This window comes from Felis catus, chromosome B3 (genome assembly GCF_018350175.1).
Source record: "Felis catus isolate Fca126 chromosome B3, F.catus_Fca126_mat1.0, whole genome shotgun sequence".
In the NCBI taxonomy this organism is placed as follows: Eukaryota; Metazoa; Chordata; class Mammalia; order Carnivora; family Felidae; genus Felis; species Felis catus.
The window spans coordinates 122,195,522-122,445,946 of NC_058373.1; the positions used below are offsets into that span (position 1 = coordinate 122,195,522).

The window sequence follows — 250,425 nt, forward strand, 5'->3', positions numbered from 1 at the left end:
GACCTGGCTGAAGTCGGACGCTTAACCGACTGCGCCACCCAGGCGCCCCGAAAGTATTTTTTTTAATGTTTATTTATTTTTGAGAGAGAGCACGTGTGAGCAGGGGAGGGGCAGAGAGAGAGAGGGGGACAGAGGATCCAAAGTGGGCTCTGAGCTGACAGCAGAGAGCCCGATGCGGGGCTCGAACTCACGAACTGTGAGATTATGACCTGAGACGAAGTTGGACGCTTAACTGACTGAGCCACCGAGGTGCCCCCGGAAAGTATTTCATAACCAGCAAGCGGTGGCAGAGAGCCAGAAGAGAATGAAAAATCCTGTCATCCTTCCTGATAGCTGAGTAATAATACGTACATCTGTTTTTTTTTTATAAAGTTTCTTTTATTTCTTTTTTTTTTCAATATATGAAGTTTATTGTCAAATTGGTTTCCATACAACACCCAGTGCTCATCCCAAAAGGTGCCCTCCTCAATACCCATCACCCACCCTCCCCTCCCTCGTACATCTGTTTCTTATGCACAGCTCCTTCAAAGTCTGATTATAATTATTTGTCGTTGTTGGCAATCTAGTGGAGTAACAACAATTTCTCTTTTTCACTCTTTCTCTGAGATTCAAGCTCTTCACTACTCAACATTGCCACATCTCTAGCTTTGGATATTCCAGTCTTCATTTCCTCAGTTGATTGAAAAAAAAAAAAAAAAAAAAAAAAAAGCTTGTAGGCTGCCTGCCTGGCTCAGGGCATGAGCGAAACTCTTGATCTCAGGGTTGTGAGTTCGAGCCCCATGTTGAATGTAGAGATTACTTAAAAAAAAAAAAAAAAAAAAGGTTACCACTAACCTTGAGGTCATCTTTGAGTTTTCCATCTGAATTTTGCATCAACCAAGTCCTCGTCATTCTTTCATATGCCTCTTGGATTTACCTTTTCCTGCTCATGTTTAAGGAACACATGAACGCTAAGTTCAGAATTACACAGAGTAAAAAGCGGAAGGTGCCCGTGGCTGTTTACAAACTCTTCCCATCCCAACGCAGCTGCCCAGCTCACTTTGCCATTCGTCTCGTCAAGAGGTGGCCTGTTTCCTCGTCCCTGAAAGTGGGCTGCCCTGGCACTTGCTCTGACTGACAGAACGTGGCGGTGGCAGACGTGCCAGGCCTCTGGCTTCAGCAGTCTTCTGCCTCTCCTCTCACGGCCCCAGGAACGCTGCCTGGGGCCCCCGGGAAGAAGCAGGTGCAGCCCACGGTGGCCACAGGCCACCAAGTACCCATCGCTGCGGCTGGGTCAGAGCTCAGGGGCCCCAGCGCGGGAGTGACCGGGCTGACCCGCGGAGGTGGGGAAAAGAATGTGCTGTTGGTTGTTTTGAGTCGCTCGCGCTAGGGGTGTTGTCACGCAGCAAGAGAACTGAAACCGCCCCCACCAGCCCTCCGATCCCCTCTTCCCAGACCGCTCCGGCGCGTTACAGACACCCCTGTGTACGTAAGTCCGCGAACTGAGACACTCCACGCGCCCACGCACTTCCGTGTGGATACACACGGGCCACGCAACTCGCGAGTCCCCGCAGAGCACGCTGGTGGGTGCCGCCATTTTTGCACCTACGCCTCACTGATGGGCGTTCAGCCCGCTTCAGATGTTTCGCGGCTCCAAACGGCGTCCAGTGAGCATCCCCGGGCCTTCGTGTCTCCCCGCTCCAGTCGGCCCAGTCCGCCACTCCGCGTCAAGGGTGGGGGGAGGGGGGGCAGAAACAGGACGTCCGTGGCTGAGGGCCTCCTGGATTAAGTCCCTGCAGGGTTTTGGCCTCACCCCTCTCCTCTCAAGAAGACAGAGACGCGGGTCTGCACCAGGGCCACCACCGTTCCGCTGCCCTTTCCTACCCCACCCCCCCCCCCCCGCCACGGTTAACGGGTGGGAGATGAGACACAAAGGGGGGCTTATAAAGGAGACGGAGACTGGGCCGTGCGTCGGGAACGCCGGAAAGCACATGGACCCCAGCGGGCTCCTCCGGGGGCCCGTCGCAGAGGGCGTGCACTCATCTGGCACCCCACGGGCCCTCTGTGCCGTCTGGGGGTGCTGCTGAATCTGCGTGATTGGCCGAGGTGTCGCAGGGAAGGGTGTGAGCGTGAGTGTGGGTGTCTGTGACGGCGAGGAGGGTGCTGGGAATGGGCCCTGCTCCCCCAGAGGGATTTCTGCCAGAGGACTGTGTGTGCGAGTCGTGGGGGCTGCTGCTGACGGGGCGCTGTATGTGCCTGAGTGTGGATGTGACCAAACTCGGCGATATGCTGCTGTTAAATGAAGCGAGGCATCGCCATGGCAACACAGCTCTCTGCTCCCAGCCAGATGCCAAAGCCCTTAAATTATATTTTTCTGGCTGAAAGCACCTCGATCGCCTCTAGTCTCCAAAGCAATGGGGCTGTGGGGGCACCAGATGCCTCGCCCTCATCTCCAACCTCTCAACAAAGCCCAAGAGGTGATAAGGGGAGGGGAGATGTGGCTGGGGCACTGATGAATTTTGTGTGGGGGTAGCCTCTGGTGAAGGGGGTGGGGGGAGCCCTAGACAGGCCCCACTTCTGTTACCTCCTGGTCCAGTGATCCCGGGGAGGGGGGGGGCCAACATTCTCCAGCACTTCATTCTAGAAGGCAAATTGTACGGTGAATGTCAATAGAGGTGCCAGTCATTTTTTCCACTAATCATTTCCTTGCCTTCTGTCCACTGTCCTCCCTCTGGTTTTGAAGAGGAAAGTATCCCTGCCTCCTGGGCCACAGCCGACTGACTGGACTGGGGGTAGACAGCTGACCCAGAGAATAGCAGTCTGATTCTCTTCCAGCAATTTGGATTTGGGTTAACTATCTATCTGCAACCAACCTGGAAGGTCAGGGACTGAAGGTGCCACTTGGGGGCAGCCCCGTATAAGTAAAGTCAGCAAGGAGGGTCACAGTCAGACATAGTTACACGAGGACAGGCAGCGGGAAGCCAAGACCAGGGAGGGAGGGAGATGGGGGAGAGGGAAACAAGGCAGTTGCTGTGGTCCCGTCTTTCCTGATTCTAGTTCGCAGGGAGGCCAGGTGCACTTCCAGCCCGTGGTTGCTTTTCGTCATCTGCTGGGTTTGTGTCTTGTAGTGGAATGAGCCCTGATTAAAACATCAGGAGTACTTGGATAGGATTTGGCTGATGATGCTGGAAGTGCTTTTCTAGCCATATTCCTATTCAGGATAAGGAGCGGATCTCTCAAAAAAGGCTGCTTGGGGACACACACACACACACACACACACACACACACACACACACACACCAGGCTGCTACCTTTCTGCAGCCAGTTATTTGCAAAGAACTTTCATGATGCACAAAGTCTCATCAAGAGTATGACAAAGAGGGGCTCCTGGGTGGCTCAGCTAGTTAAGTGTCTGACTTTGGCTCAGGTCATGATCTTGCCATTGGTGAGTTCGAGCCCTGTGTCCAGCTCTGTGCTGACAGCTCAGAGCCTGGAGCCTACTTCAGATTGTGTCTCCCTCTCTCTGCCCCTCCCCTGCTCACTCTCTGTCTCTCTCTCTCAAAACTAAATAAAAAAACCAAAAAACAAACAAACAAAAAAAAACCACAACCAAACAAAAGAGTATGACAAAGAAAACTTTCTTCAATCAGCAACAGTATTTTGCTGAGCAGGTACCATGTACCAAGCAGTATTCTAGATGTCAGGGAAAGGTCAGTGAGCACGACAGGAAAAAGCCTGCCCTTAAGGAGCTTATTCTTTGGAGGACACAGATAATAGAGTGAACAAAAGGTGTAAGAGCAGACATTGCTAAGGGCTATGAACGAGATAAACGAATCTCTCAATGTGAGTAGGACAGAATCAGCTATTAAGGCTTGAAAAAAGTCCCCACAAGTTTCCAGATGAAACAAAAGAGATAATAAATAGCCTTCAGACAAAGAGGAGGGTAGTGAAGCTAATCCAGCTGAATTCTTTGTTGGCTCTTCTTTTACTTCCTACAGGGAGCCTTTCCCTGCCAATTCTGGATTAAGTGCCTCTCCCACTGCACCTTGCACTTGGCCCATCACAGCTTATGGTGTACTTATGGTGATTGCCTACTTATAAAGGTGTTTTCCCCCACTCACTGCAGGACCTGAGGGCAGAAACAATGCCTGTCACATTCACATAACACAGTGACTCACACTTCACAGACACTCAATAAATAGTTGCTGGATGAATAGACAAGGGCTGATGCCTGAGCGACAGCATCGATGCTGATGTTTCTTTTACCTCTGTGGGCAATTCTCCCACCCTGTGACCCCGCCAAAAGCACTAGTTCGTTAATAACACAGACATGGCATGTTGGTCTTCAGAGATGAAAGAAAATTATTCCACAGCCAAAAACCCAGGAGAGGTGGTTTGTCCACTCTTTTCCAGCTGTTGAGACTGGACCCTTTGGGCTGAGCACCTTTTAAAAATGAAGAAGCAAAGTCTGTAGGGCCTGTATCCGGTGGCTCTCAGGAAGTGCTGGGAGCAAGGAAAGCAGCCAGCCGCTGGTTGGGCACACTGCAGGCCTGATCTCACTTTGGGAACAGGACCGTTAACGTGTTAACAAAAGGGAACACACAACGCACCCAGGAAATGTACACACGCACAAACACCCACCAGTGTGCCAGAAAGAGATTTTACATCTCCTCCTCTGTCTCTCACCACAGAGCTAACAGAAAGAATATAACTTCTGGTTTCAATGGGATCTACCCCGCCATGTCCCTAGAAGAATACAGTCCTCCTTTCTTTCATGCGAGCACTGTGGTCCTCATAAACTGGTTCAACGTTGACTATTGTCCTGGCAATCAAAGCCAGCTGCCTTTCTTTCTTTTTCTTTCTTTCTTTCTTTCTTTCTTTCTTTCTTTCTTTCTTTCTTTCTTTCTTTCTTTCTTTCTTTTATTTTGAGAGAGAGATAGAGACCAAGTGGGGGAGGGGCAGAGAGAGAGGGAGACAAAATCCCAAGCAGGCTCTGTGTTCTCACCACAGAGCCTGATGTGGGGCTTGAACCCATGAACTGTGAGATCATGATCTGAGCCAAAGTCAAGAGTCAGAGGCTTAACCAACTGAGCCACCCAGGTGCCCTGGTATTTTCATCACAGAGGCAGAGCAAGGTTTCTAGCCACAACAAACTACTTGAGCTTAGGATGGATAAAAACATGACAGAAGCTGGTTCTCTAGCCTGGATAGGTGTGAGCAAACATTCTCCAACCAGCCCAAGGAGAACCCAACCCAGAGACTATGGCTGAAAGCTTCGTGGTACCTGCTGAGACCTGCTGCTTTCTGCATCACTTGACACGATACCAGATCTTATCTATAAAAAGGAAACCTCCAGAGTTTGGAGAAAGATGAATTTCCACCATTCCTTATTACCAAATGATTCTTTATAGGGTTTTCCATGCATAATTTAAAATACTTATATAGGTAATGCATAAATGTGCCTTATAAAGAAATCACACACACAAAAGCATGTAAAGAGTCCCCCTACCACTTCCCAGTCTCCTCCCTGCTGTTACATTCAGATGTATCTTTCCCGCCATGTATTTATAAACAGGTATGTACATATACAGATAATAGTCTTTTTAGTTTTTACATAGTATTTTTCATATATACATTTACATGTACATAATAGTTTAACACATTGGGTTTCTTCTTTCTTTTTTTTTTAGGCTTATTTATTATTTATTTTAAGAGAGTGAGTGGGGTAGGGGCAGAGAGAGAGGGAGAGAGAGAATCCCAAGCAGGGTCTGCACTGTCAGTGCAGAGCCCAATACGGAGCTCAAACTCACCAACTGTGAGATCATGACCTGAGCTGAAGTTGGACACTTAACTGAGCCACTCAGGCACCCCACAATTCTTTTTCTATTCACAATGACGTAAAAGATTTAGAAGGTCATTAATTTGCCAGATGAACTCAGTTGGTAGAGCCCCTGGCCACAGACAAATAGTAACATATAAGCTGAACCAGAAGTGTCCACCACGCAGTATGTGTTCATCAAAGCTGACAGAAACAGGTGACTGGGCCTTTGGCTTCTTTGCTGATGTTCTCTGCTCTTTACTGCCTCCCCTTCCTCCTCCTCCTCCCCATCCTCCTCCTCCTCCTCCTCCTCCTTCTCCTCCTTCTCCTCCCCCTCCCCCTCCTCCTCCTTTTATAACATAAAATACAGGGGCACCTGGGTGACTCAGTGGGTTAAGCGTCCAGCTTCGGCTCAGGTCATGATCTCGCGGTTCGTGAGTTCAAGCCCATGTCGGGCTCTGTGCTGACAGCTCAGAGCCTGGAGCCTGCTTCCGATTCTGTGTCTCCCTCTCTCTTTGCTCCTCCCCCACTCATGCTCTATCTCTCCCTCTCTCTCTCTCAAAGATAATTAAACATTAAACAATACTTTATAGCATAAAATATAAGCATTTTTATTTTAGGGCACAAAATCATAAACCAAAACTTTACTTGGGGAGTTTGGCCAAAAATACAAAAATATATAGAAGGGAAAGTATATTTAACTAATACCGTGTGCATTTTTACAATAGAGCATGTAACATTTGGATTCAGAGTTTTAACTATAGTAACCTCATCTGTTTGGTAGTGATTTTTTAAATGTTTATTTTTTAATTTTTAAAAAAAAAAATTTTTTTTTTTCAACGTTTATTTATTTTTGGGACAGAGAGAGACAGAGCATGAACGGGGGAGGGGCAGAGAGAGAGGGAGACACAGAATCGGAAACAGGCTCCAGGCTCTGAGCCATCAGCCCAGAGCCTGACGCGGGGCTCGAACTCACCGACCGCAAGATCGTGACCTGGCTGAAGTCGGACGCTTAACCGACTGCGCCACCCAGGCGCCCCTATTTTTTAATTTTTTTATTTTCAATTTACATCCAAGTTAGTTAGCATATAGTGCAGCAATGATTTCAGAAGTAGATTCCAGTGATTCATCCCCTATGTATAACACCCAGTGCTCATCCCAACAAGTGTCTTCCTTAATGCCCCTTCCTCATTTATCCTATTCCCCCCACAACCCCTCTAGCGCCCCTCAGTTTGTTCTCCATATTTAACAGTATCTTATGTTTTGTCCACCTCCCTGTTTTTATATTATTTTTGCTTCTCTTCCCTTGTGTTTATCTGTTCTGTGTCTTAAAGTTCTCATATGAGTGAAGTCATGTGATTTTTGTCTTTCTCTCACTGACTAATTTTGCTTAGCACAATACACTCCAGTTCCATCCACGTAGTTGCAAATGGCAAGATTTCATTCTTTTTGATTGCCGAGTAACACTCCATTGTGTGTGTGTGTATATATATATATATATACACCGTATTTTCTTTATCCATTCATCCACTGATGGACATTTGGGCTCTTTCCATACTTTGGCTATTGTTGATAGTGCTGCTATAAACATTGGGGTGCACGTGCCCCTTCAAAACAGCACTCCTGTATCCCTTGGATAAATACCTAGTAGTGCAATTGCTGGGTCGTGGGGTAGTTGTATTTTTAATTTTTGGAGGAACCTCCATACTGTTTCCCAGAGTGGCTGCCCAGATTGCATTCCAACCAGCAGTTAACACATTGGGTTTTAACTGTGTATAATGTTGCAATTCTTTATTTTTCAAATAACCAATGCATCTTGGAGCCCTTTCTGGCAGCCATTCTTGTGAAGGGGTACATAGTATTAATGTCCCATAGTGTACATGAACCATAATTCAATTAACTCTTTCCCTACTAACATTTGGGTTTGGTCCAGTTTTCCACTATTATGAACAACACTGTGATGAACATTTTTTTACACATACCATTGTGTCTCTGCTCAGGCATTTCTATAGGGAAGATACCTGGAAGCAGAATTGCCAGATCAAAGTTTCGCTAAACACGGACAATGGCCTTATTGATTGACATTCCCCACTGTAGTGTATAAGTGTTCATTTTCATACATCCCATCGACTGTGGATATCCATTCATTATACAAATATATATTGAACAACTACTACGGGCCAGGCACTGTCCTAGAAAAGTAGGGCACATTTCTGCTTTATGTCACTTACAGTGTAGTAGAGGGAAACAATAAACAATTTAGGTCATATTTTCTTTATGATGAAAATATGTCATGTCATATTTTCTTATGTCTTATGTCATATTTTCTTTATGATGAAAGCATGATTTCTTTAGTAAATTATGTAGAATGTTATGTCATAAATGCTATAAAAGAATAGAGTATGGCAAAGAAAATTAGGAACGCCTGTGGGGTTGAGATTTTGAATAGGCTAGTCAGGAAGGTGTCCCCAAGGTAATATTTGAACCTTTGAAGAAGTGAGAGTGTGAATTCCCAGCAAAGGAAACAGCCCAGTGCCAAGGCTCAGCACAGGAATGTGCTAGGTCTGTTCAGAGATGTAGTAAAGAGGTCACTGTGGCTTGAACAGAGTGGCTGGGAGGATCAAGAGAAAATGAAGGCCAGGGTGGGTAGGGACTTGTAGGTAATGGAGTGATATTAGAAAGTTTTGAGCACAAGAGTGACATGCTCTGCCTTAGTGTAATGGCCTTGCCCTGGCTTCTCTGTTAAGAGTAAACTATAGGATCAGGGGTACAGGAGCATGGAAGGAGCCAGTGAGGAGGCTCCTGCAATAAACCAGTTGGGATATGGGAGGGCCTTGGGCCAGGGTAGTAGCAGTGAGGTGAAAAGAAGTGGTTAGATTCTGGATACTTAGAAGGTAGAGCCAATATTTACTGTGGGATTAGGGTGAGAGAGAGAGGAGTCAGATTATAATCTCCTTGCTTTTGCCAAGTGGACGAGCACAAGTTTACATCTCATGCTTTTAGTTTTCGTTTCCCTGTCTACTAGTGAGGTTAGCTTCTTTTCACGTGTTTACTGACTGCTTGTTTTCTTGAGAAGTTTCAGTTTTCCTTACCTTTCCTCTGGTTCATGCAATGATTTCCTTAACAAAATCTTGTCTGTGGGGTAATTTTGCTTTATGTTTATCCAGATTCTGAAGTTAATTTCTCATTTTAGAAATACAGCATTGTTGGAGCTGCTGAGTGGCTCAGTTGGTTAAGTTTCTGACTCTTGATTTCAGCTCAGGTCATGATCTCAGTTTGTGGGATTGAGCCCCGTGTTGGGCTCTGCACTGACAGCATGGAGCCTGCTTGAGACTTTCTCTCCTTCTCTCTCTCTGCCCCTCCCCTGCTCACACACCCTCTCTCTCTCAAAAATAAACTTAAAAAAAACCAAACAGCATTGCTGAGCCTGTAGGTAACCTGGGATTACTCAGTCAAATCTCTTTATAGATGAGAAAACGCAGGCTCAGTCGAGTGACTTATTCAAGGTCACACAGCTCAGTGTTAGAGCTGTTACTAAATTTTAGTTTTCCTGATCACTGCTCTATTTCAATTTCCATCAACTATACCATCTTAAATCTTTTTTTTTTTACCAATAAAACTAATGAGAGTCAACAAACTCATCTCCAAGAGGGTTCAAATTTGGATAGGATAGCTGATCAAAAGGAATGTCAATAAAAATGTACCACCCAGGCTAAGACACTAGATTTGCATTGCTTTTTTTTTTTTCCCACCATAACCTTTGGAACAGGAGAAAACAGGCAGGGTGTCTTTCCTGCCTGCTGGCCCTCTGGCTCCCGAGCCACACTGAGATCAATAATCATTCAGGCTCCTTTCCGCCTCATTACCATTCTAATTCTCCTTAGTCGAATCCACCGAAGGTGTAATTTTTTTTTCCAACTCTAATAAACCAAGCTTTCAGATTAAGGGAAAAGAAAAAAGGGATAAAGCCAGCTTATCTTAGTGAAAAACGAATTGGGAAAATTAGGACATGCAAGCCAGTTCTTGCTGAGTCTGGTTTGTTCAGCAATACAGCTGTCTCACTGAGGACCTGGGGTCCTTCTAGGAAAAACCCTGTGTAGGGTGCTGGAACCAGGCAAGAGGCTCTACTGAAATAATAAGCAAAATGTCTAAAGAGGATCCATCTTTTTTTTTAATTTTTAAAAAATGTTTATTTTGAGAGACAGAGAGACAAGAGTGAGCAGGGGAGGGGCAGAGAGAGAGGGAGACACAGACTCTGAAGCAGACTCCAGGCTCTGAGCCGTGAGCACAGAGCCTGATGCAGGGCTTGAACTCATAAACTGTGAGATCATGACTTGAGCCAAAGTCGGATGCTTAACCGACTGAGCCACCCAGGTGCCCCTGAAGTTGGATGCTTAACCCACTGAGCCACCAGGCATGCCACAAGACAATCCATCTTAATCAGACTTTTTTTTTGTTAACCAGGCTCCACACCCAACTTGGGGCTTGAACTCAGGACCCTGAGATGGGGACTCCTATGCTCTGATGGACCAGCCATTTTGTTAAAAACAAGAGGAAAAACAGAGACTGAAAGGGCCCAGGCTGGGAAGTGCTGAGGGCACACACTTGGAAAGGTGAGCAGACACTAGACAAAGCTACTGCTCCTGAGCTCTGCGGGTCCAGATCTGCTCCCTTTCAAAAAGCATCACAAAGGCCTTCTTCCAAAGAGCAGTTATGCCTGTTACAGAAAAGTTAGGAGATCTAAAAATACGCTAACCCTCTAGCCTTTTCTGTGCATGTACACTTTGTGCATACAAAAAACTGGCAAAATGCTATGCATACTGTTTTTAAGCTGTTTTCTCAGTTAACTTATTGAGCATTTCCTCCATGGATTTAATGTCTCTAAGACATGACTGATAGTGGCTGTGTATTTTATTACATAAATTTTCCTCAAACAAGCCTCTTTTGTTAGACAATGTTGATGTGCTTAGATTTGGAGACTGACAAATTTCAAGTAGAGGCAGAATTGCCAGATTGGAGTATTTCTTAAAGAAAAAAGAAAAACAACCAAAACCCTCACAAACATTTATTTAAAAAAGAAAGATTTAGAAGGATTTTCAATGTAAAAAAAATTAGAAATACAGAAAATAAAATAAACAACTATATTCCCATCAACATTCACATTTTGTATGCATATGCTTTGTTTTTTTTTAAAAACATGTAAACATTCTATACAAAATTATGCATGGTTTCATAACAGAATTTTCTCATTAAATATATAGTAAGAGTATTTTCTCAGATATCTACCGCTTCTTCTAAAACATAACTTTTATTTTTTTATTTTTTTAGTGTTTATTTTTGAGAGAAAGAGAGAGAGAGAGAGAGACAGACAGAGTGAGAGTGGAGGAGGGGCAGAGAGAGGAGACACAGAATCCGAAGCAGGCTCCAGGCTCTGAGCTGTCAGCACAGAGCCCGACATGGGGCTCAAACTCATGAACCGTGAGACCCTGACCTGAGCCGAAGTCAGATGCTTAACTGACTGAGCCACCCAGGTGCCCTGAAAACATAACTTTTAATGGCTACAGACTTCCACTGTACGGGTATAGCACACACTCACTAGCACAGAACCACAAAGGCAGGTACTTTGTGCAAAGAACAGCACCTCTTGCATAGAAAACAGTGCTCAATAACCACTTACTGAATGAATACATGAATTTACCAATCAACTCCTGGATATCGAGCTTATTTTGGACTTTCACTATTACAAACATTCTTACACAAACATCTTGTGAACAGTGCTACTTCCTTACACTCAGTTCCTAGAAGTGACATTTATTGGGTTAAATGGTACACATTGTAAAACAGATTTAAGACCATCTGACTTATCATCAAACCACATCACTTCTGAGAGGACAAGGGGACAGAATTTAGGACTGTGATAACATTCCCACCAGCAGAGTATCCTATGAGTATCAGTTTCCCCAGGCTTAACACTGTGACTCCATTTTTAAAAAAAATTTTTAATGTTTATTTATTATTGAGAAACAGAGACAGAGCATGATTTGGGGGAGGGGCAGAGAGAAGGGGAGACACAGAATCCGAGGCAGGCTCCAGGCTCCAAGCTGTCAGTGCAGAGCCCTACGCGGGGCTTGAACTCACAAATCGCGAAATCATGACCTGAGCCAAAGTCAGACGCTTAACCAACTGAGCCATCCAGGTGCCCTGTGACTCTACTCTTGACATCCCATACATCCTAGATTGTACTGAGTATCACTCTGCATCTTTGTTATAAAATAATGAATAAAAAAAAAGATCTTCCCCTTGGTCCCTTCTCCTGGTCTCAGGTTCCTTAGTCTAGGGGTCATTCGAGCATGACAAAGCAACCATGGGTTGTCTATAAATGAATGTGACTGTAGGGGGGCTTGGGTGGCTCAGAGGGTTAGGCGATCAACTTCAGGTCATGATCTCAGTTCATGAGTTCAAGCCCCGCGTTGGGCTCTGTGCTGACAGCTCAGAGCCTGGAGCCTGGTTCGGATTCTGTGTGTGTGTGTGTGTCTCTCTCTCTGCCCCTCCCCTGCTTGCGGTCGGTCTCTCAAAAATAAACATTAAAAAATTTTTTTTAGAAATGAATGTGACTGTGTTCTCATAACACTATTTATGGACACAGAAATCTGGATTTCCTCTAATTTTCATAGGTCACAAAAATATTATTCATTTAATTTTTTTCTCCCCAGCCACTTAAAAATGTAAAAACTATTCTTAGTCTGTGGGCAGTACAAAAACAGGAAGTGGGTCAGAATTTGCTGACTCTTGACTTAGAAAATGTCTGGTAGACAACTAAAACAAACCTAGGGGATCACCGTCATGGAAATGTGGAAGAAATCATCAATTTTTCCTTTTTCCTGAATTGCATAATTTTCTGCTTGCTGTCAAAGTAGAGATGCAGTATATACATCTCCAACTATGTTCCTCATAAAAACAGACATAAATAAAAATGAGAGAGAATTTAATGGTATACACAAGTTTGCCCACTGTCCCACTCAATCGGCACATCCTTAGAGGGAGCACAGGCTGGGAGACTGGCTGCTATTCCCTCGGTTCGCCGCAGTTTCCACATGCTTTTCACAGCATACATATCTCACCTCATGGAGTGTGAGTTTACATTTTGAGTATGTACTTTTTTGTACCACACTGGTCCTAAACACAAGCCAACACCTTTATCTGATACTCAACTGAATAAAGAACCAACTATCCTAATGCTGAAGGATAGGCTGATCTACTGGATTTGCTAATGACAGTATGTTCGTTTCTAGTGGGTCACATATAATGTACACTATGGAAAATTTAAGGGATTTTTCCAGTGGTAATTTTAATTACATAAAATTTTCCTATCATGCACTAAGTTTAGAGCCTTGCTACTTACACATAAGGGATGAATCTATTTTTATTTCTTAGAAAACAAGGATTAAAACATGAACTCAATATACAATGTTCCTAAGGAAAAAAAAAAAGAAGGCAGGACAGAGGAATGAAGGTTTGCCGCAAGCAGCAGGTAGCCAAGTGGCTTCCAGCCAGTCGTCCACATAAACAAACAAACAAACAAACAAACAGGGATGTTTCTAAGAGCCCACGTAATAATAAAATATTGACACTACATTTCTAGAAAGGAGCACTAAATTCCCATTATCATTTGAAATATTAATATTCCCTAGAAGATGGTAGTAAATATTATCTTCATCTCTGAATGAGGAAACGGCGGTCCGGAGTCCAGAGAAATGGAGAACAACTCAGCTAAGGGTACTGTGATTCAAGTTGCTGGGGGCACAAAGATTAACACTTGGTGCTTCATGCATTTTCCAAGCTGTCCACAATCACAAAAGACAGCAGTGACTGGAATATCAAAGCAGATTCTCTCTTGTGTGACAGTCACAAAGAATACTTAGGGCAGAGCAGGATGGTATAGGGCAGAAACAGCTGGAGGGCTTCTACAGCATGAACAATGCAGCAAGTAAAAATAGGAAAAAACTAATCCCAGATATGTTAACCCTCAAAAATAGATACAGATCTTTAATTTAAAATAGAGAAAGTTTATTCATGGAGAAAACAGTTACAGAACACCCTTGGGGCTTTTTTAGTCCAACAATTAAAATTGCATTTAAAAAGTCAACAGGAAGAGTTTAGACCTAAAAGAAATCCGGAGAAACTCCTATTCCCCTTTCCTTGGATTTAGGTATACTTTATCTTTTAGGCAAGACAGACAACTATGATTGATTTCTTTTCTAGGAGATGAGATGTCTAGTTCCGCTATCTTAATGTGTATAGGACTCTTTTGTGAAGGCCAGAAAAGCTGGAAGAGAAAATCGCAGACTCTGAGGATGGCTAGTAGGATGAAAGGGAGGCGAACAGTTGGCTCTTGGAAGCACAATCTAACCACAAATCACCAGATGGGGTAGTGGCAGGGACTTAACGTTATGTTTCCCATTAATAAAATCTGAGGTATTTAATAAAGCTCCATTAATGTGGAAACTCACTTCTACCTCCCCCAGAGGTAACGGCAGAGGCTGAGAGGGCTGTTCTGGAAGGTCAAAGCTCCTTGGACTTCTCACGTACATTAGTGCCAACACCTAACCAGACTGGACCATAGCAAACGGTCTCTGAGCAGAGTGATGAATTGCTTTCCTCTTCAGGATGGGTTCCAAGGCAACAGTGTGATCGATGATGAGTTTTTCCCTGTTTTTGGCTTGTCTTGGTGCTGAAGTCTACAGCAATACAAAAAGTGTGGTCATTTACTTAAGACCTGCCTGAGCAAAAGAACGGGCTCTCCAAGTCTCAGCTGTCAGGGTTTAATTTTGCTCGTTTTACTTGGCTATTCTCATCATCCAGATGGCAGAAACCTTCTGTGGTGATGTCTCTTTTCTTCTCCTCTGTGGGTTCCGAAGGGAAGTCCTGGTCTATGGCCAATACCTGTCGGACAGTCATGTTAACACGAGCCGTTTTCAAGTAGCTGGTGCATACCTGCCAGTCCTCCTCAGAGCAGGGCTCTACCACTGAGTCTCTGGGGAGGACGGCTGGGAGAGGCGTCTCCAGGCAGCAAGGCAGGCCTTCCCCCTGAGAACTTGGGAGGACCCTCGGGACTGCATGGTTCAACAGGCGGCTGAAACCTGACATTACCATGATGTCACCGCTGTGCATAAACATGGCCGTGGGGGCTTCATCTCTTTTGAGACCACCCAGGAGAAAGATAGCAGACTGTCCGAAGCTACGAGAAAATAAGTAAAACAATACACAGTAGTAAGTTTCTGTTACTAACCGTGGCTGGGAAAGTTATTGCCAACTGTACTTTTTTCTAATTTCAGCCTGATATTTATTGCTTGCACATCCTTTTCAAACTGTGCTAAGACCCTTCTCTTCTGGCTTGTGTAAGTGACCAACCCATGATCTGCTGCTTACACTTATAATAGCCCACAGTACTGCTGCAAAATAAAATTTAAAGCAGTTAAACAAGTAGATTAAAAATTTTAGTATTACCCATATAAATTTTAGTGATGTACTTTTTAAAAAAAATTTTTAATGTTTATTTTTGAGAGAGAGAGAGAGAGAGAGAGAGAGAGAGAGAGAATGCGTACGAGAGGCGTAGAGAGAGGGGGAGACACAGAATCTGAAGCAGGCTCCAGGCTCTGAGCTGTGAACACAGAAACTGACGTAGGGCTTGAATCCACAAACCATGAGACCATAACCTGAGCTGAAGCCAGATGCTTAACCGACTGAGCCACCCAGGTGCCCTGTGTGATGCACTTTCAAGATTTAAGCCTTCCAATAAACTGAGTCCTTTACTATATTTATCATGCTTGTTCACTTTAAAGATAGGACAATTAATAAAAGACTCTGTTCAGGCACTTTATTTGTGAGATACAGGTGTAGCACTTTGCCCAATTTCATGTATGTTTAGGGAGACAAGGCGAGTAAACTACTCGGGGTTCTGTGCTTTCTCTTCCCTAGTCCAAACAGGTCGCTCACTTTGCCTTACAGCCTTCCACTGCCTATTCCACACACCACTGACGATACCTGTCAATACAAAAGGCAGATTCCACACATCTTAAACAGAAATATAACTGTAATTTGGTCATTACTCTTAAGGACTAGGCAAATTTTACTTATAACACTGTTAAGATGCCCAAGAGTAAAAGATTAGAGAGTCCAACTATTTCTTAAAGTTATAGCTTTTATTTATTTATTTTAGCTTAAAAACGCCTTAAAAAAGGAATGAAGTTTTAGGCAGTAATCCCAAATCCCTGGAACCAGCTTACCTGAAAGACAGCAGGGGTTTGGAGTGATCTAGTTCAGATCTGTCTACATGGATTCCCAGAGTGGAGTCCAATCGGTAGTAATTTAGGATGCCTGCCTCGGCTCGGAAACCCTGAAATCCACAGGCTGCAGCTACTTGCTCTGAGAGGAAAGCCAGGTCAGAAGGGAAAGGTGTATAATGATCGGCTGAGTATTTCTTTGATAAAAGTAGGGAAAATAAGAAAAATAAACAATGATCTCAGGAAAATAGGAAACTGTGGCAGAAAATTAATTACCGCTTTAAAATGATCTAACTTACATGTAATTCTAACACAGCATGATTTATCCATCTGTTTTTGAGGCATCCGGTAATCTTATAATGAGACATTCAAAATACTGAGCACCTGACATGAATAGTCACTTCTCTAAACAAGACACCCAGATGGCCAACAGGCACATGAAAAGATGCTCAATGTCAGTCCTCATCAGGGAAATACAAATCAAAACCACACTGAGATATCACCTCACACCAGTCAGAGTGACTAAAATGAACAAATCAGGAGACTATAGATGCTGGAGAGGATGTGGAGAAATGGGAACCCTCTTGCACTCTTGGTGAGAATGCAATCTGGTGCAGCCGCTCTGGAAAAGTGTGGAGGCTCCTCAAAAAATTAAAAATAGATCTACCTTCTGATTGAGCACTAGCACTGCTAGGAATTTACTCAAGGGATACAGGAGTGCTGATGCATAGGGGCACTTGTACCCCAATGTTTATAGCAGCACTTTCAACAATAGCCAAATTATGGAAACAGCCTAAATGTCCATCAACTGATGAATGGATAAAGAAGTTGTGGTTTATATACATAATGGAATACCACTTGGCAATGAGAAAGAATGAAATATGGCCTTTTGTAGCAATGTGGATGGAACTGGAGAGTGTTATGCTAAGTGAAATAAGTCAAACAGAGAAAGACAGATACCACATGTTTTCACTCTTATGTGGGTCCTGAGAAACTTAACAGAAGACCATGGGGGAGGGGATGGGGAAAAAAAGTTACAGAGAAGGGAAGGAGGCAAACCATAAGAGACTCTTAAAAACTGAGAATAAACTGAGGGTTGATGGGGGATGGGAGGGAGGGGAAAGTGGGTGATGGGTATTGAGGGCACCTGTTGGGATGAGCACTGGGTGTTGTATGGAAACCAATTTGACAATAAATTTCATATTAAAAATAAACCATTAAAAAAAAAGAAAAACAAAATACTGAGCACCTATAACATGGCAGGCACCATGTCATGCAGTGATAAATTAAACAAGTTCACCCTGTATGGAGTCTATACATGAAACAATTATTATGTCTCTCTCTTGTATACTTTAATCCCAAATAGGATCATTCTCTTAAGATAAAAGAGCAACTTGGGGTGCCTGGGTGGCTCAGTCGGTTGAGCGTCCGACTTGGGGTGCCTGGGTGGCTCAGTCGGTTGAGCGTCCGACTTCGGCTCAGGTCGTGATCTCACGGTTTGTGAGTTCGAGCCCCGTGTTGGGCTCTGTGCTGAAAGGTCAGAGCCTGGAGCCTGCTTCTGCTTCTGTGTCTCCCTCTCTCTCTGCCCCTAACCCACTCGCATTCTGTCTCTGTCTCTGTCAAAAATAAATAAACATTAAAAAAAAAAAAAAAAAAAAAGATAAAAGAGCAACTCAAAACTGTCACTGCCAAGAGGTACATGATGACTAAATGTAATGTGATGTCCTGGAACAGAAAAAGGACATCAGTTAAAAACTAAGAAAACTGAGGGGCGCCAGGGTGGCTCAGTTGGTTAAATAGCCAACTTTAGCTCAGGTCATGATTTTGTGGTTCATGAGTTCGAGCCCGTGTCAGGCTCTGTGCTGGAAGCTCAGAGCCTGGAGCCTGCTTTGGATTCTGTGTCTCCCTTTCTCTTTGCCCCTCCCCCACTCACCCTCTGTCTCTCAAAAATAAATAAACATTAAAAAAAATCTAAGAAAACTGAATGAAAAGCTAAGGAAATGTGAATGAAATATGGACTTCACCATTATAATAATGTATTAATATTGGTTCATTAGGTAAGACAAAGATACCATAATAATGTAAGATGTTAATAATAGGGAAAACTGGGTGTAAGGTATATGAGAACTCTGTACTATCTTTTCAACTTTTCTGCAAATCTAAAACTATTCTAAAATACAAAGCTTATTAAAAAAAAAAGCAACTCAAACATGATAGCCAGTTTGGTTTTAGGACCTTCAGCCCATATATGGCCTACTGCCAATTTCATTGGTCAATTTGACAAGATGCCATGCTCAAAACTTTGGAACTGAAACTGACTTATACCGTGGTCAAGGCAGGACCTTAAAATGGAAGTAATTTTCAGCATTCATCTCTCTGAACTGTTTTTAGCACATAAAGATCACAAATATCCTTCTCTTAAAAAAAAAAAAAAAAGAAAAAAAAAAAAAAGAAAAAAAAAAGAGGCCAGAAGACTCTTTCTCTCCAAAACCCAGCAATTCAGGAGCACGTCAAGGTGGTAGACGAGGGTGAGGGCTACCCCAGTGAGGTAAGCCTGCAGCAGCCCCAATCCCCTTTGTCTCGCTGCTGCTCTCACATCGCCCTTTGCCCAATCAACCTCAAAATGATTAGAAAACCCACTTCTGTCTTAAATCTCCGCGAGTGTCCTGATGTACCCCAGCTGTAGCAAAGCTCTGGAGAGAATGTATTTACTTTGGCCAGAAGTGAGCTTTAACTTGAGGTTAAGGATGCGATAAGTCTTTGATGGATGGCCAAGTCTCCTCAGTTGAAATTTCTCTTTTATTTTTTCCTTCTCCTTTTCCTGAACTGTAAATAAGAGTTCCTATTTATTCTTGAAGAGAACTTTAAGGGATTTTCTCCACCCTTTCAAGTTTCAGTTCTTCACAAGATCAACTACTCAGAGCCGCTGTTCCAACACAAGGCTGGCTGTGCTGTGATCAAAGAAGTGCCTTTGTGGGCTTCTAACTCCATCCAAACTGTCTATCCACTAGTCTTCTTATGTCTCTTCCACTTTTCTCTGCTTACTCATTTAGTTTCTGGTAATTTTTCACTCCACATTTTTCTTAGTAAATGAGAGTACCTTTAAGTCCTGGGGGAATAACAGTACCACCATAAAAATAACATCATAAAAAACAATGAGCTAACATTTACTGTGTTAATGCATTTAACTGCACAGAACAGCCTAGCACTGCTGTTATGCGGGCATTGAGCCTCTGACTCTCACACCCACCTTATGAGGTAGGCACTATCCTATTCAATATTGAATACTGAATATTCATATTCAATCCTGGGCTGGCTAAGCCAGAAAGAATCACGGGCTATTTCCCCAAACACAGATATCTATATTTCCACTGAATCTGCATCACTGAAAGTAAGAATTATATCATGAACATTTCTGAGCAACATTTATCCTTATTTTGAGCAGTTAAATGTATTTGTTAATAAGCTGGTTTCACTGAAACTATGGAGCTTTCAGAAAGTAACTAGTTAGTGGGAAGATGGGTCTATACCATTCTGTTTATTCAGTTTGTTCTAAGAATTAGTCCTTCCACTTGGTGGCAAACATCTCATGGAGACAGGCTGCCAGTGATAAAGGAGGAACTTTTGGAAGCAGAGAGGTCAGGAAAGGAAATTGTACTTTAAGAAAAGAGAACTTTGTTTAGGACATTTTTTCCCATCTGTGTCTTACTCAGACCTTATATAGCAGGCAAAGGTGTCTTTTTTGAGTTCATGGAAAAGTACACCAGAAGTATATGGAGCTCCTTTTTTTACACCAAATAGGTATCGTGTAGAAAATACAGACTCTTAGCATAACACTCTCTAGTTCCAACCACATCACTACAAAAGGCCGTATTTCATTCTTTCTCATTGCCAAGTAGTATTCCATTGTGTATATAAACCACAACTTCTTTATCCATTCGTCAGTTGATGGACATTTAGGCTCTTTCCATAATTTGGCTTTTGTTGAAAGTGCTGTTATAAACATTGGGGTACAAGTGCCCCTGTGCATCAGCACTCCTGTTTCCCTTGGGTAAATTCCTAGCAGTGCTATTGCTGGGTCAGAGGGTAGATCTATTTTTAATTTTTTAAGGAACCTCCACACTGTTTTCCACGGTGGCTGCACCAGTTTGCATTCCCACCAACAGTGCAAGAGGGTTCCCGTTTCTCCACATCCTCTCCAGCATCTATAGTCTCCTGATTTGTTCATTTTAGCCACTCTGACTGGTGTGAGAATGTATCTCAGTGTGGTTTTGATTTGTATTTCCCTGATGAGAAGTGATGTTGAGAAAGACAGATACCATGTGTTTTCACTCTTATGTGGATCCTGAGAAACTTAACATAGGACTATGGGGGAGGGGAAGGAAGGAAAAAAAAAAAAAAGAGAGGGAGGGAGCCAAATCATAAGAGACTCTTAAAAACTGAGAATAAACTGAGGGTTGTTGGGGGGTGGGAGGGAGGGGAAAGTGGGTGATGGGCACTGAGGAGGGCACCTGTTGGGATGAGCACTGGTGTTTATATGGAAACCAATTTGACAATAAATTTCATATTAAAAAAAAAAAAGAAATTGCCAGGGTTCATATCCATCCTAACCAATGATGTATTTTCCACACAATCACTCAAAGTATATAAGTCAAATCACCTACCAATTCTAGATGATCTTCTTTGCTGTCAAATTTATTAAAATCTGTGCTTTTGCTTAAAGACCTCTGGTAGACAAAGACAATGTATAAAGATATATCTATAACTATAAACATATCTCAACATGTATTAAATTATTTGACGGAAAAAAAAAAGAAAATACAAGCTCAACAAACACTAAACAATAATGGAAATAAAGATTTTAATTGAGAATTGTTCTTAAATACAATAAAGAAAAATCTATATCCCTGAAATGTACTTAGAGCACCAATGACTTCTGATGAAATAATATAATGTAAGGGCATTTGAAGAAGAAAATTCATCCTGGGAAAAATTACTCATTCCTCTTGAGATACTGTTATCAAGAGGATTTTAAGAGACAGATGAAAGAGATCCCTGCACAAATGGATAATCTGATACTTTAAAATAGTGGCCAGGAAGAAATCCAATCACTGAGCCCAAGGAGTGTAAAAAGTGGAAGACAATGGAATTAGCAAGAAAATGTGAATACCTTACTGTCCCAGTTATAATGGTAGCCTAGGGTCACCCAGCGCAACTTCTCTAGTAAACTTCGGGGTCTCCGTTTATTCACTTCCTTAAGCCTGTGAAGATTAGGGACAAAAGAGGAATGAATTATTCACCTCAATTGGCAGCAAAGGCTCTCTGCCTGGAGTAAATCTGCTTTCCTTGGTATAAGCTGTTGGCCAAGATCTTGATAGGAAAAATGAGAAAAGACAAATGAGTTGACCAAGAATATAATAACACTAAAAAAACATGTTAGCATCTCTCATTTTCAGTCCTTGTTCTAAATCCTCTGCTAAACGGGATCAATTTTAAGTGGCAAGTCTCCGGCATCTCAATAATGACAAAATAAGAATAACAACAGAAATGTTTTTACCCATCCACTGGAAATGGGACCACAGACACTACGGGTAATTGCAAAATTGGCTAACAGAGCATGTTCTATTTGGTTTGCTAAAAGTGGGGTATGATTAATCATAGGTATCACTATGTCTAATGATGGTGGCTTCCCAGAATTATAGGTTGGGGGAGAAAGTTTGGCAAAATATAGTATACAACCAAAAATAACTGGTTTAACAAGATTTCTTTAACCCTATAAAACAGCTTAGATAATTGAGGCTTAGCTAACAATTAAGGACCACTGTAATTGATTTGGTTCCGACCATCCATTTCAAAACACAGGGGGTTTCTGTAAAACAGAGAGATGCACTTCCTGCAATTACATCCTGTCTCATCAAATCTATGGGATTAACTATGTTTTTCCTTTTCTTTTAATGTTTATTTATTTTTGAGAGAGAGAGAGACAGAGGTCAAGCAGGGGAGGGGCAGAGAGAGAGAGGGTGACACAGAATCCGAAGCAGGCTCCAGGCTCTGAGTTGTCAGCACAGAACCTGACGCAGGGCTTGAACTCACGAACTGCAAGATCATGACCTGAGCTGAAGTTGGACACTTAACCTACTTGAGCCACCCAGGCACCTCACCTACTCTTTTTCTAAAGAGGAAGAAGCTTCTTTGATTTACCTCTGAATACCTAAAAATGCAAGAATGCTAGGCCTAGTAATTTTAGTTTTTTTTTTCCTATGTGATTTATATCATCAATTGATCGAATTTTTTTTGGTCCCAAAACCACTCGTGTTTAAAAAGAAAAGATTAAACTGCTTTAAGGAGTTTATATTTGACAAGAGATGACAGATAAGTATAAGAAGAAAAAATGAGGGGAAAATTCAAGGCAGTATAAAATCTGTACTAAACTGAACATCACAAGACTTTAAAGGACAATAGAATTAAGAAAAAAGGAGAGCTCAAAGTTAGCTGTCTAATCAGTTAAGGCTTCATGGCAGAACTGGGAGTTGAACAAGGCATTGAAGAATGGCCAGCACTTAAACAGGGAGTGGAGCAGTGGGCAATACAGGCATACGACATGAGCAGAAGCAAAGGATTTATTAGAGACTCACACTGTAAGTGGCACTCGTCTTGATGTTTGACAGAGTTTACAGAATAGATGCTATCTGTCCTCACAGAGTTTACATTCTAAGAAAGACACCATGACACAGATATACATCAAGACCAGCAGCTAAAAGGAATGGAACACTGATTTATTTAGGACAGCAGTGCAGAAAAGAAACACAGCAGATCTGACTGCTATCCTTTGAAAGGCCTGGTCATTGGCAAGCATCTGGAACTCGGAATTTGGGGAGGTTCACACCGTTCCCAGAACTGCTGCTCACTGGGCCTAAACTTTTTCTGCAAAATAATAAGGTTTACGTTAAACACCAGCTTCCTTCTGGGAGTCTAGAATTTTGATATATGTCAGACAGAGACTGTCAATGTGACCAGCCCCTAGTCAAAACCTGGGCACTGAGCTTCCTGGGTGGACAACATTTCAAATTTGCCACAACTTGTTATCGGGGGAATTAAGCACACCTTGCGTGACTTCACTGGGAGAAAACCATGGAAGCTTGAGGCTGGTTTTCCCAGGACTCTGCTCAATTCATCTTTTCCCTTCACTGATTGTGCTCTGTATTCTTTGAACTGGAATAAATCCTATCCATGAGGACAACTATATCGTGAGCCCTGCTGGTGAATCACCAAACTCAGGTAAGGTCTCAGGGACACTTGGCATGAGAAAAAATGGATAACTAGTAACAATTTAGGGGAAACAACATGTAAGCTTGGCCAGTTACTGCCACTATCTGGGATGAACAGTTATCATGCAGAATGACCATACATTATTTAAATTTTCTACATGTAAAAACTAAAAACTGAAAGAAAAAAAAAAAGGAATGCACAGTTACTAACACAACCTGAATTCTATCTATGTGTCTTCAACTAAAGGTACAGATAAAAGAACTCCCTAATGATCCCCCAGGAGAATACAATCTACCTTACTAGACTTGAGACAGAAAAATAAGAACGACCTCTTATTTCTGGACTCAAGTGAATCTGATGTATCAGTGTGTATGCCACTTAGTTTCTGCCAAGTGGTTTCCAAATTTTAATGCTCATGAGAATCATCTAGAGGGCTTGTTAAAATTTGCATGGCTGGGCCCAGGCCCACAAATTCTGATTCAGCAGGTCTAGGGTGGAGCCTAAGAATCTGAATCTCTAAGTTCTCAAAGTGATGCTGATGCTGATGAATCAGGGGCCATACTTTGGGAAACACTATTTCAGCCAAAATTAAAAAACAAAACAAAATACCTTCCATCATTCTAGATCAATAAAAGATCATTTTATTCTTGATGAGAAACCCATACTATTATACTAAAACTAGACCAGGGGTGCCTGGGTGGCTTAGTCGGTTAGTCAGACTCTTGATTTCAGCTTAGGTCATGATCTCATGGTTCATGAGATCAAGCCCTGTGTGGGGCTCTGTGCTGTCAGCTTGGGATTCTCTTCCCCACTCTCTCTTTCTTAAAATAAATAAACACTAAAAACAACAACAACTAAAACAAAAACTAGACCAGGGCACCTGGGTGGCTCAGCTGGTTAAGCATTGGACTCTTGATTTCAGCTCAGGTCATGATCCCAGGGTTGTGGGATCGAGCCTTGCACTGGGCTCTGTGCTGTTGGAGCCTGTTTAGTATTCTCTCTCTCCCTCCCTCTGCCCCTCTCCCTGACTCGTGTGCTCCAAAAATAAAATAAAATACAGGGAAATTAATTAAAAACAAACAAAAGCCCCCAAAACTAGGGGCGCCTGGGTGGCTCAGTCTGACTTTGGCTCATGTCATGATCTCATGGTTCATGAGTGCAAGCCCTGCATTGGGTTCTATGCTGATAGCTCAGAGCCTGGAGACTGATTTGGATTCTGTGTCTTCCTCTCTCTCTGCCCTCCCCTGAGCACACTCTGTCCCTCTCAAAAATAAATAAACTTAAAAAAACAAAACAAAAAACAAAAAAAACCCAACAACCTGAAAAAAAAAACCCCAAACCCCAAACTAGACCAATCTGAACAAATAAAGATAACAACAATGCAGCTCTAAAAATAATACAGAGGGTGATGGTATTTCAGACATCTGGTATGGCATCAACAAGCTGCTTTTCCATCAAAAGATTCAAGGTATATGCTATTGTAATTAACAAAGATTTATGGTATTAGTAAAATTATCAAAATTATAGTAATGACCAAACATGACCAGAATCCTCCTGTACCTTTTTAAAAAATTTTTATTTATTTTTGAGAGAGAGAGAGAGAGAGAGAGAGAGACACAGAGAGAGAGAGAGAGACACAGAGAGAGAGAGAGAGAGAGAGACAGACAGACAGACACAGGCAGTGTGAGCAGGGGAGGGGCAGAAAGAGGTGGAGACAGAATCTGAAGCAGGCCCCGGGTTCAGCTGTTAGCACAGAGCCTGACACAGGGCTTGAACCCACGAACCATGAGATCATGACCTGAGCTGAAGTTGGAGGCTTAACTGAGACACCCAGGTGCCCTGCCCTCTATGATATACCTTTCACAATTTTTTCCTGTTTTAGGAAACCAAAAGAACATCTCTTTTCTACCTTAATTGTATCACTATAAGGATGGCTTTGGGTTTTGCCTTGTATTACTTGGGGGGATTGGTGTAAGCGTATAAGAGCATTAAGCCCAGGCCACATAACAAAAAAGAAAAAAAGGCTTAAAGACTTGTGCAGTAAGGGGTGCCTGGGTGACTCAGTTGGCAAAGCATCCAACTCTTGATTTTGGCTCAGGTCATGATCTTGCAGTTGTGAGACTGAGCCCCACATCAGGTCCCACACTGTTAGTGCAGGGCCTGCTTGGGATTCCCTCTCTCCCTCTCTCAAATAAACAAACTCAAAAACAAAAACAAAAACTTAAACAAACTTAAAAAAAAGCCGACTTGTGCAGTGAAAGTACAGTTGTGATGACTGAGTGTGCCACTGTGAGGATAATTATATACACACACACACATTTTGTGTAATGTGTTAGACCCATGTAGTTAGTATATGATTCCACCCTTGATTTCATATTGTCTTCTGAGAACACAATTTCAATTCTTGTCTTTGAAGGAATTTCTGGAAGGAAAGTCACAACAATTATCAGACCAGCTTTGCAGATGTGAGAGCACTACTGGCTAACACTGGCCACTTCCTATCTCAGCACTACTTAGTGACATTCTGGTCCCTGTGGGCTTTGGGTAACAAAGATTCCAAAATATTCACCCTTAAGCACTGTGAATAGTTTAAAGCCAAAACCAAGTTTAACGCACTCCCAGATCATTTGCAAGCAGGAAATACTGATGGATTAATAAAGGGGGTGGGCTGTTCTCTTTTTAAACCTGACTTGTCCAAAAGGAGGCCAAGAAGGCTTAAGGCTTGGTGCCAACAGAGCTGCCACATCCACTCTAAGGAATGCAAGGGGTATGCTGGCACCTAACTTTAAATCTTCATCCAATTATCTAAAAGAATGTTTTCAACCAAATATGACCTTGATTACTGGTTCTCACTGAAAGCAAACACACTCCGCTCCCTGCCTCTGCTGCAGCTCCAGGCACCCATGATGGATGGGTCAGCTGGCCACCTTCTCCCCTGGTCAATGTGCCCACACAGCAGTCTGCTTGCTCATTTCCTGTCATGGCTAAGTGCTTTATGTACGCGCTGGCATTCTATGGTGCCGCTTTCAACTGTACCTAACTGGGTGAAAATGGACTGTCCTGCCTGTCCACTCGTTGTGCAGTGGGGAGTTTGGGTGTCACAACTAAGCACTGGCATGGTCTTTTCTTCCTTGCTTCAAGGGACATTAGCAAATCGTTGTGAAAGTAAACGTCTGAGGGCAGAAAAGGTCTGAAGGCTGTTTTTGATAAAATACTATTACAGGTATTTATTTTTTTCAATCATTTTTAAAAGCTTGGAAATTGTGTCCTTCCTAACTCTGAATATTTCCCTCCATGACAACTTTCTGTTCTTCCTCTCCTAGTCTCTCACATCCATTAAACCTAAGGTTCCACCTCCTGTTCTCAGAACTCCATTTTCTCAGAATTTGAGTGCTTCTAGTTGTCTCCCTTCTCAACCTAAACCTCACAGTCAAACCCTGAACATGGACATCCGGTTAATTCCATCTGGACTGCCAACACTGTTTTGCTATCTTGCAAATATTTACTCTCAGTTAATCTACCTTCTGTTCTAAACCTTCAGCATCCATCTTAAGTTGTGAGTCCTGCTCTTACTCCCTTTGAGGACAACAAGAGTCCAGAGGCCTGAGCAAAAGATCCAGTGAGCAACTTTGAGCTTTCTCTCCCACACCTCTAAACTTTGCATAATCTTTACTCTGTCCTTCCCTCCCTCCTGGTTTCAGCAGGGGTTCTACTTCTTTCCTCGAAGGCCAATTCTATACCTATGTTGCTTCCCATTTCCCTGACACAGCCTCAGAGACATTCCTTCATTCATCACCTTTCTGCTCCTATTTTCCAGTCTTCCTCTGCACTTTGGTCTTTCTCTTGATCTGCAGAAACGTTCAACACTTCCACATACTTAAAAAACAACAAGCATCTTCTTAACTTAACCTCTCAGTCGAGTACCCTGCCTATGTCCCATTTCCTTCTGCCCCACCTCTCTCCTTCCCTTCACAATCGAACCTTCCCAAAAGGACTGCACAGTGGCCACCCTCACTGCAACCTGACTTCTGCTTCCACCACTCCACCAAAAGTAGTTTCTTAATTTCAAGTACACCACTTTATTGTCCTTAGGCCTACTGACATGGTTGGCCCTTCTTTTATTCTGGAAACATTTTCCTGTCTTGACTTCTAATAGCATTCCCCCAACCCAAGCTGATACTTTCTAGAGCTAATGGCTTTCTTTTCTCTGTATGTTTTCCACTAAACAAACAATCACATCCATTCTCATTGCTTCATTAGTCTTTTTTTTTTTTTTTTAAGTAAACTCTATGCCCAATGTGGGGCTTGGACTCATGACCCCAACATCAAGAGTTGCACACTCTACTGACTGAGCCAGCCACGTACCATGCTATACTATGGTCTTTATGTAGAACCCCCACATCTCCCTCTCTGACTTTACTCCTAAACTCAGTTCCATGTTTCCAGAGGGATACTGGACATACTTACCTGGATACTCCACAGGCATTTCAGAAACATGAATCTCTAACTACACTAAGGATTGTCTCTGCTCCTTCTTCTCTTCCTCTAATCCTATTTCCATTAAAAATCTTAGATTATAATGTTACAATGAATGTGGAGGTGTAGTTATCTTTTCGAGACAATGTTTTCGTCTCCTCTGGAGATATACCCAGCTGTGGAACAGCTGCACCCTCTGGTAGTCCTATTTTTTATTTTTGAGGAACCTCTACAGTTTTACATAAATAACTGCAGTATTATTTGTAACAGCCAAGACAAAGAAACAACCTTAGTGTCCACCGATGAATGAATGGATAAAGAAAATGTGATACGCAACCCATACATGAATATTATTCAGCCATAAAAAAGGAAATCCTGCCATGTGTGACGACATGAACCTCAAGGGCACTGTGCTAAGTGAAATGTCAGATGGGGAAAGACAAATACTGTGTGATCTTACTCATACGCAGAATCTAAAAAATCCAAACCTGCAGAAACCGAGAAGACTGAAGGTGCCAAAGGTAGGAACGGGTGCGTGTGGGCGAGATGAGTGAATGTGGTCAAAAAGTGCAAACTTCCAGCTATAGGAAAGTAAGTGCTGGGGATGCAATGTACAGCATGGTGACTATAGCTAACAATGCTGTATTGTGTATTTGCCAAGAGAGCAGATCTTAAAGGTCTCATCACAAGAAAAATAAATTATAACTCTGTAAGGTGACTGTTAACTTATTACAGTAATCATTCTGCAATATATACACATATCAAATTGCTATGTTGTACACCCTGAACTAATAAAATGTACATCAATTATATCAATAGTACTGGAAAAAAAACTCACAACAAAAACCTCAGTTTTGCCCTATTATCCGTGGATAATCCTTAACTTCTCTCTTGATTTGCATAATCTCTTGGTCAGCGAGCCTTGTTAATAATGTCTTTTCCAGACCTTTATCATCTTGTGCATGGATTATTAAACTAGGTTTTTTTTAAATGTTTATTTATTTTTGAGAAAGAGAGAGAGAGAGAGAGAAGAGAGAGAAAGCTTGTATGCGTGTGGAGTAGGGGCAGAGAGGTGGGACAGAGGATCCGAAACAGGATCCATGCTGACAGCACAAAGCCCAATGTGCGGCTCGAACTCACAAACCGAACTGAACCGTGAGATCATGACCTGAGCTGAAGTCAGATGCTTAACCAACTGAGCCACCCAGGTGCCTCTAAGCTAAATTCTTAATTGTGTTTTTTCCAACAACTGTATTTTCAGTCCATTTTCCTCATGGTATAAGAAGTATCTTTCTGGGGCGCCTGGGTGGCGCAGTCGGTTAAGCGTCCGACTTCAGCCAGGTCACGATCTCGCGGACCGTGAGTTCGAGCCCCGCGTCAGGCTCTGGGCTGATGGCTCAGAGCCTGGAGCCTGTTTCTGATTCTGTGTCTCCCTCTCTCTCTGCCCCTCCCCCGTTCATGCTCTGTCTCTCTCTGTCCCAAAAATAAATAAACGTTGAAAAAAAAAATTAAAAACAAAAGAAGTATCTTTCTAAAGTGAAAAATCGGTTACTAATCTTGATGAACTCCCACTGTTTATAGGACAAAGTCCACACTTTGCCATAAGGCATGCAACCCCCCTTATAATGTGGTTCTAACTCACTTTTCTGGTTTCACCTCCAAGCATTCCCCACAGGGAGGGTCCATTTTTCATGGCTGTGTCTTTGGCCATACACTTTTCTCTACTGTCATGTTCTCTCTCCTCTTCTACTCTACTCTTTGTACAGCAGATTTTTCTGACTTGCACACACTTTAACCTCCCTTCTTCTTCAGGAAAACTGTTTTCTAGTTTCAGTCTCTCCCTCTACTGTGCCCCCACAGCAACTTCCTCAACTCACTTACATGGCTTATTCATCTATAAATTCTGTATGTAAGTACTTGAAATCCTTCTTTAATTAGTCCCTTCCTCAAAGGCAGGGAGTGAATTTTAATCTCCGTATCTGTGCTAGCATCAAGTATTTCCAAAAACACAAGTAGATAAGTTAACAAATTAATGAAAATAAAGTGGGAAGATACTATACAATCTTCAATTGATCCTTCTCAAATTCAGCATGTTTTTATCAGGCTAACTGAGAGAATATCAACTTAGTTAAAATAATATTTAAAGAACACCTTCTAAAATATATAAAGAACCGTGGTTGGTATCAAGGTTACAAACTTTTCAAAATCTGGGGCGGGGGAAGGGCCACGGTAGTGGAGAGAAGTGCTTGATGACTGGATTCACTCTAATAAATGTTTATAATAAATAGCACCACAAAGTTTTAAAGGAGTAGAAAAGGAGAAGGGATTAATTCTGCTTCCACACTGAGGACATTAATGGAAAAAACTTTCACATATACAAAAACAGGTGCAAAGTATTTCAAAAGCTAACTTAAGAAATAAAGCAACGTCGCTTCATTTAAATTAGTACTTCCCCTTGTCTTATTCTTTAAAGTTGTTTTTGAAGAGATAATATATTCACAAAATTCAAACGGTGTAAGAAAGGATCCACTAATTCCACAAATACTTATTGGCAATTACATGCACTGAAGAAAACAAACAGAAGGCAAGAAGATAAAGAGTGAGGGAAAATGGGGTACTATTTTTAACTTGATAAGGAAATCATCGCTTATAAGATGATGAGATCCAAAGACCTAAAGGAAGGAAGTCATTGGTTACCTAAGGGAAGAGCTTTCCAGGTAGACGGAACAGCTTACACAATGAATCTGAGCATTTCTCATGTGTTTAAGGGAACAGCATGGACGCCACTACAGCTGGAGGACAATAAATGAAAAGGAATGGTAGGAGAGTAGGTTGGAGAGGTGGCTGGTGGCTGGATCACCAAGGCCTTGTAGACCATGGTAAAGACTTCTGATTTTATTCTAAATATAATGGAGTTGCATTAACAACAAATTTTCACTGGCCTTTGTTCCTGGTTCTTGGGAGAGAGCTTTTAAATCACTGGAGTTTCCAGGGGTACCTGGGTGGCTCAGTCAGTTAAGTGTCTGACTCTTGATTTCAGCTTAGGTCATGAGCTCACGGTTCTTGAGTTCAAGCCCTGCACCAGGCTCTGCACTGACAGTTTGGAACCTGCTTGGGATTCCCCCCTCCCTGCCCCCACCTTGCTTGCGTGCTATCTTTGCCAAAATAAATAAACGTAAACTTTAAAAAAAATTCCTTGGAATTTCCAGGAGGAAAAGAAGTATCTTTGTTATTCACAGTGGGCCCTAGGACCACAGCTAAGTTAACGCTAAAGTGATGACTCAGGATATGAGCTTATGAGGCTAGGAAAACCAACTATATGATTAGAGGGGTTGAGACTTTTAGTCAAGTGGTATTAGCTAAATAAACCCAAGGGGCTGAGTAGGGGGCTAGAGACTGAGTTAAACCATAGGGCTAATAATTCAGTCGTGCCTAAGTAGTGAAACTCCAACAAAAACCTGAATGCTAGGTTTGGGAGAGCTTCCTAGGAGGGTGACACATCCTGAGTCCATGGAAAGAGGACATGGAAGTTCTGCATTCAGAACCCTCCCAGACACTGCCCTACATGTTGATTCACTGGATGATCCTGATTTGTATCCTTTATAATAAACTAAATTCCTAAGTATAATCTTTCTTAAATTCTGTGAGTCATTCTAGTGAGTTATGAACCTGAGACGGTTATGGGAACTTCCCTGAATTTGTAACCAGTTGGTCAGATGTGTGGGTAGCCTGGGGAATCTCCCAAACTTGTGGCTACAGTCTGAAGTGAGGGTGATTTGCTTGGAGACCATGCCCTCAACCTGTGACATCCTTGTCGACTCTGGATGGTTGTATCAAAGGTGAACTGCAGTAATGTAGATCAGAAACTATAAGAGAAGTGATGTGATTTCTATACTAATTAGAAAACAGATGGAAGGGGCTCCTGGGTGGCTCATTCGGTTAAGTATCTGACCTTTGATTTTAGCTCAGGTCATGATCCCAGGGTCATGGGATTGAGCCCCAGGTCAGGCTCTGCACTGGGCGTGGGGCCTGCTTAAGATCTCTCTCCCTCTGCTGCTGCCCTCCTCCCTTGCTCCCACTCTCTCTAAAAGAAAAAAGAAAACAGACTGAAGAGGCATGAAAACAGACACAGGGCGACAGGTTAGGAGGCTGCTGCAGTAAATGATGGTGGCTCAGACTAAGGTGGCTGTGATGCAGATGCTGAAAAATGATTTTATTTATTATGATTGTAGCCCTACTATATTTACTATAGGGTCAGATTTAAGATCTCTGAGTGGCTGCATAGTGGCTGTGTTGTACTGCTAGGTATGTCATACTTGATTAACCCGATCTCTTGCTGAGAGAAACTTAGGTTATTTCTCATTATTTCCCGTTATGAACAATGCTGCAATGAAGATGCTTATACCTATTATAATCTTGTGCAAGAATCTCTAGCTATTCACTCACAATAAACTCTGAACAAAACACAGAATTGAGGTGCCCTAATTTTGTGAACAGATCTATTTTTCCCTCTAAGTTCAAGTATTTCTTCTTCATTTCCTACTTAAAAAGTTTCTTCTTCCCTGACCACAGAAACCTAGAAGATTAAAATGGAAAGGATCCTTAGAGATCCTCTAGTTCAGTGGTTCTCAATGTGGATGTTATGGTCAAAAATCCAAATCTCTAGGGAAATCTTGTATGACAGACCCTCTCCCTTTCTCATATGCTCTGGGAAAGCAGGGGAAGCTGGCATGTACTGTCTAGGTGACTATAATCCAACCACCTGAAATGGCTTCTCCAATCTAATTCCTTTGTTTCCCAGAAGAGGAAGCTGAAACACATATCACACAATGACAGAAGAACTAGCGTCCTAACTGATTTTCAACCACCAGCAATGTCTGAGACTATCAATTTCTTCCAACCCATGACAACAGAAGACAGGACCACCACATTTTAAATTTTTGCTAATTTACTAGAGAATTAATTAGTAGCTAATTAGTAGAAAAAAAATCTCACCATTGTTTACTGGATGATTTATTAAAGAGGTTCATCTAAACTATCTTAAAAGATGACATTGGGATTTCTGCAGTCATTTGTCTGAAGAAAGAAAAATCAATTACTTGAAAACACAGGCTGGTTTAGCAGCAAACTCTAACCATGATCTTCCTTTAGTTTACTCTCAATTCTAAACAAGATACCATTAAAAGCTTTAAGATGGTTTTTCCCACTGCTCCTGACTTTACCATAGCCTGCAGACCAAGAAGATGTTAAAGGAAAACCAATGAATTTTAAGTTTTCCTTTCCCCTTTCAACTTAAGGAAATCTTATTTCCCCTATTAGAAGTAACATGACAATTTCTGAAAGCTGCACTATTAGTGACCCTAAGTCCAAACAACACACAAAACCAGTGTAATGGTTTTAATGGGCTGTTCTAAACATTTCTCACAATTCTCTTGTTTAATCCTCATGCTATTAAATGAGGAAAGGACTACCATAAGGCATAGAAAGGTTAAGAAACTTGCTCAAGTTTACACACCTAGTTCAAGTCGCAGAGCTGGGATGTGAACCCAGGTGATCAGACTCTAGACCTAGTGCTCTACATCACTGCACCCTTTACAATCTGGCCCTTAATTTTTCTGCTTCATCTTTTGCCAATTCTATCCAGGACTTTCAGGAAGCACCTTTTATAAACTACCTCCAGTCTAGCCACCTGAATGGCTATTTCCATATCTTATAAACTATATCTCTGTACCTGTTTATTTTATGTCTCTGCCATCAGCTAACCTACAAATTCCTTGAAAGCAGGAATTGTGTCTTGTCTTTGAATCTCTAACACCCAAGCACAGTATCTGACACACAGTAGAAATCCAATAGGTATTTGTTGAATCAATACATGAACTGTACTCCCACATCCTGTACTACTATTTCACAGAACTTATTCTGCCTTGAATATTCCCTCTTTGCTTAGGCTGCTTTCTCTACCCCAAACAGCTTTTCTGCTCTTCTGACGGGCAAACTCCTAATCATTTTTGAAGACCCAGTTCGAATCAACAGAGAAAAAAGATAAAAGACCCAATTAAAATATAATTTTTTTCAGGGCACCTGGGTGGCTCATTTAAGTGTCCAACTTTGGCTCAGGTCGCGATCTCATGGTTTGTGGGTTTGAGCCCTGCATTGGACTCTGTGCTGACAGATCAGAGCCTGGGGCCTGCTTCAGATTCTGTGTCTCCCTCTCTCTCTGTCCCTCCCCTGCTCACGCTCTGTCACTCTCAAAAATAAATAAACGTTACAAGAAAAAATTTTAAAAAATAGTAATGATTTTTTCTTCTTTGACATCTCTTTCTTGCCTAGAGGAATTATTTCTCCCTCTGGCCCCCACAGTATTTTTCTAAACACCTATCATAATACTTTCTAAGCTTCCTTATAATTATTCCTGTTTACACTGAGTTACTGCCATAGACTATGCATTCTTGAGTACAAGGACACTGTCCTATGTGTCTTTGTATCTCCAATGCTTAGCCTCATGTCTGGTATACAACTAACTCTCAATAAGAATTTGTGGTATGATAGGATGTCTGGCTGGCTCAGCCAATAGAGCATGTGACTCTTGATCTCAGGGTCATGAGTTCGAGGCCCATGCTGGGTATAGAGATTACTTTAAAATAAAAAAAATTGTGAATGAATAAATGGTGATACTACATTAAGGTGCAAATGTTAGTTCTCAAGAGGAATAACTAATCCATCATAAAACTGCTAGTAGCAGTGACTTCATCTAGGAGAGTGGAAACCAATAGCTTTTAGCGTTAATTTTTTCAGAATATCACAAATCTTCAAAGGAACTCACTTTATTTTTTTAAAAAAGATTTTATTTTTTTAAGTACTCTCTACACCCAATGCTGGGCTCAAACTTACAATCCTGAGATTAAGAGTCACATGCTCTATGAAATGAAGCGGCAAGGTGACCCTGGAACCCACTTTAAGCAGAAAAAGGGCTGAAGCTGAATGAAAATGGACCAGCTGATGAGTAAGGAGGATGAACTTGAGATCCAAGTTATAAGCAAATCTTTTTTTTTATGTTTATTTATTTTTGAGAGAGAAAAATAAATGATGAACCTAAAACAGATCTCAGTTTAATATAACTGTCAAAGTGTCTGTCCAAATGTTCCCAGGGGAAAGAAAATAATTGTGCCATATTTGCATGGGAACGAGGGGAAAACACGTCAGTCACATTCACTGAATTGTTCTGGAGGAGTAGTTCCTATAAAGATGTGCAGTGACCTGAGCTGAATACGAACACTTACCTCAGAAACTCTTTGCTCTGTTCCCAGAGGTCTTGGGTCTCTTCTTTAGTCATGTGTTTGTCCAGGTTACACACATTAGGTTTCTGGGAATATAACTTAAGACACTGCTTCACCCAGTGCCACTGGTAACCTGGGAGGAAGGGGTTTGGGATAAAAATAAATCCTACACAAAAGATGGGTGGGGAAAGAAGGAGAGGAGAAAATTCTCCATCAGTTATATTTAGATAATTTATTTTTGTTGACATCCTTATACCCATTACTGTATTATTTATGCCTCATACCCTTTGCTCATGCTTTGTGGCTTCCACATATATAAGCAAATGTTCTCCTTTCTATCCTCCAATTTTAGAGAAAGGGGGGAGAGAAACAAATTCTTAAGAGAAACAAATATTCCACAACTATCAACCATGTTACCCCTAAGCAAACCTTAGAATTGAAAATGCCAAAAGTCACTCCTCAAATGCACCAGGCATTTATCACTTACAGGGGTGGTAATCCCTTTCTGCAACAGCGGTCTTTGTGGTATCTCAGTGTTCCACCTTGGCCTTTTTTGTTTTCTAATATCTGGCTAACAACAGTTATGTTAAATTCTCTCAGTTAAAATAATTGGTGTGATTTCTGCCTCCCAATTGAAATCTGACAGAACAGCGAAGAAAGATGATATATACATCTGCTCACATGGCAGCATGCAAATACCTCCAGCACCTGTGCTGAAAGGATCTTCTGTGACCTTGAAAGTAATCTAATGTCGTTTTTCTCCTGGATAAACGAGGAATAACAATAATGAACAGGAATCCAATGCACGGTAAGGATCCATTCATTGAACATTCAACAAACACATACTATATACTTTCTGAAACCCCTGGAGACAGGACAGCAGAGACAGTGATGCAGACAATGAATGCCCTGCAGAAGCCTGGCTATGAAGGGAACAAAGGCTGAGGAGCAGTCACAGAGGAATGAAGAATTTAAGGGGAAAATTTATGGTTTTTAGGGTTTGGAAAGACCTAAGCATGCTTACAGATTATGAGGAAAGAACCAGCAAAGAGGAACTGGTTGAACACAAAAAGAGGAAAAGAGCAGAGCAAGGTTTTGAAAGCTGGAAGAGGTAAAAGAAAGTGGGATCTTTTGATAAGCGCCCCCCCCCCAAAAAAAAAGAAAAAGAAAGAGAGGTGAAGGGACTGGCTTTGAATGGAAGAAGCTTTTCCTCCTCTAAAATTGGAGGACAGGAGTGAGAACATTTGTTTCTGAACGCGGAAACCACTTTTGCATTTCACATACAGGCAAAATTCTCCAAATAATTTCAGAGGTGACAGGGGATTGTCAATATTTTGAGAGAGGAAAAAAATATGAAAAATACCCCAACAACCTACCATCTATCAGCATTGATTATAACATTCCCCAAAATATCAAATGAAGAATACCTCTGACTTAGTGTCAGGAAAATAAAGACCTCTTTAGGCAGTCCACTCTAGACAACTGTTGATTTCCTTTAATGAATTAAACTTTGCCTTTTAATTTTCACATACTGATCTTAGGTTCGGACTCACAGAGCAACCCCAAATTAGTTTCTTATTCTTCTTCAAAAATACCTCTAGCTTTAAGGCTAACATTTAATGCTCATTTCCTGTGTGCCAGGCATGGATCAAAGTACTTTACATGCACTCACATTTAATCTTCATAATAACCTTACAAAGCTGGTATGTTTTTCATACATTTTGCATACCAGGCAACTGAGGCCAAGAGAGATTAAGAAACTTGCCCAAGGTCATATTGGATGGTTAGAGCCACAACATGAAGCCAGGTAGCCTCATGTCAGAACCTAGGCCTTAACCAGCCCTTTGTGTGTATGGCAACCTTTCAAATGTTGGATGCTGTCAGGTTCCCTCTCAGGTTTACTCTTCCCCAGACTCAATCTTCAAACTCATGACCCTCCCGCTCATTCTTGTAAGGACAGGTTGTGGTTGCTCAGGTTCCTTTATAACAAGCAGAATCCATAAGTAAACATAATCCTTCTGATCAAGCCTGAATAAGAAGACACTGTCATCTCCCATGTTCTGGACATTACACTTCTATTAAATGCAGCTTACAATGGCAGGGAAGATAAAGTCTCTAAGGACATAATGAGGTACCAACTCACAAAATGTGGCTTAAATGTGAAATCCTAGAAAACCTCAAAATCAAGTATACCCATTTGGACAACAGAAAATGAGAGTGGGGTTGGTAACTTTGTAGTCTGAACAAACTTTTTGTTCCCGTTTTGTTAAGGGAAAAAGGCATAGCAACAGAGAAACACAGCCTTGAAAACAGGAGGTAAGCTTGAAAGGTAAAAGGCAGCCTTCAAGAAAAGTACATAAAAGACTGCTGGTGATGCATGCTCTCATTTACTCAAACTCATAGAGAGCCGTGCTTCTGTACATAAAGCAAGCCATCATTTGACATTCATTCATTCATTCATTCATTCATTATTATTCTTTTATTTTTGAGAGAGAGAGAAAGAGAGAGAGAGCACACGAGCATGCACACACAAGCAGGGGAGGGACAGAGGGAGAAAAACAATCTTAAGCAGGATCCACACTCAGCACAGAGCCTGACATGGAGCTCGATCCCATGACCTGAGCTGAAATCAAGAGTTGGATGCTCAACTGAGCCACCCAGGAGCCTCTTGTTTCTTCTTTTACACATAACTAAAGTGCATGAGGTCTTTTAAAGGAAGTATTGAAGCTGTTATACTGTCCTATGTTATTAACCAATACATCAGTGATCACAATGTAGTAAGAGCTGTAACACAGATCTGGCCCGTGGTACAATGAAAATTAGTATTTCTTTTTAGGATTTTTTCTTGCTGTTAATCCATATTTGAAACCACAGATACAATGTTAACTTTATGTCCTCTCCAAGAAAAAGGATGCCAGGTAAAATATATTTGGCCAAATAAGGCATTTCTGTAATTTCTAAATAGTTCATAATCATTCAACTACAATGTCCCCATGATCCGTAACAAAAAGATTAAAGGTGTCTGGCTGGCTCAAGCAGTAGAGCATATGACTCTTGAGCTTGCAGTCGTGAGTTCAAGCCCCATGCTGGGAATAGTTTACTCAAAAAATAACAATGAAAACATTACCCATTCTTCGTTACCATCTTAATTTCATTATCTGTAAAGTGAGCTACCCAACATTACTGAAGTTCAAAATGCTAGATTATTTAGTCTATTAGGGCTTTTGATCTCATTAACTGTAACACTTTTTTCAAAAGCTCAGCCTTAAGGACAGCAATAAATTTTAAGTTTTTTGTTTTTTTTTTTTTTTGGCCATATGAGAACATAGTCACTTTGTGACTAGAGTGACCACTATGAATTAATCTATCATTCAAAGCAGTTCTTCTCCCAGAGTTAGGTGCTTGGAGTTGTGGCAGGGAGCCTAGAGTAAACATCCTTATTTTTGATTTGTACCTGGTGTCATTTCCTGCATTGTAAGGTAGGCACAACTGAATCCTGTTCTATCCTGCAGGAATGTTAAATAAACGGAAATTTTAGATGAGACAGAATTTAAAAGGGGTTTGAGAGTGAAATATTTCCGCGTTTATTTTCACTCTTTGTCTGCATATTTGCTTACAACTCTTCCCCACTCTCTTCACAGCTCTGAAATTAGACAAATGATTACATGATCTTATCTTTTGGGGTCTGCTGCACTCACCAGGATAGCCTTGGAGTCCATAGGCTTGCCACTTGCTTACTGGCTGAAGTCCTGCTCTATGTGCATCATGGTCACTGACTGAAGACACACTCAGCTGAGATCTGATCACCTGACAGGAAGGAAACAGAAGTTAGAGGGCTAAAGCTACTTTGCAGGTCAGCTCTGAGAATCTCAAATTTCTAAAGTTATTTCCAGTATGAGACAAAATTCAGAGTCTTAAGTCTGGGCTCCTAAACTTAGTTCTACCACTTACTTGATGCAAGACTTCGATAAGTCACTTCTTAGAGCCTTAGTTTTCTCATCTATACACTAACAAACACTAGAAAGTAATATAAAATTAAGCAGAAATGAGAAGCAGGCTGATTTTGGCCTTCAAGACTACCTTTTTGTATGACACCACACTTTTGTGACTTCTTCCAAGACTCTAAATCATGAAAGGTGTTTGGTGTACTGAAATACCCTTAGTCAAAATGCTGCCCATCTCAGTTCAGGCTATCAATGCTTTTGAGGCACTTATATACAGCTGGTGCTTAAACAGACCAATGAGGAACATCAGGCAGGAGAGGGTAAGAGAATGGAGAGAGCGCTCTCACCAGACAGAATAAACGTTTCAGTGAAACACTGGAAACCCTGTTTGCTGAAAGTATGATATTTATTCTTTTTTAGATGAAACTTCAAAATGAAACTCAGAGCTCTTGCCTTTGTGAATTACTTTGAAATTAAGTTTTTCAGGGGCTCATGAAGTTTTCTTTGCATATAAGAGTATCTTAGAGATGCCTTATTAAATTGGTTAAGGGATCCAACATGCAGTCACTAAAGGACATTTATAAAACAAAAACCTTTATTCTTCCACTAATAATAAACTTAGGATCTTGCTTGCCTTAGAATACATCAAATGTTCTCTTCCAAAAAGACAGGATCTCTCATCCTATTAACTTCACCAAGTGTAGAGATTTCCAGAAAAAAATACCAACAAGTGGCTGGTGTATTACCAGTTTCTGTAATAAAATGGCTACCTGGAACTCTGAGAGTCTTAACCAGCTAATTTTTCCAGGTACTGATGTTTTTATTTTAAACGTTTTTTAATGGTTTCTTAAACAGACCATATTTAGTAATGTACTGTAATTCAGCCAACACTCCCATAGTTGAAGTAAGTTTGTGGACCTATTCTCCATGCTAAGCTAAACCAAACCTCGAAGTTTAAAAAAAAGTTCTGCTTTTTCCCTTGCCTATTAGCTGTCACTTTCTCCACTGCTCATCAGTTGCTCTCAGAGCAACTTTCTTTTCCAATTTGTGACTTTCAATCTGTTTTGAACTGGGAAACTAAATACTGAAGTTTTCATGTATTCAATGGATAGTGTATTTATTGAATGCTTACCGTTTCACATAGTGTGCTAGACACAATGTCCTCTTCTCAGGTGGCTTATATTCTAAAAGTATTTAAATACTGCAGCAAAATACAGGCAAAAGGAGATGAATGAGGGTCTGTCCCATGTACATTATTCTTAGAGTTCAGACTTTCTGTATGTTATTTCGACAACTCTAAGACCATTTTTGCTAGCAAATGAAGTTCCTAAAAAGTTCTAGATAAGTATGGTGTTACTACAGCATTCCAATTTTACTGAGAACTCTTATTAAGCTTAGAGGGAATGCTCCATCCAGCCATCTGTGGACAACACCAAGGACAAATTAAGGGATCAGGGATCCTCAGTGGTTTTTTTTGTTTTTTCAACGTTTATTTATTTTTGGGACAGAGAGAGACAGAGCATGAACGGGGGAGGGGCAGAGAGAGAGGGAGACACAGAATCGGAAACAGGCTCCAGGCTCTGAGCCATCAGCCCAGAGCCCGACGCGGGGCTCGAACTCACGGGCCGCGAGATCGTGACCTGGCTGAAGTCGGACGCTTAACCGACTGCGCCACCCAGGCGCCCCAAGGGATCCTCAGTGTTAACAGCGATTATAAAGAAATTATGCATACTATGTACTATAACTGTGATTTTCCCTGTGTCCCTCTTTATGTTACTTTTCCTACTTAACATGGGGAAAGGCAGATATAATGCATAGTGCTTGAATTCATTTGCCCTTTCCTTTCAAACGTGGAGAGATGATCTCAATCTTTCAATGCCCTTTTTCTGAGAGGTCCGGAGACGACAGGGACCTATTTTATGGACGACGGCTTAACTAACAAAATCGATCCCTCTCAGTGGTGGGGATACTCGGGTGGTTGTTTTTTTCAAGCTGCAAAGCGCTTCCCTGCCGCGTAAGAACACGGTTTATGGGCTTTTACACAAACTTAAGTAGAGACGTAAACGGTTAATGTTAGGAATGAACACCAATTCCCAGGCATTCTCTGAGGCCGCAGCCAGGAAAGGCCGCGTAGAGTAACCCGGCAGCACAGCTCTTCACCGCCAAAGTGTCACTCTTCATGGACAATTCAACTCCGCGCCCACCGAGGCCGGGGATTACTCAGTAACACTCAGAGAAAAGAGATGAGGTGAGCTGTGAAGACCCTCAAAAAAGCGAGGTGAGGCGACCGGTGATGCGCGCCGCTCCTCTGTCCGTACCTTGCGGGCATCAGGCCCCGTGCCGCGGGCTGTATGGGCCGCCGAGAAGTCAATGACCGCTCCCAGGTCTGCGGAATCGGGGCGGCTCTGCCGGTAGAAGCGGAAAAGCTTCCGAAAGGCGTCCTCCCCTGGCTCGGCCGCCAACGTCACTACAGAGCCCAAGGCCGCCGCCATCTTCCCCATCTCGTTGCCCGGCCTCTTCTGACCCGGAAGCAGAGTGCCGTGCTCCGGATCCGGCAGGTTCTTCCGGGGTCGTGACCACTGGTCACAGAGGTGCTTAATCTAAAGATGGCGGCTTCAGCGGTGAGGGGCGCTATGGCTCTGCGTACTAGTGCTAGCCGGCCGGTGGCTTTCGTCAGAAAAATTCCCTGGACCGCAGCCTCGAGTGAGTGATGGAGACGTATTAGGGGCGGAAGTTTGAGGCTCAAGCGATCCTCAAAAGCACTGCTTTTGGCGGAGCGCTGGAATCAGCGTGGTAGCTGGATTAAGAGCTGTTGCTCCTGAGCAAGCCAGTGAGCAGAATTTTTTTTTTTTTTTTTTTTTTTTTTTTGCAATTAATTGGGGATGCGTCTTGAGCTTTTGCGGCACGTATTCAGGGTCTCCTGCCTGCGGGAGTGATTTGGTGGAACAGTTCGTTACTTGCAAACGTTAAGATGTACGATTTAGAAGGGACTGTTTTGATTGCGGTATGGAGGATGGATTCAAACTGGTAAGGTTGAAGGCGGGGAGACGAACTAAAAGGCAGTTTCAGTAATTTAGTCCTAAGAAGAGGACCTGAAATAGTGTAGTGGTAGAAAAGCGGGTCAAATCCACCTATGTTAACGGAACAAAATCAACGGCTTTTCGCGATGATTTGAATGGGAAAGAGTACGGAATGACGGAAAAGGAAGAACAACTTCCAGGTTTTTAGCGTTGGTGAATACCGTGGTTAGGATGTGGAAGCAGCAGGTTTAAAGAAGAGGAGTTAAAGGTTAAATGTGTTGAGTTTGAGAAAAACCTGTGAGGTCTCCGTCAGCAAGTGGGCAGAGAAGATTGTGTAGATTGAGAAGTGCCCTTTTAAACATACTGCGCAGGTTAGAATTCCACCTCGGCCATTTAATAGTTGTGCAACCCAAGGGGAGGGAATTTGGGAAAACGGCTCACTACTGTAATTCAGTTTCATCTGTGAAATGGAGTCAGTAATAACTTTCCTCATAGGATTTTTGATTGGGTTAAAATGAGTTTATATGTAAACCGCTTAGACCTGTGCTAGATACATAAGTGCTCAATGAATGATAATCATTTTCATGATTACTGTAATTGAAGCTCAAGGGGAGAGGCCTCGGCTGGAGATAGAGGGTTGGGAGTAATCAGTATCGAAATCTCTCACCAACATTGATTTTTGTCAGTTGCAGTTTTGAGAAAATGTTTTTATATTTGCCTACCAAAAATTAAAAATCCACGGTCAGTTTTATAGGTTTTCATGTATCAGCATCTCCCTTAAAGAAAAGAATGGAACTGGGATTACTCACCTCTTAGTTTTTGTGGTCCAGGTGTGGGTAGTGGAATGGAAAATAGATCAGTTTGTGCCTCACTTTCTCAATATGTGGCAGGTGAAGATCAAGCCAGTACAATGTCTTGCTTAGGCTCCATGAAACTGTGTAAAGGCCCAGGGATTTTTTTTTTTAAATTTTTTTTTTCAACGTTTATTTATTTTTGGGACAGAGAGAGACAGAGCATGAATGGGGAAGGGACAGAGAGAGAGGGAGACACAGAATCGGAAACAGGCTCCAGGCTCTGAGCCATCAGCCCAGAGCCCGACGCGGGGCTGGAACTCACGGACCGCGAGATTGTGACCTGGCTGAAGTCGGACGCTTAACCGACTGCGGCACCCAGGCGCCCCAGGCCCAGGGATTTCATCAGCATCTTGCAGTTGCAGGTGTACAGACCATAATGGGTTGGTTTAAAACTCTTACAAAGGGTTTATGTAACATACAACTTTGAAACATTCTCTCTCAGTTCATTCATTCATTCAGCAAATATTTAAGGAGTGTTTGTGGTGGGCATTGTTCTTGGTGCTTGCAGCTGTTTTCCCTTAACAGTTATAGGTAATTTGGGAAGAGGGTTACCTTCCAGAACTAGTTTGTTTTGGAAGTGAATGTTTTCTAGAACTTTCAATACCTGGTTTAAAACGTGTATATTTAACACTATTTTGTTTATTCTCCAGTAACATGGTCTCTGAGGTCCTGATCTTGACAACTGATTTGACCAACTGGGAGAGCTCTTCAGAAATTTAGTCCCTATGGGTTGCTGAAGCATTACTAGGCATTTATTCATTCATCAAATATTGCCCTACTGTGTATCAATTACTATTGACATAGTGGACTCAACACTCGGGAAAGTTACGGTGTTGTGGTGAGGGTGAGGAGACTTACAACAGATACAGGCAATTGTTGAAGCAGTGAGGTTTAGATGAACTAGGGGAAATAACCAGGTAATATGAAATATCAATCAGGGAAAGTACAAGCACTGTAGTTCAGAAGAGATCATGTATTTTTGATTTTTAAGATTACTATGCATCTTTGAGGACTCGGGTCAGGATAATAACATTGTTTTGTATTGGAGTAGATCCCCGATAAATTAATATTCAGTGGATATATTTGGCTTGGATCTTGAAGGATAATTACAATTTAGGCAGGAAGAGATAGGATTACCGACATAACAAGGGGAAATAACGATAGACAAAGATGGAAATCCATGGGACACACAGAATTTCATTTGCTATACTAGAGAGTAACTATGGGCCAGCAATGGGAAATAAAGCAGGAAGGGTAAGCAGGGTCATCTCAACAAATTTTAAAGTATCAGCTTTTTTTTTTTTTTTTTAATTTTTTTTTCAATGTTTATTTATTTTTGGGACAGAGAGAGACAGAGCATGAACGGGGGAGGGGCAGAGAGAGAGGGAGACACAGAATTGGAAACAGGCTCCAGGCTCTGAGCCATCAGCCCAGAGCCCGACGCGGGGCTGGAACTCACGGACTGCGAGATCGTGACCTGGCTGAAGTCGGACGCTTAACCAACTGCGCCACCCAGGCGCCCCTTAAAGTATCAGCTTTTTAACTGAGTGTAAACTTTATGGAAGGCAAGGGCTTAAACAACACACTACGGTTAAATTGTCTTTTGTGTGACTTTCTCACAAGGCTTGTTATCCATGCACCTAACACTATGATGAAGATACTCCTCTGCAGGGGATAAAGACTACAGTCAACTCAGCAGCTTATCTGTGTGTGTCCCTACACATACTTTCCCCAAATCTGGTACATTGCAGCTTTATAGAAATGGTTCTTGACTTACAGTGGTTTCATTTACAATTTTTTGACTTTACAATGGTGCAATAGTGATACACATTCTGAAGAAACTCTGCTTTAAATTTTGATTTTTTTCCCTGTGCTAGTGATATGCAGTATGATACTCTTTTGTGATACTAGGCGGCGGCAGCAGCAGCAGCAGCAAGATGCAGCTCCCAGTGAGCCATGTGATTATGAGGGTAAACAACTCATAGACTTACTCTGTGCCCTTAACCACCATTCTGGTTTTCATTTTCAGTAGTCAATAAATTACATAAGAAATTCAACACTTTATTATAAAATACGTTTTGCATTAGATGGTTTTGCCTGACTATAGGCTAATGTAAGTATTCTGAGCATGTTTAAGTTGGCTAGTCTAGGGGTGCCTGGGTGGCTCAGTCGGTTAAGTGTCCGACTTTGGCTCAGGTCATGGGTTCAAGCCCCGTGCCAGGCTCTGTGCTGACAGCTCAGAGCCTGGAGCCTGCTTCAGATTCTGTGTCTCCCTCTCTCTGTTCTTCCCCTGCTCATGCTCTGTCTCTCTCTCAAAAATAAAAAAATAAACATAAAAAAACTTTTTTATGATGTAGGCTAGGCTAAGCTATGCTGTTCAGTAGGTTAGGTGTATTAAATGCATTTTCAACTTAGGATATTTTCAACTTACAATAGGTTTATCAGCTGTAACCCCATCATAACTTGAAGATCTGTAGTCAGTACCATAGCTGCTTCCTAAATCTTAAGGCTTCAAGGAAATGCAAAGTAGCTCCTGTTCACAAAATGTTTGAGAACTCTAGGCCCACTTTTGGTTTCTACCTACAATCTAGGATGAAAGATACAAAATATATTAACTCCTTTTTTGTTGTTTGTTTTTAAGTAATCTCTGTGCCCAGCGTGGGGCTTGAACTCACAACTCCGATTTCAAGAGTCACATGCTTTACCGACTAAGCCAGCCAGGTACCCCAAAATACATGAACGACTTTTAACATGTTTTCTCTTCCTATACAGGTGAGCTGAGAGAACACTTTGCACAGTTTGGCCATATACGAAAGTGCATCATACCTTTTGTGAGTATTCTCTTTGAAAAAAAAAAAGTTATCCTTTCATTCTTGATCCTCAAATTTTATCCTCCAATTCTGGAGTTTTTGTCAAAACATATCAACTTGTATGACTTTCTAATGAAGTAAAGCTGTTCATCAGAGTCTTTATGGATAAAATTATGGGTGATACTGATTAAAAAGTAAAAAAAAAAAAAAAAAAAAACTTATCCTGCACATAACAAATTACCACAAACATAAGGACTCAAAACGACAAACATATGTTATCCACAGTTTCAGCAGATCAGACACCTGGGCATAGCCTTACTGGGCCCTCTGCTCAGGGTCTCATATAGCTGCAGGCCAGGTGTCACCTGGGGCTTTGGTCTCATCAGAGGCTCAACTGGGAAAGACTGATGTCCAAGATCCCTCAGGTTGTTGGCAGAATTCATATTTGAACTGTAGGACTGAGGTATCTACCTTTTTGCTGGCTTTCAGCTTGTAGGGACTACCTGCAGTTCCTTGTTACCTGGGAGGTCTGTAGGCTCCCCCAACATGGCAGCTTACTTCTTCAAAGTCAGCAGAGGAGTTTCTCTGTCTAGTCTGTTAAGTTTGTCTTAGACCATAGTCATGGGAGTGGCATCCCATCATTTTTGCCATATTCTTTTGGTTAGAAGCATGTCACAGGTCCCACACACCCTCAAGGGGAAGGGGTTATACAGAGGGTAACTTGGTGGGACATGTGTAAATCACAGGGCCATCTTTGAATTCTGCCCACTCCAGTATTATAGTAAGGACTTGATACTAAAGGATGATTTTATCTGAAAATTAATTGGTGGAGGGGCACCTGGGTGGCTCAGTCGGTTAAAGTGTCTGACTTTGGCCCAGGTCATGATCTCATGGTTAATAGGTTTGAGCCTTATGTCGGGCTCTCTGCTGACAGCTGAGTCTGGAGCCTGCTTCCAATTCTGTGTCATCCTCTCTCTCTGCCCCTCTCCTGCTCATGCTGTCTCTCAAAAATAAACATTTAAAAAAAATTTTTTTTCAACTGGTAGAGAATATCTGTTTTAATCTTTATCCTTATTAAGTTGAATGCCTTTTTTCTTTTAGTATTTTTATATTATATTTCCTTTAAAAATTTTAATGTTTATTTTTTTTATAATTTTTTTTCAACGTTTTTTATTTATTTTTGGGACAGAGAGAGACAGAGCATGAATGGGGGAGGGGCAGAGAGAGAGGGAGACACAGAATTGGAAACAGGCTCCAGGCTCCGAGCCATCAGCCCAGAGCCTGACGCGGGGCTCGAACTCACAGACCTCGAGATCGTGACTTGGCTGAAGTCGGACGCTTAACTGACTGTGCCACCCAGGCGCCCCTTAATGTTTATTTTTGAAAGAGAGAGAGACAGAGCACACGCAGAGGAGGGACAGAGAGGTAGACACAGAATCTGAAGCGGGCTCCAGGCTCTGAGCTGTTAGCACAGAGCCTGACATGGAGCTTGAACTCACGAACTATGAGATCATGACCTGAGCCGAAGTCAGATGCTCCCCGAACTGAGCCACCCAGGCACCCCTCCTTTGCTTTCTAAGGAAGGTATAGAAATCAGTTTATCAATTTGTTTTGCTTTATTCGGGGCTGTATTTTTCTGTGGGCTTTCTAGAATTACTGGATTTTTGATGGTGTAATGTGAGTACACACAAAGTTTACAGGTGCTTCACTAAAACTGCCCCTTTTTTCCTGACACTGAGAAGACCATGGTAAAATATCAACTTAAAGAAATTTAAATTCTTAACTCTTAATGTTTGTTGCTTTCCAAGGATCTAATAGATTAGTCCTATCTAGTGCTAGTGAGGGTGTAGGGAAGCTGGCACTGAAATTGCTCAGAAGTTTACTTCATTTCTGAAGGGTAGTTTGGTAAAATCAAAATCCAGAATTTGTATTTGCTTCGATCTAGCAATTCTATTTTTAGGCATTTATTCTGCAGAAATGGTGTGGTTAAGAATGCTCAAAGCAACATTGTTCACTAATATAACTGGAAAGGGGCGCCTGGGTACTCAGTTGGTTAAGCGTCTGACTCCTGATTTCGGCTCAGGTCATGATCCCAGAGTTATGAGATCGAGTATTGCATTGGGCTACGCGATGAGCATGGAGCCTGCTTAAGATTCTCTGTCTCTCCCTCTGCCCCTCTCGCCTGCTCCCACTTTCTCTCTTTAAACTAAATAAAAAAAAATAGTAATATTACCAGAAAGAACCTAAATGTTTATCAATGGGATTAAATAGTCATTGATACAATGGAGTTTTTTACACAGTTGGCTAAAAGAATGAGGCACATGTATTACTGACATGAAAATGTTTCTATAAGCTTAAAAACTACAATTTTACAAAGAGTATGAAACTTGTGTTTTTTGAGGAGCATTAAAAAATTTTATCCAAAAATAGTAACACATTTTTCTTGGTTCCCATTTCCCTCTTAGAAGTATAAATAAAATAACTTAGGACCTGGAGTTAACAAGTTTAGATTTAAACAAAAGAAAATTTTGGTTCTTGGTAAAACTAAATAAAATGTAACAGGAAAAAAGTTTCTGGTAAACAATTCATGTACTCAAGTTAGAAATCCAGGTTCCTATCTTAGATACACAGTACTTAAGTTTTACACAAACACAAAACATTTTTTTCAAATGTTTATTTATTTATTTAGAGAGAGAGAGTGTGAGGAGGGGAAGGGCAGAGAGAGGTGAGAGAGAATCCCAAGCAGGCTCCACGTTCAGCGTGCAGTCTCACGACCGGGAGATCATGACCTGAGCTGAAATCAAGAGCTGGACACTTAACTGACTAAACCACCCAGGCTTCCCCCACACACAAAATTTGTAAAGCTTTTATAGCAATGGTCATAAGGAGGTAGAGGAGAAATTGTATTTTTCTGAGGTAAGGAGTGAATCACTGGGACATTACCAGAAACTTCCTGCAGTCTAGGTTTATACTTAAAAAGTTACCTTTTAGGAGTGCCCGGGTGGTTCAGTCAGTTGAGCCTCAGATTCTTGATTTTAGCTCAGGTCACGATCCTAGGGTCGTGGGACTGAGCCCTATGCTTTGTGCTGAGCATGGAACATGCTTAAGATTCTGTCTCTCCCTCCATCTGCCCCCCTCTCCCACTATTTCTCTGTCTCAAAAAAAGGTCACCTTTTAAATATGGGGGCAATTTCTAAGAATTTGGTTTGGGGGTGGTGTGGAGCACAACATAACTTTGTAACAAGATTGATAATGATGATGATGTACAGAGTGAATAGACATCTTTGTATCTGTTCTTTTTATTTGGGTGGGGAGGGGCAGAGGGAGAGAGAGAGAATCTTAAGCGGGCTCCATGACCAGCACAGAGCCCAAAGACAGGCTTGATCTCACAACCTTGAGGTCATACTTGAGCCAAAATCAAGAGTTGGATGCTTAACCGACTGAGCCACCTAGGCACCCCTCGTCTTTAAATAGCAGGGTGCTTCGAAGCACACCAGAATCTTTTCCACACGTGCTGATGTATAGGTTGGATGATAAGCACTCTTGTCCTATGCACAAAGGGAAGCACCTTGAAGTCTGGAGCTAGGTAGATAAGGGTAATACTGTATATATTTTTTCTTTTTTCCTATTTTTCCTTAGGAATAGGGAGTATGTGATTATAATGGTAGTAGTGGTGATGAGAGTAATTGGTCTCCAAAATTACCAGAAATGCACCTAGATTTTGAGGCTTAATTTTTTAGTTTCTAGAAATGAGGAAGTTAGAGTACTCTATGTGATTAAAATTTCCCTTATTTTAGTGTGGTTTGTATCTTGAATGACAAAGAAACTTTACTACCTATATGTTACTTCTCTAGTGGCACCAGAAAAGCAGAATGTTAAGATTAACACGGCGGTTAAGCCTTTGGTAACTAAGTTTTTCAACATCTTTAATAATGTCTGTTATGCTGTTTTGGCAGATGAACAGTTGGTAGTTTGTTTTGGAGCTCATGGAAACGTTTTTCAAGTTCATGATTAATCTCTTCCTAAATTTTGAATTTTTAGGACAAAGAGACTGGGTTTCACAGAGGTATGGGTTGGATTCAGTTTTCTTCAGAAGAAGAACTTCAGAATGCACTACAGCAAGAAAATCATATTATTGATGGAGTAAAGGTAAGTATTTTTCCGTATAATGTTGTGAGCTTTCTATATATCAGTCAGTAGGTCAAAAGTATGGAATGACAAGGTCTTTGGGAGATTTGTAACTAAGGTTTCCTTAATATTGGTTAAAGAATGGTGGTGGTGGGAGAGTGCCAGTTCTAAAATGTCTGGGGAGGGTAGTACAGGAAGACCCTTTAATGGTTAGCAAGGTGTATCTAACATAGAGCAGTGGGAACTTACAAGGTAGGGAGACTGTTGTTGAAATCCTGGCTTTTCCACTTACCATGCAACCTTGGGTCAAACCGATTTAGTTTTAAGAGCAGGGAACAAATAACATCCTCTTGACTTCTAGCTGCTGACTCCATAATAAAAAGGCAGTCTTAAAGTGGCAGTTTTCAGTCAGTTGTAATGTTTTTGCAGATAGTCTCTTTCCTTACAATGCTTATTTGATTTTTCTCAGCTCCACATTCAAGCTCAAAGACCAAAAATTTTGCAAGGGGATCAAACATCTGATGAAGAAAAAGACTTTTGAGACTGTTACTACCTATTAAATAAAGTAAACAAAATTGAAAATTTTGCCTAAATGTTTTTATTTGAAACAAGTAGTTGCACCAAGCAAGAGCTTGCTTTCCCCACTCCAAATGAAAACCGAGCTCAGGAGGGGCAGGCGTCATTTGGCAGGACAGTTCTAGTATGTGAACATCCTTCTACTCACTGTGATTGGGGCAACTGTATTCATCAGCAGTCCTTCTTACACAAAATATTATCCCCAAAGTACTAACGTCACACAAAAGGAAGTGGTCTTAATTTCATGTGTGGAGCAGTATGTTCTATAAATGCCAAAAGGTAGGAGAAACACAAACACAACCCACTCTTTAAAAAAAACTAAATAGTTCAAAGAATTTTCCACCCCCCCCCCCTTATTCCCGTAATAAAAAGTAGTGCTGGGGTCTGACACCCAGATTTGGTTTTTATCCTGGCCATTTACAAAGTGTTTCCCCATCTGACTTGCATCATTAGGGTTATGGACAAAAGTTCATTCACTTTGAAGAACGGTGTATCTACTCCTTCCTCCTCTTCTTGCCTTCATGCTCATGTTCCTTGGGGCGGCTGCTGTCTGAGGGTCTTTTAGAGCCACCGTGCTGTTTGGCTTCTTCCAAAAACTTGTCTAAACCAAAAGGATCTTCCTCAAACTGAACTGGTCCTTCTCGGCCTCTCTGCCTACGGTCTGAACCAGAAAACTCCTTATCGGGAACAAATCTAGGGAAAAAGAAAAAGGACTATGAACCACTTTGTTTTTACTAGTGCAAACAGTGAGACTGAGCTGTCTGCCTTGGTACCTGTTGGTCTTTATTCTGGCTTCTAGGTCATCACCATACATGTCCTTGTCCAGGTTTTTACTGGGCCTGTAAATATTCTGGGCCATATCTTTACCACCTCTCCAGGCTTGATCATAAACATTGTAAATTTCATCTTCTCCACCTGCAAAACCACTGTCCATACCCTGTGGAACAAGGACATTAAAAGTTCACATTTTCAGCAATCTGAACTGCAAATTAAAATGATCTTCATTAAAAAAAGTCCGTAAATTTTCATTCTTACCACCTTTGGTCCTTAGATTAAATACAGTGCTAATTAACAAGTCTGACTACTTTAGTGAAGTAGTCATTAAAATTGGGGGATAGTAGTATAAACAGGTACTTGACAATTTCAATTTTACAGACAATGGCAAAAAGATGAAAGAACTGTCCAGTACCATTTACCTGATGTCACTCACTGATTTATCATGTAACTTCTATGCCCAACATGGGGCTTAAACTCACATCCCTGACGTCAAGAGTTGCATGCTGTATAGGCAGGCATCCCTGTATGATTTTATTTAGAATAGGGGCATCTGGGTGGCTCAGTTGCTTAAGTGTCCAACTTTGGCTGAGGTCATGATCTTGCGGTTTGTGGGTTCAAGCCCCACATTGGGCTCTGTGCTGACAGCTTGGAGCCTGGAGCCTGCTTTGGATTCTGTGTCTCCCTGTCTCTCTGCCCCTCTCCCATTTTTACTCTGTCTCTCTCTCAAAAATAAACATAAAAAAAATTGTTTAGAATAAATGTCACACCCCTTAACTGTCTGCCTGCCTGCCTGCCTGTCTCTATCTATCTATCTATCTATCTATCTATCTATCTATCTATCTATCTATCTATCTATCTATCTAAGAGAGAGAACATGTGCTGGGGAGGGGGCAGAGGGTGAGAGCAAGAATCTTAAGCAGGCTCCCATGACCCTAGGATCGTAACCTGAGCTGAAATCAAGATGCTCAACTGAGTCACCCAGGCACTCCAAGAACAATCACTATTATAGCAAGAGACAATAAGGCTCTTAATGAAAATCCTAAGACAACAAGGAACTTGCTTCATATATTTGAATGGTTCCTTAATACGGAACCATTAATACGGAACCATTAATTCCTTAATACGGGATGTCCTTTGTTAGGAAAATTTTTATTACAACTTTGAAATAATTTAAGCTTAAGCTTGTAAGAGGTGACAGTCATAAATATTTACTTACATTCAATTTTCATGCCTAACCCCTTTGCTCAGCCTGGCAAATTACCACAGCATAGTGTTTAAGAACATAAACTTTGAAATCAAGACAGCCCATGTTTTAATCTTCTATCAGTTTCTAGCTAAACCTGTATGTGTCTCAAACATACGCAGGTTGTAACAAATAGTATGAAGTCATAGGGTTTTTTAAAGGATTGAAATAATACAAGTAAAAGAACAATGCCAGGAATGTAAAAAAGTACCTAATAAATTATTAAACTAAAAGAACTTACTCAAATGCTACCTTCAAATCTCCCTGAAGCCTCGGAGTCAATAAACTTTTCTGTTCCATATCCCAGTAGAACTTTATTTCTATGTCTATATTTTTATTACAGCCTGCCTTGTCCTTGTTTATATACATATATGTCTTTTCCAGTAGACTTGAAGGTTCCTTGAGGGCAAAGCACATCTATCTTTGATCTAAAGGTCTTATGGCTGTAAATAATCAATGTTGGGTAGATTAAAACATAAAGATACTTCTTCAGTCCTAATGTGTCCTAGCTAGTTAATAACAATAGCTTCTAGGAATCAGATTTCCTGATAGCTAGTTTAGCACTTAAATTTAGTTTTTTAGCTTCATCTTTTATATCAGTTTTTTTTTAATGTTTATTTATTTTTGAGACAGAGAGACAGAGCATGAACGGGGGAGGGGCAGAGAGAGAGGGAGACAGAATCGGAAGCAGGCTCCAGGCTCTGAGCCATCAGCACAGAGCCCGACGCGGGGCTTGAACTCACGGACCGCGAGATCATGACCTGAGCTGAAGTCGGACGCTTAACCGACTGAGCCACCCAGGCGCCCCTAGCTTCATCTTTTAAAGATCTCAAGTTTATGTGATTCTACAGCATTAAAAAGTTGTTTTTTTTTTTTTTTCAAAGATCAACAAAAAACCAAAAGAGAGAGTTTTGTAGGACACTGGGTCTATTTTAGAAATAAAAGACCAATATATTAGTTTTTTTTTAAATCACCTAATTTCTTTCATTTTCTACTAGTGTCTTACATCTTAGCCAACTGTAAGAGGGCAAAATCAGAGTTGTTTCATCTTACTTGCATCAAAGATCAAATAAGATAAAGCAGCTAAGTTATAACACATAACTTGTAATATTTTTCTCTCATTATGCCAGCATACCTTACTTAGATTGATCCAAATCTATGATACGTTAATTTTCTTTTCCCTGAGGACTATATTCATATCAACACTTAAGACATGCTATTTCTAAATTCCTTGTACCTTGGACTGGTTGAAGAGCCTTTGGTCATACTGAACTTCATTGGACGTCCGAGGATTGGGTACACCAAGAGCAATGACTTCGCTGATATCTCGATTTTCATTTCTCTGCAGTTTTGACCTGTTTTGAAATATAATGTTGCTAACTGAAAACTCTTCACAGACAAGCTGAATTTCAATTTCAGCCTAACCAATCTCAGAAGCAAAGTTAATGAATATATCCTGTTCAGATCTCGTGAACATATATTCCCTGATAATGCATAATTGGGCTGGCAGTCCTTACAGCACTTCAGAGATGTGATTATTAGAAGAGGTGGGGTTTTACAATCAGGCCTTTCTGTTCAATGAAAAGAAAGAGACTCACTCTGTCAAGAGACTCACTCTAGAGACGAAGTGTTTAATACAAGAAATCACCTTACAAAAAAAAAAAAAAAAAAGGAAGAAAAAAAAGAAAAGAAATCACCTAACAGAGCATGCTGAGATAGAAAATTGCTAGTCTATATTTGCTATTATGCGAGGGTTGGGGCGGGGGGGGGGGGGGTGACTGGATGCAAATTAGATGTATCATATGAATCACTGTCAGTAAGCCAGAATCAGTTCTTTACCTGAACCACATTTAATAATTTTATCCTATAAGAATTTTGAGAAAAACATATCAATGACTGGATTACTCAGTATGATTTTCAGTATTCAGATTATCTTAATTCGCCTGCTGTTTCAGTATGTATGCAACCTATATCATAATGAAACCATGGTAACTGTCATTACTTATTTTACCAGAAACTCAGGTCTGTCAATCTATTTTTTTTGAGAGACGGAGCGCTACTGTTTTTGAGAGAGAGAGAGAGACAGTGGAAGCCGGGGAAGGGCAGAGAGAGGGAGACACAGAATTCAAAGCAGGCTCTAGGCTCTGAGCTATCAGCACAGAGACTGAAGCTGGGCTTGAACTCATGAACCATGAGATCATGACCTGAGCCAAAGCTGGATGCTTAACCAACTGAGCCACCCAGGTGGCCTGAAACTCAAGTCTTAAAATGATTTCTATAGACAACCTAATTTTCACCCAGTCATAAGTTTACAGTCTTTCTACATTATCAATTCTCATAACCACTTTACTGTTTTTAAGGGCCCAATTTATCTACAGAGCCATTTTAATTTTTTACAGCTTAGGAATTTCAGAGCAAGAGTATCATTAATTGTGCACTTTCACATTTCATTCCACTCTCTTCTACACCGCTATTATCCACAATTTGAAATTCAGATTTTCTGCTTCTCCAGGGCTCCACTTACCCAGGGAGATGAGCTATGCCATTAAATAACAAAGACCACCACCAGCAGGAATCTTCTTTTTCATGTTTAGTACATGACTTGAAAAAAAAATGGATTTTATCAATAGCTCATGAAATGATGAGAGTGTGGAAAACTGCTCATATGGAAAGACAATGTTTCATAGTTGTACTTAACCCTCACTCAGAATTCAGGCCTCAGCCTTTGGTGAACCATAAACTTTACCAATCCCTACTTTAGCCCAAGTCCCCATGCAAGTATTTTGTTTGTTTCACGCAGGTCTGTACTTATTAACAGTGCTCTGGTCCATTTTCCCAAGTAATTTTACATGGTAGCTCTGTCTTTGAATTTTAATAGAACTGCTCATGAGAAGAGGCTGATTTTCACTTCTCACAAAATCTGCTCTTATCTGCCACTGTACTCGGGATGGTCCTCTGCATGTAGGAGTATCTCAATGAAAGCACAGAAGCTTTGGGGCGCCTGGGTGCCTCAGTTCGTTGAGCATCCGACTCTGACTTAGGCTTTGGTCATGATCTCACGGTACATGAGACTGAGCCTCACATCAAGCTCTGTGCCGACAGCAAGGAGCCTGGTTGGGATTCTCTCCCCCCCCCCCCCCCCGCCCCGCCCCCTCCCCAACTCACGCATGTGTGCGCTCTCTCTCTCAAAATAAACATTAAAAAAATAATAATTTTTTAAAAAGTACAGAAGCTTATTCTCTGCCTGGAGGAATAGGCACATAATGTTGGTCTCACCATTTAAAATAGGAAAAGAACAGACCAGAACAGTCCTATCTACTACCTTCACAAAGATGATCTGAACTCCCTTTTCTATATCCCTCTGTCATTCGCAATTCTAGCTTATTCTATACATCTACAAGGTGATAAGAAAGGATTACTTCCAGGGACAGTCAATTCTTCTTCTAAGAAAAAGTGAACAGTTTGTGAGAAAATAGTGCTGATCTAGTAAGTTATCAAACTAAAAAGGAAAGGCAGAGAAGCAAAACTGGGCCCAGTGGACTAAACCTTCTCCCTAAAAGGTTCAGAAAAGCCACTCCTCATAATTCGTATTTATCTCAAATAGCACCTACCTCTTATCAGGAGCTGCCCTGGAAAGATTCCGGTCGTGCTGTCTTTCTTTTCGCCTATCATGCCGGATTTCATCCCTCTCACGTGCCTCCCCATCCTCTGTGTGAACAGAGTTGAAAATTACTTCACCACTATGTTACCCATTAATATCTGGAACCAGAGAATATTCTTTAACCTACGACAGAAAATTCCATGAATTTCTTTATAGTCACATTCAACCCTTTTAACTTACTTGCAATTAATTTAAATCCAACAGTATTGATCTAATTTTTTAAAGTTTATTTACTTATTTGCGGGGGGGGGGGGGGCAGAGAGAGAGGGTGAGAGACAATCTCAGGGAGGCTCCATGCTCAGCGCAGAGCCTGACTTGGGGCTCAATTCCCGAATGTGAGATCATGACCTGAGCTGAAATCAAGAGTCGGCTGCCTAATTGATTGAGCCACCCAGGCGCCCCAGTTTCATTTTTGAATGTGAATTCCATAATTATGCATGCAGCTGCAGTGTTTACAGGTAAAGTATACTGATGATGTCTTTAACTTAACTTGAAATGCATCAAAGTTGTAAGGTGAACTGACGGTGGATACAGATGGGTAGACAGGTAATAAAGCAAATTTAGCAATGTTAATTGTGAAAAAAAAAAGTTAACTGTAGAATCTAGGTGGTGGAGATATGGTTGTTCATTGTATAATTCTTTCAACTTTTCTGTGTGTGTGTTTTTTTTAAGTTTATGTACTTATTTTGAGGGAGAGAGAGAGCACGTGTGCACACATGATCACGTGAAAGGGGCAGAGAGAGAATCCCAGGCAGGCTCCACATTGCCAGCACAGAGCCTGATGTGGGGCTTGAACCCACAAAATTCAAGATCATGACCTGAGCTGAAACCAAGAGTTGAATGCTTTACCGACTGACCCTTGATTTCAGCTCAGGTCATGACCCGAGGGTCATGGGTCTGAGCTCCACGTTGGGCTGCCCTTGAGCACAGAGACTGCTTAAGATTCTCTCTCTACCCTGCCTCTGTACCTCTCCCCTGCTCGCTCTCTAAAAAAATAAAAAAAAATTAAAATTGTCATATTAAAATTTCAGGAAAAAAAATTATGTGTAAATGTACCCTTGTATTTTCAAAGACTGGCTGAATAAAGAATCTTTTGCTTGTGGTCCACCACAGCTGGCTGCGTCTTGATCTCTACCTATGGTGTTTATGTCTATCTTCACCTTCTCTTCTCTCTCCAGTCTGAAGGGACACAGTGCGAGCATGTGCTTTGGTGGAGCCAGCCTGTCTGGATTCACATCCTGTTCCTATGACAGGTTAGCAATATGACCCTGTGCAGGTTACTCTACCACTCTGAGCTTTAGTCTCCTCTGTAAAACAGTGACAGTCCTACAACCACTGCATGGGGTCGCTGGAGGGAGTATATAAGGCAGTACATGTAAAGTGCTCAGAGTAGTGTCTGCCATAATAAGCACTCAATAAACGTTAGTTATTAGTATCTGGCAACACATTTGTCAAAATTTTAACTAATTCTTCAAAAATCATTCTGTGCCTTCTTATCCTCACCAGTGTAGAGAACTTAGATACAGGGAAAATCTTCTAATTACCTTCCGTGGCTAAGTATATGTACAACAAGCAGGTTTTTATAACTTGCCTTATTAAGTCATTCACATATGATTCAAGGGTATGGATCACTACTTATAATCCTGGTTCTTTCTCTAAAGCTGAACTCTGGACTCCTATATCCAACTGCCTGCCTGACACCTCTATCTTAAACTTAACGTGTCTACAACTAAACTCCTAATCTTTCCCTCCCAAACCTCTTCCCCTGCAGTCTTCCCAATATTAGTAAGTGGAAACTCAATCCCTCCCAACTGCTCATGAAGTTCTGGAAATAATCCCTGACTCTTCTTCTCTCATACCTCTACGTAACACATAAGCAAATTTTGACGGCTCTCCCTTCAAAACACATCTGTATCCGACCATGTTTTCCCTACCTCTCGTTATCTCTCATCTGGATTACTGCAACAGCCCTCCAAATGGTTTCCCTGCTCCTCCACATGCCCATTCCACAGCCTGCTCATATATGGCATATTGTGCTGCTTTGCTCAAACCCTTCAAATGCTTCCCTTGTTATCTGAAGTAAAAGCCATGTCCTTAAAATGGCTAAAAGGCCACCCACGATCTGGCCATTAGTCTTCATATTTACATTAACCACTCTGACACCTCATCTACTACTCAGCGTGCTCCAGTCCAGCTACATTGGCCTCCCTGCTTTTCTTTAACACACCCAGTATACTCCCAAATCAGGGCCTTTGCACTTGCTGTTCCTTCCGTCTGGGATGCTTTTCCACAGAGTAAGACTCACTTCCTTACTTCCTTCAAGTTTTTGTGCTAATGTTATCATCTAAGAAGTCAGGTCCATTCTGACTATCCTTTCCTTCTGGTACTTTTATCCTCCTTGCCTGTTTTATTTTTCTCCATAGAGATTATTATTATGCTATTGTTATTAATTATCTAGTAATGATAATTAACATTATCTAGTAATGATAATGTTATTAATTATCTAGTAATGATAATTATCTAGTAATGATAATTACATTCACTGCTATACTCTCAATTTAACTGAAAACCTTGTGTCTAGAAGAGAACCCTGCATATAGTAGATGCTCAATATGCATTGAAGGAATGAATAATTGTACTAGTCTAGGATTGATTATTTGAAAAAAAATTTTTTAATATTTATTCACCATTGAGAGACAGAGCACAAGTGGGGAAGGGGCAAAGAGAGGGGGAGACATAGAACCTGAAGCAGTCTCCAGGCTCTGAGCTGTCAGTGCAGAGCCTAATGTGATGCTCAAACCCACGAACTGTGAGATCGTGACCTGAGCCGATGTCTGACACTTAACCGACTGAGCTACCCCCTCATTATTTCACTTTTTCAAAAATTTTTAATGTTTATTTTTGAGAGAGACAGAGCACAAATGGGGAAGGGGCAAAGAGAGAGGGAGACACAGAATCTGAAGCAGGCTCCAGGCTCTGAGCTGTCAGCACAGAGCCCGATGTGGGGCTCGAACTCATCAATCATGAGATCATGACCTGAGTTGAAGAGCTGAAGTCAGACATTTAACTGAGCCAGCAAGATGCCCTTAGAAACTTTCTTTTTTAAAATATTTACTTATTTAGAGAGAGAAAGAAAAAGCATGGATGTGTGAACTGGGGGAGGAGCAGAGAGAAGGAGAGAGAGAATCCCAAGCAGGCTCCATGCTGTCATTATGGTGCCCAATGTAGGGCTCGATCTCATGAACCGTGAAATCATGACCTGAGCAGAAATCAAGAATCAGAGGCTCAACCAACTGAACTACCCAGGTGCCCTGAAAGAAGAAATCTTAAGCAGGCTCCACATTCAGCACAGGGCCTGACATGGGGCTCAATCCCATCACCCTGGGATCATGACCTGACCACTCCATAATATGCAATTTTAAATGATTTTTAATTTAATTTAAAAATGTCCAGTGTAGGAGCACCTGGGTGGCTCAGTTGGCTAAGTGTCCAACTTCAGCTCAGGTCACGATCTCACGGTTTGTGGGTTCCAGCCCCGCATCAAGTTCTGCAGAGCCTGCTTGGGGTTGTCTCCCTGTCTTGCTCTCTGCCCCTCCTCCACTTATGTGCACGTGCATGCTCTGTCTCAAAATAAATAAACAAACTTAAAAAAAAAAAGTCCAAGCGTGCCTGGGTGGCTCAGCTGGTTAAGCATCCAACTTCAGCTCAGATCATGATCTCACAGTTTGTGAGTTTGAGCCCTGCGTCGGGCTCTGTGCCGACAGCTCAGGGCCTGGAGCCTGTTTCGGATTCTGTGTCTACCTCCCTCTGCCCTCCCCAGCTCGTGCTCTTTCTCTCTCAAAGATAAAACATTAAAAAAAAAAAAATTCCAATGTAGTCTCATACTACATTGAAGGCCCATCTTCAAATATATATTCTTTATTTTCTACTGCTACAGCTCAGTAAAGCAGAAGTTATTGTTACATTTCTATATTATTTCTGAAATGTCTACATTTTTATAGGTGTGTACTAGTTTTCTATGCAGTAAAAACAATGGCGAGTCTCTAAATGTTCACAATGTAAATTCAACTCAGTAAAGAGAATGTCATACCTTTTTCCACATGGGTTTTGATCCCAGCTCTTCTCTCCCTGGCTTTCTGGGCCATTTCTCTAAGTTTCTCTTCATGTTTCTCCTTTTCTTTCTGAGCCATCTTTCTCTCTACTTGCGCACGCATTTCTACAGCTTCACGAGCCTGTTAGTAAAGTCAGATGTTAAATAATACACAATTGGAGGGTAAGTCACAGCTATCATCCAAAACCCTGACAGAAGTCTGGCTTCAAAGAGCAGTTATAAGAATTTAGATTTGTTATTACCGATTAAAACAAAGATTCTTGTCCACTAAAACAAAGTTGGCCTAAAAGACACTGCGAACTTAGATTTTTCACTCTGGAAAATGTTTTAGTGGTTCAAATGATAACGACCCCAATAAATCTTGTAAGTCGCTGTTTCACTAATGCTTTCTCAGAAACAACCCAAAAACTACGTTAAACCAGGTTCCAATTAAGCAATTTTCAGTATCAGTAACATAGCAGAAACTGGTAATGTGTTCAAAATCAATTAAGACAATTCAAGATAAAGCCTTAGCAGGAGATAATTTTTTAGAAAGGTGCTTGCTGTGATGTAGGATGTATACTTATCTATGTTTTAAACATGTGCCATGAGGTATGTGAACTTCCAGGTCACATATTAATAATATTAATGCCATAATATTAATAGACAATTGCTATTATGACTACCATTTTCTACAGCATTTAATTCATCAGGATGTTTATTTGCCCTTCCTTGCTGACTTTTTGGGAGACATCTATATTTAAAACAGAAAAAATTATTAAAAGAAAAAAAGAAAGAAAAACATTGTAAAACCTAAAAATAGCAGTCGACAATGTCTTTAAAAATGAGATGAGCCTAGTGAACCACCATTCTGGAGTGTTCTGAGGAGGCTGGCTGGCCAGCAATGGAGTCTATGTACAAGTCTACAAAGGCTGAGACCAGGCGCAGAGCTGCAAATAGCACCTGCCATGTCTGGCGTCCATGCTACAGGTGACTGTCTCTCTAGGTACCCAGTACTGTACCTAAAACAGCAGTATCTTGTGTTAATCAAACCATCATGTTGTAGGACTTAAAATTTACAGTGATGAGTCAGTTATTTCTCAACAAAACTGGAACAAACAAACAGTATCTTAGGTAACCAAAAATAGATTTACAAATGATCAAGAGCATTACACCCGTTAATTATGACAGACCAACCTTCCGATCAGCAATATAGAGGGCTTCAGCCAGCTTGGCAAAGTTCTCATTGATGTGAACTGTCTGCAGGCCTCTTCCATCAGCAGCCAGACGCTTGTCTAATGGAATTGTATAACCCTGTGCGAAAGCAGGCAGGAATCACCAGTCATAAAAAAGTGGTAACAGATTCTTTAAAGTTAGATTTAAATATGTCCATTTTGACAACCACTGAGCTGAAGTTCTTGTTCTTACATCTTTCTTCCCAATTGTGAAACAGCAGCAGAGGCTCACACTGAGAGCTTCGTGTAAAGTCTTAACTGAAAGCACTTCATGTCTGCGGTCTTATTTAACCTTCACAGTGACTCTGTAAGGCTGGTAACGCTGTTGTTTCCATTTCACAGCTGATGATGCTGAGGTAGGGAGCTTAGGTAATGTCCCCAAGGTCACACAGTTAATAAACAGATGAGCTAAAATTTAAACTTGGACAGTAGGATACCAGAGCCCAAGGTCAGGGCAAAAAGATTCTCATGTTAATAATTATGAGTTAGGGTAAAAGGAAATCACTATCAAATAGCTAAACAGTTGTTCCTCAAGTAATAGACCAATCATACAAAAGTGGAACAAATCACTAACATCAGAGTATACGTAGGTAGTTTAACGTGTTGTACTGTTTTAATGACTTGTCAGATTCTTGGAATACTGTAAGTTTTAGTAAATGGAAAAAAGATATTTTGACAAATTAAGATTCTGTGTTCTGAAATTTTGCATCCTATTTTCAGTAACTCAAGGAGTATACTTGAACACCATGGACATTTCAGGCTTAGCTTTATTCTTCCAGATTTATGATTAGATTCCTAAATGTTGACTCTTGTCCATGGTCTTTACTCCTAATACACCAAAGTACACCCTTTTGTTTTAGGATGAGTACATAACTTCCTTTAAGAAATAATTTAGGAGCACCTGGGTGGCTCAGTCTGTTAAGCGTCCTACTTTGGCTCAGGTCATGATCTCATAGTCTGTGAGTTTAAGCCCCATGTCAGGCTCTGTGCTGACAGCTCAGAGCCTGGAGCCTGCTTCAGATTCTGTGTCTCCCACTTTCTCTGCCCCTCTCCCACTCACTCGCTCACGCTCTCTCAAAATAAAGACACACAAAAAATTTAATAAAAAAATAAAAAATAAATTTAAAAAAGTAGTTCTATTTAATCTACAAATTAAAGTGGCCTTCATCACCCATCAAAAATAGAATTATAAAGCGTGATTTGGGGGAAAAGGGGAAATAGTGATCAGAGAATTTATTTCACATTATGGTACAGATTCTTCATGACTCCTGCAAGCTTTGGTGCTTAGAGATGTACAGGATTTAAAAAGCTTATGCATATAGTCTTATAAACAGAAAAAAAAAGTTTGAAACTTAAAGCACTGCATATATCCAAACAATTACTCTTTTTTGTCATATTATTAAACTGATTTCTTTCAGAAATAATTTGAGATATCAATTCCAGTTTTCTAAAGAAGACTATCATTCATTGATATGTCACTTTAATTTACCTATTTCTTTTCTATAAGCTTCTGATACCTACAATTCACTAAAAGAATCTACATAGTATTCATGTGACTGGCATACTATATTTCTATTACATTACAAAAAAAAAAGTCACATAAGTTGGGTGTTCCTTTTTGAAAACATTCAGCTAAGTGAGATGGTGAGGATTTAATGAAAGTTTTTCAGGCTGAACATCTTTCCTGAGTGTTTTCCAGTAGGTTCTAAAAGTAGGAGACTGATTTTATGACAACTTCATTACCTTTGCATTTTTCCAGTTTGAAATACAAGGAGGAATCTTCCACTCTTGTTGTTCCTTCACAGTCATCTGAGTTGACAAAAGAACAGAAAAAGAGACATTTTTAGATTTATAGTCTAGATAAAAACCCAAGCGCAATGTTTCTCTTCAAAGATAATTCAATATACACTGACATATGAATGAATGTAGTCCAAGGCCAAAGTTCCATTTGTTTGGTAGCACTATATACTATGTTCCTTCACCATGGATTCTAGTAGTAACTTTAATATAAAAAAAATGGAAAATAATCTATACATTATTTTTGACTATTATAAATGGTTAGTATTTTTCCATATTTAAAGTGACATGACTTCTTTGAGATGAAAACTTGTTCTTTTAGTTGGATAATAAATCATATCTAAAAAATGCCACTCAGATTATCAGGGGGCTATTAATCCCAGGCACTTACTTCTTATAACTATGACAATATTCTGCTTGTCAAATAGCAGACCCTGTTCATTCCATTAATAGCAGGGGTTAGGCTAACAACAAGAAAACTAATAGCTAACATTTCACATACGTTCTCTTACACACTCTGGAACTACCTACAAATTATAGCCCTGAGTGGCTCCCCATTTGATCTTGAAAGATAACTTAAAAAAGTAGTAAGTGTGGCAAAATGTACCTGTACAGGCACCTAGATTTTGTTCTATGGAAGGTTATTTATAAAATTAATAATCATGAATACAAAAAAAGATGTTAGACTACAGCAAAGATTACCTTCCGGCTAGGGGAATGCATGACAGGTGCAGGAGGAGAAGGTGGTCCTCGGGGAATTTTCTTATTAATCCTGAAGGATAAAATCAAAGCAAAACCAGAGAGTGTTACACAGTTTTCCATTTTAGCTAATATGTCTCAAGTCTCCCCCTCCCATTTTTATAAAACTTCAAATATATAAAAAAAGAGTGTATAATATATGCCCATCTATCATATATCAGTCACTGAGCTTCGACAACTGTTAAACACAGCCAACTTTGTCATCATCATTACCCACCTTCATCTCCACAGTATCATTATCATTTCATAGAGTAATATACTTTTAGTAGGCTCCACATCCAACATGGGGCTCGAATTCACAACACCAAGATCAAGTCACGTGCTCTACCAACTGAGCCAGCCAGGCACCCCCACTTTTTTTCTTCTTTTTAAATAACAGTTTTCTTAAATAACAGGTACACCTGACATACAATTAACTATAAATATTTAAATGAACAGTTTAAGTTTGACACAAGTATACACCTGTGAAACCATCATCACAATCAAGATGGCAAACACACTCATCACCTCCAAGTTTCTGCATGCTCCTTGCCTATCCTTCTTATTCCTCCCCTCACCTCTGTACTCCCCTCCTTCACCATAGGCACTGATCTACCTCCTGTTACCTCAGATTAGTTTGCATTTTCTGGAGTTTTATAAAAATGGAATCATACAGAATGTATTTGTTTTTGCCTGGCTTCTTTCACTCAGCATAATTATTTTGAGATTCATTCATGTTATTTCATGTATTAAGTTTATTCTTTTTTATTTATTCCATTTTAATATTAATAGTATTCCATGTATAGATGTCCCACAATTTATTTATCCACTCACTTACTGATGGACATTTGAGACATTTTTCTCCTCTGGTATCTTTTTTAAGAATAGAGGTTTATTCTTTTTTTTTAAATTTTTAAAAATCTTTATTTATTTTTGAGAGAGAGAGAGAGAGAGAGAGAGAGAGAGAGAGAGAGAAAGAGAGAGAGAATGAATGAATGAATGAGCAGGGGAGGGGCAGAAAGAGGGAGACACAGAATCCGAAGCAGGCTCCAGGCTCCTAGCTGGTAGCACAGAGCCCAATGCGGGGCTCAAACCCACGAACCGTGAGATCATGACCTGAGCCGAAGTCGGACGTTTAACTGACTGAGCCACCCAGGCACCCCGAATAGAGGTTTATTCTTACAGGCCATCTACTTACTTGAACCGTGGAGGCTCCATTGGATCTTTTTGCATTTCCACCATCCGAATAACTCTCTGTTTAGCTCCAGAGTTGAAAGCCACTCCTTGTTGAGATGGTGTGTATCTGAAGAATGCAGATGAAACTAAAGGTGTAACTAGTTCAAGCTCAATGGGTTATTTCCTTCTGTTATAATCCTAGGTTAGACTATATTGTCAATTCCTTTCACAAAGTATTAATAGAAAATTACAAAATATTTAGGTAGATAGCAATGAAGGTAAGAGAACAGCAATTATGAGTTATAAGCAAAATGTGAACTAGAGTCATATTGGTTTGCAAATAATCCATCCTTGTCCATTTTCCACCACAGAAGGCATGGTGTTCAATTTCACAGGTAAGAGGTCTAGAAAATGGTACCTATTTTGTAAGTCTGCGTTTGAGGAAGAAACACCCCATAATATTTCAGCAGGCAACTTAGAATTAGTAGTTCCTGACTAATCATGGGTTGTAAAACAGAGAAGAATAATAGTAGCAGCCCTATAAGCTCTGAATTTTCCTATACATGTGAATCATCTCTCTACACAAAGATTTAGTTGAATGAAATCCCTCACAATTTATAAGTATTATAAATATGCCTATCATTATATAAATATTAGTACATTACTATTATTCTATTATTACATGTTATATAACTATTATATAATGAATTATGACATTACCAATATACTAATATTATATCATTATGAAAATATTATATAAATATATGATGCTTATTATATATAAATGGGAAACTAAAATAGTATTTGTGGTTTGGGTCACATGCTGTAAGTAACTGTTAATTTCTAAAAACAAATAAATATATTTTGAGAACAACATAATAGTTAATATCTTCAAAAATATCTTAAAAAATTCTGCTTTCAAGAGTCTGCAGAGTCAACAGACTTTAAGTCATTATTCAAAAAATTGCTTGTCTAATTGTGACTAAGTAGGATAGTGAAGGAATACCAGGACCCCCAACCCCAATCTAGTCCAACATGAAAGTAAGACTTCCAGGCAAGATCATACCGGATATACTGAGCAGGAGCCAGTTTATCAGCTGCTCGGACTGGCATGGCTGCAGCAACCTTCTGTGATACAGATTTTTCTAAGGCTACCCTTGTCTTTTCTGTTATCTGAAATAAGAAACACAGCAAGGAGTTGTCTGAAAGCTAATAAAGACGTCAAAAGCCATCTAAAATAATTATATATGTATCAATGCCCAGTTACCTCTTTAATGGCTTCCTCATCAGGTCTTTGCAGGTCTGGGTCATCTGCATTCATGACTTCCTTGGGAACCAGGTCAGTGTACTTGCTATAAATGACCTAAAATGTTCAAACACAAGCAGGATCAAGAAAAGCAGAGAATGAGAAGAAGCAACCTCATTAAGTCATTTCAGAAGTCAGCACACTTATAAATTTAGGACACAGATTTTGTCTTTTAGATTTTAAAACCAAGGAAGCTTAAAATATATACACAAATTACTGCCCCAGCTATATAAGTTAATAATTTTCCTTTGACCTCATGCATTTAAATTATTTGAGTTCTAATCAAGTCAGTATCCAAATACATTGTGCCAACAAAATCTTATGCATCAGTGATCCCTATTTTTGAGACTCACTAAGACTTGAAATTAATGATGATATAAATTGCCTATTGCACCATTATCTTGGATTACAAACTCATCAGAATTTAAGTCAGGTTACCAAATAATTTCCAAATTCACTGGGCCTGGAAAATTTCATTGACCTCACCCTACTTAATAATGTTTGTCTTTTCTGACAGCAATTCTATTCACAGACTAAGTAATGAACACGTGTCATGGTCAAAAAACCCAGAACACTTCTTCTGGGGGGGGGGGGCGGGGAGTAAAAATATATTCTACATACACCACTTATATTCATTATCCAAATTTACAAAGGCCAGAATTTTTACTGGGCTCCCCAAGTCTCTATGAAGCTGACACTGATGTAGTAGGCCCCTGACAAATAGAGTATCACTTACTTTTGTGTCCACCTATACTTTTCAAATACTTTCATAAAACCTTACATGGCAGACTTTATTGAAAAAAAGAAGTACTGAGAATTTAGCAAATAAACAGCATGCTAGATTTTACTGCTTTAGTAGGGAATTTTTGATACACATATAAAGAACAACTAATGATTATAAAAGAAAACCCAATTCTCAGGTACTTGAGACCTTCAAAAATTACTACTATAAGCCAAAGTCTTCTATCAATAACTGCATTCTACCAGGACATTCCTTAAAAATAGCTTAAAGGAAATGCTGGCTATTCTTAATTTCTTATTCCAAATGGCAGAACAAAAAACACTTCATAGCCTATAAGACCTGACCTGGTTTTGCCTACACCTTTAATCTCCCCCATACCTCTTGCTTCCTCATTTATTATGCTTCAATCACATCAGCTCTTTGTTTTTTTGTTTGTTTGTTTTAAACACAACATGCCATTCCCAAATTCTGGGCCTTAAATAGTGTTGTTCTTAGTTCTTCACATGAGTTCTCAACCTCTGAGTCTCTGTTCAAAGGTCATGACTGCACTTATGAGTCCTCCCCTGACTACCCTGCTAAGCAGCAACCCCTCCTTATCCCATCACTTAGTGTCACAGCACTGTTTACTGTCTTCAAAGCATTGCTCACAGTATGAAATTATTTTCTATTTTGTCATGTATTCTATTAAAGTAATAATAATAGCTAAAATTTATTAAGCACTTATTTTGTGCCACTATTCTTTAGCTTTATATATATAATTGAATTTGTGTATCAACCTTGAGGTATGCATATGCACAATGATTACACCTATATTATTGATGAGGAATGTTTTATATAAGCTATGGATTTCCCAGAAAAAACTATCTCATGACTATAGACTAATCCTTTAGCTTGTTTTTCTCAGGAATGAGACAAAGGATCAGGCAAGAAAAGTATAGATTGTTTACCACAAAACATAACCACTGATATGTGAGCTGTAGTGTCACCATCCTCTCAGTGTTCATTTGAAAGGGACCTAAAGCTCACTCTGGGGAGAAGAGTAAGGCTCCATACATTAACATCACACAGCTAGTAATGACCTTAAAAATCTTATTTCTTTTCAAGATGGAAACATCTATGCCACTTGAGTTTAAAATTACGTATCAATACTCTAGAAAATAGTATCTAGACTATGAAGAGTTAATTACTTTTACACAGCAATCATTACAGGAAAGGATTCTAAGTAAATGGCTCCCTGGTAGTCATATATGCTCAACATAAAGTCTCAATACTAATTTAGCATACAAGAGCCATTTGCTGCTTCTTATTTGGGTATTCCAAAGTTAATAACCCTTTAAATGAGCATCAATAAGATTCTAGCATCTCACAAAGCTGAGTGAAGGACATCTGAAGAGCAAGATTCCTCCATGGTAATTAACTATAAAACCTCAAATTTTTATTGCCTGAGAACCAAATGTGCTGAAGAAACTCAGAATATCCCAGGAGGCAAAGGGGCTGGGGAGGGTTATCTGAAAAATACAATATACTCCAGAAGGTAAGAAGAGCACAAATGGGCTCTGGGAACAAGATAAAGCAATAAATCATCTGTGAAACTTTTTTTTTATTACTGAAAACTGGCAAAGGACCAGATTGACCTGACTGGATAAATCTGTCAACATACTCACCATTTTGAAGGCAGAAAGAAAACACTATCTTTAGGCTTAGCTAGTTTGTGAAATCATGAACAAGGTAATATATGATTTATCTCGGGGTCAGTTTAAAGTTGCTGGGAGTTATTTGTTTGGGGGGAAAATGTTGAAGGCATTCTTTTAGGTAATATTATATATGTAACATTTGCTATGCAAATATTTCAGAAGGAAAAATGTAAACACCAAGGCTTTTTATTGATGTATCACTCAAATCACAATTGGAAAAAAAAGAACATTTTAGTTCCATCAAAATTTAATTCAAGAAAATTTTTTTCCCTCCAATTTTGTATTACTGTGAGTCTTGTCAATACAGTATTTATTTTACATGTAGAGAGATCTAGGGCCTAGACTTATCCCTTGAAATCTTGCCTTTTTCTTAATCTCTTATACCTAGAGCTAGCATTTACCATTCTTGACCTTTCACTATTAATATTTCAGTGATAACTTTCTGGTTTCTGAAGAAAACCAGATCCCTCTGATATAAATCAGAAATCTTCACACTATAATGCAAATTCAATAATCCAATAAACTATTTTCATCCTATGTCAAAGACTCTGAAAATCAAGCCTCCTGAATGATAATGAATTTTTAAAGACCCATTTTGTACATTTAGCAGCCAATTCCTACTTCTAAAACTGGAAAATCAGTGGTTTTAAAACAGGGCACTGCTGCCACCCCCAAGGCTCTACAGGTATTTAATAGGTAGTGTCAGTTACATTAAACATTATACAACGCGGAAGATGGTCCCGAACAATCAAGTGTCCCCTCTTCCAAACGCATTTGCCAACGTGTACTCAGTTAATGTTGAATTAAATGCATTCAAAAACTTCGTGCATTAATCCATCCACTTTTTAAAAAATTAAAATACTTATTTATTAAATTTGTGTAAGAAATTCAAGTGTATATTCCAGGGCATAATGTCCAGCAAGGAAATACATTCACCAGAAACAGTATCAGAACAGTCCAAGTACTCACTCTGTTTACTATCTTTCTTCTCAATTCATTCGGTACCCTGCTCATTTTTTTTTTTTAATTTTTTTTTTCAACGTTTATTTATTTTTGGGACAGAGAGAGACAGAGCATGAACGGGGGAAAGGCAGAGAGAGAGGGAGACACAGAATCGGAAACAGGCTCCAGGCTCTGAGCCATCAGCCCAGAGCCTGACGCGGGGCTCGAACTCACAGACCGCGAGATCGTGACCTGGCTGAAGTCGGATGCTTAACCGACTGCGCCACCCAGGCGCCCCAACCCTGCTCATTTTTTAAAAAATCTTCATTCTGTGTGTGCATGTACACACACGCATGTGTATGTGTTCAGAGACATTATGTTTTTAGAGTAGTTTCAGGTTCACAGCAAAATTAAGAGTAAGACACAGAGATTTCCTATATACATCCTGCCCCTACACATGCATAGCTTCCTCCATTAGGGTCAGGGTTAGTATGAACCTCTGAGTGGTGCCTCCATAAACTACTAGTTTTGGATTCATTCCTAGTGGTTGCATTATAGACAAACATGTAATGCTTTCAGTGTATAAAGAAACATTACTTTAGAGACCTTATTTGGCCAGAATACTGAAATCTAAAAATAAATAGTTATAACATTTCTACTCTACTTTCTTTTTCTTTTTTTAATGTTTTATTTATTTGGGGGGGGGGGAGGGGCAGAGAGAGAGGAGGAGACACAGAATCCGAAGCAGGCTCCAGGTTCAGAACTGTCAGCACAGAGCCTGATGCGGGGCTCAAACCCACAAACCGTGAGAACATGACCTGAGCAGAAGTCAGACACTTAACTGACTGAGCCACCCAGGAACTCCCTCCACTCTACTTTCAAAACAAAATAATCACCAGTATATATGGTTCTTAGAGAAAGAAAAAACTTTCAGACACTTCCTAGACGTGAGAGAAAATTGTTGGTTTCCAGTCTTGAAATTTAATGCAAAATGGGCTACAACTGTGTGTCATTCAAAATTAGTCAACCTGCCAATGCCAGACTGTTGTCCTAAAGTGTTCTTTTTCCTAACCAATGAGAGAGGAAAGGCAGCATGTACCAATAAAGAATAATGACTATTCCAAAGAAGGAGAGATGTACCAAAACAAAGGCAAGTGAAGCCTAGAGAAGGCCTCCACAGCACAGGGCATATTTCCAGTATATGTCCTGCTGTATAAGGACCTGTTTTTCCTTTTGCAGGAGTGGACTATGCTTCCCTACTGGCTCAGGAGAAGTGGTTTTCTGTTATTCAATGAAAACTGCTATCACTCCTCAAACAAATCACTGATGAAAGTCTGTGTGTCAAGCTGTCAGGCACTAAATTAGGTGCCAAGGAGAAAATCTAAAGATATAATCTCTGTCCTCAAAGAGCTTATAGTCAAATGACATAGATAGTAGTGAACTGATAAATAGAACAAAATGTGATGACTGCTAAGATAAACAGGGAAGAGGAAGGAAGGATACCCCATCTGGCCAGGGAAGATTAGGAAGAGTTTTCCGAAACAATGAAGAGTGAGCTGTGATTTGAAAGCAGCAGAATTTAGGGACAGCTGGGTGGCTCAGTCGGTTAAGCATCCAAGTTCAGCTCACGTCATGATCTCACAGTTCGTGAGTCTGAGGCCCACAACAGGCTCTCTGCTCTCAGCACAGAGCCCGCTTTAAATCCTGTGTCCCTCTCTCTCTGCCTCTCCCCTGCTTGTGCTCTCTTTCTCTCTCAAAAATAAACATTAAGAAAAAAAAAAGCAACAGAATTTAGTCTAAGAATAGGGGGAGAGCTTTCCCACACACAGGAGGACATCCATGGGAAGTTCCCAGGGTAAGAGAGAATGTGCCATATTAGGGGAGCTGCAAGAATTCCTTGTGGCAGATCTTTACAGAAAATGCCTGCAAGTTTCTTCTTCTTTTTTCCTTTTTTAAAGACTTTTTTATTTTTAAGTCATCTCTACACCCAACGTGGGGGCTCAAACTCACAACCCTGAGATCATGAGTCGCATGCTCCACTGACTGAGCCAGCTGGGTGCCCTGAAAATTTTTTCTTAACAACCACATAACAGTGGCGATTACTTTGTACTGAAAATAAAAAGAATGGCTAAAACTGGACTGTTTATTTTTGGATTTAACTTTTCTGGTCATGAAAGTTGAGGCTAGGCTAGAAAGATAAGGAAGGGACCAAGTGTACCATAAGGAGCTTGGCTGGTTCTTACTCTAAAGGCTATGGAAACATTTTAAGTGTGCACACTTGTGTGTGTATACGTGGGGGAGAGAGAGAAAGCTAAACATATAAACAAGGATGAGTTTGTTTTTCTAAGCAGGCAAAACAAATGCAAAGGAGGTGGTTTCAGACTCTGCTGAGGTAAATAAAGCAAGAAGTGATAAGGGCCTGAACTAAGTAGCAGAGAAGGGCATATACTTGAGAAGTGTTAAGGAAGAAGATAAATCACAATGACTAACAGTTGGAAGGCCTGAAGGAAACACAAAAGAATGGAATGACCGCTCAGCAAAGGCTTTTTAGAGAACTATAGCATTATGTGTCACATCTCACATTTGAATAATCTTTGACTCAGTAAGTTCACACAAGTATTTATTTTACGCAAATATTCATGTGCAAAAAGGTATTTGTATATGGACCTTGAATAAAGTACTGTCTGAAAACTAAAAAATTGAAATCTGAAAACTAAAAAATGCTTAAAAAAAACTTAGGGCACAAACACACCTGGAATTCTATATAGATTTTTAAAAAATAAAGCAGACCTATATACACTGATAAAAACCTTCCAAACATACTAAATTTAAAAAAGCTATGAAAGTTATGAATATTAAAATCTCATTCATGTAAAAAAAGATGTGTGTGTGTGTGTGTGTGTGTGTGTGTGTGTGTGTATTAAAGTGGGAATATATATATACACATCAATATCTAAATCCATAACAAAGGTCTGGAAAGATATGTATTATAGTAGTGGTACTTACCTATGGGAAGTAAAGTGGGAGAAGTAGGCACTACATACATACTTATGTACTGTTGATATCTTCTACCATAAGAATTTATTATTAGTGTATCTTTTTTAAATCAACAAAATAGTGGGGGGAAAAATAACTCCCAGGCTTTTAGCATAGTCAGTCAGGAAGATATCACTGCCAATCACTGAGTTAGAGAATAGAGAAGGTAGATTAAGTGGAAAATTATGAATTTAGGTTTGGATTTGATGAGTGATGTTTTGAGGAAATCTAATAGAGCTGTCCTTGCGGATAGTAAGATATAAGGACCTACAGCTCAGGGGAGAAAACTCGGCTGGAGACATAGATCTAACAGTCATCAACATGAGTGGCAATTTTAGCCAAGGAAATAAATTAGATTAGTCAAAGAGATGGTGTTGTGAGAAAAGCCTTAGAGACCTTTGCTTAGAGACTGGATGAGGTGAGGTTGTATTACAGTGAAATGAAGAATGAAAGGGAAGTGAAGAAGTAGAACAGATAACAACAAGCAAAAAGCTTGAAGGAAAATAAAGAAAACTAGGTGAAAATTTGGTGGTAGCTAGAGGGAGCCTTGAGGGTAGGCAGGGAAAAACTTTTCTTTCAAAAGATGATAAAAGCAAGCATATTTAAAAGCTAACAGAAAGGAGCCAGTAGAAGAAGGGGAGGTGGAAGTCATGGTCTAGAAGAATAAAGAAAAAGCGAGGCTGTAAAGGAGAGGGGGAGGAATGAAATCCAGGATACGCTACAGCACACCTGGCAAGATTAGGTTTAGACCGAAGACATTTCTCATAGAGACAAAAGGAAAAGTCAAGACAGAAAGCCAAGTGCGGGATAAAGAAAGCAGACAATTTTCTTCCACTAGTCGTTATGTGCAAACAGATGTCACCTGTAAGCTGACAGGGGACGGAGAGGAGTAGGAGTTAAAGCTTGGAGGAACACCAAGGGAGCTCAGTCTAAACCTGAGACATAGATTTGCATGACTGGGTAACTGTTTTCCCCAAGAACCCAGCACCCATGATGCAGGAGTAGAGGATGGGGTCATTACTGCAATTTTAGAGGGTAAAATGAAAACATTTAGGGAAGAGAAAGAGGCAAAGGACAAGTACTGAAGGCCCTCAACTATTTTTCGCAACATCTTCAATTCTAAAGAGATCTTTACCTATGCGTGGAGTACTTATTTACGAGGGAAAAAACTAGGTCTTCTCTTAAAAACAGTTCCTTGGCTCTGAGCGTAGCTGCTCTGTGAGGAGATTATTTTAAGTAAATTTTATTTTTGGTCTTTGGATTACCTGTAAGCAGGCCATCAAAAATATGGACAGCAAGTGCCAGTTTTATACTTAGGAGAGAAAAAAGTTTAATTCATTACATTCAAGTGAATTATTAAAATAATTAAATATCTATGTAAGTACTTTGTAAGTATATGCGACAGAATTAGAAGACTATAAACAAATCTAAATTTTGATTTTTTGTGTTTTAGGGTGCTAGAATTATAGATTTTTAGCAATTTTCTAGCATTTGAAAAATGTTAGTACTATAAAAGAAGTTAAAACAAAATTTAACAATTTCAAATTGCTTTTATTTATTTTTTAATGTTTATTTTTGAGAGAGAGAGGGAGAGAATGAGCGAGCAAGTGAGAGAGGGAGGGCATGAGCAGGGGAGAGGGAGACACAGAATCTAAAGCAGGCTCCAGTCTCTGACTGTCAGCACAGAGCCAGACATGGGGCTTGAACCCATGAACTATGAGAGCATGATCTGAGCCAAAGTTGGAGGCTTAACCAACTAAGCCACCCAGGCACCCTCAAATTGTTTTTAAAATGCTAAACAAATAAGTGAAAACCCTAAGTATATATAAGCTATCATCAATTTGGGAGATTCGAAATGAAAAAGTCATTGCTGTTATAAAGTCATAATACATTGTTCACATAATCATGAAGTCATATTTTCAGTTAGCCTAAGTACTAACTGCTACTCATTGCTACTTTTAACAAAGCTAAATGGCCAGATACTTATTTATCAATAGAGGGAAAAATCAACGAGAGGATTACCTTGTCTTTTGACTGTCCCTGCCGAGCAATTGCATCATATTTAATTTTTCCTTCAGCATCCACCTGAATGGCCAGCGCATTTGACATTTTTTTCTTTCGTCCCATATCCAGTGGATACTGGGCCACATGGATCTCTGGAAAAGCACCGCCATCTCCAAAATCCTACATATTAAAAAGGAAAGAAATAAAAAGAATACTTAATAATTTGAGGTTCAAGATATATTCATTCATTCACCAAATAATTATTGAGCCCTTGTTATAGTAGATGCTAAGAGATACGCAGTAAAGAAACAGAGGTCGCTGGTCTTGTGCAGTGTACATTCCAGTGGGCAAAGATGTAAAAAGCCTAATCTTTGGCTTGTAATAAATGCCTTGAAAATACAATGGGACTGCAAAGAAAATCTACTTTCCTTTTTTTTAATTAAGCTTATTGATTTATTTTTGAGAGAGGAGAGAGAATCCCAAGCAGGCTCTGCCCTGTCAACACAGAGCACTACTATGCAGGGCTCGAATCATGAACTGTGAGATCATGATCTGAGCTGAAATCAAGAGTCAGACACTTAACTGACCGACCCACCAAGTGCCCTAGAAAGTCTACTTTTGATACTGCGGCTAGGACAGCCTTTGTGAAGAGGTAATGTGAGTTAAAGCTAAATAATGAGAAATCAGGTATGAGAAGATCTGAGGGAAGCATTTTTTAGGTAAAGCAAGTAGCATGAAGGTACTGCTATAAGAACAAGCTTGGGATGTCCTTGGAAACAAGTGTCCAGTGAGGCTGGAGCTTACTGGGACAGAGGAGCAGACACATAGGTGATAACCTTGCACGGGCAGACAAACACCAGATCATGAAAGGGCTTCTAGACCATGGCAAAGATTTTTATATACATGACAGGATGAAATTAAGTAGAACGTTTAGGACAAAGAAAAGATTTTTAGTTTTAGCATACATAATGTTCTTAGTGAGGCAAAGGTCAAGGTACAACAGGGCAGAAATGTAAAGAATTTTTTCTTGGAACCAGATTTTAATAACATATTTATTCATGTTCCAGGAGAAGCAAATAAATAGAAAGGAAGGCTCTAGAAATGAGTTCACCACATTTCTAATGGTGATGATATACAATTACTTAGAAGACAAGACTAAGACTTCTCAAGTAGCACAAGCTAAGTAACATCTGTTGATGAAGTTTAACATTACAAAAAAGGTAGATGGTCAAATAAACATATGAATGTTAAATACAATTTTTAAATAGCTTTGTTAAACTTAGTAATATTTGCTTAGGAATTATATTGTACACTCAACAATCCACACTCATTTAATTCCTGTATTTCAACAATCATACTTTCATATGGAAAAAATTCAAGTTTAGCAACATTAAGTGATTTTCCCAAGATGTCCTGCATAGGCAGGACTTGAACTCAGATCTTTTGACTCCAAAAAACTGTATTTTCTACTGAACTAAAATTCTTTCCTTTTTAGCTCTAAAAAGGGCAAATCAATACAACTAAAAAATGATGGAAAAAACATTAAAATTAATCATTTACAGGGGGTTTGATGAAAAATTTTATGTAAATAACTACTTTTATAAGACCTCCTCCTTCAAGAAATATTCCATTAGATCCTGGATATGTGATTTCCTAGAGACAATATACTGACTTGCTAAAGAAAATTTTGACATTTCTAAAAACAAACAATAAAGCTGAGGGAGACATTTCTTATGAATTCGGCAGAAAATAGTTAAAATATTCCCAAGAAAGGTGCTACCTGTAGCCAGGACATCAATCTGACATATGCTCAGATCTGCTGGGGTTCTTCAACTATAACAAGTACTTCTGACTGTGGATGTGGCATTATGCGGTCATTAAGCTTGCCAGAAAATCATAGCTTTTACTCTGAACACTAGAACAAAATGCTTTCTCCACAGAACGTTCACTCCCCTCAAGAAGCATTCACAGTCTTTCCAGATTGGCTGGCCATTTTGGTTTGATTTTCAAATAAACTGTTCTGTTCTACCAAGATGTATGAAACCTTTAGTCAAGTAAGATTTTAAAAAGTACCTGAATGTCATAATGCTAAAATGGAAGCCTAATCTTTGGATGAGGTTTCTGTTGTATGTAAAATGATGTCTGCTACCCCCACTCTGTAATCTATTGAGAGGCAAACGAAGACTATCTATAATCCCTCAAGGGACACACTATCCTTCTATCAGATAATGTCAATCACTACCTTTTTGCCCCAGATAAGAGGGCATTCCAGCCCCCTTGATAATCTTCTTTTGCCCCACACCTCACAAATTACACTATCAGTGAAAACAAAAGTAACAACAACAAAAAACCCTTAGTAATTTTAGTAAGACTGGCTTTCACACATTAGAATTAATAAGGACTAGAGGACAGCTAAGGGAAAAAAACAAGGAAATTTTTTAAAAGACATGATCTAGTTGGGAGTTTGTCTTTTAGGCTCTATAGAGTGTTCTGGTAGGCAGGGGGAATGCCAAGCATGGGAGAGGCTGAGAATAGAGACAACAACAAATTTCAGTCCAATGAATACTTAGTTCACCATGATCTGCACTTGGAGGCATACGAAAAAAAGTTGAGGGCACAATTCCTTCACATTTGTAAGGCAAAAATCACAACCATAAAAGGACAGAATGTAACAGAGTGATAAAATGAAAATAATTGTGTACAAACATGAATGGTATAGGCACAAAGATTTTTTAATAGGGCAGGCACATTCCTTGGGAAGTGGAAGAGCGAAATTTGCAGGAGTCAGAATGAATACTGACTGAGAGACAGAGAAGAAAAAGGCTTGATCAAAGAGGAAGTAGTCTTGGGGAGGCAAAATAGTTGTCTCAAATGTTTGCTTTTCTCCCTAGATGAAAAAGGTGGTCAAGCATGGGAAGACTGCCCTGCAATTAGGGAAAAGAATAGGTATTGATCTGCTCTAAAGGATACAGAGTAATTAGGAAGATAGGTACTACCAAAGAAGTTTGTTTTTTGGAAATAAGCTAGAAATATAAAAAGATCATTTCAGAGTCTTCTTTCTCCCTCACTGCCTCCAAATCAACCATCAAATTCTTTTATACCTTCTAAAATATTTATCTAATATGTATATTAGACATATATTAATATTCTCAAATTGAAGACAAGAAAACTGATAAAGAGGGGTCAGGATCTGCCCAGTGTCACACGAATAGTAAGCAGCATAGCTATGATGCAAAAACACTTATTTTTACTTATTCTTTTAAACTTCTCGCCCATGCTCTTTCCAATATACTTGACAAGAAGGAAATCAGAAATAGAAATGCTGCTGGAGTTTTCCCTGGAGGAGGAAGGCTATCTCTTCAGGGTTACATGGCATTGTGTATGTGGGGAGAAGGGAGGGAAAGGCACCCGAACATGAACTCTTCTTTTCATTTTCTCCTTACTTTCCCATTATTTTCCATATGCAGTAATCCCTGGATTTATAGAGAGTATGCTAGTTTCTTTTGTACCTGTTTAATAGTTGGACATAAGAAGAGACATAAACAGGTACAATTCTCTTATGATCACAAAGAAGTGGTAATAAGCCAGAAGAAAAAGATCAATCCTCTAAAAGGAATATATGTCTTAGGAACTCACGACCAGAATTTCTAGCATATTGGCATTCATGTGCAGAGGTTCTAGGGTATTTTACAAGGGTATTATAATAAACGTTAACACAATTATTTACCTCTAATAACCGAGGTATCCAGCCTTTCCGGTACCCGTATGGAGGAGGTTCTCTTCGGGAGGAGACCAGTGAGGTCTGTCGTGATCTCTGAGATCTTGCCTTTTCTTCAGCCTCAAGCTGGTCCTGAGATAGCTGAGTAGGTGCAGGTAAAAAGCTATAAGCAAAGATAATAAAAGTCAGATTTAAAAAAAACTCTTACATTTGATCATTGCAATTTGGCCATCAGAGACTATTTTACCATAATACTTTTTCCCTTAAGCAAAAAAGCAAACATTTCAATGATTCATGGCAGTATATAATATCAGTCATTTTACTTTGCCTGGAAAGAAATAAACGCTCAGAGACATACAGTAAAAACATCTGACTAAGATGCAGGCAAATGATGCCCATAATAAAAAACTAACAGATATTTCATATAATAGATAAACTACTCAGTGGTTATGCTTCCACATTTCTTTTCTTGTAACAAGCAAGAAAACATTCTCAATTACCCAGGGGCCAACTGTCCAGTATATGGTGTCTTAGTGCCTTTACTACTTTTACACTCCTTATTTTTAACTACTTTACTCTTATTCTTCTTACTTTTAACTATTTTAATGTCAACAACAACAACAAAAAATAATAAGGATTAGCACTGAATGTAACAAAGAGGTGCATAAAAGAAAGAAAACACAGGTTGCATATATGAGTGTGTTCTCCCAAAGGTATCTAATTTAGAATGCAATTTAAAACTTGAGAGGTCAAAGATTCAAAGGAGAAATTCTAAAGATGTAGTATGTCATTCTTTAATCACAGCAGCCTTTTTACCAAGTTATTCTTAACAACTTTCAAGTATGATAAATGTTATTATAGAGATACCCCAAAGTATCACAGAAAGATTCCAGTAAATTGATATGTTTAATGGAAAAGTTAGGGTTCCTTTGTGATTCTTGGCGACTAAGCATATTTGGATAAGCAGAACTTATTTATTCAAAATATTTATTGATCACTTGGGTGCAGGTACTGTGCTATGTAAGCAATGAGACTATAAGAGAGAGGTTACAGCCTTGCAGAGGAGGGACAATCAAATGCTTACACAATTCCCTAATTACAAATTGTATCAAACGATGAAGGAAAAGTATACAGTGCTATGACGGTATACATCAGAGGGATCTAATCCAGTCCAGAATGTCAGGAATGTGACAGCTAAGAGCTCAGAGTTCAAATCCAACCTATGCCAGGTAGTAACCCAGATAAGTTACTTATCTCTCTGAACCTCTGTTTTCTCATCTGTAATGGCAGATCAAAAGACCACCTACGTCACAGAATTGCTCTAAGTAGTAAATGTGAAAATCTATGACCCCCTTGGCACAGTGTCTAAATACTCATCAACGCATATTGTTCCATACATATTTGATTATGTGGAGCCATTCCGTGATTCCACCAATTTGGATCAGTTGCGCCCCACCCATGCTCCCACAAGACACTCTATGTGCCACTACTATAACATTTATCTTACTGTATCACAATCATCTACTCATTTACCTCTTTCTCTCACCAGACTGAGCAACTTGCAGGAATCATGGCTTCTGCTTCATTTCATCCCTAACTCTCTAGGCACTGTCCAGCTCACAGCAAGGGCTACTTATATGTTTGCAGGAGAACTAAATTCACTCTGCCCTTTGCTCTCACCATCTTTATGTCACTACAATCTTATTGCCTTTCCTTTTGCCATCTCAAGATCTTTACATTTGCTACTCCATCTACCATAAAATGCTCCATTTATTAAGAACATTCTTTCCTGTAGTGCTTTTATGGAAAACTCTTTCCCAGATCATTCATTCATTCATTCATTTTAAAAGATTTTGTTAAAAAAATTTTTTTTAATGTTTTTATTTATTTTTGAAGGAGAGAGAGACAGAGCATGAGCGGGGGAGGAGCAGAGAGAGAGGGAGACATAGAATTTGAAGCAGGCTCCAGGCTCTAAGCTGTCAGCACAGAGCCCGATGCGGGGCTCGAACTCACGAACTGTGAGATCATGACCTGAGCCGAAGTCGGACGCTTAACCGACTGAGCCACCCAGGTGCCCCTAAAGATTTTATTTTTAAGTAATCTCCACACCCAATGTGGGGCTTGAACCTACAACCCTGAGACCAAGAGTCTCAAGCTGTACCAAGTGGGCCAGCCACACACCCCTCCTAGATCTTTTAGTCCTTGCTTCTTAGCATTCTTGTCTCTGCTCATTTATACCTCTCCACAGCTGTTTTCTGACCACCTTGTCCAAAACAGGACCCCACTCCACATTTTGAGTCACTCTTTGTCCTTTCATTTTTATTTCTAGTAATTCCTATCTGAAATTGCATTATTGATTTGTTTACTCATATATAGTCTATCTCTCCTAGAATGTAAGCTCTTTGAAAACAAGGAGTTTGCAACACTGATTTAATACTGTAAAACCAGCACTAGAATAGTGCCTGGCACGTGGTAGATCCTCAACAAATATGTACTAACTGAAGGATGGATGAATGGATGAATGGAGCCAAAAGTTTTGGGTTTCTACCATAGTTATTTTCAGTATAGCATGTATATCCAGTAATAGAAGGCATACAAAGACAGTTCCAAAGAAGCTACAATATTTACTTATTTTACTCTTCTTTTTACCTTCTGTTGGAGGAACTGGTCACTAAAATGATCAAAAGGCAGGCAGCCTGTCAAAGTGGAGAATTCAGACAATCCAATAAACAGGTTACCTGGCCTGGATTAGGGTCTGAACATACTCTAGCCTTCCAGAGGGTCTTAAATTTGCAGTTCCTTGTAAAGAATGACATTCCCACAAAGAGGCACACTCCTGCAGTAGCAGGGTAGGGGGAAGGGGTACAGAGTGGGCTGCATATGCAGGCCGAAAGGCTACTTCAGTGGTTCTCAACTGGGGGGCAAAATATTTACAATGCAGGTGTATGATAATACCTAGATACATACAATTCATTAAGATTGTCAAGACTTGGGGGTAGAGAATGGGGGCAGTATCACTGGCATCTAGTGGGAGGAAGCCAAAGATATTGCTAAACATCTTACTATACACAGGACAGCCCCATACCAGAATGAATTATCCAGCCCAAAATATCAACAGTGCTGGTGTTGAGACAACTTAGTCTACTCTCCCCCTTTACTAAATAAAGCATACTAAATGCAAGTGATGTTATTAGACACATAACCTTAAATATACTTGAATTTAGAAAACTTAATCAGGAGGACTTTCAGTCTTTAGTAACAATAACTGGTGACACCAAAACTATAACATATCAGTTCCGTCAGGTCTCTGCTGTTAAGAATCCTTGGTAGATCTTGGAGATAAATAACACTTCACCTGGAAACTTGAGACCACCTCTAAAAATCAAATTAGTCAGAACTCAACAAAATCAGAACACTATGTAGTCCCCAAGACTAGTCATTTGAAGACTGCACTCTGTCACTGCAATTTTAAGCACACAATACCCACGCCATGTTATTTTTCCTGTGTGTCCTTTTCAAATTCCAGCTTTTCCACAAAACCTTTACTCATAACTCTAGTAATCTTTGCCACTGTGCCTCCCACCTGGAGGTGCACTCAAAAGTCTGTTTGTAACATTTACTAAAGAAAACTCCCAGTCCATTCAACTCATTTCATCTAATTCTTTTTGCACTTAAGGTTAGTACTACACAAGCGAGCATTTGTGTGCCCTTACTTCTTTCATATCTGTATGCCTTGTACCCCCATCTTCCCTGCAAAGACTGTTAGGTTTCCTTTTGTATATACACAACCCCCAGGGTAAAGCAAGGAACCCAAACCTAATTACCCCAAGAATTTTCTGCTTAAAACATTTTTAGGATTCATCAGCCAGGAAAATTAAATATAAGGAGAATCAAATGTGTTCAGAGAACTCAAGCTTATGTCCTAAAATGATTACTTTCCTTACGACGAACTTAGACAACTCAACTTTTCCTGCTTGCATTCGCATGGAAAGTTTTTCCACTCAGATGGGGCAGCAAGGTCGCACACCAGTAGTAGTTACGTAACTCCTCGGAATCTCCCACTTAAACATATTTTTCTCAAAGGCGGGGACCACTTTACATGCGGTTACCAAGGCAACCGGGAACAGCAAAAATCTGAAGCGGTTCTACCTACGGAAGAAATTCTAAGGTCCAAAGTTATAGTGCAGAGCAGCGACACCTTATTAGCAACGCAGCGGCCGCTACAGTAGCTAATTTAAAATCTCTGTCCAGCACCGGGCCCGCTTTTTTCAAGAATCCTTGTTTCGGGACAGAGACGAGACTTCGGCAGACCCACCGCCGTTAAGCCGGGCAGTCACCTCCCGCCGCTTCACTCCGCCCAAATAAGCTACTGCTCTCCACATTCCCACCGTGCCCGCGCAAGCCGCGGACCGGACGGAGAGCTCGCCACATCCCCAAGATGTTCAAGCGAAAAACACGTGCGACTCCTTGCCATCTGAGACTGAAAAACTATTCACCACGCCGAAGCTTTCGGCTCTAATGGGGGGGGGGGTACTCAACCCGGGAAACCGCTCAGGAAAGACCCCAGCTTCGCTGAGGCCTAGTCGCCCCGGAGGCCGGCAAGAGGGCCTAGCCGTGGTCGCGGCCCACGTCGCTCTGTGCCCTGAGCCAGGTCACCGCCCGGAGACAGTGGGCAGAGAAATGAAAAAGGTGGGTACTCCCAGACCCTTCCGTATCGAGGACCCCAATCAACAACCCACCTGGTGAGCGCCATCTTCTTCCGCTTCTTCCAGCGCGAGCGACAGCACCGCGGGGCGGGTCTTTCCCCTTGACGAGAAGTGGAGAGGAAGAAGCACGCGATACGCAGGCGCCTCAGCCGAAGGGCCTTCTGGGATTTGTAGTTCTTTGGACAAGAGTACGCTTTGGTTCTGTCCTAACCAGACCGACTGGTTATTAACGGGATGAGGGCTTCATTTAAGAAAGGCAGATGTACACTGTGACATGATGCAGCGTTCCCTAGGCAAAATAACGAAGGTGAGAGATGCCTTTTAAACTGCTTTATTTTATTCCCCACTCAGTCTCATTCCCCATGTAGGGAGGGATCCCAAATACAAGAGTATCCCGGGAACAGCAACGTTAAATAAAAGGGTGACAGGGCTTTAAAACAATAGGAAATTGTGGGACCGTCGAATGGAGAGTTTTAGGACGCTCTAAAAACATTCACACCCGAAACTTTTCTTTCCACACCCCGCCCCCAAAATACTCTACTGGGAAGATAGTGTGATCCTTGGTTAAGTTACCTTTACAACACTTCCTTTGTATACTATGTATGTTTGTGTTTTAGGTAGTTTATGTGTTTCACTTAGATTATGGATTAAACATAATCTTTGATGAACTGATAGGATAAATGAAATCTGCTTACAAAGATTGGAGAAAGGGAAGTGGGTAGAGTACAGATGAAATGAGAACAGCCATTTTTGATCACTGTTCAAGCTGGATAATGGGGAAATGGATGTTCGTTATACTCATATATTGGACATTTTCCATGACAAAAAGTAGATACAATCTTTTAGTTGCAGTATAGCACACATACAGAGAGGTGCATACACTGTGAATGTGCAGCTTTTTGAATTTTCCTGAACCAAACACACTACTTTGAACAGAAGCAGCAACATCCCCTACCCAGGATGAATCAATTTCTGGTGTGACAAGATGTTATAGGCTAATCTAGTACTTTTTCTGCCCCAGACTTGGAATCAGTCATTTCTCCAAGGAGCCCTCCTTTAAGTAGGAAAGTGATATTTAGAGAAGACAATCTAGATGCTACAAATATTCATGGTTACTGGGTTGATTATTGTTTGTAAGCCTTTTTAATTGGCAAAACTAAAACATTTACATATACACACATATTTTTTGAGAAAATGCATCATGCATTTATATTAATATTTCTGGGGAAAACTTAGGATTCCACAGATTTTGCTTAACTTTGATTTTATATGCATATCTCTTCTGAAAATCTTGGTACCTATTGGCATTAACATAATTACATTTGGCAATAATGGCAATGACATAATCAATTAACATAATTGCTTCATCCTACTGTATATATGAAATAGTTTCAGAATAACAGTACTAATATGATTACTTATTGAAACTTAATAGTTTCTGATTTTTTTTTCAATTCTTTTTGCCCTTAGACTATATCTCTCTAGGCATGTATAGTCAAATTGCACGGCTTTAAAGTGACTTGGGGCAGGGTGTGCCTGGTTGGCTCAATTGGTAGAGCATGTGGCTCTTGATCTCAGGATTGTAAATTTTAGTCACATGTTGGGTGTAGAGATTTCTTAAAAAAAGAAAGGAAGAAAGTAAGAGACTTGGAATAGTTCCTCTCTGTGGGACTATGCCACTAACTTGATAGTTTTATTTCTTTTTGCTTTGGATTCTTAGGAGTCACTTAAAAAAAAAAGTTTTGTGAAACAGTTACATCGTTCCAAAGCCAAAATTCACCAAGGTGGTACATTTAGAGAAGTCTAGGTTCTTTCCCTGACTCTTCTGTCATTTTCCCTTCCTCTCCTTATAGGTAACCTTTAAAAAATTTTTATGGTTTATCTTTACATTTAAAAAAATACACAAATACATATATATTTGTATGCTCCTTTTCCTTTCCTAGACATATGGTAGATACCATACACACTTTTTTCTACCTTGCCTTTATTCCATTTATTGTATCGTAGAGATCACTCCTTTGCAGTATATGGAAATCACATTGGAAATTTTGAGCAGAGAAAACACATGATCTGATTTATGTTTTAAGAAGATCATTATGACTGCTGTGTTGAAAATGGACTCCAAGAAGCAAGAAAGGAAACAGGGAGACCAGTTGGGTGGCTTTTGTGATAATTCAGGAATAGATGCTGATGGTTTAGGGAGGGAGGTAGTGGTAGAGATGGCAAGAAGAGATTGGAATCTGGATCTATTTTGAAGGTAGAACGAACAAATTTTAATACTAGAATTGATGTGAAATATGAAAGAATAATCATGGATGGCTCTGAGGGTTTATGTTTGAGAAATTAGAGGCATGGAGTTGCTATTTACTATGATGGCAAACTGCAAGAGAGTCATGTTTGTGGGAGATCAGGAGTTTGGTTTTGAACATCTTACATTTGAAATGGCTGTTAGATATAGATAGCCAAGTAAAACTGTCAAGGAAGTAGTTGTATATACAAGTTTGAAGTGTAGGGGAAAAGGTCTGGGCTGGAGACCTTTGTGAGTATAGATGGTATGTAAATTTATGATACCAGATGAGATTATCTAGAAAGTGTAGCTACAGAAGAGAAATTTTTCAAGGACAGCCTTCTGGAGTGAATTCCCATATTTAGAGATTGGAGAGATGAGAAACCAGTAAAAGAGACTGAAAAAGAATGGGCAGAAGTTTGATCGATAGAATCAGTGGAGAGGAAGCATCCCTCTATCTTTTGGATCAGAAGCTATAAGATTGAGTTGCCAGTATTTATCTATCCTGGCATATAGCAAGACTCTGTGACAGGAAAGAATGAGGCCACCATGCAAAAACAAGGAGACCAGAAGGGTAAAGAGACGGGAAGAGAGATGTTGAGACCTCTGACAACATCATGGAAGTTCCTGGATTCAGTAGTGCCTGAAGACCATACCATCCTGAACTTAAAAAAAAAAAAAAATTATTTAAGTAATCTCTACACCCAACATGAGACTCAGACTCATACCCCCAAAATCAAGAGTCACACACTTCTCTGACTGAGCCAGCCAGGTGTCCCACCGTCCTGAATTTTTTAAATTAAGTGAGCCAATAAATTATTTTGTTGGCTTAAGCTAGTTTGAATTGATTCTCTATCATTAGCAATGAAAAGGACTTTATACAATGTTTGTTTTCTGTGCTCCGGTAATACTTGTTCTTCCCCCAGTCTTAACATTTATCACACTTGATAGATTTTGATGGTTTACTTTACTACAAAGAAGATTGAATCTCTCTCCTCATCTGTGCCTGAACAATGTTGGGCAAGTCCTCAACCCCTCAGTGGATATAGACTCTTTATCTGTAAAAGCATAAAGTGGGCCCAGATGATATCAAAGATCTCTTTTAGTGTCAATATCCTTTTATTCTTGGTACTTTATTCTGTTGTGTTTTTTTTAATAGTAAACTCTGTGCAGTATGGGGCTTGAACTTATGACCCTGACATTAAGAGTTGCGTATTATATTGACTGAGGCAGGTACCTACTTTTTTCCAGTTTTTAAACTTCTAGATAGGGGCGCCTGGGTGGCGCAGTCGGTTAAGCGTCCGACTTCAGCCAGGTCACGATCTCGCGGTCCGTGAGTTCGAGCCCCGCGTCGGGCTCTGGGCTGATGGCTCAGAGCCTGGAGCCTGTTTCCGATTCTGTGTCTCCCTCTCTCTCTGCCCCTCCCCGTTCATGCTCTGTCTCTCTCTGTCCCCCAAAAAATAAATAAACGTTGAAAAAATAAATAAAAAATAAACTTCTAGATAAAGAGTTTTAGGGGTGCCTGGGTGGCTCAGTTGGTTAAGTGTCCAACTTCAGCTCAGGTCATAATCTCACAGTTCATGAGTTCGAACCCCATGTTGGGCTCTGTGCTGACATCTCAGAGCCTGGAGCCTGCTTCGGATTCTGTGTCTCCCTCTCTTTCTGCCCCTCCCTTTCTCATGCTCTCTCTCTCTCTCTCTCTCTCTTAAAAATAAACAAACATTAAACAAAATTTTTTTAGGGGCACCTGGGTGGCTCAGTCGGTTGAGCATCCGATTTTGGCTCAGGGCATGATCTCACGGTTTGTGAGTTCAAGCCACACATCAGGCTCACTGTTGTCAGCCTATCAGCACAGAGCCCACTTCAGATCCTCTGTCTCCCTCTCTCTGCCCCTCCCCAGCTTGCACTCTCCTCCCAAAATAAATAAATACTAAAAAAAAAGTCTGACTTCGGCTTAGGTCATTATCTCATTGTTGGTGGTTTCGAGCCCGGTGTCAGGCTCTGTGTTGACAGCTCAGAGCCTGGAGCCAGCATCAGATTCTATGTCTCCCTCTCTCTCTGCCCCTCCCCCTGCTCGCATTCTCTCTCTCTCTCTCTTAAAAATTAAACATTTTTGTGTTAATTTGCCATTCTATGAACTGTTAATACACATAACTTTGATGAATCTGAAAGGCATCATGCTAAGTGAAAGAAGCCAGTCTTAAAAACTTATATATTAAAGTTGGCCCTTGAACAATGCAAGGATTAATTAGAGACATCAACCCTCCATGCAGTCAAAAATCCTTATCTAAATTTGAATCCCTGAAAACCTAACTACTATCACTTAACATAAGATAAAATAACTTAAGGGGCTCCTGGGTTACTCAGTCGGTTAAGCATTCAACTTTTGATTTCAGCTCAGGTCATGATTGCACGGTTTGTGGGTCTGAGCTGCACATCAGGGCTTGGGATTCTGCTTGGGATTCTTTCTCCCTTCTTTCTCTCTGCTCCTCCCCTGCTCTCTCTCTCTCTCTTAAAATAAATAAAAATAAACTTAAAAAAAGATTAAAAAAAGATAAAGTAACTTAAAACTTACAATATGGTGAACTAGAAAAAAGAAAATGTTATTAAGAAAATCGTAAGAGGGGCGCCTGGGTGGCGCAGTCGGTTAAGCGTCCGACTTCAGCCAGGTCACGATCTCACGGTCCGTGAGTTCGAGCCCCGCGTCAGGCTCTGGGCTGATGGCTCGGAGCCTGGAGCCTGTTTCTGATTCTGTGTCTCCCTCTCTCCCTGCCCCTCCCCCATTCATGCTCTGTCTCTCTCTGTCCCAAAAATAAATAAACGTTGAAAAAAAAATTAAATTAAAAAAAAATCGTAAGAGAAGATACACTTACAGTACTGTATTGTATTTTCAAAAGTCCACGTATAAGTGGACCTTGTGATTTAAACCCATGTTGTTCAAGGGTTAACTGTATAGAATTCCATGCAGTTATTCTTGAAAAGATAAAACTTAAGTGACAGAGAGTGGTTGCCAGGAATTAAGGGTGGGGGACAGATGTGACCCCTACAAGGAAGTTTTTTTGGGTGATAGAATTGTTTTGTATCCTGATTGTGATGGTGGTTACATGCATCTATACATGTGTTAAAATTCATAGGACTGTGTACCAAAAAAGTCAGTTTTACTGAATGAGAACTAAAAAAAAAAAAAAAAAGCCTGGTTTAGCTCTAATGACCCTGTTAGAAAAGAAATGGAAAATACATTAATTTTCTTCTTTTTTTTTAATGTTTATTCACTTTTGAGAGAGAGAGTGAGCAGGGGAGGAGCAGAGAGAGAGGGTGATAGAGAATCTGAAGGGGGCTGTACACTTATAGCAGTGAGCCCAATGCGGGGCTTGAACTTATGAACGGTGAGACCATGACCTGAGCTGAAGACAGACGCTCAACCTACTGAGCCACCCAGGCTCCCCTGTGTTCATTTTCTATTGTTATGTAACAAATTATCACAAACTTAGTGACTTAAAACAACACCCTTCGTTAGCTCACATTTCTGTAGTTCAGAACGCTGGCACAGCATGATTGGGTTCTCTGCCCTGGGTATCATAGGCTGAAATCACAATATTGGCCAGGCTGGATTCTCATCAGGCTGAGATTCTGTAGGAAAGCCCATTCACAAGTGCATTCTTGTTGGCAAAATTTCGTTTCTTGCAGTTGTAAGATTGAGGTTCCTGTTTTCTTGTGTGCTGTCAGCGGGGCTGACTCTCACCTGCTGGCCACTCTCAGGTCCTTCCCACCATGGACATTTGCTTTCTTTCAGGCCAGCTGGGGCACATCTCTCCAACTTTCTCTTCTGCCGCCAGGTGGAGGAAACTGTCTGCTTTTAAAGGGTTCATTGTTGGGGCACCTGGGTGGCGCAGTCGGTTAAGCGTCCGACTTCAGCCAGGTCACGATCTCGCGGTCCGTGAGTTCGAGCCCCGCGTCTGGCCCTGGGCTGATGGCTCAGAGCCTGGAGCCTGCTTCCAGTTCTGTCTGGAAGACAGAGTCTGTCTCCCTCCCTCTCTGCCCCTCCCCCGTTCATGCTCTGTCTCTGTCTTAAAAATAAAATTAAAAAAATAAATAAATAAAGGGCTCATTGATTAGGTCAGGCCAATCCAGATAATCTCTTTATTATACAGTCAACCTAGGGGCACCTGGATGGCTTAGTGGGTTAAACATCCAACTCTTAATTTCGGCTCAGGTCATGATCTCACTGTTGTGTGTTCCCCTTTAGGCTCTGCATGGACAGTGAGGAGCCTGCTAGCCTGCTTGGGATTCTCTCTCTGCCCCTCTCCCACTGGTTCTCTCTCTCTCTCTCTCTCTATCAAAATAAATAAAGCTTTTTTTTAAAAAGTCAGCATTAAAAAAAAAAAGTCAACTTTGCCATATAACCACATAATCAGGGGACAGTTGTCTCATATTAACAGCCCCAGAGATTATGCTGGGCATGTACCTAAGGGGTGGGCAGGGAGGAGATCTTGGGATAGATCTTAGAATCTTGTCTGTCACAGCATATAAGCCAAAAGGAAAAAAAAAAACCAAAACAACTATTTTGGTAAATGCAGGATTATCGATCACATTGTGTAATGTAACAAGCACAGTAGGAGTCTGAAGATATAAATTCAGGCTATAGCTTCACCAATAAACTGTGTTATCATGGTCTATGTGACATGGACTAGGAGTGAACGGTGTAGAAACAATTCTTGAGGCTTTACGGTGCAAAAGGCATTTTTATTAAAGCATGGAGACAGGACCCGAGGGCAGGAAGAACTGCACTGGGATTGTGAGGAATGATTGATTGTATACTTTTAAGTTGGGGGGGGGGGGCGAGGGCGAGTAGAGATAAAGGAAATTTCTGATGAGATTTTTATATGTTAAAGAAGACTTACGGGATCCTGGAGGTCTGGCTATAGTCACTGATCTTGCTTTCTGCCTCTAGCAAAACATTAACATTAAGGCAGTTGTGAGTTCCTTGAGGAATGTCATACTCTGCCTGTCTCAAGAATTTATCAATGGGCTACAAGTAGTAAGGAAATTTAATTTTATCTACATTTCTTTTGCCATTGTTCTCCTTATCAGTCGAGATGCTTCTCTGGGCCCCAGTTTTATCAAACTTAATATGCTGATCGTGTTACATGCTGTACATCTATCATGGAGTGTTTAATTGAGGTAGTGCAGGTGAATGTTTTACTCAACTCTAAAGCACTATGTAAATATATTAGTTATTACTGTTAATATTTTGGTTGACATTGATCTGCTTTAACCTCTGCTCCAGGAATGTATTATTTCTAGAAAGAGTATAAAAGAGCAGCAAATTAGACAAGGTCCCAGAAGCCAAGATCAAGGAGCTTAGATTTAATTCAGCAGGTGATGTGGAGCTGAAGGAGGGCTAAAATAGAGGGCTGGGTCACAGAAACTGGCAGTAAAGACAGTTCTTAAGTCCGAGTGGGTTTCTATGGTGATGAGAGACAAAGGAGGCCACTGAGGACAAGGTTAAAGTAATTAACATGGGAAGTCCGTAAGATACCGACCAAGACCAGGGATGCTGGATTGAAAGAAAGGGGCGGAGAAGTGTTTCTACCATCCACTCTCGTTTCTCACAGAAGCACCTGCGTGTGAAGCATTTCTACCAGTCATGGTCCCTCACTGTCCTTGGGGTATATGCAGAAGAGCAACTGACTTTAATAACCATCTTGGCAAAACATAATTAAGAAGGCAAATCTACTGCACAAATAATATGATATTATACCCCGAGGCCAAGCCCTTTATTCAGTTGTGTGGGTGAGGGGGTTTGTGTTCCTCTGTGTTGGGTCTTCCTGCCACACAGCCTTCCTTACCCAGGTATTAGCAGCTCAAAATGGAGGGCCCCACGTGGGTCAGAATTGGTGCTGCTCCAGTTGGCCAGGACCCATCTGCTCACTCCACTCTTGGTAAGCGAGGACCTAACCTGATTCCTAACTAGCTGTGACTCTAGCCGCAAGTGAGGTGACAGGGTGGAGTGGTTAAACACACAGATTGTGAAGTCAGTGTCCGAAGTGGTTAAACAGACAGATTCCGAAGCTCCTCTCCCGACTCGCTTATTTACTAGCTGTGCATCCTGGGCATGCCACCTTGATGAGGGAGCATGAGGCAGGCTAAGGGACAAAGAACAAGCTAGCACAACACCCCCCACCCCCGACCCCCAGGTGGAATATGTGTGATATTCCTCAGACACTCCTGGCTACCCGAGAACAAAGGAAAGGGGTTTAAGTGCTTGCCATGGTGAAGTGGGAAACTAAGGCAAATGAAAAATTAAATTCCCTTACTGACTAGAGCCCATTGACAAGTCCTTGAGACCGGCAGAGTGACCTCTCTCTAGGACCTTAGCTGCCTCAAGGATGACATTTTGCTGGGGGCAAAAGAGAATCTTAGCTTAACATTATCCCAAACTCCAGGATCCTGCAAGTCAATTTCTTTTATCTCAACTTCTCAAGATATATGCTGGCAATCATGCTCCAAGCTTATGGCCCCCTTTATACACCTGAAGGGTCTCATGACTGAGGTTTTATTAAACGGTAATAAATGGCGTTTTCCTAGCAACGGCTAGCCCCTCAAGGTCCTAGAAACCTTGCTTCCAAAATACCTTAGAGACTTGCTCTATCCCTGATCCCCTCCTAACCTGAGGCTATATAATGAGTTACCTGTCAGGACCCCAGTGCAGCTCTTCCTGCCCATGGGTCCTGTCCCCATGCTTTAATAAAATCACCTTTTTACACCAAAGATATCTTTAGAATTCTTTCCTGGCTATTGGCTCCAGACCCCAAGAACCCCCCCCATCACCCCAAAACTTCATCAACCTAACTTCTCTCTCAGTTTGCTTACTTATAACTGTTTGCATTTCTGTGATGTTGGTTGTTATTTCTCCTCTCTCATTTGTGATTTTATTTATTTGGGTCCTTTCTCTTTTCTTTTTCATGAGTCTAGCTAGAGGTTTCTCAGTTTTAGTACTTTTTTCAAAGTACAGCTCCTGGTTTCATTGATCTGTTCTATTGTTTTTTTTTAGTTTCTATATCATTGATTTCTGCTCTAATCTTTATGATTTCCTTCTTTCTGCTGGCTTTAGGTTTACTACCAGCATTTTTCACAGAGCGAGAACAAGCAGTCCTAAAATTTGTATGGAACCACAAAAGACCCCAGATAGCCAAGGCAACCTTGAAGAAGAAAAGCAAAGCTGGAGGCATCACAATTCCAGACTTCACGTTATATTACAAAGCTGAAGTAATCAAGACAGTATGGAACTGGCACAAAAATAGACACATAGGTCAATGGAACAGAATCGAAAATCCAGAAATGAACCCTCAGGTACATGGTCAATTAATCTTTGACAAAACAGGAAAGAATATCCAATGGGTAAAAGACAGTCTCTTCAACAAATAGTATTGGGAACACTAGACAGCAACATGCAAAAGAATGAAACTGGACCACTTTCTTACACCATGCACAAAAATAAATTTAAAATATATTAAAGATCTAAACATGAGACTTGAAACCATAAATATCCTAGAAGAGAACACGGACAGTAACCTCTTTGACATAGGACCTAGCAATTTCTTTCCAGATATGTCTCTGTAGGCAAAGGAAACAAAAGCAAGAATGGGGCGGGGCCCCTGGGTGGCTCAGCTGGTTAAGCCTCTGACTCTTGGTTTTGGCTCAGTTCATGATCTCCACAGTTCTGTCAGTGCAGAGCTTGACGCAGGGCTCAGTCTCATGAACTGTGAGGTCATGTCCTGAGCTGAAATCAAGAGTCGGGATGCTTAACCAACTGAGCTACCCTGGCACCTGCCTCTTAGTTTTGATAACTCATTAGAAGGACACACAGAACTCACTGAAAGATGTTATCCTCATGGCTTATTACAGGAAAAGGATCTAGATTCAGATCAGCTAAGGGAAGAAAATGCATAGGGCAGAATCCAGGAGGATTCCAAATATGAAGCAACCAGCTGTCCTCTCCCCGTGTAGCCAGGACAACATTGCTCTCCTGGCAGTGATACATGACAGTCTTCAGGGATTATTGCCAACCAGGCAAGCTCACCTGAGCCCTGACATCCAAAGTTTTTACTGGGCCTCCATCATGTAGGCGTGACTGATTGCTAATGTGGCTGATCTCAGTCTATAGCCCCTCCAGACATCGACTGATACTGGGTAACCTAGACCCCTACACTAAAGCACATTGCTGGACTTTTTGGCCATCCCCTACCCTGACTATTTGATGTGCCCAGTACCAACCCTAAATTATATTTTTAGACAATCTGGTGACCTAAGACTCCCAGGCAAACAACGATGCTCCTCTTAAGCATGACATTTCAAGAGCTTAGAAATTATTCCCCAGAAGCTGAGGACAAAGGTCAGATCTCTGTGCAAGGTTAAATTCTTGACTATAGAAACCTTGGAAACATTATGTTAAGTGAAAGAAGTCAATCACAAAAGGCCAGATATAATTCCATTCATATAAAATTTCCAGAATAGACAGATGGTAGGGACAGAATGATTAATATTTACTGGGGGGGGGGGGGGAGGTGCTCTGGGTGGCTCAGTTGGTAAAGCATGCGACTTTTGATCTTGGGGTCATGAGTGCAAGCCCCAATTTGGGTGTAGAACTTACTTAAAAAAAATTTTACCTGGGGCTGGGTTGAGTAGGGGGTGGAGGATGGGAAAGGTGAGTGACTACTAGTGGGTACAAGGGTTTATTTTTGGAGTGTTGAAAAATTATATAGTGCTGATGGTGGCACAGCTTTGTGAATATACTAAAACCCACCAATCTGTGCACTTTAGAAGGTGAATTTTATGGGATGTGAAATATATTGCAATAAAGCTGTAAAAGCAAAGTCAAGTAAAATGCAAAATTAATAAAATTAATAAAATGAATAAAGGGGCGCCTGGGTGGCGCAGTCGGTTAAGCGTCCGACTTCAGCCAGGTCACGATCTCACGGTCCGTGAGTTCGAGCTCCGCGTCAGGCTCTGGGCTGATGGCTCGGAGCCTGGAGCCTGTTTCCGATTCTGTGTCTCCCTCTCTCTCTGCCCCTCCCCCGTTCATGCTCTGTCTCTCTCTGTCCCAAAAATAAATAAACGTTGAAAAAAATAAAATAAAAAAAAAATAAAAGGAATAAATAACTGAATAAGAAGTATGACATAGTATCCCTTCATTAGTTTTTTCCAAATTAAATTTAGAATTATTTTGACAAGTACTAAACAAATTTTTTAGTGTTTATTTTTGAGAGAGAGAGAAAGAGAGAACGAGTGGGGGAGGGGCAGAGAGAGAGGGAGACACAGAATCTGAAGCAGGCTCCCGCTCCCAGCTGTCAGCACAGAGCCTGAGCAGGGCTCGAACCCATGAGCCAAGAGATCATGACCTGAGCTGAAGTCAGATGCTCAACCGACTGAGCCACCCAGGTGCCCCGAGTATTTTTTTTAATGTTTATTTCTTTTCAGAGAGAGAGAGAGCATGCGCACGCGAGCGCGAGCATGAGTGGGGGAGGGGCAGAGAGAGGGGGACAGAGAGGATCCTAAGCTGGCTCTGTGCTGACAGCAGAGAGCCCAATGCAGGGCTGGAACTCACAAATCATGAGATCATGACCCTACCCGAAATCAGACACTCAACCGACTGAACCACCCAGGCGCCCCTGTTGAGTACTTTTTGAAAAGCTTTTAGGAATGTTGTTATTGAGTTGACCATGAATTAACGTAGATTAGCTGGTTATCTATCTTTACATTTTTATGTTTTAGGAACATATCTTTACATTTTTATGTTTTAGGAACACTGTTTGGGTTCTTACTTATTAAAATCTTCTTTCATCACTTTCAATAATATTTTGGAGTTTTCTTTATATAGAAATCTTCTTTCATCACTTTCAATAATATTTTGGAGTTTTCTTTATATAGATTGTACCCGTCTGTCAGGATATTGGTTCCCAGGTATTTCATTTCTTTGTTATCATGAATGCAATCTCTGTTTTTATATTGTTACTAAAGATAACAGTAATTTTTATTAGACAAACTGAAATTGTTCTGGAATGCAGCAATTTTTGAGTAGAATCGATTATTCGACGCTAGATGACTTAAAGTTAGGGTGAACTTGTATGTGGTGGGACGGGCTCCTGCATTTCCTTCCTGGGACCGAGCCGAGCTGTTCTTCGTTTTGAGGTACAGGAAAGCAGCTTTGCTGTCAGCTGCTTCCCTCCCTGAGCTCTGAGACTTCCTGTTTAAAAGCACTGCAAGACCTGCTGACCCCATTTCTTTTCAGATTTAATTATTCTTTTTGAAAGCTGGCTCTAACCTGAAAGGGATTTGAAACGTAAGGCTCCAGTGGGGATGAAGCTTTAGACCCAAGATAACTATTCCTTTTTCTGTTGAATAGCTTGGCAGGGGAACAATTTGCCCCCTGCCCTGAGCGCTGTCATTTGTTTTGATCATTTTCATTCCTATCGAGTGTGCGGCCGGCTCAGAAGGCAGCCATCTGATATCTGAAGTGACTCCTTACATTACTTCCTTGTCTCTTCTCTAGTAGCAAGATATTCCACCTGAATATCCCCGATTGTGGATGAAGAAGCTTCAGTGTGTGTGCTTGGCTATGGATTTAATAACCCTAAAGGGGAAAATACTGCCACAATAAGAATAGTTATTTGCTGATGAGCTCCTCTGTGTCTGTTTAACTCATTTGCCCCTTAAAACCTTATGAATAGTTAAAACTCTTTTTTTTTTTTTTTATGAGAGAGAGAGAAAGGGAAAGAGAGCGTGCAAGCTGGGGACAGTGACAGATGAAGAGAGAGGATCTTAAGCAGGCTCCATGCTCAGCATGGTGCGTGACATGGGGCTTGATCCCACGACCCTGGGAATTTGACTTGAGCTGAAATCATGATTCAGACACTTAACCAACTGAGTCACCCAGGCAGCCCAGTAGTTAATTCTTATTATCTCCATTTTACAGACCAAGTAATGGAGGCTTAGAGATGTTATGTAAATTGCCTGATGACAAATAGAAAGTGACCAATCTGGACCTTAGTTCCAGAGAATATGATCTTAACTACTATTCCATACTGGGCCTGGAGTGGAAGAGTCTACTTTTCTTTATTTTTTTAATGTTTATTTATTTATTTTTGAGAGAGTGAGAGAGAGTGAGTGGGAAGGGGCAGAGAGAGAGAGAGAGAGAGAGAGAGGAGAGAGAGAATCCCAAACAGGCTCCATGCTGTCAGCACAGAGCCCGAGGTGGGCTCGATCCCATGAACCATGAAATCATGACCTGAGCCAAAATCAAGAGTGTGCTTAACCAACAGAGCCACCCAGGCACCCCTGATTCTACTTTTCTAAGAAATCTGGAGTCAGACTTGAGTTTGAGTCCTGCCCCCTTTGCTTCCTAGCTCTGTATCCTTCAGCAAGTCTACTTACCTCATAAGGCTGTGAAGATGATGTGAGATAATGAATGGAAAGTTCTTACATGCTTGGGTCACAGTGAGTGCTAAATGGTTATCTGCTGTTATTCTTCAAAAATTTATCAAAAATTTGTCAGAAATTTTTTTCTTAAAAAAAATTTTTTTTAATGTTTATTTTTGACAGAAAGAGAGAGACAGACAGAGCATGAGTGGGGGAGTGGCAGAGAGAGAGGGAGACACAGAATCCGAAGCAGGCTCCAGGCTCTGAGCTGTCAGCACAGAGCCTGACGCGGGGCTCGAGCTCAGGGACTGTGAGATCATGACCTGAGCCGAAGTTGGAAGCTCAACTGACTGAGCCACCCAGATGCCCCTGAAAAAATTTTTTTTCTGTACCAGCAAAAAAAACAAAAAAAAATTTTTTTTCTGTACTAGACCCTGAGCTAATTTGGGGGACTCAGTGAAATACTGATGGCCCAAGTCCTAACAACCAGCGGATTGGTCCATCTGGGGCTTGTGGACTAAACCTGGTCTTCAGAAGTATTCTGTTTGTCCCCCACACATACACTTTAAACTTTTTGAATTAGTTGCAGATAATTCAAAATGGGGAGATTTCAATAAAATCTGGAATTACCACGGCTTTTGGAAAACAGCAGAGCTGGGCCTGCATTCTCCCATGGTGGCAGTCCTCTAGAATGCATTTGGTCACGTGGCAATGTGGGCCACAGACCCCGCCACCCCCTGTTGCATCCAAAGCTGAGGGAGTCACTGGCTGTTCATTGTTGCAGCTGTACTGCTTTTCTTATGATGGAAGTAAAACCTTTCATTTACCTAGGCTGCTCTCAAAAGAGATCAAAAGATGGGTCGAAGTAGCTGCATGATTTCAGAAAAATGAATGATCTTTTTGTTTAAAAGCCAGGATTATTCTCATGTCTGACCGGCTTCACTTATTTTGATAATTTGCTTGGCCTCTGTAGGCATATGCATTTGCAGCCCCTGGTGTAAAAAGGTAACCTCACAATGTGATGAGTGCCATGCTGGAGGTAAGCCCAAAATGCTTTGGAAGTACCAACAAGAGTCCCTTCACCAGGTCTGGGAGTTCGGAGGATGCTTCCTGTAATATCTATCACCTGACCAGGGTCGTATACTATTAGTGGGTGAGGCCTAGAAGGACAGTGGCAGAGGTTTAGGCAGTGGGTGGGGTTGAGAGGTTGTTTAAGCAGATGGAACAGCTTGAGAAAGGTCTCAGAGGTAGCAGCAGCTGACTTGGGATCTTCTTTGCCTATTGACCTGCCTTTGACCTTCTACCCTGACCCCTTCTCAGAAGGGGCCGTGTCCCTAGCTGTCACATCACTAACAGACAAAAGATGACTGAAGCTGGTCAATGGCCAAGTCCTTCTGGTTCCATATACCAGCTGCACTCACATCTTCACATTTCCCTGACTTACCAGAAGGACACACGTGTACCCTGGGGGACCACCTCTCAAAATTCCATCAACACAAGTTCCTAACAGAAGGAGTTTTCACATCCATCACTCAATTACACATCAACAATAATATAAAGCTATTCCTTTAGATGACAGTTTGAGAATATTTTAGTGTTTAAATAACAGAAATCAGAATCTGTGTAGCTGGTGGAATTTACACCCCTCCATAAAATAAACTATCTACATGCTTGTTCCTGACAAAGGCAAATCAAAATTTTCCCAGGGCAATAAAGAGAAGCTTCCAGAGGTGAGAGTATTTCTCTTTGAGCAGTCCAGAGGAGAGAGAAAGAATCTAGGATCTCTCAACTTGACAATGGAAGACTGAATGGTCAAGGCCAGGCTCAGCCCATAGGAAAAGTAATGATAGTGGGTAGACCCTGTGAACTTTTTTTTTTTTTTTTTTTTTTTGAGGGCATGCATCCAGCAAGGGAACTAGCAGGTCTAGCTGTGACTGGTGGGAAGGTCAACTGAAAGTGAAGGACCGGAGCCTATCCTTGCTCACAGACATGAGTCCACTCCTACCAGGCGTCTGAGAGACGTGGCAGAGGTTTCGTGAAGGCTTGAGGATGGAAGAGACTTCCCTTGCAGAGATCAAGGTCAAGTTCAACCTACAGTCTCAAGAACTCTGCTCCAAACCATAATAAGATACCATTCCACGCTCACTAGGTTGGCCATAATAAAATAGATAGACAATAAAAAGTATTAATGGGGATATAGAGAAATTGGAACCCTCATACATTGCTGGTGGAAATAAAGGGTGTAGCTACTTTGGAAAACAGTTTGGCAGTTCCTCAAAATGTTAAACATAGAGTTATTATATGACCTAGAAACCCCACTCTTAGGTATATACCCCCCCAAAATGAAAACACATTTACACAGAAACCTGTACAAAATACTCATAGCCCAGCATTGTTCATAATAGCCAAAAGGTGGAAACAACCCAAATGTCCATCAACTAATGAATGGATAAACAAAATGAATCTCCATGGGATAGAATATCATTCAGTAGTAAGAATGAAGTAGCAGCACATGATATGACATGTTTGAACCCTGAAAACATTATATCAAGTGAAAGAAGCCAGTCACAAAAGACCAGATATTATGATTCCATCCATATGAAATAATCAGAACAGACATGACCATGACAGAGCACGGGTTAGTGGTTGCCTGGGGCTAGGGCCAAGGTTGGGGTATCAGAAGGGGGGACCAGGAAAGACCAGTGACTGCTAATGGGTGCAGGTTTCATTTTACACTATCGGAAAGGTTCCTAAAATTAGATACTGGTGATGGTTGTACAACTCTGTGAATATAATAAAAACCACTGAATTGTACACTTTGAAAGAGTGAATTTTATGGTATGTGAATTATATCTCAATAAAGATGTTATTAATAAAAAGATCTCTGCTCCAAGTTTCCTGAGACCCCCTGTGAGATAACTGGAAGCCACAATGGACTTTCTCCTTTTTTTTTTTTTTTTTAAATTCTTGAGCCTCTATTTATTAACTCTGTATCTGCTGGTTTTTCTTAAGGTTCTGCCTTAGAGTATGCTCCATGAAGACAGACTCCTGGCTTTTACCACTAGTTGTGTGATACTGAGCAAGTTAGTGAACCTCTTGACTTCAGTTTCCTCATTTGAAAATGGAGATAGGGGTGTCTTGGTGGCTCGATCCATTAGGTGTCCAACTCTTGATTTCGGCTCAGGTCATGATCTCACAGCTTGTGAGATCGAGCCCCAAGTCGGGCTCTGTGCTGACGGTGTAGAGCCTGCTTGGGATTCTCCGTCTCCCTCTTTCTCTGGTGCGTGCTCTCTCTTCTCTCTCTCTCTCACTTTCTCTCTCTCAAATAAATAAACTTAAAAAAAAAGCCAGTGGAGATAATAATTGTACCTTCTTCATGGGTTAAGTGTGAAATATATGATAAATATATGAGTAAATACACGGAGCCTATTTAGAAGAGTACCTGGCACATAGTTAAGTTCTGCATGTATTTGTAATGATTAGTATCAGCATTTAGCACCTAGTAAGTGCCCTTTGAGTATTAGTTATTGTTATTATTAGAGAGGGTATTGGCTAACTTATCTAAGACTTTCTGTTCTACTACTGATGAGCACTTGGGTGCTTACAATTTGGAGTTAGTAAAGAACAATGCTGCTGTGAATATTGGTGTGTCAGTTTCTCTAGGGTACATATACCCAGGAATGGATTGCTGAGTCATGGGGTATGCAGATCTTCCTGCTTGTGGATAATGTCAAACCAGTGTCAAAGTGGTTGATTCAGTTTATGTTCTCACCTCCACCACTTGATATGCTCACCTTGTAAAATTTTTATCTAGTATGTAGTGATGGCATCAATTTTAATTTGCATTTCCCTAATTAGTAATGAGGAGAGTGCCTTTGGTTTCCTCTTTTTAAAAAATTTTTAATATTTATTTATTTTTTAGAGAGAGAGACAGACAGACAGAGGGCAAGCAGGGGAGGGGCAGAGAGAGAGGGAGACACAGAATCTGAAACAGGCTCCAGGCTCTGAGCTGTCAGCACAGAGCCCGATGGGGGGCTCAAACCCACAAACCATGAGATCACGACCTGAGCTGAAGTCGGACTCTGAACCGATTGAGCCACCCAGGTGCGCCTGATTTCCCCTATTGTGAAGTTCCTGTTCTTTCTTTCTTTCTTTATTTTATTTATTTTTTTTAACGTTTATTTATTTTTGAGACAGAGAGAGACAGAGCATGAATGGGGGAGGGGCAGAGAGAGAGGGAGACACAGAATCTGAAACAGGCTCCAGGCTCTGAGCCATCAGCACAGAGCCCGACGCGGGGCTCAAACTCACGGACCGCGAGATCGTGACCTGAGCTGAAGTCGGACGCTTAACCGACTGAGCCACTCAGGCGCCCTGTGAAGTTCCTGTTCTAATGTCTTGTCCCTTTCTTACAGGTTATGTGTCTTTTTCTTGTTGATTTGTGGGAATTCTTCATGTGGTTTGGAAACTAGTCCTTTGTCTACCACATGTATTTCTATTGCTCTGCTTGTCTTTTTGCTCCAACATGGTATCTTTTGATGAGCAGAAAATTGTGATTATTAAGCAAATTTATGAATCTTTTCTATTCTGGTTACTGCTCTTTGTGTCTTGTCTAAGAAATTCTTCTCTGTGCCAAGGTCTTGAACATGGTTCCTGTATTATCTTATGAAAGCTTTCTAGTTTTTCCTTTTACATGTGGGTCAATTCCACCTGGAACTGATTACCGTGCATGAGGTGAGATAGGAATGTAATTTCAATTTTTTCTACATGGATGCTCAATTTTATCAGCGCTGTGTATTAAAAAGTCTGCTCCTTCCTTACCGATCTGCAGGCCACCTCTGTCATGTAGCAAGTGTCCATAAGTGTAGAACTGTTTGGGGTTTCTTTTATTCTGTTACAACTGGTCCTCTCACATTGGTCTCCTTATTCAGTAGCCTCAGATTTCAGTATTTCCTCTTGGATCTTTACCTTGAGAATCAGCCTGTCAAGTTCCATCCCCCCCCAAAAAAATTAAAAGTCAAAAAATAAATAAAGCCATGTCCCCAATCAGTGTACATCTCAAGATCTGACTGGAGGGTAGTGGGCAGGAAGTCTTTCTGGAAGCGAATGAAGAAGCATGGAGATTTAGTTGCATCTCTTTTATTGGGGAGCTGCCTTATCCCAGGGACATTGGCATGGGGTTGAAAACAACAGACAGAGAAGGGCAGAGCTGCCAAAGTCACTAAAAACAGAGTCAGACCATGTCTTCTAAATCCTTCTTACCTTTGGGTGCTGCAGCTTTATCATTTTAACTTGAGGTTTCTTTGAGATCCAACCAGAAGCATCCCAACTTATCTGGAATGCAGAGGTAAGTAAAAAAGCCTTTTCATGAAAAGGAAAGCAGCTGTCACAAAAGCTAAGAATTTTTTTCTATAGGAAGGTAATATGTAATAATAATAATGATAACGATGGTAGTTATAACTAACATTTACCAAGCCTGGCACCATGCTAAGAAATGTGCAGGTAATATATCATTACATTTCTGATCTTACTCAATGGTCATGATGTCTCAGTGTTATTCTTTTCCCAGATCCAGAGAGGTCAAGTAACACTCACAATGTCACAGAGCTAATAGGATTCAAGGATAGGCCTGTCTGGCTTTAACACAGTTTTCAATTGCTCTTTGGACTCAGAATTCCTTATGAAATAGGGAAAATTAAAAGCTCCCAGAAGGGTAAGGTTTGGTAAAAGGGGAATTCTACCTTACTCCTGGCAGGAATATAAATGGTTATAACCTTAGGGAACAGTTTGATAGTATGTATTAAATACCGGAAAATATTTATCTTCTTTTAACTACTAGCTCAACTTTTAAAAAGAGTGGGGCCTCCAAATAAACATTTTCAAGGATGTTCAGAGCAGCAAAATTTTTTAGTAGCAAAAATAGAGCTTTGACTAAATGTTAGGAACTAAAATACTATTGCAACTATTAAGAATAGCGTTTTAGAATTTTTAAAAACATTTATTTATTTTTGGGAGAATGAAAGCAGGGAAGGGACAGAGAGAGGAGGACAGAGGGTCTGAAGCAGGGTCTGCACTGCCAGGCTGACAACAGTGAGCCTGATGTGGGACTTGAACTCACAAACCACGAGATTATGACCTTAGCTGAAGTTCGACGCTTGACTGACTGAGCCACCCAGATGCCCCTAGAATTTTTAATGACAAGGAAAAATATACTATCTTAAGTGAAAGGAGCAAATTATAAAACAATATTCACAGCAGGATTTCTGTTGTATTTAAAAAGCAAGAAGGGTATACAGCAAAATGTTAGTAGTGATTATCTCTGTGGGGTGGGATTATGGATAATTTAAATTTTCTTCTTTTACTTTTCTGAAAATTTCAAGTTTCAACCATGAATATGCTGAACATTTTATTAAAAATCTCAAACATAGGGGCACCTGGTTGGCTCAGTCAGTTAAGCCTCTGATTTCGGCTCAGGTCATGATCTTGCACTCTGTGAGTTCGAGCCCCACGTCAGGCTCTGTGCTGACAGCTCAGAGCCTGGAGCCTGCTTTGGATGCTGTGTCTCCTTCTCTCTCAGCACCTCCACCTCTCATGCTCTCTCTCACTCTCTTTCAAAAATAAATAAACATTAAAAAATTAAAAAAAATCTCAAACATAGTCAAAAGTAGAGAGAACAGAAAAATGAACCTGATGAATTTACCACCAGCTTTAATATTTTTCACCATGGGGGCAATCTTGCTCATGGTACCCCTGCCACTCCGTTCCCCAGACTATTTTGAAGCAAATCTCAAATATTGTATTTTATTTGCAAATATGGCAGCACTCTTCTCTAAAAGATATGGACTCCTTTTCAAAAACCACAAAGTACCAGTATTATACCTATATTTAAAAAATAATGAATTCTTCAGTATCATTAAATATCTACCCAATTTTGGTCTTTCTCTGATTGTCTTAAACGTTTTTGTTTTGTATGTTTCTTGTATGTTCTTGGTTTTGCTGTTTTAATATATGTATATATTTTCTTATTTGAATCAAGATCCAAATAGGGTTTATCCATTGTGACTGGTTGATGTGTCTCACATCTCTTTTATAGTTTCTTATTTTTTCATGCAATATTTTGTTGAAGATATTAGATAATCTGCCTCCTAGAGTTTCCTATAGCTTTGATTTTGCATCTTTGTGATATTGTTCTTCCTCCGTTTCCTGTAAATTCTTCATTAGCTCTAGAGGCTTGATCAGATTCAAGGTTTTGTTTGGCTTTGTTTTTGTTGTGGGGCTAGGGGAGGGACAAAGCAACTTCATGCATGATGGTGTTTACTTCTATCAGGAAAATCCAAAGTCTGGTAGTCTTTCTTGTGATGTTAGCAGACATTCATGATCATTGCTACACCCATAAATCATTAGGAATTGCAGAATTGTGATGTTCTAATTGTCATTCCTTTTTTACTTATTAGCCGGCATACTTTTATAAAAGAGAATTTCACAAAGGAAAAAGAGAATGAATGCCAGATTCTTTCTCTTTAATGACCCATTTAAAAAATAATTAGGTGGTTTTCTTGCATTCTTCAGTGATGACTTAAAATTTTTTTTTCTTTTTGGAATACCATCATAAACTCACAGAGGTAAAGATATTTGATGTGTTTCAATCCATTGATATTTTTAGCAGATTATCAAATTGTCCCATCCTTTTGCAAGTGGAGGCTCTTCATGTTCACTTCTGAGTTTTTCTGACCTAACCCTAGTAGTCGTCGATAGCTTCGGATCATCTTATCTCATACATTTCCATCCCCAGGTGTGGAATGAGGCTCTAAAGAGCCTAGATTTCTTTTAGTGGGACAATTGGTGTACTAGGAAGTGGTAAATAAATGCTTTTTAATAAAAAGAGTACCAGAGACTGGATGGTGAATAATGGTACAAAATGAATAGAACTGTAAGAGTATCACCACCCAGGACCCCTTTAGAGAGGGAGACATCAACAGAAATGTCCTCACCATATCATGGACATGACACCATGTTTTCACCAAGAAAACTTACACTCTGTTCAGCAAACTTATTTTACAAGGAAGTGTAAAACTCTTAAAAGGTTACATGTGTGGGTAAGTCCTAGTTACCTGCAAAATTAACATAAATAGAATGTTTCATTCACTTCAATAGTGGTTCTCAGGCTCATGCTGAGAATACAATCATTTAGGGAGCTTGTCAAAATACAGTTTTCTGGGCTCCACTCCAGACAGTCTGAATCCAGGGAGTAGTGCTTGGAATTTGTATATTACTAAGACTTCCAAGTGATCTTGATGCAGGTGGTCCTAAAAAACCACCCTTTAGTGAACTCTGCCAGATAGATAGATAGATAAAGTAAGGGGAGGAGGAGAGATGCTTTTTAAGAATGTACCCGGGAGTGTACTTATGAGAATTAAATCACATTAAAAAAATTTAGTGAGTCTCATTTTCTGATTTTAAAAGGATTTTATTCTCTGTGAAAATTTGAAAAATAGTAAAGCAAACAGAATAAAATAACCACCTGCAATCCTATTCCCCAGACACAATGTGCATTAAGTAGATATATCGCCTTCCAGCCTTCCTAGGGGCATTTCATTGCTCTTTTTCCCCAGCAGACACCATCACTGACTTGCCTGGGGGCACTCAGCTAGTAAGTGGGAGAGCCCACACTGGAACCCAGCTGCTGAACCTGAACTTCATTATGTTCCATTCTAACTGAAACAGAGGAGCTCCCTGTCCGCCCCCCCCCGCCCCCCAGTATTACTTTACACATGTCTATATAGCATTTTTAAAATTGATTGTAAAATTAAAAAACAATAATCTGTGTCTACCATCAGACTACGGGATTCTCAGCATGGCAGGAAAATCATATTACTTATATCAGTATCTTCAAAACAAGGTGCTTAATAATGGCTCAGCACCTGGGACATAGTAGATACCCGACAACTGTTTCTTCAGGTGGGGAGGGGAAGACAATTAGGTCTTCGTGGCCTTTTATGGAACCGAACTTCAGGTGTCCTAGATTTTCCCAGACTGGCCTGGTTTTCTCCCAAAGGAGCAGTTTGTAGCATCCCAGTATTAAGAAACAGGGGACCTTCGTGAAACCGTGATGTGGGAACGTGTGAGGGTGTAACCTTTCAGACATTTCCTGTTGAGGCAGCTTCCTTCCGCCCTGTTAATTTTCTGGAGGATGGGGCAGCTGTGAACTGTTAGCAGCCAACACTCACAGGAGCTGAGTAATGGGGATACTGGCCTGGTAAAGGGGACCTGGGCAGAACACTAAGCATGTGTATTACACCACTGAAAAGTACCTAGTGTATACCAGGGGCACCTGGTGTGTACCATAGTGTATACCATAGTTGAGAAAGTCCCAGTGTAGAGAATGGCATAGTGAATGCGGTGTTATAGGTGGTGTTTTGTGGAATGTCTGTGAGGGGGAGGAGTCTGGAGAAAGGGGGACCAGATGGAAGTCTGTGGAAAAGTCTAGACGTGGGATGTGTGGGGAGCCTGACAATGCTTGTGGCGACAGGAATGGTGAGGAAGGAGAAAGAGGGAAGGATAGATGGAAGGAAGGGTCAATAGCCTCAGTGAGGTGGGACTGAGGAGAAGGAAGGGAAAAGGAACCTGGGAGCCTGGGAGAATAGCAGGGTCTGGGCAGCCATCGAGGTTCAGGGCGAAGAAGCTAGCTTGGTCCTTCTGTCAAGACCGAGAGAACAAGTCTCTAACACTAATGTTTGTGGGAATATCTTCTCCTTTGCTTTTGTCCAGAATATCCATTGTTAAAGATAAGGATTTGCTCCTCCACAGATTTCAGTCAAAGGGGCCTCCTGATAGATAGCCATCAAAGCCCATGTGCCCTCCTCTTCCCACAGAAATGCTAACCCACCCACCTGCCCCGTCAGCAGGGTAGGGCCAGGGTGTCAGCAGCTCTTGTGGGAAGCTATAAGACCCTTGCCTCTCTCAGGAGGGTTGAATTAGCCCTTGACACGAGTCACATTTCCAATTGCCTTTCTTTTTTGATAAGAGGGTCCTCACTGTCTCCTCTGCCTCCCTTTCTTGGCAACAGAAGGGTGGTGTGTGAGATTCAATTTCTCAAGAAAATTAAAAAAAAAAAAGACACAAAGATCCCTAGTCTCCATTTCATGTGAGCTAAGATCTTTGTTGAGTGTAGAGGGTCAGTGCAGACAAAGGCACCCTGATCACTTGTCATAGTTTCTCTCTCTAATTATAGAAAGTATTTAGTTATTGTTCCATAATTGCTCATTGCAGTTGGGTTTGAGCATTGTGGTTTTTTTTTTTTCTTTTGTTTTTGTTTTGACAAAAGCCTGCTTTTCTGATGAGTTGTTCTTTTTTTCTGCTTTGGTCCACTGCCATCCCAGTCCCTGGCTATTCCACTACGTAACTGAAGGAGGTGGCATGGTATTTCTGGAGAAGCCACTTTACCTCATCAAATTGTTTTCATGGCTTCCCCACTCCTCCCAGTTGCGTAACAGAGAAAGGGCATTAAATTTATTGAACATCTACTTAGTCTTTGGCGGGCAATGTACTAAGCCCTTGCATAGGCTGTTTTATCCGGTCCTTATAGCAAGCCTGAGAACAGATACTATTATCCCCAATTTACAGAAGAGGAATCTAAGGCATTTTTTGATAGACTTTGGCTAGTAAAATAGTGTTGTTGATGCTTCCAGCGCTGTGGGAGAATTGGGAATCCTGCTCCCTTACTCTGAAAGTGCCTATCTCTAGGTCCCCTGCTAGTGGTAGGGCTTGGTGGGGAGGCCTGCAGGACTTTGATAGGAGGTGGGATTCCTGTGGTGTGGAGTTCCCGTGTTGAGGTCTGGGATTCTGTGACATGGAGAAATTTCTGATGTCATGGTAGCAGCAACAAGGAGGGAAGCCACCTCACCACCAAGGGGGCAGTAGCAGAAAGGGTCCTGCGGGAAACAGGGGGCATGTTCAAGGGTTTCAATGCAGGGTGTTGAATGAACGAATTGTTCAGTGGAGGCATAAGCAGTTAAGGGAACCAGCCAGGGGTGGGGAAACAGCTAGAAACTAGCACAGCAGGAAGCCATCAACGCTCTCAGGTCTAAGGGGGCACAGTGTGGGAATGGTGGCGTTCCTTCAACCCAATGAGAGCTGGGGCTGGGCAGAAGTGCCCTAGCAGGAACTGTGGCAGGAGAGGAACCCAGCCTCTGCTGGAATGCAGACACAAAGGGCAGGAGCGCACACAGGATGCAGTGTGTGTGTGTGTGTGTGTGTGTGTGTGTGTGTGTGTGTGTGTGAACAGATATACAGATATCTGGGCCTCCCTCTCCTTGGGCCTACCTGTCTCCTGCTCCTGTCTCCTGCTCCTACCACTGGCTAAACCACTTTAAGAGGACAGGGGAGCCCCTGGGGATGCAGCCTGCGCTGGTCAGTCTCCTGGGCACAGGGCAGGGCAGAGAAGGGTGGAGAGAGGACCTCTGGCAGGATACAGAGGATATTCAGTGTAGGGGCTTACTCAGCTATGCCCTCTGTGTCAGTCTATAGGAAGTTGGACATTTGCTTCCAGACTCAAAGAATCATGGAATGTGGAATGCTGGAAGAGACTTTAGAGTCCTGTCCCTAAAATTCCTTTGCTTTACTAAAGAAGATCCTGAGTCCAAGGGAGGAAAAATGACTGGTCCAAGGTCCAAGGTCGGCAGCCAACAAGTAGCATAGGCAGGACTGGAACCAGCTAACCAAACTCCCAGTCCATCCTCCCTCTTAACTGAAAGCTGTGGCCACTTAATGGTTGATAATAAAGGATTACTGCTGAGCCAGCTTGCCTATTTCCTGTTAAAACTGCTCAAAGACCTCAGGGCCATGGATTACCTTGGCCCCAGAGACATTTGCCTCAAATGATTCCTTCTAAATATACCTATGATCAGAGTGAACTGCTCATTCCAAAGTATGGGATGCGGAGTCAGATTTGTGGGGTGGAATCCCAGTTCTACCCTTACAGAGTGATCATGGACAAGCTGCTTAACTCTCAACGCCTTAGTGTGCTCAGCTATAAAGTGGGGGTAATAAAGATGTCTATCTCATATATCATGAAGGTAATATGAGAAAATATACTTAAAGCACTGAGACTAGCAGCTGGAAATATTAAGTGCTTGATAAATGATAGCATATATATGCATATATAACATTTATACATATATATAGTATATCCCATATATATGTATATATGTATATTTATGGGATATATATGGGATATGCACACATATCTCCAGTAAACTGATTTAGAATTCTGGTTAAGAATTCATTTGGTTCTTTTTATCAGCTGTTTCTTGCAAGGAATTTTTTTTTCTTCCTCATGACAGATAAGGAAACTGAAGGGTGTGACAATTATATCTCAATAAAGCTGGAAAAAGAATAAGAAAATTGAAGAGCCTGTGTGATGTGCTTTTTGTGGGATCCCTCAGCCAGTCAGGGGCAGATAAGAAATCCCTGCTCTCCATGTCACTCCAGCCCCTGGCTTGGAAATGAATTCCAGATTACTCATCTTGATTTACTTCTTCCCAGGTGTTAAAAAATATCCCTTTAAACTCCCATCAAGTCCAGGCCAGTCTGGCCATCCCACGGGGCAGGCTGAGCAGGTTTCTATCTCATGGTCATTGATACCTAGAAGTGTCCAGAGCCAGCAGGCCTTGCTCTCTTTCCAGCCCTAACCTCTGCTCTTTGACCCTAGCACACAAATGTATATGGCCTATGGATTGGCCTGCAGACTTTCTGGCAAATGTTCAACTGCCCTCTGGGTAGCTGGAGGCTGACCTTCTGGTCCTGGATCTAGGTTGATTGCTTTTCTCCTGCTGGAACACTCTCTGTCCTGGGCAGGTGCTAATACAAGCTCCAGCCCTCCAGCTCAAGTCTCCTTCTGTGGTTGTTACGCAACCAGGGCATTGTTCACCTTTGGAATACTGGTGGGAACCAAATGCAGCTTTCTTGCTTCCTCTACTACAGGCCCTAAGACTTTCTCCCTCCTGCATAGAACACAATTCCCTTATTACTCTCTCTACAGTAATGTTTTCTCATTGCCTTAAGCAAGAATCTTGCTCCTTGGATTCTCTTGCTTTTCCTCTGGTTGGCTGCTGTGACGCTTCCTTCCAGATAGTCCACTTCTGAGATAAGACACACAGCATCCTGAATGAATGCCTCTCATTAACAGCATTCTAAATATTCAGTTTACTAACCCCAGGCCTTACTGCCTCAGAAACTCAATTGGGACTTTGTGGTCGGTTGTGAAATAAGTTAGCCACTTCCCCTGATAGCTTTGGTTGCTCAGTGCATTTTCTGTTTAGCTTCTTGGGTCATATCCCATCTCAACAAAATCCTTCAATGGCTTTCTAGTGCACTTGGACTAAAATCCAAACCAGTGAGTGTTCCGAGGTCCTCTACCTGCCTCTCCTACCTCCTCCTATACCATTCTCTCTGCTTCAGTTCCACTAGGCTCCTCTCTGTTCCTCAAACCTGCCAGGCTCTTTCCTACCCCTGGGCCTTTGCACGTGTGTTCCCTCTGCTTGGAATACACTTTCTCATCTTCCTCATGGCTGGTTCGCTCAACCATCAGGTTGCAGTTTCCTCAAAGATGCCTTGCCTGACTTCTCCTTCCAAAGACGCCATCTCTGGCCTCTGTTTAGTTATTCTTTATCACACACCCCTACTTCTTTCTTTCACAGGGCTTATTATGTCATGCAACGATCCTGTTATTTCTTTGCTTATCTGTTGTCTATCTCCTTTCTAGGCACCGAAGATCTAAATCCCTGCTCTCATGAAGCTTTAAGTCCAGTGGGGGAAACAGATAAAAGCCATCTAAACAAATGAATAATATAATTTAAAGTACTGATGAGTGTTATAAAGCAAGGTAAGGGGATAGAATGTGTCTCAGGGAATGTGTAGGGTTGGTGGTGGTTAGATAAGGGTAGTCAGGGATGGCCTCCCTGGAAGGGTGACATTGGAACAGAGAACAGATTGCTGGGATGGAGCAGACCTTTGAAATTATGGGGGAACAGCAAGTGTAAGGGTCTCATGGCAGCAGCCAGTTTGGCAGGTTGAGGAACAGACAGGAAGCTGGTTAGGCTGGAGTGGCCTGAGCTGGGGGGGAGAAGGGTGGTGAAGGTGGAGACGGAGGGAGTAGGAACAGGCCCAGGGGTGCCATGTGAGTTAAGAGTCTGGATTTTCTTCTAAGCTTAATGGAACATGTCTTCACAGCAATATCTGGTTTTCAAAGCACATACCCCATCTCACCTGATCCTCCCAAGGACCTCTGAGGCAGGTAGGACAGATGGTGGTTAACACCTTTTATCAAGAAGGAAACCACCATTTTATCATTTTACCATTGGTAAATCAAAAGGAAGGTCAAGCTCTGCCAAATTAGAAAACTTACTTTAAGTCACACAGTCCAGACAAGACTTTTTAACTCAATGGTGTCTAACCTTGACTGTGCATTGAAACCATCCAGAGAGCTCTACAAAATAGTTACACCTGGGTGCTTTCCCCAGAAAATGACTTAAGAGGTCCAGGGTGTGGCCCAGGAGGATTGTTAAAGCTCTCCAGGTGATTCTAACCTGGCTGAGAACCACTGTTCTCAATCCACCCACTTTTCACAATACGAACTGCCTCCTTGACAGAGCTTTCCACTAAGCTGCCCATTAAAATCACTGAGGGAGCTTTCTAAGAATTACAAAGGGAGATCCACATCCCAGACTAGACTCTAAAATCAGAAATTTCTGGGGCTGGGGCTCACAGGCTTGTTTATAAAAGTCTTATTTCCCTATCTGTGTTGGAGCTTCCCACATTTATTTTTTGATTTTTCCTATCTGCTGTTGTCTCTTGTTCCCTTTGGCTTTTATGACTTTTTTATTTCTTTCCTGTCATGTTCATGGGATTTCAGGAAGGAGTGGATTTAAATGAGTATACTCAACATACCACGTTGAACTGGAAGGCTTAAAAATTATAATAAATTTTTTTTACATGTTTAAGTAATTAAATTTAGTTGTGAAAGTTATATGCACATTCATTGTAAAAAAAAATTCAAATATGATACAAGGGCACAGAATGTAAACTGAAAGTTCTCTAGCCTCCCCTCCCTATTTCCATTCCTCAGGGTAGCTGTTAGCCTGCTGGTAACATTTTCATAGTTAAACTTAGGGGGGCAATTAGAGGAACCATATTAAGTTTTTAATATATTTATTCTGTCTTCTCTCTCTGGTTTTAAATTTCCCATTTTAATTTAAATACCTTTATGTCTTTTACTGTATTTTACTGCATTTTTATGCTTTTTTTTATAGGATTTTTTTGATGCCGACAACTTTCTCCAGGGGAGCCCCTATTCAGACTTTAATTCCTAGCCTCCAAGTCAGTTCTTAGTTTATGGAGCATTTCAGAATCTCCTGGGCAAAATTACTGCTCCCTTCTTTGTGTTCCTATATCACTTTGTTCATGCCTTCAGCTCACACTTCTTACACTGCTTGAAAATTATTCATGTTTTTGTCTTAGCATGCATACACTGCCCATGTGAGACAGCGGGGCTGTATTACGCAATTCTATACTATTGCTGTCTCTGTACTGCAATTGTCTTAGTCTGCGGCTTGTTTTGTAATGCTTGTCGATGAAGAGAAGTTACTGAATTTAATGTTGTCCAAATTTATCAAGGTATTAAATACAGTTTGTGTCATTTAATAAACCCTATCCTGAGATCACAGAATGTTTTCCTTTATTTTCTTTTAAAACATCTTATTTTGCTTTTCCTGTTGAAAGTCTTTAATCTACCTGGAGTGAGGAATCCAACAGATAACTAGTTGTTCCAGCTCATATACTGAATAATGTGCCTATCCCCACTGACCTATAATGCCAGCTCTATCATATATCAAGATCCCACCTATTCCTAGATCTGTTTCTGGGTTCTCTAGGCTGATTTCTTCTCTCTCTCCCCACCCGGGCCTATCTTCATACTAATACTAAATGGCCTCAATTTTTTATAGCATTATAATAAATATTGATGTATGAAAGGCCAAGTCCTTGAAACATGTCATTCTCCTCCAGGAGTGTTTTGGTTACGCTTTACTCCCCCCCCCCCCTTTTTTTTTGCATGTAAATTTTAGATTAGCTTGTGAAAGTCCAGGCAAAATCCTGTTGGAAATTTGGCTGGAATTGATTAAATTGATAGATGACCGCCCCCCCCCCCCGCCCCCATCTCTGCTCCCCGGGGAGTGGCTCAAGAGATATTTGTGGAATGAACGTCTGATGAATGTCTCCAAAGCACATCTTATAAACATGCGATACAGGTCAATGAATGAACGAAGGGGGGCTAAAGATAACTAAGATCAATCAGCACATTCTCACCACTCGGCAACTGTCAGTGAATGTCTTCCTCGCTTGTTCTAATACCTTATTTGAAATGCACAAGCCCACAACTCCATCCTCCACGGAACACGAATCTACGCCTCCTTCGGAAAGACTATCGAAAACAAATTTCAGAAAGATTGTGTGTCCGCAGCCCGGGCAAAGAAATAAGTGCCCCTGGCAGGTTAGGTGTCTTGACCCCTCTACCTCCTCGGAAGGAGCGGTCCATGGGGAGCGCGGGTCTGGTGGCTCGCTTGGCCGCGGCTTAGGGAACCACGAACTACAAGTCCCGGCAGGCCGCGCGGCGCCTCCGCTTCATTAGGCGCAATCAGCGGGTGGCTGAGAGCCAAGACCCGGCGAATCCCGTCACCCAGCTGCGGCGCGGAACTCGGCGCCGCGTCCCCGCGTCCCTTGGGGTGAGTAGGGTAGTCGCACCAGGGTCGCGCGGCGCGTAGAGTGCTGGGGTGGCGGTGCAAACGCCCCGGACGCCCGCCTCCGCTGGAACTGTGTAGGAGGGAACCCGCGGCCTGTGACCTTGTCACCCAGGCCGGCGCGCGGCCACGTGACCGGCAGGGCCCCGCCTCCTCTGCGGTCACTCTCCAGCCCGGCTCACCAGTGGGCAGAAGTGTGGACTGGCTACTTCGATGGCGCAGTCTCGCATGTAGGCAGGGCTGGAGCTGGAGGAGGAGGCATCGGGTGGCTCACCCAGGCGACCTCTGCCTAGGCGGTGTGTGGACTCCGAGCCGCGGGCGGCGGGGGGCTGGGCGTGATCTCTGGGCTAGAGCGTGGGGTGCCGCCCAAATCTCTGCCTTCCGTCTGGTAGTTTGGCGTGCCCCGGAGCGCCCCTAATCTCCCACACTTTGCGGGGCCCTGCGCTTCCAGTTCTCCTGGAACTGGAACGTGCTGATGACAGCCGTGCATGGAGAGCAGCCTCTGGAAGACACCTAGCACAGCTCTCTCCCCAGGTTAAGTGGCATTTACTTTCTACTAGGTAGGAAGTCAGCCAATTCAACAAATATTTATTGATCACGTCCATGATAATTGGCACTTAATGGGTGCTCAAGAAATATTTACCGAGCTGAAAGTGAACTAGACTTTATCTGTGCCTTTGTATGTTTTCTTTAAGCATTTTCTTATTGCACAAGCTATCAAACTGCATCAGAATCATCTGGAATCAACCCAGAGTTTCTGATTCACTGGGTCTGGGCTGGGGAGCAAGAAATTTGCATTTGTAACATGCTCCCTGGAGATAGAGATGCTGCCCTGGACATAATTTTGAGCACTACTGCTTTATAGGAAAAAAAAAATCCTGTGAATTTAAAGCACCAACTTCTCACACTGGGTTATGGGTCTTTGTGTCCTTATTTGATAGTTTAACATTTTGTCATGATAAACATGTGCATATCACTGTGTACACTATTAATTTGTCCCTACATTATTTTATATACAGATTTACACTTCTGTCATTTTTCCTGGATTACATCATATCCTCTTGTGTTATTATTGGCTTGGCTGTTTCTCAACAGCCTTTACAGATGTAAGATTTTACCTCTGCCGGGAGAGCTTGCATTTTATTCCTTCCTGCTAATATACATTTTCTTGCAGACAGGGGACCTATAAGATAAGAATAGTGCTTGGTTCTGGTATCCATTCTCTGACTCCCTGTCCAGCTCCCTGGCCCCCAACTAACTAAATCTGGATTTAGATTTTTATGCCAGAGGGACTCCAGTGACCTACCTTTTACCTGCCACTTGCTCTTTGTGCTTGATTTTCCACTGTTTTCCCTGAGTCCCTACTTTCCCAGGATGAACTGAATGGGGAATTTCTATTCCTTGCCTGGGTGAGATTTATTTTCCTTGTCTGTTCTGGGACCGTGGCATCAGCCAAGGATTCCTTTACTTAATCAATATTGATTCAGCCACCTTCTGGACATATGATTATATTTGGACTGCATCATTGGTGGCAGGTCAGGTTATAAACCTCATCAGGCCAGTTAGATGGTCCCTGGGCATTGACTGTGCATCTTTCCAGACTTGAGACATGTGATATTTTCCACCTTGTTTGCTTATTTTTTTTTAAGTTTATTTATTTTGAGAAAGAGAGCACATGTGCATGAGTGGGGGAGGAGCAGAGAGAGAGAGAGAAAGAGAGAATCCCAAGCAGGCTTGGCATTGGCAGCACGTGGAGCTGGAACTCAGGAACCTCAAGATCTGAGGTGAAACCTGAGCTGAAACCAAGAGTCAGATGCTAAACCGACTGAGCCACCCAGATGCCCCTCACCTTGTTTGCTTTTTATCCACATCAATTACCAGATTTCCCTGAAAACCTGATCACTCTCTCCAAGGGTATTATTGAGTCTTTTCCAGTCTTGGGAGTAGACCAGAAGAAATAATGCCCATTTCTCTAGTAGCCTCTCTAGGAAATGGGAGGAGGCTGCGGTCACTATATGGGATTGATGGAATTAGAGCCCAGAGTGCCTTTCTTCTGACCATTCTCACCTGCGCACCAAGCAGGGCACGGTGATTCCATGCTTATTGATCTGGAATGTGGCATGGGGACTGCGGATGGGTGGTAACTGGTGGGCCTAGCCACTCTTTGGCCCACCACAAACTGTAAGTGCTTGATTCCCCATTTAGTTCTGTCCAGGGGATGGACATTCCATTTGACTATCAACTTCCCATTTGTAGAGCTTTCCACACTTGCCTTTTGCCTCATTTCATCACCTGCTGGGGTGTTCCCTATGGTCCAGCAAGATGGATTCCATTCTTATAGATTTGACAATAACACAGCTCTCCTAAATGTTTCATAGACTGGAATCGGTTATTTCTGGTGAGGTGGTTTGGTTGATATTCTGACATGTTGATTTCCAGGGCTCTAAGCAGTGTCTTCCACATGCCTGCCGTTTGGGCAGGGTAGAGGGTCAGAAGGCAGAGTCACTGCCCACAGTGACTGATACGGTTATTTGTGAAGAGTGCTAAGGACATGGGTGAACAGAGTCCCTGCTAAGGAGGCCGTGTGCCATAGACAGCCTCAAGCTCCAACTCTGCCGTTTACTGGTTGAGCGCTTGGGAAAAATCTCCCAACTCGTTCCTTCCTCGTTTATGCCTGTGGATGATGATAATATTTGTCTCATCTTACTGGGTTGTGTGGAATATCTAATGAGATAATGAGTGCAGAGGGCTTTGTAAAGGTTAGTTGTTGCTAAAATTGTCATCTAATTTTTAGGTTTTTAGGGTCTTGGTGTCCTTAAGGCCCCTCCCAAAAGTGTGTGCTCCTGTGAGAAGTAACTCAGGTGAAAGTCAGAAAGGCAAGTAAACAGAACAGGGCAGGTGATTCATTAGCAAAAGGTTTAATAATGAAAGGTGTTTTTCATCGACAGACATATTTCACGGCTGACAGGGTCTTTTAAAATACCCTGAGGGAAACAACTCATTTGCATGTTAAAGACTCACTGACACCGTATGGAAAACTCCAGCTCCAGTCTATTTAGGCACAGTTTGGCTCCTCTATCATCTATTTTATGTTTTTCAATTTCCACCTCTTTTATTACTGAGGACATTTGCATGAAAACCAGGTCTTGGGAATTCTGTCTGTTTCTTGCTGTGGCTTCCCCTCCCAGGGTGGGATGGTCTCAGGGCTCCATTGCCTATAGGGACAGGCCTGGAGGATGGTGCACCAGGAAGATGGGGTTTAAGAGGCAAGAGCTGGGAGGTGGTGCTGGGGTGCTGGGGTAGGATGGCTACTGAATTGATAGCCCTGGAGTGATTCTCACCTGGGGACCTGTGTTGTTACTGGCTCTGCACAGGCCTAGTGGGGTATAGTTTCTCCCTTGATTCATCCATTCAGTAAATACTTTTGGAGCACCTACCACGCCGAGGCAGAGTTTGGCAAACTGTAGCCTCTGGGCCACATCTGGCCACACTCATAACTTTATATTTTGTCTGTGCTTGCCATTTGCCTTGTGCTACAATGCAGTATTGAGTAGCTGTGACAGAGGCATTATATATAGTCTGCAAAGCTGAAAATATTTAATATATGGCCCTTTACCGAAATAGTTTGTGACTCGTGTGCTCGACAGGGAGAAAACCAAGAGCAAAAGCTGTAAGGCCACAGTGTGCCTGGTGGGTTTGATGAATAGCTGGGACGTTAGTGCTTTTGGAGTGCGGTAGCAAGGGGGAAAAAGGAAGGGCCTGAGACCTTGGAGGAAACTGGGGCGTCAGATCAGATAGGGCCTTGTCGGCCAATGCCTTGGGTCTTCATCTGAGTGAGGTGGGAGCCATTAGAGAGTTGAGAGCAGGGAGATGCATAATTGGACTGAAGTTTCTATGTTTAGGTGGAAAAATTCACTCTCTTACTCATTCAATTATGTATTTGTTAGCAAACTTATAAATTAGTTATGTAATATATTAACAAATTTGGCCCTTTGCATCTAGTAGAAGAGGCAGATACAGGACCAAATTCTTAGAGATAAAAGCAATGCATAATAAGACCAGATGGGAAGGAGCAACTAATTCTAAGTGGTTGGTTCACTTAGAGGCTTCATAGAGGGATGAGGGGGGGCTGAGTGTGCAGAGGTATTTGGGAGATGAAGCGGGCAAGGTGGGACGGGGTGAGAATAGGGTGGTCCTTGAACCCCTTGCTAGAGAACTTGGACTTTTCTGTAGGTGGAGGGGAGGTAGGATAATGAGTGCATGTGGAGGTTAGGGTGGTGACGACTCTGGTGGAGAGTAAGAACCAGGTGAGATGTGGGGAAATGGCTTTGGAATGGAGAATGGTTGAGCAGTTCAGTCAAGATAAGATGGGCTTCCTCCTTTGCTTTGTTAATTGTACAAGGTTGTGCCAAATCCTGGTCTCTCAGGTGCTATGAGTTCTTAGTCTACATAAACTTGTCAGTGTTTCTGGGAAGAAAAAATGAAGTTTAAAGTGACAGTAAGGAAAAGACGTCTTACTTGCTGAGTATGTTAGGTATTATGTTAAAACAGCATCTCCTCTAATGCTCACAGTGGCCCTAGGAGGGAGGTACTATCAAGAACTCTTTTGTAGATGTTTACCTGGAGGCTCCAAGAAATGTGGCTTGCTCAAGGTCACAGAGCAGGTGAGCAGCAGAGCAGGATTCTTCCTGGCTCCAGAGGCTGAGTTCCTGACTACCAGTCCCTCCATATGGCCATTTATCTATCTATCTATCTATCTATCTATCTATCTATCTATCCATCCATCCATCCATCCATCTACCTACCTACCTATCTACCTATGTTTATTTATTTATAAATGTTTATTTATTTTGAGAGAGAGAGAGAGAGAGCACACACAGGGGAGGGGCAGAAGGCGAGGGAGAGAGAGAACCAAAGCAGGCTCTGTGCCGTCAGTGCACAGCCTGACATGGGGCTTGATCCCGTGAACTGTGAGATCATGACCTAAGCTGAAATCAAGAGTCAGGTGTTTAACTGAACTAGCCACCCAAGTGCCCCAGATGACCTTTTTAATGTGGGCTTCTTTTCAGGCCCCACAAGGAATGGTCCCTCATGGACTACACTGATGATCTTGAAGGAGGAAGATGTGTAAGGAGCTGAGTGCACTCAGCCTAATGTAAAGCCTGCTTCTGGGTCCATTTGGGAACCTGTGTTTTGGCAAGACAAGGTAGAGGGTGAACTGAGCATGCTGATGCCCTTTTTAAACATTTTTTACTTTGGGGCGCCTGGGTGGCTCAGTTGGTTAAGCGTCCAACTTTGACTCAGGTCATGATCTCACAGTTCATGGGTTCGAGCCTGGCGTCAGGCTCTGTGCTGATAGCTCAGAGCCTTTTTCGGATTCTGTGTCTCCCTCTCTCGCCTCTCCCCTCCTCACGCTCTGTCTCTCTCTCTCTCTCTCAAAGATAAATAAACATTATTTATTGTTTATTTATATAAAAATATAAAATATAAAAAAATCTTTTATTTTGTGTGTGAGAGAGAGGGCACAAGCAAGGGGAATGGCAGAAGGAGAGGAGAAAGAGAATCCCAAGCAGGCTCTATACTGTCAGCATGGAGCCTGATGCAGGGCTGGATCTCATGAATCGTGAGATCATGACCTGTATGCTACCCTTTTTGAGAGCAGATCCTGCAGGCTGAGGGTGTAGAGAACAAGGGGAAAAGGTAGGGGGAAGTGGGAGCCTACCAAGATGTTAGAAGTGGGGCACGCAGAAGTCCTGCAGAAGCTGATAGCAGTGTAAGTGAGGTCCTTTACTGGAGCATGGCATTGGGAGAGGAAATAATTACTAGTAATAATAATAATAATAATAATAATAATAAGAGATAACAACAGCGTTGGTGGTGATAGCAGTTGCTGCTGTGTTCTTACTGTGGAGGTGGCTCTTTGCTATACATTTTGCATGACTTCCTCATCCCTCACCACCCCATCCAGTAGACACTGATGTCATCATCCCCATTTTATAGGCAAGGTCACAAGATTCAGAGAGAGTTAGCAGTGTGGCTGCTAACCCTTTGGGCAAATGACTATAGGGGCTCCAATGCAGGCCTGCTGGAGTGCATGTTCTCAACCACCATGTCTCTGGTCTGGAAGGAACCCTTGGCTTACTAAAATGTTGGCAGAGGGGTGCCTGGTTGGCTCAGTGGGTAGAGCATGTGACTCTTGATCTTGGGGGTTGTGAGTTCGAGTCCCATGTTGGGTGTAGAGATTATTTAAAAAAAAATATTAAAAAAATAAAATTTTGGAGGGGAAGGAAAAAAAAAAAAAAGGAGGGAGCCAAACCATAAGAGACTCTTAAAAACTGAGAATAAACTGAGGGTTGATGGGGGGTGGGAGGGAGGGGAAAGTGGGTGATGGGCATTGAGGAGGGCACCTGTTGGGATGAGTCCTGAGTGTTGTATGGAAACCAATTTGACAATAAATTTCATATTAAAAAAAATAAATTTTGGCAGAAAAAATAATTAAAATGCAGAATGATGTGGGGATAGGGAGGCTTTCCTAAATAAAGGGAATATAAAGAAAATAAACCACATTCTACAAAACAAGGTTTTAATTTAATTTATTCTTTTTATTTATAAACTCCTTTTTTTCCCCCAGAACCGAACCAGGAGCTGAGCCAGAGCATTTGTGTTTAGGGAAAGAAATGAGTTTCTGAAATTATTTCTTTAAAAATAATTGTTTGCAGTCACTCTTGTGCGCCAATTGCAGACACTGGGGGTTTGGGAGTAGGTGCAATAAACTGAGAAGGCTTGATTTTTGGACATGGTTTCACTGATGGATTTGAATGCAGTGGAGCCTCTTTATTAAAGAGTAAAAATCACCCTTATGTTATTAAAATGCAGATTCCTGAGTCCCATCTCCAGGGTTGGTGATTCAGTGGGTCAGTGAGTAGACTTCAGAAATCTGCATTTTTGTGTGTTAAAAATTTTTTTTTCTTTTTTTCTAAAAGTTTTTATTTTGAGAGCTAGAGCATGTGGTGAGGAGGGGGGAGGGTCAGAGAGAGAGAGAGAGAGAGAGAGAGAGAGAGAGAGAAAGGGAGAGAGAGAATCCCAAGCAGGTTCCATGCTGTCAGCACAGAGCTGGACGTGGGCTCAATCTCATGAACCGTGAGATCATGACATGAGCCAAAATCAAGAGTCAGACACTTAACCGACTGAGCTGCGCTGGTGTCCCTAAATTTTTTTCTTCTGATGAGAACTTTTAGGATTTACTCTTAGCAACTTTCAAATATGTAATAAAATATCGTTAATTAAAGTCCATGCTGTATGTTACATCCTCATGAGTTATTTATTTTATAACTGGAAGTTTGTACCTATTGATCCCCATTGCCCATTTTGCCCACCTCCACCCCCTGTCTTTGGTAACCACCAAGCTGTTCTTTGTATCTGGAGTTGGTTTTTTGTTTTTTAGGTTTCAGATATAAGTGAGATCATATAGTACTTGTCTTTCTCTCTCTGACTTACGTCACTCTAGGTCCACCCATGTGTCACAAAAGGCAAGATTTCTTTCCTTTTCATGGCTGAGTTATATCCCATTATATTTACATATATATCACATTTTCTTTTTCCGTTCATACATTGATGGGCATTTACGTTGTTTTCTTACCTTGGCTATTATAAACAATACAGCAGCAAACATGTGAATGTATATATCTTTTTGAGTTAATGTTTTTGTTTTCTTTGGATAGCAATTCCACTTCTGGGTATTTGAGTCATATGGTAGTTCTATTTTTAAGTCTTTGAGGAGCCTCCATACTGTTTTCCATAGTGGTTGCACTAATTCACATTCCCACCAACAGTACACAAGGGTTTCTTTTTCTCCATTTCCTTGCCATCACTTGTTATTTCTTGTCTTTTTGATAGTAGCCATCCTAGCAGGTCTGAGGTAATATCTCATTGTGGCTTCAGTTTGCATCTCCCTGATGATTACTGATGTTGAGCGTCTTTCGGTATAACTGTTGGCCATTTGTATGTCTTCCCTGGAAAATATCTATTCAGATCTTCTGCCTGTATTTTAATCAGATTTTTTAAACTGTTGAATTGTGTGGGTTTTTTATAGATCTTGGATATGAATCCCTTATCAGATACATGATTTGGAAATATTTTTTCCCATTCAGTAGGTTGCCTTTTCTTTTTTTTTTTTTTTTTAATTTTTTTTTTCAACGTTTATTTATTTTTGGGACAGAGAGAGACAGAGCATGAACGGGGGAGGGGCAGAGAGAGAGGGAGACACAGAATCGGAAACAGGCTCCAGGCTCTGAGCCATCAGCCCAGAGCCTGACGCGGGGCTCGAACTCACGGACCGTGAGATCGTGACCTGGCTGAAGTCGGACGCTTAACTGATTGCGCCACCCAGGCGCCCCAGTAGGTTGCCTTTTCATTTTGTTGGTAGTTTCCTTTGCTGTATGGAAACTTTTTAGTTTGAGGTATTCCCATTTGTTGTTTTTGTTGCTTTTGCTGTTAGTGTCAGATTCAAAAAGTCATTGCCAAGAGCTATGTTAAGGGGCTTATCGCCTATGTTTTTTTCTAGGAGTTTTATGTTTTCAGATTTTACATTCAAGTCTTTAACCCATTTTAAGTTAGTTTTTGTGTATGATATGAGATAGGGATCCAGTTTGATTCTTTTGCATGTGGACATCCAGTTTTCCAAACACTATTTGTTGAGAAGACTGTCGTTTCCCCACTGTGTATTCTTGGCTCCTTTGTTGTAAATTAATTGCCCATATGCGCGTGGGTTTATTTCTGGACTCTCTATTGGCTTCCATTGATCTATGTGTTTGTTTTTATGTCAGTGCCATACTGTTTTGATTACTACAGTTTTGTAATATAGTAGTATAATCAGAGACCATGATACCTCCAGCTTTGTTCTTCTTCCTCAAGATTGCTTTGGGCATTCTTGGTCTTTTGTAGTTCCATATAAATTTTAGGATAGTTTGTTCTATTTATGTGAAAACTGCCTTTGGAATTTTGATAGGGATTGCATTGTATCTGTGGATTGCTTTGGGTAATATGGAAATTTAAAAAAAAAATTTTTTTTAACGTTTATTTATTTTTGAGACAGAGAGAGACAGAGCATGAATGGGGGAGGGTCAGAGAGAGGGAGACACAGAATCTGAAACAGGCTCCAGGCTCCGAGCTGTCAGCACAGAGCCCGACGCGGGGCTCGAACTCACGGACTGCGAGATCATGACCTGAGCCGAAGTCGGCCGCTTAACCGACTGAGCCACCCAGGCGCCCCAAGGAAATTTTAATAATATTCTTCCAATCCATGAACACAGAATATCTTGCCAGTTATTTGTGTCTTCAATTCATTAGTGTCTTATAATTTTCAGTGTATAGGTCTTAGTTAAATTTATTCTGAGATATTTTATTTTTGACACAATTATAAGTGGGATTTTCATAATTTCTCTTTCTGATTATTCATTATTAGTGCATAGAAACCCAACAGATTTTTGCATGCTGATTCTGTATCCTGCAACTTTACTGAATTTGTTTATTCTGATGGTTTTTTGGTGGATTGCTTAGGGTTTTCTATATATAATATGTTATCTGCAAATAGTGGCAGTTTTACTTCTTCTTTCCCAATTTGGATGCCTTTTACTTCCTCTTGCCTAATTGCTCTTGCTAGGGCTTCCAGTACTGTGCTGAATAAAAGAGGTGAGAGTGGGCATCCTTGTCTTGTTCCTGATCTTAGAGGAAAAGTTTTCAGCCTTTCACCATGGAGTATGATGTTAGCTGTGGGCTTATCATATATGGCCTTTATTATGCTGAGGTATGTTCCCCTGTATCTACTTTGTTGAGAGTTTTTAATCATTAATTAGTGTTGAATTTTGTCAGATGCGTTTTCTGCATTGTTGAGATGATCTGATTTTTATCCCTCATTTTGTTAATATAGTGTAAGAAATCTACATTAAAAAAAGATTTTAGTATAATATGACTTCACTCATATGAGGACTTTAAGATACAAAACAGATGAACATAAGGGAAGGGAAGCAAAAATAATATAAAAACAGGGAGGGGGACAAAACAGAAGAGACTCTTAAATATGGAAAACAAACAGAGGGTTGCTAGAGGGGTTGTGGGAGGGGGGATGGACTAAATGGGTTAAAGGGCTTAAGAAATCTACTCTTGAAATCATTGTTGCACCATATGCTAACTAACTTGGATGTAAATTATAAAAAATAAATTGTTAGATTAGAAAAAAGATTTTAGGGGTGCCTGTGTGGCTTAGTTGGTTAAGCCTCCAGTTCTTGATTTTGGCTCAGGTCATGATTTTGCAGTTTGTGAGATTGAGCCCCGTGAGATCTGACAGCGCAGAGCCTGCTCGGGATTCTCTCTCTCTGTCTCTCTCTCTGCCCCTCCCCTACTTGTGCATGCACACATGCTTTCTCGAAATAAACTTTTAAAAAAATAAATAAGATTTTATTTTTGAGTTAAATTTTTCCTCAACATGGGGCTCAAACTTACAACCCTGAGGTCAAGGGTCTCATGCTCTATCCACTGAGCCAGCCAGGCACCCCCGAGATCTGCATTTTTGAAATGGTATTTTTACAGGTATTCCTCTGACCATACGTTAGAAATGTTGGATTAGGAAAAGAAGACTGCCAAGGAGAAAAACAACAGAATTATAAAAATTATTGAGTCCAGAAAGGGTCAAGAAAGGAGAAACAAAGAAATAGAACAGGTAGGAAAAATAGAAGACATAGAAGAAGATGTTAAAATTAAATCTAAATACATAGGTTATATTAATTGCAAAAAGAAAAAAATCAACTATATGTTGTTTAAAGAAACAGTATAAATTTAAGTTGAAAGTAGAAGAATGGAATGAGATGTACCTGTGAATACTTAAAAAAAAAAAAAAAAACTGTGGGATGCCTGGGTGGCTCAGTCGGTTGAACCTCTGACTCTTGATTTTGGCTCAGGTCTGTAGGATTGAGCCCCATGTCAGGCTCTGTGCTGAGCATGAAGCCTGCTTAAGATTCTCTCTCTCTTCCTCTGCCCCTCTTCCCCACTTGTGTTCTTTCACTCAAATAAAATTAAAGATTTTAAGAAAATCTGTGGCTATACTATGAGGCATGAGTCCAAATACATTTTAAAGAAAATGAAGACAAGACTGTGTGTAGCAATAGTTTTCATACAAAGAGGAAACAGAGGCACAGAGCAGGGAGGGGATGGTCACAGACTGAGTCCAAAGCAGAGCAAACAGTGATGGCCTGAATCTTCCTGCTGCTTCTATACAGGTTTGCACGTGTGGATGACTTGGTGATTCACTTCTCCTGGGTGGGACTTCTCCCCTGGTACCTGCAGCTATGGTCAAGGATTTTAGTCTGATATAGAGTTCCCAGAAATTGAAGAGGAAGCAGCCCATTGGGTACAGTGACCTCCAAATGCTCCAACAGTCCACCTGGTGGGCTGAGCTGGTACAAGTAGGGTGGGGAAGGGTATCAAAGAGCCTTGAGCCCACTTGATCCTACCGACTGGGAGTATGTTTGGTTGAACAGATCAAATCAGCACGTGGACATCGAATCCCTAACCGCATAGTATCGTGCAAGACTGTGAGTGGACGGTGTACTAATAGTCATGGTATTTGCCTTCAGGCAAAACTTCAGGGAGCTCACAATCTAGACAGGGAGCAGTTTAATTGAAATAAATATTTTGGAAATCAGCCAGACACTGAGAGCTTATCTGGCTGATTCTGACCAGCTGCCATTTTGGCTGTGGCCTGAGCACTTCAGACCTGGGCACAGAGGGCTAATGATGCCTATATGTGCATGGTGGTACAAATAATAGTTACAAGTAATGGTGGTTAGCATGTTCTGCCACTTCCCCTGTTTAAAATAGCACCTCTGTCACATATTCATCATCCTCTTACCCTCTTTTTCTTCTCCGTACTTAATACCAGTTGCTATTCTAATATATGTCTGTTTGCTTCTGATCTGTTGTCCCATCTAGTGTGTAAGTCCATGTGGGCAAGAACTTTGTTTTGCTCCTTCTGTTCCCAGTGCCTAGAATGGTGCCTGGCACTGTGGAAGGAAAAATGACCTTGAGAGTTGGCTTGTGCCAGGTACACTGCTAAGCCTTTTATGTACATGATCTCATTTTATCCCAACGACTTTTGAGGTAGCTACCCCAAAAACGAGGAAACAGAGATCAGCAAGATTGAGAAAATGGCCCAAGGTTGTATAATCTATTAAGTGGCGGAGCCTGCATTTGAATCCTGGTCTGACTAACTATGGAACTCAACTGTTCCTTTTCTCTGCTTTCCTTCGGCAGGGTCTGGGGACATGGCCCGAAAGGCTCTCAAGCTTGCTTCGTGGACCGGCATGGCTCTTGCTGCCTCTGGCTTCTTCCTCTACAGCAACAAGTACTTGGATCCTAATGACTTTGGTGCTGTCAGGGTGGGCAGAGCAGTTGCAACGGTAGGTTTTTCTTATTGTCAGGGTGGCAGAGGAACTGCTGTATTACCTGCAGGTGTTTGTACATGTAACAGATATACGTGCCAGCCACACGTGTGGAGCTGCATGTATGCCCTTCCTTGTGCAAAGCTCCCTCTGCACAGTAGCACAGGCATGGGTGTGCACCCTCAGGCACCTATATTCCTGTACGCCCAACCTCTGTCATACTAAGCCGAAATAGAATGGGATTGCACAGGGTCTCTGTTCTGAAGCTTTGACATGTTAGATTCTGTATGTAATTTTAGAGACAGACCTGGACCGGTGCTCCTCAGCAAATGTACGTGGAAAGACTTTGCAGCCTTGATTAAACTCTACCAGAAAACTTGGCTTTCTCTTCAGTGTGCTAGTGTGAGTGGTTCCTGATGCAGGGCTCATACTCAGAACATCTGGGCCTTGGAAAACTTTGGGGCTCCCCTCCAACCCTCAATCTAATCTGAGGGGTCCTGGGTGGCTCAATCAGTTGAATGTCTAACTTTGGCTCAGGTCATGATCTCATGGTTTGTGAGTTCGAGCCCTGCATCGGGCTCACTACTGTCCGCACAAAGCCCACTTTGGATCTTCTGTCCCTCCCCACTTCTTTGCCCCTCCCCTACTCACACTCTCTCTCAAAAATAGATACACATTAAAAAAAAAGAGCATCTTAGTTGAATATTTCACCATTAGAGGTTTTCTCCAGTGGCTCAAGAACATCCTCCCTGTTGAATCATGTCCTCCTAACTCTGCTGAAAGGAGCTCTCCCAAACATGCATATATAACTGCCCCATTCGTGGGTCATTTGCCACATGCTTCGTGCTTTCTTGCCTCCTCTGTCTGCTGCAGGATGAACTCATCCTTTCTTCCCCTTGGCATAGATATACTCTGTGCGCTGTCTGTTTGGGTTGTTGTCTGATCATTTCCTTAATACTCAGTGTTGTGAAGTCTTCTCCCTAGCTAGTCATAGAATCTAATGGACAAATAGATAAATAGATAGGCCATAGAGTATGAAATGATTCCTGAGTGTTTATCAAGTGCTTTTTGGGGGCCCAGTGTGGTCTTTACAGGCTTTGAGAGGTAGAAATGTACCGTCCTACCCACACCCAGCTTTGAAGGAGCTGATGGTTGAGGAGTGCTCATGTGAATGGGTCAAAAAGCAATGGATTTGTTTTAAAGCCATGGATCGGATCAAGATGTGTGATTCAGGTGACCACTGCTACGGGACCTCAGACACAAGAGTGAGACCCGTAGGCCGGGAGTCAGGATGAGTGTCCTAGGGGAAGCAGGCTTTGATGGAACCTTAGGGGTTTGAATATAGTTGACCCTTAACAACGGGTTAGGGTGCTGACACCCATGCAGTCAAAAATCCACGTATAACTTTTGACTCCCCCAGAGCTTAACCACTAATAGCCTACTGTTGACCGGAAGTCTTACAGATAACATGAAGAGTCGATTAACACATTGTATGTCATATGTATTATATACTGTATTCTTATAATAAAGTAATCTAGAAAAAAATGTTATTAAAATCATAAGGAAAGAGTGCCTGGGTGGCTCAGCTGATAAAGCGTCTGACTCGGCTCAGGCCATGATATCATGGTTCATGGGTTTGAGCCCTATGTCGGGCTCTCTGCTGTCAGTGCAGGGCCCGTTTCGAATCCTCTGTCTCCCTCTCTGTCTGCCTCTCCCCCCACCTCTCTCTCGCACATGGGTACGCTCTCTCTCAAAAATAAATAAACGTTAAAAAAAAAAAACCATAAAGAACATACATTTACAGTACCATACGGTAATTTACCGGTAAAACCCCACGTGTAAGTGGGCCCGCACAGTTCAAACCCATGTTGTTCAAGGGCCAGCTGTAGCTGGGAATGAGGGAAGAAGGCATTTACCAGTGGTTTATAAACCAGCCACTAGGCTGTGCATTTTTTGAAGGCCAGGGCTCTGGTCTTGATTGGCCTTGTGCTTTGTTCAGTGACCAACTCTTGTTCGCAGTTGGTGCTCAACACATTTATATCGAGTGGAATAAAGCTTTGGGAGTGTAGACAAGGGAGCAGACTCCTCTAGGTATCAGCCTTGTAAGCCTCTTACCTTCCAGGGGCCTCAGTTGCTCAGTTCTAAAAAGGAAGGGTTGGCCTAGGTAATCCTCAAGCCTCCTCCATGTCTGAGATATCTGGAAGCCTGTAATTTCCTGATTTCACCAAGAACATGGGGACTTCTCCTAGACTTTTGGCCAAGGGACCCAGAATCAAAACTTAGGCTGTTAGAGCAAACATAAATGTAAAACGATGTTTACTTGTGGTAATACGTTTATCCAACAGCATTCGTTCAACTAGTCTTTACTGAGCATTTACCTGTGTGTCTGGCACTGTAAAAAGGGGCTGGGGATGCAGTGATGAGCAGGAAGGACAAGCCTCTGTGTTTATAGAGCTGAAATTCTAGCAAAGAGGAGATAGTCCACCTACCAGGAAACGAATGAGTGAGGTAATTTCGGATAGGATAATTTTGTTATGATGAATAATTGAGAGTTCCTGGTGGGTGGGGCAGCCTTCGATTAGGGCTCTCTGCAGAGGTGGCATTTGTGCAGAGCTCTGACTGACAGGAGGAAGCCGGCCAGGCTAAGATCTGGGGGCAGAGCATCGCAGCGGAGGGGTTGTCTACTTCTCTAGACACACTGCCTCTGTCAGGGGCCGGCAGCTGCGGGACCGGGTGGATGAGCGATATTGAATGTCCAGGTGCTAAGCGTCTCGTTTCCTTGGTTCACAGACAGCTGTCATCAGTTATGACTATCTCACCTCCTTGAGGAGTGTCCCCTATGGTTCAGAGGAGTACTTGCAGCTTCTATCCAAGGTAAGGAACCCTGGGCCCAGCTGAGCCAGGCCAAGACTGGGTAAGTCCTGAAGTACCTGCCAAGCCAGCGAGCTTTCTGTGTGGAGCTGAAGGGGGGCAGGGGCTGTGCGAGGATTGAGGCTGGAGGCTTGGAGGCAAGGAGCAGAGGATTTTTCCTCATTGGAGGTGTTTTTGTGCTGATGGGCCAGGCTACCAGGCTGACATCAAGCTGGATCCTGTGATACTGAGGTTATTAATCTACAAGGCACTGTTGGGGAGGCTGGTGTATGTTTCTGGGGAGCACAAGGTGTCTGGGATGACTCAGGAGGGATGAAGGCTCTGTTCCTGAGATAACTCAGTTGGCTTCTGAAGTGCTTTGTCAGGCAAAACCCAGTTGAAAGAGGTTAATTGCTTTCCTGTCCTCTCAAGGCTACACTGGGGCTTCCTGTTAGGCCTCTGAGTGGAGCCGTTGACCCCACTCCCTGTCTCCTCACTTGGAACAGTCAGTTGATTTTGATGCTACAATGAGATGAGTTGGGGCATCACACAAGAGGGCATTTTTTTGGGTGTGAGTTGAGTTTGGGGTCAAGTGTAGATACTTTTGGTTCCTCCAGAGAGAGGTTTGTGATAGATCTGTATGTCTTTGCTCAGCCTGCAATGCCCTTGGCCCCTTAGAAAATCTCTAGTCATCCTTCTGGTCTCAGCTCAAATACCTCTCCTCCGTGACACTTTTCCTTCTCAATCATTCCTGGTGGATGGGGTAATTAATTTTAAAGTTTTTATTTAAACTTTTCATTATACAAATTCCAACCATTAACAAGAGTAGAGAGAATAGTATAATGAACCCTATGGAACTATCATCCAACTTCAGACATTATCAACATTTTGCCAATCTTGTGTCATCTACTCTCTATTCATTCATTTATTTTTGCTGAAATATTTAAATTTTTAAAAATATTTATTTGTGAGAGAGAGACAGAGAATGAGTGGAGGAGGGCCAGAGAGAGAGGGAGACACAGAATTTGAAGCAGACTCCAGGGTCTGAGCTGTCAGCACAGAGTCTGATGCGGGTCTCGAACTCCTGAACCGTGACATCATGACCTGAGCCAAAGTAGGATGCTTAACGACTCAGCCATCCAGGAGCCCCTTTGCTCAAATATTTAAAAGCAAATCTTAGGCATTATATTATTTCATCTGTAACTACTTCACTTTTTATCTCTAATAGATAAGTACCTTAAAAAAACTATGATACCATACTCCTAATTAACAAAATTAATAATATGTCCTTAATTTCTTTTTTTAATTAAAAAATTTTTTTAATGTTTATTTTTTGAGAGAGAGAGACAGAACGTCAGTGGAGGAGGGGCAGAGAGAGAGAGGGAGGCACAGAATCCGAAGCAGTTCTAGGCTGTGTCAGCACAGAGCCCGACGCTGGGCTTGAACTCACGAGCTACATGATCATTACCTGAGCCAAAGTTGGCGCTTAACGACTGAGCCACCCAGGAGCCCCTGTCCTTAATAATTTCTAATATCTAGTGTATACTCAAATATCCCTGGTCCCCAAGATGTTTTTTTTTTTTTTAAAGTTGGTTCATTGCAATCTGGATCCAAATGAAGTGGCATATATTGCATTAGGAAACAGCAACCAAAATCTTCTCCAATCTATAATATCTCTCTTTCCTCCTCCCCCTCCTTTTTTGAGCTATTTGCTTATTGAAGAAAGCAGATCATTTGTCCTGTAGAATTTTGCATATTCAGGATTTGGCTGATTGCGTCCTCAAAGTGTTGTTTAATGGGAACTAGAGTCACCTGGCATGCGATTCCAAGTTTGAACATAGAAACATTTGAACATAGAAAATAATCCTCCTCCTGCTGTTCTTCACATAGCTAGTTTTCCTGCCTGGGAGTGATGATCATCTTGTCCTGTGTATCCTTCCAGAGATATCTTCCTGTTTGAATTTAATCACTCTGTCGCCTTTATTCCTACGAAAGATGATAATTGGTTACATGTCTCTCACTTTAGAATATAGATTCTTTTAGATCAGGGATTGGCTCATCTTTTCCATATTTTCTACTTCTAGAGATGATGCCTAGGACTGAGTTGACTTAATATCTGTTTCAGGCTGCACCCTGCTAGCTCCTTCCTCGGGAGAGGACCTAGAAAGGGTGCTAGGTTTGTATTCGGAAGACCTGAGTTTGTGTTCTGTCTTTGGGATGGTCATTTAGCCTTTGGAGCTGCCATTTTCCTTTCTGGAGACTGCAGTTGGCTATGCCACATATTGCAGATTATATAGATATCTGAGAGGGTGCATTGTGAAATGTAAATGTACAGCAGGTTTCAAAAGTAAGTCCAATGTCTACTGGGAGATGTTCTCCCATGAGGACAGAGACTTGGTCTGTCTGTGTATCTCCATGTCTGTAGCACCTACAGCAATACCTCAGACATGGTAGGTCGTGAATAAAGGTTTGCTGAACAAATGAATGAACGAAATGTTAGTTTGTATTGGAAAAACTCAAAGCCCTCCATTTCTGGGACTTAATGACAAACTCCTGCTTTTCCCGGCCCCTCTTTCTCCATCTAACCAGTGCTCCGGGCCTTGGGGCCCCCAGAGTGATGTTCTGCACAGAGGCCAGGCCGAGACACAGGGGCAAGTGCTCTGCAGAGGAACAGGGGATGGGTGATGTGCAGACAGTTGCCCTCATGTGTAAGTCATCTGAAAGACCGTGGTGCCGCAGCTCCTGGAGAAGTTGGCGACTTTGGGGGTTGCAGGAAGGAAGGCGCAGTGTGATATTTGACAGGAGGGCAGCATGTGGTAGTTGGCACCGATAACAGGGGTGCAGACTGGTCCCTGGGAGTTGTGCCTGGGAAAGGGAGCTGGCTGGCACTAAAGAGCACGAGTAAATACTGCAAGAGTGTGTTCTTCCATTGGAACACTTATCTGTTCTTGTCTTCGTGACTGATAAAAGAATGAGTGAAGGGTAAAACATAATTATCTTACCTGTCAAGCCAGTGTCCCCAGGTCCCGGAGTATGCTAGAGCCAAGAGACAGTGACTTAGAGAAGCACTTTCAAGGTTGGCGCTCAGCTGGCTGGTATCTCAGTGACTCAGCTTCACATCAGGAGGGGGTAGGAGTCGAAGTGAAGTAGTGTTTTTTAGGGGCTCAGTGGCACTTTGCTGGGCAGCTCAGGGGGTGTGGCAAAGCCCCAGGGCTTTGGAGAACCAGACTCTCGGTGTCCAGGATGCTTATAAACAGAGATGACAGGTGTGAACCAGTATGTCCACAAGGCAGAAAGATATCACAGCTGGTATGGATGTCCAGACTGGACTGGAGGAGGCAGGATTGCGTTGATTCTGACCAAGGGGTTGGGGTGTGGTAGACATACATTAAATTTTCAGTCCCAGAGCCATTCTTGTTTTGGGAAGTAGCATCCAAAACTTCTTTTGGGGAGCCACTCATGTTTCATGTAGTCACCATGAGGTTTGAGTGAGGCTCACCCCATCCTCAGCTCCAAGAGGGGGCACTTGACTTAGGTCATCTATAGAGTCCATTCCTCTGGTCCTAGAGATTGGTTCAAGGACGGGCATTTGAACCAGTATTGGTCAGTGAACATCAGGTCCAGGACTTTTGAGGGTATTCCCTACAGGACACTGCCTTTTCTGCTGTATTAGCTGTGGGTATAGGATGTTGACTCGAGCTGCTGGAAGCCATTTTGCCACCATGAGGGGAAAACCTGTCTGTGAATGGAGTCAGTATTGTGGAGGGAAGTAGTCATTTGAGTCCCTAGATCTTGCTGAGCCTGAAATAGACTTTCTAGTTATATGTGCCAGGAAATTCTTTTTTTTGCTCCAGATGGTTTGAGATCAGTTTTCTGTTACTTACAATCAAATGAATCTTGATACACTGGGGATTCTTGGAGAAGCATGCTGGATTTTTTTTTTTTAAGTTTATTCATTTATTTTGAGAGAAACAGAGAGAGGGTGCAAGCAAGGGAGGAGCAGAGTGAGAAGAGGACATAGGATCCAAAGTGGGCAGAGAGCTTGATGCGGGGCTTGAACTCATGAACCATGAGATCATGACCTGAGCTAAAGTCAGGTGCTTAACTGACTGAGCCATCCAGGCACCGCATAAGAAGCATGCTGGATCTTGAAACACAGTTAAGGTTTTGATCACAAAAGGTCTGGTAATTCAAAGAAAGAAATGAAATAGAAATTCCAAGGTCTAAATAGGGTGAGGAGAGGTTTGCATGGTGCAGAGTAGTATTTGAGCCATTTTGGCCCTGGAGCCAGGTTCTTAGGCTTGTGGCCTGCCACCAAGCACCTGTACTTCCCTGTCTGTAAAGTGGGGGCTGTGGCCTTTGCCTCAGCTAAATTTGTAAGAGGTGAGAAGCTTTATTTAATTAAATACTGTGGATTATTTAATCTAGCCAGAGAGGAGATCAAAGTGCACAAGGGTTGCCCTAGCAGCTCCTTATCGTTTTGATGAACAAATTAATGATTTCCTATTTTCCTTATTTCTCCATTTGTTAATTGGCATTCTTTTGTGAGCCATCCCTTCTCCTTCAGTTGTTTAATTATTTTTATCACTGTGAACTCACGGATATTTATTTTATTCTACAGGTACCAATCCAAAGCAATCATCAGTTCATTGTTCCAATTATTCTAATTTTGGTCATTGGGAGCTCTTTCAGGTTGATTCCTGTGTCCTTTTGTATGTCTTAATTCTTTACTGAGCACTGTCTTATCTTTTTTTCTTTTTTTTTCTTTTTTTAATTTACATCCAAGTTAGTTAGCATACAGTGCAACCATGATTTCAGGAGTAGATTTCCTTATTGTCCCTTACCCATTTAGCCCATCCCCCCCTTCCACAACCCTCCTGTAACCCTCTGTTTGTTCTCCATATTTAAGAGTCTCTTATGTTTTGTCCCTGTTTTTATATTATTTTTGCTTCTCTTCCCTTGTGTTCATCTTTTCTGTGTCTTAAAGTCCTCATGAGTGAAGTCATATGATATTTGTCTTTCTCTAATTTCACTTAGCATAATACCCTCTAGTTCCATCCACGTTGTTGCGAATGGCAAGATTTCATTCTTTTTGATTGCCGAGTAATACTCCATTGTATATATTTACATATTTACCACATCTTCTTTATTCATTCATCCATTGATGGACATTTGGGCTCTTTCCATACTTTGGCTATTGTTAATAGTGAGCACTATCCTATCTTTCTAAGCCCCAGACTCCTCTTGTATTTTCCTTGTCCCAGCCCCAGCCCCAGGATCAATCACTTCTCCAAAGAGCCCTGGCTCCTTTTCTTGGAGAATGGTATTTAGAAACCAAGATGTTGGTGCTAGGTCTGCGTATTGCTCCCAGAGTGCCATTGTTTCTAGCCCCTCCCAGAAGACAGGGCTAGGTAATATATGTATGTGTACTTACTCATGCATACACACACTCATCTATTAAAAAACCATGAGTTCATACTGATATCTCCAATTTCAGTCTAACATCATAGAGTTTATTTTAACTTTCTCCCATTCCTTATGTGTAACTTACTTCTCTGACAGTGAGAAACCTGCCTCTTATTATCTATAATATATTCATGTACACTTGTTCAACCCTAATATACCCTAAGACAGTTAAGACTCCCGAGGTATATCAGAGCAGAGAGAGTGGCCCAAGCTGAGTGAGATTGAATGAGTTAAGTGGGTATTTGAGCTGGGTTTGGAAAGGGGGTAGGGTTAAAACATGTAACACTGCGGACAGGTGATTTTGGCTGAGGTTGATGGGTAAAATTTTGGGGATTGTCTATAAGAAACAGAGATTAGTTCAATGTTAACTTGGGACTAGGGTGTGGGTGAGTGAAGGGGCATAGTGGCAAAGAGAATTAGAGCTAGGTCACAGAGGGATGAGAGGCCAAGTTTTATACCAGATGTAGTAGGGAGCTATGGCAAGTTCTTGGGTAAAATGTTTTAAGCCTTCAGGGAATAAGAATGCTTAAAGTCATCAGTCACTGAATATTTTTTGTGCTTCTGCACTATAGACAATGAGTAGAAGCCTGTGAGCCGGAGGGTGGGGGGAGACCAGGGGGAGAGAGAGGGAGGTATAGGGAGAGAGTGAGATCACAGGTGGTGCATCTTTCTTTGTTAATCAGAGTCCTAATGTAGGAGGGACCTCAGCTGCTGCTGTGACTGGGAAGTTTTTTTTTAGCCGAATCCAATTTCTTGTTTCTGAGCAGGTCACTGGGCTTCTGTTGTATCAGATGCTTCAGGTCAGCAGTGTGTGTGTGTGTCATATTAATTGTTCTAGTACTTACGACTTGGGCTGGAGGAGGTAACAATTAATACTCTTTTCCTCTTTGTCTGAGAAGCAGAGCCAAGGAGATGCATGTCTCTGCCAGGAAGAGCTCAAAATGTCGGCTTTATTACTGATAAATGCTGGGCTGGAGCCTGTGTCTTGGGTCTGTGAGCAAGTGGGCTTGTTGAACTTTCACTCCTGAATTTGATAGACTTGCCACGCAGGCACATTCGTGGCAGGACAAGCCTCTCACATGGGAGCCTGCCTCTTAGGGCAGGGAAGGGCTGAGTATCAGTGTCCTGCGGGTGTGTACAGATCCCAAAAAGGGAGGGGAGTGGAAGGGGTGGACTGAGCATGAAATGTTTCCTTTCCCCAACTCACCATTCTGATTGCCGATTCGTCCTCCCACGGGGAGTGAGAGGAAGAGAGGTCAAGAGCAGTACACCCCTAGTGGGGCTCCTATATAACTTAGAGATAGGAGGTTCACCAGCAGTACTTACCTGCAGATAAGAGGTTGCTGTAAGAACCTTTTGTGCCCATTAAATTCTGCTAACATTTATACCTGACCTTGTTTAGGGACACGGCAGCTTTGGGCTTGGGTGTGGGATAACAATTTCAACATTACTGAAATGTGCATTTAGAGGGAAGGATCATATGTTGTCAGCTTTTAGAACCATGGCATGTGGTAGGGTGTTTTGGGGGAAAAGGATACTGATGAGAGGAGTGGAGTAAGGGGCTTAGGTGGGGGGATAACTCTATTTATAATTATGCCATTGACCTTGAGAAAGGTATTTTCAGCACCAGTTAGCTCAGGCCTCTGATGTACAGACAGAACTGAAGGTCTAGAGGCGTGATAGGATTTCTTTAAGTGGCCCCCCTCCCCTGACCCTGCAGTTTTGTGGCAGATCTTGGGCTTGGACTTGGACATCTAGATCTTGCCTGATCTCATGTTCTTTGCACTTTAACACCTGGTTGTCTCCCTGTTTATCCATTTGCAACCTGGGGGAAAGCGCCAAGTTGGATAGAAGTTGCCTGTGCAGCCACTCTTGCCGACCAGCTGCTGCTGCTGAGTTGCTTCTCCCCTGGGTCCATTCCCCTGGTGTGAGCCCTGAGGCTGTGGTCCTGCTGGGATGGGTTTGGAAACACAGAGGAGGAGGAAGAAGGGCCATAGAACCTCCTCCTGGGAATTCCTTTTTTTTTTTTTTTTTTTTTTTTTTAAGTTTATTTATTTTTGAGAGAGACAGAGATAGTGTGATTAGGGGAAGGGCAGAGGGAGGGAGAGAGAGAGTCCCAAGCAGGCTCTGCCCTATCAGCATAGAGCTCCATGCAGGGCTCGAAGTCACGAAACCATGAGATCATGACTTGAGCTGAAATCAAGAGTCAGATGCTTAACTGACTGAGCCACCCAGGTGCCCCGGGAATTCCTTTTTGTATTTAATCAGTCAACCAAAGAGTTACTTCAACAAATATTTGGAATTTGCATTTCCTAGTGGAGGGAGGTATAGACCCTCCAAAGGAATCCGTAGATGCTAGCTCCTTGCTTTGGGAAAGGGTTTCGACTCGTAAGCTATGGAACAACTGCCAGTTTTGAGGATAAGTGTGCTACCAGCTTAGTGAAGGTATGATGACTCAAGAAGTGTTTTAAAGATCTTGTTGCCCAGCAGGGGGAACTGTAGCAGTGTCTGGCTCTTCAGGCATATTCTCTGAAACCTGGGGACTGTCCTGGCCAAACCAGGACATGTCTTCACCGTTCTTCCAGCCATCTGTTTCAACAAACCTTAACTGAGCCTGCTCTGTGCCAGGGCTTGCATGAGGCTCAGCCTCAGAAGATGTAAAGGGAAATAAGACTTGACCTCTGCCCTCCAGTTGCTCACAGTCCAGTGGGGGAAGCAGGGATGAAATCACCAGTTGCAGAAGGATCGATTTGTCTTCATTCCAGCTTTGGCTCCTGACAGCAGCCAACTTCCAGCCAAGGAGTGGGGGGTGGAAAGGGTAGGAGCCTTGCATGGGAGGGGCTCCTAACCTCACTCATGGGGGGTGAGGGTGGAGTGCATACCTAGGAAGGCCTCCTCTGGTGTAGTGGTATCTACTTGGGCCACTGTTCCTCTGTGTGTGCACAGTAAACCTGGTGTGGAAGCTTTTGGTGAGTTTTCATGTACTCTGTCCTTAAGACCCCCTTTTGCTGCTTTCATTTCTCATCCTGGAACATTTGTCAGAAAGTCTTCTATACAGAAGAGGAGGAGAGAAATGGAATCCTTGCTGTCTTGGTGACTGGCTTTCTCAGAGTTTGTGATAATTTTTGCAGGAGCATGAGCTGCATTTAATTTGCTCTGCTTGGGTCATCTAAGGACCAGGCCTGTGGAACAGGGAGCCAGAGTCTGAAATGGCAGCCAGTGCCTCCTTTTTAGCTTTCTGTGTACCCAGACCTTTCTGAGTACTGCACTGCAAACCTGCAGAACTTTCTGCAGTGGCCCTGATTCGGGAAGAGTTCCACAGAAGTAGGAACTGGGACCTAGGCATGGTCTGGGGAGAGATGTGGCGGGTCTCCTTCTGTCCTTGGGGACCCTGGAGGGAAATGTGCCTTGACTCGGGCTTCTCCCTGGAGGTTGCACTCGCTGTGCGGTGGCTTCTCTGTAGTTCTCAGACAAGGCGTGCAAATGTCAAGTTGTCTTCTTGATTGCTCTAGACTTATCAGTGACCTATGGACCTGCATACCCCTTGTATTTTTAAAAGCATGTGAAATGTATGAGACCTAAGGAAAGGTATAGAAAATAATTCAGTGGTCACTCGTATACTCACTGCATAATTTCAGAAACAATCCTTACCCATACAATTGTAGCCTCCTGGGTACTACCCTGATTCCAGCCTTCCTCCTACAAAAGCAGAAGCAAGCACTATTTTGAATTCATTGGTTGGCCTTCCTATGTACTTCTTTGTAACCAACTATTCATGTATTTATATGATATTTTTCATCCTGTTGACTTTTTCCTTTACTTGGTTTTGTTCTCAGGAAAATTACAGGCTTGATAGACTAGCTGTCTCTTTTTTGGGAGTCTGCATATGCAAATAAGAAGTGCCCTGGGTACCACCTGAAATTGCTGCTTATACCGTCTTTGTGCACGCTATCGCTGGTGCCAGGTCACCCCTTGAAGAAGCAGGCTGCAGCATCTGTAGCAGATGCTGGGCCAGACTCTGGCTTGCACCCATCCTTGCCTCGGTCTTTCCCCTGCTGGGTGTCGCCACTCTGTCCAGCTCTTCTCTTGTCTTAGCTCACCCTATTTATCTCCTGAGGCTGATTCAGACTTGAAGCTGCCTGATAGGATGGTATCTGCTGCTGCTCAGAAACCGTGATCTCTTTCCAGAGGCCACAGCTGAAATGAAATAAAATAAGCCCTTGTGTTTCTGGTGATGGGATGCCATTGCCATGTGCTGGGCATCTCTCTGTACTGGTCAGCGCAATTAATGGCATTAGCCAGTTCCTCGTTTGCCTTTCACAGGCTGCCTGGGCACACAGGGCTGGCTTCTTCCTGCCACAGAGCTGATCACCACTTGCCCCTGCTTCCTGGTTCTTGTGGGGGGGTGGAGGAGGCCAGAGTGCCCTGCTTCTCAGGGATAGTGCTATGTTAAGGTTAGCCTACATCAAATGGGGCAGGAGCTGGAGGAACCCCAGCTGGAGAACCTGACCTTGTCCATCTCAGACTCCATCTCAGACTCCATCTCAGACTAGCTATGCTGGGCTTCTCATTACTTTATTGCTTTCCCCACTGAAAACCCCACACCGTTGCCTTTCCTGCCCTGGATTGGGTGCTTCTACCACGACCCAGCTGTTTTCTACTTGTGCTGAACAGTGCTGGGGAACGGGGTAGTGCTGGGGAGTGGGATGATGCTACGTGATGAGAGATGCCATAAACTAGGACTTTCTTACTGCAGAGGTAATTTAGTACTGCAATGGGTTACCAGGGACAGCTGTGAAATCTGTATCTGGAAGGGCAGCTTTCCAGAAACAGAAGAGATTCTGTCTGTTATGGAGGTGGGAATGTGACAGCTCACTGGTGGTTTCTAACTTGTCACACGATCAGAGACCCCTGAGGGTCTTATAAAGGAGCCTTATAAAGTGCAGATTCCTAGACTCTGTACTCTAAAGATTTGTTTGCAGTGATTCTGGGGTGAGGCCTGGAAAGCTGTATTTTTAATGAGTTCCCCAGGCAGGCTTCTGATGTTAAGAACAAGTGTTTACATTGATTGAATCCTGTGGGAAAGGCACTGCACTAAGGGTTCTTTCTATATTATCTCCTTTAACTTCACGACAATCTGAGGTAGATACTATTGTCATCATCTCCATTTTACAGATGAAGAAACAGATTAAGTGACTTGTCGAAGGGTCTGTGGCTAGTAAGCAGGTGTATTAGCTTCCTGTAATTGCCATAACAAGTTATCACCAATTGGGTGGCCAGTGACAACAGAAATTTATTCTCTCACAGTTCTGGAAGCCAGAAGTCCAAAATCAAGGTGCTAGTGGGGCCGTATTCCTTCTGGTGGCTTCAGACACGCCTTGTGGCTGCATCACTCCAGTCTTTTCCTCTGTCTTCTCTTGCTTATGAGGACACTTGTCATGGGGTTTAGGGCCTATCTGGGCAATCCAGAGAGATCTCATCTCAAGATTCTTAGTTACATCTACAGAGATCCTTTTTTCTGAATAAGGTCATAATCACAAGTCCAGGGGGTTAGGACAAAGGCATATCTTTTGGAGTGCCACCATTTGACCCACTACAGGGTCTTCGATTTCGTCACAAATAGTGTGGCTCCCAGGCCTGTGTTTATAACTGTGTGACTCCTGGCTCTCTGATCTGGACTGGATGAGCTTCAAGGGTTCCTCCAGACCAGCAGCCAAGGCATGAGTTTCCTTATTGTGCAAGGGAGTTTGGGCTATTTGTCAAGTCTTGACAAACCAGTGCTTTCCTTGCCTTCTCTCCCACCCCCTCAGCCCTCTACTGTTGTTCCTGAAACCCTTTGAGCTATTTATTCCTGACTCCGAAATTCTCACATCTTCATGTACTCAGGAGGTTAGGCCACAGGGGCTGTGAGGCCTAACTCCTACTGGCAGGGGTGGGATGCATTTCTCCTGCCTCAGTGTCCACGTCTCCAAAATGGGAATTGCTAGAATAGCAGGGGTAGATGGAAGGCCGTGAAATAACTAATAAAGTTGGTGCAAGGCAGTCTGCAGCTATAAGGTTGATGGAGACGCTTGTTAACCACACTAATAATCTAAGAGCCTGTTCTTGATTTCCCCGCTTCTCACTGTCTTGGCCCCAAGCAGCTATTTTCTACCAAATTAAAATCCACTCAGCTCCCTTCCTGTCCCTGAATAAAAACTACCCTCAAAGCTCTTGCCTGTTACAGCAAGACTTTTTAATAGACTTTTCCTTGTAGAACCGTGAGACATATGTCCAATTAGCAGAATAACTTCACTTAAATATACAAATAAACTGTTGACTGATAATGGTGCGACATATGTGAGGCTAATTTAAGGCAACGTGTCTCGGAAGCTGGGGTACTGCCCCCTCCCTCACCCTCAGATCCCATGCCCCACACTCTGTAGGATGAAGAGGGATGTCTCCAGGCTCTGCCTGATCACAGTGCAGAGCACCTAAGCCACTCACTGTTCATACAGCCAATTATGTAGCAAATTTTAATTGAACACCTGCTATGGGCCAGGCACTGTGCGAGGTGCTGGGTATACGGTGGTCTATTCTTGAGGGGATAGGAGATATTTAACAGCGGTGGAACTCATGAGAACATCCTTTCCAGGAGGGCAGGTGTCTGTTCTGCTTGCTGCTGTATCTTCAGCACTTAAAACAGTGCTTGGCACACAGTGGGCTCTTTTTAGTGCATCAGTGAGTTGAGTAAACAAGATAATGTTGGCTCTTGCTGAATGTCCGAAAAGAGATAAACTGTGGTCATGGAATAAAAAGCGACCAAAGCTGGGCTGGGGAAGGGGTCTCTGGTGTAGGTTTTCCAGTTGACACGGGAAAGTGATGGAAGAGCAGCAGGTGAAGAGCAGAGAGAGTATTGTTGCTGGAAGAGGCAGGACGGGCTGCCTCATTTATAGGGCTTAGTGCAAAATGGGGCTTTGGGTTTCCGGCTGGGGGTGGGGAAGTTAGTCTCCCCTTTCCGTGGCCCTGCAGCCCCAACACACCATGAATGGGCAGCCCCCAAGAGATTGCTGCCTCAGTGCTGGGATATACTCAGGGTCTGGGTTGGGGGTGGGTGAGGGATCCCTGCTGAGTCTCCTGTTGAACTTGCCCTGGTGAAGCTGGTCTAAATTGGGGAGGGATACTGTGTGCCGTGTGGTGAGTCTACCCTGCCTAAACTTACACTCAAGCCCCCAGCGGGGACGGAGGATAGTGGCAGAATGCAGGTCTTCTCCACCAGTGTGACATGATTGCCACTGTGAGTGGAGAAGCAGCGTGGCTGTGTGGTGGGGAGACTGTGTGCAACCAGGGCACGGGGCTGGGGTGGGGCGTGGTCAGCCGAGAACTTGCTGGGGAGGTGGGACTGTGTGCGGGAGCTGAATCCCCCTGGGGCCTGCTGCTTTGTCCCATCTGGCTTCATTTGCAAAACACAAACTCAAAGATAAAATGAAGAATTTCAGGGCGCCTGGGTGGCTCAGTCGGTTAAGCGTCTGACTTGGGCTCAGGTCACGATCTCACTGTCCTCGAGTTCGAGCCCTGCGTCGGGCTCTGTGCTGACTGCTCAGAACCTGGATCCTGTTTCAGATTCTGTGTCTCCCTCTCTCTCTGAGTTCATGCTCTGTCTCTCCCCTGTTCATGCTCTGTCTCTCCCTGTCTCAAAAATAAATAAAACGTTAAAAAAAATTAAAAAAAAAAAAAAAAGAATTTCAAGCCAGCTACTGTATTGGTTTCCTACTGCTGCTATAACAAACTACCACAAACTTAGCAGCTTAAAATACTACTTTATTCCTTTACGGTTCTGGAGGTCAGAAGTCTGAAAGGCTTCTCTCTGGACTAAAATGAATGCATCAGCAGGGCCGTGTTCTTTCTGGAGTCTCTTGGGGAGAACTCACTTGTTTTTCTTGCCTGCATTCCTTGGCTCATGGCCCCCATTCTCCATCTTCAAAGCTGGCAACATCCGGCCAAGTCCTTGTCCTGCTGCCGGCTCTCTGGTTCTCTTTTTCCACTTCCCTCTTCCACTTGAAAGAACCACCTAATCATCTGAGGTCATCTCTCTAGCTCAAGGTCAGCTATCAGCAACCTTAACTTCATCTGCAACTTTATTTCCCCTTTGCCGCATAGGTAATATGGTCACATGTTTCAGCAAGTAGGTGGTGGGCATCTTTGTTGGGGTGCAGGCACTATTTTGTCTCCCACATTAAACCATGAGTGTGGGGTCCTTCCAAGGGTGGGCCTTCCTTTTTTTTTTTTTTTTTTTTTTTTTTTAATTTTTTTTGATGTTTATTTTTGAGAGAGAGAGAGAGAGAGACAGAGAGAGACAGAGAACATGAGCGGGAGAAGGAGCAGAGAGAGAGGGAGACACAGAATCCGAAACAGGCTCCAGGCTCCGAGCTGTCTGCACAGAGCCTGACACGGGGCTCGAACTCACAAACCGTGAGATCATGACCTGAGCCGAAGCCGGATGCTCAACCGATTGAGCCACCCAGGCGCCCCCAAGGGTGGGCCTTCCAAGTGTGGCTGCACTGGTCACGTGCCCATGAAGCTGGCCCTCTGAGAAGATTGCAGCGTAAAAGCCTTGAGATGGGAATGAGCTTGGCTTTGTTCAGGGCCCTGAAAGGAGGCCAACGGGATGGAGTAGAGTGAATCAGGACGAGTGGTACAAAATGAGGCGGGAGAGGCCGGCTTGGGCCAAGAACACAGGGCTTCTCGGCCACAAGGAAGGGTTAAGAACAGCAGGCTAGTTAGGATCTGTCTTTGAACCTTAAAAAAACAAAACAAAAAACTCCTGTATGAAAATTCAAATGCAATTAAAAAGTAGGAAATATGATGAACCCTGGCACCTAGATCTAAAATATGTTGCTATAATTCTTTCACTTATTTTTTTTCTGCCGAAGAATTTTAAATTGCAGAAATCATGCCATTTCACCTGTAATTTCAGCGTGTATCTCTAATAGCTGATGTTTTCTAAGTGTTCTCCTCATTATCACAATGCGTGAAATTAGTGAGAGTTCTTTAATTTCTTCTAACTCCTATATGTGTTATGTTGTCCCCCCAAATGCTCCTACCACTGACCTTCACGTCGCACATGTGCTTTGCACGTGTTCCCTCTTTCTGAGGTCAGAGTGAGGCCTCCTTCCCTGTATCGAGGATCTTGCTTTCTCTTCCTTGCTACCAGCCCCCAAGATCTCAAGGCTGTGAGAAAATGAAAACGACTCCTGTCCCAGACCCAAGCCCATGGCCTGAACAGGGATGATGGGGAAGGGAGGGGAAGGAGGCTGGCTGGATATGTTATTCTGCTTGTGGCCTAACATTTATTCTTCTTGTCTGTAATTGCCATTCCAGAAATGCCCTCGCTCTTCTAGCCACAGAGCAACTGTTGAGAACAAATTAATTATGCATCTTCTCAGTGTGTGTGATTAAGGGGCAGATGGAGAGAAGGGTTCTCTCCAGTTTTTCTGGCAACTAGGTTCCCAAATGGATGCTTTCCAGACCAAAGAGTGCATGTCCTGGGCTCCTGTGGGCATCTGGATTTGTCTGTGTGGTGGCAGGCTTGCTCACTGGCAGGCAGAGTCACAAGTTGCCAGTAATAATATTATTAATCCCTTAAATTTGCAGCACATTCACTGTTTGCTGAGGGCTTGCGCACTCACATCAGTTCATTTGTTGGGATTTCAGGGATGCTGGAACAACTTTCTTTGCTTAATACCTCCCTAAATCATTGCTGATACTTGTAATTCTACCATTAGAGATTAATTCCTTTGGCCTAAAACTCTGTTCCCTATTAAAATGCAAGTATCCTTGGCAGCTGTGATGCATGTTTTATTCATGAAGCCTTCTCAGCCACTAGCAGCTGCCCTGCCCAAATGCCCCCTCCTACAACTTTCTTTTTAGGATGGCCTTCTCTGAAACAGAACCTATATTTGGAATGTATCCCATTTCATAGAACTCTGTTCTCTCAGTTGCCGAGGCTGGAAAAACGGACAGGTAAAGAAACTCCTGCCAAGGTGGCAACGACGGATAATTTCCGGTATTATCACCTCTAGTGTGTATTTGGAACTTTCTGGAAACACAGTGCTTAATGCAAAGGAAACTGTATCCCTTCATCCTGTCATGTCATCCTGCCATGGTCTTGGATCTCCTCTTTATCGGGTTCCCTTACAGGAGCAGAGGAAAGGGGCCTGGCAGGACCATGTTGAGAGCAGATACAGTCTGTATAACACAGATCAGGCATTGGCTTGGGCGTTGTTTATCCTAAAGATGAAAAAAGTAGAGCTGGCCATGTGTCACATAATGTCCATTTTGCAGATGGAAGACTGAGGTATAATGATGATCTGGTTGCAGTGGGACTAGAATTAAAGTTTTGCCTTTAGAACCCCAGTAACACAGTTGTAAATTCTGAGAGTCGGAAGACACCTTAGAAACAGTCTAGCTCTGGGAAGGCAAATGCATTTCATTTGCCGACTCCAGTTGTAGGTAGTGGTTGTCTGACCGCGGTGTAGAGAATGAGCATGTCTTCACGTGGGCTCGGTGAATGTGTGTTGTGGTTGGTCGCTGATGTCTGATGTGAGCCGTGGGTATGGTAATAGGGGGGAGACATGTATGCCACCCACGCTATTGCTGCTTCTGTCCAACCTCTCATTTTACAAATAGGCCAGCTGAGGTCCAGAAAGCTGGGAGGATTTGTTCAGGACTTGTACAGTAGGAGCGGTAAGTTAGAGGCAGAATTGGTCCGGAATCCAGGGTTCTTGAGTTCTGGTTTGGAACCTTTTCATCTGATTGAGCTAGGTATTCTAACAAGCGTTTCGCTGTTGCTAGGGAGCGTTGCGGTCTTAAAGTCACACTACCTGGGTTCAGATCCCAGCTCTGCCACCAGTTAGCTATGTGCCCTTGGCTGGGCAATGTAACTTCTTTGAGCCATTGCTGCTTCATCTGTAAAATAGGTGATAATAATTGTGCCTACCTTATGGGGTGGTTATGGAGTTAAATAAGATAACACACATATAAAGTGTTTAGATGAGAACCTAACACCTAGTAAATAGTAAATGAATATTAGTAACTCAATCTAAACATTAAGTTTTATTTTATTGTCCTTTTAGATTCTTGCTCGATAGTCACCCCCTCTGCAGAATTTAGACACCTGCTCTTGTCCTTCCCTGTTGAATGCTCTGCGATCTTCTGGGTTTGCAGTACTCTTGGAATTTGTAATTTGGTGATGAAAATTCCCGCAGTACCAATAATCAGGTGTGAGATGGTGCCAGGTCTGTCAATGCCCGCTCTTCTGGATGTCCTACTTCACAGAAGTTTGCTTTGGTTTCGGACATGTGACGAAACCCTGGAGGCCTGCTGTGGTTCTCCGAGGGCCAGCTGCCAAATGGGGTCCTGGTGACCATTTTGCCTGGTTTCTCCTCCGATCGGAACACTGCTATAACATCTCCCCCAGACGGTCCCTGCTCCCTTATGCCAGTGTGTTCCTAGTCTGCAGACTGGGTGTCAGTGCCCAGCTGGTGCCAGCCCTGTCCCTCACACCCATTTCTCCTATGGGCTTAGACGGCAGGGCCCAGTCAGAGCCCAGACCCGAAAGCTGTGCTATGGTTACTTCCATGCCTTAGTGTAGCCGCACAGGCTGTCGGTAGTGGTTCCCTTTGGGTGGCCTTGACAGGGAGGCCTGGGGAGTTAGAGGAGTCCAAGATCGTCCTGGGAGTCTGGCCAGGGTGACTCCTGCAGGATGAATGGTCTGCCCCTGGCATTATTTGACCTTGCCTCCTGGTAGAGTGGCATTTCCTGATGGCAGCGGTGTCCAGAGCCCCCTTGGAGAGTTTTTAGGGAATGGCAGTGGTGGGGAGGGCTGCCTGGGTGGTGTGTGGTGATGGGCGTGTGGCTTCTGTTGAGTGAATCATCACTGGGTTCAGTCTTGCCTGGTTGCAGAGAATAAAACCTCTGCTTCAGACCCTTGAGGAGGCCTTCTTGGGGTCTGTCTGCTCCCTGAGAAAAGGATGAGGACTATGGGAAGGAGGCTGCCCTCCTTGGAAGATGGCTCCAGCATTATCCCTCACATTTGGAAGCTCTGTTGCCCTGGGCCTCTCACCTTGGGCCCATCCTGGTCTCGTTGCAACCTGGCCATGTGTGCGGTTGCCTCCCTGCTGTTTGTCATCTAGAGCAGAGCCTATGATCATAGCCACAGAGGTGCAGCATGGGCTGGGCCCGGCTTTGTCCCAGGGAGGCACAGACGAATGGAAGGCTGAGCCACACTGGGGCTGGAACTCTGGGCTCTGCTGTTAGTTCTGTGATGGGGGAGGCGGTAGCTGCATCTGTAAGAACGAGGGGCTGGCAGCTGGCAGGGAAGAGAGTGGAAGGGGCCAGGCTGGGACTGGGAGGAAGGGAGGGGTGGGGAGAGAGGCCTGGGTCCAGGCCGAAGAGGGTTTTGACAGGTGAAGAGAAGTGAGGCGTGGTGAAGATTGTGGAGTGTCCTGTGCAAAGGCCGGGGGGCAGAGTATGGTGCACTGGGTTGGGGGATAGCTGATGAGGGGAGGGCAAGAGATGAAGCTGGCAGGCGTCTGGGCTGCATCATGCTGGGCCTGGTTGGCCCAGGTAGGAGTTTGAATTTCATACCGAAGGCCCTGGAGACTTTTGGGGGGTTATCAGTGAAGGTTGTCCTCCTTTCCCACTGTGGCCAGTGTCCTGCCCCTTCCTGGGCCTGCCTCCTTGGGCTGCACAAGCCGGTGGCCTTGTCCAGTTGCTGCACTGAGAACTTACGCTTCTTGGGCCTTGCTCACTTCCTTCACTCAATAGTTCTCTGATTTCTGTATGACTGGTGCTTTCCAGGCCTCCGTGACTTCATGAATTTGTTCCTGGTCTTAGTGTTGTAGCTGGCTTACTGGAATAGCTCCTGGGAGCCCAGACATGACCAAGCCCTGTGGTGGCCATGTGGCCTGGCTGTGGGAAATAGCTGAGGCTCAGCAAGGGGTGGGAGTTGGGGGATTGTGAGCACATAGGGAGGGCAATGCTGAGGGCCCATAGCAGGCACTGGCTGCCTGGAGTTTCCTTCTAATCCATGAGGAATATTTAACAGTGTGTTTGGGGGGGGGGGGCGGCAGAATTTAGTAGGAGACAGGTTTTGGAATTGTACAACAGTGACTCAAACCCTGGATATACTACTTACTGGCTCAGTAATCTGGGCAAGCCCCCTAACTGTTTTGAGCCTCAGTTCCCTCATCTGTGCAATGGGGAGAACGATAGTATGCTCCCCCCACCCCCTTCAAGGGCTCTTACCTGGATCAGGTGAGGTAATGTGTGTGAAAGGTTTCATGCACTGTAAAGGACTGTGCATTTACTACTGAGGACCAGTAGTACGGAGTGTGTGGTGAACAAGATTTTGTTTTTTAGCAGCTTATATTCTATGTTGGTAGAGTGAGTCAGTGATTCAAACAGAAAGAATGATTATGGAGAAGAATATGTGAAAATTATAAATCAAGGACCTATTTGTGCTTCCATTATGCTGACAGGTCATTTGGCACCTTAAATTTGATCCTCATTTTAATATACATTATTAGATGTTAGTAAAACATTAGATGATAAGATACTTGTACATACTTGGATGTTCACAACGTTTATCACCTATTAATGAGTACGATAGACTGAAGACAGAAATTTTTTCATTGCAAAGACTCAGGACTTCACATATACATGAAGTGGGACTAAAAAAATATAATTGATTTATAAACATAAAACAATGTTCTAGAACTAGGTAGAGGTGACAGTTGTACAACTTATTGGATGTAGTAAAAAAACATTGTACTATATAGTTTAAAAAGGTGACTTTTATGGTATGTGAATTATTTCTTAATTTAAAAATAGAAAAGCAATTATTAAACCAATAATTATGTTAACAAATTTAGAGATTCAAGAAGCAATTACCTATAATTTCACCAAATCAAACTCATCATGATTTTTATATACCTTCTAATACTGTTGTTACATCCACAGTATCCTATCAATACGATGAACTGTTTTTCTCACTTAACTTGTTATCCTTAGTATTTTCCATGTTGTCCTGTAGTCCATTTAAAAGCAGTTTAACTCACTGTGTGACTGTTACCTGATTTACTTAGCTTTTCCTTTTTCCCACTTTCAGGATGCGTCTACATATGTTTTTCCATTATAACTAACACTGTGCTGACCATCTTTGTACATGGACTGTTTTCCATGTCTTAGATTAATTTCTTAGGACAGATTTCTAAAGTGATATATATGAATCAAAACATTGCTGAGAGAAAATTTTAAAAAGACCTAATAAATGGAGAGGGGCGTATTATATTCATGGGTAGGGAGACTCAATATTGCTAAGATGTCCATTCTCCCCAAATAAATCTATAGATTCATGGGAATCCCAGTCAAAATCCTATCAGGCTTTTGTGTATAAATTGACAAGCTGATTCTAAAGTTCATATGGGAATGCAGAGGGTTTTGGAATCAGTGCTGAAAAATAACACTGAAGAAGAACAAAGTTAGAGGGTGAATACTGTTTGATTTCAAGACTTACTATAAACCTACAGTAATCAAGACAGTGTGGTATTGGTGTAAAGACAGACAAACTGGGGGCACCTGGGTGGCTCAGTCGGTTGAGCGTCTGACTTTGGCTCAGGTCATGATCTCATGGTTCGTGAGTTTGAGCCCCACGTCGGGTTCTGTGCTGACAGCTCGGAGCCTGGAGCCTGTTTTGGATTCTGTGTCTCCCTCTCTCTCTCTGACCCTCCTCCATTCATGCTCTGTCTCTCTGTCTCAAAAGTAAATAAACGTTAAAAAAAAAAACTTAAAAAAAAAAAAAGACAAACTGATCTATGGAACAGACTAGAGAGTCCAAAAATAGACCCACACATGTATGAACAATTAATTTTTCACAATGGTGCAAAGGCAATTCAGCTTAGAAAGATTTTTTTTCCAACAAAAGTGCTAGAACTGTTAGATATTCTTATGCAGAATTGAACTTTGATCCATATCTCCTACTACATACGAAACTGATTCCACATAGATCACATACCCAAATGTAAAAACCTAAAACTATAAAAATTCTAGGAGAAAGCATAGAAAATGGCTGTAGTTTGGGATAGGCAAAGATTTCTTAGGTGTACAACACCAAAAGTATGATCCGTAAAGGAAAAAGTGGTGAATTTTACTTTATCAAAATGAAAAATGACTTCTTTTTGGAAGATGTTGTTAAGAGAAAGGAGAGACAAGCTACAGACTGGGAGAAAGCATATGCAAATCATAGATCTGATAAAGTACTTATGTGTGGAATATATGAAGAATTTTGTAACTCAGTTATAAAAAAGACAACAACAAATAACCCAATTAAAAAACAGACAAGAGATTTGGACAGACATTTGACCAGAGAAGATGTAGAGATGGCAAATAAGCACATGAAAAAATGCTTAACACATGAGTCTTAGGGAAACACAAATTTGAACCATAATGAAATATCATTACACATGTATGAGAATGACCAAAATGAGAAAGACTTCTTACACCGAGCGTTGGGGGATGTCGAGGAGCTCTTCCACACTGGTGGGAATGTAAAATGGCACAACCACTTTAGAAAACAGTTTAATTTCTTAAAAACTTAAACATACACGTGTCACACAATTTGACCATTACATTTCTAATTTAATGAGAAATGAAAGCATATGTCTGAGCAGAGATTTGTACATGAATGTTTATAGCAGCTTTATTGGTACTCCTAAACTGCAAACAACCCAAATGTACATCAGCACATGAATGAATAAGGAAGTTTGGTACATTCATACAGTAGAATACTACTCAGTAAGAAAAATCAACAATAAATTGTTGATAACATGCAGCAACAAAATGGATCTCAAAAAATTATGTTGAGTGAAAAAGTCTAGACCAAAAAAAAAAGTATGTGCTGTATGATTTCATTTACGTAAAACTCAAGAAAATTCTTGACTACTGAAAGAAAGCAGAGCAGTGGTTGTCTGGAGATGGAAAGTATATAGAGGGATGGGGCTTGACCAAAGGACACTGGGGAGTGATGGATATGCTTACCAGCTTGATTATGATGATAGCTTCATGAATGTATGCATATATAAAAAATATGAGATTGTACATGTGTAGTTTATTATGGGTCAGAATACCTCAGGGAGGCTGTTAAACAATGATAATAACGGATTGTGACCTATTGAAAAAAACAGACATTCATGAATCCAAGTGCACAAAAACAAACAAGATGAATAAATTGAGAATTTGTAAAGAACTGGTTATTTATAAAATTTGGTAGTGCTTCCTCACTTGATATTTATAAAAATAAGTAGCTTTAAGTGAGGAAGCCAGGTGGATAACTGTCTTAATGAAGTGATGAAAATTAACATTGCCTGTAGGGAGACAAATCAAAATTGTGCACCACTTGATAGGATGTAATGAGAACAGAGCCTTTTATTAAATTATTGGATTTGATTAGCTAATTTTTTTTAAAAAGAATTTTTACATCTATGTTCACAATTAACATTGGTCTGTAGCTTCTTCCCACCCCCGTTGTATTTAATGTCTGGTTTTGATATTGGGGCAGTGCTGGTCTCATAGAATGAGTTGGGAAGTATTCTGTCTTCAACTTGCTGGAAGAGTTTGAGTGAAATGTTAATATTTCCTGCTTAAATGTTTGGTAGAATTCAACTGTGACACCATCTTGGATAGAAATTTTCTTGTCTGATATAAACATAGGCATTCCAGCTTTATTTTAATTAGTGTTGGCATGATATATCTTTCCCCATCCTTATACATTTAACCTGTTGGTATTTTTATATTTAAAGAGCATTTCTTATAGGCAACATATACTCAAGTCTTTCTTTTTTATCCAAATTGACAATCTCTGGCTTTTAAACTGGGGTGTTTAAACTATTAATATTCAATGGATTATTGGTATGGTTAGATTTACGTCTTTCATCTTGTTCTCTATTTGTCCTATTTGCTCTTTATTTCTTGTTTTCCCTGCCTTCTTTTAGATTGGATATTTTTTATGGTTCTATTTTATTTCCTTTGTTGCTTTTTTTTTATTACTTTAGTGATTGTATCAGTTTACATCATACATTTTTTAATTAAAATGCATTTTTTAATTAAAATGTTTTTTATTTATTTATTTTTTTTAATTTTTTTTTCAACGTTTATTTATTTTTGGGACAGAGAGAGACAGAGCATGAACGGGGGAGGGGCAGAGAGAGAGGGAGACACAGAATCGGAAACAGGCTCCAGGCTCTGAGCCATCAGCCCAGAGCCCGACGCGGGGCTCGAACTCACGGACCGCGAGATCGTGACCTGGCTGAAGTCGGACGCTTAACCGACTGCGCCACCCAGGCGCCCCTTAAAATGTTTTTTAATGTTTGTTTATTTTTGAGAGAGAGAGAGAGAGAGACAGTGTGAGTGGAGAAGTGGCAGAGAGAGAGGAAGACACAGAATCTGAAGCAGGCTCCAGGCTCTGAGCTGTCAGCACAGAGCCTAACGTGGGGCTCGAACTCATGAATGCAAGTTTGTGACCTGAGCCAAAGTCGGACGCTCAACTGATTGGGCCACCCAGGCACCCCTACAGCATACATTTTTAATTCTTCACATTCTGCATTCAAGTGATATTATACCACGTCACAGAGTATAAAAATCTTATAATAGTATACTATCATTTTTTTCTTCCTAGCCTTTTGCTATTGATGTAATACATTATGCTTTTACATATGTTGTAAACTCCACATTACTTTATTATTTTTGTTTGAGAAATTGCTTATCTTTTAAAGAGTTAGAGTATAAGAAAAGATTCTTGTATATTTACCAATGAAGTTACTATTTCTAGTCTCTTTTCCTTCATAGATCTGTATTTCTCTCCTGTATCATTTTCCTTCTACCTGAAGGAATTTATTTAACATTTTTTGCTGTACAGGAAGATGAATTCTCTGAGCTTTTATATATGCCTGAGAGAGTTTTCATCTTATCTTTGTTTTTGGTGGGTATAGAATTCTGGGTTTTCTTTCACTGCTTTCAATTTTTCTTTATTATTTTTTAATGTTTATTTTTGAGAGAGAGAGATAGAGCATGAGGGGAAGGGGCAGAGAGAGAGGGAAACACAGAATCTGAAGCAGTCTCCAGGCTCTGAGCTGTCAGCACAGAGCCTGACATGGAGCTCCAACTCATGGACTGTGGGATCATGACCTGAGCTGAAGTCAGACACTTAACTGACTGAGCCACCTAGGCGCCCCTCTTTCACTGCTTTCAGAAATGTTGCTCTACTGGCTTCTGCTTGTATTGTTGCCAGAGAGAAATCTGCTGTCATTCTTATGTTTGTTCCTCTGTCCATAATGTGTCTTTTTCTCTGGATACTTCTAAGAGTTTTCTCTTTGTCACTGATTTTGAACAATTCCATTATGTGGTTTCCTTCATGTTTCTTATGTTTGGAACTTTTTGAGATTCTTCGATCTGTTGGTTTATAGTTTTTTTAGAAAATCAAATTTGAAAAAATTTCAGCCATTATTTCTTCATGTCTTTTTTTTCCTACCCTTTCCTATATCCTCTCCTTTGGAGACTCCCAACCACATGTTTACTGGGCTGCTTGAATTTGTCTGATAGATCAATGATGTTCTTTCCATTTAAAAAAAAATTCTTTTTTCTTTGTGTGTTTTTGTGGTTTTTTTTTTTTTTTTTTTTTTTTTTTTTTTTTTTTTATAATTTTGTGTTTCAGGGGCACTTGAGCGGCTCAGTTGGCTAAGTGTCTGACTTTTGATTTTGGCTCAGGTCATGATCTCATGGTTCATGAGATCAAGCCCCACGTTGGGCTCTGCGCTGACAGCATGGAGCCTGCTTGGGATTCTCTCTTCCTCTCATGAGTGGAGGAGGGGCAGAGAGTGAGAGAAAGAGAGAATCCCAAGCAGGCTCCATGGTGTCAGTGCAGAGCCTGACGTGGGGCTTGATCTTATGAATTATGAGATCATGACCTAAGCCATAATCAAGAGTTGCATGCTTAAATGATTGAGCCACCCAGGCACCCCTGTGTATTTTGTTTTGAATAGTTTCTACTGCTAGGTCTTCAGGATTACTAATGTTTTTTTTCTACCATGTCTAATCTACAATTAATCTCATCCACACATTTTGTACATCACACATTACAGTTTTATCTCTAGAATTTGCATTTGGATCTCACTCTATTTTTTTTTTTTTAATATTGTTTTTGTGTCTGCTTAACTTTTGAACAAATGAAATGCAGTTACAACTGGTTTTAAGGTCCTTCTCTACTAATGCTAATATAGGTTTCACTTCTGGTTTTTTAAAATTATATTTTCTTAATTTTCATTTTTAGTTCTGAGTTTTTTGTGTTTTTGTTTCTTCACTTCTTTATTTCTTCAAATTTTTATTTAAATTCTAGTTAGTTACCATACAGTGAAATATTGGCTTCAGAAATAGAATTCAGTGGTTCATCACTTAACATGCAACACCCCAGTGCTCATCAAAACAAGTGCCCTCCTTAATACCCATCACCTATCTAGTCCATTCCCCACCCACCTCCCTCCATCAACCCTCAGTTTGTTCTCTATCATTAAGAGTCTCTTTTGGTTTGTTTCCTCTCTCTTCTCCCCCGCCTTCCCATATGCTCATCTGTTTTGTTTCTTAAATTCCACATATGAGTGAAATCCAATGGTATTTGTCTTCCTATGACTTATTTCACTTAGCATAATACACTCTAGCTCTATCCATGTCATTGCAAAAGGCAATATTTTATTCTTTTTGATAGTTGAGTAATATTCCATTGTGTATACATATATGCCACATCTTCTTTATCCATTCATCGGTTGATGGACATTGGAGCTCTTTCCGTAATTAGGCTATTGCTGATAGTGCTGCTATAAACATTGGGGTGCACGTACCCCTTCAAATCTGTATTTTTGTATCCTTTGGGTAAATACCTGGTAATGTAATTGCTGGATTATAGGGTAGTTCTATTTTTAACTTTTTGAGGAACATCCATACTGTTTTCCACAGTGGCTGCACCAGTTTGCATTCTCACCAACAGTGCAAGAGGGTTCCCTTTTCTCCACATCCTTGCCAACACCTGTTGTTTCTTGTTTTGTCAATTTTAGCGATTCTCACAGGCGTGAGGTGGTATCTCATTGTGGTTTTCATTTGTATTTCCCTGATGATGAGTGATGTTGAGCATCTTGTCATGTGTCTGTTAGCCATCTGGATGTCTTCTTTGGAAAAATGTCTATTCATGTCTTCTGCCCCTTTCTTAACTAGATTATTTGATTTTTGGGTGTTGAGTTTGATAAGTTCTTTATAGATTTTGGATACTAACCCTTTTTCCCATAAGTCATTTACAAATATTTTCTCCCATTCTGTAGGCTACCTTTTTGTTTTGTTGATTATTTCCTTTGCTGTGTAGAAGCTTTCAATCTTGATTAAGTCCCAATAATTCATGTTTGCTTTTGTTTCCCTTGCCTCCAGCAATGTGTCTAGTAGGAAGTTGCTGTGGCCAAGGTCAAACCAATTGTTGCCTGTGCCTTTAGGATTTTGATGGTTTCCTGTCTCACATTTAGGTCTTTCATCCGTTTTGAATTTATTTTTGTGTATGGTGTAAGAAAGTGGTCCAGTTTCATTCTTCTGCATGTTGCTGTCCAGCTTTCCCAGCACCATTTGTTGAAGAGACTGTCTTATTTCCATTGGATAGTCTTTCCTGCTGTGTCAAATATGAGTTGACCATATCGTTGTGAACTCATTTCTGGGTTTCTATTCTGTTCCATTGATCTACGTATCTGTTTTTGTGCTGGTACCATACTGTCTTGCTGCCTACGGCTTTGTAATATCATTTGAAGTCTAGAATCATGATGCCTAAAGCTTTGCTTTTTTCTAAGGATTACTTTGGCCATCTGGAGTCTTTTGTAGTTCCATACAAATTTTAAGATTGTTTGTTCTAGCTGTGGAAAGAATGCTGGTGGTATTTTGATGGGGATTACATTAAATGTGTAGATTGCTTTGGGTAGTATAGACATTTTAACAAAGTTTGTTCTTCTAGTCCATGAGCATGGAATGTTTTTCCCTTCTTTGTGTCCTCTTTAATTTCTGTCGTAAGGGTTTCATAGTTTCCAAAGTTTAGATCTTTTACCTCTTTGGTTAGGTTTGTTCCTAGGTATCTTATGGTTTTTGGTGCAATTGTAAATGGGATTGATTCCCTGATTTCTTTTTCTGCTGCTTCATTATTGGTGTATAGAAATGCAACAGATTTCTGTACATTGATATATCCTGCAACTTTGCTGAATTCACATATCGGTTCTAGCAATTTTTTGGTAGAGTCTTTTGGGTTTTCTACATGGAGTATCATGTCTTCTACAAATAGTTGAAGACTTCCTTGCCAATTTGAATGCCTTTTAATTCTTTTTGTTGTCTTATTGCTGAGGCTCTGAGATGATTTTGATTGGTTGGATTTCCTCTCATTTTGTATTTTTCTTCTTTGCATACCTGGCAATTTCTTATTAGGTGCTAGACATCATTGTACCTTTATATTTTTGGGTGTTAGATGTTTTTGTATTCTTTTTATTTTTTATTTTTTAATGTGTTATTTATTTTTGAGAGAGAGAGAGAGAGAGAGAGAGAGAACAAGTGGGGGAGGGGCAGAGAGAGAGAAGGAGACACAGAACCAAAGCAGCCTCCAGGTTCTGAGCTGTCAGCACAGAGCCCAATGTGGGGCTTGAACCCACAAACTGTGAGATCATGACCTGAGAGGAAGTCAGACACTTAACCGTCTGAGTTACCCAGGTGCCCTTTGTATTCTTATACTCTTGAGCTTTGTTCTGGGACACACAGTTCAGTTACTTGGAAACAGTTTGATTCTTTTTCAAGCCTTTCTTTTAATAGTTGTTGGATGGGAATGGAGCAGTGTTTATTTTGGGATATTCCCCATTACTGAGGCAAGGCCCTTCTGGGGATTATAACAAGTGCCTCCAGAATTATTGGATTTTCCAATCTGGCTGGTGCAATGGGCCTATATGTGCACTGGGTACTGTTAACCCTAGTCTTTTGGAGTTGCTCTCTCTCGAGGCCCATGTGGTTTTCTCATGTGCATGTGCTGAATATGTGACATGGACCCTCCACACATCTTTTTTTTTTTTTTAATTTATTTTTATTTTTTTAATTCACATCCAAATTAGTTAGCATATAGTGCAACAATGATTTCAGGACTAGATTCCTTAATGCGCCTTACCCACTTAGCCCATCCTCCCTCCCACAACCCCCCCAGTAACCCTCTGTTTGTTCTCCATATTTAGGAGTCTCTTATGTTTTGTCCCCCTCCCTGTTTTTATATTATTTCTGCTTCCCTTCCCTTGTGTTCATCTGTTCTGTGTCTTAAAGTCCTCATATGAGTGAAGTCATATGATATTTGTCTTTCTCTGACTAATTTTACTTAGCATAATGCTCTCTAGTTCCATCCACGTTGTTGCAAATGGCAAGATTTCATTCTTTTTGATTGCCGAGTAATACTCCATTGTATGTATATATACCACATTTTCTTTATCCATTCATCCATCGATGGACATTTGGGCTCTTTCCATACTTCGGCTATCGTTGATAGTGCTGCTATAAACATTGGGGTGCATGTGTCCCTTTGAAACAGCATACCTGTATCCCTTGGATAAATTCCTAGTAGTGCAATTGCTGGGTCTTAGGGTAGTTCTATTTTAAATTTTTTGAGGAACCTCCATATTGTTTTCCAGAGTAGCTGCACCAGTTTGCATTCCCAGCAGCAGTGCAAAAGAGATCCTCTTTCTCTGCATCCTTGTCAACATCTGTTGTTGCCTGAGTTGTTAATGTTAGCCATTCTTACAGGTGTGAGATGGTATCTCATTGTAGTTTTGATCTGTATTTCTTGGATGATGAGTGATGCTGAGCATTTTTTCATGTGTCGGTTCGCCATCTGAATGTCTTCTTTGGAGAAGTGTCTATTCATGTCTTTTGCCCATTTCTTTACTGGGTTATTTATTTTTTGGTTGTTGAGTTTGATAAGTTCTTTATAGATTTTGGATACTAACCCTTTATCTTATACGTCATTTGCAAATAGCTTCTCCCATTCCATCGGTTGCCTTTTAGTTTTGCTGATTGTTTCCTTCACTGTGCAGAAGCTTTTTATTTTGATGAGGTCCCTTAGTTCATTTTTGCTTTTGTTTCCCTTGCCTCCAGAGATGTGTTGAGTAAGAAGTTGCTGTGGCCAAGGTCAAAGAGGTTTTTGCCTGCTTTCTTCTCGAGGATTTTGATGGCCCTCCACACATCTTTAGGGCTCCTTCTTTGTATAGCTCTCTCCTTCCCAGGACTCTGTCCTGTGAACCCTAGTTGCTTTGGCCTTCCTGAACTCTCAGCTCCATCTCCTCAACTTTGGGAGTTCTCTGGGCACCTCTTGGGTTCCGTTTCCTGATGCTGGGCCTGTAAACTTTTAATGCAGTGAACTGGGACAATCGTAGAGTTCACCTTGTTTGTTTCCCATTGCTCAGGAATCACTGTCCTTCGCTGCCTGATATCCCATGCCTTAACAGCCATTGTTTTGTAAATCTGAATAAAAAATCAGCTGGACTTTTATATTTGTAGAAGATGTTGAAGGAGGGATGATTAAAAAAAAATTCTTCCCCATTATGGATGTAATACATAGGAGTTATAAGAAATTTGGAAAATACAGAAAAACCTATGAAGAAGAAAAATACTTTTGTAATCTCACAGCCTAGAGATACTACTGTTTACATTTTATTTTTTATTTTTTTAAATTTTTTTATGTTTATTTATTTTTGAGAGAGAGAGAGAAAGAGTGTGAGCAGGGGAGGGGAAGAAAAAGAGGGAGACACAGAGTCCAAAGCAGGCTCCAGGCTCTGAGCTGTCAGCACAGAGCCCGACACGGGGCTTGAACCCATGAGCTGTGAGATCATGACCTGAGCCGAAGTCAGAGGCTTAACTGACTGAGCCACCCAGGTGCCCCTACTGTTTACATTTTATTATGTTTCCTTTGGGTCTTGAATTTTTGACTAGAAGAATTAATCAAAAATCTTTGTTTTGTTTTGGGGTCTGTCTTTTACTTACTCTTTCATGATCTCTCTCTTTTTTCCTGTGTTGATGGGGCATGTCTGTGTGTCTGTCTCTTTCCTCTTTGTGTCACAAACACGTATAGTCAACCCCACTGAAGATACTGCCCAGTTCTTTTTTTTTTTTTTTTTTTTGAACATAACCTCAAGATTTTATTGTCTTCATAATGTAACAAAATATGAAGTTAGAAACTAGATCACTTGGCCCTTTCTCTTCTTATCTCCTCCCAGTTCAAAATGCTTGCATCTCTTAATAGCCAGCATTCTCTTAAATCTGCAGTTGGGCTCAACACATTCAAGCCTCAGCACAATCTTCTTTGTAGTTTCAGCCTTTTTTCTGGAAAATCGGCTTAGTCTGCCCACCATAGCCATTCTGCTTTCTGTCATAACACCGCTCTCCCTGGGCATAAAGAGAATCTTTGCCTTTCTTGTACTGTGTCACTTTGTGGGGCTGGTGCTTGCCACACTTCTTGCAGAAAGTCCGGTGGGTTTTAGGAATGTTCACCATGGCTGTGAGAAGGCTATAGGCACAGAAAGATACTGCCCAGTTCTGATGAGGAGCCTTGTTGATTCAAAGGCTTTGACTTTGGTACCTTCCTGCTGAGTTTGGAGGCCCAAGCCCCTGCTCTTGGGTGTTTAGACATGAGTCAAGAATTGCCCTCTTTGGGCCTTTGTTCCCTCCCTCCCAATCAATAATTAATCAGTACTGAGTTGATCTTATTAGCTATTCACTTTCAAAACTCTAAACCAAGCTGGCTAATAACAATGCTTTTAATTAATATGAGACAGATTAAAACTCATTACAGCAAGGTTATTGGTAATGAGATAATCATAAGGCAAGTTATTGAGCTGGGAGTGAAAATGAAGTTGGAGGAGGGGCAGGGAGACCACGCCAGCTGTTCCTGCCGTTATTTTGGGAGGGACAGAAGGGGGAATGTCAGGCCTCTGCAGTGAGGACATGCTGAAGCTACACCCCCAACCAGCCAGAGAAACCAGGTGCTTGGTTAAGGCAGCACTTGGGTCAGTGAGCTGATGGGTGGTCGGTGTTAGGGTAGTAGAGGAAATAGGGTCTTGGGGCAGAGAAAGTTAAGCCAGTGTTGAGAATAACGCTGTATCGCTGTTTGCATTTCTTGTGTATGGATGCTCTGCCATTCAGATGACAGAGCATGAAATTAGCTATTGTTTCTATTAGATTGTGGTCTAGACTTGTTGGTCTGAACAAAATATAGGGAGTTTGGATGGGCCCGGAGTGTTCTTTTTTATTTTTATTTTCAATTTCATTTTTCTAGGAATAGTGGTTTCCACTCCCCCCACCATCTTTTTTGATTCATATATTGAGCAATGACTGTGTGCTGAGCCCTGTACTAAAACTCCTTTTTATTAATTGCTTCATATGACCATCACAGTGACAGTCACCATTTTTCTCCTCCTTTTACTGATGAGGAAACTGAGGCCCCAAAGTTAATTAACTTGTCCAAAGTTATAGGGCAGGTAAGTAGCAAAGTAGGATTTAATATGTTTTTTTTTTTTTTTAACGTTTATTTTTGAGACAGAGAGAGACAGAGCATGAACGGGGGAGGGGCAGAGAGAGAGGGAGACACAGAATTGGAAGCAGGCTCCAGGCTCTGGGCCATCAGCCCAGAGCCCGACGCGGGGCTCGAACTCACGGACCGCGAGATCGTGACCTGAGCTGAAGTCGGACGCTTAACCGACTGAGCCACCCAGGCGCCCCCAAAGTAGGATTTAAACTCAGGTGTTTTTAATTCCAAAGCCATTGCTATTAATTATGTTTTATGACTCCCGTCTTGTTGTGTTCAAGGCCGTCTGCAGTTTTCATTGGCCTTTTAAATGTATACGCTTGATTCAACTTCCATGGCCGCCCTGGTGCCAGCCAGGTGCTGTCATACCTGGGAGTTACTGGGCAACTACCTTTATTGCCTGCCATCGGTGATTCTAGTGTCATGGTGCGTGGCCACCTCTTGGTCTGCATGGTGAACTCCTTGCCCACGAAGACCATCCCCACAATGCTTGCATTCCCACTGTGCGAACACATGGAGAAATTCAGTTCATGCCTGCCCCCTGGCACATGCTTGAACACACCACCATTTCACCCTTTACTGACTCTAGGACCTTGGGAATGTTACTGAACCTCTCTGAGATCATTTTGTCATCTTTAAAGACACATATTAAGATCTATTTTATGGATATATGGGGCAGATTTAAAAACAGTATCAACCACGTATATTTCAGCATTTACTGTAGGCCGGGAATAGTACGTAGACCAAGGCACTAAATAAATGATTATTTATTATAGTTGTTACTGATTTATAATCCTGAGCTGTCCAGTATGGTAGCCATTAGCCACATGTGATTATTTAAATTAATTAATAATTAATGAGTGAGAGGGAGCAAGTGAGCAAGGGGCAGAGAGAGAGAATCCCAAGAGGAGCAGAGAGGGAAAGAGAGAGAGAGAGAGAGAGAGAGAGAGAGAGAGAGAGAGAAGCAGGGCTCACCTGAAGCAGGGCTTAAACTCATGAATGTGAGATCATGACCTGAGCCAATGTCAGATGTCTAATAACTGAGCCACCCAGCTGCCCTGAGTTAAATTTAAATACTTTAAGGATGCCTAGGTGGCTAGGTTGGTTGAGCGTCTGACTCTTGATTTTTGGCTCAGGTCATGATCCCAAGGTCATGGGATCTAGCCCTGCATTGGTCTTTGTGCTGAGTGTGGAGCCTGCTGGGGGTTCTCTCTCCCTCTCCCTCTCTCCCTCTCTCTCTTTCTCTCTGTCTCTCTCTCTCTCCCCCCTCCCTCTCTCCCTCTGCCCCTCTCCCTCGCTTGTGCTTTTTCTCTCTCTAAACATTAAAAAAAAAAATGGAGAATTCAGTTCCTCAGTCACACTAGCCACATGTCAAGCGGCCAGCAGCCACTGGTAGCTGCTAGTGGCCACTGTGTTATTGGACAGTGCAGATGTAGAACATTTCTGCCATTGCAGCGATTTCTGTTGTACAGTACTAGTGTAAACTAACTTTCATCGTCCTTCCTGCTGCCTTTGCCTATGTAGGTGCATGCTTGAAGATGTGTGGCATGAAGGAGTAGATTCAGGGGAATGTAGAGATCCGAGATTCCAGAAGCTTTGCCTTTTCATTGAGCATGCTCCTTGTTGGGGGAAAGGTTCCTGGGTGGTAGAAACCATGGGATCCCTGTGGATGGTCCCTGCTGCCAGCAGGTATTGCCCCTTAAGGTATCAGATTAAGGAAGTAAATGCTGAAAGAGGGGTTTTTACTAAGCTAGTAGTTTCTTGAAATTTTGAATGGGACCCACTTTCTGATCCCAAAGGACAGTGAAGCCCTAGGAGCTGGAGCTGAAAAGGGACCCTGGAGATCAGAGGCCCTACTCTATTCTTCAGCATTTGTGTCTTTTGGCCTTAAAAGAATGTAAGTGTTTGGTGAGTGGCAATGTTCTTCGTGTGTGTGTGTGTGTGTGTGTGTGTGTGTGTGTGTGTGTGTATTTAGAAGCTGGTTGAAGGTGACTTTGGAGCTTCTTTAGTTGAAATGTGGGTGCCATTTGCAGTAGATGCTGACTCAGCTTCATGGATGGCGGTTTTGTGAGTATATAACCCATAGTTGTCATTAATCTACATTTATGGCACATGGACAGCTTGCCCTGAGGTACACAGAGCGTATAGGGACACACATGGTCTCTGCCCCCGTGGCTGTGTGCCGAGTAGCTTGTGAGTTGGGGACTGACTAGCTTTCCTGGGCTTGCGTGACCAGAGAGGGCTCCCCGTATTGCCCAGACAGTGTCTTGAAGGTGACCATTACTTTGTGCCAAGAGGTATCCTGGGTTCAAGCCACAGGTGAGGGGCAGTAGGCTGATGCTTTCCTTCTTTTTTTCTAAGTTTATTTATTTTGAGAGAGAGAGAGAGCGAGCACATATAAGTGAGCATGGGAGGAGCAGAGAGAGGAGAGAGAGAATCCTAAGCAGGCTCCATGCTGTCAGTGTGGAGCCGTACACGAGGCTTGATCTCATGAACTTAACCGTGAGATCATGAGCCAAAATCAAGAGTCAGACTCTTAAGTGTCTGAGCCATCCAGGCGCCCCTAGAATATTACTGAGGGCTGCCAGCAGCACAGACAAATGCAGATGTGAATCCAGTCTAAAGAAAACGAAGTTAGGTCTTCAACAACACACATACATGCATGCAGATATGTAGTCCTGTATTGCTCTCTTGATCTGAAGTGCCCTTTTTATCCTAATTTATTCAAATTTGATTTCAAGGACTAATCCTGTGTATCCACCAAGGACCGTTCACACCAGTAATCTCTCTGGGGAAGACTTTTTAAAAAGTTTTTTACATTTCTGGTATCTTTATTTCACATTGATTATTGTGTAAGTAAATTGTGTAACACACACTGTATTAAAAAGTTTAGAATGGAATCCACCCTATTTTTGACTATTTTTGAAATTTTTATTTAAATTCTAATTAGTTAACATACAGTATAATATTAGTTTCAGGTGTACAATATAGTGATTCAACACTTCCATACTGCACCCAGTGCTCATCACAAGTACACTCCTTAATCCCCATCACCTATTTCACTTATATCCCACCCCCTCCCCCATCTCCCCTCTGGTAACCATCAGTTTGTTTTCTGTAGTTAAGAGTCTGTTTCTTGATTTCTCTCTCTCTTTCCCCCACTTTCCTTCTTTGTTTTGTTTCTTAAATTCTACTTGTGCGTGAAATCATATGGTATGTCTTCTCTGACTTACTTCATTTAGCATAATATACTCTAGTTCCATCCACGCCATTGCAAATGGCAAGATTTCATTCTTTTTGATGGCTGAGTAATATTCTATTGTGTGTGTGTGTGTATGTATATATCTATCTCTCTATATATGTATACATACATACATGTACATATATACACCATTGTGTATGTGTGTATATGTGTATATTTATGTATATCTATATATTTATCTGTATATCATATCTCCTTTACACATTCATTAGTCGATGGACACTTGGGCTGTTTCCATAGTCTGGCTATTGTAGATAATGCTGTTTTATTTAAAAAAAATTTTTTTTTAATGTTTTATTTTTATTTTTGAGACAGAGAGAGACAGAGCATGAACGGGGGAGGGTCACAGAGAGAGGGAGACACAGAATCTGAAACAGGCTCCAGGCTCTGAGCTGTCAGCACAGAGCCCGATGCGGGGCTCAAACCCACGGACTGTGAGATCATGACCTGAGCCGAAGTCGGACGCTTAACTGACCGAGCCACCCAGGTGCCCCGATAATGCTGTTTTAAACATCAGGGTGCATGTATCCCTCTGAATTAGTGTTTTTGTATTCTTTGAGTAAATACCTACTAGTATGATTGCTAGATTGTAGGGTAGTTCTATTTTTAACTTTGAGGAACCTCCATACTGTTTTCCACAGTGGCTTCACCAGTTTGCATTCCCACCAGTTTGCAAGAGGGTTGAGTGGGAAAACTTAATAGAAAAGATGATTAATTAGGAAAAGTAAAAGGTAGTTAACTCGAGGAGTGATAAAAGATTCTAAGGGTACAGAAGTAGTAAGCATATAAAGCATCTGTTCCCTCTGGGGCTGAAGGGTAGTGAATAAGGACAGAACTCAGCTGAGGGCCTCCCACCTGCAGGGCTGAGATGGAGGTCTGCCCAGTGGTGAGGAGACATGGTGGAAGGCAGGGTCTGTGGGAGTAGCCTCCTGGGTGACAGTGAAATTTGTAGGAGTGTGGCCCAGAGCTAATGTACAGGAACCCTCTGCTAGCTGGTCAGAACAATTGGCTGGAGGGTGTGGGCTTGAGCTGGGCCATAAGAGGGGCCTGCCAGTTATGGGAAAATCTAGTGAGGCGGGTCTGGTCTGGGAGGGCCACTGAAGGGGGCATCCTCAAGCCACTGGCCTGCCGGCTGCTGAGCTAAAATGCCACACTGGCTCTGGTAATGGGGCCTCCTTGCTCTTCTGTGGCCTCAGTGTCCCTCCAGAGTCCCCTAATAACAAACCATCTGATAAAGGAGAAATGACAGGCTGCAGCCCCAGGATCACAGTGCAGGGTGGAGAAGGGTGGATTTGGAGTCTGGAGGCCATAGTTCTGAGCAGCACACACCCACTGCCCTCCTGTGAGCCAAGCCTTTGCTCTAATTCCGGTCCTCCCGTTTCTTGCATCTAAGCTCCTGCGGTCCTCAGTGTGATCCTGTTGTGGCAAGTCATTCTCTGTGCACGAATGGCTCTGTCACATCTTCCCATGTGCTGGAGGGCACGGGACTGGCCTGCTGTAAGTCCCAGTGAACACACAGTGGTTGATGCCTTTCCTGGGTAGGGAGGGGAAAGTGGGATGTGGCTTCACCCCACCTTCTAGTCCTCTGCTTCCATGTGGCCTTGACCCCAGAGCAGCTTTGATGTAGGGGCTGAGCCTACCTCCTTGGGGGAGAGGGTGGCCGGGTGCCGGGGCAGCCTAGCCGGGGGTGTCTGGTTGGATGTGGGCTCCAGCCGTACTGTATCTTAGGACTAGTGGATTGTGGATGCCTATGTGTTGCGTCTTATTCTGCCAGTGATTTGGATCTCTCTTCTTCTGGGTTGGAATTTGGGGAATGATTGTTCACACTAGCCTGGGCCTTAGTACCATGAAGAAATGCCCAGTTCCATGTTTGACCACAGTTTGCCCTCTTTCTCACTTCCTCAAAACCAGGGCTTGAGCATGGCCTTGGCCAGCCATAGCATTGATTTACTGCCCATGTGCCACTGGCCAGCTGAGTCCCCAGTTCCAAATTCTTTTTTTTTTTTAATTTTTTTAAATGTTTTTATTTATTTTTGAGACAGAGAGAGAGCATGAGCAGGGGAGGGGCAGAGAGAGAGGGAGACACAGAATCGGAAGCAGGCTCCAGGCTCCGAGCTGTCAGCACAGAGCCCGATGCGGGGCTTGAACTCACCAGCTGTGAGATCATGACCTGAGCTGAAGTCGGACGCTCAACCGACTGAGCCACCCAGGCGCCCCCAGTTCCAAATTCTTAAAGAGAATCCACCCCATTCCCACGATCCTTTGATCCATCTAAAAGCTTTCTCTCCTCTTAATCCTTAGGGTTAATTTCCTTTTTCCTGTGCCCTCCCAGCAGGGTAAAAAAGACTCTGTGGCCCAGCTTGGACCAGGTGTCCACATCAAGGCTGGGCTATACTACACAGGCTATACTCAGTGTAGGGGGATTGATGGAGTCATGTGTATATAGGGTTCCCCAAGGGTTCATTGGGGTGGGAGGTAGAGGTGTCCAGTGGAGCCAGTAGTGGGTGCCCACAAGGGTCTCGGCACAGCCCCACAGTGCCTGGAGTCTGGGGCATCTGTTGTGCTATGGTGGAACAGGGCAGATGGGCTCCTGGGCTGCTAGGACAAGGGTGTTCTCTTCTTAATTTCTAAAGTAACAGTTTTATGTACGATGCCCTTGGCAACTAACTATATAGGATCTTTAACTGTTTGTTCCATCATTGTTGCCAAAAGTTATTTAACTCCTCAGGTGGTTTATTGCCTCCAATATGTGCTTAATTATGTCGGCATTTTCCATAACACTCAAGAGAGTATAAATCCGTGTAGATGTTTACTCCCTCTTGGTTGATTGCATGGGTGGAAGAGGTTCCCACAGGGCACTGGGCTCCCTTACCTTCTGTGTGTGCCCACAGCCCCATCCTGCCTCAGAAGCTGTAGCTCCAGGAAGACAGGACCTCACAGTTCCAGGACCTTCAGCTGAGCTGGGGTGATGACTGGGGACACATAGCCCAGTGTGTCCCCAACGGGGGCCAACCCCCAGCTCTGGAAGGACAGCAGGCATCAGGCTGAAGGCTGCCCTGTCCTAGGAGACCTATCCAGCTGCCTGATGCTTCCCAGTAAAACTTTTCTTCCAGTTAAGAGGAGACCCCTGCTAGGGTTGCCTGGGTGGCTGAGTCTGTTACATGTCTGACTCTTGGTTTCTGCCCAGGTCATGATCTCATGGTTTGTGAGATTGGGCCCCACGTTGGGCTCTGTGCTGACAGCATGGAGCCTGCTTATGATTTTCTTTCTCCCTCTCTTCTCTGCCCCTCCCCTCCCATGCTCACTCTCTCTCTCTCTCAAAATAAAAAAAACTTAAGAAAAAAAGGAGACCCCTGCTAAAGTTTGTTGAGTTAAAAGAGCCCTAGGTTTAGCGTGTTTTCTAGACTTTCCTTTGACATTAGCTACATTAGCTATTTCTGTATAAGCACAACATCTGAGTTTCTTATTTCTATCATTTATTTATTGTTTATTTATTTCTTAATATTTTTTTAAAGTTTATTTTCGAGAGCAAGAGACAGTGTGAGCAGGGGAGGGGCGGAGAGAGAGGGAGACACAGAAACAGAAGCAGGCTGCAGGTTCTGAGCTGTCAGCACGGAGCCTGATGTGGGCTTGCAAGATCATGACCTGAGCCGAAGTTGCACGCTTAACTGACTGAGCCACCCAGGTGCCCCAAAGTTTATTTTTTTATTTTTTATTTTTTTTATTTTTTTTTAAATTTAAAAAAAAATTTTTTTTTTCAACGTTTATTTATTTTTGGGACAGAGAGAGACAGAGCATGAACGGGGGAGGGCCAGAGAGAGAGGGAGACACAGAATCGGAAACAGGCTCCAGGCTCTGAGCCATCAGCCCAGAGCCTGATGCAGGGCTCGAACTCATGGACCGCGAGATCGTGACCTGGCTGAAGTCGGATGCTTAACCGACTGCGCCACCCAGGCGCCCCCCAAAGTTTATTTTTGAGAAAGAGAGAGAGCGAGAGAAAGAGCAAGCACCCGAAAGTGGAGGAGGGGCAGAGAGAGAGAGAGAGAGAATCTCAAGTAAGCTCCACACTCTCAGCGTAGAGCCCAACTCAGGGCTCAATCTCACGAGATCATAACCTGAGCCAAAATCAAGAGTCAGATGTTTAACCGGCTGAACTACTCAGGCACCCCTGAGTTTCTTATTTTTAAATATACCAATACCTGACTCCCTGAGCTGCCGTAAGGATTAAAAGAAAGAATGCGTATGAGCATGTTTTAGAAATTGTAGACCTCCAAACAGATAGTATTATTGGTATGTCTGAGGGTTGGGTGGCAAACACATCAACTCAGTGTACCCACAAATGAATCATCAGTAGATTAGATTTGCTTAAAAGCCTTGAACAACTGCTCTGGTTCCTGGGCCAGGTAAGTTTTGATGGAGAAAAGACCAGAAGCATGGGCACATCGGGCCCTATGAAGAGGCCAGCCTCACTCAGTATGAGGTCAGAATTGCTGGCCCTAGGTACTGAGACCGAAGGAGAGCATTGAGGCAGAAGGTGAATGAAGGGTGTGTGTGTGTGTGTGTGTGTGTGTGTGTGTGTACGTACTCTCGGAGCGCATCAGGCTCTTCAACCAGTGGGGGCAGGAAAGGGAAAGAATGTCCAGTGGGCAGTGTGCACTCACACCTCTCTGTTCCTGGCCCATCTCCCTGCAGGTGCACCTCCGTTCTGCCAGGCGTCTCTGTGAGCTCTGCTGTGCCAACCGGGGCACTTTCATCAAGGTGGGCCAGCACCTGGGCGCTCTGGACTACCTGCTGCCTGAGGAGTATACCAGCACGCTGAAGGTGTTGCACAGCCAGGCTCCACAGAGCAGCATGCAAGAGGTCCGCCGGGTCATCCGTGAGGACCTGGGCAAAGAGGTAGCTGCCCGTGCCGGGAGCGATGGGGGCTGGGATGGGATGCTTCTAAGGCCCTGGCAGAGCTGTCCCTGTTGGCTGCTGGGGCTTCACCCCTGGAATGGAAACATATTTCGTGGCAACTTTCAGCAGTGAAATCGAAGGGGTGAGAAGGAACCTCAGTGGCCCTCAGTGAAAAAGGTGGTTGAACCGTATGAAATAGTTGATGTGTGATTGTTTTTGCCCTGCAGTGTAATGGGATTCATATGGTTCAACCTAATCATATCTATCAGTTATGGAGGGTTTACTGTGTGTGGATGGCAGTGCTGTGTTCCCTGCATTATCTCACCTGATCCTCACAGCAGTGTTAGGTACCTACCTGTCATTAACCCCATTTTGCAGATGAGGGATAAAAGCTTGGGTGGTGGAGATTAAGTGGAGGGTAAACCCGATTTAGGGCTAGAGTCAGGAGCAAGCCCACAGGCCAGGAGGAGAAAGGTTAGGATGGAGATACCCCAGGCAGAGGGGACCAGATTGGCATGGCACAGGCCTGTGGATGGCTTTGCTTCTTGCCAAGGCTGTTGGCCTCCTGCTTCCTATAGCACGAGATTCACCCCCCAATTAAAACTAAATAAATCACTGTAATAACAGTGTGAAGTGCATCATTGCTGGCATGTGGCAGCTCGTGGGGGTGGATGCAAGGGAGGGAAGGCAGCAGATTAACCCTTCTAGGCCGGCTTGTCTGTGGAGGGCTGGAGTGGGAAGCAAGAGCGGGTCAGTGGCCCCCTGTAAGCCAGGGTAGAGCGAGACGAGAAGTTTGGGGTGTCAGCAGTCACAATGGGCCCACCCAGCTGGCCAAAGGATGTATGGGGTTAAAAGATTTTGTCTGCATCTTCAGGGCCTCTTCTCTAGGCCTCCCTGGCCATGTGGTCCTGAGCATGGTGGCCTGCGGCTCCTGCCCCACAGGTTGTCTTGAGCCCTCTGAATAGGGCAGGCTAATGTCAAGGTCACGGTTCTGAGGGGGCGTCCTTCACAGCTGGGAAGCTCGGCAACCTCTGCTTTCTTACCCCGGCCCCCACAGACGCACAATTGAAGTCTTTCCTCCCCCTCTTCCTCCTCCTCCTCCCTCCTGGGAAGATGGCATTTGTTCTCTGGTGACACACTTTCTCATTCTGTGGGTGGAGGGAGGGGAAAGGGGCTATGTGGGAACAGGGTAGGTGGGTGTGGGGGTGTGAGGGCGGGGAAAGTCACTCACTTTGCACTTCCCTCCTCCTCCTGCCTCTTCCACGACACTTCTTGGGGAGCAGCTCTCCCCACCAGGAAGATATCCGAGTGGACCCCACCGATTGTGGGCTCTACAGCTGCCCTGGGACCTCAGTAGAAAGCTTTGTTTTGTCCCCAGTTTCAAGAACGTGGTTCAAGGAAGCCAAGTCTGTCCTGTATCCCCATCTGCTATCTGGGTTCGAGTTCTTGGATGGGCTCCGAAGACACCTGGAGCTCAAAGACTACATAGCTGCCCCTAAATCTCAGACCGAAGTGCAGGGGGATGGCCAGAGTGTTCTGGCTGTGCTGGTTCATTGTATCTACCCTTCCCATCAACAGAGGCCTTACAGGGTCACTAGTGTCCTTACACCAGTCCCTGCCCTCTCCCAGGCAGATGGGGCTGGTCCTGAGGGGTCCCCCAGCAAGGTGTGGGAGATGAGCATGAACTTGCAGTTCTTCTGGACCCTGTGATTTACATGTGATTCTGGAGCAGTGCATAATCTCTGCACTGCAGCCGGTGCCATCAGTGTGGAGGGGAGAGCGAATAAAGGGGCACTGTCCTGGCATAGGGATGTGTGGGGTGGGGATGGGACCACAGAGCTAAGGGAGGGGCGTGTGAGTGACAGGATGAGGCCTTGGATCTTCTCATTACCAGACCAGTGCTTTGTCTTCTACAACAGAGCTTCTGTCTGGCAGAAATCTTTCAGAAATGTTTTTTGTGTCTGTGTCTTAGAAGTTTCTCAGCTAGTATTACCAGAAAGAAACTTGCTTTTTTCCCTTTTATTTTGAATGTTAGGCCTAAGTCCTGAAGGACACGTTCTGGGAAGCAGTTGGAAGCCTGAACTCTAGGAGGTGGCATCATTTCTGGTGTCTCCAAAGTCACCTGGGTCTGGAGTGGGTTGGGAATGGTCTCAACCTTGGTCTTCTAACTGCCCTTGGGACTGTAGGACTAGGTGCAGTGCTGACGTTGGCCAGCAGATGGCGCCGGAGCTTGAGCGTCAGGGAAAGGTACTGAAGGCTTGGCCCTTTTCAGCAGAGGGGAACCCTGACAGGTGGCTGAGACTTGGGTTCCTTATTCTCCTGGGCATGATTCATGCAGAGGAAGGAGCCCAGGCTGACACCTTTGCACTCTGAACAAGCTGTTGACTTCTCTGGTCCCCAGGAGTTCTTTCCTTCCTGCTGAAGGACCTGGCAGGGTTCTGACCACCAACCCATCCTTCCACATTTCTCTTCTGGGCTAGGACTCCTCAGATGCCCCCTGCAGTCACTAACAGCCTGCAGTTCTGTGTTTAGACACCTTTTCCTTCATTTTCCCTTCCTTCTCTCTCTCTTTGTTGCCCAAACAGCTGGTATTTAGTGAAGAAAGCACAGTTCTAGAAACTTTGGATGCAGCTAGGTTCTTTCCTAGCTCTAAAATTCTATGAGAGACTGAAGGAAATGAGGTCAGCTGCCAGAGTGATGCACAGAAATACCTTTGTTAGGGGCACCGCTTGTACTGGTGTTGGGGGATTGGGGTCTGGCTTGTGCACTCTGACACTGTTTCATTTCATTAGTCTTTTACCCCTGAGCTCCACATGGTAGGGATCTAGACTCGTTCTTGTTTTATAATTTCCCATAGTACCTGGGGAGAAAGGCTGTCATAGGAGATCGGCATTCTTGATGGACCATCTGACCAGAGTGGCCACTGGAACGTGGAAGAGAACCGCTGTGTATCAGGTGGGGGAATGCATACCTCATTGTTTCTTATGAACCTACAGGAACAGGTGGAGGGTGATGTTCTTGTCTTGCTTTGCTCAAGGTGTAAGCAAAAGTTCAGGGAAGAGATAAAATAGCTCTTCCCCCAGGAACCCTCATCATTTATCAAGCTTGGTTGGGGTGCAGAGAGAAGGTGCTCCTGGCATGAGGGCCCGCAGAAGCAGAAGTGGAAGCAGGGAGGTGAGGCAGGAGACCGTCTGGCCTGTGTGAGGGGCTCCTGGTGGTGGGGGTGCTGAGTGGGGGCAGTGCAGAGACTGGACAGAGACTGCAGCAGGGGCTTCCATGGAGGTCTTAGGGCTGGGGGAGGGGATGATGGGCATGGATGGTGAGTAGCAAAGCCTGGGATGACCCCTGTCATTACTGCATGCCTGCATGTGGGATCTCTGCTGGTGCATGGAGAACTGTGTGAGCAGCAGTAAAAGGCACCCCCTCCGGGCATCCCTTCCTTCAGGTGGCAGCTCTTCCAGGGCTGGATTTCATTCTTCTGTTAGTCAATCTTCACCAGAGAAACAGAGCCAAGAGGGTGTGTGTGTGTGTGTGTGTGTGTGTGTGTGTGTGTGTGTGTGTAAGTAAAGAGAGATTGATTAGTTGGAAGGAATTGGCTTATGCGATTTGGAGGCTGGCACGTCCTGCATCTTTGGAGGGGGTGTCCATCTGGAGACCCAAGAAGAACTGATATTGCAGTTTGAGTCCAAAGGCCATCTGCTGGCAGAACTTTTGGTGCTCCAGGCAGTCAGTCTTATGCTATTCAGGCCTTCAGCTGATTAGACGAGGCCCACCCACATTAGGGAGGGCAGTCTGCTTTGTTCAAAGTCTACTAATTTAAATGTGAATCTCATTCAAAAGCATCCTTATGAAAATATTAGAATAAAGTTTGCCCAAATGTCTGGGCACCATGGCTCAGCCAAGTTGACACACAAAATTAACCCCCCTGGTTCCCACGTGGCCCTTAGTCAGGACCAAACATTTCTACCCTTGGTCTTGCCTTCATATGACAGTTAAGCTTCCTATTGAGTCTTGAAGGTGGGCTGGAGCTAAACTGCTTGCTGGTTTATTGGCTGTGTGACCTTGGACATGTTACTTATCTTCTCTGTCTCTTATTTTCCTCATTTGTAAAATGGGGAAGTACATGCCTGTGGGGATTACATGAATTAATGGATGTGGAGCATGTAGAGCATGCCCGGCAGAGAGCAAATGGCCAGCAAATATTAGCGATGATTTCTGTGTTATGCTGGATGCTTTATATGTGTGAGAACCGAGATTCTGAGAGATTAAATGGCAGTGTTGGGTCTTTAACCAGGTTTTCTGATACTGGTACAGTTCTCTGTCCCAGATACTATTTTGCTAGTAGAATCCTCCTTTCTCTTCCACGATCAACACCTGGTGTTCCACCTGTTGGTCAGCGCCTTCCCTTCCACTGTTAGAAATGTCCCTAGGGGCGCCTGGGTGGCGCAGTCGGTTAAGCGTCCGACTTCAGCCAGGTCACGATCTCGTGGTCCGTGAGTTCGAGCCCCGCGTCGGGCTCTGGGCTGATGGCTCAGAGCCTGGAGCCTGTTTCCAATTCTGTGTCTCCCTCTCTCTCTGCCCCTCCCCTGTTCATGCTTTGTCTCTCTCTGTCCCCAAAATAAATAAAGAACGTTGAAAAAAAATTTTAATAAAAAAGAAATGTCCCACAGGCTGCCTTGGGAGCCTGTCTCCTGGGCTTCTTGAGCACTGCCCCGTGACCCCCAATCTGGGGGCTGCTGGCAGCTCAGCCAGGCAGTTTCAACCGTTGCAGTGTCCTGAGGCCATCAGTAGCATCTACGTTGTGCTCTTGGTCCCTAAAGGTGACACAATGGGCGTGGGAACAGCCACAGGTGCCCAGGGTCAGGAGTTGGTGGCTGTGCTGTGCTCCTCCTTGCAGGATGGCAGCTGGCTCTGCTTCTCTTGTCCTGGAGGAGCTGGGTGTGGGCAGATGCAGGGACAAACACGCCCTAGGTTGGACTGGGGCGAGGGACATGGGCAGAGGGGCCAGAGGAGCCGATTCTACCTGGGGTACCTGTGGCTGGCAGAAAACTCCCCCCCCCCCCCCCCCCCCCCCCCGCCGGTGACACATGCCTCCATGTCATATTCCTTGCTGCCTTCTTTCCAGCGCTGATCCACCTTCTCCCTGTCCTCTTACTTGCAAATATTTACTGAGCACACCTCTGGGCCACGTGCTGTGTCAGCCCCCGGGCGTCCCCGCTCTCTGCAGCTCTCGCCGCTGTTCTTGCACGTTGCCAAAGATCCGCCTGAGGCCAGCTCACCCTGATTCACCACCCCTGGCTGCTCCACTGGCCTGGAGCTGAGGGCCACCTTGAGGGCTTCAGCTGTCTCTTGGCCCTCAGCACAACCTTTGTTTGTTCCGGCGTCTGGTTTCTTTGTCTCCCCAGACGATCCCCGAGACGGCTGCCGTGTGAGCATTCTGGGAGTGGAACAGAAGGAGCTGGTGGCCACAAAGCTGCGTGTGGGGAGGACTGGGGGGCGAGGGGGAGAGAGTCACCTCCTCCAGACTTCCCAGCAGCTCTCAATAAAAAATACATTTATATTGAAAACATAATGAAGAATAAAAAAAACATTTTCCCCCCAATAATGCTGAACATCAAAAGGAGATTTTTATCAATTATGAGAGAGAGATTTTGGCCATAAAATGGTAATTTAACGAGTAGGAGATGGATGGCGGGAAGCATTAGTGTCAGCCGGGACGGATGGTGTGCCATTAGTCACTGAGGGAGAGACCGAGGTGGCTGCCGTGGCGGTGGCTCCTCTTCCCCAGGCCTCCTGGCCCCAGCCGCCTCGCTGAGTGCTGCCCTACCTCAGCCCCGAGAGGCTCCTCCCTGGGGCCCCGCTCCATCTCCCAGGCACCTTCGGCCCATTGTTGGACAGCTTCTGCATGGCCCTTCCACAACCAGTGGAACAGAGCCCCCAGAGAGCAGGTCAGGAGCTGCTCCCCCCTTTCTTTCCAGCCTCATGGCCTGCTCCCGTCTTCACATGGCTACGCCCTGGCCACACGCTGTGGGGGTTCACTCCTTGCACTCCGGGTCTGTCCTCTCTCATCCCCTTCTTAAGTCCCCAGGCTCTTTCTCATCCTCTGAGCTCGGGGTCTGACAACAACAACATACACATGCACACACACCCTGAGTGCTTGCCAGGGGCAGGCACTGCCTCAGAAATTCCACACACATCAATTTACTTCTCACTAAGACCCTCTGAGAGAGGTACTGTTATCACTTATTTTACAGATGGGAAACTGAGGTAGTGTTTCCAGTGAAATTGTACCTTGGCCTCCTCACATACCCCCTGAGTACTTTCCATCCCCTGTCACAGCTCTTGTGCAGTTATTTGTTGCATTCAGGTGGGCTGCTTTCCCATCTTGAACCTCCCATGGGGCCTAGTGTGGACTCTGCACATAGTAGGTGTTAGTAAGTGTGGTTGAGTTGAATTGCAGAACTACTTGGAGTGCCCCTGTCCCCTTGCAGCCTTCGGCGGCTTCCTCAGCTAGGTTGGACTGTGAATCCAGAGCACTTGACTTGTGTCTGGTCATTTCAGTGCTGGGTTTATGTTCTTGGGGTGGGTGGTCTCCTCCCACTCATCCTGGGGTCCTCTCAGAGCACTGTCCAGTGCCTGGCACAGCAAAGGTGCTCAGTAATGGGTTGTTACCTGCACTGAGACACTCTGACGCGGGATGTCATGGCATGGCGTTATGGGTCCTAGAGTCCTCAGGGTGGTCAGCTCTGCTCCTGCCTCGGTCTCACTTTCATACCCCCTGGGACGTACCCATGGGAGCCTGTGGAGGGCTGTGTGAGGGCGTGTCTAGGGCTATCTAAACTACGGGGTGAGGGCAAGGGCAGGGTCTGGCTTCCGGAAGGAACAAAAGGGTCATTTCTGAGGCAGTATGGCCTCATAGTTAATAAAATAGGCTTTGGAGGCAGGGGGCCTTCCAAAATCCTAAATGCTACCAGACTTTAACTGTGTCATTAGTTCTTTCTGAGTCTAGTTCCCTTGTCTGTAAACTGGGATGAGAGAACCTGCTCACTAATAGGGTCACGACAGGGCTTGAGAACTATAGCCCATCTGGGGGGTGGGGCCTGGTGCACAGTAAATCCTGCAGCTGTTAGCTCTGGTTGTCACCTGCAGAGCAGTTGTGAGGACAAAATGAAGCAGGGAGACTGGGACCCCCAGATTATATCCAGCACCCCACTGGGGTGGACAAACACTGACTCTTGTTGTTTGGCCTTCATTGTTCAATGGCAAAGCGCCTTAGATGAAGGTTACCCAAGGGAGTAACTAACTCCCGGGTTGTAACGGTTTAGAAGTCACCTCATCCAACCCTCGTGTTTCAATGGTGAGGAAACAGGGGCTCAGAGCAGGAAGTCACTGGCCCAGAGTGGCACAACTGGGTGGCGGGAGAAGCGAGACTTGAACCCAGGCCTCCTGACTCCTGATCCAGTGCTCGTCCTCCTGGACTGTTCGTTCTGTTCAGGGCTGGGAGCTTCCTGTCTGGAAGTGAGACGGCCAGCTCTCAGAGATGAGGCTGGTCTTGCTGGCAAAGAAACGTGGAGGGGCTCAAGTGGCTTTCACCTCCTTGGGACCTTGGAGTCTCCTGTGGACTTTAGGAAGCTCTGTTTTCATAAGTTGATCCATCATAGTCAGAGGATTCTAGGGTATTCTTTGTATCCTTCAGCCAGCCTTCCCGCTTGACGGTGGCTGGGATGGTCATATCCGCGTACTCACTGTTCCCCTTCAATCTGCAGACCATGCTTGTGGCACGTCCCCCTCTTTGGGGTCTAACCTGCAGGGTGGTGCCCAGACCCAGACCCTCCGCTTAGCTGCTGTGTTGGGCTGTTTGCTGGAGAAACTGCCTCAGCTTATGGTGGCCCCATTCACAGACTCGGGAAGGTTGGGGCCCACCACTGACTGCTTTGCTCGCTCAGAAAATACAGACTTGTTGAGCAGCTGATAGGTACTTACCTCTCTGCCAATGCTGTGGGGGATCTAGAATATGTCAAAGCCACGTTCCACCCTCCCTCTCTCCCAAAGCTGGGCAGACAGAACAATTCACAGAGGAAGTAATTAGAGAACAATTAAGCACTCAGCTGTGGGGCTGATGCAGGGAAAGTTCAGGGGGAAGTTCAGAAGAGGGTTCTTGGGGGAGGTGGCCCTCGGAGGATGAGTGAGATTGGCAGAGGGAAAGGATGGGTCCATTCAAGGGTGGTGAGTTCTGAGCACAGCTCCGGGTGCCCAAGCATAGAGAGCAGCAGGGCGGGATGGCAGGCCCTTTGGGTGGGGTGTGTTAGATTACGAGGGCTGCTGTAACAGAGCACCGCAGACTGCTGGCTTAAACAACAGGAATCCATAGTCTCAGTTCTGCTGGGCAGGAGTCTGAGACCCAGGTGTTGGCGGGGTTGGCTCAATCTGAGGCTGCGAGGGGCAGTCTGTTCCAGGCCTTTCCTCCAGCCTCTGGTGGTTTGCTGGCTATCTTTGTCATTCTTTGCTTGGAGAAGTACCACCCTGATCTCTGCCTTTATGCTCGCCTAGTGTTCTTCCTGTGTGTGCGTGTCTGTTTCTGTGTCCAAATTGCCCCCCTTCATAAGGACACAGTCATATTGGATTAGGAACCTCCCCCCCCCACACCAATGCCAGTGTGACCTCATATTAACTAATTACATCTGTGATGACAGTATATCCGAATAAGGTCACATTCTGGAGGTTAACTCCTGGAGGTGATGGCTTCATCATATGAATAGTTGGAGGCCGCAGATCAAGCTGTCATAGATGGAGGCATTAGAGCTTTTGTGGTCACGAGGATCAGAACCCCAACTTGAACGAGCCGAGGCAAGAGGGCAGACTTAGTGTGTCCTGTACCCATGCTTTAGGAAGGGACAGGGTTGAGTGGGGCTTTTGGGGTGCTCTTCCACTCCTCTCTGTCTCTCGTGTTCTCATGTTCATCCTGCTGGTCAACTTCGCTCACAGTTGGTTTCCTCCATGACTCGCTTGCTGCCTTTGGCGTCTCTCAACCTCACCTCTTCCTAGGTTTGCCCCTAGCAGGGACTCCCCACTCCACAACCCCAGTTTCCTTTTATGAAATTCTGGATCAGGACTCTGCCTAAGTGTTGTACTGGGTTACCTCGCTTCCCCCACTCCTGGACCCCATTGCTGTTCTACCTAGAGCCTGAGAATGTGAAATGAGGTGTTGGCAGCTGTCATTCAGTAACTTAAGGAGTTTATACTGGATTGGGGTGGGTCCTAAAGCCAACAACTGGTGTCCTTTCAAGGAGGCCATGTGACAGTGGCAGTAGAGATTTGAGTGGTGGCTGCAAACTCAAGGAACAGTGAAGATTGCTGGAAATTAGGAAGAGCAAGGAAGGCTTCTCCCTGGGGCCCTCAGAGGGAATGCAGTCCTGCCAGCACCCTGATTTCAGACTCCTAACCCCCAGAACTGTGACACAGTACATTTCTGTTGTTTTAAGCCACCCCATCTGTGGTGATTTGTTATGGTAGCCTTGAGAAACAAATACAGATGTCCATTCTCTGACCAAATCACTGAGGTTAGAGGAGGTGGGGTCCACGAGAAGATGCCATCCCTCTCATTTAAACCCCAAGGTGACCGGTGGGGTGGGGTGGGAAGCAGCAAGGCAGAACATGGCGTAAAAGATGTTCATGTCCATGGATGATAATGATGTTAGAGTTTCTGTTTGTGTGGTACGTGCCGTGTAGCACACATTGCCTGGATGTTTTACAGATATTGTTTCTAACCCTGCAAGGTTAGAAACCCTGTTTCTAATTCTGCAAGGTTGGTAGATTTGGCCATTCCAGTTTTCCAAATGAGGAAGCAGAAGCCCTGACAGGTTAAGTAACAGCCACAGTCTCATAGCTTAAAAGAGATGGAACCAGGTTTTGAACTGTGTTGGCTCACAGTTGGCCACCCCACTGTGTTGGCCCACCCCTCTTGCTATGCATCTGCTACCCCCGGGGAGGGCCTGGTTTCTGGGGGGCAACAGAGTGCGTGCGGGTGTTGGATCTTGATGTGCAGGCTTTGGGGAGTCACCGCAGGCCCCAGGTCTTAGAACCTGTGTTAAGTCATATCAACTAATAGTTTCCATGTGCATGTGCATGAGTGTGCAGGCCTCCACGGCTGATTTTGGGCAGAGTCAGCCAATTGTGCAGGATGGCTTGAGGGGTGCAAGGCAGGAGCTGTGCATGGAGGCCTTTTTCTTCTTCCACATCTGGTAAAGGTGAACTCTCCCTTTTGTGAGGCTATGTTAGTTGTCTCCCAGAGCTGGGGCATGGCCACTTTTTCTCCCCTTGCCATCTCCTGGAAGCTCAGTGTGAGCGTCCCAGGCTGGGCCGTGGGTCAGGAGGCCACAAGCCAGAGAATCGTTGCCACAGCCACTGCTCTTGAAGGAGCTTCCCTGACAGATGACCCTATGCCTTCTGGGTCTGCCAGACGGACCGCAGGGCCCTCATCTTCTCCTTGAATAGAACTTGTGGCCTTCCTTTCCTCTCCAGGGAGGGGGAGTGGGTCTCCTCTTGCAGGCTGTTCGGGGCTAAGGTTGGCAGTATGGGCAGGATGGATGTGATTGCTGTGGTTCTGCTGCCTTGTCCTTACGTCCAAGTGAACCAGAGGATTGTCTTTACTGCTGATGGCCGGGGCAGAAGCAGTGATTTGAAACCCCAGGTCCTGCACTGCCTTAGAAGGCACATAATCATCAACTTCAACTGGGTTCCCATCCTGATTGGGCACTCCCAGAAGATGACTCCGAGGAAAGGATTCTGGTGGAAGTGGTTTTGTGGGAAGGTCAGGTGCAGCCAGTAGGGAAGTAGGAACATGGTTCAGGGAAAAGAAGGCAGCCAGTGACTGTGTGCCCTTAAACTAGCTGTGGGGACACTGGGAAATAGTGGCAAACATTCACCTTAAGATTATCCCACCCCTCAGTTGACTGAGTGTCTGACTCTTGATTTCAGCTCAGGTTGTGATCCCGGGGTCGTGGGATCAAGCCTTACATCAGGCTCCTTGCTGAGTGTGGAGCCTGCTTGGGGTTCTCTCTTTCTCTTTCCCTCTGCTCTTCTCTGCTGCTTGTGTGTACTCTTTCCTCCTCTCTATTTAAAATAAAAATAAATGAATAAAAATTAAAAAAAGTCATCCCACTCCAGGGCCAAGAGAGAAGGTTGGGTGTTTAGACCCCAGCATCCTAACTTCATAGTGATGGTTGCTCCTGAGGGCCGTTAATTCCTGCAGCTATGGAGAAAGAGCCCTCTCTGACTCAGATGCAAATACTGAAATTATAGCAGGGAGCAGGGGGAAGTTTGGGAAGGAATCGGCGGGCACTGCAGGTACTGTGCAGTGCCCTCTCCTATAATCCCCACAGTTGCCCTGCGAGAGTACTGTTATCTCCATTTTACTGACGAGTAAGCCGAGGCCAGAGAGGTTGAGTCACGTGTCTGAGGTTGCACAAAAGTCCGAGGCTGAGTCAGGAGCAAAACCAGGCCTGACTCCAGAACCCAAGGTCCTGACCCCTGCGTTCTGTTGCTCCTTATAAGGGGACCTGGGCCTCTCCCCAGGTTTTGTGTCCTAGCAGTTTATGATTTCTCCCAGAATTCCTGAGTGGGAGGTGGGACAGATGGATGGGGAGCCCCAGCAGGTCAAGGAACTGTTTATTTACTGTTTTCTCCTTCCCTAACATGTGTTTAGATGTTTCAAACACACAGTCTCATTTTAGTCCTCACGGAAGCTCAGCCAGTCAGGTATCCCTCTCCCCATTCTTCCCAGATGTAAAGAATAAGATTCAGACATACTAAGTGACTTACTCAGGATCACATAGCAGGACAGCAGCTCAGCTGGGAACAGAACCTGAGTGTCTCTGACTGGAGGGACATACGTGCTTCCGTTACACAGGCTGCTGCTACAGACGCCAAAGGGCCTGTGAGACCCAGCCTGCTTCTGAGGGCCACGCTGTTTCCCCTACCAGCACACTAGCCTGCCACCTTGCCTTCAGCCCCAGGCTGGCCCTGGTGCTGTGTTGCCTCACCAATCAGATGGCTGAGGAGGTGCTCTGAGAAACATGCAGTGAGGTTGTTCGGTCCTTCTCCTTCTCCTTTGGAAAAGGTGCTGCCCCTCTGTGCTTGCAGGTGGGGGGCCAGTGATGGGGGTGAGGAGTGGTCTGCTCTCCCTTGTACCTCCTGAGAGCCGGGCCCTTCTCTAGGGAGGACCCCTAATCTCCTCCTACTGCCCCGGGGCCCCACGCACTGTCTACCTGCCGCAGCTCCTTGGTGGCAGAGAGAAGCAAGCCATCCACGTCTGGCTGATTTATGTTCGTCGTTGAAACAATAATGTTTAATCTGGAAAGGGCTAATCAATTTTTTATGCTGATTATGAATAGGCCAGCTGTGCCTGCTTCTTTATTCATGGGGCTTCAGGAGCAAGCCGATGTCCTAGGTTAGGCTTCCTGGGTGGTTCTGCGTGGGGGGCCCTGCTTCAAGGAGAGCCCGTCAGTGGCCTTGCTTGTGACACTTTGGAGGTGGCTCCTTGTGTGTGAGGGCACCTCTGTGTGTCACTGGGAAGGGTCAGCTGACTCCAGGTGGACAGCCTGGTTGGAGCGTGTGTGTGGAAGGAGGCTGGTGTGGGCTGGGGCACAATCATGGGAGTGCAGCATGGGAAAGTAAGAGTTATAGGATCACAGAATCAGGGAAGTCGTCAGGGACCAAGTACCCCAACACCCCCCTCACTTGTAAAAGTGAGCAGTTTAGACCCAGAGAAGCTGAGCATCTTCCCTAAGGTCATAGGGCTGGTGGGTGGCAGAGGTGGGACGGGAACCCCAGTTTGCTCGCTCAGAGGGTAGAAATCTTTGCACGGAAGTACAGCTGAGGCGGGAGAGTCAGGAAGGTGCTGTGTAGCCGCTCTTGTTGAGTTACTGACTCATCACACAACTCTGACAGCTCAGGAGCTTAGGTACAGAATGCACTAGAGACATAGCTCAGCAGGAGGTCAGGATGAGATGAAAGTCACCTGAGGTTTGGGTTACCGCTTTTAGAAGTGTCCTTGGAATCCACAAATAGGGCCGCAGAGAGGGGTGAATTGGGGTCTTCTGGAGAAGGCAAAACCTGAGTAGGACTTGAGTGTTCTCAGAAGGAGAACAAACACAAAAGCCCGGAGAGGGGGCGCCTGGGTGGCGCAGTCGGTTAAGCGTCCGGCTTCAGCCAGGTCACGATCTCGCGGTCCGTGAGTTCGAGCCCTGCGTCGGGCTCTGGGCTGATGGCTCGGAGCCTGGAGCCTGTTTCCGATTCTGTGTCTCCCTCTCTCTCTGCCCCTCCCCCGTTCATGCTCTGTCTCTCTCTGTCCCAAAAATAAATAAATGTTGAAAAAAAAAAATTAAAAAAAAAAAAAAAAAGCCCGGAGAGGGCATTTTGGGCAGGTGGAGTGGCCTGAACTAAGGATGTCGTCTCTGGTGGGCATCACCTTGGGAGGTGCCTGAAGCCAGAGTGAGACCCGAGGGGCCTGTGGCTGGAAACGTGGGGCCCTGGGCTGGGTGAGGGCAGGTGCTCGGCTTGGACGGCTTGGTCGTCCCACAGTCGTGTGTTTGGACCCTCCGCAGCCTTCACCAGCCATTTGTTCGTTTATTGGCTCAGCCGATGTTTATTGAGCTTTTGTCGTGTGTGTGCTGGAGGTTGTATGGCTGAACAGGCTGTTGTCCTGGTGCTTAGGCTCTAGTTGTAGGGGAGCAGCGGATGTTAAACAAGCGATCACAAGAATAAAAACTTAATGACCCTTGTGATGAACGCCACGAGAGAAAAGCATAGGGTGCTCTGAATTTGGGGGTCTGGGGGAGGGGTCTTTCCAAGGACTCAGTGGCAATTAAGCTGAGACCAGGGATAATTAGGGGAAGGAGGGTAGGACAGAGAGAACAGAGAATGCAGAGGCCCTTGGGTAGGAAAGTGCATGGATCTGTGTGGGGACAGAAAAGGGGTGGTGGCGGCAGGGCAGAGAGACACCAAGAGATGTGGCTGGAGACGTGTGCCAGGCACTTTCAGGAGATCCGTGGTTGGTAGCCACTGAAGGGCTCTGTGCAGAGAGTGGCACGGTCCAGTCCTCAGTGGCTACTTGGGGACCAGGGGTGGAACTGGGAGAGAGTTACAAGGCACTGTGGTCATTTGGGCAAGAGTGACAGAGGAGGAGTGGACAGACATAATTTGGAGACTGAATCAGCAGGACTCAAGGAAGAATTAAATGGGGAGGGGCTGAGGGGCAGGGAGGGCCACTAGTGGCTCCAGGGGCTCTGGTAAGAACGCTGGAGGCCGTCTGAGAACAGACACGGTGCTGAGAGGGCTGGTGGGGCAGTATCGGCAGGTCACCCTGCTGGCAGTTTGGGGAAGGATTTTTCTGTGGGGCTGGGCTTTGCACAGTGGCCCCCTCTCTCCTTAAGAGTCGGTGGTCAGAGAGTTGGTGGAGGGTCCATGGGGGACTAAGTGATTTGGGGTCTAGCATTGAGAGGTTGCACCCAGCACTGGGTTCCTGATTTCCAGACTTAAAAAAAAGTCATCAGCACCCTGATCTAAGGAGAGGTCTAAGTGTGTGCGTGCGTGCGTGCGTGTGTGTGTGTGTGTGTGTCTCCCCATAGCCGGGTTTGTAGGAGAGGTTGTTACTTCAACAACTGGAGCGCCTCCTGCTTATTTATTGGAATAAATCTCCCCAGGCCCCCGCTGCTCTTCGGTTTTTGGTGTGAGCTGATGACTGGTGGTTTCTCGTGAGCAAAAGCAAACTGAACTTCTTGGGAGGAGGGGAGGCTATCCTTTCAGCCAGGCTGGTTTTAGGATTGGGCGGGAATAGCATGTACGTGGCAGTGGGGGAAGCAGAGGGCCCCTTGCCCCAGTGTGTGGGAACAGGACCGGTTCTGGGTGTTGCCTGGCACAGAACCAGAGTCATGATGTGTCCTCTTGGTGCCTCAGCTTGGGCTTCACATGTGACCGGTGTTTCCACACTGCCAGGGCAGCTCCTGTCTCCCCCCCCCCCCCCCCCCCCCCCCCAGCTCTCTAGCCTCAGCACCGCCCTGGGAAATACAAAAGGATGAAACTGCTGTACTGAGAGTGTTAGGCTAATGCGCTGCATCAGAGGTCAGCAAACTTTTTCCATAGAGGCCTGGGTTAGGGTCCTAGTGCTGCTGTAACAAATTAATGTGAATTTAGTGGCTTAAAACAATACACATGTATTATTTTACTGTTCTGTGGCTCAGAAAACCTAAAACTCCAGTGTTGGCTGTGCTGCATTCCTCCGAGCGGCTCTAGGGAGGAATCTCTTGCCTTGTCCAGCTTCTAGAAGCTGCCTGCATTCCTTGGCTTATGGCTCCTTCTTCATCACAGCCACCAGTGTGACATCTTTCAGTCTCTCTCCCTTTTTTCTGGACTTCCTTTGTCATAGTTCCTGCTCTGACTCTGACCCTTCCACCTCCCTTTTATAAGGACCCTGTGATTACATTGGGCCCACATGGTAATCCAGGATGCTCTCCCCATCTGAAGATCCTTAACCTAATCACACTTTTGGGGACTGGGGCATGGACATCTTTGGGGGGGGGGTCATTTTTCTGCCCACCCTAGGGCCAGCTAGTAAATATTTTAGGTTTTGCAGGCCAGGCAGCCTCTGTCACAACTGCTTACCTCTGCCATGGCAGCATGGGAGCTGCCACAACGTGTAGTGAACGGGTGTGCCGTGTCCCAGTCAAACTTCACTCAAGGATACTGAAATCAAATTTCATATAGTTTTCATATATCACAAAATATTATTCTTTTGGGTTTTCCAAGCATTTAAAAATATAAAAAAGGATTCTTAGCTGGTAAGCTGTAAAAAAAAATCAAAACAACACAAAAAAACAACCGACATTGACCTGGATTTGGCCCACGGGCTATCGTTTGCTGTCCTCTGTTCTAGATGCAGAATGTCCTTTAACACTTAGAATGCCCTTGCAAAATAGGTGTTGTTATAATCACTCCCATTTTGCAGAATGGTAGTGGAGCTAAGCACTGCCCAAGGTCACATGGCTAGATGTTGGCAGGTAGGGCTGCTGACCTGCTGACCTCAGAGCTGATGTTCTTTATAGTCTGCTTCGCTGGGGTCAGCCAGGAATGTGTGTGGTTTCCCCAAAATGTGGGCTTTCTCTTCCTGGTAGATCCTGAAAGTCTGGGTTTGCCTTCCTTTAAAAAATCCCTGGGCACTGCTGCTGTCCCATGCAGAGCACATCTGGAAGACTTCTTAGTGGGTGGAACGTGCTCCGATCTCAAGGACTTTGGTACCTGAGCTCTCTTATTGGGGCTCTGAGGCATAGGGACATACCTTAGCTCTTTTGCCGTGTGGCATTTTGCCACCTCCCAAAGGCTAAGGAGGTCTTTCCTGACAGCAACTATTGCCACTGTGAGCAAGGATGTCTGTGCTTTATTTCCTCTCTTCCTTAATTTTTGGGTATAGGAACATCTAAAGGTTATTGGAAAAAGGCCTTTGGAGTTTTAGGAGACTGAGCCCATCAGGTTTTAGAAGTCCTGGGACCTCACCAGAAATGCGTGCAAACCACAGAGTCCAGGCTTTTTTCTCCATTGCAGGCATGAGCTGTAGTTAAGGACTTCGCCAGGGGAAGACCTGGGGGGGCCCAAGGCAGCGTGAATTCTGGGTTGGGAGTTGTTGGCCATCTCTTTCCTGGCTCTCATGTCACTGTGTCTTATTCCCCTTTGTAGGGTTCGCACAAGTCCTTCTCTCTGTCTAGATGGCTCTTCTTTCCTTCATCCAGTTGAACTGGCTCCTTATCCTTCAGATCTCAGGTCTTTGTCACCTCCTCCTAGAAGCCTTCCCTGATAGGTTTAATCCTCTGAACACAACTTCTGTGGTCAGCTACCTCTCCCTTTGTAGCACTTATCAGAGTTGGCCATTTACCTTTATCTTTGATGACTTCATTAATTCCTGTTTCACCACTTCAGGTTCCAGTAGTGACTCCAGAGGGTGGTGGCTGTACCTGATTTGGACCCAGTTCCCATTAAGTCCCTGGTGACTAGCACAGTGCCCTGCTTATATTAGTCACTTAAACATTTGATGGATGAATAAACAAAAGACCTTTAGCCAATATAATCCTCTCTGTAAAGTGGGCGCAATTATATCTCCTCTTCCTAACCTCGAGAGAAGGTTGAGAGCACTTTGAGGGCAACGGACATTATGCAGCGGTAAGGAAGTACCCATGGTTGAGCATTTAGTCCTTGTGACCAAAGATGTCCTGACATCCCTTTGCCAAACCAAGCTATACCAAACCAAGCTCAAGTTCAAGGAGGAGATGCTGAGTCCTCATGTGGGTAGGTTGTAGTAGAGGGGGTAGAGCTGTCTGCCTGATTCTTGGGGCTGAGCTCCTGACTCCACTTGGCTCTCAGCCCTGTGATGGGGTATAAGCACTTGGCTCCCAGACACCCCATGGCTCCAAGGATGTCTCACTGCCTCACTGCTTCTATACTGTGGTCACCCTGCGGATACCTACCTGGGCTGGGCCCTGGCTGTGGAGGTCCTGGCTTCATAGTGCACCTTGTACCGCACAATCTCTTCTATCCCAGAGATCTCTGTCATAGGCAGAGACATAGACATGTCACCCTGTGAGGCTGTACAAGTTATTAAGATGGGGAACGTTGAAAGATTAGATTTATGACAGCCAACGGTGGATTATGAAGAATAATTCATCAAATGTCAGCGCCTGCAGCCTACAATTTACAGAAGGTTTGCTTAAGCTGAAGAGATCTGATTGGACTGCCCCCTCCCCCACCTCTAATGAATGACAGATCTAATGGATGGCTTCCCAGGCTGGCCAACCACACTGGGTGTTTATCTGCTTTTTATTAATCATTATTATCACAACATTTCCATAGAGTCCCTCCACCCGCGGCTCTCGAAGTGCCCAGCACCAGCGAGCCTCCCTCAGCTACTTTGGAGGAACAGTAGCCGCCTCTGGGAGATGTTTTAGCTCCCCCAGGTCAGCTGGAAGGCCCAAAGTCCCCCCACCAGGAAGAGGATAGGGAAAGTTGAACCTCATGCATTCATTAAGAAATATTTATTGAATACTAATTATGTGTCAGGTGCTTTGGATACAGTATTGAGCAAAAATGGAAGAAGTCTGTCATTTAGAAGGAAAGAGGCAGATTAAGCAAATACAAATTGAGGTAGAATGCAGCTATGTTAATTGCTCTCTAGAAGGGCACCCTGAATTCTGAGGATATACACAGGGAGGCTTCCCTGAAGAAATGACAGTTGAGCTGTGCTTTGGAGGATGAGTAGGAGTTACTTTGATGAGGAGCAGAAAGGGGAGCCTTTTGGGCAACGACGACAGCATATGCAAAGGCCCTGCAGTGGGAAGGGAGGGAGTGCTGGTGATTGAAAAAGGCTATCTGGGCAGGACAGAGAGAGCTCTGGGGGCAGGGGGAGGAGATGGGGCAGAATCAGACTCTGGATTGTGTTAAGGATTTTGGCTCTGGGAAGCTGGCGATGTGGTTTAAACAAAGAGAAGTGACATGATCAGCTTATGTTTGGAAAATGCACTTTAGCTGCATGGGGTGGATAGATTGGAGGAGAAAGGAATGCAAGTGAGTGGACCAGTCAGGAGGCCATTACAGTCTCTGGGTGAATGAAGACAGTCGCTTTTACTCACTGACAGAAGAGAACTGAGAGCCTAGAATTGCTAACTCTTTGTCTAGCGCCCTCCTCATATACCACTCTGTCCTCTTCGTGGAGGCATTAGATAGGGCACCCATTATTGGGGGTCTTCTGTAGGCTCTATTCTAGATCCTTTACGTGTGTTGTTTCACACAACAACTCTGAGGTAGGTACTAAAATTCCCATTTTACAGATGAGGAAACTGAGGTACAGATGGGTTGTATAATTACCCAAGCTGGTGCACCATGGAGCCAGAATTTGAGTGTGGGCAGCGCCTGCAGCCTGTGATTAGATTTGCATTGGCTAATTCCAGCCTACAATTCCAGACCTTGCATTGGAATTACTGTGCCCTGTTGCTTCTCAGGACTCACTATCCTGGCCAGCTGGTGGGCATTCCCAGGGAACACGCCTGCAGCCGTAGGGTATGACTGCTCCTGGCTTCGTACTTCTCGGTCAGCTGCTTGTTACCATTCTTTGGGAGGATAGAAGCTTGGTCGGGACTGTGATGCCCTTGGCAGAGTCAGGTGGACGATTGTCTTATACCTAGAGGCTCTTTAGCAAACTGGTAAGGGTTGAGTGTTGTGCCAGCCTCCTTGTGCAAATTTAGACAGCACCACTGTTTGGTAATTCCTGGGGTTGGCCCTTGTCAAGAAAGGCCTCAGGTGCTGCCGCTGGGCCTTCGTTCTTTCTTCCCAGCTAGGCAGTAGCAATAGTTAATGGCTCTGCAGAACCAACAGTTTGATCTTTCAAAACTCCAGAAGGAACACAGATTCCATGGAATACAGGGACTGTGTGTCCTTGAGCTGTTATTGTCATTATTATTTTTATTATAATAAATTGCTCTGTCTGGGAAGCTGGGGGTGGGGATATTCCTGGCTTGAGTTAGGGCAGCCGCTGAGTGGGGAGGAAGAGACATTTGGATGCCTTGACCTCTCCCTTGACCCCCAGGGTCTACATAGTGATATCAGAAGTCTCCTCTTGCTAGAAAATCCCATCAGGATTGGGTGAATTGGTACTGGGCAGGGAGCACTGCCTCCAGCAGGCCCTGCTAAAAAGCAAGTATGGGGCGCCTGGGGTGGCTCAGTTGGTTGAGCCTCCGACTCCAGCTCAGGTCATGATCTCATGATTCATGGGATCGAGCCCTGCATCGGGCTCGCTGCTGTCAGCATAGAGCCTGCTTCGGATCCTCTGTCCCCCTCTCTCTTTGCACCTCCCCTGCTTGAGCTCTCTCTCAAAAATAAACATTAAAAAAAATTTTTTTTTTTTTAAAAGCAAGTATGTTTTCTTGGGGCTGTTGCCTTGTTCTGCAGACTGAGACCTCCTCATGGCGAGAGGTGGTGTCTGTTTTGTTGGTTTATGTACCTAGGATGGTTTCTGTCATGTGGCAGGCCTGCAGGTAAGTATTTGCTGATTGACTGACTGACTTTAGCTAAGGAATGGCAGATTGATTTCGTTTCCTATATTAATTCTGATCTGTTGGTAGTGGCTTCCTGGAGTACTGTGTTGAGAGAGATTCTGAGGCATCATCTGTGCCCAGAAGAAGTGAATGCTGTGATTGATTAGTGATATCTGGCATGAGTATGCTTGAGGTTTATTAGTCAGCTATTACTGCATAACAGATTACCCCCCAACAAGAAACATTTGATATGTTACAGTTTCTGTGGGTTAGGAATTTGGGAGGACCTTACCAGATGCTTCTGGCTCAGACTCTCTGTGAGGTATAGGCAGGGTGTTGGTGAGGGCTGCAGTCATCTGAAGGCATGAGTGGGGAAGGAGAATCTGCTTCCAGGATGGTTCACTGTGGACAGGAGGCCTTGGTTCCTTACCCCATGGGCCTCGCTACAGGCTGCTTGAGTGTCCTCATGACATGGCAGCTCACTTTCCCAAGAGCACGCTCTCCGGGAAAGGACAGGAAGGATGTCTGGTGATGTCTAAGAAGGCATGCACTAATTTCCTCTATATGCCAGGTCTCGAGTCTAGCTCACACTCAGAGGTGGGTGGGCAGTAGGCTGCACCTCTCAAAGGGAGGAGTTGTTAAGTACCTGTGGACTTATTTTAAAACCACTGCAGGGGGAATGAGAGGACCATGTGCCACCTATTTGCTGTCAGCATCATGTGTTACTTACAAGGTGCAGGAATGACCCTGAACAGGTGGGATATAAACCAGGCATGTTTAACGGGGAGAAGGAATTGCAGCAAAGTGGGGTATCAGCCGACAGGGTGATTGAGATGGAGGCATGCCTGGGGCAGGACCCTGGGAAACGGTGACAAGAGGAAGGATTGGGTGGGTTTTAAGCAACGGCATATAGGATGTGATGGTGGGTTTTCTGTTCAAGGCAGTCTGTGCTTTGCAGAGTCCTTGGTAGCTGGGCCTGTCTTGTCTGCTTCAGGCTCAGGGTGGGGTAGGTTCACTCCAGCTACTCCATTAGTACAGGGACTTGTCCCTCTCCTCATCAGACTGTAGTGGATGGCTGCTGGCACCCAGCCAGGCACAGGGAGGGGGGCATCTCTAGACCTCGAGATCCAGATGTTGTTTGCTGCTGATGCCATGGTAACCTTCCCCAGGTGCCCTGGGCAGTCTTCCCAACTCCTAAGTGGGAGCTGCTTGGCCTTGGCAGCTAGGCCTGGACTTGTCTGCTTTGAGGCAAGCTCCTGTCTTCAACCGGAGCCAGCCAGTTGTGGGTTTGTTCGATTTGTTGGCATTATCTTAGGTCAATGTAGCTTGATGTAGTAAATCCAGAATAGGTCCGATGTGCATGACTATGGGGACGCCAGGTTGGGATATTTGAATTTGGGCCATCTTGGAAAATCCAGGACATCCCCCTTCCTGTGGCCGGTGAGGGGCCTGAGGCTGGCTGGCTGAGAGACTTACGTGAAACTCCTCCCCAGGAGTCCTACTATGGTGTTTACAGAAGATCCTCACCCTCTTACCTTATTTTGGGCGAAATGAGGACCCCGGCCAGTGCTTGGCTGCCCAGTGTGGCATTTTGGAAACATTTATCCAGAAAACTGGCTTCATGAGAATCGGCAGACCTAACTTCCCAGAGAGTCTCACACTCTGTCCTGTACCTGGGTATGATGTCATGTGGCCTCGGTTTCCTGGACCCCAGCTGACGCCAGCCCACTGAAGTCTTAACCTGAGCCTGTGGGGGAAGACACATTTCTTCTTGGCCTTCTGATGTTTTCTGCTCATAAAAAAACAAACACCGCCCCTTACATTTGCACGCACACACATACACACACACATACACACACTTGTACCCTGAAAAACCAGATCATACAAAGCTAGAGAAACTTTTTTCCTGATTATTTTTCCTTTTCTAGACAGGGACATCAGTATGTTTGAATCATGGGCTGACAGTAATTAAAAAGCACAGCTCGTCATTTTAAAATGCAGTTGTCTTACTTAATTGATTTTGCTGCCAGACCCCCAGGAAAGAAAGAGGAGCGAGGGAAAGAAAGCCCTAGAAGGGGAGACAGGTTTGTGTGAGGGACTGAGGCAGCTCAGGGCCCCGCTCCACTCTAATTGCTGTGCATGCTGCCGTTGGCCTCCGCTAATGGTTTTCTGCTCAGAGGGCTGGGGGCCGGGGCCTGACTGGAGGGGGTGGTGTTTGTGTCAGCCACGTGGGGGGCGTAATTCTGCTTTCGGGACAGTGTCTATTTTTCCTTACTATCTATCAGCACAAAGTACTTGCACTGAATACTTTGAATCAGGTTCCATTTAGAGATACTTTATTCATATTTAATTACAGGCTGTAGCACCAATCTTTAATTACCTTTTTTGTAAGCCAGCTAGGAACATTCACTAGCAATCAATTGTGTGTGTGTGTGTGTGTGTGTGTGTGTGTGTGTGAGACTTGGTTCCTGATAGAGGGGAAAGGATGGCTGCAGGAGCCCTGGGAGGTGGTGGGTGGGCAGGGGTGGGGTGAGGAGGGGATGTGCCCAGCAGGTTCCCTGTGCAGAGTGAGTGGTGCGTCTTCATTCCCCATGCCTCTCTTTGCCTCCATCAGTCAAATTGGGGATTAGGGCAGGTCCTCACAGCTGGGCCTTGTTCAGGGTGCTGAGTTGAGGCACCTGAGTTTGGGTGGTATCCTAAGCTCTGGACCCCCTGCATCCCCTGGTAGGAGCAGGGGATTGTGGGAGGCCCCTATCTTGTTCCCTGGGGAGATGGTGGGCCAGGCTTCCTCTCCCCCTGGAGATTGGGATATGCTTGCCTCAGCCCTTTCCTCCCTTCACCTCTCCCTGGAGTGCTCCTGGCAGCTGTTCTTGCCACACAGCCCTAGTGATGCCATGTCACTCTTCAGTTGCAATGACTCTGCAGCGTCCCCGCAATGACACTCATTTGAAGACTGGCTGTCCTTAGAAAATGAGCAAATGTTCCCAGGAAGCCAGGTGGAGGCTTGGGGTGGGGAGTGGGGTCAGATGACCCCCAAGTCCCGTTGCAGTGGGAAGATGGGGCTGTTCCAGCTGCCTGGGAGATGAGGGTCTGAGTTCACAGAAATGCTCCAGAAAACGTTCTCCTTGGTGCTCCTTTAGGAACAGCCAGAGGGTTTCTAAAGGAAGTTGTTGTTGATTTCATTATGTAATGGCCAGGAATATTGCTGAAGCTCTCCCTCCCTTCTATTCCTGGATCTCTGTCCCAGCAAGAGGCCACCGAGGAGAGGAGAGAGGGGAGGCCATGGAACTCACGTTTACTGAGCCTCTTGGGGGTGCTGGGCACCATGCTCATGTTTCTTTCATCCACCCCAGATGGGGCCCAAGAAATATCAGAGCCCCTCTAGTCCTATGTGACAGAAAACAACTCAAACTGACTTAAGCAGAAAAAGGAATTATAGGGTGGGTATTCAGGTATGGCTAGACCAAGGGGCTCAACCATGGATTCACTCTCTATCTCTTGTCTGCTTTCTTCTTTTTGCTATTGCGATTCCTGATAGCTCCAGACTTCAATTTTTATGTTCAATTTCAGCAGAAAGAAAAAAATATCTTCTCCTACAGTTCAAACAGAAGTAAAACAGTTGATTCTGATTGGATCAGTTGGGTCACCTGTCCATCTCTGAACCAGTCAGTGTGACCCAGGGTATTCAGGGTTCTGATCGACCAGGCTGGGGTCTCATACCTGCCCTGGAGTAACAGGGGGAGTCCACCTAGGTAAATCCCATACAGGACATGTGCTTTTACATTTGAGGATTTTGGATTAGTAGGAGTGTGGGAGCAGGAAGGCCCAGCCATTTCAAAAGGAAGAAAGAGTTGATTCAGTTCCTCTCCAATGGAGAGAATAGTGGATTCAGTCTTTCAACAAATATGTGTTTGGCACCAACTGGTTCTGGGGCTCTTCTAAGTGCAGGGAATTCGACAGCTAACAAGACGGACAAAAATCCCTGCCCACCTGAAGCAGATGTTCTGATGAGGTTTACAGGATGGTGGTTCTTTCATTCTCCCAATCCAAGCCCAAGTCCAGAATAAAGGGTTCTTGTAGGGGGAGACTTGGGGTGATTGATGTAAGGGACAATCTGGCCCTCAGGGAGCCTTGAACTCAGGAGGGAGGGAAAGAGACAAGTATATGGTTGGGGAAGGAGGCGGGTAAATAGGCACTGGGAGGAGTACAAATAAAAACCCAGGAAGAAGAAGGGGGACAGGGAAGCCAATCCATACCCATCTCCTGTGACAGAAGTGTGGGCCCCTCCCATGTTGCCTGGACCTTTGACCTCCAAAGGATGTTGATAAATGGGATGGAGTTTAGTGAAAGATACAGAAATGATGACAGGGCTGGAGGGAGTGATTTATGAGGGAGATTAGCAAGCTACTAGTGCAGCCTAGCAAACAGAGGGATGGGATGGTGGCCATGGGCTGTCTGACTGCTGAAGCCCCAGGAGAGGAGGGGGCTGCGGGGCAGGGTGGAGTGCCTGCTGCAGAAGGGGGGCGGCAAGAAGACTGAATGGGTGTGAGAGCCTGGGGGACATGAGAAGGAGGGCCTTGGGACTAAGCATGCATGGGCACACTTATGTGTGTGTGTGAGAATGTCTGGACCTTCCAGGATTGGGAAGCTATACAGGGACTTAAAGAAATGGAGGGAGTGAGAATTTCAGCCTTGGACATTTTGGCAAGAGGTTTTTGGGGACCTCCTTCCCATCTGGTAGAATATTCATATCTGGACCATGTAGGTGTGACCACTCAAGTCAGAAAGACTTTTTTCCTTTAGGAAAATTTGGTATGGCATTTCTAAGAGGGAAGGAAGGAAGAAGAGAAGACAGAAAAGTTAGGAGTACATGTTCCATTTCATAGACAAAGGGCAAGGGATCTGCCCAAGGCTCCCTTTGGGTGGCATTGCAGGTAGGGGCCAAAAGTGAGGCTGGGGTGTGCGGCCCTGGGGTCCCTGCTGGGTCTCGGCTCCACTGGCCGAGAGTGGGCTTGAGGACCCATGTTGAGCCTGCTGCTCCGGCAGGAACAAGAGGTGGCTGTTAAGTTTGGAGTCTCCAGCCTGGGATCCCTTGAGCTCTCCATGTTGGCTGGTTGGAATATCTGATCCCTGCCTTGGGCTGTCTGGTGCCCTGGTTCTGCTTACTCTTGATTTTATGTGTGCGCATGAGAGTCCCAGGGGTGCAATGTTGCATAATTAAATGAGCAGACGGTACTCCATTCTGAACATTGTAGACAGCACTTCTTTGGCCTTAAATGGAGGTGCTCTGAGCACCCATGCATGTGTATGGGGACACACCCTCCACATGTGTTTTCTCTCTTCCTCCAGATGCTTGCTGGGAATCTCCATGGCAGCAGGGAGCCCAGGCAAGGTGCTGGGTTGACATACAACCCGTGGAGCAGAAAGTCTGTTTCGGGGCATCAGGCAGCACTGGCCCTGGCCCATCCTCTTGGCCCCTTTCACTGAACTGGGTCATCTTATTTGCTCCATTCTCTCTCCACTCTTGACAGATCCATGATTTGTTCATGAGCTTTGATGACACCCCCCTGGGGGCCGCCTCCCTGGCCCAGGTCCACAAGGCAGTGCTGCATGATGGGCGGACGGTGGCTGTGAAGGTCCAGCATCCAAAGGTACAGGCTCAGAGCTCGAAGGACATTCTCCTGATGGAGGTGAGAGCCTTCCCCTTTCTCTTTCCTTTATCCTCATTCTATATTTCTCTGGAAACTAGGTGGCTCCTGTGACACTGGTTCAAGGCAGCTGGGTGGAGTGTGACCTTTTGAGCAGCAAGGCAGGAGAGGAAAGCTTGAGACCATGACAAAGGAAGTGTTGTGACTATGCTATGACTGGGGTGGGGGGGGGGTGGGCCCTTGGCTGGGTTGGTCAGTGCTTCTTAATTTGTTCCTAGGAACTATCCGGGGATGGTCTCAGAACATGATGGGCAGCTGTTGGGGCCAAGGAGACCTCAGTTGCATTTTGTAGAAATGAGATGAACCAAAAGTGATTTCCTTGGGAGTAGAAAAGTTACAGCTTAATTTGTTAATTTATAACAGAAGGGAGCATGTGGTCAACCCAGGGATGTAGAAGTGACAGGAAGATCACATAGAAATATTTACGTAGACTGTATGCTCATCTCCCATGTTTTGAGTGAACAAGCTTGTCTACCTAAAAACGTTCCTGGGAAAAGCCCTGATGGAAGACTGTGTCTCTGGACTTTTCTAGCTCTGTCCGCAGAGCAAGGGAGGGTGAGCCAGGTGCTGGCTGGGCGGTAGCCAGCACCCGGACTGGGAGGTCAGTGCATTTAACCTGCCAGCATGTCCCTCCCCTTGTCTGCTGTCTCCCTTCCATTCCTTTCCTCACTCTGGACTCTTAGTTTGTTCCCTCAGCTTACCTTGACTAAACTTCGCACACACATGGAAGGTCTCTTTTGCATCAGGCACCAATGGGTGCTGGGGACATAGGAGTGAGGAAGCTCTGTCTTCATCCCTGTTTAGCAGAAGGGCAGGTCTGGACACAAACAGCCACCGTGTGGGGATATGAGCTCCACGAAAGGGGTGTGTGCACAGTGCTGTCAACTCTGTGCCTGGTCTGTTGGGGGCGTCCTGGGTCGGGGAGGTGCTTCACTGAGGCTCCGGTGAGATAGCCAGGTGGGGGAAGGATAGCCCAGCCTGTGCCGAGGCCTGAGTCTCGGAGAAACAGGGTGTGCTTAGAGGAGAACTTGAGCTGGTTCAGGTGATGTGTCTGGGAATGGTTACAGATGGGGCTGAGGAGGTCGACAGGACAGCACGGAGGGCCTTATCTTGCAGGCGAAGGCATAGAACAGTATACGCAACAAGTATGGAACTGCTGTGGAACTGAGCAGATCTGATTCTCTGCTGTAGTCTGTGGGGAACCACTCAAGAATTTTAAATCAGGGGAATGTCATGATCCGATGTACATTGGAAACAAAAGTCTGCTGGCAGTCTGGAGGATATACTGGAAGGCAGAAAGACTGTAGCCAGGGAGACTAACGGAGGGGCTGCTGTACTGGTCGGAACCAGAAATACTGTTGTGAACCAAGGCAGGGGAATGGGAGTGAAGGGGAGGGATGGGCTCGAGGGACAGACTCTTCAGGACTTTGTGACCAGCTTTACATGGGGTGGTAGCAAATACTGGCATGAATGAAAAGGGGGAGAATAAAACAAATTGTACGTTTCTGGCTTAAATGATTAAATATGGATGCCTTTAACCAGTGTATCCATCAGGGTCCAGTCGAGAGGAAAGAAAATTGCTCTAGGTATTTCCAACAGAGGGAATTTAAAGCAGAAAATGGGCTGGGGTGCCTGGGTGGCTTAGTCCGTGAAGTGACCGACTTTGGCTCGGGTCATGATCTCACGGTTTGTGGGTTTGAGCCCCGTGTCAGGTTCTGTGCTGACAGCTCAGGGCCTGGAGCCTGCTTTGGATTCTGTGTCTCCCTCTCTGCCCCTCCCTTGCTCATGCTCTCTCTCTCTCCCAAAAATAAATAAATAAAAAAAAAACCAAACAGAAAATGGGGCTCCCAGGGGATGGAATTGCAGAGAAGACAAATGGGATGGTGAAACAGTTACCAACTGCAGGAAGCCTCTGCCACCCTCATGGTGGAGGGACAAGGAGAAGAGATGGTTCTCTGGACCCCAGGAGCTGGGGCCACCCAGTGGAGCTGGCCCACGATGAGCCGGTCCTCTGGGAGGCCGATCACAGCCGTAGGGCCCATCACCTGGGAGGTGGAGCCACAGGCCCTGCCTCAGCGTTTTGCCAGTGTTGCCCCATCTGGCCAAGCCTAGATGGAAGCCAGTTAGCAAGGGAGCCTGGGAAATGCAGTTTCTTATGAGATCAGTAGCGTCAGGATGACCTCAGAACAAGGGAGGACGGGTGGTGGAACCACCGTGAGGTGTAAGACACTGTGGTCAGGAGATTGGATGGGGATCGCTCTGCTGGTCTGCATTCAGGATGGAAATAGAGATGTAGGATTTCACAGCAGGGACGCTCACGGTAGGTAGCTGAATCTGGGGGAGTAGTTGAGGTCATTTAGGAAGGTCAGGCAAAGAGAAAAGGAGAGGGCAAGGGAAGAGCTGTGAGGAACACCGTCATGGGGGTTGTATACCCAGGAAGATAAGCCCCCGCAGGAATGGAGAGGGCAAGGCCAGAGAGATTGAAGGAGGACCAGGACTGAGCAGTGCTGCTCCATGCAATGGAAACCATTCAAGAAGAGAGTTAGAAAACAGCAGCTTAGGGGCGCCTGGGTGGCTCGGTCGGTTAAGCGTCCGACTTCGGCTCAGGTCATGATCTCGTGGTCTGTGAGTTCAAGCCCCGCGTCGGGCTCTGTGCTGACAGCTCGGAGCCTGGAGCCTGTTTCGGATTCTGTGTCTCCCTCTCTCTCTGCTCCTCCCCTGTTCATGCTCTGTCTCTCTCTGTGTCAAAAATAAATAAATGTTAAAAAAAAAAAAAAAGAAAATAGCACCTTAAAACAATGGTCGTGTGCTTTGCTCATGAATCTGCAGTCGGGTAGGGTTGGTAGAGAGACTCACCAGTGTTCCATGCGGTGCCAGTGAGGGGCCTGGCTGATGATCTGCTTCCAGGTGGCTCGCTCACATGGCTGGCAGCTCAGTGGGGGCTGTGGGCAGGGACTTGGGTCCTTCCAAGTAGGCCTCCCTGTGGCTGTTTGGGCTTCCTCACAGCATGGTGGCTGGGTTCAAAGAGCAAGCGTCCCACGAGAATAAGGCTGAAAGCACAGGACACTTTTATGACCTAGCCTAGCACTACTTCTTCCTTACTCTGTTGGTAAGAACAAGAGTCACAAAAGCTCCCTCTGTGCGACCAGGTTCTAGAAGAGCATCAGAGTGGGAGATATTGTTGCAGCCATTTGGGGAAATACAGTCTGCCAGTATTACTCAGTGCTGTCAAATTGGAGATAAAATTAGTGAAGCTCTGGAAAGGGCCTTTCGGATTTGGTTATTGGGAGTCCTGTGGAGGGAGCAAGGAGAATGGGGTGAAGGGGCGGGAGAAAACTGAGGCCCCAGGTAGTGGAGACGGTTAATGTAGAACACTTTTCTCAGATGTGGCCATGACACTGGGGAGGACCATGTCGTTCTTAGAGCAAAGCACAGGATTAGAGGCGGGGACTGGAGCAGGCTGTTGCTGATGGGGAGGGTGGCCATGGAGTGTGGGGGGACTGGAGATCTAGGAAAGAGAAGTAACTGACAGATCTGATTCTGGGGGAGACTCTCGGGGTTCGGCTCTAAGGACGTGGGTGGAAGCATTAGCCCCAATCAGCCTAGATTGAAACTAGAGGAAGATGGTGAGGCTGCACACAGATGAGTGTGTGGGGCAGAGGGGGATGATGGAGGGAAAGTGGGCAGCTGAGTTGTACCAGCCTGATAGCCTCTATTTTTTTCGCTGCAGTAGGAGGCAAGACCATCTGCTGAGAATGAGGGGGTAGGAGGTGGCATTGGAGGCCCAGGGTGGGGGTGAAGGTTTGGAATAGCTGCTTTGTGTGATGGAAAAGGGAGCTGACCAGGGCTTGGGAGCAGGGTTCCCGAGTGGCACTGGGCATCCATCTGGAAACCCAAGTTTTCTGGAGCACCTGTCAGTGGCTACGGAACAGCCATACTTGGGAGTCAACTGGGAGCCTCGGAGCATCCTTGGGTGTCCTGGGACCCAGCAGCCACTCCTGTCCCCAGTGGTGCCATCAGGACCCACTTGGTTTAGGAGAACCGCTGCTGGCATTTCTGTACTCAGAGCCTCATTCTCTAAGTAACGGTGGCTGTCAGGTCAATAGCAATAATAGCGGTAATAAAGATTTGGCATCCTCCTCCTGGAGATAAGCATCAGATGCTTTTCTTGGGAAGTACAGCCTGACAACTGTGTGCCGAGTACACACAGAGTGGCTCATGCACAGTGACCGAGGCAGTGCTGGGGCTGGGGTCGCAAGGCTGATCAGAGATCTGTACTCATCGCCTTTAGAAGAGGAGCCGGAAACGAGGTGACCTCTGTCCAACATCAGCGTTCACAGCAGCACCAGTGGCACTGCCTTCTCACTGGGCTTGGTCTCTGGTGGAAAAGTGTCCTACCTGGCCTCACCCTTCTCTGTAAAACTAAGAAGGGCCTAACTAGAAAGCTCATTTCATTTTATATTTAGGAATGAAAACCCCAGAAAGGTTGTCGTGTGTGTTAGCAGGAGAAGAATGATTTCTAGGGGGCATTAGGGTGACCTTAGCCACCAGAAACTTGGAGACAAGGGAGAGGAAAAACATAGCCTTCTGGTGCTTTCTTTTATGACCACTGCGGGTATTTTGTGTCCTCATGCTTCCCTCTCGCTGCACACTATTGTCCCTCTCTCCTCTCCAACCCTATGATTCCTCGCAGCATGGTCTTGAGAGGAAGATAATCTGACCAGAGTAATTCATAGTAAGGAGAGAGTGACTAATAGGCTTAACCTTTGAATATTTGCAGTGTAAGAAGTGAACTTGTAAATCTAAATTCATGTCTGCTATAAGGACAGGTTTGGGAGTGAGGTTTTTGAGAGTGAGGAGGTGGGGGGGCTCCTACCAGTTGTATCAGTTAAGATGCTTTTGGCTGCAAGTACCAGAAAAATCCAATTAAAAGTGGTGTAAATGATAGTAGCCTGTATCATATCACATTCCAAGACAGCCAGAGATAGTGTTGACTGTTCCAAGGTTGACTGATCCAGCACAGCACTGTTTTTTTTTAATAATTTATTATTATTGTTATTAAAATTAAATTAAATCCAAGTTAATTAACATATAGTGTAATAATGATTTCAGGAATAGAATTCAGTGACTCATCACTTACATATAATACCCATTGCTCATCCCAACAAGTGCCCTCCTTAATGCCCATCACCCATTTAGCCCATCCACCCACCCAACACTCCACCAGCAGCCCTTTTCACTGTGGTTTTTAAGGACCCAGGTTCCTTTTGTCTTCTACTTTGCCATCTCCACATCCTGGCTTGTCCTTCTAAGGTAGTGCTCCTCATGGTCCCAAAATAGTTGCAGCAGTTCCTGCTACTACAAGTAGGTGACATCCTGTGCCAAAGAGGGCCTGTTTCTTCCCTCCTATTCCTTATCAAAAAAGAGCCCCTCAATAGAATTTCCTTCATATCTCATTGGCCAGAAGTAGGCCGCATGCCCAAGTCTAGATCAATCTTGGCAAGAGACATAAGAGACTTGATCATGATTCACCTTCTCCGACTGAGACCTGCCTTCCTTGGGGGACATGAAAGATGCACAAAATTGGGGTTCTGTTAGCCAGGAAGGTGAGGGAAATGGCTTTTGGGTTGGCACCTAGTAGCATAGGCGACCTTAGTGTTTTGTATCTCCTGCGAACCTGGCACTTTTCTTGGGGAAGGGGACGGTCTCTCGGGTAGACTGTTGAATGGTGGCAGCCAGGTGGAAGCCGACCCTCAGTAAATGGTGTTTGATGAACCTGATGGTGTTGGTGACTTTGCACAAAAGACAAAGGCACAGCCAAGGGTGTTTTTCAGCTTTGTCATTATCACCTGATATTGTCCCTTTAATAGTTGGGGCACCTCTACTTCTAGATGCACGGCCAGTGACTCTTATTGATTTGAGTGGCTGTCCAGAGCCAGACTCATTGGGCCCAGAGATTGGAACAATGATTCAGCAGGAAGGGGTGAACTGACACGGCCGAGTCTGTTCGGCTGCTGGCCGGCTGGCTTTGCAGCAGCTCTTGGCCACCCACAGGAGCAGGGAGCTCAGCAGGCTGGACCTCGCTGCCGTTCTCACTGTTAGAGACACGGCAGGACTCAGAGGACGTGTGAGCTGGTGGTAAAACCATAATACCCAGGTCCCAGTAGCAGCACCCCGTATCACCCCCTGTTGTCTCGTAAGCTTCTGAAACTGATGATGAATACTCTCGTGCTCTGTCACTCTCTAAAGAGTCTAAGTCCTGTCCCCAAGGTGCTGTGCCACACAGGGGTGGGACTCTGGTCTGAGCACCAGAATCCACTGTTTGATATCCTCTGGCCCATCCCAAGGGCCTCTAAAAATAAAGACCCGTGACGGTCATGTTTTTGACTTTTTTTGAACAACATTTTCAGTGCATGCTGTCTGTCATCTTGTTTCTTTTCTGAATGTGTTGATTGAACAGTGGGTGGCTAGGTAATGTTTGTGTTGGCACAGACTCCCAGTAGCTGATTTTATTTTCTATAAAATGCATTAAAAAACCCCAGAGATAGACTATCCCATGGAAACTTCTCTTCACCCTATCATTCTCTTTTCTAAAAACTGTGCACTTTAATAACTTATCAGAACAAAGATAAACCCTGTGAATGGCAAGCTATTTACATCACTCTGAATTGATTTTCGATCCTTGTCGAACATGCATTTTTTACCAGTTCAGATCCGTGCAGGCGTTCTATTTAGTGTGCTGTTTTCCCATAAAGCGTTATTTCTTTTATAAGATATAATAACTTAATAATAGTCGTTCTTATTTCAGTTGGTTTTAACAGTTCACAACAGTTCTTTTTATGCCTTATCTCAAGCTTCCTATTGTATTGTCCCGTATTGTATTGCATGAGTCAGGCCTGCATAAAGAAAAGAGTGAAAAAAGCCTGGGTCCAAGTCCTGCATTTGAAATTACAAGCTATGTGACCTTGAGAAATTCTTTAACCTCCTGGAACTGCCTTCTTTCTCTGTAAAATGGGCAAGAAGAGGATTAAATGAGAGCATGTATAGAAAGTGCCTCGTAGCGCAGTGCCTGGCATGGGGTAGTCACTAAATAATGATAATTTCCATTTTTTTGTTGCTTTAAATGGCAATCGGTAGTTTTCAAACTTTGATGTGACTTTCAATTTTTCCATTATATTTCTGTGTGGCTCACAATTGATTTTTCTTCCTGTGAGCCAATGACCCTATAGGAAAATAATTTCATTATTCCATCTTGAAGGAAATATTAATGGTTGAACATACCTCGATTGATTCATAAGGTTTCAAATCACGTAGAAGATTCTCAGGCATTCCAAAATTGTGTTTACCGAAAATTCAGAGGTAATCCCTCTTCCCACCAAAACCTCAGAAATAGAAAAATTTGATGTATTTGAATAACGCACATGTGAACATATTATTCTCTGGGGGAGAGGACAAACCCTTTGAAATGTTCATTTGTTCATTCATTTATTCACTCATTCACGTGAATATTCAATAAACATCTGCTGAGTATTGAGAACATGCTAGGCACTGGTGGAGACATTGGCTTTTGGAAGAATTTTATGGAGAAGATACATCTTGGGAGAAAACTCAAAAAAGCCAAATTGATAACAACACCTGTTTTATTTTAGTTGGCTGCAGCTGTTGTCAAAAAGGGAAAACTTCAACCAATCTACTTAGGGCAGGCTCTTAGGAAAGAAATTGAATGCAAACAGAAGGTGAAACTGTTTTGTTTTATTCTCCTCAGCCATGAAAAGTCTAAAATGGCAGCAACCCAAGCCATTTTAGATTTGGACCAGATGACTGACCCATCTCCCCACCCTCTTGAAGTTCAAGGGGTTGGTAACTCCCCTCGATTATGTACAAAATTATGTGAGTATGTACATCTTCTGGGCTTCATAGCCAGCATCACATTTTCAAGTTGGTAAACTTACTCTAAAGGGGATGGTATCCTTTTATCAAGCTGTGAGCCACTAACTTCCATTCAAATAGACTCTCTTGTTTTATGTTAACCAAGGGAGTGACTCACCCACTATGTGTGCAATGCTTTAGAAACCAGCTTTATGAGTACTGCAAAGTTTTTTGGATTACGAATTGGTTTACTGATTAGCTATTAGCAATTAATATCAATCAGTAAAGTCTTTGCTTTTATGATTAATGACATTAGGTATTTATAACCAATTGTACTAGTAATGCCTAATTATATAATTGATTAGTAACAGAAAAATCTTTAAAATGCCTTTCAATGCTGTTTGGATATTAATGATAGTTTAAAATGTCACAAATAACAGTGACCATACAATAAATGATGAGGATTTATGGTTTGGCCGGAAGCTTCATCCCCAGGTAGAGACCCCACTAGGGTACATGTAGCTCCCTGTGTATGCCCATGTCTGGCCCAGGGTAACTGCCTGGGAGGTAATCAGTAAATATTGATCAAACAAATGACTGAGTCCCATTGTGGTTCCTTTCCTTGGCCCTCCTGGGTGAGAACTTCTGGAACTTAGGCTGGAGCAAAATGTCCACGAGGTTTCTTCCTGAACTTGGAGCCCAGAGAGTAGAATTCAGGTGCTTCAGCTGACAGGTGTGGCCTGGACAAGTGCTTCTGTTTCCTGTGCACCGGTTCTGCCTCCCCATTGGTGGCAGCTGAGGGCTGTCTGAGGGCATGGCGATGAGAGGCGATGCCCCAGGGACTGCTGCTCCCTGTGCTGGGCTCTGACACGTGCAGTATGGGCTTCACTCTTGCCACCTCTCCTTCCTAGCTCTGTGTGACTCAAACAGAAACAAAACATAAACTAAATCAATTATCATAAGGTCACAGGTCTAGCTCATGAAAGACTAGACAAGACTTAAAAGAAATTAGACTGCAGCAGAATGTAATTAAAAAGGGTTTTGGTAGGAATTGAGTGTAATAACTCTGAGTGGTGATTCCTTTAGAATGGCATCTGGTACATCGTCTGGGACATAGGGTTTAAAAACAAAGCCGTAAATGCCTTGTAGTTAATGGCCCTGCTTTAGATCTCTTTCTTTTGTATTGTGTGTACCTATAACCGTGCTGGGCATGATACAGACCAGGACAAAAGGGAGCATACGACAAGCTTCATAGCTGGGGCTCAGTGAGTCCTTATGGGTAGATGGGATGGCGTCTTAGTCTTTTCAGGCTGCTATAACAAAATACTATAGACTAGGTGACTTAAATAACATTTATTTTTCATAGTTCTGGAGGTTGGAAGTCTATGATCAAGGTGCTGGTTAATTTAGTTCCTGGTGAGGATTTTCTGGCTTGAAGAGAACCACTTTCTCTCTGTGCCCCCACATGGAAGAGTGCTCTGTCTCTTCTTCTTCTTATCAGGCACTAATCCCATCATAGGGGCCCTGCCCTCATGACCTCATCTAAACCTAATTACCTCCTTGAGGCTCCATCTCCAAACACCATCTCTCGGGGATTAGGACTTCAATATGAATTTTGGGAGAGGGATACAAACATTCAGTCCACAAAAGATGGGGTAGGTCTCTTGGTACCAATGGGCCCATGGTTTTCTAATTCTTGCTCATTACTGTTTGGTATAACCATGGGGTAGAGATGGGTATTCTCAGAGAACTTGGACTATAATTCATGTCAAGAATTTCTGGGAGGATTGATCACTTTGAACACTGACAGGAAGGCTTATAGTAGAACAGGAGAGTTGCCTTCTGTGTTTCTCTTGGGGAATACTGGAACATCTCCCATGTTCCTGGCCTCCCCCTCATCACCTACTGCAGAGCCATCATCCGTGAACTTTCTAGATCATCTTAAATCTATAGCCCCAATGTGCAGCAGCCTCAGAACTGAGTCCCAGACCATGGAGGGGACATGGCATACTCTGCAGATATCACTGGGCTCCTGTTCTCTGCCAGGGTTGTTTAATTTCATATTACTAAACCGATAAATGCCCTGTAAGTCCACTAAAATCCCACTTTTCATCGTGTTCTCACTCAAGAATCCAAAGGTGGCCAAATTGCCAGAAACCTGAGCTTTTTGTCCTAGTAGTCACATCCCTTGTCTCTTACTCCTCTTGTCTTGTCCAGCCTTGTTTTCTTATTGCAGTGTACTTTTTATCAAGAAATATTCTAGACAAGGGAAAAGTATTAAAAAAATCACATTATAAATGCTCGTGTAGCCACTGCTCAGCTTAAGAAATAACAAAATGCCACACAGTTGCAGCATCCTCCCTGCCCTTTGTAAACAGGACCATGAGGGACAAGTCTGGGAGCAGCAAAGGCTGAAGGCAGCAGTTCAGTAAGTGAGGAAGAGCAAGGGTTTGAGGGCGAAGTCGACTCAAGTGGAGTCCTGACTCGGTGCCTCCTTGCTGGGCGAATTTGGGACAGTCCTATAAACTCTCAGAGCCTTGACTTGTTTGTTTATAAAATGGGGATAAGTGCATATGGTTGACGCCCCAGAGTTGTGAAGACCAAATGGAGTCACGATATAAGCGCTCAGCCCAGCACTGGGCATGCGGGGAGGGCTTGGCACATGGGAGTCGTGGCTGCTGGCAACTGTTGGGCTTTTATCCTCTTGGATTTGAACTACAGAGATGGGCCCCTGGGGAGCAGGGAGGCCTTACTTCAGAGGAGGCCTGGGGAGCTGTTTCTGCCTGGACCCAGGCGGGAGGGCAGGGACCCGAGCTTCTGTGGTGGGTGCCATGGGCTGACTGACGGGGTGTTTGGTGCATTTCAGGTGCTCGTCCTGGCTGTGAAGCAGCTGTTTCCAGAGTTTGAATTCATGTGGCTGGTGGACGAGGCCAAGAAGAACCTGCCTTTGGAGCTGGATTTCCTCAACGAAGGGAGGAATGCTGAGAGAGTGGCCCAAATGCTCAAGCACATTGACTTCTTAAAGGTGGGAGGGGCAGGGCAGTGGAGGCAAGGTGGTCTGGTCAGAGAGCACAGGGAAGGCCCGTCCCTGCCCTGAACACTCCCCCTGCAGGACATGAGTGGGGATGCCCCCTTCCTGAGTCTTCTTTCCGAGGATGGATGATTTGTCCCTGGTGTTGCTCCTTAAAACTCTTGAAGGTAGCATTACAAAGAAATGCCAAATGTGATCGTTGGCCTGTCAGTCAAACAGATGTTTATTGAATGATTGGCAATTCTGAGACATTGAGTGCTACCCAAGGGCCTGTAAGCTGGGTCTCTGCCTCCATGAAGCATGGGATGCTGCTGCTGCTGCTGCTGATGGTGGCTAATGCAGCTGAGCTCTGGCGCTGTTCCTACCATTATATGTATATTACCTCGCTTAATATAGTCAGTTCTGTTATAATACAACGTATGTTTTCCTAGAAATCTCCACAGGATGCAAAAATCACACAACAGAAACCACAGGGCTTCTTGGGGGAAAATAGGGCTAGGCTTACCCCAGTGCCAACAGCCACATGAAAAGGTGTTCTGCATCACTCGTCATCAGGGAAATGCAAACCAAAGCCACACTGAGGTATCACCATGTACCAGTCAGAATGGCTAGAATCAAAAAGACAAGAAATAACAAGTGTTGGTGAAGATGTGGAGAAAAAGGAACCCTCGTGCACCTTTAGTGGGGATGTAAATTGGTGCAGTCACTGTGGCAAACACTTTTGGAAGTTCCTCAAAAAACTAAAAACAACTAACATGTGATCTAGTAATTCCACTCCTGGGTATTTACCCAAAGAAAAAGCCCACTAAATTTGAAATGTGTTTATTGCGGCATTATTTACAAAAACGAAGATGTGGAAGCAGCCCAAATGTCCATCCACAGATGAATGGATAAAGATGTGATATATGTATATGTACAGTACTTACATATATATATATAGTCAGTATATAATATTACCAAATGATATATATACACACACATATATAAAATATTCCATTGTATATATTATATATATATTCCACAATATATATTATGTATATATAATATATATATTATATATGATGGAATATGATGGAATATATATACTATTATATATGATATTATATAATGTATAATATTATTATACATATACCATTATATAATATATAATCCATTATATATATTATATACATTCCACAATATATATTATGTATATATGTAATAATATATATAAAATAACACATAATATATATACTATATACTGAAATATATATAATATATATGCCATTATATATATTATATTACATGTATTTCAGTATATATTATATATTATACCTATCCCAATATATATAATGGAATATTATTCAGCCACAAAAAAGAATGAGATCTTTCCATTTGCATCAACTTGGATGGACTAGAGTATGTAATGCTAAGTGAAATAAGTCAGAGAAAGACAAACCGCATATGATTTCACTCATGTGGAATTTAAGAAACAAAACAGACGAACAAAAGAAGACAAAACAGGCTGAAATACAGAGAACAAACTGGTGGTTGCCAAAGGGGGGGATGCGGGTGGGGGGATGGGTGAAATTGATAAATGGGATTAAGAGTACACTTATTGTGATGAGCACTGAGTAATGTATAGAATTGTTGAATCACCCACCTGAAACTAATAGAATGTTGTATGTTAATTACACGTCAGTAAAAAAAAAAATAACAAAAAGAGACAATTCGCAAAAGAGAAAATGCACATTTTAAGAAATGTCACCGGTGACCCAGAAAATAAAAGAAGGTGGGAGCCTAGTGAAACCAGTGTTGTAGTTTTTGCACACATTAAATGGCTGAGAAGTACGTAAGGCAGCAGAACAAGGGCCTCTACCTTGACATCTGCTTGTGAAACTGGGCATCAGAGGAGTTGTTGGAGTGTTGTTCTGAGGTGTGGACGGAGGGTCGTCTGAAACCGGATGGGAAGTGATGATGGCGGGTGTATGCACGTGGCGACGTTTAGGTGTACGTCTGTGTGTGTTGTGTGTGCCCATGTCGTGCAGTTCAGCTGAAGCAGTTTCCTGAGGTCATACAGTGCTTCCTGTGGATGACAGCCCATAGAAGCAAGTGCAAAATTTGGATTAGGATCAAACTGACCCCTGGTAGATCAGTCACATCGGAAAAAGTTTGTGTTTTCAACTACTGTAGAACTGCCTATATGGTGACAGAAGACTCCTCCTGAGGGAAATGATATCGAGTGATACGAAGTAGCAGCTCTGTACGAGGTCCACTGGTAAGCGTTCTAGAGATTTGGGAGAGGGGACTCCCATGGTAGGGAGTAGGGTAGGGTAGGGAAGGCTCTGCCAAGGAGGTTGCCACTGGCGCTGGCCTTTGAGGACTGGCCTGATGGTCCCCACGGGCTCCATGGGGGTTGGGATGAGAGAGATGCACGTCACCGCCACTGTTCTTACAACACATTAGGTCTGTGGCGGGGTGTGGACCCGTTTACCCAGAGGCTCCTCTTCATGGTGCAGAGGCTGGGCCCCTCTGGTAGTCTGTATAGAGAGCTTGGCTTTCAACTCTTTGAAGAGATCAGGCCCTTCTGTCTTGACTCAGGAAGCCTGGAGCATGTGGGAAGGGAGGTCACGGAGCCTTTAGGAGCTCCAGGTGCTTGTTCCAGAGCAAATAGTCAAGCAGTACTCTTCTTGGGGAGGAGGGTGTTTCAGTGCATTGAATGGGAAGGTCTTTTGCTCTGGACTAAAGTGTTCGTGGCTTCTGAAGACATCCGAAGAAATGGAGGTAGTGTTTATACTTCTATCCAGATTAATTAACAGAGATGGGAAGACTGAGGGTGTGTTTCTACTAGCCACCTGAGAATCCTGAAGCTCAGCTCATGGGAGGGAAGCTGCAACTGTGGGTCAATGTAGTGTCTTGACACTGATTTTGGTGAAAGATGTAGCCATTGGCAAAGTTTGACTCTGAGTGAGTTGAGAGCCAGGTCTGTCTAAATGCCTGCTGGACGCTTGACTGGTTTTTCCTTGTAAATCTGCGTGTACAGACCCTTTTGTGCCTGTAAATCCAGATGTGCAGACTAGATCTGGTAATCCTGCCCCAGCCTTGAAGTTCAAGCCACCAATAAAATAAAAACTTGGCTCTCTTAGACAAGGAGTGAGACTAATTAGCATAGTGCTGTGGAGTCTAAACTATGTTTGCTTCTACTTGCATGTCCCGTTCCTTCATTCCTTTATCTCACATTTCCTGAGCTTGTTGCTCTGCTAGGAGCTAGGGGTACCTGGATGAGTAGGAGAGGGTTTGGCTTCTACCTGAGCAAACTTCCCATCTAGCGGGGACAAACACACTGTTGCCACAGTGCAGGTCTGTGCCATGCACGTAGGTACGTACTGTGGCAGAGACTTTGCTGTGTTTCTGTGGATGCCCGAGAGCAAGTACTTAATTCTACTCAGGATAAAGGAGCTCAGAGCGGGGTTCCAAGAAGTGTTCATTGTACAAAGGGATAGGCAGTCCTTACTAAATGTTTCTTCTGCTGCCCTGAACACTTTGCAGGTACCATGACATTGAATCCTGCCAGCAGCCATCATCCCCTTTTACAGATGGCAGTCTTAGAGTAGAGGGGCTAGGGCTACAACCCAGGTTTTCTGATTTCATCTCTGGTGCTCGCCTGAGGACATTCTGTTGCCTCTTACCCAGCAGGGGTGCTCCTCAGCACCAGAACTATGAACCTGACAAACAGAACCATCTCCTTCACCGTTCCCATGGAAACAGCAGATCGTCCTCTGGCTGAGGCCAACTAGCGCCTGCCAGACCAAGACATGTAATAATAATAATAACACAAATTTTTGAAATGAGGATGCCAAATGGGTAAATAATTAATGTAACGATTCGACCTGCTGCTTCTAAAACCCACACACTGTTCCTAAGACAATGGTGCTACTAGGGCTCCTGAGTAATTAATTTTGCTTAAACACATAACAAGTGGGAAGCGAATTTTGCACTGTGAACCCAGTTCAGCTCTTAAAACTGGAGATAGATTGCTTTTGCACACTGGCACCCCATCACAACATCTGTGCGTAATTAAGCCTCAGTGAAGAGTTTACCTCTCAGTGTGTGAGGCATCTTCCAGTGGGGTTTAATAACCTCAGCCCCACGCCATAAATCTCGGATCTTCAGACGAGCTCTGAATGCAAATGTGGTGTCAGGGAGACTGGGAGAGGGCGAGAGGGCAGCCAGGCTGAACGGTCAAGACCAGGGCATTTGTGGATTTGTAGTCAGAGTGTGTGTGTGTTATGGGGAGGGGACAGAGCATGCGGTGAGGTTTGTGACTAACCCAGGGGACAGCTGGGGACAAGGTAGGAGGGAGAAGCCTTATAGCCATGGGGTTTGAGGCCGGAAGACATGAGAGTGCGCCTGCACATGTCAAGGCAGGGTAGGTAAAGTGGTCGTCTCCAGAGCAGGGCCACTCCAGGGTTCCTTAGTGCAAGGTTAGGATCCTGTGACTCTCCAGAAGTTGTGGGCAGATCTTGAGGGATGTGTATGCTTTTGGAGAATAATTTCCCACAAATAAAGGTTAAGAACCACTGATATATGATAATTAGTATGAGTTAATAATTTTCACATGTCTATGCAATGTTAGACAGCTTTTTAAAAGTGCTTTGTGTATATTTACTTTTTAAAAAATGTTTATTTTTGAGAGAGATACAGAGCACGAGTGGGGGAGCGGCAGAGAGAAAGAGGGAGACACAGAATCCAAAGCAGGCTCCAGGCTCTGAGCTGTCAGCACAGAGCCTGACGTGGGGCTTGAACTCATGAACCGTGAGATCATGACCTGAGCTGAAGTCAGATGCTCAACCGACTGAGTCACCCAGGCGCCCCTATTTACTTTTTAATGTTTGTTTATTTTGAGAGAGAGGGACAGGGAGGGGCAGAGAGAAGAGGGAGGCACAGAATCTGAAGCTGGCTTCAGGCTGCTGTCAGCACAGAGCCTGATGTGGGGCTTGAACTCACGAACCATGAGACTGTGACCTGAACTGAAGTCAGAGCTTAACCTACTGAGCCACCCAGGTGCCTCGTATTTGCTCTTTAATCCTTATCTAGCCATATGAGGGAAATGCCATGATTAGCCCCATGTCAGTGGTGTGGAGATTAAGGCCCAGAGAGATGAAACCATTTGCCTGAGGTTACACAGCTTCCCGTATGGGGCAGAGGCAGGTTCTGGATGGAGGCAACCTGGCCCCAGGGCCTGCATGTTAAATCACTGTGCTATTCTGCCTTCATGATAATTCATGGGGCACAATAATTTATTGTGCTGAACTGTCTGTAGTATTAGCTCTTAGCCCTGGTTGTGTATCAGAACCACCTGTGATACTCTACACGACTGTCATATGGCAGCTGATGCTTGTCTAGCAGGTGCTAAGTGTGTGCTGCTGTGTCGAGTGCCAGGACTCCACACATGCTAGTGGGAAGTTGGGGATGTTGCTTCAATGCCATCGCCTTTTTTCAGGTAGGAAGCTGGCACTCGGAGAGGTCATGCAATGTACCTGCAGTCACATAGCTTGGAGGTGGCAGAACCAGGGCTCCAGCCTGACGATCTGACTCCGGGTCTGTGCTCTGCTTCCCTGGGCTCCCTCAGGTGATGGGCACTGGCCCAGGCAAACTGGGGCCTGCTTCACAGTTGTGTTCACCAAAGCGCAGGAACAAAATAGAAGCGTGAGGTCAGGGCCAGATTATGAGGTTGAGGCCCAAGGTCTTGAGCTGGAATTTTCCATAATCTGTGCCTTCCTTCTTTGGATCAGGACTGGCCCCAGCATGGGGGTATGTGGAGCCCACGGGAGTGGGGCCTGTGATCTTTATCAAGGAGATAGACTTTGGATCTAGAGTCCTGATGGCCAGGGTGTGACCCTTGGGCCTCGCTGGCCGTGAACCTCCCTAGGTTCAGTTTTGTTTGGAGGAGGTGGTGGGTTCTTCTCATTGCCTCTTTAAAATGATTCTCTTTCATCTTTCCCTACTGTGATGGGAGGAGAAGAGTAAGGCATGGGGATGAAACACTGGTTTTGGGGTGAAGGGAATTTCACCTTACACTTCAAACCCTCCTGCCCACAGGGTAACTTAGGAGCAAGTTGTCTACCTTACGTCCCACTGTCCAGCCAAGTTTCTCCTAACTGTGCAGGGAGCAGATCTGCCTTTTGAAGTCCATTCTGTGGTGTCGCCATCGGGGGGCAGTTGCCATCCTCCCTGAACTCTCATGGCAAAGCTCTCTACCTCCCGGTTTGGTATTCTGTCATCTGAGATCTAAGCAGGTGCCGCAGAGGGCCATCGTGTTGTCAGACAGGGATGGCTGCATCTGGGGGGAGACCAGGGAGAAAGGTGGAGGCGCGGGGAGTGCAGCCTCCCACTGCCCTTATTAACAAGGCCAGAGTCTCCAGTCTTTGGGTTTTTCTCATTCCATCTGTGGCTCTTTCAAGCTGTTTTCCATGTTGCCCCAGGCAGACCCAGATGGGGGTTCGACCTCATGTCCCTGGAGCCCCTGGTGCCCACTGCCAAGCTTAGGTTTCCAAACAAACCCGGGGAAGAACTTAACCCCAAAATGTGTCCCTTCCCTTTGGAAGCCATGGTCAAGGACAGCAAACTTGCACTCATATTTTTAAAGGTAGCTTTTGAGAAGTGCCGAGCAGGACTGAAATTTCAGTTCACAGTCCTAGAGAGTCACAGATTTCTCTAGCCCAGATTTTCAAATGGCCCAAACCGTAGGAAAGTAGCAAACCCAAATGACACCTTGACTTCAGTTGGGACCCTCGTTCCAGGAAGCCCAGGGTGTTTTACTGGCATGCGCAGCCCCAGTTATCCTCAGAGTTCCTTGCAACGGGGCAGGAACAGTCCTTTGTAAGGAGGAAAACTGAGGCATTGGAGGTTAAGTGGCTGGACTAAGACATGGCACAGTTAGCAGAAGTAGGAAGGGAAACAGGTTTCTTGACTTGAGCACTGGGGTCTTGCTGCCAGATGAGTTTTGGGGGTCGAGATGAGGGAAGTCCTTATTCCCCAGAACCCTTGAATTAGCTGCCCTAGTTTCTTTATTTGTATGTGGAAACAAGCCCATCAAGTTGTTGGGGAAACGTGACATGCTAAATATCCCAGTAATTCCTTCGTCCTGGCATCGGTGGCACTCTTGGCTGTCACTCACTCATATGGCAGCCCAGCAGCCATTGGTGCGGTCTGACCTCCTGCCTAATCCTGGTGAAATCTGTTCTTTTTTTTGGCTACTGGGTGTTCTTAGAGTCCGAGGGAGTTGGAGAGCATATCAATTAGGAATGCATTTGTGTACAGGTAACCAATAGCCCAATTTAGAGTATCATAAACAAAAAAGATTTATCTTCCTCACATGGCAAGAAGGCTTACAGCAGTTGCCTGCTGATATTGTGTTAGTGGTTTGACCGTATCAGGGCAGGCACCTCTGATTTTCTTGGTCTTTTCCTCATGGTTGCAAGATAGCTGCTGCAGCTCCAGGTATCACACTCACTTTCTTTTTTTGTTTTTAATTTTTTTTTTTTTTACGTTTATTTATTTTTGAGACAGAGAGAGACAGAGCATGAACGGGGGAGGGTCAGAGAGAGAGAGAGGGAGACACAGAATCTGAAACAGGCTCCAGGCTCTGAGCTGTCAGCACAGAGCCCGACACGGGGCTTGAACTCACGAACCGCGAGATCATGACCTGAGCCGAAGTCGGACGCTTAACCAACTGAGCCACCCAGGCGCCCCTCACATTCACTTCAAAGTAGGACAGAAGGGTAAGAAGAGCTGCACCATTTACAAACATCCCTTTTTATGAAGAAAATAAAAACCTTCCCAGAGCTTCTAGCAGACCTCCACTCATAAGCCAGAATGGTGTCCTGTGGCCATACTGATTGCAAAGCCAGCAGGGAAAATATTTCGTTTTTCCTATCTCTGGGGAAGAGGAGGATTGGGAATACGTACTGGGTTAGGATCCAGCATTGTCTGCCACAGAAGACCTGTAGGAACAGGCATGAGAAAACTCAGGACTTCCTTACTGAAAAATTTATCATCCAGTAAAAAAATTTGTTCTTTGGTTAACTCATTCATAAACATATACATAAAAAATATCCATTGCACAGGTGTAGAAGCTGAGGCAAAGGGATGAGATTCGTGTGAGGAGCTTGCAATTGGCCTAGTGAGAGAGGGAAATCGCTTTTAATGCCAACTCTGGCTCAGGTATGGGGGGTTCCACACCTTTTCCCCTAAGTCCCAGTTTTACTTTTGGCTCTTAATTGTGTCTGGAGGCACTGAGGAGGGTGGGGAAGCCGTTCTATGGTCCCTAAGCAGGAGGGGATCTCTAACGGAAGGACCAGAGGCCTTGCTGGCAGAGGAGGCAGCCTGGCCTGCCCTCCTGTCTTGGCCCGACCCTCGCTTTCCCCACCTGTTCCTGCTCAGGTCCCGCTCAGGCTTTGTCTCCTGTTCCTGGCAGGAGCATCTGTCCTTGCCTGGCTCACTGTACCTTTCTGTGGTCCTGGCCCCTAGCTTCCGGCCCGCCAGCCCTTCTGACCTGCTCTTTCCCATTTCAGGTCCCCCGCATTTATTGGGAGCTGTCCACCAAGCGGGTCCTTCTGATGGAGTTTGTGGATGGCGGCCAGGTCAATGACAGAGACTACATGGAGAAGAACAAGATTGATGTCAACGAGGTGAGGTTGAGCTCTCATGGCTGCTGTGCGAGGGACGCCCACCGAGGGCAGGTATGTCCCGGTGAGGTCTCACTGCCTTGAAATGGACCTGTTGACTGAAGAATTACAATGTCGCTGAGCACCAAGCACCCTTCCAGGGCGTCCAGTCCAGTCCTCTGCCTTGTCTCCTAAGGTGGGGGTTGGGAGCACACAGTGGGGTGCAGGCACATGCTGAGGCCCTGGTGGTAGCCCCTGCCTGGACAAGTGATTACCATGTGTCTTCTTGGGCCATCTGCACCCCACGGAGCTGAGCGGCCCCAGAGAACAGTGGTGTGAAATCTGTGGGACTTACTTCTTCTGCCCCCCTGGGGCGTGGGCACAGCTTCTTCCCACTTCCGCCGTCCCCTCTCCCTGCCACTCCCAGGCCTCAAGGGATCAGGCCAGCAGGGGACAGCAGGAGCCAACTGCTTCTACTTCAAAGAGCTATGAGAAAAGTGAGGCTTCTGTCTCCCACCTCCTGCCCTGTTGATCTCAGGGAAAGAAAGCTGGCCAGTGGGGTGGGGACTGTGCCCCATTTTCTTCTTCTTGATTGCCATAGGGTCTTACAGGTACGGGTGGAACTGTGCTTTTTCAACAGCGCCCATCATTTTTGTAGTCCCTCCTATGAGCTGGGTATGTGGGTTCAGAGGGGACCACACATATTTCCCTTCTTTAAGGAGCTCCCCGCCTAGTGTTGCAGTCGGGTACACAGCTAAATCCTTGCCGCCACCCCGCAGCAGCAGGAGGGGGGTGGGGGAGATCCCAGAGAGCGGCAAGGAGGAAGTGCTGGCATCTGCTGTGGGTGGGCTTCCCCAACAGGATGAGTAGGGATCTGCGGGGTAGAGGAGTTGGGGGGGGGGGCAGCGATGGCACTGCAAGGAAGGGGAAGGGAATGGTGAAGTTTGGCAGGGTTTCCAGGGAGAAATAGTGGAGGAATAGGGTGGGCGCAGGTAGTGAAGACCTCCGGCAGGACCCCGGAGGTCCTGGGGAGTCACAAAGGGTGTTGAGGATCGTAATGACGTGATCTAGCACTCTGGGTAGGCGAGAGGAGGGAATGGAGAGAGGTGCGTGCTCTTCCTTTCCCTACTCCAGGCGACATATGAAGATGAGCCTGTGGTCCCAGTGGTGGGATGGCCCAGAGGAGGAAGCCACACCCTGGCTCAGCACATGAGCCAGTAGAATGGTAGGAGAGTGTGTGGTTTGGGAGCCCAGGCCTCCGGGTGTCTGTGTGGCCTCTGTCAATGGGGGCAGTGACAGTACCTCCTCCTACGAAGATTATGAGGACCACACGAGTGCTTAGCATGGTGCCTAGCATGTACTTAGTGCTCTGATTTGGAAGCAAGATTGTTGTTGTTTTCATTCTTTTAAAAAATTTTTTTATTTAAAATTTTTTTATTAAAAAAATTGTTTAATGTTTATTTTTGAGAGAGAGAGAGAGAGAGAGAGAGAGAGCGAGCGAGCATGCAGGGGAGGGGCAGAGAGAAAGGGAGACACAGAATCTGAAGCAGGCTCCAGGCTCTGAGTTGTCAGCACAGAACCCGATGCAGGATTCGAACTTATGAGCCATGAGATCATGACCTGAGCCGAAGTTGGACGCTTAACCACTGAGCCACTCAGGCACCCTGATTGTTGTTTTCATTCTTACCTTTGGGCTCTGCCCTTTTCCTCCTTCTTCCTTTTCTCCTTCTTCCTTTCCTCCTTCCTCCTTTATTTCCTTTTGCCATTAATGTTTATTGAATGCCTAACTCCCTGTGCCGGGCCCTTTTCTCTATTATAAACTTGGGAGGAAGGTCTTAATGTCTTCATTTTGCAGATGAGAAATCAGAGATTCAGAGAGGGGAGGTAACTTTCCCAAGGTCACACAGCTAGTAGAGCTAGGATTGAGACCCAAGTCCCTCTGACTCCACTGTTTTTTAGTCCATAAAAGGAGGGGCTTTTCTGGAAGAGATCTCCCTTTGGGGGCCGGGAAAAGATAAGAAAAGGACTGTTTTTTTTTTTAATTTTTTTTTTAAAGTTTATTTATTTTTGAGACAGAGAGAGACAGAGCATGAACGGGGGAGGGTCAGAGAGAGAGGGAGACACAGAATCGGAAGCAGGCTCCAGGCTCTGAGCCATCAGCCCAGATCCTGACGCGAGGCTCGAACTCACGGACCGCGAGATGGTGACCTGAGCTGAAGTCGGACACCCAACCAACTGAGCCACCCAGGCGCCCCAGCAAAGGACTGTTTTAATTGAGCTCTCCACTTTACAGATGGCAGGGAACTCAGAGGAAGAGCAGGTGTCTTTCCCTAGGTCGCTTGGCCAGTAGCACAGCTTGGGTCTTCTGACTGCTTCTGTCACTGTTGCCTTCTAAGGTGGGCCTGGGGAGGGTATTTGGGTCAAGCTCCCACACAGGAAGGAGGGAGGAGACCTGCTTGCCCATCTCTTCCACTGTTGGTTGGGGTGGGGTGGGTCCTGTGTCTAGCCAGGGATCCTCTGCCCACCAGGACCCTCTAGTACAAAGTCTTTGGCTCTAGTGGGGAGGGGAGGGAGATCGCTTCTGGCTTTTCCCGAACAGCTTTAAAGGGAGCAGGGTCTCTGCCTGCTGACCAGGAAAGATGCCAGAGGCCCATGCCTTCCCTTCCCCCACCAGGTTGCTGGCATTTACTTACTGCCAGCTGCGGTGGGATTTTCATTGCAGCAGCACCCCCAAATCCATTAATCTCTTTGGATACAGTGAGTTCAGGGCTGTAATGGTGTTTTATCAGAGGCAGCTTTGATTTTCAAAGACAGCTGCAAACAAAGATGTGCCCTGCTATAGTTCTTGCTCTCGTGGCTGAGTGCTGTCCTGGGAGGACGGGCAGCTGGGCTGGAGGTGGCCTGCAGGAGCTGGGCAGGGTGATGCCCTCTGAGAGCCTGGGCTCATCTGCCCCTGCCTCTACCCCTCTTTAAATGGCCTTGCAGATAAGGCCAGTGTTCTGTGCAGAGCAGACGCTCAGTGGACGTCCTCTGGATTAGTGGAGAACAAATAAGCCGGCCTCATGCCCTGGGTTAGCCTCTGTGAGGCAGGGCTGGGGTAGAGCGTTGGTGTTTTGTTCTCTGTGGACATGCAGAGTGGGGCGGGCTGATATCAGAGTGATTTGGGGAAAACAACAGCAGTAATAATAATTATAAGCAACTAAGATGTGCCAGGCACGTGACACATGTCGTCTCTACTCCTTACAGCTGTCTTGTCAAGGGTGAGATGAGAGACCATAACCCCATTTATGGATGAGAAAGCTAAAGCTCAGAGAGGTCAAATGACTTGTCCAACCTCACACTGCTAGTGGGGACAGAGCCCAGCCGTTTGAACACAGTTCTGTAGGACATCAAAGTCTTTGCTCCCCCACCTTCTCCCTCCCCCTCTCGGGGATTGGCCTGGGGCTGCGGTGGAACCAGGGCCAGCCGGGTGACGGTGGCATCAGTAACTCCTTGGAGAAGGAGGTGTAGAACTGACTGAGAAGCTCTGTCCGCCACACAGGCACTATCTGAATGCAACCCTTCCCCCTTTAACTCACGTCAGGCACGGTTTTTTCCATTTCATGTAAACATTGTTCCGTTTTTAGAGAGATGAGGAGGAGATAAGCAGTGCGTGAGCAGGGCTGAGCATCACACCTGATGTCTGGTTGATGCTCCAAGTTGGTAGTTGATTATTACCATCATGGGGCGCTATCCTTTCTTCCTTTACCTCCTTATACCATTAGTGTTTACCATCCCTGTGCCAGGCCCTTTCTACATTGTAAACTTAGGAGAGACGGCTTAGTGTGTCTGTATTTGCAGGTGAGGAATCGGGAGACCCAGAGAGGGAAGCTCCCAGATCTGGATGGCACACTTCCCTCGTTTCCACATGGATTTCCCATGTAATCTCCAGCCAGATAAAGATGCAAATTGTTTCTAGCCCTCTGGCAGGCTCCCTCACCCTCACCAGAATTGCCTTTCTGACTCTGTCACCAGAGGTCACTTTCACTCACCGCTGAAGTTCATATACACGGAATCACACAGTGTAGTCTTTTGTCGTCAGTCACCTGTGGGTCTTTTCTGGAAGCTGTGTTCTCTTCCATTGGTCTATTGGTCCATCCTTGTAATAGTACCACACTGTCTTGTTTACTTAATTCCTCAGTCCCCTGCCCCTGGCGTCTGGGGTCTGCGTGATCTGGGAGTGTCTTTGGTATTCTGAGATGTTGTCATTAAATACGTCTCCAGAGAACTCAGGCTGGGCAGTGGGTGGTGGCCCATGTGCTCTACTGTGCTGTCACTGACCATCGGTGATATTGGGAGAAGACCGGGGACAGGCCCTACTTTACAGAAAATAATCTGTTGTGTCTCTTACCGAGCAGCATCAGAGCCACAGGCCGCATGGAACAGTAGTGGGGGTGAAGGTGTGTGTGTGTTTGTGTGCATGTGGTTTGAAGACTCCACGTTCCTGAAGCCTCTTCTAACGGACTTCTGAGGTTCTGAAGTCTCCTGAGGACTGTGGAGCTCCGTGGGCCGGTCCTGGAGTGAAGCCCTCCATAGGACAGCCTGGCTAGGAGTGTTCCTCGGACAGGGAAGTACAAGGGACAGACAGAAGTGATACGGGGCAAACATCTCACTCCGTATCCTGGGCACTAGGGTGTTTAGTGGCGTCTCGGCTGCCACAGGCAGGTTCCTCAGCTTGAAGTTGGGGCTCAGGAAGTGGCTGTAGAAGGAATCGCTTTGCAGGTGGATGGGGATGACTCCAGACCCCCAACCCCTTACCGGGTCAGCCCCGCTCCACTTTGGAGAGGCCCCTCCCCCTGCAGCATCCCAACCTAGCTGAGCCTAGCATGTGACAACCTGAAGACCAGTCTTAGTAGCCAGTATCCGGTAGACTCAGGTAGAGAAACACCAGGTTCGGAGGCAGAAGACCTAAGTCCAAGCTCTAGCTCTGCCAGTGGCTTGCTGTGTGACCTTGGACAAATCACTTCCCCTCTCTGGGCCTCAGTTTTCTTGCGGAAGGCATTGGATTAGCTGGGCTTGAAGGGTACGTTCCGCTTGAGTATTTTACACAGCAGTGATTCCTGGCTTGCTGGGGAGCTAAGACTTCACCCATCTATTTCAGAATCACCAGGGGGAGCTTATTTTACAATACAGACTCCTGCTCCACCCCAGATTTATTCCAGAATCTGGAGTGGAAAGGGTTGCAAGAATCTGCGGTTTAGCAAGCTTCAGGTGGTTCAGATGCTGACGAGAGCCCAGCAGCCACCCGCCACCCGCCACCAGGCCAGCCTCCAGGCACGAGGCAGCCTGCCCAGGTGTGCTCGCTCCACCTGGCGAGCATGAGGCCTTGGGGGGCCAGCAGCCTGCAGGGGCCCTCTTTTGTTTTAGTCTCTGCACCCGGAAACAGCACATTACCGAGGGCCTGACCTGCTGATCATATTTGCCAGTCACATTACGAGCTGGTGACAGTGACTGTCATTGATTTTATTAAAAGTAAAGGTCGAGCAGGAGCATGCTTTCCTAGGCTGGATGGAGCCTCCTCAAACCAAAGGACGACTATTGATTGCAGACCTTTTATCGAAGGTTAATTGGATTTCAGTGAGTGTGTGTTTAAGACCCTGCCTGGGCTGAGGCTCAATTGAATTTGTGTGAAATTAGCTGAGAGAAAGGTGACAAAGTTGGGAGGTTGGGGGTGGTGGGGATGGGGCGTGGGGGCCCGGCAAGCAGACGTCTTCTGTCTGCCAGGAGTGGGGGTGGGTGCAGGGATGGGGGGCTTGCGAGAGATGCCTGGGAGCCAGCTGGGGGAAGAGGGCAGGGGGCTCCCAGTGCTCCTTTTGTCGACTTCGATTCAGTCCTCTGTCCTTGGGATGGCCCTCTGGGTATGTTGTGTGGCCCCCAGAGCCTGTCTTTTTGCCTCTCCGGAAAGTAAATCTTGCCTTGAGTCAAAGGTGGCGGGGTGGGTCGGGATCTGGGGTTCAGCTCTCTGAAAGCCTTCCCATAAATCCTCCTTTTTCAAGACCCCCAACTCCTGTTTACAGAGGTGTCAGGGGCCCTCAGTCGCTGAGCCTCTGTGGGCTTGGGGCAGACATCAAGCGCCCCCCTTGCCAGCTTAGGGTCCCTTGTTGTCCTAAGCTCGTTCTCAGTAGCTGTCTGCTCCCCCTCTGGCAGCACAGTCTTGCTCATCTCCTTTTCTCTGCCCTGTTGTTGGGGGCTCTTTGTATGGTTTCTGTTAGTCATTTTAGTGGGGTTGGGGATGGAGTGGCGTCAGTGCGCGGATTCAGTCTGCCACATTTAGCCAGAACCCCGGGCCGTGCTTCTTCCTTCCAGCAGTTTTAAAACCCATCCCCTGTCATGCTGGGAGCCGTGAAAGGGTCTCAGCTGTGTCTTTCGGCAGACGTGTATCACGCACCTACTGTGTGCAGGCACTGCGCCTCGGTGCTGTACCCGAGGTGGGCACAGCGTGTGGGAGAAGGTGGTGCTGGGTGAGGCCTCACTGAGGCTGGGCGCTGTGGTGGGAGGCGCAGAGGGTTTCAAAGTAGCGGCACCCCGGGGTTGTGCCTGGCTCTGCCATTTGTTGGTCAGGTGCCCTTGGGTAAGTTACTTAAACTCTGATTTTCCACCTCTGTGCAGGTGGCGTCACACCGGTACTTACTTCACAGGGTTCTTGTGCAGACTGCAGGCTGTGAAGTTTGTAAAAAAATCATTCATAATTTATGGTATCATTATTCACAGAGGCATGTCTTCCTGAGAATGTTCTTGGCGCCCCTCCTTTCCATCTTCCTCTGTTGTCCTGGGTATGTAGACTTGGGAAATGAGCGGTGGTCATCGACTGAGCAAATGGTGACTCCCCATCTGTGAACGCCAGACTGCAGTTAGTCCCCCAGTTTCCCTGTGGTGAATACCACACTCGTGGACCTCCGGCTCTATGTTAGGAGGTGCTTAGAGGACCAGGGAAGCAAGGCTGAAGAGGCGCCAAGGACCCTACTTACTGAAATCACTAGAAAGAAATCATCTCCTCCCATCGTCCACATACAGAACTCCATAACTTGTCAGACCGAATCTTGAGAAGCATAGGGGATGTTAGGGAGATACAGGTGCATGAGACAGGTTCCTGGAGATTTCTCTCCCCAACAGCAGGGGTGTTAGGAGTGGAGTCGGCCTTCCTGGATTCTGGTACCAGCTCTGCTACTTACGAACCATGCTGCCTTGGTGAAGCCAGTCACCCTTTGGAAGCCCCAGCTGCCTCTTGTAAAGTGGGGTGCAGGAGAATAACCCATAGGATTGTTTGATGATTGAAACATGAAGCGTTGGGTGTAGTACCCACAGCACATGCTCAATAGAAGTTGTTTTTATGCTGGAATTCCAACCCTCAGCCCCCTCTGTGGCACTAGTGGTCAAATAGTTGCCGGAAAGAGGAAACGTGTAGGGAAGAAACCCTTTCCCCATTTCTTCTATTGACACAGGTAAGGTGGAAGGATGTGGAAATATTTCTCTGGAATGCGCTGTGCCCAAGGCAGGGGATGTCAGATGTCGACCGCTCTTCCTTAACTGTGTCTTCAATAGTCCTAGCCCCTAGGACTCAGTCCCTCTGGTTGCTGTGATCATTTGAACCTGTCTGGCTGGGAGACCCTTATTGGCCTTGGGGATACCCCCTGTCCTGGCTCTCAGGTGATGTGTAACCCAGAGAAGCTTTTGCCAGGCTCCAAAATTAGAGTAACTCCCCCAGCTGCCTCTAATTAACCCACTCACCACCTCTGTGGTTGGAGAGGCTCCCCATGTCTTCACATTTAGGGATTTCATCTCAATGTTGGCTCGTCCAAGATGGACCCTCTCCATGGATAGATTTGGCCTCACTGGGCAACAGCAGGTAATCTGAGGTTTAGGGGTCCCCAGGGAGGTTCCCAGGGCAGCGTAAGGGTGGAGAGTAAAATTCTGCAGGCAGTGGTCTGGTCTGGTCTTTCAGGCTCTCAAGAAGCCTGGCCATAAACTGACAGAGAGCAAGGAGAGTTTGAATTATTAACCTCTTTATAGTTAATATTGGGCTACTTACGTGATTATTAATATCCTGCAACACCAGCCTCCTGTTTCTTTGAGAGTTCTTGGCCTTGCTTGTATGACACCCCCAAGAACATAAATAGACGTTCCCTTGGGGGTGGGAATAAATTAATCCTTGCAATTATAGAATAATTAAAGCACTTTCAGCCAATTCAAGTTTTGAGAAAAATCCAAAAATAACTCCTTGATTTAAATATTATTTACTAAATTAATTCTTTACTCAGCCTTTTTATAGATTCCTGTTTTTTTTTTTTTTTTTAACCTCCCCACTGTCAGGGAATAAAGGCATTGAGTAATTACTAAAGTCACTTACATGAATGGACATTCTTTTTACACGGAACAATTAAAAGACTTGTCACTGACTTTTTTTCTAAAAAGAGCTATACTATGGCTTTAGTTAACAGTTTTTTGGTTAGAGAAGCAGTCCGGATTTCCCTCTGAGACTCTTTTCTCCAAATGGAATGCCTTCTTGGATGCTGTGAGGACCTTCAGAGGGTTTTGCTGCAGCCCCTGCCTTTAGGGGCTTCCCTGTGAGTGGAGGAGGAGTATAGCGAGGTGATTGACAGCTTGTTCCCTGGACCCAGACCACCTGGGTTTGGAGCTTGGTTTCACGAACTGCTGGCTGGGTGGCCAAGCTTCTTTCCTTTTTTATGTATTTCTTCCTCCACTTGTCTCCTACAGAGGATGGCTGTGAGTCCATGGAAAGTGCCTGGAATGGTGCCTGGCATAGAGTGTTAGCTGTTACCATTCTAAGAAGATGGCATTTCCTTGTCTTTATGCAAATGCCACTGTCACAGGGCAGGGGGCAGCCTTAGAGGAACTGAACATTTTTGCAAAGGAGACATACACGTGGCCAACTGGTACATGAAAAGGTGCTCAGCATCACTCGTCGTCAGGGAAATGCAAACCCAAACCACAAGGAGATATCGCCTCACACCGGATGGAACGGGCATCGAGAAGCTAAGAGAGCGAAGTGTTTGTTGGTGAGCATGTGGAGGAAAGGGGACGCTTGTATGCTGTTGGTGGGACTGCAGATTGGTGCAGCCACTGTGGAAAACAGTGTGGAGGTTCCTCCAAAAAGTAAAAATAAAATGACCGTATGATTCAGCAGTTCACTTCTGGGTATATATGTGAAGGAAATTAAGTCAGTATCTGGAAGAGATACCTGCATCCCCATGTTCAATGCAGTATTTATATTTGTTTGCTCTTAATCACAAGACATAGCTAAATTATTATGGAAAGGGGATGGGAGAGAGGGTTGTGTGCCCAGCGATGGCCTTAGGTTTCTTCTGGGATCCTCGGTGTCTCTGAGTAAGAGGGGGGCTGGCTGCCATTCTCTGGGCAAAATGGTGCCAAGGAAGTATTTACTGAAACTCTGACAGATGTTAAGAAAAATTACCCAAAATTTGGAAATTAAGGGCAAGAGTGTGCAATGTGTCCTTTCACAGTCCTCCTTGGGTATTGTGCAGGCAGCCCACCGAGGGCTTTTTAATATCTAGAGAAATGTACTTTTGTTTGATTCTGCTGTTGACAATTAATTAGGGGCTCAGACTGAAGTCGTATGTCAACCTGTAGATCTTATCCTATAGAGATATGCAAATAATTTCTGCCCAGGGGAAAAGATAACCTCAAAGGTTACGATTTCCTTACTGCTCTGTAGAGCAATAACCAGTTTTATATCTAATCCAGGAATCTCAGTCTCTTATTCCTGTTTAAGTTCCCATAAATACCCAGTCCCTCGAAATTCTCTGAACCTGCTCTTTTTATGTGCTCCTCTGTTGGCGAGGTGAACAATCTTTGACATGTATTCATCCTATATTCTTATGAGTTATGTTTTTAGCCTTTCGAAAATGAAACTTTGATCAAAGTGATAATGGTTACGTTTTTTTCTCCAAGTCTTAGATCATAAGCTGCCATATCACAGCAAACACATTTGTGTGTCTTCTGTAGTATGAAGCACCTTGAGGTCTATGCAGATCTAGCAGACACATAGTGTATGGTATAGTATATAGTGTGGTATACAAAGTGCTTTCCCAGATGCGGTCACATTTTGACCTTGAATGTCGAGGTTACCCTGGGAGGAAGCAGAGCAGCTGGAATTAGTTCCACTTGACAGCTAGGGGAACTTAGACCCGGACTGAGAAGGCAGGTGACTTGTCCTTGGGTCACCCATGCCATGAGTGGCAGTGCCAAGAGGGCTCCAGAGCAAAGCTGACGGCATAGGCTGGTTTCCCCTCTTGTCTGTCTCTGTTGGTGAAATCTGGTGAAGGTGAACATCAAGAACAACTCCCAGATGCAAAGACACCCAAGGAGGGGCAGCTGGCTGGGGTGTCGAAATGGAGGGGGCCACTTGATGGCTTTGCCTGCATGTGTACGAGCTTCAGTTGGCAGTGCCTCTTGCTCCTCCTGCTCCGGCAGCAGCTCACTCCTCATGGGCAAGGGCTCCCCCGTCCTGAGTCCCCAGATCCCCGGGGGCTATCTTTCAATGTAGTAATAGGGGGCCCAGAGCGATTAGCAATATTTCAGAGAGCTCAGGGGAGATCATACATCTCCCCATGACAGGTCTGCCCAGACTAAATGAAATGTCATTTCTCTGCTTTTGGCTGGAATTCTGTCAGCTCAGTCTGGCTGTACTGCTTATCTTGGGCTGATCAGGAGCCCTGATTGGACCTTATATGCATCCTTGACAAATAAAAATGAATTATTACTTAATAAATGCAATTGGTTTGGCAAATGCATCCTTTCAGAGCATGGCTCCATGGAGCTCCGAAGAGCCTAACAAAAGGGCTTCTCAAAAGGGGACTTGCCGGCTCAGCCGGGACCAACTCCACTGGGCCCGCCTCCGAGGAAACAGTAAATGGTGGCCCTGGGACATCTGACATCTCAGCCTGAGGCTGAGCACCCGACCTGGGGCAAAGTCCTCCAAATGCCAGCAGAGTACCTGGCATTCATTTCCCCCAGCATGACATCGGAGAGGTGTCAGGACTTGAGACAACCTCTTTAACCCCGGTGTCTTCATCTCTTAAAAAATGTAATGGACCCTGGTCTGCCACTCTCCCAGGAGTGTTGAGAGGAGTCAGTAAAAACGGGGCTCCCAGGAGGGGTCACTGGGCTCCAAGCACCCGGATGTTCTCACTTGTGAGTGGCACTACTGTTGTTTCCGTTGTACAGAAGCCGAGAGTATCAGCAACCTGTTTAAGGTCACAGAGTTCACTTGAGAAGTGCAGACGTTGTCATGAGCCTGCGTTACTAGAAGGCTGCGGGGTCACACCTGGCTTGGGTCCTGGCTCCACCCATCTGTAGTCCTTAGCTCTGTATAAGTTGCACCCCGATGAGTCTCAGCTTCTTATCTGCAAAATAGGGATGATAATTGTACCTACATGTAAAGCTGTTATAAGGCTGTCAGCTATTGTAGGGTGATTCTTGATGATTTATTTTGGAGCCAATTACAATTGATTGGGATTCAGAAGAGATGAAGGGGGTTAGGATAAGCATGAAGGCAGGAACCACAGCGTCTCAAAAAAACATAGGCAAGGGTTTTATTCATGTTGAAGGCAGAGTCCTATATTCACATGTTTGGCTTATTTTAGGCAAGTGGATGCTGAGTAGAACCAGTCTATGGTATGTAAATTATACCTCAATAAAGCCATTTAACAAAATAGAGCCAGTGCCTTGCCATCTTAGGAGCTCATAATAGTGAGCTACATGGTCATTAGTCAAATAATGACACAAATAGTGTGCTAGTACCATGAAAGAATAGTACAGAGTTCTATGAGAGTTTATGCCAGGAGAACCTCATCTAGGCTGGGAGGTCAAGGAAGGCATCTCCAGAAAGGTGATGCTGAGCTGGGGTGGGGAGGAAGACAGGGGTGAACCAGGTGAAGGGAGGGAGGTGGGAGGAAGGCTCTTGGCAGACGGACTATCATGTGCAAAGGTCCTGAGGTAGGAAGGTACAGGGTCATTGGAGAAGAGAAAGAGCACAGACGTGACTGTAGTATCGTGGCATGAGATAAGACTGGGGAGGGAGGCTGGGCCTGGTTGTGCAGGGCTTTGTAGGCAAAGGAAAGGAATTGAACCTTCATCTTAAGACCCTACTCCTTGTGTTTCCCACCCGTGGGCCCCAGCTCCTCTCCTCTGGCTAGGACATATTTGCTAGTGACCATGGGGTCCAGCAGGGACTGAGAGAAATGTCAAGGGCAGTGTGTGTCCTGGGGCATCAGCTTTGTGAGTTGAGCCTCTCTTTGTCCTCTGGAAACCCATTGGCAGACCATCTGTGGGCCCAGGTCTGGTGCTATTCAGCAGCTGTTCCCTAGCTGGGAAGAGGCTTTTAGCTTTAATAAAAAGGGAGTAAAGATAAGAAGACCGCCTCGGCATGGAGGGCAGCAGTGACAGGATGATTTAAATGGCCTCTCCAGTGTCATTTCTTCTGTGCAGACATCATAAATCAGATTAGCCCTGGTCTCTGGCGGGGAGGCGCGAAGGGAAAGGGGCCCGAGGGAAAGGGGAGCAGGGCTGTGACTCTGGGTCCTCCCGGGCCTCCAGCCCAGAGCTGGCGGGACAGCTCTAGGGGGTGCCAGGGTAACGTATTCCTGATCCACAGCCCTCTAGACCTGCTTGTTGGAGAAGGGGAAGTTGGGATGGTGTCACAACCACTCCAGCTCTCCAGCTCATCTTTAGCTTTGGTGGGAGAATGAAGATCCTGAGAAGAGAATAGGGAAGAGAAGGATTGGGGAAGAGTGGAGGGCGGGGGTTGGGGGTGGGAGTTACAGCCTTTGGGCATGCTTGAAGCAGTGGTTCTACCTCGTTCTATATTATGGTCACCTTGGGAACTTTAAAAAAGTGCTGATGCCTGGGACCACCTCTAACACTTCTGAGTTCTCGGTGATTCTAATATGTGGCTGAAGTTGAGGATAACTGGATTAGAACTCAGCTTCTGTCTTAAACTCAAGAACTATACAATCACAAGCCATTCGTCCCACCGTGACCACTCAGGCCCACCCAGCACTGCTGGCCTTCCTCTTGAAAGTGACCAGATTGAGGGGCCACTGTCGAAGTCTCTGAGATAGGTATCCGTGTGGTGTAACTCCCACCTGCCTCCCTTCTCTTTCAGATTTCACGCCACCTGGGAAAAATATACAGCGAGATGATCTTTGTCAATGGTTTTGTGCACTGCGACCCCCACCCTGGCAACGTGCTGGTGCGGAAGCACCCGGGCACAGGAAGGGCAGAGATTGTCCTGTTGGACCACGGGCTCTACCAGGTAGAAGAGGCCTTTTTCACCCAGCCAGTCCATGGTCTGGTCCTGGGATCAGAGGTTGCTGATCTCCCGATCGGCCACAGACATGGGAGGCAGATATCCAGGGCAGATGGAGAGGCCCTGCCCTACCCCTAGAGCTGTTGTTCTGTGTAAGTCACATCATACGAGCTCTCTCCGGTTGAATGAGGTTGGTAATGCTTCCTTTATAGGCTGCTGTGGGGAGTAGATGGGGATATGCCTGGGTATGTGCAGGTGCTTTGTCAGCTGTAAAAACCTTGCTTCCCAGGGAAGCCCTGGCCAGCCTACTGGGAAATGAGCTGCCCTTGGATGAGCTGGGAATTCAGGGTAAGGAGGTAACTCAGCCCCAGGAAGGACGTGATGTGTAGTGGGAAAGAGGACCAGGAACTGATAGGGGCTGGATACCCCCAGACTCTGTCCTCTGGAACTTGGGACTCATCTGGGTTCAGGTGAGCCATGGTCTCCTGCCTGGAAGTTGGGAAGTTCACTGTTAGTCCTGGGAACCAGGACCTATCTTGAGTTCATGGCAGATGGTCCTGGGGAGGTTTCCCCAGTGACCTCTTACTCCTCCCCTCAGGGCCTTGATCCCACCTCCCAAAATCTTGGCCTCCTTTGAAAGACTTACTGACATTGGGTACGTTGGTTTGAGGTAGGCCAGCTGCTGTCAGACACAGCCTGGGTAGGTGGAGGTGTCTGAAGGCAGGGGCTGACTGAGGCTCTGCCCCACAGGCTTCCCTGGGGGTGGGCTCATCATCCTCCAGCAGCAGGGGTGGGGGCTCAGAGCAGTATGCGTGGGAGAGTTTTTGGCAGCTGGATGTGGAGCTTCTGCCACATTCCATTGGTCAGAGCTCAGGCAGAGGGCCACATCCAAGTAGGAGGGAGGCGGGGAATATGATTTTAGTGGGCAATTGGTAGCTTCTGGCCCTCAAGACCAAGGCTGGCCAGATAGTAGCTTTGAACTTGGGCCTTCAGGGATGGCTGAACTTTGGGAGAGAAGCAGATGTCATGCCCTAGTTCCCCGGTCTTCCCCTTCACTGTGATCATACCAGCCAGGGTCTAGGTCTTCTGTGGGGAAAGGAGGCTCAGGTCCTGCCACATTGTCCCCACACAGGTGCTCACGGAGGAGTTTCGGCTGGATTACTGCCACCTCTGGCAGTCGCTGATTTGGACTGACATGGAGAGAGTGAAGAAGTACAGCCAGCGCCTGGGAGCCGGGGACCTCTACCCCTTGTTTGCCTGTATGCTGACGGCCCGGTCTTGGGACTCGGTCAACAGGGGCATCAGCCAAGCCCCGGTCACTGCCACTGAGGTGGGTGGTCCCCTCCTGGCCCTGTCTTCTCCTGAATGCAAGGGGTGGGGCCAGGGATGGTCTTTGGACCCCTGCCAACCCAGGGCCTGAGGTTGTGGGCTGGTGGGCTGGTGGGCTGTGGCAATGGGACTGTGGGCAGCACTGGAGATATACTGGAGGAGAAGCCGCAGCCCTGGATGCAAGGAGGGAGAGGAAACGGTGTCTCACTGTATCCCTCCTGGCCTTACCAACCTGGTAGTGTTGACTGTATAACCCAGACTGCTGTGGCTTTTGCTCCAACATGCTCACATGAGATTTCAGGCTTCCACCAAGTTCTCCTCCAAGACTTCTAGAAATCCCCAGGGACTGTCTCATCGATAAGTCTAGTTCCACTTGAGCTGCCTCCTGCTGGGCACGGTCTCCCATTGCAAACTTCCTGTAGGGCTCCCTACTGGGGAGAGCACCTCAGTTCCCCACGCGGCCACTCGTCCCATTGTTCTCCCTGAGTGTGTAGCGAAAACAGCTTTGTAGTTCATTTCTCTGTTGGATCTAGATGAGAGTCCCATGGAATCTGGGCTGAGACTGGTCCTAGGAACCCCTCCTCCCTGTACTCGCTGCCACCTCCCTCCCAGGCTTCTCATTCTCTCATGGAATTGGCTTCTGTCTTCCCAGCTTGCTGGACCCATGCACACTTGCCCATAGCCGTGTGGGGACGGGCTTAGGCTCAGCCGAGGCCCCTGCTCAAGGTTCTGCTTGTGCAGTCAGATAGACCTGGATTCTAGTTGCAGATCCTGCTCTTCCTGGTGGCATGGCCTTGGATGGTTCTCGCCACCTCTTGGAGACTCACAGTCCTCCCTAAGCTGCCTTGTGATGGGGGCCTTTAGGAATGGCTGGATGGAATCTCAGATGTCACCAAAGAGACCACCTCTCCTGTCTCTTGGCTCTGCTTTCCTGCAAATTGACATCATTCCCCCTCAAGCTTGGTGGCAGCGTTGACTGCCAGCTGCCCCAGGCTTGTGTGGCTTTAAAGCTCATTATCTTGGAAGTGAGACCATCTCCTTCCTTTGTTAAATAGGGATGATAATTTCAGGGATGCTTTATTGATAATGCATGTAAAGTGCCTGCCTATAGTTCCTGAAGTTTGTTCATTGAACAAACATTTGTTTTTGATGGAACCTAAACTAGGTGCTGGGGATCCAAAGATGAACAGACAGGCCTTCCATGTAATTTGCACTGTGATTGAGGGAGACAGACAGTAAACAAGTGAACAAACAGGTAAATGGAATAATTGCAGGTTACGGGTACAGGAGGCAACAGGTGGGGTGAGTAATGGGGGTGCTGTAGACTGGGTGCTCAGAGATCTTGCTGGGAGCTGACATCTGAGTTCTGGAGGACAAGAAAAGCAGCAGCCAAGGCAGAGCTTGGAGAAAGCATTCCAGGCAGAGGGCACACGATGCCACAGAGCAGGAGGAGAAAGCGTCAGCATGGTCTGGATTGTGGGGAGGTGGGTGCTGGAATGGGAAGAATTTGGGGTGCTGGGCAGAGAGAGCATCACACGGGGTCTCATAAGCCATGGGAAGAGGTTCGGATTAGTTCTCAGTACAAAGCAAAGCAGGTGTCAAGCAGGAGAAGGATGTGCCCAGAGTTGTTACTTTAAGTACCTCTCTGGACGGGGCAGGATGAGCACAGGGGCAGTCGGTCAGGAGGCTGGAGGTGAGGGGGGCGCAGACCTCACTAGCGGCAGCAGAGCTGGAGGGAAGCAGACGGAGCCAGGGTGTACTTTGGATGGAAGATTGGGAGGCCTTTCTGTCAACTTGGGTGTGGAGAGGAGGCAAAGGGCGGGGAGTCAAAGTTACATGCCAACGTGTTGGGGTCAGACGTAGGGTAGGGGGTGAAGCTACTTCCTGGCATAGGGAAGACTGGGAAGGACATAGTTAGGGGGCAGGAGACAGTAGTTAGAGCATTCAGATGGAGGTGTCATGGGCAGCCAAGCTTGGAGCTCCAAGAACGAGTCCAGGCTCAAAATACAAATTTGAGAGCTCTCAGGGTATACTTGGTATTTAAAGCCTCAGAGATGGGTAAGATTGCATGGCGCACAGTAGGTACTTGGTGTATCATATGTTTTTTTTTTTTTAACTTAAAAATCTTGTTTTTGTTTTTGAGAGAAAGAGCACGAGTGGGGGGAAGGGCAGAGAGAGAGGGAGACACAGAATCCGACACAGGCTCCAGGCCCTGAGCTGTCAGCACAGAGCCCTATGCAGGGCTTGAACTCACGAACCATGAGATTGTGACCTGAGCCAAAGTTGGACTGAGCCACCCAGGTGCTCCTGATATATGTTCTTATGAATTACTCACTTATAAAGACCCAGCATAAATGCTATGTATTAGTCTGCTTGGGTTGGTGTAGTAGAATACCACTGATGAGGTAGCTTGAGCAACAGAAATCTATTTTCTCACAGTTCCAAAGACCAGAAGTCCAAGGTCAAGTTATCATCAGGATTGGTTTCTGGTGTAGCCTCTCTTCCTGGCTTGTAGACAGCTGCCTTCTCGCCGTGACTCACACGGCCCTTCTTCCGTGTGTACACGCTCCTGGCTTCTCTTCCTCTTCTCTGAGGGACATCAGTCCTATAGGGTTAGAATATAAAGTCACACTTCACCCTTATGAAGTCACTTAATTTTGTTGACCTCTTTGAAGGCCTTGTCTCCAAATATAGTCACACTCGGGTTAGGACTTCAACATATTGATTTGGGACACAATTCAGTCCATAGCACCAGCCAGGAAGCTCCTGTTCATCACCTTTGCCAAACATGGCCCCTTAATACTTGTATCACTCACATGCACGCCATCTTAGACTCTGAGAGTGGCTGTTTGTATACTTCTGTGAATTCTCCAGCTAGGTGGTGAGTACCTGGAGGGCAAGAATCCTTTCTTGCACATCTTTTTATAAAGGCCTGCAGTCCTGGAACCACATCTAATAGAGAGGTATTGGTGTAGGTTCTGGAGACATGGAATCCATTTCCTCACTTTGGACGAAAACCCAGAGAGAGAATAAACTTAGCTGCTCCAGACCAGCCCCAGCCCAGTCTCTGAGATGTAAGGGTTCCATTTTTCTGAGTCTTAGTCTTATTGAGAATGAGCATAACCTCCAACATTGTGTCAGGGTAGATGTTTTTCCAACTAAAAGTGGCTTAAACATTTAAGCATTTATTTTCTTCATAACAAGAAGCCTGGAGGTGGGTGGGTCCAGGTTGGTTAACTGAGTAGATCAGCAATTCAGGGCTCTGGGCTAACTCTCGTGGTTCTAAGATGACTGTGGCAGTTACAGGCTTCACATCTTTATACCCTGATTGATGTCCAGAGGTGGGAATTAGGGGCCATTTCTTCTCATATATTGTTCCTTAACAAGAAAACCTTTCCTAGAGGGTTCAAAAGACTCCCCCCTAGGTCAATTGGCCAGAATTGTGTCTCATGTCTATGCCTGAGCCAATCACTTGGCAGAGGCATTCCGCTCAGGGCACACCATGGCTGAGATCAATCAAGATCCCCCACCCTGGGGCTAGGGAGGGGCTGGCCTCCCTGAAGAACATGGCCCCAAGGGGTCAAGTGAATAAAAATGCGGTTCTTTCGAGAAAGGAGAATGAGGAATGGCTGTTGGGTAGGCACCCAACAGAGTCTACTGCAGACACTCACCAACAGGATAGTCCAAGCTTGAAGAGATGCCCCCTAGAGGGAGCCTGCGTGGGTGCAGGTGCTCTGAGAGGGGCTGTCTCCATCCAGGTCACTCCCGACCTTGCTGAGGGGGTCCCTATGGTGAGCAAGGCCTTGATCTGGCCTTAACCCTCGGGCAGGGTGGCCTGTAGCTATGGTGGGAGGCGGTGGGGAGACAGACAGCCCCAGTGTCTGGCTTGGTGTTGAGATGTTCCAGTCTGATAGCTCCTGCCTGAGGGACATTTCGAGTTTCACAGCTACTCAGTTATCAGCAGTGCACATGTATTCCGGAAAGGGCTGAGAGTCCTGCTTTTGCTGCAGAAGGCGGCTGCGTGGGGAAGCCTTTGGCAGCATTGCTGAGCCCCTTGTCATAACTTGGATTAACACCAAGCATCTCCCCGATCCTTATCTCTGCTGTCCCTCTTGGTCAGACTGGGAGGTGGGCCCAGGGGGCCTCAGCATTCCCAGTTTTTAGGTGAGGACCCTGGGTTCTAAGAGATGAAAGGACTTGCCCAGGGTCGGGGTCCCCGCTGTGAGGTGAGAGGAGGCAGATCCTGGTGGTGGTGGTGGCCTGGGCTCTACAAGGATTCCAACCCTGACTCACCACTTACTAGCTGTGGCCCACAGGCAGGTTGCCTAACTTCTCAGTCCTTTGGTTTCCTTTTCTCAAACGCGGGTGATACATTTACCTGATAGGGTCATTGTGAGAATTAAATGAGCTAATACCTGCAGCCATTTTCTCTGGAGATTGAGAAGAGGTCAGAGTGCACCATCATGCTCAGGGCTCTGGCTGGGGGCAGGTGTTTGTGCAGAGCCCTGCAGAGTTCAGGGGCAGGGAAAGAAGCCAGACCTCACACTCAGACACCAGCATAGGGTAAGCCCTGGCTCCTGCTCTTTGGGCAGCGGGACCTCAAGCACTGAGTGGGCGGCGGGGCTCTGGGTGTGTCTGGTGGGGCACAGAGTCAGGCAAGGGATAGAGCTAGACTTTGGAGTTGGGTTGGGGTCAGGAGCTGAGGTCTATGAACTGCACCAGCCTGGGCTTGGCTGAAGGGATGGGGGACATGACTCAGCTGGCACCAGCTTCCAGGGCTCCTTCCAGGCCTGTCATCAAATTGGTGGCCAGAGAGAAAAGCCTTGGTTCACCTCACATGGGTGAACCCTTGGGCCAAGAGGCTAGCTAACTCCAGCCTCATCAAATGGCTGATGAGGAAGTAGACTTCCTGCCCCAGTCAGTACTGGCTCGTGGGCTCGGAGGATCAGTATTGGTGACCTTGGGGAGCCAAGAATGGCAGAGGTCCTGTCGATGTGCTCCTGTACTGCGTCCAGTGCTAGGCCAGAAGTTGGGGTGAGACGTCATATCCAGGTTTGTCAGACTACAAAGCCCCGTGTTAAGCTTCCTTCTGGGGAGCTCCCTAGTGGCACCGAGGCAGCCATATGCTAGAAGATCCCTTCTGGAGCCTCCTTGCAGCCCCTCAGCCATAGGCACCTACCACCCTGAGCCCCACTTCCCACACCAACTCTCCATGTCTGTCTCCCTGTTGCTGCTTCAGGACTCGGAGATCCGCAACAATGCCGCCAACTACCTCCCCGAGATCAGCCAGCTCCTCAACCACGTCCCTCGCCAGATGCTGCTCATCTTCAAGACCAATGACTTGCTCCGTGGGATTGAGGCTGCCCTGGGCACCCGTGCCAGTGCCAGCTCCTTCCTCAACATGTCGCGTTGCTGCATCAGAGCGCTGGCCACGTGAGTGTGGGCTCTGGCCTCTCCTTCCCTCCTAGCTCCCTGGCCTGCTCCAGGGGTCTCATTTGCCTCCACTTTCTCCCACCAGTCCCCAAGGCTTTGCCTGAGCTCCCTAGCCTGCACCTGTCCTTGGAGGAAAAGTTAGGGGCAGGAGACAGCTCCAGTGAATTTGCTGATTCCGGGCTGTGTTTTTGGGCGGTCCAGAGAGCCACCTGTACTTTAAAATATGTGGATTTTAGGACCTCACCCTCCTAGTCAGGCTTTCCAGGTAATTTTTTTTTTTAATTTTTTAAAATGTTTTATTTGTTCCTGAGAGAGAGAGAGAGAGAGCGCGTGCGAGCGCATGAGCAGGGGAGGAGCAGAGCAAGAGAGGGACACAGAATCTGAAACAGGCTCCAGGCTCTGAGCTGTCAGCACAGAGCCCAATGTGGGGCTCGAACTCACAAGCCATGAGATCATGACCTGAGCCAAAGTTGGACGCTTAACCAACTGAGCCACCCAGGCACCCCTAGGTGATTCTTACCTTCACTAAAGTTTGAGATGCTTTCTGAGAGTCTCAGTCCCATCCAAGTGTCCCCTGGGCTTGGAATCAGGACACCCTGATGCATGCATCTCATCTCTAACTGGTCCCAGGACCCGTCTCCGCAGGATCGGTTAAGCGGCAAGGCCAATGTTCTTTTCCCTGCACGTGTGGCCCTGACTCAGGGAAGTGTCGCCAGCAGGTTCACTTGGGATATCAAATCTTTTTAGATGCCTCAGTGCCCTTGGAGTATTGGTGAGGGAGGGAAGGTGCTTCCTCAGGGAGGTATTGCTAGAGAAGTGAAGGTTCTAGGCCTTTCTCCCTGAGTGTGCAGATACATGGTAATGGCCATGCTCTGGCTGAATTTTCTCTTCTGAGAGAGGAGGCCTAGACTGGTGTCAACTCCCATCCATCCAGTGCAGGGAATGGGTCATTTTGGCAAATTGATGAAGGGAGTGTTGACCACATACATCATGCAACCATGATCAGATATTGAATTAGATTATAGCAAAATAGACTGCACACAGAAAGGTCTGAGCATGATTTATTCTTTGAGGGTTCTGGGAACCAAGTCTTAAAGGGTCATTATCATAACACCAATTTTTGTCATGTCCTTTTGTTAGTGCAGAAGGGGTTGAGCTGGGTTGAATCCATACTGGCTTCAGCCTCTCAGGGCCACCCGACCTAGTTTCCAGGTGACTCAGTCTCAGAAAGTTTGGGAAAGCTTTTATACTGAATTTGGGGGATTCAGGATTAGCATATATTTACTAACCTTCCAGAAAAAGGGACACATTGGAATGTTCTACCCAGTGGGTCCATTAGATCTTTGATGCCCTGTGAAACCGCTGCTTTTATTACCCCACTTATCTGGAAAGTTCCTTTGGAGTAGTTGAGTCCCTCTGGTCTCTGGGTGGGTGGGCAGTGCTATGATCATGTAACCAGGAGTTACCCGCTAGGGCAGGGGCCTGGTAAGTTGACCAAGTCAGGATCTTCTGTTGTTGTGATACTGAGTGCTTCTTGTCTCTTTATCTCTTGTTCTCTCCTCCCTTCTTGTCTGTCCTGCAGGCACAAGAAGAAGAGTACCTGTTCGTCCTTCAGAAGGGCCCAGATCTCTTTCAGCGAGGCCTTCAACTTATGGCAGATCAACCTTCATGAACTCATTCTGCGTGTGAAGGGGTTGAAGCTGGCCAGCTGGATCTTGGCCTTTCTTTGCTGGCTGTTGCCCACTCCATACTGAGTGGACTTGCTGTCCCCTTTCCCTTTCCAGTGTGATTCTGGTGGGCAAGTTGACTTTTCACTCCACTCCTCTGTCATGTCTCCACCCAGGTGCCCTATTTCTGTCACATGGTGGCCTGGGGCCCCATGATCATTGTCCGTGGCACCACTATACTTCACACCTCTGGAATCCCTCCCCTATGCTGTAGCCCTTGTCTCTGGGCCCGCAAGCTGTCCCCTGCAGTAGGCTTCTCCCCTGACCCAGGGAGATGGCCCACCACTCTAGGTGGGTGCCATGGGGCTGGATGTCACCCTACTTCCGGTAACAACTCCTGTTGTCAGGATGGACCACGAATCCCACTGACTTCCTACATGAATTCCTACATTTAACTTGTGGGCACTCTGATTTTGTTGGAAAAGAGCATTGTTTCTGATCTTGCTGGGAACAGATTCCCTCTCCTTGTCCTGTCACTCCCCAGAGGTGTTGCACCTGAGCAAGGTGGCTCGGCATCCGGGGCATGAGTTCTCTGCTGTCACGGTGACCCCTTTGGTGTTTTATGTACTGTGTTTCAATAAAACCCCTTGAGGGTTGCAGGGAAGGGCTTTGTTGATGGGATTTTTATTCTAGGTTGGGGGTGAGTCCACATTGGCCGTTAGGGAAGAGTGGACCTGGGTGCCTTGTGCCACTGTGTTCTGCTTGGCATCTTGCCCCTGTCATCCTTCCAGCCTTTCCCTGTGTGGCCGCTTCCTGCCGCATGTAGGCTTTTCTTACTTTCCAAGACTCTGACGTTTTGGTCAGAGGAGTTAAGAAGCCCAAGGCCAAGAACTCAGAGGCTCATCTGAAACTTCTGCCTTTGGTTTCTCTGGGCTCTCCACCTGCTTTGTTCTACTCATTGCATCCTGACTTAGCCCTTCGGCTCCTCATTTGACGCCCTCAGTCCTGGAGACTGTAGTGTAAGCCTCAGTCACTGTGGCTAGGGTTCCACTCTGGAGCCTCCTTGTCTCCTGTCTGGACTCCATGCTTCCATCTGTTACCCATGGCCAGGGCTGCCCCACCCCCACTCAGTCATCTGCTCCTGTTTCTGGGTCATCCCCATAGTCCTGCTCTAACTCCAGGTCCCTGAGAGACTCCACATTTGGCAGGTCCTACTATTACCGAGCACCTGTGCTCACCGGCAGTAATTGTGTTTGAGTGTCTTTGATCTTACTTCATCCCATTTACAGGGGCAGAAAACCCCTGAATCCAACTCTCATCTTCTCTTTGTTCATAATACAACAAGCAGGTTTTCCACTGAGCAGAGATGATTTTCAATCCCTTTATTTCCTGAAAGAATTAATTGTTCTTAGTGACCAGTTGGATGCACCCGGGGACCTGGGAGAATAATTTGTAAGATCTGTTATTAATCATGAGGATGCATGCTGCATATTATATTTTATGGTGTCTTTTATAGCCACTGAAGTAAATATATAATGTCCTTTTTGTTCAAGGTAATGGTTACTTCTCACTTTTAGTTTAATGGTTGGCTCCCTCCTGCCCTGGGATCTAAAACATCAGCATGTTGCCAGTGGGCCCAGCACCTAGAACAATTATCCAGGGAGAGTAGAGAATCTGGGAGGGTTTGGGGTATAGGGAAGTTTGAAAATAGGAGGAAAGTTGGCTGATGATTATTGAGTGCCTTCCATGGGGAGAGACCATGCTAGGCTCTTTGTAAATAAATTACATCATTAAATTGTCCTGTCAGCTCTACGAGGGGGAGAAGTCATTAGTCTCATCTTCCAGAGATGGGGACCAAGGTTCAGAGAGGTTGACCTACTTCCCTGAAGTCACAGAGCTGCTAAATGGTGGTCCATTGTGGAACTCCATTCCACAGTGCTATAGTTCTAAATCACACTCACTCTTTGGCCTGTCATATGTGCCTGAATGGAGTCTCAAAAACTTTGATTTCAGAGGGAATTGGATTTTCAGTTGAGATAGGAGAGTCCAGCATGTTCCCTGGGGCCTGAGGCAGAGTGGATCTGGACCACTGCGGCCTGCATGCAGTTCTGACACTGACCACCCAGAGCTAGTGCAGAGTCCAAAGGCTTCAGGGCATAGAGCCTTTGAGACTCATGTCAGGCACAAGCCGCAGGTTTGGAGCTTTGCCGGGCCACATGAACTTCTGACCGGCTGACTACAAATTTGGGTGTCCCCATACCCACCCTCCCACCCCCAAATTCTATAATTTGCTAGAATCACTCACAGATCTCAGGAAAGCAAGATACATGTGATTACAGTTTTATTATAAGGGATACAAATCAGGACCAGCCAAATGAAGGGACATGTAAGGCAAGGTCTAGGAGGATCCTGAGTGAGGAGCTGCCACGGCCTCTCCCCTGGGGTCAGGCATGTTGCCCTCTCAGCGTATCCGTGTGTTCACTGGGCTTCAGTGTGCAGAGTTTTTCTCAGGGTTTCCTTGCATAGACACGATTGAATCATTGATCACATGATTGAACTCCGTCTCCAGCCCTCCTTTCTCCCCACTCCCTGGAGAAAGTGGGCTGATCTCGCCCTCACCCTGGGCCATCTAGTAAAAACCCGGGTGTGATACAAGGGACACACTCTGAAAAGGATACTCCTATCACCGAGGAATTCCAACAGTTACAGTTACCTTCCCAGAAGCCAGGACAAAGACCAGACAGATTATTATATAATAACTACTCTGGTGTCTTCTTGTCCTGTGCCCTTGACCCGAGGTATATCTCTATGGACTGACCGCTGGCCTGTGCTTTCTGCTCGGCCTGGGTGGAGCCATATCTGGAGCCCAGAACTGTAGGAGATCATTCTGTCTCCATCTCTATTCCGTGGTTCAGCGATAGCATGGCTGAGTTTCTATGTAGGACCTTGCTCTGATCCCTTCTCTGGCCTGTGGAACTTGCCGTAAATTGATTTGGGTTTGATGCTTCCCAGTAAAATCCTGTGACCTTTTTTTTCTCCCAGCAGCGACAGTGTGTCAGGAAATCACCAGCTCACTCTGAAGAATGTTTTACCTTTTAACACTTAAATTCTTATTCAGTTTAGGTGTTGGCTTCTTTGATTTCGGCAACATGGATATTTCCTCCTGCTTCCTCTTTTCGGTGGAGTAGAGAGAAATTCCAGCTCTATGGCCATGTGGTCTACATCCTCTCAAGTATGTGCTCAGTTCTTAGCAAGTTCAGAATCCTGGCTTGTAGTACGTGCTAAATAAACATGTAAGTATTTTCTTTTTCAAATTTTTGAGAGAGAGAGAGAGAGAGAAACAGAGAGGGAGACACAAGATCCAAAGCAGGCTCCAACCCCTGAGATGTCAGCACAGGGACTGACATGGGGCTTGAACTTGTAAACCACGAGATCGTGACCTGAGCCGAAGTTGGACACTTAACTGACTGAGCCACCCAGGTGCCCAACATGCAAGTATTTAGAATTTCAGAATACTTTATCTTCAGGGCTCCTGAAATCCATACATTAAAAATACACTACCTGTGTCGCTCATCCCCTGCATAAGGAATATTGCCTTGTCCGATAGCCAGGTTAATTTCCTCAGAGCTCCAAGCCTGCTCCCAGGCCTCCAAGAATGTGAACAGCCAATGAATGACCTCTGAGAGAGCCAAAGTGGTTCCTAGAGGCACCTGAGCAAATCCTTAGAGGCAGGACTCATTGGGAGGTTGAGAATTACCCTCAGTGTAAGCAACTGAGAGAGGGGTAAATGGAGCCGTGCAAGTGACACTTGGGGCTGACGTGGTTTCCAGGTATAGCCATGAGGGCCTAGGGTCTAAAAGTTGGGAACTGGTAAGGGGTCAAGATCTTAGTAGGCAGGACAGACAAGGCCACAGAGAGTGGCATGTTCTTTGCAGCCTGACATTTTGGGACGGTGGTGTGTGTCAGGCTGGGTCAGGAAGGCCTGTATTCAACAAGAGGCCTTGAATGCCAGGTATCCTGGTAGCCACTGCTTGCAGGTAACTGGCCAAAGGGAAACTGCAGGAGGCCCAGTCTCCTCAGCCTTAAATCTATAAACATTTTGGTAAAAGCTCGTTAGTTCAAAAAGGCTATTCTCACCTCCTCTCTTCCCTCCTTCCTGTAAAGTAAAGCCTCTTATGAAGCTGCACAGACTGGCTTGGCACTCTCTCCTTTTTTGGAGGAGAGATGAGGTCAGCCCTCAGCAGAGTACATGTTAAACCTTGGGTTAGCTGTGATGTCCATTTTCCTGTGGTGAGTGCCTCCTGGCCTGCTTTCTCTGGAGGCTGCCTCAGCCGTGCCATCAGCCAGGTCACTGTGCCCCTGGCAGGCACTGCTGGGGGCAGAAAACACTCTGCTCAGCTCTGCCTTCAGCTTAACAGTTGCATGGTTCTGTCGATGTTTCTTCCTGTTTTTCTTTTTCCCATATGTGAGAGGCAAGGACAAGCTCTTAAGACTGGTGAAGTGCTAGGTAGGAAGCCCTTGACCTCTGCCTTTTCAGCTCACATGACTTCATCCCCTCTCCCTGCACTTTCATTCTAGAACAGCGTGTCTCAAAATTTTGTGTAACAACCATTAGAACACAGGATTCTGACTCAGTGGGTTTGGGGCCTGAGAGTCTGCATTTCTATCAAGCTCCCAGGGGATCTCTTGCTGCTGGTCCACAGCACACACTTTGAGCTGCAAGGACCTAGATGGTTCTGAAGGTGTGGTTCTGCCCCGGCAGCCGCAGCATAACCTGGGAGCTTACTGGAAACCCAAATTCTCAGCCCCCACCTCAGATTTGCTGAATCAGAAACTCTGGGGCAGGGCTCAGCAATCTGTTTTAATAAGCTCTCCAGGGAATTCTGATGCACATGCTCATGGTTGCAATCTCGGGTCTATAGTTCACAGCCCTACCTGCACACTGGAATCACCAGGAGAGAGCTTTGAATGCCCAAGATTCTGATTGAATTGGCTTGAATGAGGGCCAGACATTTTTTATTGTTTTTTTGTATTGTTTTTATTTAAAAAATTTTTCTTGTTTATTTATTTTTGAAAGAAAAAGTGTGAGCTAAGACAGGGGAGAGAGAGAGAGAGAGAGAGAGAGAGAGAGAGAGGAGCACAGAGGATCCAAAGCGGGCTCTGTGCTGACAGCAGACAGCCTGATGCGGGACTTGAACTCACAAACCTCGAGATCATGACCTGAGCTGAAGTTGAACACTTAACCAACTGAGCCACCCAGATGCCCCTGGTTTTTCTTGGGGTGAGACTAGGATAGGATGAGGGCTCCTGTGTGTGGGCCGTGGTTTCCATAATTTGAACTTTTCCACTAGTATCAATGGAGGGAACACTTGGGCTTTCATATCAGTTTGCCCAGACTTGTGGCCAAAAGGAAAAGAGAAAGGTGGGGCTTAGAAGCTGTCAGAGTAACCTCAAAAATGGAGTCAGACTCTCCCCTAAGAAAATCCAACAAGCCGAGGATAGCCCACCAGAAAGATGGAAGGAGCCTGGGTCTTAGATGAACCCCTGCTAAGGCCCCTTGCTAAGTAGTGAGTGTGGTCATGTGTATTCGTAAGAATAAACATGATAAATATTTGTTGGAGAGATTAATGTGAATGGGGTTCTTTTAGAGTATGGGGAGGCCTTCTTCTGAGTGTTCTTTAATAAAATGCTCCCTACACCCATGCCTTAAGGGTGGTAGTCAGGAGCCCCATGCCAGGTCATGGTGATGCTGACCACTGAGTGGCTTAAAACAACGTACAAGTTCGTTATTTTACACTTCTGGAGGTCAGAAGTCAAAAAGCAGGGCATCAGACAGGCTGCATTCTTTCTGGAAGCTCTAGAGGAGGATTCTTCTCCAATTTCTAGAAGCTGCCTGCATTTCTTGGCTCATGGCTGTATCACGTGTACCTCTTCTTCCTTTGTTGTGGCTTTCTCTGATTCTGACCCTCCTACCTGCCTCTTATAAGTACCTTATAACTACTTAACCACCCCCCAAGGTAATCCAGGAATCTCTCCCCATTCTCAAGTCTTAATCACCCCTGCAAATACTTTTGACCACCATGTAAGGTCACATTTCCAGGTTGCAGAGACTAGAAAGCACACCTCTTGGGGGAGGGGGAAATACTATGCTATCTACCACGCAATTGAATTCTGTGGGTAGGCTTGGGAATCCTAAGGTAGACTTTGTTCTGAGTAGAAGAATTAGTTATCAATAAATGATAAAATATTAGCAATAATAATAGCTAATTTTGAGCCCTGACCATGTGCTGGCCTTGGATTTTATTTCACTTAATTTACATGATAACCCAATGAAGTCTAGGGGCCACTATTATCCCATTAGTACAGGTGAGTAAACTGAGGCACAGAGGGCTTAGGTTGCTTGCTAGAGGCACACAGGCAGTGAATGGTGGAGGCAGGTTCTGAACCAAGGTGGTCTGCGGCCAGAGCTTAGGCTCTCAACCTCTGACTTTCCATTTTCTTCTGTAAGAGTAGACTGTTTCCACCAAGCCTGCTAAGAAGTTGGACCCTCCCTGCCTTCCCACAGCCTCCTCAGTCTGGAGCTGGGGAGGCTCTCGCAGTGGGTTCAGCTGGGCAGGGGCACCCTGTGAACAGCCATCTCTCTGTGGAGGGTAGGCCTATGTGGCCCAGAGCTCACCTGGCCAACAGCGCCTCAAACATCAAGCCCCTTAGGCCACTGTGGACACTGGGATATGCCCCCTTCTAGGGAAATCCTTGTAATGGAAGCTAACAGTGGCAGAGATTGCAGTGTGCTCCACGGAAAGTAGGAATATAGAGGGGGTCTGCTTTTCCTCTCTCTCCCAAGTAGGCAGGGAGAGGTGACAAAAGATGGGGGAGGGGGAAAAACCACGAATGTGGGACATTTATTTTTTTAAATTTATTGAGAAAGAGAGCAAGAGAGACTGTGGGGGAGGGGGGGAGAGAGAATCCCAAGCAGGCTCCACACTGTCAGCACAGAGCCTGGTGCAGGGCTCAATCCCATCAGCTGTGAGATCATGACCTGAGTTGAAATCGAGTCAGATGCTTAACCAACTGAGCTACCCAGGTGCCCCCAACGTGGGCCATTTTAATGAGTTGGTTAGAAGTGACTTCTGACTTGTAACGGTTAATGTCTCTAATAATCTAATGGCAAGATGTGTCCAGAGCAGATCTGGAACTTCTTCCTACCTTTGGCCTGGACCAGCGTCTCTGCCCATACTGGGCCAGGCAGCTGGAAGTAGTCCCATTGCCCTAGTTCTGCTACTAGTGGACAGGTTGCTTTGGTCTTGGAGCTTCTGCTTCCCCTGCTGTGAAATTGCCTGGTTTTCCGTAGGTTGCCCTTCTCAGAGGACTGTGGTGAACGCGAAGAGTTAGTGCTAGTAAAAGCGACAGGGAAAAGCAAACATAGATAAACAGCATGCACATAGACAGTTTATCTACCCAGTAAACCTTGCACTTGAACAGAATTCCCCTTTCCTGCAGGGACACCCATTCCTGCAAATGTGCTGATCCAGGAGCTCTCACAAACCATGGGGGTAGACAGATGGCCACCCCTCTGGATGCAGAGATTGGTTCTGGTAGGGGCTCATGACCCGAAGGACCTTCCTGTAACTTCAGCTAGAGATATGGAGAATGACTACCTTCCCACTGGTTGCTAAGCTCTGGTGGCTATCTTGCCTGCCTCATCCTTTAAACCCCTAGATCAAACCATTCCTGTAGGTCAGATCCATCCTTGATTTTTCAGTCACTTGAGCCAACAAATCTGCCTCCCCTTTTTTGTGTAAGTTGTTTTAAGTTGGGTATCTTATGTTTAACCAAAAGGGTCCATATCATTGCAGCTATTATCTTTAAGGGCCCTGGACTTGTGTTTGGAGGATGTGGAGAGCCTCGAGGAAATCTAAAGGAAAATAATGGACACATCCATAGAAAAAATAGAGATGATTATAGACTGGATGCTGTCCATACAACTGAACAAGAACAGACAGAGTTAAATTACAGTAGGTTTTTTATTGCCATTGTTGAGACAGAGTGAGGGCTACTAGTTGGTTACTTTAAATGCCATTTTCTGGTCAGAATCAACACAGAGACCCATGCCATTCTGGCTGGATGCCATTTGTGTGGATGTGCTTTTTATAGTAGTCATGCCTGTTTTCTAATGACCCGTGGGGTTCTCAGAAGCTGGCTCTTTGGCTGAAATAGGCTTGATTTCTCTTATTGATTCTGCTAGTTGCTGTCCACAGGTCACCCCCAGAGAGCTGGCGGGAGCTCTTTCTTTAATCACAGTGTTAGGTTGATAGAGACGTCCCTGGGAGCATTTAAGATAAAGACAGGTGTTCCCTGTAGACCTGAGAGCTGCACAGGCCAGTTCACGGAACTCGAGCTTAACCAGGGACAAGTTTAGGAACGGGACTGTGTGTGTGGAAGCTTCTGTCCCTGCTCCGCTCCCTAATGCCACATGTCTGGCTAAGTGAGATGAGGGCTCACATGAGGATTGTTACCTCTCTCTCTGTCTGGGTTGTGGGATTCCTAAACAGGCTGATCTCAGTGTGTTACAGACACCAGGCTCACCCATCTCCATGGCCTTGCTCTTGTCCACTCTGCCTCCTCTGCTTGTCCTTATATCTAAGTCCCCTTTGCTTTCTGCTCGTGACAGCGTTCAGGCCCTGCTTTGCGTAGGGAGCCTCCCAAGACCACTGGGCCCCTGTGGCTTCTTTCTCCTCCCAGTTCTGACCCTTCTCTCCATTTCCACTATCCACACTCAATTGTCTACTCTCTGTCTTCAGGTCTTGGAGGGGGAAGAGCACTTCTTCGTCTCATGTGTGACAGTGGAGGCCATAGCAGGCCCTTTACTGGTCACTGTGTGGCCACCTACACATGCCTCAGTTCATGCGTATTGCATGTATTCCCTCAACACCTATTTATTGGGGAGGGAAGGGGAGAGACTATATGCGACCTGTGGTCTCTCTGACAAAAGGAGATGGCCTTGGGTAAGGAGGGAGGCTATTGCTGGTGGAGGCAGTGGTGAGCTGGGAGTCTGTGGCCTGGGTGGAGAAAGGGATTTAAACAACTCATGGGGACGAGTGCTGCCAGTCGGCAGCTCCACCTGAAAGCAAGATTTGTTGAGACTATCTCTAGGTTCTCTTTTGGGCTATTATTTCTCCAGATTTCATCTTGACCAAAGGGCCCACTGTCTCACTGGATGGTGCCACCCATAGTCGCCCAGGTCGAGAGCCAGGCATCAGCCTGTACCCCTCCTTGACCTTCAGAGCAACCCCTCCCCCAATGTTCAGCAACTCTTCTCTACCTCCTTACCACCACCATCCTGGTCTGGATCTGGTCCCCTCCCTGTCCTCCAAGTCTCCCATCTTGTCCCACCAAACTGGCTCCTGTCCAATTCACCTAAGGCCAAAATGTCTATAGTCACGTTGCCAAAAACCCATTTGCCTAAGGATTGGTTCTCTCCAGAGACAAGTTTATCTCAAATTGTTCTTGAATGTTTACAGATCCATTTGACCTTCCTATTATTTCCTGCCTTTTTTTTTTTCATTTGTAAGATTAAAAAATTTTTTAACTTTATTTTGGGAGAGAGAATGAGCAGAGAGAGAATGAGAGAGAGAATCCCAAACAGGCTCTTCCCTGTCAGCACAGGGCCTGACTCGGGGCTCAAAGTTACAAACTGTGAGATCATAAACAGCCAAAATCAAGAGTTGGACACTTAACTGAGCCACCCCGGTTCCCCCCTTTTTAAGATTTTTAAAATCAGTTCACTTAAGAGCATTTGACTTAATTTTGTATTTCTTATATATATATATATATATATATATATATATATATATATATATATAATTTATATATATATATGATTTATTGTCATATTGGTCTCCATACATATATATACATATATATACATATACATATATATATATACATATACATGATATATATGATATATATACATATATATATGTATATGATTTATTGTCATATTGGTTTCCATACAACACCCAGTGCTCATCCCAACAGGTGCCCTCCTCAATGCATTATACAGGCAACTTTTTTTTTTTTTAATTTTTTTTTCAACGTTTATTTATTTTTGGGACAGAGAGAGACAGAGCATGAACGGGGGAGGGGCAGAGAGAGAGGGAGACACAGAATCGGAAACAGGCTCCAGGCTCTGAGCCATCAGCCCAGAGCCTGACGCGGGGCTCGAACTCCCGGACCGCGAGATCGTGACCTGGCTGAAGTCGGACGCTTAACCGACTGCGCCACCCAGGCGCCCCAATACAGGCAACTTTTTAAAAAATGTTTATTTTTGAGAAAACGTAAGTGAGAGAGGGGGACAGAGGATCTGAGGCAGGCTCCATGCTGACAGCAGTGAACCTGATGGGGGCTTGAACTCACGAACCAGGAGATCATGACTTGAGCCCAAGTCAGATGTTTAACTGATTGAGTCACCCAGATGCCCCAGGCAGCTTTTTTTGTCCTGTCTGTGTCTGTCTGTCTGTCTATCTATCTATAATGTATCATCTATCTATTGAGAGGGAGGGACTGTGTGAGTGGTGGAGGGGCAGAAGTAGAAAGAGAGAGAGTATCTTAAGCAAGTCCCATGCTCAGCCCTGAGCCTGATGAGGCAGAGTTGGGGGAAGGAGGGGAGATCAGTCCCACGACCCTGGGATCACGATGTGAACCGAAATCAAGAGTCAGATGCTCAACCAACTGAGCCACCCAGGAGACCCAGGAAGCTTTTTAGAATGATCATTTCGTGTTCTTCTAGCTGTCTTTTTTCTAGGTCACCTCCTTTCATTGACTTTAAAGATAACCAATATTTCTGGGGGTCCCTGGGTGGCTCAGTCAGTTAAGTGTCTCTTAATTTTAGCTCAGGTCATGATCTCATTGTTTGTGAGTTTGGCCCTGCATCGGGCTCCGTGCTGACAATGTGGAGCTTGGTTGGGGTTCTCATTCTCCCTCTCTTCTGCCTGCCCCACCCCTGCCATTCTCTCTCTCTCTCTCAAAATAAATAAACCTAAAAAAAGTTAAACATAAACAATATTTAGCCATTTTGTCTAAAAGACACTTGTACTCAAAAGATAGTTGTCCTAGCAAGAAATATTCAAGGCTCTAGTTACAATCAGTCATTATGTACTGTGTCATCTTGATCCCTTACCTAAGGGTACATTAATTTCAGGTGGAAAATGGTGGATACTCATGTTCAGTTTTGTGTGATGCCTATTACTTTATGAATTCGGGACCTTGAAAAAGGATGATTCTTATGCGCAACGCAACAGGCTTGCCAATGACTGGTGTATAACACACTGAGCTTGTGTGTACTGAGTGAGGGAGTGAGATTCTGAGGCAGGGTCCTAGTACCACCACTCATAGCAGATTATCTCACGATTGAACCGTGTCAGCCATCAGGATGGAGATATTTGCCTGAAATTTTAAAGAATTAGATGGAATGAAATAGACTGCCGTTGGTAAAACTAATGAGCTTCTGACCTAGGCAAGTACACTGGATTTGTCTGGGGTTCGAAAACAGGTATGGCAATACAGCATGGTGTTGCCAACCCCTACCATGGCCAGCGCAAACTCTGAAGTGATCACTGCATCCTTTTGGTTTGAGCTGGGATGTGATTCTAGAACCCTTCTTAGCACAGCATACCAGTCAACTGCTACTGATGGAACAGTGTTGGCAAATGCCCAGTTGCTACTCTTGCTCTCAAAGCTGGATCCTTTCTTTACCTGCGATAGTTTCAGGGCTCTCATTAGCGAACACAGGAGGACAAACAAGTTAACTTCTCCACACTGACAGAACGTTCCTAGCTTTCTGGTGATGGGGAAAGAGACATCTTGGGCTCATTTGGACAGATTGATTTAAAGGCATTGTGATGTCATTCCCTAGCTTAGAGGACTTTATCAACACTGCATGGCGGTGTTTTCTTTTACAGGGAGTTTGATCTTCTGGGGTTTGCAGAGCTATCCTGAGTTTCTGCATTGGAACCCAAAGGATTTCTGAGCAAAACCTGGATCTCCTCTGACCCTGTTCATCTTGGGGAGCTGCAGCAGGGAGCCAGGAGGGATCCTGCAATGGGAATCCAGAGACCTGGAGTGCTGCTGACCAGCTGGTCACTTAGGGCAAATCTCCCCCTCCCCCACCTCTGACTTCTCACTTACATATTAAGGAGGACAGGTTATAATCAGTGGTTCTCAGTGGGGGTGCTACTACCCCTAGGCACTTCATGGAAGTGCTTGGAAACAGTTTTGGTTGTCACAATGACTGGGGGTTGTTACTGGCATTGAGCTGGTGGGGTTGAGGATGCTAGATGTCTTCCTGGGGGCAGCACAGCCTCACTCGACAAAGAATTTTCCTTTGACCTTGTGTGATTTCCAAATGTCCCATAGGATATTCGTGTGATGAAAATCATATTTATAATGAACTGAGTCTACAACCTAACTCAGTTTTACATGTAAAGGTAAAGCATTTTTTTTGCATGATTTTAATACCATTACATTTTCCAGAAATATAATTGACATGAGAATTGAGGGCTGATTGGTTTCTTTAGGAATTATTGTTCACCTGCATTGGACCTGCATTTGAATGGTCATTACAACTCACCTGTATCGATCTGACTTTGAAAAAATCATATATATAATTATGTAGGTAGATTATAGTTTCTATGGATTTCATTTCAGATGGGAAGGGGCAATACAAAATATTTGTTGTAAAAACGCTGTGTTAGGTCTGACTGGGCTAAAAACCATTGTTCTAAAGATTCCCCCAAAGATCCTTCTTTAGCTCTAACACCCTCTGGGGCTGTGAGAGTTGAAAAGAAATTCACATGGCATGAAAAATGGAAAACATGCAGCAGTAGAAATGGATCAAGGCAAATTAATGTCCCCAAATTAAGCAGAGTCCATAGCAGAGCGTGCCCACAGCTCTGTAAACTTGGTATTGTAGCATAGGCCTTGATTTTGGATTCTGCATCCAAATGGGATTCAAGATCAGAACCCCTTAGTTACGTAGCTGCGTGAATCTTTTATTACTGGCAAGGGGGCCAACTCAGCCTGCACCATACTGTACACGGAAGCTTCAGTCACAGCGCCTTTCTATCTGAAATCCTTCTACCAGCCCTGTTTTCATGATGTAATTTTAGTAGAATTAAACCTGAACAGCCCAAAATCATATAATTAATTACATTCAGCTTCAATTACAATTACTAATTGATCAAAGCCTGCTAGCACAACACTTTCATTATTTGGCACACAATTATTGAGCGCCTACTTTGCGCTAGGAATAAAGTAGGAAATGGTCAATTTCTCCTGAGGTGGGAGGATGGGGTGGGGGCTAGGGTTGTCATGAAAGGCCCCCTAGGGACATGGGGTAGGGCAAAGGGGTAGGTGGGTAAGTCCTGCTGGCCTAGTAGTTCACTTATGAATGTTTATATGCTAAAAACCTTACATGTGCCACACTCGGGGATCAGACAGGCTCGTTTGATGCAGGTGACACATATTCTATCGTAGGTATCTCTGGTTTTTTTCTTTGTCAAATAATAATTAGTTAAGAAATTAATAGATGCTATGAACATCTGCCCCCTAAGGTACTCTTAATCATGGCACTGGTCTTTCCATTCATAACCCTCTCCTCTCTCTCTCTCTCTCTCTCTCTCTTTCTCTTTCTCTCTCTCTCTCTCTCTCGGCTCTTTTCTGTCTGTCACAGAAGGCCTTCCTACGGGAACCTCGCTATGCATTCTTGTTAAATGCAGAGTCTGATTTAGTAGGTGGCCACATGTGTCCTCTGACCTCACACCCCTCTGGAATCTTGAGACATAAAATAGCAAGGAAGAGGGTTTAGGACTCCAGTCTGGGACCCAGTGATAACTCAGCTTTTATAATTTTTTCTTGGCCATCTCCCCTCTTACCAGACTGGAATTTTTTTTTTTTTTTTTTATTTAGTCGGGGTTGGGTTGGAGAAAGTGGCAGAGAGCATAGAAGGGTGGGGGAGTCTTGTTCTTACTCTGAATATTTCTCCCAGATCCTTCGCTTAAGTTTTGAGTCTATTACATTCCCTGAGGGAAGATCCAAATAGCTCGCTGTTTGAAATCAAATGCCAGGAAGAGATTCCCTCCCCAACCACCCCTTCTGGAAGCCTTAACTTTTCCCAGGCATTCAGCGGAGAGAAGCCTGGTGGCCCCGAGATGGTGACCCTGGGGAGGAGGAAGGTGGACAGGAAATGGGGAAGGGGAGGATCCCATCACTGAAGAGTGCAGATATCTTAATCTGCCACAACTCTGCCACGTTTTCCATTTGCTAAAACATCCATAATATACTTCTAATTTTTTTCTCTTTTGGCTTGCTGGGCCCTCCAACTGTCAAAGGGTGCCTGTCCCTTCCTGTGCCCCTTCTTCTCCCCCAGACGCCATGCCGCAGGCTCATCCTAGCTCATAGCAGAGCCTTGTGCCGGTGAAGCAGGGGTGTGCAAGATCTCTCAGTGGGAAATCATGTCTGCTTTGTTTGTTTATGGTGGTTTTGAAGTTTTAGGCAATTCTCTGCCTTCCAGTTATGCCGGGCGTGTGTTTCTGTGTAGCTTGAATTTCTTGTTTTCTATTGTTTCTAGAGGAAATCTGGGGGTGGGGTGGGGTGGGCGGGACACAGATAAGGGCACACATCCTCTGGCAGGTGGGGGTGAAGGGGATAGGAGGCGAAGGGGCCATTTAATATCCTGCCAGATGGAAGGTGTTTCACAAAGTTTATTTGCATGGAATTTGGGACACAGAGCTGGATTAAAATTCTGGGTCTGCCTTCTATTACTATTATTATATTACTATTATTATCATTACTATTACTAGTATTCACTCACTATCTCAAGCTCATCCTTGACAAGCATACACTCTGATGAGCATGACTTAAGGAGGCCTGATATATTTTTTAAAGTTTTTATTTAAATTCCAGTTAGTTAACATACAG

General features: G+C 44.4%; 4 protein-coding genes, 1 long non-coding RNA gene and 1 pseudogene across 10 annotated transcripts; 3 read left to right on the forward strand and 3 right to left on the reverse strand.

The window, feature by feature from the left end:
- Positions 1–13,842: 13,842 nt before the first annotated feature.
- Positions 13,843–41,581, reverse strand: ALKBH1 (alkB homolog 1, histone H2A dioxygenase). Its single transcript, XM_045060318.1, has 6 exons — positions 41,365–41,581; positions 38,801–38,909; positions 35,106–35,268; positions 21,251–21,341; positions 16,084–16,277; positions 13,843–15,035 (listed from the first exon to the last, which is right to left on the reverse strand). Exons 1-6 carry the CDS (start codon positions 41,545–41,547, stop codon positions 14,606–14,608), a joined length of 1,170 nt encoding a protein of 389 aa, XP_044916253.1. The 5' UTR covers positions 41,548–41,581; the 3' UTR covers positions 13,843–14,605.
- An 18-nt stretch (positions 41,582–41,599) lies between these two features.
- On the forward strand, positions 41,600–50,440 carry LOC101081556 (SRA stem-loop interacting RNA binding protein). The gene is made up of 4 exons (XM_003987871.5): positions 41,600–41,749; positions 45,693–45,751; positions 49,772–49,879; positions 50,328–50,440. Exons 1-4 carry the CDS (start codon positions 41,653–41,655, stop codon positions 50,397–50,399), a joined length of 336 nt encoding a protein of 111 aa, XP_003987920.1. The 5' UTR covers positions 41,600–41,652; the 3' UTR covers positions 50,400–50,440.
- SNW1 (SNW domain containing 1) lies at positions 50,434–83,463 on the reverse strand. The gene is made up of 14 exons (XM_003987872.5): positions 83,333–83,463; positions 78,603–78,756; positions 74,894–75,055; positions 66,419–66,514; positions 66,218–66,324; positions 65,174–65,278; positions 63,940–64,009; positions 63,184–63,249; positions 61,403–61,519; positions 60,206–60,347; positions 56,066–56,162; positions 53,692–53,809; positions 51,208–51,371; positions 50,434–51,127 (listed from the first exon to the last, which is right to left on the reverse strand). Exons 1-14 carry the CDS (start codon positions 83,344–83,346, stop codon positions 50,929–50,931), a joined length of 1,611 nt encoding a protein of 536 aa, XP_003987921.1. The 5' UTR covers positions 83,347–83,463; the 3' UTR covers positions 50,434–50,928.
- Positions 83,464–92,875: 9,412 nt separating this feature from the next.
- On the forward strand, positions 92,876–99,901 carry LOC111560905. Its single transcript, XR_006599846.1, has 3 exons — positions 92,876–92,939; positions 96,992–97,082; positions 98,899–99,901. It is a non-coding gene; the product is annotated as an uncharacterized LOC111560905 (long non-coding RNA).
- A 13,768-nt stretch (positions 99,902–113,669) lies between these two features.
- ADCK1 (aarF domain containing kinase 1) lies at positions 113,670–237,003 on the forward strand. Of its 6 annotated transcripts, none has more exons than XM_006933032.3 (11): positions 113,670–113,782; positions 126,104–126,249; positions 129,022–129,105; positions 168,159–168,362; positions 193,966–194,124; positions 204,878–205,036; positions 213,598–213,765; positions 226,874–227,023; positions 228,150–228,347; positions 233,586–233,779; positions 235,362–237,003. In XM_006933032.3, the coding sequence occupies exons 2-11, from the start codon at positions 126,115–126,117 to the stop codon at positions 235,531–235,533; spliced, it is 1,623 nt and encodes a 540-aa protein (XP_006933094.1). In that variant the 5' UTR covers positions 113,670–113,782; positions 126,104–126,114; the 3' UTR covers positions 235,534–237,003. The 6 variants fall into 6 exon arrangements, with proteins under 6 accessions (XP_006933094.1, XP_003987938.1, XP_019688941.1 ...); XM_003987889.4 differs by having other exon boundaries at positions 213,598–213,714; positions 235,362–236,110; XM_019833382.2 differs by lacking the exon at positions 193,966–194,124.
- Positions 158,835–159,192, reverse strand: LOC101082242 (annotated as a pseudogene).
- Positions 237,004–250,425: the final 13,422 nt, after the last annotated feature.

What these genes read in the sequence shown, in the direction of transcription:
- ALKBH1 (XM_045060318.1), bottom strand. Translation starts at nt 41,547, where the DNA reads ATGGGGAAGATGGCGGCGGCCTTGGGCTCTGTAGTGACGTTGGCGGCC. An exon ending in CAGAGCAAAGAGTTTCTGAG is followed by an intron (nt 21,342 to 35,105) that starts GTAAGTGTTCGT and finishes TAATCTTCACAG; the next exon opens with GCTTAAGGAAGTGAATAAAC. An exon ending in AAACCCCTGCTGTCTTTCAG is followed by an intron (nt 15,036 to 16,083) that starts GTAAGCTGGTTC and finishes ATTTTCTCGTAG; the next exon opens with CTTCGGACAGTCTGCTATCT.
- LOC101081556 (XM_003987871.5), top strand. Translation starts at nt 41,653, where the DNA reads ATGGCGGCTTCAGCGGTGAGGGGCGCTATGGCTCTGCGTACTAGTGCT. An exon ending in GAAAGTGCATCATACCTTTT is followed by an intron (nt 45,752 to 49,771) that starts GTGAGTATTCTC and finishes TTGAATTTTTAG; the next exon opens with GACAAAGAGACTGGGTTTCA. An exon ending in ATATTATTGATGGAGTAAAG is followed by an intron (nt 49,880 to 50,327) that starts GTAAGTATTTTT and finishes GATTTTTCTCAG; the next exon opens with CTCCACATTCAAGCTCAAAG.
- SNW1 (XM_003987872.5), bottom strand. An exon ending in CAAACTGGAAAAATGCAAAG is followed by an intron (nt 61,520 to 63,183) that starts GTAATGAAGTTG and finishes GCTTTCGCACAG; the next exon opens with GGTTATACAATTCCATTAGA. An exon ending in AGGGCAGCTCCTGATAAGAG is followed by an intron (nt 53,810 to 56,065) that starts GTAGGTGCTATT and finishes ATTTCAAAACAG; the next exon opens with GTCAAAACTGCAGAGAAATG.
- ADCK1 (XM_006933032.3), top strand. Translation starts at nt 126,115, where the DNA reads ATGGCCCGAAAGGCTCTCAAGCTTGCTTCGTGGACCGGCATGGCTCTT. An exon ending in AGCACATTGACTTCTTAAAG is followed by an intron (nt 205,037 to 213,597) that starts GTGGGAGGGGCA and finishes TTCCCATTTCAG; the next exon opens with GTCCCCCGCATTTATTGGGA. An exon ending in CCCCGGTCACTGCCACTGAG is followed by an intron (nt 228,348 to 233,585) that starts GTGGGTGGTCCC and finishes TTGCTGCTTCAG; the next exon opens with GACTCGGAGATCCGCAACAA.